At 40.4% G+C, this 207,229-nt stretch overlaps 12 protein-coding genes across 27 annotated transcripts; 6 read left to right on the forward strand and 6 right to left on the reverse strand.

Moving 5' to 3' along the window:
* Nucleotides 1-12,919: 12,919 nt before the first annotated feature.
* On the forward strand, nt 12,920-34,488 carry LOC308389663 (adhesion G-protein coupled receptor F2-like; the record flags this gene model as incomplete). Its single annotated transcript, XM_080871154.1, has 3 exons — nt 12,920-13,021; nt 32,585-33,904; nt 34,429-34,488. The coding sequence occupies 3 exons, from the start codon at nt 12,920-12,922 to the stop codon at nt 34,486-34,488; spliced, it is 1,482 nt and encodes a 493-aa protein (XP_080727280.1).
* Nucleotides 34,322-37,613, reverse strand: ankrd66 (ankyrin repeat domain 66; the record flags this gene model as incomplete). The annotated part of the gene is made up of 3 exons (XM_080870379.1): nt 34,322-34,941; nt 35,052-35,280; nt 37,475-37,613. 3 exons carry the CDS (start codon nt 37,611-37,613, stop codon nt 34,794-34,796), a joined length of 516 nt encoding a protein of 171 aa, XP_080726505.1. The 3' UTR covers nt 34,322-34,793.
* Nucleotides 37,614-39,256: 1,643 nt separating this feature from the next.
* On the forward strand, nt 39,257-64,377 carry smc6 (structural maintenance of chromosomes 6). 4 transcript variants are annotated; one of them, XM_080870378.1, is made up of 27 exons: nt 39,257-39,276; nt 48,960-49,120; nt 49,220-49,331; nt 50,797-50,902; nt 51,032-51,168; nt 51,918-51,979; nt 52,091-52,171; nt 52,277-52,378; nt 52,653-52,772; nt 52,867-52,962; nt 53,189-53,335; nt 53,441-53,529; nt 53,604-53,774; nt 53,859-54,037; nt 55,109-55,310; nt 55,414-55,528; nt 55,624-55,784; nt 56,023-56,158; nt 56,919-56,999; nt 57,098-57,268; nt 57,351-57,488; nt 57,616-57,761; nt 60,378-60,503; nt 60,609-60,714; nt 60,816-60,968; nt 61,076-61,173; nt 61,456-64,377. In XM_080870378.1, exons 2-27 carry the CDS (start codon nt 48,974-48,976, stop codon nt 61,541-61,543), a joined length of 3,270 nt encoding a protein of 1,089 aa, XP_080726504.1. In that variant the 5' UTR covers nt 39,257-39,276; nt 48,960-48,973; the 3' UTR covers nt 61,544-64,377. The 4 variants fall into 4 exon arrangements, with proteins under 4 accessions (XP_080726504.1, XP_080726501.1, XP_080726503.1 ...); XM_080870375.1 differs by lacking the exon at nt 39,257-39,276 and adding an exon at nt 48,049-48,206 and having other exon boundaries at nt 61,456-64,375; XM_080870377.1 differs by lacking the exon at nt 39,257-39,276 and adding an exon at nt 48,112-48,225.
* tdrd6b (tudor domain containing 6b) lies at nt 39,815-47,675 on the reverse strand. Its single transcript, XM_080870258.1, has 4 exons — nt 47,624-47,675; nt 40,290-45,388; nt 40,128-40,199; nt 39,815-39,970 (listed from the first exon to the last, which is right to left on the reverse strand). The coding sequence occupies exons 2-3, from the start codon at nt 45,361-45,363 to the stop codon at nt 40,153-40,155; spliced, it is 5,121 nt and encodes a 1,706-aa protein (XP_080726384.1). The 5' UTR covers nt 45,364-45,388; nt 47,624-47,675; the 3' UTR covers nt 39,815-39,970; nt 40,128-40,152.
* A 964-nt stretch (nt 64,378-65,341) lies between the features above and the next one.
* Nucleotides 65,342-73,809, reverse strand: vsnl1b (visinin-like 1b). The gene is made up of 4 exons (XM_080871055.1): nt 73,554-73,809; nt 71,712-71,878; nt 71,320-71,535; nt 65,342-69,169 (listed from the first exon to the last, which is right to left on the reverse strand). Exons 2-4 carry the CDS (start codon nt 71,871-71,873, stop codon nt 68,972-68,974), a joined length of 576 nt encoding a protein of 191 aa, XP_080727181.1. The 5' UTR covers nt 71,874-71,878; nt 73,554-73,809; the 3' UTR covers nt 65,342-68,971.
* A 5,830-nt stretch (nt 73,810-79,639) lies between these two features.
* Nucleotides 79,640-85,054, reverse strand: LOC308389843 (sex comb on midleg-like protein 4). 3 transcript variants are annotated; one of them, XM_080871408.1, is made up of 8 exons: nt 84,871-85,054; nt 81,952-82,188; nt 81,457-81,586; nt 81,106-81,306; nt 80,770-80,931; nt 80,456-80,674; nt 80,213-80,358; nt 79,640-80,126 (listed from the first exon to the last, which is right to left on the reverse strand). In XM_080871408.1, the coding sequence occupies exons 2-8, from the start codon at nt 82,180-82,182 to the stop codon at nt 80,001-80,003; spliced, it is 1,215 nt and encodes a 404-aa protein (XP_080727534.1). In that variant the 5' UTR covers nt 82,183-82,188; nt 84,871-85,054; the 3' UTR covers nt 79,640-80,000. The 3 variants fall into 3 exon arrangements, with proteins under 3 accessions (XP_080727534.1, XP_080727533.1, XP_080727535.1); XM_080871407.1 differs by lacking the exon at nt 84,871-85,054 and adding an exon at nt 83,053-83,189; XM_080871409.1 differs by lacking the exon at nt 84,871-85,054 and adding an exon at nt 82,550-82,903.
* On the forward strand, nt 84,436-96,086 carry afg1la (AFG1 like ATPase a). The gene is made up of 13 exons (XM_080871406.1): nt 84,436-84,713; nt 85,061-85,266; nt 86,960-87,011; nt 87,109-87,210; nt 88,448-88,578; nt 88,672-88,771; nt 91,345-91,403; nt 91,490-91,572; nt 91,674-91,744; nt 91,838-91,938; nt 92,679-92,819; nt 92,909-93,019; nt 94,693-96,086. Exons 1-13 carry the CDS (start codon nt 84,587-84,589, stop codon nt 94,828-94,830), a joined length of 1,422 nt encoding a protein of 473 aa, XP_080727532.1. The 5' UTR covers nt 84,436-84,586; the 3' UTR covers nt 94,831-96,086.
* Nucleotides 96,087-96,676: 590 nt separating this feature from the next.
* foxo3a (forkhead box O3A) lies at nt 96,677-106,660 on the forward strand. Of its 4 annotated transcripts, none has more exons than XM_080871736.1 (3): nt 96,677-96,745; nt 99,005-99,924; nt 104,177-106,660. In XM_080871736.1, the coding sequence occupies exons 2-3, from the start codon at nt 99,370-99,372 to the stop codon at nt 105,479-105,481; spliced, it is 1,860 nt and encodes a 619-aa protein (XP_080727862.1). In that variant the 5' UTR covers nt 96,677-96,745; nt 99,005-99,369; the 3' UTR covers nt 105,482-106,660. The 4 variants fall into 4 exon arrangements, 3 of the variants coding, with proteins under 3 accessions (XP_080727862.1, XP_080727863.1, XP_080727861.1); XR_013970386.1 differs by lacking the exon at nt 96,677-96,745 and having other exon boundaries at nt 98,490-99,924; nt 104,177-105,553; nt 105,625-106,660; XM_080871737.1 differs by lacking the exon at nt 96,677-96,745 and adding an exon at nt 98,491-98,796.
* A 1,162-nt stretch (nt 106,661-107,822) lies between these two features.
* On the forward strand, nt 107,823-137,133 carry LOC308388937 (uncharacterized protein). 2 transcript variants are annotated; one of them, XM_080869960.1, is made up of 47 exons: nt 107,823-107,999; nt 108,460-108,544; nt 108,685-108,795; nt 108,919-109,032; nt 110,032-110,226; nt 110,313-110,403; nt 110,491-110,621; nt 110,701-110,853; nt 111,059-111,160; nt 111,637-111,795; nt 111,873-111,964; nt 112,101-112,236; nt 114,859-115,062; nt 115,150-115,482; nt 115,610-115,810; nt 115,927-116,048; nt 116,165-116,393; nt 116,479-116,684; nt 117,679-117,831; nt 118,076-118,166; nt 118,246-118,380; nt 118,971-119,086; nt 119,178-119,289; nt 119,373-119,422; nt 119,520-119,669; nt 119,846-119,951; nt 120,149-120,326; nt 120,824-120,962; nt 121,430-121,583; nt 121,713-121,808; nt 122,340-122,525; nt 122,631-122,845; nt 123,016-123,154; nt 123,240-123,360; nt 123,463-123,572; nt 125,725-125,874; nt 125,976-126,023; nt 126,170-126,337; nt 126,945-127,097; nt 127,191-127,325; nt 127,614-127,766; nt 128,220-128,429; nt 130,365-130,485; nt 130,623-130,685; nt 130,883-131,031; nt 131,618-131,672; nt 136,998-137,133. In XM_080869960.1, the coding sequence occupies exons 1-46, from the start codon at nt 107,860-107,862 to the stop codon at nt 131,669-131,671; spliced, it is 6,459 nt and encodes a 2,152-aa protein (XP_080726086.1). In that variant the 5' UTR covers nt 107,823-107,859; the 3' UTR covers nt 131,672; nt 136,998-137,133. The 2 variants fall into 2 exon arrangements, 1 of the variants encoding a protein (XP_080726086.1); XR_013970196.1 differs by lacking the exons at nt 130,883-131,031; nt 131,618-131,672; nt 136,998-137,133 and having other exon boundaries at nt 128,220-128,433; nt 130,623-130,683.
* Nucleotides 131,681-139,457, reverse strand: zbtb24 (zinc finger and BTB domain containing 24). The gene is made up of 7 exons (XM_080869961.1): nt 139,319-139,457; nt 136,694-137,536; nt 136,248-136,415; nt 134,993-135,076; nt 134,821-134,904; nt 134,646-134,727; nt 131,681-134,531 (listed from the first exon to the last, which is right to left on the reverse strand). Exons 2-7 carry the CDS (start codon nt 137,505-137,507, stop codon nt 133,640-133,642), a joined length of 2,124 nt encoding a protein of 707 aa, XP_080726087.1. The 5' UTR covers nt 137,508-137,536; nt 139,319-139,457; the 3' UTR covers nt 131,681-133,639.
* ddo (D-aspartate oxidase) lies at nt 137,939-143,075 on the forward strand. Of its 7 annotated transcripts, none has more exons than XM_080869962.1 (6): nt 137,939-138,021; nt 138,140-138,245; nt 141,202-141,389; nt 141,506-141,614; nt 141,705-141,881; nt 142,006-143,075. In XM_080869962.1, coding segments are annotated over exons 2-6 (1,035 nt in total). In that variant the 5' UTR covers nt 137,939-138,021; nt 138,140-138,243; the 3' UTR covers nt 142,565-143,075. The 7 variants fall into 7 exon arrangements, with proteins under 7 accessions (XP_080726088.1, XP_080726093.1, XP_080726094.1 ...); XM_080869967.1 differs by having other exon boundaries at nt 141,208-141,389; XM_080869968.1 differs by lacking the exon at nt 138,140-138,245 and having other exon boundaries at nt 137,947-138,021; nt 141,208-141,389.
* A 148-nt stretch (nt 143,076-143,223) lies between these two features.
* Nucleotides 143,224-207,018, reverse strand: sash1b (SAM and SH3 domain containing 1b). Its single transcript, XM_080869969.1, has 18 exons — nt 206,521-207,018; nt 155,126-155,254; nt 154,579-154,629; nt 154,190-154,239; nt 151,825-151,865; nt 151,464-151,550; nt 151,241-151,353; nt 150,783-150,881; nt 149,637-149,769; nt 148,886-149,277; nt 148,226-148,300; nt 147,823-147,966; nt 147,586-147,718; nt 147,184-147,353; nt 146,890-147,096; nt 146,159-146,309; nt 145,518-145,649; nt 143,224-144,291 (listed from the first exon to the last, which is right to left on the reverse strand). Exons 1-18 carry the CDS (start codon nt 207,001-207,003, stop codon nt 143,603-143,605), a joined length of 3,279 nt encoding a protein of 1,092 aa, XP_080726095.1. The 5' UTR covers nt 207,004-207,018; the 3' UTR covers nt 143,224-143,602.
* Nucleotides 207,019-207,229: the final 211 nt, after the last annotated feature.

Genomic DNA, 207,229 nt, shown 5'->3' on the forward strand with positions numbered 1-207,229 from the left:
CCGATCCTGCGCCCTCTGACGGCGTCCTTGCTTGTGTGGCCTTGCAGATGAAATACAAACCTCGGCCATATCGTTAGCAGCAGTTCTCCACTGTAATCAGTGCACTTGGTAACTAACTGTGTTAAAATTTAGTAGCCTGAAAAATAGGCTCTGGATCTTTCACTTTTCCAGGATAGAGTAACCTGTAATAACCCTTTGAGAGATTTTATAATAATACACAGGCTTTTACCTTGTTTACTCATCCAATTAATCTACTGCGAGCTAATGATGATTTCTAATACTGAACTTGTGACTAAGAGGAGGATGGGCACATTCAGGGTGGAAGAAGCACACTGAAAATAGGGATTGGCCAGCTCTTGGGTTTATGTAAGCATCTTGCATGTATTCAACACAACTGCTTCATGCTTTAAAGTTAAGTGTAACTATATAGTGTAGAAACTACATGATATGCAGAGAGGGTATATTAAGTTGTTCATATCATGTTCGAGTGAAGTAAGTCAATAATATAGCAATGTTAAATCTCGCAACACTGCATGTGATTTCATCTCGACGGCTTCGGATCATGGTTTGAGGAAGGCATCCATCTCAGTCAAGTCGAGCAGCCGCCTGTCCTTCTTTCGGTGTATATGTACCCTGCCTCTTAAATCTATCACTTCAGGGTTATGCCCCAGCACCCCCGCAACTCTGATAAAGATAGGAGGATGGCTTCATTTAATGATCACTGATGGGCAGTTCCAGCTCAATGTCATTATATTATTCAATTATAATAGAACTCGATTCACATTTTAAAATAAACCTTACTTACTAGGCCTCTTCAGTTAATCCTCAGTTTGGGTGTTTACTGCTTTAAGCAAGTTTTCTTCTGACTGGAGACCCCCCCCCCCCCCAAACAGCAGGTGAGTGAGTCAACTGCATATAGTTAGAGCTGAGTCCTTGAGTGATTATTTTATTAATATCTGCCTTCACCTTGACACCACAGAGCAAATAGAAGGACAAAAGCACCCTCCCAAAAACAAACTCATGAACTGGTTGTTTTCAAGCTGTCTGACACTTAAGCATTTGGATCATAAAAATTACCTGCACATTTGCTGACCTCATTATTTTAAACTTTGGCCATGTTAAATAGAGCAACATGTATTCTAACATTATAAAACACCTAATTTAAATGGTTAGTTCCTTCCTTGAAGGTTTCTCCAGGTGAACTATGCTAATATAAAAGTGATATTCAGGAGCTTTGACATTGGAAGAAAAGTAATAATATTTTATGGTGATATTTTCTCTGTACTTGATGATTTTTTTAGTACTAGTTTGGTTGTAAAAAATGTCCTTTGAGAAGATATTGCCTTGACTTTTAAGAATGTATGTTTATTACTTCACTGATAATGTCAGGTTTGTCCCTTGGATGTTTGTCCTGAGTTCCTAAAGGCTCTGGATGTTGGTGGGCTGTCTTGGTTGACACACCTCTGCAACATGGTGTGGAGATGATACAGGGCGGCAAGGCTGGGAATCAGTTTGGCTCAGTGAAATGAGTAACTGCCTTTAGAACAGAAGGGCCAGGTTCGAATCCTGCTCAAGGCAAGGCTGGACTGGGACAAAAAATCGGCCCGGGCATTTTGACTAGAGACCGGCCCACCAGGATAAAGATTGAAAATGTGACGTCATTCAGGGGTAAAACCGCAAAGGATTCTGGGAACTTGTGGCAAGAGGTACTAGCGCACGCAGGCTTTCAATTGAACTCAGTTACACAGCGATAAAAAGAAACCCAAAAAATGGCAAGAAGCTGTTGTATTATTAACTGCAATAGCCGGTCGCATGACAGCCACGGGAAGCCGACGGGTAAAGAGATCGTTTTTTTTTTATCGGATTAAGTCGTTGAAGAGAAATTTTTTAAGCCATGTTTCCGAAGTAAGAGCCGACGGATGGTCTGGATATACCAAATATAACGTCTCAGAACACTCCAGCTCACAGGTTAGTCTGCTCCAAGCATTCCCACAAAGGTCAGAGTTTTGTAGTAGTTAATACGTCATTTTTCTTAACATAATAGTTGGGTTGCGGTCACGTGGTTCTGATGACGTGCGGAGGCAGCGCGATTTTTGAGTGGAGGGCGGAAGTAAACATGGAGGACACTGTGGAGAGTCAGGAGAGCAGCTATTGTGCAACTTTAGACCCCGTTTCTCGGGAGAGATATAAACAGATAGTTAAAAAATATATCGGACGTGATCCGTATTCTTTGAAAATGTCCGAATACACCACAGAAGTAAAGGATTTGCCTACTATCGAGGCTGTGGATATCACCAACTACTTGGTCCTCCAGACTTCTTACTACACTAGGCAGCAAATGAAAGCTTTCAAGAGTCTGGAGGCGTACAATTTTTTTGTCAGCGGGTGGGTCCACAACCTTGGAACAAAACGTCTCCGTGATGGATACAGTTTGGTGTTTGCAAGGGTGAGTGTTTGTTCTTATATTGCTTTATCGTAAACACGCTAACAGTTAGCGGTAGCGGCTTTAACGTCAACAAACATGCCACATCCTTAGGACTTCGTTAGAGTGACAGTTGTTTGTTTCAAGGTAAACCATTCTCAGCGGTCTAACGAGACACCTCTGAAGACTTGGGTAATTGCAAAGGAGGATGGAGAAGTGATTGCAGCTCATTGCAATTGTATGGCAGGGTTAGTAGCCTGTTCTCCACTGTCACTAGGCTCAAATCCGGGCTCTCAGCCGTCTGTTGCATATCCAAAATCGCCTCTGCACATCGATGCTGTTCTGCCTTAAGCTTCATTCTTTTCTCTCGTTTGAGAACTGATTCCGATCTGGGTTTTCGTTCGTAGCCGAGATTGACCGTCGGAGCCCAGTCCTCCGACTCTTCGTCATCCAAAGCACTTGGGCAGCCTATAGTCCCAATCAAGTCAATATTAGACTACTAACTTAAAAGCACTAAGTAAACGAGAATTTAACGACAACCTAATGCTAATAAGTTCGTTTGCAAACATAACATTACCTCTGACGAAGTGGTCGCTGCAGACACGGGCATTGGCAGACTCTGCTCCTCCCGACTGTAAACGTAAATTTAAAATCCATTTTTTCCTACGTTTTTCGGTTAGAATTTTCCATTTTTCTCCTCTTCGTTGGGCTATTTTTGGTACCCTAAAATACCGTTTATCAGTTTCTCTGGTCGACCTACTGGAGCATCCGTAAACACAACAGGACATAGGCATTTTGCGTACTGTCTGTCTGTGATTTTGCGCTTATCTTTTTCACTTCCGACCGCCAGTCAAATTTCGCGCTTTACGTCGACGTCACATCTACGTCAAATGAAACCTAGCTATTGGTGATATAGGTTACAAGCAAGTCTGGCGCCGAACAGAAATTGTTGCGCTATGCTCCTTTGTTTATTGTGTTTATTGTGCATAAATAGTGAATTGTCCTGACACAATATTGCGTTTCGCTTCTGTTATTACCATGGTACATTGACAAAAACATATACTTTTATTCACAGGATAAAACAGTTGTTTTGTATCACTAATTGTCCAGTACGATTACAGCATACAATATTATTGTCACTGCTACATTTCTGTGATGCTACCAGAAATTATTTCCACTACTAATTAATTACCGTTGAGCTCAAAGGTTATATTAATAAACGGTTAACGAATGTGTATCTATGACGACGATTTGTGAGACTGGTAAACTTACCTTTGTTCGTACGATGGTCTTTCGTTCTACACGGTGCGTTTCAAGGTCCTGTACCCATCCGTCGGTAAACTGTACCTGGGCTTGTTGCAGTGACCTGAAGTTACTAAACTTCATGAGTGTATGCACTCACTCCAAGAACCGTATAATTATAAATATGAGCGTGGTGAAAGTTGGGCAGCACGCTGTTACGACTGTGGCCGTAACTGTGTGGGGATTTGAGTGTCTAGGTGCTCCTCCGGGTATGTTACGATTTGGCGTTGGTAATGTGTTGTTTTTGCGTGACTGTTATGTGTTTCCTACTTTACTTTGAAAGTCTGTGTCATCTTAGTGTGTTCAGTTTACGTTTCCTTGTCTCGTCAGTTCTAATTTGCCCCGGCTGTGTTTCCCTCCTGTGGTCCATTCCCTGATTGCTCCTTCTATGTATTTAAGCCCTGTGTTTCTGTATGTCATGGTCGCGATCTTCTTCCCCCCCGTTGTAAATGGTTTGGCGCCTTGTGTTGTGATGTAAATAAATTCGTTTTGAGACACTTTTTGGGATATTGGTGGAGAGCCTTAGTGTTTTTCTTCGTAGTTTTGTTTTCCTTATCTTTGTTTTTCTACGTTGCACCCCGGTTGCCTAGGCCGGGGTGTAACATATGGGGGCTCGTCCGGGATCACTGTGGGGTCCGAGGACCGCTTCAGCCTCCGTCTGTCTTCGCTGGAGGGTCCGTGGGACCGCTCCAGCCTTCATCCGCCTTCGCTGGAGTGTCCGAGGGACCGCTCCAGCCTTCATCAGCTTCGTTTGTCTTCGCTGGAGGATCCGAGGGACCGCTCCAGCCTTCTGCAGCTGGTGGGCTGCTCGTTTGTCTTCGCTGGAGGATCCGAGGGACCGCTCCAGCCTTCGTTTGTCTTCGCTGGAGGATCCGAGGGACCGCTCCGGCCTTCGTTTGTCTTCGCTGGAGGGTCCGAGGGACCGCCTCAGCCTTCGTCGTCTGCTGGAGGGTCAGGGGGACCGCTCCAGCCTCCATCAGTTTCATCTGCCTCCGCTGGAGGGTCCGTGGGACCGCTTCAGTTTTCATTTGCCTTCGCTGGGGGGTCCGAAGGGCCGCCTCAGCCTTCGTCGTCTGCTGGAGGGTCCGTGGGACCGCTCCAGCCTTCATCCACCTTCGCTGGAGGATCCGAGGGACCGCCCCAGCCTTCGTCGTCTGCTGGAGGGTCCGTGGGACCGCTCCAGCCTTCATCCGTCTTCGCTGGGGGGTCCGAGGGGCCGCCTCAGCCTTCGTCGTCTGCTGGAGGGTCCGTGGGACCGCTCCAGCCTTCATCCACCTTCGCTGGAGGATCCGAGGGACCGCCCCAGCCTTCGTCGTCTGCTGGAGGGTCCGTGGGACCGCTCCAGCCTTCATCCGTCTTCGCTGGAGTGTCCGAGGGCCCGCTCCGGTTTTCAGTTTCCACTGGAGGACCCGTCCAGTCGTCAGCGTCGCCTGCGGGACGGTGGCCGGTGCCGTATGGGCTGGACATGGAACTTTTCATTTTTTTCGTTGGGGTTGTATGTTTTAAATGTTTGTTTTTTTTGGGTGGGGGGTATGTTAGGTCTATGCTGGGTCAAGTGTGCTGCCTGTGCAGGTGTTTACCGGTCACAACCCACTGGTGTTCCTTTCCCGAATGTGCAACTCCAATCAAAGACTTATGCGCTGGTCCTTGTTGTTGCAAGATTTTAACTTGGAGATCAGCTACAAGAAAGGGAAGGTTAACGTATTGGCTGACACCCTGTCTAGAGCACTGTCTCCTTGAATTAAACATTTTGGGGTTAATGTTAATTCTTGGGTAAGGGGGTGTTACGACTGTGGCCGTAACTGTGTGGGGATTTGAGTGTCTAGGTGCTCCTCCGGGTATGTTACGATTTGGCGTTGGTAATGTGTTGTTTTTGCGTGACTGTTATGTGTTTCCTACTTTACTTTGAAAGTCTGTGTCATCTTAGTGTGTTCAGTTTACGTTTCCTTGTCTCGTCAGTTCTAATTTGCCCCGGCTGTGTTTCCCTCCTGTGGTCCATTCCCTGATTGCTCCTTCTATGTATTTAAGCCCTGTGTTTCTGTATGTCATGGTCGCGATCTTCTTCCCCCCCGTTGTAAATGGTTTGGCGCCTTGTGTTGTGATGTAAATAAATATCATATTTTGCTTTAAAGAAAATAGTGGTCGATACTTTCGTTTTGGGATGATTTTTGTGGAAACCCGTATTAGTTTATTCTCGTGTGTTTTTTTTCCTTATTTTTATTTTTCTACGTTGCACCCCGGTTGCCTAGGCCGGGGTGTAACATATCCCGGACGAGCCCCCATATGTTACACCCCGGCCTAGGCAACCGGGGTGCAACGCAGGAAAATAAAAATAAGGAAAATAAAAATAAGGAAAAAAAACACACGAGAATAAACTAATACGGGTTTCCACAAAAATCATCCCAAAACGAAAGTATCGACCACTATTTTCTTTAAAGCAAAATATGATATTTATTTACATCACAACACAAGGCGCCAAACCATTTACAACGGGGGGGAAGAAGATCGCGACCATGACATACAGAAACACAGGGCTTAAATACATAGAAGGAGCAATCAGGGAATGGACCACAGGAGGGAAACACAGCCGGGGCAAATTAGAACTGACGAGACAAGGAAACGTAAACTGAACACACTAAGATGACACAGACTTTCAAAGTAAAGTAGGAAACACATAACAGTCACGCAAAAACAACACATTACCAACGCCAAATCGTAACATACCCGGAGGAGCACCTAGACACTCAAATCCCCACACAGTTACGGCCACAGTCGTAACAACGCTAACGTCTTTTGTCCACTCTGTGTACTCGTAAGGGTCTAACCCTTTCACTCCTTTGATTTTTTCCTCGTATCTTTTCTTTGTCTTTTCGTCGAATCTGTCTTTGTACGGACCGGCATTGTTCTCCTTTTGTTTTTGTACATTCCTTTTTGTGCGTCAAAGAAAAAACAAGAAGGCATTGGAACCGGAGAATGAACGTTTTGCAGTGCTGCAAATGCTTGCATTTGATGCGGTACTTGGATTGTTTTGCCACGAGTTCCCGGCATGCAATGCGTGAAAATCACGTGATTGCTAAACAAGGGAGAGGGTGCATCCGGCCTCCTCGGCTGTAATTAGTCCAGCCCAGAGTCGATCATGACCAATTGGCCAATCCAACACCTTTCATTATATATACCCTTCCTAAAAAAAAAAAAAAATCCATCGGCCCATAAAAACAAAAAATCGCCAGCGGCCCACCGGGCAATTGCCCGGTATGCCCGATGGCCAGTCCAGCTATGCCCGGTCTCATGGCACCAATCAAAGTGGCAGAAGTTGCATTTAAGCAATCCAAGAGTGTTTGTGCATGATTATGTTGGCATTTAGGGTTTAAGGGTTGCTGGCTTTAACAACGGAAAATGTGAAGCATGAGAGGGCTGAGGACAACAAGCTTGCTCAGCACAATTGCCACAATTAGGCTACGTCCCTTTCCACACACACACACACACACACACACACACACACACACACACACACACACACACACACACACACACACACACACACACACACACAAATAAAACACACACCCTTGGGTGGCTGCTGAAACAACTAGACAAGGCTATTCATACATGCAGTAAAAAGGCCTGACACACCTGGAGCCGGTGATGTGAGAACTGAGTGGAATTATGAAAATTAAATTGTTATATAAACATGTTTTTTTTCCGCTTGGCATATACACATGAGGCCTGGTAACACTATTTGTGCAAGACATCCAGGGAAACTTGTTTTCATACTCCAGGGCCAGCATTGCTTGCGAGTTTGATTTATTCCCATCTACTTGGTTGGTTTAACATTTATTTAATCACCATAGTAATGATCCTGAAATAATTTCCCCAAACACACACACACACACAAAGCACAACATACTCTTCAAGTTTGAAATTCCTAGCATCGAGCTAAGACCAGACATCCCAACAGAGCAAAGCAGAGTGAACAGGTCAAGCATGTCGAGGCTAAACAATGAGCTTAAGTGGTGTGTGTTTGTGTTAAGAGACAGAAAGAGGAGGAATGAAAGGGGTAATAGTAACGATTTCAGTGCAGGTCCTGATTTAGAAAACTCAATGAGTAACTTGCCAAGATTAAACATGTCAAGAAGTTAAGAAACTGATTTAATTTCTTTACCTTGCAATTTCAGAAACCAGTTTCTCAGCGTTTCACTGACTTCTACTGAAATCCATTTGCATCATTGTGAAATTTGGACCAAAATATTCATTCTAAGGGCAGAAAAAGAAAGCAGCGAGGGAAGATAATAAACATAAAATCAATACACAGGATACATTTGTTGTATCAGAAATGTGACAAAAGCTCCTGGAAAAACACAATTGACTATAGAAGGCTTAATAGGGCTTTGGAGTTGACGTCACGCCGCAATGCATTATGGGAGCGCAGCGCCATTTTCGGGGTCTACGAATCAAACCAAACACACTGTGTTGGAACGACGACTACAAGAAAGATGCTTAAAAGCAGCTCAAAAGAGAATGAACTGTATAGAGACCGATTTCATTCAGAGGCGAAGCAGCGGTACTTGCAGAAAATAGCGTGCATTGGAAATGTGGACCCGTATGAAATACGGCCGTGGAGTAGAAACCCTGAAGACCAACCGCTACTGACACCGCGGTAAAGTGAGCCGTCATTTGTGAGCCGCGGTCAAGCCAGCCGCCTCCTATCCGCCGCATAAATTTCCTTGCGCTTTTACACCAGTCTTTACGGTAGCGCCTTTTCGCTTTACGTACCGATTGAAAGCCTATACCCGCGCACACGTGCACGCGCGCGAACAGTCGCACGCGCATGCGCGAGCACTAATTACAATGTAACAGCCCGATACAGTCAATACAATTATGGAAATGTCAGAAATTCATTAAAAACCATCCTGAGTAGTTGAGGTCCAACTTTCAACACATCCCCCCTCTGGGACACCTACTGTACCTGTGTGCCAAGTTTCATCCAGATTTACTGTAGAATTCCTCAGAAATTAAAGTGTACTTGTATTCAATGCAATACAGCCAATACACTACAATTATGTCAATTTTCAAAAATTCATGAAAAACCATCCTGAGTAGTTGATGTCCAACTTTCAACAGATTCCTTCTCTAGGACACCTACTGTACCTGTATGCCAAGTTTCAGCCAGATTTACTGTAGAATTCCTCTGAAATTAATGGAAACATTTATTCAATCTAATACAGTCAGTACAATAGAATTATGTCAATTTTCAAAAATTCATTAAAAATCATCCTGAGTAGTTGATGTCCAACTTTCAACAGATTCCTTCTCTGGGACACCTACTGTACCTGTGTGCCAAGTTTCAGCCAGATTTACTATAGAATTCCTCTGAAATTAATGGAAACATTTATTCAATCTAATACAGTCAGTACTAGGGCTGGGCCATATTATACCGTTCACGGTAATACCGGTATAATGTTAGGTAACGATAGGAAAATGAAATATCGCGATAGAATGGGAGTAAAACGCGCATGCGCAGTGCCTTTGTTTTCATACGCACATGGCCGATTGTTGAGTGAAACAGATGAACCAGAATTGGTTTGTAAAAATGGTGCAACTTCCGTGATGTGGAACTGGTTTGGTGTTTGTCCGTCAGATACACAACAAAGCACATTTTTTTGCAGAACATGCAAGCGGCCGTTGTTATTGTCGTATTTGTCGGACTAAGATGCTCTTAAATCTGGGAGTAATCTGGGTCCTAAACTCCGTATCATTCAGGTCAAACAACACTGCAGCATCACTGAGCGTTAAAAACTGTCTAAATTCTTTCATCTTTAATAAAACGATCAGCATTGCTGCTTTACCAGGTGTAACTATAAAGTTTAACTTCCAGGCATCCATGAAAACAAAAGTTATTACATTTAACGGAGTTAGAAGTTAGCAGGAAGCTAGCGGAAGTTAGCTCGCTAGTTTCGCTAGTTACCTAAGCATGATATAGCATGTTCTGACTGAGAGATTTCTGAAAAAAATCAAACGTACAGCTCTGCTATCACTTCCAACATAAATGAAGACAGGAAACTAAACAGCAGTGACGTTTGTAGGGTTACTGAAGTTGGGCTAGCTGGTATATAATGATGTGCTACGTGATCGCTAGCGACACAGCTATGTTAGCATAACATAAACAGTGAAGCTGGAGGACGAACACTAACACTTTTCCACTTATAAAAGTTAACGTGAAGGTTCTTCATGGTTAGAAACAAATGCAATCGCATGGCAGGATGCTGTAAACGGACCAAACTTCAGTCAGGAGAACAACTGAGATAATCCATCCACAATACGAGGTTAGTCATTAATATACTGCAACAACATGGGAATAGAGCAGCTGCCAGAGAATTCAACATTAATGAATCAATGGTACAGAAGTGGAGGAAGCAAGAAGAATGAGTTTAATAAAGTTTGATTTATCTGACTGCTTTGTTTCGCTTAATGTGCCTTATAATCCCGTGCACCTTATGGTCCGAAAAATGCGTACTGCACACTGCAGTTTAATGTTGCAAAGCACCTCTTTTTAACTTCAGTGGATATTATACATGGTTATGCTCAGGATATGTCAGCCCATTTCTACTGGAAATGCCTTTTGGTTAAACTTTCAGCAAGGAATTTGCATTTGCACTGTTACATTTTTATAAAGCTTTAATGTACATAAAAACCAGCTTCTTGTTTAAGTGAAAATAAATGGAAGGTTGTCTTTTTGCGCTAGTAATGTTGTGGAGTTGTATTTTGTCTCGCATCAATTATATCGTCGGTTATATCGTTATCGCAAATTTTCAAATATATATCGTGATAAATATTTTTGGCCATATCGCCCTGCTCTAGTCAGTACAATAGAATTATGTCAATTTTCAAAAATTCATTAAAAATCATCCTGAGTAGTTGATGTCCAACTTTCAACACATCCCTCCTCTGGGACACCTACTGTACCTGTGTGCCAGGTTTCAGCCAGATTTACTGTAGAATTCCTCAGAAATTAAAGGAAACTTGTATTCAATGCAATACAGCCAATACACTACAATTATGGCAATTTTCAAAAATTCATTAAAAATCGTCCTGAGTAGTTGATGTCCAACTTTCAACAGATTCCTTCTCTAGGACACCTACTGTACCTGTGTGCCAGGTTTCATCCAGATTTACTGTAGAATTCCTCTGAAATTAATGGAAACATTTATTCAATCTAATACAGTCAGTACAATAGAATTATGTCAATTTTCAAAAATTCATTAAAAATCATCCTGAGTAGTTGATGTCCAACTTTCAACAGATTCCTTCTCTGGGACACCTACTGTACCTGTGTGCCAGGTTTCATCCAGATTTACTGTAGAATTCCTCAGAAATTAAAGGAAACTTGTGTTCAATGCAATACAGCCAATACACTACAATTATGTCAATTTTCAAAAATTCATGAAAAATCATCCTGAGTAGTTGATGTGCAACTTTCAACACATCCCCCCTCTGGGACACCTACTGTACCTGTGTGCCAGGTTTCATCCAGATTTACTGTAGAATTCCTCAGAAATTAATGGAAACATTTATTCAATCTAATACAGTCAGTACAATAGAATTATGTCAATTTTCAAAAATTCATTAAAAATCATCCTGAGTAGTTGATGTCCAACTTTCAACAGATTCCTTCTCTGGGACACCTACTGTACCTGTGTGCCAGGTTTCATCCAGATTTACTGTAGAATTCCTCAGAAATTAAAGGAAACTTGTGTTCAATGCAATACAGCCAATACACTACAATTATGTCAATTTTCAAAAATTCATTAAAAATCATCCTGAGTAGTTGATGTGCAACTTTCAACACATCCCCCCTCTGGGACACCTACTGTACCTGTGTGCCAAGCTTCAGCCAGATTTACTGTAGAATTCCTCAGAAATTAATGGAAACATTTATTCAATCTAATACAGTCAGTACAATAGAATTATGTCAATTTTCGAAAATTCATTAAAAATCATCCTGAGTAGTTGATGTCCAACTTTCAACACATCCCCCCTCTGGGACACCTACTGTACCTGTGTACCAGGTTTCATCCAGATTTACTGTAGAATTCCTCAGAAATTAAAGGAAACTTGTGTTCAATGCAATACAGCCAATACACTACAATTATGTCAATTTTCAAAAATTCATGAAAAATCATCCTGAGTAGTTGATGTCCAACTTTCAACAGATTCCTTCTCTAGGACACCTACTGTACCTGTGTGCCAAGTTTCATCCAGATTTACTGTAGAATTCCTCAGAAATTAAAGGGTACTTGTATCCAATGCAGTCGGCCAATACAGTAGAATTATGTCAATTTTCGAAAATTCATTAAAAATCATCCTGAGTAGTTGATGTCCAACTTTCAACACATCCCCCCTCTGGGACACCTACTGTACCTGTGTGCCAGGTTTCAGCCAGATTTACTGTAGAATTCCTCAGAAATTAAAGGGTACTTGTATTCAATGCAATACAGCCAATACACTACAATTATGTCAATTTTCAAAAATTCATTAAAAATCATCCTGAGTAGTTGATGTCCAACTTTCAACACATCCCCCCTCTGGGACACCTACTGTACCTGTGTGCCAAGTTTCAGCCAGATTTACTGTAGAATTCCTCTGAAATTAATGGAAACATTTATTCAATCTAATACAGTCAGTACAATAGAATTATGTCAATTTTCAAAAATTCATTAAAAATCATACATAATAGTTGATGTCCAACTTTCAACACTTTCTTACTCTGGGCGTCCTACCGTACCTCTGGGCCAAGTTACATCTCAATTCACTGTAATCTTTATCAAAACTTGAAAGAACAATTACATGTCAATGCTGGATGTGTGTCCTTTCAAAGTGACACTAAATAACAGAACTCAGGCACTTAGTGCAGCTGCCGTACCCTACTGTGATGCAGCAAGTTAGTAGGCTCTCAATGGGCGAGTGAGCTGTAGTCCACAAAGAGCATTCTGGCGTAGCTCTGCCGCTGTTCTAGGTGACTCAGCACCGAGTGGAGGGTGATGGCATCTTCTGTGAATCTGTTTGCACGGTATGCAAACTGGTGGTGGTCGAATTCTGGGGGGAGGTAATCCTTGGTGGTGCTGAAGGACTAGTCTCTCAAAGCATTTCATGATTACCGGTGTGAGGGCCACAGGGCAATAATAGTTCAGGCTGGTGATGGGAGACTTCTTTGGCACTGGGATGATTGTGGCTGATTTTAGACAGGATGGGATGGCTGCTTCATCTAGTGAGAGGTTGAAGATTCTGGTGGAGATGAGGGTGAGCTGGTGGGCACATGGTCTTAGCACTTTACCACGTATTCCGTCTGGACGCCTTCCTGGGGTTCACTGCTAGGAACACACATCTGACATCGTGCTCCGTTACAGTGAATGGAGCGGTGCAGGAACCAGGTGAGGATGAGGATGGGAGCAGGGCTGAGGCAGATGAATGCTGCTGTTGTGGTGTTTCAAAGCGGGCGAAGAAGCTGTTTATTTCCTCTGCTATCTGCACACTCAGGTTTTCTGTTTTCACAGTTCTGCCTCTGTGGTTTATGATGTCTATTATTCCATGCCACACCTCTCGTGTGTTGTTGCTGGACAGGTGGGACCCCTTTTCAGGTCAGCTCGAGCAGACCTGTACAGAGATCTGTCAACAGACCTACAGGGAGTGCAGAATTATTAGGCAAGTTGTATTTTTGAGGAATAATTTTATTATTGAACAACAACCATGTTCTCAATGAACCCAAAAAACTCATTTATATCAAAGATGAATGTTTTTGGAAGTAGTTTTTAGTTTGTTTTTAGTTTTAGCTATTTTAGGGGGATATCTGTGTGTGCAGGTGACTATTACTGTGCATAATTATTAGGCAACTTAACAAAAAACAGATATATACCCATTTCAATTATTTTTTTTACCAGTGACACCAATATAACATCTCCACATTCACAAATATACATTTCTGACATTCAAAAACAAATCAGCGACCAATATAGCCACCTTTCTTTGCAAGGACACTCAAAAGCCTGCCATCCATGGATTCTGTCAGTGTTTTGATCTGTTCACCATCAACATTGTGTGCAGCAGCAACCACAGCCTCCCAGACACTGTTCAGAGAGGTGTACTGTTTTGATGATGATACCAGCCCAAACCAGTACTCCACCTTTCCGGCGTCTGAGTGGGACTGGAGCTCTCTGCCCTTTACCAATCCAGCCACGGGCCCATCCATCTGGCCCATCAAGACTCACTCTCATTACATCAGTCCATAAAACCTTAGAAAAATCAGTCTTGAGATATTTCTTGGCCCAGTCTTGACGTTTCAGCTTGTGTGTCTTGTTCAGTGGTGGTTGTCTTTCAGCCTTTCTTACCTTGGCCATGTCTCTGAGTATTGCACACCTTGTGCTTTTGGGCACTCCAGTGATGTTGCAGCTCTGAAATATGGCCAAACTGGTGGCAAGTGGCATCTTGGCAGCTGCACGCTTGACTTTTCTCAGTTCATGGGCAGTTATTTTGTGCCTTGGTTTTTCCACACGCTTCTTGCGACCCTGTTGACTATTTTGAATGAAACGCTTGATTGTTCGATGATCACGCTTCAGAAGCTTTGCAATTTTGAGACTGCTGCATCCCTCTGCAAGATATCTCACTATTTTTGACTTTTCTGAGCCTGTCAAGTCCTTCTTTTGACCCATTTTGCCAAAGGAAAGGACGTTGCCTAATAATTATGCACACCTGATATAGGGTGTTGATGTCATTAGACCACACCCCTTCTCATTTTTTGAGATGCACATCACCTAATATGCTTAATTGGTAGTAGGCTTTTGAGCCTATACAGCTTGGAGTAAGACACCATGCATGAAGAGGATGATGTGGACAAAATACTCATTTGCCTAATAATTCTGCACTCCCTGTAAAGTCAGCATTGTGGGGTTTGAGGAGTGTGCAGACGTCGCTGGTCATCCGGTGTTTTTGGTTTGGGAAAACCCGAATGCTTTTGTCCACAGTCACATTTGCAATACAGAACTTGATATAGTCCAGTACTGATCCTGTGAAAGTTTATAATGCAATATATTATACTTTACCAATGTAATGCTGCATGCCAAATCAATTTTGAAAATATCTGTGAATTTTGTATTGAAAAATGCAGGTATCTTTCAGGTTTATTTTTATGGTAAATGGCCTGTATTTATATAGCGCTTTACTAGTCCCTAAGGACCCCAAAGCGCTTTACACGTCCAGTCATCCACCCATTCACACACAGGTGATGGCAGCTACATTGTAGCCACAGCCACCCTGGGGCGCACTGACAGAGGCGAGGCTGCCGGACACTGGCGCCACCGGGCCCTCTGACCACCACCAGTAGGCAACGGGTGAAGTGTCTTGCCCAAGGACACAACTACCGAGACTGTCCGAGGCGGGGCTCGAACCGGCAACCTTCCAATTACAAGGCGAACTCCCAACTCTTGAGCCACGATCGCCCCGTTTATGTTATCAAAAATGTATTAAAAGTATAAGCATGAAAAATTACAAGAGTGCAATAAAAAATATAACCAAACAAGCTTAATTTACAGTTTGAAATACAGAAGATAATGAAAATATATAAATAACTACCTATTAATCCCCATATCCAAGTATCTTGACGTGTAAAAACAAATTACATTCTTTCCTCAGTTTCTATTAATAAGACTTAAATTTACATGAAATTATTCAAAATTATATACATTATTCATAATGTGACAAAGAATTCAGAAACAACATGGAGAATGTCTTGATGCATGCTCAATCATCCAGGTAATTAAATCCCTAAAGGTTGATTCTGTTCATCTGGACGTAGCGTTTTCAATGGGAGAAAAGTTTTGTCACTCATCCAAGTGACTTCTGCAGTCTCAGCTGACTGCAGGTTTCCCTAATCTTATAATAATAATAATAATAATAATAATGAATTCCATTTATATAGTGCTTTTCGAGACCCTCAGAGCGCTTTACAAATCCACTATTCATTTACACACGGGTGGAGGCAGCTACAGTTGTAGCCACAGCTGCCCTGGGGCAGACTGACAGAAGTGAGGCTGCCATATCGCGCCATCGGCCCCTGTGGCCAACACCAGTAGGTTTTAGATGAAGTGTCTTGCCCAAGGACACAACGACCGAGACTGTGGGAGCCGGGGCTCAAACCGGCAACCTTCCAATTACAAGACGAATTGCCAACTCTCATTATGCAATATACTGTTTAAAAGAAAAAACTTTTTTTTTGCCTTGACAACATACATTCATCTTCATTTCAAATAAGTAGTTCTTTTTCACACAGAGAGCAATACCATTCTCCAGCCTCTGCTGTCCAAAACTACTCTGTATTCATCTGGAGGCACTGTGTGTGAAACCACTTTAAATAGCTCTCATGCAGGAACAAAGCAATTGTATAAAATGAAGTGAGGGAATGGAGCTATAAATAGATTAATATAGATATATGAAAATAAACTTATATATAGACATAGGAGCACAAGTTTTAACATTAATGTTTCTGGGATATAATAAACAATATAAGCATACAGGTGTCTAAGCAAACATTGTGGCATACAAAGTGATAGTGCAGTGAGTCATGTTTATTCCTGTTCAGTATGTGTCTGACACAAGTGGATGAATTTAAAAGTCTGACAGCAGCAGCAACAACAGACTATGCCTTCCTAATGACTTTCTATCTGTTTACATCTTTTTCTTTGATGCCTGTATCCCAGCTTGAAGAGTCTTGGACCCTTTTTCTAGTCAGTGGGTGTGTGGGCAGACAACTCTGGCTTGTCACCGAGTTGGATTTCCTGGTATTTGTAAGATGGCACTATCTACAAATCAGGACACATTAACTATGATATTAAAAAATGACATGATGACATAGTTCTTGGTCAGTTTAACAAGCATTTCTCAGTTTTGTTCTTTATAGTTCTGTTCATCATATCATTGCTTGTGAGTCCTGGATTATTTGATGATATGTTTACATTATGTATTCTTTTGTTTTCAGTTCCATGTTGCTTTTAAGTGTAGTTCTTCTTCAGCGTTCCACAAGTGGATGGAACACTCTAGTGTTAAAGCCAGTCTTGTCTTCATGTCTGTTTATGCTTTTGTCTGTGTCAAGCTCGTGTGTCTTAGTCTGTGTTTTAGTTTGGTGGCCTCTTGTCTCTTTCTTGTGTTGAGTCTTACTTCCACTGTCTTCTTATTCCCAATGTATCCCTGCTGTGTTACACAGCCGTCTCCAATTCCCCTAATCGGCATCCTATTTATACATTTTGCCAATCTCCCGGTCTGAAGTACATTATTCTATTCTATTCTATTCTATTCTATTCTATTCTATTCTATTTATACAGCACCAAATCGCAACAACAGTCACCTAAAGACACTTTATGTTGCTGGGTAAAAACGCAACAATAATACAAAGAAAACCCCAACAATTTAAGTACCCCATATGAGCTAACATTTAGTGTGAGTGGGAAGGAAAAACTCCATTTGAAGAGGTAGAAACATCTGGCAGAAACAGGCTCAAGGAGAGACACCCATAGGACAACATATACACTGTGCAAGAGATACATACTAACTAATGATTAAATGCAGAGAGGTGTATAAACACAGAACGAGCAAAGAAGGAAAAAATTCATACATGATGGGAAGTCAGCAAGAGCCTAGGCTTATTGCAGCACAAATAAGGGAAGATTCAGGGTCACCTGATCCACTATAACTGTATTATTTGTCAAAACTGAGGGTTTTAATGCTAATCTCAAAAGCAGAGACGGGTGTTTGTCTTCTGAATTAATTTAGAATAGAATAGAATAGAATTCAACTTTATTGTCATTGCACATGTCACAGGTACAAGGCAACGAAATGCAGTTTGCATCCATCAAGAAGTATATATTGTAATAGATGTATTACAATATATATTAGCAATAATATAGGTATGTAAGTATATTACAGAAATGGGTCTATTATGGTATGTTACAATGTACACAGTATGAAGTAAGTTATGAATATGCTATAACTATAAGTATGTACAGGCTGTAGTGAGTACAAGCTATGAACAGGATATAAATATGAAAAACTATACAGAATATTAAATAAAAAAAACTATACAGAAGTATGAGATATACAGCTATACAGAAATGTGAACTATGCAGGTTATAAACCGTTGCAGAATTAAAAATTATCGTTTTGTACAGAATGATGTGAGCTGCATCCACAGAAGAGAGGTCTAAGAGATGAAGACTCTGATTCCTGTTCAACATTAAAATTCTATACAAACCAAAAGTACACCTAATATTCTAAAATTAAAATCTGGATTTCAAAGCTAGTCAGTGAAGACAAGCAAATATGCTGTCTCTTTATAGTCCCTGTCATGACTCTCTCCGCAGCACTTTTGATCCATCAATATTAAACAATTATTGATGCATCGGATTGAGATGAAACCTAGCCCACAGGTACAGTAGGTGTTCCAGAAGAGAAATGTGTTGAAAGTTGGACATCAACTACTCAGGATGATTTTTAATGAATTTTCAAAAATTGACATAATTCTACTGTATTGGCCGACTGCATTGGATACAAGTACCCTTTAATTTCTGAGGAATTCTACAGTAAATCTGGATGAAACTTGGCACACAGGTACAGTAGGTGTCCCAGAGGGGGGATGTGTTGAAAGTTGGACATCAACTACTCAGGATGATTTTTCATGAATTTTTGAAAATTGACATAATTGTAGTGTATTGGCTGTATTGCATTGAACACAAGTTTCCTTTAATTTCTGAGGAATTCTACAGTAAATCTGGATGAAACTTGGCACACAGGTACAGTAGGTGTCCCAGAGGGGGGATGTGTTGAAAGTTGGACATCAACTACTCAGGATGATTTTTCATGAATTTTTGAAAATTGACATAATTGTAGTGTATTGGCTGTATTGCATTGAACACAAGTTTCCTTTAATTTCTGAGGAATTCTACAGTAAATCTGGATGAAACTTGGCACACAGGTACAGTAGGTGTCCCAGAGAAGGAATCTGTTGAAAGTTGGACATCAACTACTCAGGATGATTTTTAATGAATTTTTGAAAATTGACATAATTCTATTGTACTGACTGTATTAGATTGAATAAATGTTTCCATTAATTTCAGAGGAATTCTACAGTAAATCTGGATGAAACCTGGTACACAGGTACAGTAGGTATCCCAGAGGGGGGGATGTGTTGAAAGTTGGACATCAACTACTCAGGATGATTTTTAATGAATTTTTGAAAATTGCCATAATTGTAGTGTATTGGCTGTATTGCATTGAACACAAGTTTCCTTTAATTTCTGAGGAATTCTACAGTAAATCTGGATGAAACCTGGTACACAGGTACAGTAGGTGTCCCAGAGAAGGAATCTGTTGAAAGTTGGACATCAACTACTCAGGATGATTTTTAATGAATTTTTGAAAATTGACATAATTCTATTGTACTGACTGTATTACATTGAATAAATGTTTCCATTAATTTCAGAGGAATTCTACAGTAAATCTGGATGAAACCTGGCACACAGGTACAGTAGGTGTCCCAGAGGGGGGATGTGTTGAAAGTTGCACATCAACTACTCAGGATGATTTTTAATGAATTTTCGAAAATTGACATAATTCTACTGTATTGGCCGACTGCATTGGATACAAGTACCCTTTAATTTCTGAGGAATTCTACAGTAAATCTGGATGAAACTTGGCACACAGGTACAGTAGGTGTCCTAGAGAAGGAATCTGTTGAAAGTTGGACATCAACTACTCAGGATGATTTTTCATGAATTTTTGAAAATTGACATAATTGTAGTGTATTGGCTGTATTGCATTGAACACAAGTTTCCTTTAATTTCTGAGGAATTCTACAGTAAATCTGGATGAAACCTGGCACACAGGTACAGTAGGTGTCCCAGAGAAGGAATCTGTTGAAAGTTGGACATCAACTACTCAGGATGATTTTTAATGAATTTTTGAAAATTGACATAATTCTATTGTACTGACTGTATTGCATTGAATACAAGTACACTTTAATTTCTGAGGAATTCTACAGTAAATCTGGCTGAAACCTGGCACACAGGTACAGTAGGTGTCCCAGAGGGGGGATGTGTTGAAAGTTGGACATCAACTACTCAGGATGATTTTTAATGAATTTTCGAAAATTGACATAATTCTACTGTATTGGCCGACTGCATTGGATACAAGTACCCTTTAATTTCTGAGGAATTCTACAGTAAATCTGGCTGAAACCTGGCACACAGGTACAGTAGGTGTCCCAGAGGAGGGATGTGTTGAAAGTTGGACCTCAACTACTCAGGATGACTTTTAATGAATTTTTGAAATAAACATAATTGTAGTGCATTGACTGTATTGCACTGAATATGAGTTTACTGTGATTTCTGAGTAATATTACAGTAAATCTGGGTAAAACCTGGCCCAGAGGTAAAGTAGGTGTCCGAGAAGAGGATTGTGTTGAAAGCTTGGCATCAACTTTTAAGAACGATTTTTAATGAATTTTTGAATATGCAACCAGACTGTCACGATGGCTGTATTGGGCTGTTCCATTGTAATTTGTGTGCGTGCGTGTGACTGTTCACGCGCGTGCACGTGTGCGCGAGTCTAGGCTTTCAATCAGGATATAAAGCGAAAAGGCGCTACCGTAAAGACTGGTGTAAATGCGCAAGGAAATTTATGCGGCGGATAGGAGGCGGCTGGCTTGACCGCGGCTCACAAATGACGGCTCACATATTTTCGTACCTTATCTGTGGAATCAGCGCGTACAAGTCGTCATTCAAGCAAAGGTAAGTCAGCTCGAGTACTGCGAGTGAAATGCGTTTGATTTCCTTGCAAACATTCAGATTAGTGCAGCATAAATTCATTCATGAGGGGAAATTACAGTGAGAACATGTGGAGGCTGTTAGGTGGATAACATAGCGAGTTCAGTGCATTGATGTGACATTCTCCTGAAGGATTGTTATTCTTTATGGTTAAAGAAATTGCACTAATTTATTCATATTTATTATAAATAATCCTAATTAAACATCTTGCTTCCATGTTTGTATCTTGTGTCACTAAAAATACAATTTATTTTAATTTTATATATTGATCAATGACCTGCAGAATCTCCTTATCATATTAAGGGATTCATAATTGTCACTTTATGCTTTCTCCATCTCTAAAGTGATGACATCCTTGCATTACCGGTACATACTTTAGGTTCATTTTCTGCAGGCAGATTTACAGTATAACATGCAGCGTTCTATAGATGGACACATAAAGAAATGAAAAATTACATGTATGTGCTAACTTTCTAAACACTTTGTTACATTTATGATAAAGTAGATAAAACACATTTCACCAAGCATTTCACTACATATCGTACTGTGTATGACTGTGTACGTGACAAATAAAATTTGAATTTGAACATTTACGTCGGCCTTGGCTCATAGTTCTTGTCTTTAAATGAACTTTGTCTGTGTGTGTTTCAGGTCCTGCACTCTCAAAGACTGAATGAACCAGCATTGCAGCCATGGGTCACTGTGAGCATCACAGGGAAGGTTGAAGCCGCCCACTGCACCTGTATGGCCGGAGTCGCAGAGACCTGCAGCCATGTTGCTGCTCTTCTGTTTAATGTAGAAGCAACAGTGTTGATCCGTGGCACAAGGACTGTTACAGATGAACCTGCATACTGGGTTTTGCTGGGTAATATGACCAAGATACAGCCAGAGGTTGGCCATAAGATAGACTTCTCCTCTTCAGCTGCCCAAAAAAAGGCTCTTGATCAAAACCTAAACAGACCATCTGTAGTGACAGGTAAAAGGAGCTGTCCTCAAAACAGAAAAATCCCACCTGCTTTGGAGGAGTTGTCACTGCTATTGGATACTTTGCTGGAACACAGTAAAGCTGTGGGTTGTGGGAATGACCCATAATGTTTTATCTAGGAGTCTAGATTTATGCCTGTAGTGCACTGCCGTGTAAATAATTTGCATTTACTGAATATATACTGACTGAGTCCCACTGTTCAAAAGTTGAATAAAGAAACAAACTAATTTTTGCCTCTTTTTTTTTTTTTATTGAAACCACCTTATAGAACATCACATCAGTTACAATGTAGAATCCATGTCATTTATAGTTTACAAATGACAAAATGTTTACACAAAATCATGAGTGTTTACATGACATCACCCACTACTAACATTATTTACTGTATCTTTTGAAAAAATACAGCAATTTTAACAGCACAAGACTTAAGAATATTTAACAGGAGCAGGTTTCATTCTTCCCTGGTTTTATTATCACACTGTTCACCAAAACGCAGCAAACCTTCACCATCTTATCCAGAAGGGTCCCCTCTTCACCCTCACATGGAAGAAGTAATCTGATTGGCATGGTGGTATGTTTGCAGCAGGTCCCTTGTGTAGCGCTGGAACCCAGTCACGATGTTTCATCCATTTCATAGGCTGGTTTGCTGCAATAATGCCAAATAATTAGCAACTCTATAAATAGAAGCTGGGAGGAAGCTGGTGGCTGCCTTGTTTAGCAATCACGTGATTTTCGCGCATTGCATGCCGGGAACTCGTGGCAAAACAATCCAAGTACCGCATCAAATGCAAGCATTTGCAGCACCGCAAAACGTTCATTCTCCGGTTCCAATGCCTTCTTGTTTTTTCTTTGACGCACAAAAAGGAATGTACAAAAACAAAAGGAGAACAATGCCGGTCCGTACAAAGACAGATTCGACGAAAAGACAAAGAAAAGATACGAGGAAAAAATCAAAGGAGTGAAAGGGTTAGACCCTTACGAGTACACAGAGTGGACAAAAGACGTTAGCGTGCTGCCCAACTTTCACCACGCTCATATTTATAATTATACGGTTCTTGGAGTGAGTGCATACACTCATGAAGTTCAGTAACTTCAGGTCACTGCAACAAGCCCAGGTACAGTTTACCGACGGATGGGTACAGGACCTTGAAACGCACCGTGTAGAACGAAAGACCATCGTACGAACAAAGGTAAGTTTACCAGTCTCACAAATCGTCGTCATAAATACACATTCGTTAACCGTTTATTAATATAACCTTTGAGCTCAATGGTAATTAATTAGTAGTGGAAATAATTTCTGGTAGCATTACAGAAATGTAGCAGTGACAATAATATTGTATGCTGTAATCGTACTGGACAATTAGTGATACAAAACAACTGTTTTATCCTGTGAATAAAAGTATATGTTTTTGTCAATGTACCATGGTAATAACAGAAGCGAAACGCAATATTGTGTCAGGACAATTCACTATTTATGCACAATAAACACAATAAACAAAGGAGCATAGCGCAACAATTTCTGTTCGGCGCCAGACTTGCTTGTAACCTATATCACCAATTATGTTAAGAAAAATGACGTATTAACTACTACAAAACTCTGACCTTTGTGGGAATGCTTGGAGCAGACTAACCTGTGAGCTGGAGTGTTCTGAGACGTTATATTTGGTATATCCAGACCATCCGTCGGCTCTTACTTCGGAAACATGGCTTAAAAAATTTCTCTTCAACGACTTAATCCGATAAAAAAAAAAACGATCTCTTTACCCGTCGGCTTCCCGTGGCTGTCATGCGGCCGGCTATTGCAGTTAATAATACAACAGCTTCTTGCCATTTTTTGGGTTTCTTTTTATCGCTGTGTAACTGAGTTCAATTGAAAGCCTGCGTGCGCTAGTACCTCTTGCCACAAGTTCCCAGAATCCTTTGCGGTTTTACCCCTGAATGACGTCACATTTTCAATCTTTATCCTGGTGGGCCGGTCTCTAGTCAAAATGCCCGGGCCGATTTTTTGTCCCAGTCCAGCCTTGCCACCGGGCAAATGCCCGGTATGCCAGTCCAGCTATGCGGGGCGGTCCCTCTGGATTGGCAGACCGGGGTCCAATCTTTAAGAAGTGCAACTGGAGGTTGTGCTTCAACTACAGGGAGATCACACTCCATAGCCTCCCCAGGAAGGTCTATGCCAGGGTGCTGGAAAGGAGAGTTGACCCTTTAGTCAAACCTCAGATACAGGAGGAACAATGTGGTTTTCATCCACCAGGGCTGCCCTTTGATTCTGTTTATAAATTTTATGTGCAGAATTTCATCTGTGCTTTTTTCAGATGATGTGGTTCTGTCGGCTTTATCGGGTGGTGGCCTCTGGCTCTCACTGTAGTGGTTTGCATCCGAGTGTGAAGTGGAGGGAATGAGAATCAACACGAATGTGAGTGAGAATGAGAATCAAATTTGAGGTCTTAGCTGGAAAATGGTAGAGTGCTTACTGTGGGTCAGGACCAAATTGCTGCCCCAAGTGGAGGAGTTCAGCACCTCCCTTAGATACAGGGTGAGGAGTTCAGTAATTAGAGATGCGTAAAGTTTTTATTTAAAAAATAAAATAAAATAAGAGTTAGATACCTGACTCTCCAAATACATTTCCTGTAATGTGGGTACAATTCACATATTCCTACCAGCGTATGAACAGTCAGTTCCTGATACATATAATTTGACTGAAGATTTGTATGCTTGGAGTGAATAAGTTCCTTGTTTTAAGCTCAGGCCTCTAATGATTGTGCAAATTGGACCCAAAAACTAGGAGCCCTGCATTACAGAGCTCTGGGTCCTCAACAAAAAGGTTATATAATAATGTAAATAATGTAAAAATAAATATAGATGCTTGGTAGTGTGCTGATTTGCCACTAAAGTAACATCAAAAGTACATCCCCGTGAAACATTAAATTGGCTAGTTTCTACGTGTGGCTAACCATAGGCCACATTTTATCTCCTGCTAAATTTTCAGACAAACTCTTGTAATTCACCGTTTATCATTTGTATATTCTCCCAGTCCACGATGAAATACTCCAAGAAATCCAAAAGAATTTCCTACATACAGTCAAAAGCATGTAAACAAACATCACATTAACACACGCCTACACTAGTGTGAAGCAGCAAGTTGGATGTTGAATAAATATAATACAGGTTATCGAGGGATTGCATGCCAATCCCAACTGAAGGCAAACGTGACAGATGTAAAAAAATAAAGTGGTTTTCATATATTAAATCATAAAAAATTATTTCATATATGAAAATGTCAACGTTATCAATCCCTTATCAACAAACAGTATATCAAAGACATTAGATTCATGGAAATTATACATTTTATGCATAGATAAGAGCATTCTATCAGAACGCTAAGCAAACAGCACAAAGCAAAGATGAAAACTAGAACAGACTTTAAAGTGAGCATGCCATTGCATGTTTTTCTGTGCGCATAATTTCGAAGTGAAAATATATGCTAATACTATGGACACCAACATCATTCATTCTATTTTTGAAAGTCAAATTAGTCCTTCATAAGTCTTTTTAATTTGCATATGTATCTGCAGTAACCTCTTACAGTAACTCATCATATACTCCTATTACTAGACACCAGGTTTTAGTCTTCTGCCGACCTTGTAAGTTGCTGTAGGGAGAGCTCCATCAGTTGATAGTTCATCATTTCTGAGCACCGATGGGTCCGTCTACCATCTTGTACAGCAGGTTAGTGACGCTTTCACAAAAATGTTTGGATATGTGTGTAAAGTATCATTTAAAACGAATTGAAAATAGTGTTTTGAAACTTGGGATTGTTTTTTTGTTTTTTTGTTGTTGTTTTTTTTCTTTTCTTTTGCCTGTCCCGTTTGGCTCTTTTGCCATCAGAATTATTGTCTAAAGGCAAAGAAAGATGCCCAACAGATTTACTTTACCAAATTGACCATCCCAGCCTTGCCATAATGGTCCATTTGTGTCACCTTTTATTGTTTATTTTATTTTCACTTGCTGAATACGGGACAGACTTGACTGGGGGAAAGAAGGGGAGAAAGAAAGAGAAACAGCTGAGAAGAGGGACGGGGGAAAAGGGCAAAAAAACAAAAACCAACAGAATGGGCAGAAAAAGAAAAAGAAAATGCATCTATCGATCACCTGGATCACCTGTTGAGAAAGAAAAAAGAAAACAAGCAGAAGAGAACAAGAGTAATAGAATAAACAACATCACAATGATATATGGGAATATGACAGTAAATACTAAATGTTAAACATTATTGTGCAGCACATAAGATCAACAGAACACAGTGTGCTTTGAGGTAGGAGCCAAAAAGGGTGTAGTTTGTGGGTGTGATCACCCGTGTGTACACCTGTGAGCATGGACGCGCTTGTTTTTTTTTAAAAGGTTCCTTCATGTAATGATCTGCTAGAGGGTGTGGGGGGGCCACAGCCCCGTCCTCCAGGGCATGAAGCAGGTATGGAGGAGATCAAAACTCCAGACATCCAGAGGCCCCCAGAACACAAGAGACCAAGGAAGACCAACAGATGGGCAGCCGCGCCACTGTCCCAGAAAGAGCTGAGGAGAGTCCCAGATGAGGGCTCACTCAGCAGCCGCGGAGCAGAAGCCAGGGGGGGTTGCAGTGACGCGCCCGTGAGCTCCGCCGGAATTGTTTGTAAATGTATTTGAAGTTTGATGCTGATTTGTGGGTATGATTTCTGGCTGTCGGTCTGATAAGCGCCTCAGTGTCAGCTTTAAATGTAATTTTTTTTGTGTAATATATCAGGATATTTATATTAGAGCATTTTTACACTATTAATATTGGCAGTTTTCGATCATGTCCTTACTATCTTGGAGAAACTGAGACTGCAAAACTTCCTCTGGGATTAATAAAGTTTTCAGATTCTGAATCGCTTGGTTTGCTTGAGTATAAATGATATAACCTAAAACATAAAAAAATCTAAAACCTTTTTAAAAAATATTTTTAACCCTCTCCAGGCAGGCGTTGCCGATTTGCAACGGTTAAAAACTAACAACCTGATTACCCCACATACATTTTTTTTTTTTACTCAGAAGTACCACTGCAGGACTTGGTTGTCCATTAGCAACTAAAACTTAATTTGAGCCTGAGAGGGTTAAAGAAGGCTGTGCCGCATCACCTTTTTTGCTTTTGTGGTCCACATGTTTGCAGTGTGTGAAAGATTTGGACATTGGACAGGCCAGTTTAGGAGCCATACTGTACACGACCACATAAAATATGGTCTGACATGGTCTTGCTGTAATGAGTCTTTCAGAAGTGTTCTTGAGCCCAAGCAGTGATTTCCATACATAGTATTATATCACATCTCTTTTTAAATTGGATTGCACAGTGATGGAGTGGTTAGCTCTGTTAATTAAAAGCATGAAGGTCCTGGGTTTTAAGTCACCAGCCTGTTGGAGCTTTCTGCCTGGAGTTTGCGTGAGTTCCCCGTGATGCCGTGAGTTGCCACAGGGTGCGCCACACCCTACATTCAAAAGACAGCCAAGTTAGGTTAACATACTCTAAACTGGAGGGAGGTGTGAATGTGGGCATGAATAGTTCCTCTGTGTGATAGCCTGGCAGGATGGATGGAACGGTTTGTAATTCCAGGCTCAACAGTAATGGCCGTTCTATATTAGAGTTCAGCTTTGTCTCTTGTGTGTGGATTTGTTTTTACTATTTAATGTCTATCATACAACATAGAATCTACATTTCTTTTTCATTCTTAGAGTATTTTGTAGCTTGCTGCGGATATATTTTTCTCCCCAAAAAAGGTGTTTATGTTGTACTTGAACTATATTTAGTCAAATGATTACCAATCATTGCACCGCCTTTTTACACATCATCCAATTTTTTGGGAACTTACTTGTTTACAGAGCTAGTGCTGTAATACAAGCTAGACACACACTTTATCAGATACACCTGCACAGTTTAACTGTTCTTTCGAGATAAGCGGATTTCTTTGTACTGCATCATATTCAAATGTGTTTTTTTTCCTCTCTCATGTGTGCAAAACGGGAAAGATAAAGCGACAGAAAATCTTTTTCATGCATCACCTTCATTTGTTTTGAAGCGGAACATTTTAATTATAGCATGCTGTGTACTCCAAATGCTTTTTAAAAATATCATTTATTTTTCCCAAAACAGGATGTGGACCTTTTTATTTCTTTACATCTTGGGCATAAACTTCTGTCAGGTTTGTTGATTACACACAATTACACATTTTGATCTTAAAGTTCAACTGTATCATGAAATTTAAAAAAAAAAAGAAGAAAAAAATGGAATCACTTTTCTTTCACAGGCTGATAATTCAACACAAATGCTTTATGCCAAACTGATAATAGACAAAAGTGCAATTGCAAATATCACGAGCATACTGAAGAATTTTACGTGTAACAATACATTTGTTGTAGCACCTGTAATGACAACAGGTAAACTAATTTCCAATCTTCCACATCATGCTGTGATTTATGAAGAAAATACTTATATAACCTCTAGCTCTAACCCTGAATAACTCTTGTCCTCATAAGTGTGCACAAATGGTACCGGCAGCAAAGAATGTGAATGCAAACCAGACCACAGATGGAGCGATACTTTCTGTCAGTCTAATCCAAAATGTTGTGGCAATGCAACATGCACTTTGGATAAAAGTGCAGATGCAAAATGTGTCCTAAACACCACAGGTATTAAGTCAATTTAACTGTTTTTGCACATCTGGTTATTTGTGAGCATCAAGGTTAAAAGCATCCCCCAAAATGACATTTTCTTGCTCACAGTTACCATCACAGGGTCTCTTAGACTGCAGGGGTCTACATATACAGATTGTTTGGAAGATATAACAAACCCTAAATATGCAAAATGCAGTTATGGGTTGTTGACAAAGGTAATAATGTTTTTCTCAAAATGCATTTAAGTGTATACAGCATAATTTTTAACCTTGAAAATAGAAATTACTGTTATTCACTTTATTTCCATCCTTTGTTACCTCTTAGATGAAAACAGTGTACAGCACTCTGTGGGGATTTGACTTTTTAAACATTACAAGATTCAGGTATATTCGTGCAATTACAAATAAAATATTATGTTTTTACATTTATCTAATAAAAATGTAAAATCACTCTTTTTTTTTGTTTGTTTGAAGGATTGGTAGCGTCATTGCAGACTTTAAAATAATCATCGCCTCCAGCATCGATTCACAAGCTCTGATAAGTAATTCAGTAAAGATTGGCCAAAGTCTGTCCGCCTCACTTATTATGGAGACTTCAGGTAATGTAATCTTGCTGCAGAGGGGTGCATTGTACTGTATGCAAGAAATTCTTTCCAACATGTGAGTTTAAAAATTCTGTAAATTCTGTTCTCTTCTTAGTTCTCCATGATCATCATTTTCTGTCCACCAAAAAAAAAAAAAAAACCCAAAGTGAAATCAGATTTGTTATGGATGCAATCATTACTCTGATGAAGATAAAATGAAAGTCACAGATCTTTATGCATCTAGTTTTAGTTTATAATAATTTTAAGATTTATTCTGTTGCTCCAAAACAGTACCTTCAATCTGCGGTGTTCACAGCACTGGATAGGTTTTTAAGTTTCAGGGACTGAAATTTCATTATTATTATTTTTTCCTCCACAGGTCTTGTCAACTTAAAGATGCCACCAATGCCTGTGCCTTATGGTGCCACCAACCAAGTGATCAGATGCACAACCAAAGAGGACCTGAAAATTTACCCACAATGGAGTATAATAAATAGCAAAGGGCAATATGACATAACTACTGGAACAGTTTCAACAGTTTATACATCATCACGAACTAACAGTATAGTCAACCTCAGTAACGTCACAGAACTCTGGAATGGTATGTATGAATGTTCCATTATATTATTATTGGTACTGTTAATAATTAAAGATGATACAATGATGGCAAAACAGAAGAAATGCACTTTTAACACACATGTGAAAGCCCCCCCCCCCAACCACCCCTCTATGGACCAGAAACAAACAGAATGAAAAGAATCAAAATCTGCTGGCTTTAACCCCACTTGTGTTTGCTTCTTAGGACAGTTCTCATGTATCTATCACCAAACGGGTAATTGCACCACATCAGGCTGTACAGTCAACATGTTACACAAAGCCAGTGCTCAACTGGATGTAGCACTATTACCGGACATTGACGTCTTCACGGAGCCATCATTTCCACGCTGTAAAACCGAAAATGATATTCTCCAAGCAAAAGCCAAATGTGAGATAAGCAATAGTACTGAACCTTATAATGTCACATGGGATGGAGGTCTCAAAGGCCAATTAGAAACTAAGAGTAAGTAATTTATTTGGTCTCATTTAATTTCAATTAAAATATTTATTATGCAAAATTGTTCTGAAAATACATGACATGAATATTCAATTCTTGCAGGCGGCAACATACTAGTTTATACAACTAGTAAAATAATCATCTGTGCTCATAGCACAAGTGTAGATACAACAGTGTGTACATTTACCAACAGACTTGGGAATGTAAGACAGGCTACAGTGCGCTTCAATATCATTTCCGGTATGTCTTTGTATTTTGCAATGGGAATTATTGAAGGCATAATTACCCACAAATGATCCCACAATGAAGTAAAAAAAAAAAGAACTAAGTAACTATAAAACTTTCAACAAACAAATGAATCTGATTTCATTCATTTGTGCCAGTTCACAACAACAGGTTCTGATATTTTAACATAAACTGCCTGAAACATTTTTAAATGATTACTTACCTTAAAGACAACAGTCAAATGAATCATTTTAAATGCCCCAAAACGATTCCTAATTCATTTCAAGAAAAATAAAAGATATACAAGTTTAAAAAGAAGTCACATATGTATCTTTAAGACACACATATGTTATTATGGGTTTTGTTTATATTTGTATTTTGTATAGATTAACAGGCTGTCAGTAAGTGTGAGCGCCTCAATAAAAGCAGATGTTTTGTCACTTTGCTGGTCTGGAGAATTCAGTAATGTGTTAATGCAAAAAAAAAAGAAGCAAAAAGACATCAACAACTGTTACTCCCCATCTTGGGCTGGGTGATAAGGCCATTTACAAACAATTTTAGAAGTCAATCTTAGACTCTATGAGCCTCAGTTAGCATGTTAAATGTTGAAGTTAATCAGAATACAATTGGAAAAAGAAGAATAAGTATGGCTTGTTTTGTAAAGGCTGTCAGGAGTGATCTTCGTCTCTAAAAAATGAACATGGCAGCACAGCTTAGGTTTGAAAAACTGCAACTGAACAAACTACAAGACTTCAGGAACAATGTCCTTTGAAAGGTCAAGACCAGAGGGGAGAAGTTCTGGCAAAAAACAAACACAGCATATCATCACAAACAGCTCATGCCAACTGTCAGCACAATGAAGGGTTGATGTCCAGGTCCTGTGATGGGACAGGACCTGGGCACCTTTCAGTCACTGAGTCAACCATGAACGAATCTGTACTGTATTAGTTTCTAGAGTTGCATGTGAGGCCATTTGTTTATCTGAGGTTGCAATTATATAATTTCAGAACTTTCTATAGTCCAGACAAGTTTTTTAAATTACATCCTGATATATAAAACCTTGCAATTGAAAGAGGGTGCATGATATTAGTGTATAATAATATAGTAATTGTGACATACTGAATTATACTACATTGTAAAATACATTTGGGTAAAATCTGGCAAGGATTGTGCAGTCATGACTAAATTCTGGAAATACTTATTACTTCATTGAAGGATCAAATATTTATATATTTGTATGCTTTACAGGAAAAAAATTTTGTGACAAATTCAGTTTTAACAGTTTTAGAATATTGTCTTTGTAACTATATGAAATTTTCTTCCCTAAAACAGTAAATGATAAGTACTGTCCAGCTGAAGGTGACTGGGAAGCCACAAAAGCTACTTTTACTGCAGTTTTAAAATGCAAAAACTCTGCTGGGCAAAGAACAAGGATATGCGAGTAAGAATATAACCAATCATGTGTAGTATGTAATAATGTAAATAATAATAATAAATTATTTTTATTTATTTATTTGGATTAAAAGTTCTGTTTCTTTTACTGTCCAAAAACTATAATTGTTTGCATTTTGATTAAGAAAATTATTTAAGCAGTATATATATTAGAATTTATGTGTAACATTTAATTTTTTTAATTAATATTTTCAGCTTGAAGGGGATATGGAGAAAGGAAGAATCAAGATGTGTGAACTTCGACCTCAACAATATACTGCAAAATGCAGTGGTAAGCCTAAATTTTATAACTGAGGTTATCATCTTGTCACTTTTTATTTTTTTATTTTGTTTTTTACACATGAAAGGAAAGTAATCGTATTAATATAAAGCAACAAATTATCCAACTGTTTTGCTATTTTTACAGGACAGGAAAATGGAAAGTACTCTAGTGTTTTTGTTAAAGTCGCTGACACAGTTACATCTGACACAGTTAAGCTTGCCTAATACATATGTGCTCTTGTTACAGATTTCTGGCACTGGACTTGGGGCATTAGAAAAAAATGCAGAGTCAATATTTTTTAGTCTTACCAATGCCACTCAAAATCCACAGACTATTAACACGTTTCCCAATTTGAATGCATCAGTTCAAGTGATCAGCACCATGTCTATCATTCTGACAAACCATGGTGTAAATGACACAACCACAAGTAACGTAAGCACCAAAGAATATCTTTGTTATTACTATTTAAAAACATTTAAAACATTAAGATCGATAAGTATAAATACTTGTATTTAAAGTTACAAACCTTAAGAGTTACAATGAAACAAATCTCCAGTATTGGTCAATGTATTTATTGCTATTTACATACATTAGTAGTACAGTATCACTATTTAACTTTTACACCAAGTTCATTGCTCATTTAAACCATATACCATAAAACAGCTGCTGACGAGTGACAACTAACTCATTTTTTATGATTAATCTTTAATGGGAACATCACAGCTATATGAGCTGCAAACCTTTGTCTTTCTTTTCAGAATTTCCTGGCCTCATCTAGTAATCTGCTGGATGGGTCTCTTGGAAACTCGTGGAATAATCCGAATCCTGAAAGCAACAAAACCCTGGCTGAGAAATATCTGCAGTCAGTAGAGGATTTAATTGCGATATCAAACATAAGTAATGATTCAAATCTAACTAACTTGCATGTACAGACATGCAGCGGAGATGAATGCACCAATACGGTGTTCAATGCCACAGTCACTGTTAAAAACTCAGGAAATGGCATCGTAAAAACAGCTGGATTCAAATACCTGCAGGACTATTTGCCCAATACAACACATACATTTAACATCAACAGCATTGTTGTGTCAACAACCACTCAACGGGGAAAAGAAAACCTTGAGATTACACTAAAGTTCCCATTGCTCATAGAAAGGCCTCGCCATTTTGAACTACAATGTGTCTCATGGAACTACAACCAGAGCAAATGGACAGATGAAGGATGTAAATGGGGGGGCGCTTCTAAACCTGACGAGTGCACTTGCAATCATCTGACTTCATTTGCCATTCTGATGTCTCGGTATCCCATTGAAATCCCTTACATGACCGAGATAACGTACGCTGGACTTTCTGCATCAGTGGTGTCACTCGTTATCAGCCTCCTGATAGAACTGATCGTCTGGAGCAAAGTAGTCAAGACAAATACTCTACACTTGCGCCACACCGCCCACGTGAACATTTCTCTTTGTTTGCTGGTGGCAGATTGCTGTTTTCTGGCATCTTCTCAACCAGAGATCATTTCAGAAATCTGGTGTAGAATTGCAGCTCTTCTGAAGCATTTCTGCTACCTGGCCATGTTCTTTTGGATGTTGAGCCTGAGCACCATGCTCCTTCATCAGGCAGTTTTTCTCTTTCACAAAGTGGGCAAGAAAACCTATCTGAGGTTCTCGTTGATCCTGGGCTACGTTTGTCCTTTTCTCATTGTTTTCATCACATTTCTCACCAACAACGGCGGCGCTCCAGGCACGTATTTCAGTTTGGAAACATGTTGGCTGGTTTATTCTGGACTTCTGAAAGGAACCATCTATACATTCATTCTCCCAGTTGGTATAATTGTTTTCATCAACTTGTTTGCCATGATAGTGGTAATCATGAAGCTTCTGGACCATAGGAGCAGAGAAAAGTCTCATGAGAAAGAAATACAGGCTGCCAAAACTGTCCTGAGATCAGTTATTCTTCTGACTCCAATCTTTGGTTTGCCATGGATTTTTGGATTTGCAACATTTAGTCTGGACCTCACAGCTGGAGCTGTGACTTTAGCTGTGAACTACGCTTTTGTTGTGCTCAATGCATTCCAGGTATGGTCACAATTATTAAACTGATCAGACTCAATATCTGTTCTGCTAAAAGTATTACTGTTTTTTTTTAAATGCTTGTTTTTCTTTTCTAGGGTTTGTTTATTTTGTTGACCACGTGCCTGGGGGACAGAATGGTAAAGTCATTTACTTCTAGAGATAAGAGGCCTACCTAGTTTTAGTTAGATGCTGCTGTATCACTGTGATAACATTTGAATATATTTAAAGTTTGAAGCCAATGGCAGGAACGCATGATGTAAAATCCACAGCTGAATCAATGTCATTATTGTTGTAGTTGTTCTCAGGTTTATTCTGTGTTATTTCAATTATTTTAATGAAATTATTATCAACAGTCATCAAAAATATCCTTGAAAATGTTTTCATCAAATGTTTTTATTCTGATTTTCACAGACCCATGAAGCACTGCTGAATTCTTTCAGGAAAAAAGTAAGTGAACCACAGCTTGTTCGTAAATAACCGTGGTAACTCATAATGAATGACGCACATCTGTTTCCTCTGTTCTGCAGGCTCCACCAACCATCAGCGAAAGCTCCACAAATTTGGAAACAACAACTAAAAAGTCCTAAACAACACCTGCACACATGTATACTCACAAAACACTACATTTAAATCAAATATATTCGATTCATGAGCTACATTTACTCTTTGATGTGACTGTTTCTTTGTTGTTTATTTTGTTTTACTTGCAGTAATACAAATCAGAAGTTTTAATAATTATTACACTTATCTGTCTTTCTTTGTTCAATATACATATTCATATGAAATGTGATTTAATAATACTGTACATTGCATGTTTTAAATAGCACTTAGCAGTGAAGAGCTGAAGGAAAACTCTCAGCTGAAAGGATAGAAGAAAACCTGCGTGAGGATTTTATTTCTGTAAATGGGATTTGGGCTCACATCTTGCTTCAGTTTTTAAGTTTTCTTTGTCCCGTTCTGCCCACTCCTCATCTGTGTCATCCACTGAAACCCCTTCTCGCGCTGATAGCTTGCGATAAACCTCGCACTCTATCTCTGCTCTGTAACACACAAAACAAGACCATATATTAATCATGTACAAGCATTATATTATATATAGTTTATTGTTATTAAAATTACAACAATTTGAGAACCGGGCTTCATGTCATACTTTTTAAGGAATCTAACACAGTCTTGGTGTCCGTATATCTCGGCTATACGCGCTGGCTTGTCTCCACAGCAGTCCTCCTTATCAATAGGTGCATGGAGTGAGTGCAGCAACCGCAGCACTGCCAGCCGACCAGACTCTGCAGCAAAATGGGCAGGGGTCCACCCATACTCTGTCCTCAGGCATGGTCTGGCTCCATGCTTTATAAGTATCCTCACCATTTCTGTGTGTCCTATGGAAAGATATAATTAGTTTGTGAGCAAGTTAAGAATACTTATTTTGATGAATTAGGGCTATTGGGGAAATTAAACAATATTGTGCAGAGTGTTTTATAAACGTTTTCAGGGACCCTCCTTAAGGTTTTGGCTCACTCATTTCTCTCCCTGTAAAAAACAGCAGCTGGACCTTTAGCTAGGAGCATGCCTGACACACAAAAAGCCACTCTTTTCATGCGTCTCCTCTCCTGTAGAGCTGATGAAGTACAGATTTTTCTCTAAAAATGTAGGGAGAAAAAGTAAAAAGGTAGTCATAAATACTCAAGTAAAGTGCAGAGAACGGAAAATTCTATTTAAGTACAGTAACAAAGTATATTTACTCCAGCAGTGTGGAGAATCTCACAATGGCTTCACCCAAAACCTTTGCTAATAATGGCCCACACCCTTTTTCAAGGTGTGAAAAAGGGTGTGGGCCATAGCAGAGGTTTTGGGTGAAACCATTGTGAGACCTTGCCTCGCCCTAAATAGCCAGAAAACCTGAAAAGAGACCTCTCTATGTTTGAAATCTTGGGAGATGTTGTCTTTGTCTATTGTGTGTGTGTGAAAAAGCCACCTTTCATCAATAGTGGGTCAATGACCCTCTTAAGGGACAACTCACACTTGGGACTCTCCACCATTTGGTCTTAGAACTGAACAAGCTTCTCGGATGAGAGGCGAAACATCTTCAAGAAAAGTCCAGTCACGTTTTTTCCTTGATTCCTCTAAAAAAAAGGGTCAGGTACAAGGACCGGACTGAAAATGAGTAAAAAAGCAGGCCAAGCATGTCCAAATAATGTTGAAAGACTGGAAAACTATTGCTGAGGTCAAGGTAGTGGTTTCGGTAAAAATTTACGAACAAGTCTGGCACCTTGGAAGCAAAATATAAAGAAATGAGGTGTAGTGCAAGGCTTTTGTACAGTGCCGCACATGCCTAAAAGTACTGCGTTTCTGCAATCTGATTGGCTCATTAGAAATGACAATAAACGAGATGTTGAAAAGGTGTACCTAAAAAATTGGCTATAGTGTGTAATCACAGTTTTAACATACAAGCACAAAAAAGACATTGTTGAATATTTAGAGACTGGTCTGGACGCAGCAACTCAAAACTCTGATTCTTAGCAAACTACAAGGTTGGCCTGTAGCTCCCATGTTGGCTCACATTTTGTTTTTTGTCTCAGATGGCCTGACTCAGCAGCTGAGGGTAAATGCAGTTTCTGAATTTGCCTTTGCCCAACAAGTGCAGGAATGGCTCCTATATGCTCCAGATCAGATGGGTGGTGCAGGACACCCAATATCCAGCCCCATTCCAGAGTAAATTAGAATCAATGAATTCAAAATAATACACTGAACAAAAAAAAAAGTTTTTATATAATAAACTGTTCTTAATTGATGCAAAGATAAAACGTAATGCTTAATAATATTGGGATATTATTATGGACATGTTAAATTGTAACATAATGTTTAACAGATAATGGTTATCCTGTTTTTAGATCATACACAACTGTCTTATGCACAGGTTTAAATGCTGATGATAATTTGCAGTGGTTTAGTATTAGTCCTGTTGATTTTTAAAGGATTATTTCATTGTTGCTTCACTATTAACGGAGCATGCAAAAGTGATGGAAAAATCAACATCAGAATTCAACACTGATTCACTTTTAACAGAGGGTGAAAAATTGATATAAAATAAATGTTCAACATCAATGTTGAACTTTAAAATGTATTTTATCCGACTCTGATATTGTTTCAATATTAATGTAGTTTAAAAATTTGATGTAATGTCAGATTTCAAAGTTGAATCAATAGAATTGAGGAAAGGGCTTTTTTTTGTCAAGCTTTTACAGAAAAATCGTCATCTTTATGGCTATTAAAGGAGAAACTGTTTCCAAAGTATTTTTTAATGAATGCTGTCTACTGTATTAAATATTTAGTGAAAAGGCAGCTCTAACAAATATTCATGAATTCCGACTTTGTGCCTAAATCGTTTTTACGCACGGTATAAAGCGCAGTTTAGTGTACTGACACTAACATTTATGTTGCATAAACAGCGTACACGTGGTCTAACCACATTTTTCATTTTCCAGCGAATGCGAACAGGTAATTTGAGCCCAAGACTTGCGCAGTCACCAGGGGACACGGATACGCCTCATTTTCACGTATTTAACGAACTACCTTTAGCCGCTGCCCAGTGGAGAGGTGTCTTGCTGTACCAGTCGATGTCTTTCTGGTTGGGATTGCACTTATTTTCCCTCAGAAGCTCCTCAACTTGATCACAGTCGCCTGCTGCTGCAGCTTGGTGCAACTCTGACATTTTAACCTAGCAACAGTGGATCCTAGCAACGGATCAACACTAGATGGCTCCTAACCTGAAGGTAAAAACGCGGAAAGGAAACCAGGGCGTGTCTAGATCGTTATCAATAATAATAATATATTAATAAAAATATATTATTATTATTCAAAAACAGCAAGGACGCGATTTAAGTAAGGCTAGCCTGTCTTAGGAAGTGAAAACTCATTTTATGTGCTATAACAAGTAAAAAAAAGGTAACACAATCCACATTGTGTCTGTTTTTAGTGTGGAAATAAATCAGGCTAACATTTTAAGTGTCCTGTGCTTCACAGATATAGCCAGATTCTTAATTAATTGCTTTATTAGTTACAACATTATTTTATTCACATTCATGACTCTATACTGGTTTTCCACATCTGCTGACAAACAATTCCCAGATCTAATGGGCCTACATGAAGCACATTTATTACCCCAGTACATTTTTTCTTGACTTTAGTCATTTTGAACCTGCCACACATGTATCCCTTCCAGAGATGGGCAGTAACGAGTTACTGTAATCTGATTACTTTTTTCAAGTAACGAGTAAAGTAAGGGATTACTATTGCAAAAACGGTAATTAGATTACCGTTACTTTCCCGTAGGAACGCTGCGTTACTGCATTACTAAAACCCTGATTTTCTTGCAAGTGTAAAACTTCTTTTTACAGTGAAAAAAACCACCTAAACTTCCAAGCAAGCACCGGGAGTGCGCTACCACGTAATGGGAAACTCACGGATTCTTCCACTGACCGCTGCGGCTCACCTGCACCGGGGCAAACCTCTGCCTACGCCACTCCTGCTTTACAGGTGAAAATAGAGCAACAGGACCGCTAGTCTTTGATGTTATTTATTTTCTGCTGTGTTTTACTTGCATCTATTTGAAAGACTGAGTGTAAACACAAAAAAATAAAAAATAAATTATGTGCTGGAATGTGCAGAAAATAGGTTTAAATGTTAAACAAATTTCTTCCAGTCAGAGAATGGTGCATATAATTTAATTTTTGCTTGATGCATAAAGTTAAAAGATTAAAACTAATAAAACAAGTTTTAAAAAAAGACTTTTCCATTTGATTACCTTTTGTATGATGGATTATGCAGAAAAAGTGGGCTGAAAGATCTATTGCTTTATTACCTATTCAGGTTGTAAATCGTGTTTTTAAAAAGTAACTAAGTAATTAATTACTTTTGAAAATAAGTAATCAGTAAAGTAACGGGAATACTTTTGGGGGGAAGTAATCAGTAATTAGTTACTGATTACTTTTTTCAAGTAACTTGACCAACACTGATCCCTTCATCTAGATTCAAGACTTTGAAGACATGCTCTCTACTTTTAAGATTACGCTTAAATCTTTCCTTTCTGATAAAGCTTATAGTTAGGGCTGGTTCAGCCTGAACATCTCGCCATTAAAGGCTCGGGCTTGTGGAGGGGCTTCCTAAATGCACCGAGCATTTCTTCCCCAGGTGTTTATACACCACTGCAGCATGTCATTAATGTTAATTTTCATGCCACAGTCGATTTTTGTCTCATCTCTCTGTGTGTGCCCTTTTTCTCTTTCCTTTCTGCCCCAGACAGTTGCAGCAGATGGCTTCCCCCTCCCTGAGCCTGGTTCTGCTCAACGTTTCTTCCCATTAGAAGTTTCTAAACTGTAAGGAGTTTTTTTTTCAATCTCAAAAATTACTTAGATAATACCCCATGAGCCAGCACTGATAGTTTGAGTTTTCCACTCAGAGATTCTACGTTAAGACATAAAGTGCCTTAAAGTGACCGTTGTTTCATAAATGAAATGCCAAATAAATATCCATAGAAAAAAAAATAATAATTAAACAGCACCAATTGTTAATGCTCAAATCTTTATTATAAGCAAATGCAAGTCATTTTGGATCAAAAGTGAAAACTGCTCTAGGAATCAAACCATCTTTAAGGATTGTCAAAAAACAAAAATATGACTCTGTACGCGTTTCTAGAGACTTGACCTGGTAAAGAATATTATAACCTGTTATAACAATAAATCCAAACAAATCTAAAAGCTATAAAAGCTAAGACTAAATCCCTTTTATTTATACATTCATCTTGATGATTTGGTTGTAGAGATTTATTCCAAGTCTGCATTACTGTTCTTTTAATCAGAGTACAAATGCTAAGCAGCTGCAAATCTGCCAGCCAATGCAGTTTGCAAAACTATCTGTTCAAATGTTTAGAAACCATGAAAATAAATAAACAAACCAGTTTTAATCTATGTAAACACTTTATTGGGACAAATATAAAAATAAAAAATGTAATAAGACAAATTGTTACTTCATATTGAAACAACGTATCAGACACATTTTGGCTCCCCAGAGCTGGAAGAAACAAAGAAAGATTTTTTTTAGTGCTGTCATTAATTCTCCATTTCTGGAAATTTACTTTTGATAGATAATTCATCTGTGAGTTGCTATTAATAATACATAAAAAAAAAGAAGCATTTATCAAAAAGAGACCTTTATGTATTAAACGTACCGCTTGCCGTATCACTTGACAGCTTTTAAGCCTCGTCAATCTCGTCCTTGGCACTGGTTTCATCCTTGTATACTGAAAAAAAAAAAAAAAAAAGTCAAGATAAACTAAACTAGCAAAGGACCTTTCAGTCATTTCAGTAACACTAACTAGCAGTCTACTAACCTGATTCCACACTTTCTGCCAAGGCACCATCTCTGGCCACTCCTTTCCAGTATTTGTGCATTTGTTTGTTCACATTCACTCCCTCACACTCAATTTTAACGTGATACTGAGGAACAGTGATGTCCGAGTGGTCTCCGATGCTGATTACTGTCAGTCTGAGTGGTTTATTAATCACAAGGTTGAAAAAGTCATCATAAACTGTGTCATCCCAAGACTCCTCAGACTCCTTAAATCCATTTAAGCAGCACAAAAAGGCCTGAGGAGCCTTCTCCAACAGAGTCTGAGGCAGTGATCTTATATCACCGATGTCAACTTGAGACTCATTTCCATAGTCAATGAACACAACATGCAGTGAAGTTTCAGCGTTCTCAATAACCTGGGCTCTGTACCATTGGTTGTCATCGGAATACAGAGCGAGGCATGGACTGCCTGGACCAGGAGTCTCAGGGAACAGTTTCTGCTGTGCCTCTCCTGCTTCCTGAGCAAGCTGCGACACTTTGCAGAGGTCCTCTGTGTTGGCATATTGACACCAGAAGAAATGTGGTCCCACAATACAAGATGCATATACCATCTCTGTATCGTTGGGGGAAAGTCGCGGCTCTTTGTACATGCATTTAAAAACATTTTCTTCTGCAACGCAAATTTGTTTCACATCAGGTTCAGTCTGACCACCCTGTGGGAGGTTTTCTGTTTGATGGCTTTCAGCATCAACACATTCTTCTGTAACCGGATTCCAGTATTTCTGCATTAGTGTGTTCACAGCCACTCCTTCACACTCAATTTCAACATGATACTGAGGAACACCAACCTCTGAGTGGTTTCCTATGCTGATTACTCTGAGATTAAGTGGTTTATTAATCAAAAGAGTGTAAAAGTCATCGTAAACTGAGTCATTCCAGGAGCCCTCGGACTCCTTAAATCCATTTAAGCAGCACAAAAAGGCCTGAGGAGCCTTTTCCAGCAGAGGCTGGGATAATGATCTGATGTTCCTGATGTCAATCTCGGACTCGCTTCCATAGTCAATGAACAAAACATGCAGTGTGCTGTCCGCTTTCTCAATTACTTGGGCTCTGTACCATTGGTTGTCACTGGAATATAGAGCGAGGCATGGACTCCCTGGATGGGGAGTCTCATGGAGCATCGTGTCCTTCTGTGCCTCTCCTGCTTCCTGAACAAGCTGTGACACTTCACGGAGACCTTCTGTGTTGGCATACTGGCACCAGAAGTAAAAGGGATCCCCAATGCAAGAAGCATATACAGTCTCTGCATCGATTTGGGAAAGCTGTGGCTCTTTGTACATGCAAAGATTGTCATTTCCTTTGGGAGCATCAAAATGAGTTGTGTTGTTCTCAGTTTGAATGCCTTGGGAGAAACTTTCTGCTTGATCAGTCTGGTTCTCTGAATTTTCTCCTGACAGTGATTTCCTGTTTTCCTTCACTAAGCTACTGATGAACATCTTAACACATTCAATATTCACTGCATATTGAGGAACCGCCATCTCTGAATACTTTTCCTTATTAATGACTGTCAATTTGAGCGGCTTATCAACCACAAGATTGTAGAAGTCATCATACACGTCATCGTCCCAGGAGCCTTCACACTCAAAGCCATCTAGAAAGCAAAGAAATGCCTGAGGAGGAATCTCCAGCAGATGCTGGGGTATTGACCTCACATCTTTAATGCTAACTTCAGACTCATTTCCATAGTCAATAAATAGAACATCGAGAGTACTGTTAGTCTTTTGAATTACTTGAGCTCTGTACCACTGGTTGTCACTGGAAAAGAGAGCAAGGCATGGACTTCCAGGCACCAGTACCTCAGGAAAAACTGCGTCTTGAATTTGCCCAGTTTCCTGAGCAAGCTTTGATATCATGTTGAGATCTTCAGTGTTGTACTGACACCAGAAATAATGTGGTCCAACAATGCAGGAAGCGTACACGTCCTCAATCCGTTTTTGAGAAATATTTGGCCAATTGTACATGCAGATGGTCAAGTTTTTCTCAAGGCAAGAATTGGAGTGCTGTGTGTCTGAGTCACTGTGGCAAATCTGAGCAGAAGTCTCTGCCACAGTTTTGTCTTCAAGAGTGACAAGCATTATGGGTTTTGTTCCTTCATCCAAAACCGTTGCATGCTCAATCCGTGGTGAAGCGACATTAGCTGTGGTTTTTGAACTCCTCTTTAAATCATCTGCAGCAGACATCCTATCGTTACCATGGACTCCATTTTGTCCTGCTGTCTCCACCAATACTGATTCTTGTGCTGAACAGCCTTTGTTCAAGCTGTTAAAGTGGTGCTGGTCAGTCTGCTGATTGACATCGGTCATTTTGTTTTGTTTAGTTTTAGCCATCCTCTCTCTGACTTTCATATTCACACTCACTGAGCCATCATACAGTTCAACAATTAGCTTTCCATTTTCCACTTTTGCCACGGAAATGGTGAAACTACGGCCAACAGCACGATCTGCAAACCACTGGTTGACCTCCTGGGGTAATTCTGCAGGGACATCAAACAGTCCGAGGGGAATAGCTTGCACTGGACATGACCTGGCCACGCTCGCTTCAGTGGGAAAGGGACAGATATCAGTTTCACTGACTACAAGAGTATCCCCATAGTCCACAAAGTGCACTTTGTGCTTTGGAGTTATTTCTACTACTTGACCTCTGTTCCACTCATTATCAGTGTACCTTGCAAAGCACAAGCTACTGAGTCCAAGAGTCTGATCTGAGCGCTGTGGCTCACTAAGGAGTTGTGCAACACTTTCCATCAATTTGTCAAACAATTTAGCATTCCTGTCCAGTTGGCAGTAGAAGTGATTGACAGTCTCTGAAGACGTTATCCACACATTTTCTTTACCACCCACCTCAATATTATATGTGGAGTAATTGTACACATCAGATGTGACTTGTGGAGGAGATTGCAGATGTGCCTCAGACTGTGCACATTTCTTATCCAGAAGCTCGCGTGCACTACCAGATGCAGTCTGAATGTCTACCATATTAAGCAGCAGACCTTCTTCATCAGATTCCACTGCCTTTACAACGCATTTCAAACTACTGTCTGTCGACGCACTTAAATCCACAAACTTGTGAAACTCTGCTAAGGCATCGCTATTCCAAGTAGTGGTAACGGGATAAGTAGGACTCTTCAGACTGAATAAGCAACATGGGAAAGCCTGAGTACTTAGCCGCAAGAAAGCTGGATCAATGGGGTGCACATCTTGCAGAGGGACCTTTTGAATTTGACCATAGTCTATAAATCTCACGTCTACAACAGGTGAATTGCTATTAGCAACGATCCTTGCTCTGTACCACATGTTATCATCTGGATTACGGGCAACGCAGATGGACTGAATAAGTGGCTGAGAGCGGGCGGATGAATAGTGATTTTGCAGATCTTGCATAAGGCATCTGAGGGAGTCGTCATCTTCTGTTATTTGACACCAGAACTTCTGTAGGCTTTCAATGCAAGACACCTTTACAGTGACACTACTTCCTACAGTGAATGCACTGTCATGACAAGCACTTTGCAACTCAGAGCAGAAACTTGATGCAGTATTCCCATTGCAATCTACTGCAGGTTCAGAGCTTGCTTTCATATAAATGTCACCGTTACAAGAAGGAGATGCACACTCTTGTCCACCATTGACCGTTTTGTTTTTGGAGCTTGGCGCAGTTCCCTCCGGTATACCATCAGGAATGACATGGACTTTGTTCTGTAAATTCATGCATTGTTCATCTTCAAGTAAACTGAGAATGGATGAGTTAAGAGATTCATTCTGGACAATTAAATCCTGCTCAAGCTTAGAGAGGGGAATAAAGTCTGCCTTCTCCAGAAAAGAACTGTTGACACAGGTAGCATTAGCTGCATAGAGTGTAACATTATAGACATCTTGAGTCGCATCATAGTGGTCAAACGTCACCACCACAGTCTTGTTCAGCAGGAGTGATTTCAACAAATCTGTCTGCACTGCAGTCCACTCTCTGCCATTTTCTTTTATTCCATTTAGAGAACAACGATATGTGATAACTGGCATTCTCAGGAATTTGCCAGCCAGTGGCCTGATGTCTTCAACAGGCACCAAGTCATTTTTTCCTTCATCCACATGAAAAACTTTTACAGCACCATCACAGGTCTCAATGTTTTGCTTTAGTAATGAGCGGTACCATCTGCCATCTGTCCCTTTAGCAGCACATGGATCCCCACAGCTCTGCGGAAGTTCCTCTCCAAAACTAGAGCTCTCTTCATAGTGTTGATGGATCTGTTCAGACAATATCTTCACTGCTTTTGAAAGAATAACAAGCTGGCAAAAAACATTTTCTGGATCAATTACCTCAGTCACATAAACTGTTTCCAAAATGTCAGTAAGCAGCTCTGGGTAAAAGTATTGGTTATGTTTAGCAAATTGGCTGCTAACATTCAGGCTCTGTTCCTGTGTTACATCAAAGGCCTCAGAAGACTCATCATTGGGCAAATTTAGACATTTCAGTACAATATTTTTAAATTCCTCCACTGGGATCTTCTTTGCAACTCTAGACTTGCACATGTGCTTCGAAACAACTGGTATGTCAAGGAGAATTGTCCTATCCGGCATCAGTACATATTGAACGAGTCCCCTAAACTTCTTCCCAGGCAGAGACATCAAAAACTTTGTAGCTCTATGAGGGAAATTTTTCTCAAGGGACAAGATATTTGCAAGTATGCAACATTCGATTTCAGGAGGCAGGAGAAAGCTGTCATTTTGAGCCCATGCTAAAACTGCACTTGTGGCAATGTGGGGCTGCCCCTGATCAATTAGAAAAAGACTGTATGTTTGACTTTCAATCAATACGATCCGAGCTCTGTGCCAGGTTTCGTTGATGCAGACCAGACAGAGATCCCCTGGTTTCCCTTCTAATCCAGAAAACTTCCTGTGAGGAGTCTGAATTTCCTCTCTCATCTGCTCGTAAATGTGTTTCTTCTCATCATCCATGTTTACCCATAATTCCACAAGACCACAGTTGGGTTTCAGGTTCACCCTGGTGATGAGAACAGAGATTTCTGTTCCTGGTGCTGGAAGCCCGGGAATTGAACACATCGTGAAGCTTAGACATCAAATATATCTGCAAAATAGTAAAGACAAATGTGTTACGACTTAAGAAAAAAAAAAAAAAAACTTCAGTCCATTATTTTTTTTAAAGGCACTTAAATTGTACTAAACTGTAGTGTGGCCTAGGTTACTACCACTCTGCATTTAATGATAGCAGCCCCTCCCCGAGCCTGGTTATGGTGGAAGGTTCTTCTTCCCATTGTTGCCAAGTGCTTGTTCACAGGCAGTCATCTGATTGTTGGGGTTTTCTCTGTATTATTGTAGGATCTTAAACTTCCAATATAAATAACTGAAAAGGCGATGCTATTGTGAGTTCAACAGCATACAGATTTGAATTATATTCAGTTTTATACAAATAAGACTGAACTGACTTCACAACTGCTGCAACGCCATGTACTGTGGGATCGATATAGTTCCTTATTTTTAAAATGCAACTTTTACATTTTGATGATGGTGCATGCATTTTTGTGTTATAGTCATCTATGTCAGAACTGTTAGCAGAGAAACAAAGTAACACTTTGCATAATTTCCATGAGATAGCAATTTTTGTTATTTTCTAACCATTAACCAACCAAAACGTATATAATCTGAACTGACTTTGCAGTAATTTCTAATGTAACTGGAAAAGTTGTTAAACACACCAGATGATTATTTGGCCACATGTGCATTCAACTATTTTACTTATGCATTTATCTCATTGCTTATTCTTATAAGAAGAGGATTATTATTCAGGTCTGTATGTCTTGGGCTGCAGAGGAGTCTCAGGTTTCTTAAAAACATTCACTTGTTGGACTGTTTAACCGCTCACTTAACTGACAACAGCAGATGAACAAAAACAAATATGATGATAGAGAGAAACAAATTTGTGCCATTTAAACCACTCAAAAAAAAAAAAAATGCAGCAGCTGTTTGAGTTCTTTTTGACCTACTGTGATCTACTAACAACTAATGTGCAATTTAATCTAACTTCAATCAGGCCACAGAATTGCAGTGAGACTGGTGGTGTTCATTTACAAAACAAACAAGCTATATGGTAAATGGCCTGTATTTATATAGAGCTTTACTTAGTCCCTAAGGACCCCAAAGTGCTTTAAACAACCAGTCATCCACCCATTCGCACACACATTCACACACTGGTGATGGCAAGCTACATTGTAGCCACAGCCACCCTGGGGCGCACTGACAGAGGTGAGGCTGCCGAACACTGGCGCCACCAGTCATACACAGGACTTAATGACCCATCTCATTATTAGCACATTAAAAACTACACATAAAGACAGCTCAGGCAGCCTGATGAGGAGAGACACAATCAGGATCAGGTGAGAAAGCAGATCATTTAAATTTCACAACACTGGCATTCGGTGCCATCTACTGTCCATCTGCAGAACATGCCAACATTTTTAAAAGATATAACTTTAAGTTTATTCAGGTGAAAGATGTCTATCCAGGTATGCTTTTCCTGCACTGGCACTGTGTTTGGGGTCATTGTCATGCTTAAAAATAAAGCTGCTGCCAATCAGACGCAGATGGTGTTGTATTGTGGATCAAAATCTGATGCTAAGAGACCACCAGCACCACTGGCTGAAATGCAGCTTTAACATGTTTTACAGATGGCTGTAGACACTCACTGTTGTACCTCTCTCTCTGGACCTCCTTTGTACAACCACTGGAACCAAAAATGTCAAACTTGGATTCCTCACTCTTTTCTTAAAGCTTAGATGTGTAACCTTCACTGTTTGTCTGCTGTTGATAGTTTTAGGCCTGAAACGTTTTTGGCCACCACAAACATCTTTTAACAAATACTGCAGACTTTGCATAGATATGCTAAGTTTTCGGGGAATAGGTCTTTGGGAATCACCTTGTTGGTGCAAAAATAAACAGTCTACTAGCCTCAAGTGCCTAAAGATACAATTCAGTATTGGTTATTTACTAAGCTGTCTATGATGTGTCACCAACACTGATTCAAAGCTTGAGTTACGGGACTATTTTTAATGCTTGAATGACTCATAGATCAAGAAAAAAAGAAAAGAAAACATGAGGTGACCAAAGAAAACGTTTGAAAAATCTTCAGAAAGTCTGAAGATAAATTGCTCAGGTCTGTTTTTTTTTTCCTGGCGTATTGCAAGCAAAATAAAATTAAGGGTAGTTTAAGACTTTTGTCACCAAAAGTGCCCGTCGCTTCACAGTTTAGTTTGCGTTCTTTTTCACATGTGTTACACGGATCTTCAACTTAATTTTTTTTTCTCACCACGTCTGCTGCAGGCAACACGTCTCATCTTGTTCCTGTCGTTAAACTGAACTGGGATCCGGTAGGAGGAGGACATGGGGGCGTGCACTCACGCCTTTTAAAGGCTTCGATGAGCCATGACACAAAATCCTCCCGGAGATCAATGTGTTTGCATTTTTGTTGTTGTTTTCTTTTCGTTTTTTTAATAAAATAAAATAAAATATAGAGTCTAACTCCACATGCAGCACCATTTAAAGCCCCGGTCCCTCCCTCCACTTCCTCTCTCACTCCCCCGGCTTTTCTATTTTCAGCCAAAACAAAAACAAAACGGGAAAAACTGTTACATTTGTTTTGAACGCGCGCGCGCGCGCGCGCACACACACACGGCCACGCACGCACACAGGTGGGTGCCGAGCAATGATGCCGAGCCAATCACGCTGCACGCTTCGTGTTCCGTGTTTAGAACCGAAATCACACCCACAACTGTCACGGCAGCGGCTCGTTTTCCACGCAGTCACACCGTACGACCAGGAAGTCGTAAAGCGACGCACACTCTTCCCGTGATCATAATATTTTTGAAGGCTTCCCACGAGATCGAGCGATGGTAGGCGACTTCTAACAAGGTGCTATATTGTTCGTGATCCACGAGAGCTGAGCTCTAGCGGAGGTCTGCAGGGGGGTTGTGAGACAAAGAGCTGGACTTTGGTGTGCACTTTTGGAAACTGTTTTCTCACTGAGCTCAGAGGCTCTTACATGTTGGTGCAGCTGGCATAGCAGATCCAGCTCATTGTGACCTATAGATGCAGCGTAGCTCGGCTTGCTGGTGCCTGTAGTTATGTAGAGTTGCATGTGGAAGCAAAACGCTTAGCTACATGTTGCACTGCTGATCATCTATTTGTATCGCCGCTGAATCTGCTAGTTTAGGTGGCGGCTTCCTGACTTCAAGTCAAAATGCATATTTCTTTATTTTTACATGCTGACTCTATGAGAAATTAGTTTTCACCACTGTGTAAGCTTCCCTATACATTTTTGGTGCCGTCTCCAAACTGCTGCATGTCTCGCTGACATATTTACACTTCTGATTGCAAATTTAAACAAGGAACTACTACTAATACTGATGGCTTATTTAGGGCTTTTGCAGGTGGACACACTTATTAATAGAAGCATTCAAATCTGCCCAGTTTAATAGATTAAGACTGAACGAGAAAAGTTGTTCTGGTTGTGCATTAGTAGAATTAAAAACTTATCAGTTTGCAAAATGAGTGAAAGTTTCATTTAAGCTGACAGTGCTGAGCTATAGGGGGAGTTAAAAAATAATGGTATCTCATTTGCTTTGTCATGTTAACTCTGTTGACAGTGACTTGTTCCAAAATGAGTAAGAGAAAAGGCAAAGTGATCACTGAAGCAACAACTTTCAAGAGCCGCAAAGTCGCAGCTGCGAGTATCGAAAATACGCCAGATGATGCAAACCCAAGTCATCAGGGGATCTGTTCCAAGGCCTTCGCTCAGTTTTCTACAGTGAGTATTTCGCCCCAACATTAAAACCCACACAAAGTTTTGTCTTTGCTCCTCCCGGCTCGTTAAAGGTTAAATATCGTTTTCTGCTTGTGTTCTTAGGGTGACATTGGACTCATTGAAAGCATCACTGTGAAGAATTTCATGTGCCATCATTCTTTTGGTCCGTTCCAGTTTGGGCCAAACGTGAATTTCATAGTTGGCCACAATGGAAGTAAGAGCTTTCCCTTCACTTGATTGTACCTGGATGTTGTCATGTCTGACATGTGATTTTAATTGGGTATAGCTTTCTTTTCCCTATAGAAACACTTGCTGGCCACTTTATTAGCTACAGCATGCTAGTTTGGGGTTGGACCTTCTCTCACCTTTGGTCCATGTTGACATGATAGCACAGTTGCTGCAGGTCCATGATATGAATCTCTCATTACACCACATTCCAAAGGTGCTTTTGGATTGTACAAGCTATTTGAGTACCTCGAACTCACCGTCATGTTCAAGAAACCCAACTGAGAGGATTTGGGATTTTTGTCATCCTGTGTTATCTTGCTGGAAGCAGCTTTTTGAAGATGAGTACACTGTGGTCATACAAGGATCGGCATGGTTAGCGACAAAACTCGGGTTGCCTGAGGTGTTTAAACAATGCTCAGTTAAGCAAAGTGTGCCAAAAAAAGTAGTCCCCACAACATTACACCACCAAGAGCCTGAATTCAAATTTTGATGCTACCATCCAGCCTTGGTTTCCTGTTCTCAGCTGACCCAGTCTGGTCTTCTGCTACTGTAAGTTACAAGACTTGCTATGCTCTGCATTTAGAGATGAGTTTCTGCACGCCGTGGTTGTAACAAGTGGTTATTTGAGTTATTGTTGCCTTAAGCAGTGCAGTTATTCTTCTCTGACCTCTGACATCAACGCGAGAACTGCCGCTCGCTCGATATTTCTCTAGTAAACTCTAGAGATGATTGTGTGGGGAAAGTCCCAGTAGATGAACAGCTTCTCAAATACTCACATCAACAACCACGTTACATTCATGTTGCACTTAAATCACCTTTCTTCCCCACTCTGATGCTTGGTTTGAAATTCAGCAGATCATCTCGACCATCTCTGCATTGCGTTAATGATGAACAGTCGTACTTAAATCGAGAGTTTGTTTTTAAAATGATATAACAGACTTCTAATATATCAGGAAGGAATGGCATCTTTAGACTTCAGGCCTAAATCCAGAACAAAACCTTGTCACCCTTTGTGGATCAACAATACAGAGTGAATGAACAACACCCAATTTTGTTATCTACAGAAGAACATTTGATCCATCCCTCTCCAGCTTTGTTATTTTGTCACTTAACGCCACACAAACTCCCCTGTAAAACATTTTAAACATTTAGATTTCTTTCACTGGAAAAAATACTTTGCAGGATTCACAAGATTATCATTTATTGCTCACTTGGCTGAATCATTTTAGGTGAAGTATCAGCTTATGTAAGGAACTGTTTAATGCTGAGCTCACTGAAAATTTGTTTATTCAAAGATGGCTCCCTGATTTCTTTTTTTTTCTTTTTTTTCAGTTGATGCATCATTTACAATCATTTGCATAGTTTTCTAGCACTGCCGAGCACCGCATGTCTGTAAGATGCTTTACATGCACCGATTTAATTTGTTGTCTTGTAACTGCTTTATCCCTCAGGTGGAAAAAGCGCTATCCTGACCGCTTTGATTGTAGGCCTCGGGGGAAAGGCCACTGTGACGAACAGAGGAATGTCACTGAAAGACTTTGTGAAGACCAATGAAAAGTAAGTAATAGATCCTAATATCGTCCCTCAGTAATAAATTGTGTGTCTTTATTTTAGTGTTAAAAATGCTTCAGATTTCTTTACTAGCACGTCACTAAAACAATGTTAAAAATACACTCTGGTTTCTAGTACTGCAGATATAACAGTAAAGCTGAGAAACAGAGGGCCAGATGCTTACAAAAAGGATGTTTACGGCGACAGTATCACCATTGAACATCGGCTCTCGAGTGATGGATGCCGGACCTGCAGGCTGAAAAGCAAATCAGGTGACTTTCCACAGATGCTGTGACTGGAAAACTTTCTGTGAGTCGGTCCAAGTCTTGTGAAACCTTCTGGAAATCTTAGATTAACCAGACACAGTTGGGAGTGGAGACCAAACACTTCAGCCACACTGTCACCTCCTAATGCTGTATACATTCTTTACTCTCAGTCTGGAATTTTCTCTATAAACTTGTATATATTTTATTTGCATGGCACTGCTTTCAGCCGCTGGTTTTCCTATGTTGTAAATGTCATTTTATAAATAAAAGGAACTTAAATTGCATGTGCCAGTATGCATGTTCACTCTTGTACCTGACCATTTTCAGAAGAATGTTCTTCTGTATGTTAAGCCACTAACATTATTATAACACTATTATTACATTCTCACACAAAATCACAGAATTTATTCACATTTCTTCTGTTGAATCTACCCAAAAATTTACCAAAGTAACCAAGTTTAACAGGCATAAATTAGTATTTATGCACCAACAAGATTCACAAAGAGCTATTAGCTAAAAACCTGTCACAGTGAAGTGAGTGTAGACAGTGAGTGTCTACAGCCTGGAAAACACACTGGAGGCTCCGTCGTGTTTTGGGCTAGATATCGGCCAGTGGTGTAGGAGATCTTGTCCAAATTTAAGGAATTATGAACACAGTACAGTACCATCTTATTATTTTCCAATGAGTGGCATGTAACCTCTTTTAAAGGGCAACAGAGGTTCAAACCACTTTACTTGCATTTTATCTCTTTTAGGACATCTCGTCTCAAACAAAAAGGAGGAATTAACGGGCATTTTGGACCACTTTAACATCCAGGTACTTGCTACTTTTTAAATTTTTTTCCTGTAGATGCCCCGAGGTTGTACTGCTTCCTGCACAATCATACACATTAAAGGACTTAACAGGATATTTGCTTGTGTATTCCAGCTGGATAACCCAGTATCCATTCTCAGCCAAGAAATGAGCAAGCAGTTCCTGCATTCAAAAAGTGAAACAGACAAGTATAAGGTAGCGTAACGCCACGTTCGCTAAAAGCGTTAAGATTTAAAGGTTACACCTGCAATGAAGCTCACTTTGATAAGTGCTTTCTTTTCTGCTTTTTTTCGTTTGTAGTTCTTCATGAAAGCAACTCTGCTCGAGCAGATGAAGAGAGATTACATCCACATTAAACACACTAAAATGGTCACGCGGGAGCAGGTTGAGAGGCAAGAGGAGGTACGGCATTCCTCACACAAACCGCTGAACGTTGATGTTGCACATCAAGCGAGATTATAAAGCAAATACACGTTGGAGAAATGTTATTTACATTGTTTATTTTTGGTTAAACACTGACAGTTTTAAAAGCATCTACTTCTTTGGGGTTTCTCTTGATTTTCTGCCTTTTATTTGGGAACCCTAATTGTATCCAGTTGCAGCTTATATGTTTATCTATGAGTAGCGTTTGATTTTTACATAAATCAAACATATTTTAAAATGCTTTTGTGTCCAGTGTCTCAAGGACCTGAAGCAAGAGTTCCTGCAGAAGAAGGAACGATATGAAAATGTTGCATCCTTCAGTGACATGAAGGTTGTTTTAGAGAATCTGAAGAAGGCGATGGTATGGTGTTTGGTAAGACTTGATCTTGAGGCTTGAACGCAACATTTGCTGGTTGGATAGAGCTTGCAATTTTTAATAAATGTGTTGTTTTTTTTAACTCTTTCAGGTGAGTGAGAAGGAGCAGCTCTTAAAGCAGTTGAAGGAAGACATTGAAAAGGAAGAAAATAATTACAAACCCAAGGATAACCTTCAGCTCTGTCAGGTGAGTCACAAGTGTTTCTTTTCTGTTAAATATACAACCCTATTTATAAATGTCAGACCACTTCAGACCTTCATCTCTGCATAAACTCAAAGTCCTTCCTTCACATAATGCATGGTTGTGTTTACAGTAGATATCCTGAGGTTGTGGGGTGGAGTGGCTCTATCCTGCTGGTAATTATTTTCAGGCATTGTCTTTAAAAACCTGTTTCTGTCTCTCTCATCTTCAGACGAAGATCATACAGCTAGAGAAGAAGCTTCAATGCATCAAAAGCAAAATTGACACTCTGAGAGAAGAGCAAGAGTCTCTATCAGAGGACAATGTTAAGTTGAAAGAAGAAATGAAGATCATTAGCAAAGCACACAAGGACCAGGAGGTAGTCGCTGACAAACGGCGCTGTGTTAATCTGCACATTTATTTATTTACTGTATGCATAGAGAAATATTTGAAGTCATGTTAATGTCACAATCTTTTCCAATAGGTCGTTTATTTTCGAGCTCTAAACAAGCTGAAACAGTCGGAACAAGAGCAAAACCTTCTCCAGGAGAAGCTTAACAAGGCAAAAGCAAGGTAGGGGAGTAAGAGTTCATGTTAATACAGCTGATGTATTTGTTTTCAATATTTTTTTTTTTACTCTGTTTCAGTAAGAGTCTGAACAGTGAGGGAGACTCGGAATACACGAAACGGCAGAAGAGTTTAAGTAATCTGAAAGAGCAGCTTGCAGAGCTCGAGAATAAGTGCACGCACCTGAATCAAGACATCAAGAACAAACATCAGGCGCTTCTCAAAGGGAAGGAAGAACTGGACAAGCTGAGGTATAACAAAGTAAATCAGCTCTGGTGTAAACATATTGTCAGGGAAGTGAAAGTTTATGATCTTGCTCTCTTTGTATTTACCAGACTGGAGGAAAGGAACGTACAGGCTTCATATGAGTCCAAACTAAAGAGGAAGAATCAGCTGCTCGCCAGTCGATCGAACAAACTAAAGCGCTTTGGAGACCAGGTGCCTGACATGATGAGTGCAATTAGCGAGGCTTATGCCACGGGACGCTTCCTCAAGAGACCTGTTGGTCCAATAGGTAACACTCATTTTTAGGTTTTTGTTTTTTTTTTGGATAAAAATATTTTCAGACTTGTTTTTTTTTACTTTTCAGTTCAATACGATCTGCTTGTTAACGTTCTTGATGAGAAGATTGATAAAACTCTAATGTTTGCATACTAAATTAAAAACAAGCGCCAATAACCAGTTTGACTAGAACAGAGACTGAAAACTGGAAACAGGAAGAAGTGAGTCATCTGTCAGCTATCACATCTAAAGCTCTCTGATCAAGAAAACGTGCCCTGTTAGCGTCATTGCCTCACAGCAACGAGGTCCTGCATTCCTTAGACAACTTGTAGCGAGGTAGAGCCATTCACTAGTAGTCATAATACAGTGCAGGGGTCGTTTTTCTGTGCTTGAAAGCATGACTGAAGAAAAGTCATGGATAGTGTGCTCGATTATCTCTGTATGGCAAGTCACAAGCACACAACAGTGGCAGTACAGATAACAAGTTGGAAACTCTGACTTCAGACTTTAAATGGAGCACATCACAAAGACAGGGAGTTGCCCCACATGGTTTAAGAAGCATCTTATTTTCCTTGACATCAAATGTGAAACGAGTCCTGCTTCTCTCTTCTTCACAAGTGTTGACATTTTGTTGCTTTTTCATGAGAAACTGAGAGCGCGAGAACTTGTATGTTTCCCCTGGGCAGATCAAATCTGACCTAACTGCACAAGGAGATTACTTCTGATTGGATCACTCCCCAACTTGTCCCACCTTTCTGAACAACTTAGTTTGTTCTGATTGATCCGTCCATTTTCATCTCATTTTATTGGCGGACAAAAGCGTCAATACATTTCATCATAGTTTTTCACTATCGTGCATTGGTTTTTGTCATGTTTTCATCTTGACGCTAACTAAGCTAACGAGTTTCTAGCTGCAGCTGCGTATTTACTGTACAGACATATGTCTAATGTTCTTTTCTTTCACGCAAAAAAGCAAACGCTGTACCTTTTTTTTATTTTTTTTTATAAACATCTTTAACATTTAAATAATTCAAAGCTTTCTACTTTTGATATATTGAAGCTGACAGTCTGTGTTTATTCCCAGGGGCATGTATCAGTTTAAAGGATCCCTCGTTAGCTGTGGCTGTGGAGTGCTGTCTGCGGAGCTTCGTGAAGGCGTTCTGTTGCGACAACTACAAAGACGAGGCGGTCCTCCAGGAGCTGATGACTCGCTTTTATCCAAAGGGCAACAGGCCACAGATTATCGTCAGCCCCTTCTCTGATAAACCGTACAACATTCATGGAAGGTCGGCATTATGTGAGATTTTCTTTTCTTTTTCTTATTACGTTTTTCTGAAACTTTTGTTTTTTTTTAAGCATGTTTTGTTTTCACTCTGTGCTGTTTCACAGGAAAGCATATCATCCGGAGTACCCATCGGTAATGGACATAATCACAGCAACAAGCCCAGTGATTATCAACTGTCTGATTGATATGCGAGGGATAGAATCAATCCTTATAATCAAAGTAAGTGTCTTACTAAGACCTGCTTATGCCTGGATATTGCCTAGAGTGGTGCTTTAGGATTGATGTTGCATTTTGTTGTTGTTGTTTGATCTCAGGAAAAAGATAAAGCGAGGAGGGTCATGCAGCACTGCCGTCCACCTAAAAACTGCCGTGAAGCCTTCACTGTTGAGGGGGATCAGGTGTATCCAAACCGTTATTACACGTCTGATTTCAGCATGGCAAGATATCTCGGTGGGGACATTGAGACTGAAATAAGGTAACCACTGGAAACTATTCAAGGTTTGAGTGACTGTCTTTCACATTTACACCCAGTTGAATGCTCAAACTGGATCTTTATGTCACATGGAAATGACAGCAGTATAAATTGTGCCTGAGTACAGTCCCCCCCCCCCCCCCCCCAAAAAAAAAAAAAAACAAACAAACAAAAACAAACCCAATTTCATGTGACTTCATAGATGTGGTATGTTATGTTTGTGGTATCCTGTCTGTTCCAGTATGCTGGACTCAGACCTGGAGAATTACCAGGCTCAGCTGTCCAGGTTTCAGCTCCAAGTAAACTCTGTCACCGAAGACATTGTGAATATGGAGAGCAATCTTAACAACACCATCCTGACCATGAAGACAACACTGGTCAGTAAAAAGATACACCTGAAGCTGTTTGGGTTTCCTTTCATTTTCTGCATTTGCAGTCTGTCTCCTCTTTTTGTGGTTTCTGGCTTCCAATTAAAGCAGAAAGCTAAAGAGCTGACAAGTGAATTCAGTGTTTGGGCTGAATATGTTGATTACTGATTTTCTGGAGTCAAATGTGAACCAAAGCATATTTTTAAAGGGGTTATATGCTAAAAAAAAAGTAGTTTCTTAGTGTTCCAGCCTCAGTAGCTTTGACACAGTAACATCTGCTGTAATATTTACACCTCTGATGAAATCTCACAAGTGTTAGCTTTATTTTGATGCCAGGATTGTTTACACAGAGTTTGTAATTGCTGAGAAATACAATATTCAGTTTGGGCATGTCATTTTCGAGCAAGAAGCTCAGAAAGCCCCTGGAGGCATGAACAGGTAAAAAGATTGTGGCTATTTACTCCCCTCACTAAAAATCAAGTTAGCATCCCTTTCAGTTTTACAGTGATTTACTAATGTACCTTGCTAACCAAGATAGTTGCTCAGTGTTAGCATTGAGCGTGTTTAGTATAAAAAAAACAAAACCTCAAGATGGTGACAACAGAAAAACCAGTCTTGCAAACAGTAATCCATAAGTTACTATGTATCCATCTTTTATGTAAAGTCTATGTTCCAGTTGCTGTTTAATGCTGGCAAATCAGTGCTGAAAGATGTGATTAATGTGATTTTTAATTAACATTAGATAACATTTATTTTCTCTTCGTTGCAGGCTTCTGTGAATCATGTCAAAGCAGCAATAACTGATCTCGTGACTGCTAGTGAGGAGCAAATTAATGACATCAGCTCACTGGTGATACTTCAGTTTTTATTTTTATCTGTTGCGTAATAAACTAAATGCTGCCATGAATTATGCAGGTTAAGTGTTTCTGAATGTTTTAAACTGTGCAGGAAGAAGTTGCCCAAGAGAATCAGCAGAAAATCGAGGCAGAGAAGCAAAGTGTTCAAGAAGCAAAGGCAGAACTCGACAAGCAGCGAAAAATGGCCGAAGACTCAGATTCCAAGTACTCATCTGTCAGAGACCGGATTGATCAGATTCTAGAGGAAATAGAGCCCCTTAAGGTGCAGTAGAGGTTTTACAGTTTCAGGTCTACAACTTGTTGTTTTGTGCAGGTTTCCAAACCTTTGTGCTCTTGATCTACAGGATGAACAGCTGAAACTGGAGACGGAGTGTGCCAAGCATGAACGAAACCTGAAAATCTTAGAAAACAAAGTGAAGGCTCATGACGACAACATTGAAGGCATGAAAAATGAACTTGCCCAAAGAGAAGAGGAGCTACAGGTAGGAAGTTGTTTTTTTTTTCAGCATGATACGGTGTAGTTAAGCTGTAGTTTAGCTATTCACGCCAGCCGGTATTCGGTGAATTCAATCAAAGAAAGTAAGCAGAAGTCTCGTGATGTTACGACAGGAATACGTGGCAAAGGCTATAGAGATCAGTCCGGAACGGCAGCACGTGGTCGGCAACACCAAGAGCATCGACACAGAAATCACTCGACTGAATAAGAAGATCAAAGTGTATGAAAGCGACCACGGCGAGCAGCAGCAGGTGGTCAGGTGAGAAACTGAAGGCTTTCAGCAACAGAGGCAGAAATTATTTTAACAGTTAAAACTCAAATATTTATTGAGCTAATTCATCAATCATGTTAGTGCATGTGTAAACTGTATGTATAAAACTGGTGGAATGTAGGTAATCTAATCAGGTACTGTACCTGTGTACAGACTTAAGGTACTTATAATATATATTAATCCCAGTTTCCCCCTAGACCTAAACTGGCACCCCACTCAGCCAAGGATTTTCACCTGAGCTGACTTGTTTTATTAGCTAACCTAAATAGACTCTTAGGCATGGTTAAAGTAGACCAGAACCATCCAGAACGATGGTCCAGGAACTTTAATTGAGCCAGCATATCCTCTCAGCACCACCTTTTTTCCTTCTCATCGGTGTGATGCCTTCATGCTGCAGATGTCAATAAAGTTGTTGTTACTGCAATTGAGTATTTAGCTGCCTGCTCTGTCTGTGCTTACTTGTATTTGTTCAGGATATAAACAGAGTAGCATTTATCGCTGTTGACATTCAAATGTTTCAAACAGCACGAGAAATAAAGACGCTGCGTCTCCCAGGGAGAAAAGAAACATTCACGTGTGAAAATTTTACTGAATAGAAATGAGAGATGATGAAAGATGTAAGGAAGACGCAAGATTAATTACGTTTAATACATCATTTCAGGTTAGTTTGCAGCAGTGTGGTGAAGTTTACAGTAAAGCAGCAATGTTGGAGCAGTGCACAGCAGCCTGTGTTGTTCATGGTCAATGTCCGGTTACATCCAGAGTAGCAGACATCAAATTTAAGCTGCTCTGTTATCTTGTTGAATTCAGATAAATCCAAAAAGAGCAGCAATGGCACATGTTAGCTGATCACAGCCGTATGCAAAGAAAACAAATCTATTGGAGCTCAAAGTACAAGTTTTTATCTTATTTTTAAGCGTTTTTTCTTCGCAGTGCTACACCTGACAAATCCACTTTAACCCCTTTTTACACATAAAACAACAGCTGAAAACAACCCAGACGTATGAAACAGGCAACTGTTATGATTTGCTATTGTTTTCCTTGCCCTTATGCTTCTGCTAATCAAAGATGACTATCATAGATTGCTACATATGAGTCGGGTTGTTGAAGTAAACAATAGACTCCTCGGTCGCCTGCATGCGCTCTCGACCTCCGGTGTTAAAGACCGTAGGCGCACCACCACAGACGCATCGACGAAATAACTCTGCATTAATCGGGTGCAACGTTACATTGAATAATTATTGTTATCTAATAATTGTTGTCACCACACTTAAAGGTGGTGTCTTACTTTAGATCGAACAGTGTTTTTGTATTCACTATCTTGCCTTTATTTACATATTTATAGAGGGTGCAGTGTTAGAAGCACTTCTGAATGTGTCATGGGTGTTAATTGTTTTATTGACACCTATGACAAGTGGAACGCTATTGGCATCGAAAACCTAGACCTGGTGGAACTTAGCTGTTGTACTGGATAAAGGAATATATTGGTTTTTTGTAATCAAAATCAACCTTATCATATAGATAATATTTTAGAAAGCTCTGTCTCAACCGGCTGCAACAGTTAAATCCTTCTCAGACACTTATGCATCAGTAAAAATATTAATTTAATTATGTATAGTAGTATTACCCTTATAGGACTCATTAGCAAAGTTGATGTGCAGAGCTGTAGCAACTATAGAGATATAAACTTCAAGTAGGAGTAACGGATGGATTCAAGGTGGGGGTTGACAGATGAGACCGGGCAGAAGTCTCTGTGGACTATGATGATAGCAGATGACACTGATCTATAGAGTAAGGAGCAGGAGGAAGAGATCCTGGAAAAGTGGAGGTGTGCTCTGGAGAGAAGAGGAATGGAAGTAAGGAAGCAAGACAGAATACATGTGTGTGTGTGTGTGAATGAAATGGTGATGACGCTGGGAGTAAAGGTAGTGAAGGTGGATCTGTTTAAATACCTCGAGATCATCCAAAGCAATGTTTAGTGCACAAACAAGGTAAAGAGGAAAGTGCAGACACAGTGGAGTGGGTGGAGATGAGTGTCAGGGGTGATTTGTGACAGAAGGATGGCAGCAATGGTGAAAGGGAGTGTTTACAGGAGGCCTGCGATCTAGTTTGGAGGGGGTTGCACTATTCAAATGACGGGCGGCAGAGCTGAAAGATGTTAAGATCTTTAATGGGAGCGATCAGGAAAGTTGGAGAGGCAAAGCTGACATGTTTTGGACATTTAAAATTGAAGTGTTTAAAGGTAGAATTTACTCACACAGCAAACATGACTCATACAGATTTAAAAGCTAACTTAGTTTGCTGTAGACCAACTGTATTTTTTCAAAAACTTATTTACTTAAAGGCTTCTTCAAAGACATCTTCCATCTTTATTCTAACCTATCATTTTCCCTGGATTTCATCTCCCAAGAAATAAAAAAGGTGCTCCTGCTCACTAAGTTTCAGCTCATCTCCTTCGGACTGTCTCTTCCCCTGTACGGATTAATCAGATCTGCCTGCTGGCCATCACTAAATCATCTCCTGCCCTCATTTTACATGTGCACACTGAAAGCTGAATTGAGAAGAATTTAGGCTATGCCAATTTCTTCCCTCTGACCTCATTAGGGAGTACGCCGAGGCCCTCGCTCTCTACAGAGAGAAAACCAACCAAGTAAGAGATTTGCGGAGGTTCATCGATCGTCTGGATAACATCATGTCAGACAGGCAGAACAGATACAAAATAATGCGTAGGTAAGTAACGATCTTGCACGGTAGAAAAATATAATATAAGGATTCATTGACGTGGGAAAAATTGTACTTTTGGCTAAAACTTTTCTTCTTCTCTTTTTCCTGAAGGTCCCTGTCTGTCAGATGTAAGTTATACTTCAATAACTTCCTAATAAAGATGAACTGCTGTGGATCTATGATTTTTGACCACAACAACGAGACGCTCTCTATCATGGTACGTGCTTATCTCTCTAGTTTGCCAGAAAAGTTTGTTACATTACAGCAAACCAGGAGCACAGTTAATATAAGTAACACTCAAGTTTGTTGGCACTGAAGGTAAAGCCTCCAGGCAGGGAGGAGGATGGTGTGAGTGACATGAGGTCGCTGTCCGGTGGTGAGCGCTCCTTCTCCACTGTTTGTTTCATGCTCTCACTGTGGGAGATCACCGAGTCACCCTTCAGATGCCTCGACGAGTTTGACGTCTACATGGTGAGTGCACAGAAAACACATTAGTCGCACGTAACCAGTAGAAAATGCTTACGGGATTTGGCTTTTACTCACTTGAGTTAACAGTTCCCTTTCTTTTGCTGCGGCAGGATATGCACAATCGAAGAATCTGTCTGGATCTGCTTCTGGAGTTGTCAGAGCGGCAGCATCTTCGACAATTTATCTTCATTACACCTCTGAACACCAGGTAATGTATTTGTGTGATGTTAGCCTTGATATCCTTTGACGTTTTCTCTGTGGAGGCTGATGTGCGCAAGCAGACCAATTGTAGATTTTTGTTGTTGTTATTGTTCCTGAAATCATTTTATGTCAGTTTGTCAGGTAAGTATTTTTGATTTCACTGTTTTTCAAGATCCTATATTCTTCTTTTTAAACCTCCCGCTATCCATCTTTACCTTTTAATCTCTAAAAATGACCTGTGCTGTGTGAAAAATGATTGACAACTGATCAAAAGGTTCGTATTTTTCAGCAATCTACCCAAGTCGGACCTCATCAAAATCCACCAGCTGCGGGCTCCAGAAAGACACCGGGGTCAAACAGAAGATGAAGATGTTTAAACTGAGCTTCAGTGACATCAGTGGATGAATGTTAATGGGCATTACTGTATACAGTTAGAAAAAAACATTTATGAACCCTTTTGAATTACCAGGATGTCTTCATTTAATTGCTCTAAATGTGGTGTGAGCTTCACCTAAGTCCCCAGTGGTATGCTGGCTAGAGTAAACAGGCTATCTCAAGAGCTGTTTACTTTAGCCGGAAAGAGTACGTGTGCTTTTGAATTTATTTTGTGACTTGTAGATCCTCCTCGGGTAGCAACAACTCCCATCAGACACTTCCTGTAGCTGGTCTTGAAACTTGTAGAGTGATGAGGCATTTTGGACCCCTGCTTCCTACAAAATAGTTTCAGTGCATTAACATTTATGGATAAGGCGCAACATCTCACTTGGATTAAGACAGAGACTCTGCCTTTATCATTACAAAACCCAGTTTTCTTTATCAGCTGTTCTGTTGTTGGCTTGCTTAGAAGTGCTTGATACGGCGCCAGGCTCTGAGGTATCAAAGCAACATCAGTCCATGGTTTTAAAATTAGATCAATAGCAACATATGATATATTACACCGTGCCATTATTCATTTAAGAAAAATGCAGCGCCCGCAGGTCGGCCGCTACATTTCAACCGCAAGACCTACGTGCGCCTGCTCGCCTAATAGCTGAAGCAGCACCCTTCAGGTCTGGACTTTGACTGAGTCATTGCAACACCTTGATATTTTTTTTCTTTTTCAGCCATCTGGTGTAGATTTGCTGCTGTGCTTGGGATCATTGTCCTATTTTATGGCCCAGTTTAGGCCAAGCTGTCGGACAGATGCCCTCACATTTGACTCTAGAATACTTTGGAATACAGAGGAGTTTGTGGTCGACGCTGTGGCTGCAAAGCAAGCCCAGGTTATCACCCCTCCGCCACCATGTTTGACATTGTGCTGATATACTGTGTTTGCTTTACACTAAACGTGGCGCAATGCATTATGGGCAGACATCTCCGTTTTCGTCTTTCAAAGGCATTTCGTCAGATCCATCTTTTTGAACCCAAGCCGTACTGCCATGTTGTTTATAGAGAGAAAGGCTTTCTCCTGGCAACAATTTGAAACAAACCATACTTGTTCAGGCTTTTTCTAATTGTGCTGTCATGAACTTTAACTTTTAACACGCTAACTGAAGCCCGTAGAGTCTGAGATGTAGCTCCTTTTTACACTTGCTCTGAGCAACGCTCAACGCTCTGGCTCCGGGGTGAATTAAGCACCTTGATCAACCGTTGTTGCGATTTGGCACTACATAAATAAAATTGAATTGAATTTGCTGGGAAGTCCACTACTAGCAAGACTAAGCACTGTGTAAAATGTTTTCCACATTAATCTTTGTCGTTACAGCACGGTGTCCTTCAAGTTGTTTGGAAATGGCCTCGTAACCTTTTCCAGGTGACCAGCAACAACCGCTTTTCTAAGACAGCTGCTGATATCTGTGCTCGTTGGCATTGTTTTAACTGCTCCAGACCTCCAAACTAATAAAACGTCTGCTTTTATAGAGGTGCTCACAATTGCTGATGATCATTTAGTCAAGTGCATTTGATTAGCAGCACCTGGCTCGTACCCACCCCCTGAATTCCATTGGAAACATTAAGGGTGTACTTAGATTGCGTTTTGGTTTAATTATTAATGGCAAAGTGTAATATGTCATGTTTTGTAGGTCAGATTAGGTTGTATTTACCTGATTTTAAAGACTTGCTAAAGCCACAACTACTTTGTGTCCTGATAATAAAACCTTAAAACTGACAGACAAACATCCAGGTGATCGTTTGCAAGCTTGAAATGTACCAGAGTATGTTTGTGTGGAGTGTTTTTTGTTTCTTTTGTTGCACTGATCTCCATGAAGGCTCACACAAACCAATCTTTCTTGAGATTCTTCTTTCTTTTCTTTCATTTCTATGAACAATCTGTAATTTTTACAGCTGTGTCCAAGCAGCTGTTGTTGCTCATGTGAAGGCTCGTTTTTAGCCTACGAGCGCTTTGAGCGATTGCTCAGTGTGTTCACTAAAGGCTGTTTTTATAATTAGTTTTGTGTTTCTCTATTATCGTTACTTAGATGAAGATCACGCCACGTTTTTAACGAGGACTAAATGAAGCCGTAGTTGCAGCTGTATGTCAGTATTACTGTGTGTTTTCGGAGAACTTTTTATTTTATGTAATGTTTTTATCATTTTATGGCAAATGAATGCAGGCTTTTAAAACAACACAGGAGGTTGTGTGCCAAAAATCATGCACTGTACAAAGTTAATGTTTTGTCCATAATAGATAAGATGTCTGAGTGTAATTTTAATGTTTTAATGAAACACCGAGTGGCTGATGATGATTTCCTCTGTTCATTATTTGACTTTACATACACGTTCTCAGATTTAGTCATTAACGTGAAAAATTTCACAGATCTACCAGAAGTGTCCTGCACTATTAACGTTTTCTAGCAGCTTTTATTCCAGTTTTCAAGAGCTAATGCCTGTGTTCAAGCTGCCACGTAAAGATGGAATCCAGCCACGGTATCTTCTTTAAAATTGTCATCAACATCTGGCAGGGCTGCATCCGGTCGCTGTTCTTCTTTCAGGTTGCCCTTGATTACATCATGTGGCAAGCAGTAACACACATCAGAGGTGGCATCCGCTGGAGTGATGGGCAAACACAACATCACAGATGATTACAGTGTAGTTGAAACACAGCGGCTTAGATAGAAGAAAAACCCAAGAAAGTCAGCGCTGGGGAGAAACCGTTCAGGTCTAATGCTTGTGCACAAATGTTTAGACATCAAAGAAGACTAAAAATACATGAAAGAGATGAGCCCCTCTTGTCCACTTGGATTCTTTATGAGGGAAATGTTTTGATCCCGTCCAGTGAAAGACCTTAGACAGTCAAAGGAGCTTGCAAAGAAAAGCGTCTGGACTTCTTTAAGTTGCTTGAAGACATTTCACCTCTCATCCGAGAAGCTTCTTCAGTTCTAAGGTCAAATGGTGGGGAGTCCCAGATTTAAAACCTAGTGGGAGTAACCCCCCACAGAGGGACAAAAGGACCCCTTGATGATCCTCTAATCGCCTGAGCCAAGGTGTGAAACTGGGTGTGGGTCCCAATCAGCCAGAGTTTCGCATGGGCTCATTGTGAAACCTGGCCCCACCCTATCATGTGATTTCCTGAGGTCAGATGGCCCAGGATGTGAGTGGGCGTTAAGGCGTCTGGGGAGGGAACTCAAAACTTGATTATAGATGGCAGACAGTTGGTGTCGTAAACCACCGCCTCTGTTCAAAGATGGTCGCTCACAGTGGACATAGATGGCTTCTTTCACTCCTCTTTCAAACCATCTGTCCTCTCTGTCCAAAATGTGAACATTGGCATCCTCGAAAGAGTGTCCTTTATCCTTAAGATGCAGATGGACTGCTGAGTCTTGTCCCGTGGAGGTGACTCTTCTGTGTTGTGCCATGCGCTTGTGAAGTGGCTGTTTGGTCTCTCCAATGTAGAGGTCTGGGCATTCCTCGCTGCACTGTACAGCATACACCACGTTGTTAAGTTTGTGTTTAGGAGTTTTGACAAAACTCAGGAATTAGCATGATAAGGTGGGGCCAGGTTTCACAATGAGCTCACCCGAAACCCTGGCTTCACACCTTGGCTCAGGCGATTAGAGGATCATCAGGGGGTCCTTTTGTCTGTGGGGGGATACTCCCACTAGGTTTTAAATCTGGGACTCCCCACCATTTGACCTTAGAACTGAAGAAGCTTCTCGGATGAGAGGTGAAACGTCTTCAAGCAACTTAAAGAAGTCCAGACGCTTTTCTTTGTAAGCTCCTTTGACTACGATGACCTGGATGACTGAGAACCTTCACAGACACAAAGACCTTAGACAGAAATTTTGATGATTGAGTTTTCTTGAAAGCCAACACAATGGAGAAACAATTTGGCTTATGCGACTGAAATAAGAAGTTTGTCTTTGTTTGCAGAAACTGAGATGAAGGCAGTGAAATGACAGACCAGTTGGACAGCCATGTGTCATTTGTGGGTGTTCCACCTCTCATCCAAGAGACTTCTTCAGTTCTAAAAATAAAAGAGTCCCAGATATTTTACTCTTAGTGGTTGGTTGTCCCCTCCCAGGTGGTTGTGAGGGTCATCAACCCACTATCGATCATGTGAGTCATCACATGAACAAAGGTGTATTTAAAAAAAAAGTATGGGTCATTACCAACACTGGGGGTTAATGGTGAAACCACCTTGTAACCTTGCCCCACTGCATCATGTGACTTATTGGGATCACATGAGGCCAGGTGTGAGTTGGGATTGAAGCACTCGGGAAGGGATCTCATGACGGCATTGCAGGTGGTTGATAGCTGGTGTTGTAAGCCACCACCTCTGTTCAGTGATGGTCGTTCACAGGGGGCTTAGATGCTCTTGGTCCACAATGTGAACACTGGCATCATCAAGAAAGTTCCAGTGCAGATGCATAGCTGAGTCTTGTCCTGTAAAGGTGGGTCTTCTGTGTTGTGTTGGGTTAATGGAGTGCCTGTTTGGTTTCTCCTTTGTGGAGGTCCAAGCATTTGTCACTGCAGAGCATACTCTGTCCTGTTTAGCTTGTGTTTTAGAGTTTTGTCCCATGGATGAATCAATTTTGTCTGAGGGTCTTGCTGGGTCTGCTGGTGTCTGACCTTCTTTCGTGTACATATTTGCTGATTTAATGGAGGCCCAGTTGCGATAACCATGTTTTATTAAGAGCTTTCTTTAAGTGTGTGTTCCTTTTCTTTCCCTTTTTCCTTAGAGGAAATATTTTCTGCCTGGTGTTGTAGGCTCCTTATCACCTCAACGTTGTGTTTCACAGGGTGGTGGGAGTCAGAGAGTAGGTACTGGTCTGTATGTGTGTGGACTTCCAACCCAACAACACAGTCAAGGATCCTGCTGTCCTCCCTGGTGAACATTTGTTTTAAGCCACTTGAGTGAATTTGTTTGGTGGAGGCCTCTACTTCCTGGGTTAAAAACTGGTTGTTTCAGGTAGTGGATGAATTATAGTGTGGATTATTTTGAACTGTGAATCGTGAAGACAAATAGGGAGCTGGAAAAGAGTATAACGTTTAGGGTAAAAGAGAGGTAGTATCAGGTACTTGCTTTTATTCTGATATAGATTTTCTTCTATATTGCTGGATAGTTTTTGATGAAAAATCAAATTGTGATGTCATTTTTCTGTTTTTACGGGGCTGACAAGAGTAGTGTTAAAGTGCTGCATAAATAAGCAGTACTGGAAAGGGTTGTAGTACTATTATACTCGTGGTGATACCCATACTGAGCTACTAAGTCCCAAAGTGGGTGGTGTGTCCAGTGGGAAGCTCTTTTTATCCTTTTGTAAAGATACGATTTAAATTTACCTCACCAATGTGATACCTTGAGACTTTTAGTCAATCAACCCAGCTCTTTACTCAGTTTGCAAATATTGCCACAATATTAGTGCTCTTTTTTTAGCTACTTGTTGTCACTGTTCCTGTTTTCTTTATCAAAAGTCTTCATTGATTATCTTGCGGTAGTTGTTAATAGTCATTTTTGTGGATAATTGAAAGCACTGTCACAAATAAAACTGTAATTCTGAGCAGGTTTTATGCGGATCATATGATTTATGCACACAAGGCTGTCCATCCATTCATCCCTTTGTCCATCCATACAGAGCACTGTGTTCAGAGATGATTTTATTTTGTGCCCATTAAGTCCACCTGGCAGCCCGTGCCTTTTGAAAAAAGCCTGTTCATGGTTTATTTGTTTTAATCACTACAGAATTATTTTTGGGTGCAACACATGCCACATGTATAAAAGAATACAGTCACTTGTATTATGCTTTTTCATATTTGATATAAACATTTACTAGACAAAGAATCTGACATGGTGACTGGCCTGAAATTTATAAATTATATAGACACTGATAATGTAATGCTTGATTTGAGACAGAACAATGACAAGCTTCTGCACCTTCCACTACTATAAGTGGACTACAAGCAGACACTCAGTCCTTGCTTGCATAGCCTGGAAATGGGGAAGCAAAACCGCTGAACGAGAATTTCTGCAATAGTTTCAACCTTCGCCAACTCGTTGCTGTCTCGCTCTGAAACGCTCTCTCAAAAGCTTTATCGAGCACCTCTCTCGAGGGTCCTGCATCTTTAATGACTGCGGCGAACGGAATAGATTAGAAGATGAGACCTTTCGATAAAAAGTTTCTCCTTACAAAAAAGTTTTATACGAAGGAATGCAGTGTGTTCGGTAAACATATATGTAAGGCTTTTTCCCTCCTTTTGCTGCACTGGAAAGTGGAGCCCCTCTCACGAGGGCCCTAGCTTTAAGAGTGAGCTCCCAGCAATAAGGTCAAAAGCCAAGACTATTAATTTTGCAGTGCTCTTCATTTCTGTAAACAAGTTGATATGTACTGAGTAAAGTTTAGTTACTTTAACGTTAACTCGAGTAAACCATAAATCAAAGAAGAAGCCTAAAAAGAAGCCAATCTGGGATCGCCGTGGGGAATAATGCGCCTAATGCTGTAAGTCTGGCCTCGTCTCTAGATTAAGCGGCAGCAGTACAATAATAACATTAAGGGACGCATGTTGCATAAATATATTTCTGCTCATTCTGTAAGTCACTTAAGCAAAATATAATATGTTCACGTGAAAGCTCTTCCTTGGAGATTAGCCCTCAACTGCAACCCAAAAACCTTTCGAAAAGTGTCACACATACACGTGTATCGAATGGAAGGAAGCATGCTCCCACATTACAGGAGGTGAACTAATGGTCTAATGAGTCACATACTGTACATCCCATGCAACAATACTAAATGAATTTAGAGTGACGGTTTCTCTTTTCATAACCACCTAAAGATGAAAAAGGTAAGAGATTTTTTTTTGACACATAATATATGCATGCAAAGAACCTACTCTTCTTGGTTCCACTGTGTGAAAACATCTGGAACAGACAGGAGCCTTTCTACCCTCCAAGAGCTCAATAAGTCTGTACAGTAGAGACAGTTACAATTATCATAGGAATTATTATTTAGTTACTATCATGTAAAGCGTACAGTAGTTGCAGCAGTGAACACTGGGGATCCTAAATACTGCAGAAACATAATTTAATGCAGTGCTCCACTGATATACAAGCTAAGGTTGAATGAGAATGTAGAGGAGTTACTGTGCACAAATCACATTGGCATGTTGTCAGATAGAAATGTATGATATCTTATAGCTATGTTCAAAATTATTCAGCATTTGACATTCTCATGCATACAACCACAAGAAGCGAGTCCATTGAAAAATAGTCCAAGCATTGTTTTTTGTTATTTTTTTTCCTGTGGAAATGGCAGAGAACCTAATGAGACATTAAAACGTGTGCTGCTGTCCAGAGTGTGTGGATACAGACAGGAAGAGGAGGGAGCAGCGACGGCTCACTTCTGCATGTCACACTGCAACAGGAGCACGATGGACGGGTCGCTCTTTGCCGCCTCTTTGAACTCCTCCAGCGAGATCTGGTCGTCGTTGTTTTTATCCATTTTACTGAAGATCTTGTCCACCCTCTGCTCTGGTGTCAAACCGTCCTCGTTCATTTTCATCATGATCACCGTGCCCACCATTTTGTAGATAGCCTGTGGGCGAGGTGTGGCGAGAAATTAGCTGAGAACTGTGGTTTGCTGTGCAAGAATAAAAGATGAATGGATGGATGAAGCAGTGAATAAACAGATAAAAGTCAAATGTTGAAATAATATCATTTTTGTGGAGATTCATGATTAAATTGCTGAAATGGCTACAAGTAAACAACAACAAGCTACATACAATTATTAAGCAAAAGTAATCCGTGGATGGAAATAGTACCAGTGGTTGAATAATGTATGCATGCTGCTATTTTCTGTCAGCAGGCTGAAATTTGGTTGCACACAGAAGACCAAGAACTCTGAATATTTCATTAATATATATCAAATGTGCAGGAAACACTGGGCCTTTACTGATTTATTGAATTATTTCAAAAGCAGTGTTGCACAACAGTGCAAACAAGAGTCGAGTTGGAAAATCCTTTGTAAAAGTGTGAAAATCATTTTGACTTTTTATTTAAGTAAAAGTTATAATTCTACTCGAGTACCCAATAAGTGTGACAGAGTTTTACCAAAAAAAACACCAAAAGAACAGATTTTTTCATTATTATTGTTCAATTTAAGAATAAACCCAAATCTTCAGATTAAACTTGAAATGCTATTTTTGAGAATCATGTCGAAATATTAGCTAAAGTTGAAATGTGGACTTGATGAGTTGACACAACAACTTCATCAGCGTTCTGATTGTGTTTTGTGATCATCCATTGCCAGCTATTTCATTTTGCACAAATGAAGCCAACCCCTCGAAGTTTGTGTTTTTTCCTTCTGAACAGATGCAGCTTTTTGCACCATCTCTTCAACATCATTGCACTTATCACCACATCGTGTTTATGTAATAAAAGAGAAATAATTTCCTTGTTATTAAAACCAACTCTTAAATACACTTGCGCTAACTCTACGCAAGCTATTTTGTAGAGGGCAAAGCAGCCATGGCATTTGTCTGACTTGAAACAACAACATTTCAGCTTTAGTCTCAATATGAACAATATTAATATAAAAATATATTTGCCTTTTCTTTCTTAATGTGGCCCTAATACTCCTTTATGCAGTAGTGCACAAGTCGTGTGTCCAAATATATATCGAATGGCACTTTTGGAATAACATATATTCCAAAGTGCCTCAAGAGTTCGCCATGTAATCGGAAGGTTGCCGGTTCGAGCCCCGGCTTGGACAGTCTCGGTCATTGTGTCCTTGGACAAGACACTTCACCCGTTGCCTACTGGTGGTGGTCAGAGGGCCCGGTGGCGCCAGTGTCCGGCAGCCTCGCCTCTGTCAGTGCGACCCAGGGTGGCTATGGCTACAATGTAGCTTGCCATCACCAGTGTGTGAATGTGTGGATGACTGGATATGTAAAGTGCTTTGGGGTCCTTAGGGACTAGTAAAGCGCTATACAAATACAGACCATTTACCATTTTACCATTTCATTGGATCATCGCAGGTGTCCATGATGTTAAATACTTAAATATTGTTGGGTAGCTCTATAATAACAATAATAACAGCCACATGGGTCAGTTGTAGTCCTGTGTTTAAGCATAATAATTCTTTTTTGAGTGCAATAGTATGATGCCAATGTATTTGTTTATTCTTCAAACTGTTTGGCTGCTTTTGGGTTTGCTAAAGAAAAGTTTTATAAAGACCCAAACTGTGATTTGAACACAGTTACAATGCTCAAATCTCCAAAAGTCAAAATTACTGGAAAAACAAAAACAAAAACAGCTAATTCCCACATTTAACAAGCTGAAATCTGGGCTCTTTGCTCTGAGGTGATTTATTTGAAAACCATAAGTCAATTATGTGAAAAATAACTTCTTACTAATGTTAAAAACTCTCAGGTCATAAAATAATGGGGTTTTGTCTGACTGTTTTTGCACTGTTGCACACTTCAGAGCATATTGACAGTCTCAGTAGGGGCTGTCAATATGCTCTGATATCACTGACACATATCGGATTTATTTTATAGATTGTGTTTCCACAAATAGCCAAATGCAATTCAATACAACTGCAGTTTTGCCATTACGAAACTGTATCTGTACTCAAGGCTCTGCAGGTGTGTGGGAGACTGATAACACCAAAAACCAATGGAGAAAAAAAACCCTCAGAGCCAGTCTCCTGATGAGCAAAAGCTTAATGACTCCATAATCCCTCACCTCGATTATCTCCAGCATTTCCACTCTGGTTATTTTGCCATCACCATCCAGGTCATACATGTTGAAGGCCCAGTTGAGTTTCTGCTCAAAGCTGCCACGGGATGTGATGGACAGAGCGCAGATGAACTCTCGGAAATCAATGGTCCCGTCTCCGTTTTTGTCAAAGGTTCTGAAGGCGTGTTGTGCAAATTTTGACGCATCACCGTAAGGGAAGAACTGCACAAAACAGTAGAGAGAGGTCAACTGGTGCCTTATTGTTACAGGATAAGCACAGCTTTTTAAAAGGGAAAATAAGTCCTCTACTGCTGCATGATTAGTTTGTACAACAAATAACTCCAACAGATGCAAAAGAGGCAGTTGATAAAGAAGAGCGGGAGCTTCTGGACACAAACCTTCACATAAAGCTGCTGGAACTCATCCAGATTCAGCCTGCCACTGGGGCAGTCCTTCAGGAAGCCTTTGTACCACTGCTTCAGCTCATGTTCATTAAACTCTGTGTTCTTCACCAGATCCTCCATCACCTCAGGAGTCAGCTTGCTGTTCTGCTTACCCATGTTTCCTGTGGTGCAAGAACACGTGAATAATGCATTTGCTTTTGCTTCGGCTCGAAAATATTTGTCAGATTCCCACTTCGAAAAAATGAGCACAGAGTGTAAAAAATGTGCTCTTTTTCTTCTGGGATGGCAGCAAATATTGCCCCAGTGCTTATGTTCTATTTCGGTCCCTTCAGCCTGTTTGTGCCAGCCAGTGGCCTGGGTAGCACTGACCTGGATCAACACCATCAGAGCAGATCCAGTTCATCAAATGTTCGATCGCTGCTATCAAGTTTCCACTGCAAACGCTGTCCTATAACCTGACAATGACAACAAAGGCTGTGCTTGCTTGTAAAAGAGAGGCTGCTGCAGTAAGTCCACAGACACGAGTAAGAGCAGCGTGCAGGAGCACACAGCACTGGATCAATGGAAAACACATGAGTGGCCTGCATGTAATCCAGTGTTTAAAGAAGCCGTGGGAAAGCTGCACAACAATCAGCCTGGGTTAGTTTGTTATCTTTGACAACTTAAGCCAACCACACCAGGGCAGTCCATCAGAAGCCCCACATTCATTAATTATTTACTCATCATGTGGCGAATGACATAAGTGGCCAAGGATGCGTCAACTTCCATTGCATAATTGAACAAATGAGAGAGCAGAATATTATTTGTATTCCAAATACAGGCCGTTGTGGGAGTGTCCACAACTTGAGACCAACATATGGTCCACATCTCTGCAGCATGACAGCAGGCTGGACAGCTCCACCACAGGCAGCACTGCATTGGCTTGGGCCTTCCACAACAAACGGCAGAAATGTGCGCTACAGCCCAAATCACTGCAAACCACAGCTTTTAACGTCCATCCCCTGCATGTCATAGAACCAAGCTTGGCGAGCGTGATTAGTAATTACAGTAACAGATGTTGGGTATTATCTCTAAAATAGGCTACAGCGAATGACCTTGAGGAGCAACATTTTGCAGGAAGATGACAAAACTGTTTCACGGAGCGTTGAGCTGAGAGAAACGGCTCGACGCGCTGCAACTGCGGCGTTTAATAGAAATATCAGCCACATTGCGCACAGGCCACAGGTATGAACGACTCGTTCTGCCATCGGATGCTGTTTTATATCACGCTTTAGGCAATGACATCCGTGTTAATGCTATTAAAGCTAACCGCCTCCTGTGAGAGCTGGAGAGGGAGACGCTGCTGCATTCCGATGGAAACGACGCAGTGAGAGTATTTTCAGATTAGATCCCCCCCATCCTGCTCCTAATGACATCTTTCCGTGCGCATCGGGCCAGCAAACATGTCAAAATGCAAGAAGCAAACAGCTATTTTTAAAACACAACACAGCCCTCCTCGGTGCCGCCGCAGAGCCACATTGGAGGGGTGGGAGAAAAGCGAGAGAGAAAAAAGCCCATTAAGTGCAGAAATCTTGGTGACATTTTGTAAATTCACCAAATAATCGTTCTCTGCCTTATTTCTGTTTTTCTGGCTCTTTCCAGGCAGAACGCAGATGCTTTATTTTAAAGGATGCGCAGGTGCCAGAGAGCCAGCCCTCTCCTCAATCCCCATTCATTCACACCAAAGGAAAATATGAAACATAATGCGCGACATATCAACACGAACCCATCCCTGCATGTATAATCTGAGATACATCTAAGACATGGCACATAGCTCAAAGTGCACGCACTTCTTACCTTATTATTTAGCGATTCTCTATCGGAATAAATCTGCTCTGGCTTCTGCAAAGTACAGAAAACCCCCTGCCGATGAAAACGTTTGCCCAAAAGGGATTATTCTCAACAAGGCTCGCCCTCTTTCAGAGAAAAAAAATCACCCGCTAATGAAATTTCTGGATTTTCCCGACGTTATTCCAGATGAGGCGCAGCAGGCACCGATCCCACGCCAGTCTTTGGTTATGCGACTACAGGAGCGCGGCGTCACCCGTGTGCATCACAGCCTGATCATAAGTTCACTGTTGCTGCTGCTGCTGCTCGGTTTGGGTTCAGCCTGATCCTGTCACGTTATTACCGGATCTTCATCGTGATGAGGATGGTCAGCTTGAAATTTCATCATCAGGAAATTAACATGTTGGATGTTTCCGTGGCACAAGAATGGAAGATTCATCGCCTATTCATTTTTGGCCCTGATGAAATTATTCACTGCGACTAATCTGAAATTGGATTAAATAAACCCGACTGTGAAATATTTCACTTTTATGGTTTTAGACAAATCTGTGAGAAGAATAAATACATTTATTAAAAAATTTAGAGTTTATAGATAGGCTGTAGAAGACCTGTCACCCCAACCCCAAATCCACCTTCAAAAATTTGACCACAAGCCAAGTTAAAGTGTAAAATTCATTATTTTTTACAAATTATTTTTAATATTTTTGTACTTTTGTTGTTTAAAGCCCTTCACGTTGATCCTAAACACACGATCTACCCTATACTTACTAGCTGTTTCCCTTGGGTACGTTCAAATGCGTCCCCAAGGTGACATTTGGTTTAGTTTTAAAGCTTCCTCATAACCTTTGGGAGACAAAATCCTGAAGTATTCAATTAAAGACCGATTATTACCATTTTCTTTCCCCTTTTCCTCAAAAATAATGTCAAGCTTGTCTTAAAAGTATGAAAAGAACCAACACATCTTGTCCATACTGACTGTGGCTTTAAGTCTGAAGCGACTCCAAATTTCTCACAGTCCTCTTTCTGTGAAAAACTGCCCCATCTCTTAAGGTGGTGGTGGTGGTGGTGGGGGGGGGGGGGGGGGGGGGGGGGCTTCCATCCATGTAAGCTAGTGAGTGTGAATCTAACCTTTCACGTCTCCATGGTGATTAAAAAGTCTAGGTTTGGCATTTAATTTCTTCCTTTTAGAGTTGCGGGGGATTATGCACATCCTCACACACACAGACACACATCCACTCACACACAGCACAAATTCAGTTGACCATGAATGTGGCCAAAGTTTTAAATAATGGGGTCAGTGTATGTTCAAATAATCCCTGTGCACTAGAAGCTTAGGCTTCAGAGTTCTCCATGTACTTTTTTTTTCTATTCTTGGATGTGTATCGTGTAAAAGACAGGAGGTATCCCTCTAGATGCGAGCACAAAGCTGCTGTACAAACCTTCTGTCGGGGGAAAGTTGCCTTAAAGGGAGAGGAGCTGGCTGGTTTCAGACAGTGGGTGTACCCAGGCAAAGAAGGGTTATTCTCAAATGTGAGTAATGCAAAGCTACTCTACCAGAGCCCGAGATTTGTATTTTTTTTAAATGGAGCAGGAAATTAGCATAAGAGGTCCACTTTAATATCTAGGCCCTTCTTACCTGATTACAACAGCCTGTGACATAAACATGGTGCAAGTTCCAGAGCAAATGTGTCTTTACTTAGAAGATTTTAGACCAGATAATAAGTCAGGGAAAAATAGCTACAATGCACAGAGGAGAAAATGAGGATTAATATTTTTTAGCATTTATTTTGATTTATTATAATATCGCTGAACGTAATGACCGCTTGAGAGAGAACCAGCAGTGTGCACAAAACCAGGGCCTTGAAACTGACCCAGCTGAATGGAGTTTAGTCATTGTTACCTGCATTATTAACATCTACTTTTTCTGCTGTGATGTCAAAAAGTCTTCAGTGAATTATTAAAGCCCTCCATAAAATCATTTTCTTTTACATACAGTAAAAGTCATTTCATTCCAAATTAGCTGTGATATAAGTCTCAAAGACCTGAAAAATCCTTTGAACTATAAGGTGATATTAGTTAAAAGTATTATAGAATATATAGTGCAACCTTTCGCATACATTTGTAATCTGTCCTTTCAAACTGGTGTGTTTCCCTCACAAATGAAAATAGCAAAAGTTATTCCAATCCATAAAAACGGAGAGAGATGTCAGTTTACCAATTATAGGCCAATATCACTACTCCCACAGTTCTCAAAAATTTTAGAAAAGTTATTTGTTAATAGACTTGATAAATATATTGAGAAGCATAATCTCCTAAGTGATAACCAATATGGCTTTAGAGTGAAAAGGTCCACTTCAATGGCAGTGATGGAACTTGTTGAAGGGATATATAATGCAATAGATAATAAGGAATATACTGTTGGTGTTTTTATAGACTTAAAAAAGGCGTTTGATACAATTGATCATTCTATATTAATAAATAAACTAGAGAGATATGGCATAAGAGGGATAGCATACAAGTGGATGAAAAGTTACCTGGATGAAAGATATCAATATGTCGAATTCAATAATGTAAAATCTAAGCAGTTGAAGGTAACTTGTGGTGTTCCTCAGGGCTCTGTGCTGGGCCCTAAATTATTTATATTATATATAAATGACATATGTAGTGTTTCCAAACTGTTAAAATGTGTATTGTTTGCTGATGATACGACTCTGTACTGCTCAGGTAAAAACTTAGAACAGCTTCTGACTACAGCGCAAAAGGAGTTAAATATATTAAAAAACTGGTTTGATGTAAATAAGTTATCATTAAATATAAAGAAAACAAAATTGATTATTTTTGGCACTAGACAAGTGAAAAATGTATCTAAAATAAGGGTTAATGGAATTGAAATTGAAAGAGTGTACGAAAATAAATTTCTTGGAGTGATAATTGATGATAAGCTGAGTTGGAAGTCTCATATAAACCACGTGAAAACAAAAATGTCAAAAACCATTGCTATTCTCTATAAAACAAAGCATGTCCTGAACAAAAAATCATTATACACACTTTATTGTTCTCTGTTGCTTCCATATATGACTTACTGTCTGGAGATATGGGGTAATGCATATAAAACGAACACTCTTCATATTTTCAAGTTACAAAAAAGAGCTATAAGAATTGTAAACCAATCAAACTATATAGAACCAACTAACATTTTGTTTATTAATCTGAATACCCTGAAATTTTATGATTTAGTTGAATATAAAATGGCACAGATAATGTATAAAGCACAAAATAACTTGCTTTGCCCCAGTACTCAGAAGCTGTTCAAAGTCAGAGAGAGTCAATATGACTTAAGGGGAACAGATTTCTTTAAGAAAAACAAGATGAGGACAAATATAAAGCAGAGATGTGTTTCTGTTAGAGGAGTTAACCTGTGGAATAATTATGACAGTGATTTAAAAAGGTGTAGTTCATTTTCCTTGTTTAAAAACATGTTTAAAAATAGAGTATTAGAAAAATATATAAATCAAGAATGAAAAGAGCAAAAAGGAGAAAAAAAACAACAACCTCTTGATTCTTTACTTTGATGTAGTTACTTATCTAAGGTGGAAAGTTTTTTTTTCTTTGTTTTGTTTGTTTGTTTGTTTGTTTGGTTTGGTTTTTGCTTTGTTTTATTATTTTCTTCAAGCCCTGTGTACAGGAGCTGCATACAAAAAGATATTTTGTGAAAAGGGTTGGCGTAATAAGCAAATGCTTCAGCCAATACCTTTTGATTAGCCTTGTCTCATGCTTTCTTTCTTTATGGTAGATTTTTGTTCTGTTTTCACTGTTTTTTGTTTTTTTTTTCTCACTGTTTTCACTGAGATTTGAATTTGAATGCTAATCAATAAAATCAAATCAAATCAAATCAGGTATAAATTTGACCAGAATTACATGATATACTATATACTGATATATTTTTTAAATATTCTATTCTGCAGTTGGTAAACCTATTTATGATTCACGGAGACCCCTTGAGAGCCCTGCAGAGAAACCTGGAAGCTCCCTGTACACCGGTTTGAGAGGCACAGATATAGGTCACCTTTGTTAAATCATGTGTGTCGAAGAGCAGACAAGGCTTCCAGCCAAAATAATTCTCAGATGTGTGGACCCAGATTTAAACCGCCACCTATTCAGGATGATTGGGTGCTGTAAAAAAAAATAAAATAGTGCTAACTGTTGTTCTACAAGCCAAAGGCAACCAGGCCCTTCGAATATTGTGTTACAATAACTCTAACATCACCTCCGGTTATTTGACTTCTTAATTTAATGCTCACATACAATACAGCATACACATATGTTTTCCTTTACATCTCACAAACACAAAAGCAAACAGTTGAATACGTTGATAACTTTTAGCACCGGTATAGAGCACTGATCCACTCAGCTTTCTCTAAAAGTCTTATTCATAGTGACTTTCAAAATAAAACAGCTTAGTTTGATCTCACTAGGCATGGCTTACATGGAATATCTTTACAGCAGCATTCACTTACAAAGGTTAATTGATTAAAAAAGGATGCATACTGTACACCAAAAGTGGTATACAAAAGCAATATCATCTTATATACCCATTTACATGGCCTTTTGGGTTTTCTCAGTATAACATTTAAGTGTTTTGTGTGTTCTGACAACTTGTGTATTAACACTGATGCTCAATAAAAACATAGAAACATATAATTTAAAAAAAATGTTCTTATGACTGTACATAAAGAGGCTATGGAGATAGGCGGCGTGTAACAATCTTGCATATTAAAACATTAATATATCACGTTCACAAAGCTCTCGCTTTTCTTTATATGTGTATGTACAAGAGAGCTGCTGTCCTTCTGTGTAGGCTATTGTTCTGTTTTTGTTAGGCTGTACTGTTTTTAATATGAAAATTATAATTAAAAAAGAAAGGCAAATTCAATGGGAACATTACTTTTTCGTCATACAGTAATGTGAAAAAATAGTATCAAAAATGATTTTCTAAATCTCTCAATCAAAAAGCGACGTAGTCTTTAATGCACCGTTTTTTTTAAATACACTCGTGGATATGTTTTTTCAGCTTGGTAAACGAGAAAACGAGATCTGATAGTGACATTTGACAAAATGAGACTTTCTTAAGGTATAAAGTGTTTTCTGTTATACATTGTTTGTCTGATGACGGATATACTGTATATATAATCTGCAGCAGACAGATGTTCTGCCAATGAAGGTTTGTGAGACAAAAGAGATTTTAATGATTACAAATATGTTATATAATGCGTATGAAGGATGTATTCCACAATATGATGGGTTTAGATCAAACTTTATGCCAGACACAAGACAAGAGGAAGGGATGAATCGTAGCTCTGGGAAACTTAGCAAAATTTCTGCTCTGTAAGCCAATGAGGGAGTAAGCTGTCCAGGTCTGAGGTGCACCAGTTCAAAGTCAAAATGTTCGAGTCTCTCTGCCCCCGCGTGTTTTATAATCAGTATGAGGTGGTTGGCTGTAGTGCACAATGGATGCAGCGACTGAATCGTCAGCTCCTCTTGGCTTTATTTACCGTTACACGGTGTTTGCTTATTGTTTAGTTGTCTGGCTATTTTGGGTCAATCTCATAGCATAGTCCAGTGGTTTACGCAGTCACCTAACAACTTAAAGATCCCCAGTTTAATCCTGGAAGGAGACACAAATCCCTTAGGTGCCTTAGGATGTCAGGAAGGGAATCTGGTGTAAAAAAACAAACACGTGGAGACCCTTTGTGAATAAGGGAGTAGCTGAAAGTAGCTTCTTCTTTTCATACCGTCATTTTTTGCCACTACAGATTTGAGTGAAGAGTCTCTCAACAACCCATTTATACTTCATCTGCTCAGCACTAAAGGGCTGACAGTCAGAATTAGGAGCCCAACAGTGAACAAAAAAGGAGCATCTAGCATTTTAGGAGGTGGTGGAGACCAAAACTGGAGTTAAAAGATTTAAGTTGAGCTGAATATGGTGACCATAAAAATAACTCCAAATGAATAATAAGTTTATTAAATGATGCTCATTATCATGTTTGATATAGAAACTTTAAAGAAAAAATCAATATGTGCAGATTTTTACGATGTAAGAACCAAACTAATCTGTGATACTAGTTAACCTAACATGTACAGAATTTAGATGGATATGGTCTTGTGATGTGACCTTGCTAATGTTAAAGTGCTAAAGTTACCAACAAATACCTTTATGATAGAGATAAATGAAAGACTGAAACAATATAGTTATTCAGTAGTTCATATAACTGATTTGCTTTTGTACTTTTGGGGCAGATAAGGAACAGATGCACCTGACTTCCGGGAACTCTAAATGAAGTGGCACACCTCATGACTCTACTTTCTTCCCATTGGCTAACAGACCTGCCTTCCCCAGATGTGACCTTCCTCAAATATCCTGCTGGATTTAAGAGGTTAACAAACTGTAGTCAGTTTTCAGAACTTAGTCTGCTTAAGCTTGTCGATGTGGTAGCAAAGCTTCAAGGCCGGCCCCAGCTTGAGTCCGAGGTACTTCATGATCATGTCGCTCTTTAAGAGTAACAAAGCATTTCCATCTATCTCCTGTGAAAGGCAGAGGAAGATGGTGTGAAACTCAGTGAGGACCTGAGGTTTAGTCTAGCCAGGTAAATCAGCAGCATAACACTTACATGTTTCCTAAAGACATCTGCGTGAGGACCTAGAGCCTGGGGATCTGCATCCCTGATGAACCATACAACATCTTCCACAGACCAGGTGGATGGGTCTTTATTGGGCGGAGCCTTGGACTCCTGCGATTCTGAAGACACATTATAACCTCAAGAAAGAACAAATGAAAGATGGAGAGTTACTTTTGTATCTCAGAAAAATAAAGGCCGCATCAATGCTTGATTTATCTCTTGATGGTGTCATACCTGTCCTGTTGCTCTCCGGGAACGCGTTTGGGCTGGTGGATGACTGCCTGCACATGGAGGCTGAGCCATTAGAGAACTGCTGTGAAGAGCGAAACCCGTAGGTGGACTTTGGTGAGTAGGACGAACTTATGGAGCTGAAAGCGGAATCGCCAGGGTCAACGGAGTAGCGTTTGCCATCTGACTGGTCTAAATGGTAGTCATCAGCCATTGATGTTTCAGCTAAAGAAATGATGGAGACTTCTGTTAGTGATAAAAATCCCCCACAGATTCAAAGTATTTGTTTATATTAGTTCAAGAACTTAATTTGGAAGTACCATCTGACTGGTAGGAGCCACCGCTGTGCTGTGTAATGGGCTGATCACTGAAAAGGTTTTCACAGTGCAAGCTGCGACAGAGCTTCTTCAGAAAACGAAGCACATAGTCGATGCTGTTCACCACGGGGAGGCTCAGAAGATGCTGCTTCCCATCAAATGTGGCTGGAAGAGCAAAACAGAAGACCACTTGAAATGCAGCTTAGACAAAAGTTTCTTATAAGTCAGACAATGAAACCTTTAATATTTTTTTCTCTCCCAGTAACACCTTAGGGAGTGTGCTAAAGAAGCTATTAAACAAACAGATAACAACACCTGAAGGGGGTCTTTGTACAACACCTGATATTTTTTCTCCTCCGTAGCCTTGCGTGAGGAGAGTGAACACCGTTTTCTGCTGGAAAGCACTGTCAATGCAGCCCTGAACGGCCTGCTGAAGCACCACAGAGGGTCTGTCGGGCCCAAAGTGATCGGGAAGCTGTTGGATCTTCTTCCTGTCCAGGTTGGGCCCAGTGTTCGCCTGCTTGTTGATGTAGATACAGACTGGAAAACACAAATGAGGAAAATGAAGGAAAGGAGAAATAGCAGAAAAACATAAGGGGAAAAAAGAGATCATATGCTTTTTTGTCTTTAAGCTAACAGAGAAGCACTTTAAAGCTTCTTAAGTGGGATTAACAGCGTATTGTATTTTACCTGTGAGCACCTGGGGCGTGGCAGAGTGGGGGATGGTGGCAGCATCCTGAGGAATGGAGCTCATATCGGGCTCTGGGGTGCTGCTGGGTGGAGAAATAGCCAGTGGTGTCATCACCATCCTGGGTTTGAGCTGGAGAGGAAGAAGGGGGTTTTGTATTGCTATGTCTGTTTTGGAAATATCATTTATTTATGCACACTAAATCATGCAGGGAGGGTTAGGATTGTTTAACACTGTAGTTTTCATGCTTTGGCCTGTATGAAAAGAAAACAAATGTGCTGATAATAATGTCCTCTTTAGGCTAAAAAATAATTCCATAACACAACAGAACAAAGCCTCACAGATGTTAACTCCAACTCTGTTTATGCTGGGATCCCACAAAATCTGAAGGGCATGGAGTCTCCCTGTCTGTATACACATGTATTTTTAAACACACTGCACCCACACACACTACAACTCATCCACCAGCCCCCCTTCCCCTTTCCCATCTGGCTGACCTTGAAGCCCGGCTTTCTCCCCCTCTTCTTGGGCACTTTGAGTGGAGGGAGCGATTCAGGGTAGCGATTAGGAAAATCCATCTTGGCGACATTGCGGAGCGGAGGTCTCCCTCTCTTCCTGCCCGGTATCTTCCCCGCCTGGCTGGGAATGAAGGAGGGAGCCACTGCAGCTGATTGCATCTCACCGTTGTTGCCGTCTGATTTCTGTGCCGTCACTGCAGGTACGCTCATTTGTAGCTGGACACAAAGGAAACAATGAGTGAGCTCAAACAAGGGCAAGGGCAACGCATTGAAAACATGCACTTTAGTTGCACATCAATACTCCTCTGTAGCCGCTGCATACTAGAGTGCAGCATTAGCATGAATTCAGAGGAAGCAGACGCAATTGGCAAAGGTGTACCAACAGTAACATCCAAACACTAGGAGCCTGCAGAAAACTCAGCCGAGCAATGTGCTGAGAGAAACAGCATTCAGCTGAGCACCATAATAATCAAACAACACACAAAGGCAGCCATGCATGTGCCGTGGTGGAAACAGCACCTCCATCCTGCACTCGTAACACACTAATAAACCTGAGAGAGGGAGGGGTGACTATTACCTGCTATCTTCTATTGTGAAAGCCCACAACCTTTTGTTTTAAGTCCCAGGAGCCTAAAGGCAACTACAAAGTTAAATCCCATGCAGTGCAGGAAAAGCCATCTTGCTTTTTTGCCCCCCTTAGTCTCCCTTTGGTTAACACACCGCTGCTGCTGCTGCTGCTGCTGCTGTGCTGCTGCTGCTCCTGGGCACACAGGCTGCAGACATCTCATTAGACTAATGCATTCAGCAGTGGCAGAGGGAGGGGGGGAAATTGACTTCACCATGGCTACCCAGCTATGAATTACCATTATCATGACAGCTTCCAGCCTATTCTTAAAATAAGAGAAAGGAAACAAGAAGCAGCTACTAAATAAAAGAAATAACCCCCCCCCCCCCCCCCCCCCCCCCAGCAGCACAACTAACCGGAAAGAAGCCATTTGCAATGCCTCCAAATGTATTTTGAAGAGATTTGTGAAAGGATGCAGCATGTAAACAAACAATAACTGGTTAGCAGGCACTCACCATCCAAAGCAGATGTGAAGATGTGGAGTATCCCTACGCTCCGTGCTGTGGTTCCTATATTTTCTTCTGCTACCAGTAGCAGAGCACAGATCTCAGAGCAAGGCGGATTCCACTGTAATACTGTATATATGTCTGTGTGCTTGTGTGTGTGTGTGTGTGTGTGTGTGTGTGTGTGTGTGTGTGTGTGTGTGTGTGTGTGTGTGTGTGTGTACAACAGAGACAGACAGAGAGCGAGTGACAGTGTGTGTGTGCATTAAAGAGACAGAGAGACGGAGAGAGAGGGAGAAGTGCTCCTCTGTTGTCATGGCAACAAGCCTGTAAGCCCTGACAGTTGTCTGCCATGTTTTGTCTGCAACTCAGGCTCAGTGCTTCGGAGGCACAATTAGACCCAAGACAGATTTGCATCTGTCAGTTGATATAAAAATTAAATATCTGTTATTTATTTATTTATTTTTAACACGATTCTTTTTTTCTTTTTTTGTTTTTGTTTCAGCGTTATTGTGAGCTTTTAAATGGTTTATACTTAAATTATATTTAGATCTTTGGTGAATTGTTGATAAATTCATCAACCTATAACGTCTATCAAAATGATCATCTTAGTCATGTTCTTAAGTAAAAATGACCCAGATTATAAAAAATGTTTTAAAAATTCCTGCTTCGAGCTTTCCAGATGAGAGGAATCAGGGCTTTTCTTTGTTATGCATGAGAGCACGCTGAATATATTTGGGCTTTCTGTTTGTAAAAACAACACCAGGGAGCTGCTGGAGCTGCAGGAAATTTTTTTGTGATATGTTACAGTGAATAAAATAAATAGCTGCTGTCCAAAATAATCATGTTAACATTAAAATCTTATTGTGAAAATATGAAGAATTCCATGTGGATTTTTGCTGTGAAGATCGCATGTTTTATCATTTTGTGTTTCAAATGTATTACTCATTAATTTGAATAAACGCTTTTTTTCCCTTTTTTTTTTACTCCGGGTGGGCGAAGAAAGACTATATCTGGCATTAATTTACCCCCTACAGTCATACAGTGAAGTCAATGATACTGCTGCACTTGATATTACAGTCACAGAGGACAAATCAGGTGTGCGTGCAGCGTGAGATTTAGGCAAATTAGTTTTTTTTAATTATTCAAGAAATTATCTAGCAATACATTTTTAAATTAAGTAATTATACCGAACAACACACAATTTCCCAGAGCTGAAAGTGATGCTTTTAGAGGTCTTCTTTTGCCTGACTACTAGCCGAAACCCCAGAGATGTATTAAGTGTATAACATTATGAAGTGGCAACACGCAATAATAATATAGCCTTTGAAAATGTATTTTTAGGATGCAATAGCACATTTACTACGCATAATTAAAATGCAATATTATTTTACTTACGTTTTTCGTATTTATTTTTATACGGACAGTATATAATGAAAGGTGCTGTTAAATAATCTGGCATGGTGAATTGTCGCCTCCTGTTGGCCGAAAAACGACTGAAAATGTCATTGCTAATAAAGTTTGATTGACAGAATTTGAATCCAAGATGGCGGCGCGCGTACCGCTGTCTATGAAGATGTCACCCTCAGCTTCTTTGGGCTTAAGGCTTCTTTTTAAAGAGCAACATTCCTCCGGAAAGCTGCTGAAATCTCTCAGCGAGTTCCACAGAAGAGGTGAGGTTTGTTTTCAGTCAGTTTAGACTGTTTAAAGTAACCGTCCGCGGCTCTAATCATAACCTTGTCCTACTTTTACTTAACATAATTAGTTAGTGTACGCTTTTCCACGTTAACCTGGCATAATGCATATTTTTGAGGTTTTGTTCAAACTTACCTTGTTATGCTTGTCGGTTTTTCCTGCCCTTTGAGCTGTCAGAGTCGTTACCCGCTAATTCTTCCTATTCGCCCACCAGAGCAACGTTATCGTTACTGTCCGAATCACCCAAAAATCGTTGTCGTAGTGGTCTAAAAGCTTTGCGGAGAGCTAACTTATCGGTAACGTGCGTGTTGTTACGGTTTTTAAGGCTACTCTGTGAAAGTCCGGCAGGCGGAGGAGGAGAGCGGTGTTAGCGCCGCCGGCTTCAGCGGCCCCCTGGATCACTACACCGGGCTGATCAGAGATGGGACGCTGCGGGAGGATGAGCACCAGAAAGCGGTGATGCAGAAACTGGACGAGCTGCACAAAACTCTGAGAGGATACAGCAACACCCCGACATCTGTCTTCTCCAGGGTAGGTAGAAGCATGCCCCAACTTATGTTGTTATTATTATTAATATAATAATATTAAGTGAATATTAGTGCAGAGCAACGTGGTTTACAATGTTGGCAATATTAGAGATTAATCTTTACATTTGTCCAACTTTACTCAGCCTTTAACTTAGTTATTATCCAAATTATGAAGTGTTTTTGCATCACAGAGTATCACAAAGGTTTTGGAGTAATAAAATGCTGTTATTGTGTAGCATTCACACTCCAATGAATGGGGCATCTTGCATAAGGATACTTAGGTATTCAGATCTAAGGTACTCAGGTAGGTGGCTGTAGTGGAGGGAGGGTTAGCACTGTTGCCTCACAGCAAGAAGGTCCTGGCTTTGAATCCACCATCTTGCCAGAGCGTTTCTGTGTGGGGTTTGCATGTTCTCCCCGTGTCTGTGTATCTTTTCTCTGGGTACTTCGGCTTCCTAGCGGGGTTAGGTTAACCAGTAATTCTAAATTGTTCATAGGTGTGCATGTGAGTGGTAGCTCACATGTGTTAGCCCTGTGCTCAACTATGGCAGCTGGGGTTGGCCACAACCCTGAATTGGATAAGTGAAAGAGGATGGATGGATTATATATACAGGGGTCCCTTTGGCCATGTTACCTACCATAAATTTGATATATTTTCCCTATTTCCTGTCCATCCATCCATCCATTTTCTGCTTATTCAATTCAGGCACTGGAGCCAGTCCCACTTGACACTGGTGTACCCGGAGAGAAGCCGTTTGAGCACATGAAAACTGTGTCTTACTATGTAATATGTGCCTTGAGGTGACTGCTCTTTTGATTTGGTGCAATATAAATAACTATGCATTAAACTGAAAAGGCCCCAGGGTACAACAGTGCTAACAGTTACACCACTGTGCTGCTCTACATGTGACCGTTTCACATTCAAAAACATTAACACAGAAAGTCCAGTGTTAATGATGACTTGTGAAACGTGGTTTTTCAGTTTACTACTTTGTCTTCATCTTCTTCTGTTGCTCCTCCAGTTAGAGGTTGCCAGAGCAGATCATCTGCCTAAATCTCACCCTGCTCCTAGTATCTTCTTCTGTCACACCAACCCTCTGCATCCATGAATCTTTTCTGTGGTCATCCTCTTTTCCCCCTGCCTTAAAACTCCATTTTCAACATCCTTCATCCCATATATCCACTGTCCCTCCTCTGCAAATGTCCAAAATATCTCAGCCTCTCCTCTCTAACTTTGTCTCCAAACTGCTCAACCTGAGCTGCCCCTCTGATGTACTCTTTCTAGTCCAGCTTGTCCATCCTGTCAACACACTCCACCCTGCCTGTGCTCTGTTTTTCACATTCGTTAGGTTACCACTGTGTGACATAAATCTGAGGAACGTAAGAGCGGCTCTCTTTCATGCTTTATCTTCTTTGCTGATAATTTCAGCAGCATGCCTTTTTAAAATTTGACTCTACAGTGTTTCTCTTATCTTCTCACTCAGTCTCATCAGCTGTAGGCTTTGTTGACATAACTTGCGCTCTTACTGGGTGTGATTCCTTCAAAAAAAAAGCCTGTGTGTTGGGCATGCTTTGTTCAGGTCACACTTTAAAAAAAGGAATTAGTGAAAGATTCCTAAATAATTTGCCATCTATTTGTCTATATTAGTTTATAATGATGATTTTTGCTCATTTTTACTTGTCTCTGCATCTTTTAGTTTTTCACAAAACCAAAGCCTCCCAAAGGTTACTACATCTACGGTGATGTTGGTAAGCCATGGAACTCACAGAATTGCATATCTCAATGTAATGAAATTAAGATTTGTTCCTAACTCAGAAGATTTTTTTGTTTGTTTGTTTGTTTCAGGCACGGGGAAAACGATGGTCATGGACATGTTTTATTCATATGTGGAGACTGAGAACAAAAAGAGGGTTCATTTCCATGGTTTTATGTTAGACGTGCATAAAAGTGAGTACAGTTGTTAGTTAAGCTGCATTTAAGAGAAAAAGGGGGGGTGAGCTGTGTTTATCAATGCAACTTTGGACTTTCTCTGCTTCTAGTGAACATGTGGGGGAAGATAAGGTGTGTTTGTTTTATTGGCAAAAAGAAATACTGGAGTTTTGTTCCAGATAAATCAAGTCTCTTGTATCTGTGCCGTTAAAGAAGATTGCAAATATATATTTTTTTCTACATCAGTACATAATCCATTTGGATATATCGTGCCACTCCTGCCACTTAAACGTAGCTGTGTAAGGATTTTTGTGTATTTACGAAAATCCACTTGTCACTAATGGTAAAAGCTCTAGCATGAGACACAGTTTTGTTTTTTAAATTTATTTCTCTGTGATTTGATTTGTGGAGATTCAAAACATTTACCTTTGAAATACTGTAGTATTTCCTCCAGTTTAAGCAGTACTTCACATACAGTCATGTGAAACGAAAGATTTAAGAGGACTCTAAGTACAGCCTTACTGCTTCCATAGCAATTAAGAGGGTAAGTAGCAAATTAAACTCAGCATATGAGCACAAACACCTCATAAGAACTGTAAACACAGCGGTGGAGGGGTGATTATTTGGGCTTGCTTTGCAGCCACAGGACCTGGGCACTGTGCTCATTGAGCTGACCGTGAATTCATCTTTATAACAAAGCCTTTTAGAGTCAAATGTGAGGCCATCTGTCCAACAGCTAAAGCTCGGTCCAAACTGGACCAAGAACAAGCGATCCCAAGAACACCAGGAAACCTACAACAGAACAGCTGAAGAAGACAAGAATCAGTGTTGTAATGATCCAGACCTCACGCTAACTGAAATATTGTGGTGGGACATTAAGAGGGTTGGGAATGAACAAAAAACCCCACAAACCTCAATGAACGAAACGTATGTTGTAAAGAGGAGGGCGCAAAATTCCTGCACAACGATGTGAGAGAAAGTTGTGCAGAAACAATTATTTAATAATGGCAACTTTTTCCAATATCCTGTGCAGAAAGCCATATAGAAGAGAAAGAGTCTTGTGCAAAACAATATATGTTACCCTATATGTTACCCTAACCCTATTGCATGCTTATTATACATAAAATATTTAATATTATAATATTGTAAGAATGTGGTAGTTTGCATTTTCCATTTGGTTTTTCTGGGATCTGTATTTGTCTCTTCTTACAGACTTACGATTAACAGTAACTGCATTTATCTTTTCAATCTACAGGGATTCATCGGCTGAAACAGAGTATGCCAAAAAGGAAAGCAGGAAAAATGGCCAAGTCTTATGATCCCATTGCTCCGGTTGCAGAGGAAATCAGTGAGGAGGCTTGTCTGTTGTGCTTCGATGAGTTTCAGGTACTTTTAAATCATCTTGTAAAAAAACATTTAGTCTCTATAACATGTAACCTCATGTAACAATCATGTTGTTGTGCTTTACCCACATTTCAGGTCACTGATATTGCAGACGCCATGATTCTCAAGCAGCTTTTTGAGAATCTGTTTCTAAACGGTGTTGTTGTTGTGGCTACTTCTAATCGTCCGCCTGTAGGTAAGTAATGTCTAGTGTAATATGATTATAAATGTGTTCTTAACACGGCTTAAAACTCCTTTGGTTTACATAAAAAAAACAAATAATGCCTTTAAAGCACAATCCTATGGGATTGTAATCAGAAATGTATAAGCTATAATCACATTCAGGAAATTATTCATCATATTAAAGAAAACATGTGCATACATCATTTGACAAAAACAACTGCAATAATAAATATTGTGTTACAGTGGTCCCTCGCTATAACGCGGTTCACCTTTCGCGGCCTTGCTATTTCACTGATTTTATTTTTTTTGTTTGTGTAATTTTGCATGCTTTTTATTTTTGTTGTTGTTACAGCACATTGTGTTCTGCGTCCTGATTGGCTGTAGACCATTGCAAAATGCAGCTGCTCGCATTTTAACAAGAACTGGGAAATTTGAGCACATTACCACTGTTCTTAGATCTCTGCTTTGGCTACCTTGTCAGGTTCGAGCAGATTTTAAGGTCCTGCTGCTCACCTACAAGGCTTTAAACGGACTGGCACCTTCATACCTCTCCGACCTTTTACACCTTTATGTCCCATCCCGTGCTCTACAATCTCAGGACTCTGGCCTTTTTAAAAGTTCCTAGAGCCAGAAAACAGACAATTGGAGAGCGTGCTTTTTCTTTTCGTGCCCTGTTTCTGTGGAACAACCTCCCTCAAGATATTTGGCAGGCATGCTCTGTGGAGGTTTTTAAAACTAAGTTGAAGACACATTTGTTCACCCTATCCTAAATGTCTTAATTCTATGGCTTTTAGTTTTTAAATGTTTACTGTTTTTAACTTGTATTGTGTCTTTTACCTGTATTGCTATGTATCACTTTTATTTTATTTATCTCTTTAATTGTACAGCACTTTGTTTGAAAGCGCTTTATAAATAAAGTTATTATTATTGTCAATCAAACTCGTGCTGCGTCTCCTGTCCAGTACAGAATGCGTTCAGCTTGTCAAATTTACATAAATCTTCGATCGCTAGCAGTGTGACTCTGAAGTGCTGCACTGTATGTTTGTAAGTTTTCTCCCCAACAAACACAACAATGTCGATAAAACGTTTTGCACCGTCAAAGGCGCCTGCGGTAGCACCCAAAAGGCAGAGGAAGATGCTATCCATCGCATAAAAAGTAGGACTTCTGGACATGGTTAAGGAAGGTAGACGTTACCGTATTTTTTGGAATATAAGGCACATTAGGCAAAACCAAACAGTCAGATAAGTCAAACTTTTCTCAACTCATCCTTCTTGCTTCCTCCACTTCCGTACCACTGATTCATTAATGTTGAATTCTCTCGCAGCTGCTCTATTCCCATGTTCTGAACCTGAAAACAGGGTTTGATCTTTGGTTTCATTCTACAATACTGGACTTATTTTTCTATGAAGGTTTGAACTTTGAGGGTGTTTAAACAAGAGAGAAAAGTGTGAAAATCTTCATGCCTGTCTGAGAAAAGTGTATAAAGTGTGTAGTGAGGGGTTTTACAGCCTTAAAACATCTAGAATAATTGTAAAATATGAAGCTGGCTTCTTTGCGGATTTCACCGATTGCGGGTTAATTTTAGAATGTAACTCCCACGACAAACGAGGGACCACTGTATTTAAAATTTGTAACAGTTATGCTATGTCAAACTGTTATTTGTCTTACTCATTCATCATTTGTTTAAAACGAGTCATTTTACCTCACTTCGCCCTCCTTTTAAGCCAGCTTTCTTCTTACTGGCTGACCCTTTCAAGCACAAGGTTTGGACAGCAAGTGGGCTGAGCTGTTTTGTGGCTAAATCCATAATGTTAGGAGCCTGAATCGATGATGTTACGAGTATCTGCTCACACTGACACCACAGAGAGCCAAGAGTAAAAAGAAACTGTTGGAAACTGAGAGCGTTTTAACCCACAGGGGTTAATTTTACATCCAGTGACCTCGATATCCGAATTAAATTGTAACAGTATAGAGTATACACCCACCAGGCACTTTATTAGGTACACCTTGGTAGTATGAGGTTGGAAAGAACTGCTTTAATTCTTCGTGGTAGAGATCCAACAAGGTGCTGGAAATATTCCTCAGAGGCGATAGAAACACTCAGAAATGCTCTTCTCCATACCTTCATTGTAACAAGTGGTTATTTGAGTTTCCTGTCACATTAAAGCAATCTGGCCACTTTCCTGTGACCTGAGTCAGCTCTGAGTCAATGAGGCATTTTCACCCACTGAATTTGCGCATGCCATATTTTCTCATTTTTTGGACCATTCTCTGTAAACCCTAGAGATGATTGTGTGGGAACATCCCAGGAGACCAGCAGTTTCTTAAATAGACTAGCCTATCTGGCACCAACAACCACACCACATTCATAGTCGCTTAAGTCCCCCCTCTTCTTCATTCTGACGCTTGGTTTGAACATGATCAGGTCATCTTGACCACGTTTACAAGCTTAAATGTGATTTGAGGCTACAAATTACAGAAAACAAGAAAGCGTAATCGGTCTTCTATAACACTTTGAAAGCCATTTAGATGTATGCCAGATAACAGCAAATGTGACAATGGTTTTTTTCTTTCTGTTTCCTCAGACTTGTATAAAAACGGCCTGCAGAGAGTCAACTTTGTGCCTTTTATTGCAGTGTTGCAGGTAAAGTGAAGTCATCTTCTGCTGCTGAGGCTACCACGTGTGGCATCGCAGTATTTATCTGTAAAATGTTTGTTTTCCTCCTGCAGAAATATTGCCATACTCTTCGCCTGGACTCTGGGATTGACTACCGCAAACAGAATAGACCCTCATCTGGAAAACTCTACTTCCTGTAAGAAATGCTCACTGTAAAACAAGACAGGGGGATGATTTTGCTTTGTGTGATTTGCACTGTTTTTCCTATTTAATGTTTCCCTGTTACATCTGTTGCAGTTCCAGTGAACCTGATGCAGAAACGACCCTCGATAAAATGTTTGACGAGCTGGCTTTTAAACAGAATGACAGTAAGTCTGCTTTCAAAATAGCACTCTGTCACTGCAGCATTTTACTGATGACCTGCTCATTATATAAAGTGCTGAACATAATGTTTTCTGCAGTAACACGACCAAGAGTTCTGAACGTCCACAACAGAAAAGTCCGTCTGAACAAAGCGTGCGGGACCATCGCAGACTGTACGTTTGAGGAGCTTTGTGATAGAGTGAGTCTCTTTTACAGACACACTGTGTGATGGATCATATGTTATAATTACTGTTTGTCATCTTTTATTTTTAGATTATGTGGTATGGCAGGTTTAATATGGGAGAAAAAGTAGTTTGCTTTATTTTATGGCACAAATTGGGCTTGTTTTGACTTTGTATCAGAAGTCTATTATTAAAAAGGGAAATCAATGGTATGCTCAACCACAAGATTGCAGTATTTTTTGTTTTGTTTTTTTCCTTCAAATTTGCAAACCACTCGCCACAATCTTGAGCTACTAGTTTCCCATTGCTAGTAAAAACGTGCAGATGTGTGTGTTTTCAGAGTTGCAGTATGACTGGTTTTCTGCATACTGATGACAAAGTCCTGCTGCAAAGCCCTCGAACACTTGTTATCAGATGTTTACTGCACCAGTTTTTATTGCTTTAACGTCACATCAAATAAATTCAGATGTATTTTATTTTATGTACCTCTCCCTGCATTTTAATCTAGTTGGTTTCCTTCACAATGATGGGAAATGAAAGGGGTCTGTTTAAACGACTGACTCGCTTTTGGTTCTGCTTATGCTCAAGAGAAAGAAAATGACTAATACAAAGCAGCAGAGTCTGAAGTTTCTAGTAAACATTTTATGCAAAGTGTAGTTTGGTGAAAAACTTATGGAAATGAAAAAATGACTCAAACCAGTGCGGGAAGTCTTGCTTGTGGACACCTCATACATATGTTTGAATATAAATGTTCCAGCCTTTAGGAGCGAGTGACTACCTAGAGATATCCAGGCTGTTTGACACAGTCTTCATTCGACACATTCCTTTGCTGACCGTGAACAAAAAAACTCAAGCCAGGCGGCTCATTACGCTTGTGGATGCCCTCTATGAACACAAGGTACGATTCCTTCATTTGTTTGTATGCACATTAAATCTGCACTAAAACACCAAACACGGGAATTTAACACTAAATTTGTCTCGTTTCAGGTACGTGTGGTGATCCTCGCAGATCACCCGCTGGAGGATATTTTTGTACAAGATGGGGATCACAGCCACGACGAGGGCCACATCCTGATGGATGACCTGGGGCTGAAAAGGGTAAGCGGTGACTCTGTTTCCACAGAGAAACCAGATTTGGGTAATTTTGGTGGTAAACACAGATGATTAAGGCCTCTGTGGCCTACGGCTGACAGTAAATGAAACCCAGAGCACACAGCTAAAAGTAAGTCAGCACATACTGTGTAAACTGTAAGAATCATTTTAACCAGTATCAGTTTGTTCCTAAATCATTTTTTTATTAGAAAAAATACAAGTCCATCCTTGAAGTGTATTAGTAACATAAAATAGTGGAAATTAATGTGTACATTTTTGTGTGAAAGGCCATTTAAAACAGAATTTGCGAATCTCATAAACCCAAATCGTATTCACAGTAAAACATAAAACTTTAAAATGTTTAAACTGACACATTTTATTATTTCCTTAAAATTATTACCTCATGTTGAATTTTATGGCAGCAGCATGTCTCAAACAGGTTGCCACGGGGATGACAAAAGGCTGTAAAAGTGAGCGATACTAAAAAGAACGCTGGAAGGAACATTTGCAGCTAATTATGTTTATTAGCAACACGTCAGTAACATGACTGAGTATAAACAGTGCGTGTTAGAAAGGCTGTTTCTCAAAAGTAAAGATGGGCAGAGATCTGCAAAAAAAACCACAAATTGTAGAAAAATTCAGAATAATGACCTTGAATGTAAAATTGAAGGTCCATGTGTAAGAGACGAAGCTAAAAATCAGCTCAATTCAGTTTTATTTTTATAGCACCAAATCACAACAGCAGCCACCAAGCGCTTTATATTATAGAGTAAAGACCCTACCGTAATACATAGAAAACCCCAACAATCAAGTGAACCCCCTTGGTGACAGTGGGAAGGAAAAACCAGGCTGAGGGAGGGGCAGCCATGTGCAATGACCGTTTGGGGGTTGATGGTACAGTTTTGTATCAATGTTGGATGTTTGTGATCTTCAGGGCCCAAAAGCATGTGCTCCCATCTAAACAAAGTCTCGGCTATTTCAGCAACACAATGCTTGCCCACAAGGACCAAAGGCTCACATCGCATATAAGACAACATATCTCTCCCAAAAGCCTGCTGGACTCCTCGGTTCCCAGATGTTTGCAAACTGTTGTTAAAAGAAGAGAGATTGCTACACAGTGATAAACATGGTGCCGTCGCTTCAGATTCAAAATGAGTTCTTTTTTTCTTCACACTGAACGTTTTCATTGTTTAAACCTTTGATATGGTTGGTTTGCTCTATTGTGAATAAAATGCTGGTTTATGAGATTTGCAAACTTAACTTTAGGTTTGTAAAAGTTAAGTAGCTTAGTCAAGAATTAAAAGCATTTAAGACTACAGGTTGTTTTGTTTCCTGTGTCAGAAGAGAGATGAAGCATGTTACCATAGAAATAATTTTTACCAAAATAGAAATACTAACTTAAAATTTATCTATTCAAGTTAGTGGTTCCACAGATTTTATTTTCCACTTCATGAAAATCCAATTTTTACTTTTGGAACATCTAATTTGGAAACTATTAAACCCATAAATACAACACTGAACGAGTGTAAAAATAGAATAATCTGTCTGAACATGTAAAGATGAAAGATCTGAGAGTGAGGAGGTTGTATCGTTTTATTAGACTGCCACCATTTGATTAATGGCTTTTTTTGCCCCAAAGTCGTGTGTAAGTAAACTGTAACATGTCCAATGTCTAACAGGAAGAAGCCAGCAGTCTGTCCATCTTCAGCGGCGAAGAGGAAAAATTTGCCTTCCAGAGGACCGTGTCCCGACTCACAGAGATGCAGACAGAAGAATATTGGCTGGAGGGGGACAGAAGCATGAAATCACAGGCGTAACATTTAGAAAGGAAACAGTGTTACCAAACTTGGTGCGCCTTAATCTGCACTCCTCGCTGCCTGTAACAGCCCAGAACTGAACACTCCTCCTCCTCATCATCATCTTATGCAGCACAAACCCAGTGGAACTCCTCATCTCTGTGCGTGTGTGCAATTGTAGTGCAGAGTATTTATTCTTATCTAATCATTTTATTGCGACATTGCACTTTAAGGAGGATTTATAAGATGAACTTTGAGTTATTGCTTTTAACTTGGTGACATTTTTGAGGTCCAACTTCACTTTTTTTTTGATGTGTGGGAAATCAGCTGGACGACTTTTGGAAAAGTAATCCAAAAGGACTTTGATGAAGATTTAAGGGACATTTTAATTGGATCTATTTTAAGATACACTACGGTTTGAAAATGAAATGAATTGTATATGATCTTAACACATCTAAATACAATGGCAGCAGACTGGTTTGGAGATTTGCAGCCGTGTGTTTATTCGAGTTGTGATTTATTTAGCCTGTGCATGTGAAATGTTTATCTCAGAAAGCTTTGCAGATGCTGCAGAGAATGAATGGCACCATCTGACTCTTCATCAGTGTCTTCATTCGCCAGACGGAAAAAGAAAAGCAAACCATGTCAGCTGAATATTACTTATATGGCACAATAGCTTTGTACATCTGTCCCCACAAATGAAACCGTTTCAGTGTTGGCGTAGGCTGATATTTAACTGCTTTCTGCTTGCATTCATCCTCCGTTTATTTAAATACAATAATGCACACAGCCTTACAGAAACAAAGACTGCACTGTGTGGGAAGTGAAAGTGAGAAGAAAAAAAAAAAACTACATGAGTATATCTCCTGTACAAACATAAGCGTTACCAATGCAAGCACAGTTTTTCTGCATAAATTAGATCTCATGTCCTTTTTTTAATCAGCATTTCACTGATTCATTTTGAACGTGACAGTGAGGTTAGCAATAGCAATACTCCTGATAAGATTTAATGCTCATATGAAAAAGTATTGTACAGTGAGTCATTCAAACACAGTTTCATTGTGTCATGTTATTCTGTTTAAATATACTGGAAACAACTTTATTCGGTGCATCTTGCTAGTACTGGATTGGACCCCCTGTGACATTAATTAAACAAGGTGCTGGAAACGTCCCTCAGAGATTTTGACATGATACAATCACACAGTTGCTGATTTCTTGGGTGCACATTCATAATATGAATATGCAATTCCATCACATCCCAAAGTGCTCTATTGGATTGAGATCTGGTGACTGGGGAGTGCAGTGAACATCACTGTCATGATCAAGAAACCAGTTTGAGATAATTTGAGCATCATAAGATGGGTACATTGTGCTCATTTGTTACAAGGGACCAAAGTGTGCCAAAATGGAACCATTACACCACCAGCAAACATTTTGAGTTCCCTGAAGCAAGTAATTTACAGCTCTCTGTCACATGTGAAACTTGGGCCTAAATTTAATTTTTGGTGCCCCAAATTAACTCTAACAAAAGCTACATAATCTAAGCAGGAAATAGCACCTATCTTCTTCTAAAGCTAATGTTGACTGATTATATATAGGGCTGTTTTCGCGTCTAATTGGTCTGGCCAGTACCAATACCTCAGGCGGGTAAACATGGCAACCAACATGAACATATGAAGATCACACACCGCTCACTAGCCCAGCATTAGTGCATTAACATTGATAAACTCTTTCCTATATGGACAAATTCTTTCAACAATTTGTTCCATAATCCATTAAACAAACAACAGAAAACATTCCCACACAAGAAAAGCCCTCCACTTGGTTTTGCCCAGCAAGGTTCAAAATGACATCACCTGCACTATAAAAGTCAGGACATACGGGGCGAATTTTAACACACTTGACCGGTATGGAGGGCAAGGAGAGGAAAACTGTGGTAAGTAAGGAAAAGCAAAACCCTGAACCTGCAACATAATAAAATAATTTAGCAATTTATCATTGTGAATTTGCTTTAACTGCATTAATTACTTAAACTGTCACAGAATGCTAACACATAGCTTAGATAGCAAGTGAACTACTGTTGCTTTAGCAATTGCAAATCAACAAATAAACATGTTTTAAAAATAAATATCATAATCATCTATATTTGTATTATACTGCTCTGTCACAGTATAATGTAAGAGATAAGCGGAGAATCTGAAAGTGTTTCAAGTACTCGCCCACTTTTTTCCAATCTTCTGTCGTCCACTTTTACTGAGCCCATGGGAAGTGTAGCCTCAGTTCTCTGTTCTGACAGGAGTGTCAAGCAGTATGCTCTTCTGCTGCTATACCCCGTCTTCTTCAAAGTTTGAAGGACAACGTGCAGAATAGATGCTCTTTTGTATACCTTTGAGTGGTTATTTAAGTTACTGTTGCCTTTTATCAACTCTAAGCACCAGCAAGATCCCATCACCCAGAGAGCTGCTGTGGACTACAGATATTCTCTTTTTGGACCATCATTCTGTAATCTCCTGAGATGGTGGTGTGGGAAAATCTAGATCAGCAGTTTCTGAAATGGTACCACCACATCTGGTACCATCAACTATATCATGTTCAAAGTCACCTAAATGACCTTTCTACTCCATCCAGATATTTGGTTTGAACTACCTAAGGTTGTCTTAATCATATCTACACGTGTAAATGTACTGAGTTGCTGCCATGTGATTAGCTGACTAGATATTTATGCAAACACAAGTGTTTGATTACTTTATTGGCTTTTAGATTCATTTTGGCAATATGGCTTAAGAGTTGAATAGTTTCTGACGTTGGGGAAACTCTCCCTTTAGGCAGGTTTTAAAAATAATTTTGGTGGTTTTGCTATTGTGAAGTGTCTGCAACAAATACCAAGGTCGATATCTAGAAATGTACTCCAGTGAAAAGGAATTTATAAATATTTTTACCTCTTCAGTTCCATTTTCTGTACACTGCTGGGGTGTTTTTGTTTTAAATAGTGGGTCCATTCAAAATCTGTGTGGGGTTGGTTGTGTTTTTTTTTTGTTTTTTGTTTTTTTGTGTTAACTCAGATTTAAATCTGTATTGGCTATCAAAGATCGGGTATCAAATAACAATCTTTGACCTGGAAAAACATCAGAGGCTGTGTGGGTAGGTGTGCAGCTGACATTCTTCAGGTCAGTATAACCACCAAATTTCCGTAAACGGTTGCTGTCAGGACCTGACTATATCTAGCTCTGGTTTCAGATAGGAAAATGACATGTTTAGAAACTGCATATCTGAGTAGGGGACAAAAACAACAGCCTATTGTGAGGAGCATGTTTGTTTATTCTATACTTTTACCTTTTTGGTGGAAATGTATAGGTTTTTGCTTTGGCTTAAATGTTTTTAATGCCAGTCGAGTATATTAGGACTGTATTCCTGGCAGTGTGGGAGGAACTTAAAGGCATATTTGGGTAAAATGCACATATTTATCAACTTAAACGGTACAGTCAGTTTTTCAGGTTAGTTTGGGTTGGTTGTATTTTTTAAAGATGACCTATATATTCTGACATCCAGTTATTTCCCCTGCATTCCTGATTTTTATGTAAACATTGTTGCTCCCTTTTTTTTTTTCTTTTTTTTTTCGTTTAATATTCAAGTGAATAAAATCCAGTTTTACCGTTAATTTTTGCGCACTGGATACTCTCCGATGGTCACATTAGAGGTGATGTCATTGGCGAGCGGACATCTCTACACTGTCGCTTTAATTTCAGTGCAGTCCAGGGGGCAGGATCGCTTTTTTCCTTTTTTAACCCTCTTCTCCTGGGCTCTGAGCGTTTGCGCCAACCGCAGCAGCAGATTGAATGAAGTGTTTGCAGGCAGCTGGGCACACGGAGGACACCGTGCTACTTCGTCCGGGATGCTAGACTACAGCCAGCATCATTATTTTTCAGCTCTTAACTGGGCGGATTTTTAGGCTCGGTGCATTTTCCCAGCAGCCACATTTTTAAGAAGGTGCAGGCCCTTAAGAAACCGTCCCCTAATCGCCTTGATGGTATCTGGACTGCAGCGCTCAAGCGACTGGCAGCTCCACAGCACGGCTGATTAAGAACTTGGGGAAGTGAAATGGTCAAGATGGCAGCTGTGTGGAGTGATGAAACTGATGTGGTGGCATTAGATGCAGCGTGCGTGTACATTTAAGATTTTTCCCTTTGTCATGCAGGATCGCCGTGCGGGACGCGGACGCTTGTGAAGGAACGCAGTTTTGGATTCCTCCGAGGCTCCGCGTACGCTTCACGTCTTTTCACTCCACAGTTCGCGAAATTGCAATGCATGTTGGCCAGGGTGTGGGCTTAGCACGACAAAAGGCGATGTTCTGGTGATTGTGGTGAGCTCCAGCTGCTCCGTGTGTTGCGGACGGACGCCGTGCAGGAGGACTGATAGACTGACACGTGCTGGGACCGAGCTGCAGGAAGGGACACTTGCATAGTAAATAAACTGTCCACGAAGCCTGCACGCGACATTGATGGAATGCGACCCGAGTGATTTTATAACCCTTTGTGCAACCCCCGACAAATTACGACCAACATGGCTGAGGCGTCGCGCAACGGCAACGAGCCGCCTCTAAACGTTGAGATAGATCCGGATTTCGAGCCCCAGAAGCGGCCACGGTCCTGCACTTGGCCCCTGCCCCGTCCGGAATCTGGTGCGGGCAAGCCCGGGGCAAATGACACTGACGTAATCCCCGAAGAGGAGGATGATGAGGGTGGGAGCACGGGGAGCGGCGCTGCTCAGAAAGCCAGCGGCGGCGCTATTAAAACCCGAGAGCCGAGCAGCAGCAGCTCCATCTCCCAGCCGGTGGAGGTCCAGCGGGGCCCCTCCAAAGAGGAGACCGCCGACGGCTCGCCGTCCTCGGCGCAAACCCCCGCAGCAGCTCCGAGCGGTTCTGCCACCCAGCAGCTGAGGAAGTCCTCCGCCCGCAGGAATGCCTGGGGCAACTACTCCTATGCAGACCTCATTACCCAAGCCATCGAGAGCTCCCCTGAGAAAAGGTTGACCTTGTCCCAAATCTATGAGTGGATGGTGAGATCCGTGCCATATTTCAAGGACAAAGGCGATAGCAACAGCTCTGCTGGCTGGAAGGTGAGCGGTGATGTGTTGGGGCTGTCATCATAACAAAGACCAGTGTTATTTTTTTTTTTTTTTTTTTTTAACTTGTCCTGTAAGACATGCAATGCACAAAGCTCATTTTAATTCTGAGATGGAGGCAGTAGGTGCAATCACAAACCTGTAGTCTCATCAGTTACTGGCTATACACATTTATTTATCAAACATCTCCTCCTATCAGCAGGGGATCTGAAGATGTGTGGCAGTCTAACGGCACATGGTGTAACTATATGTAAACCAGTGTAGTTGTAGTAATGCGTATCACATTACACGCTTCATTATGCCTCTAAAATTAAGGATGCAGACGAACCTCTGAGAACAAAGCGGCTTGCTTGAAAGTTGAAACCCAAAAGACGTGCAATGCAAAGTTGATTTCACTTTCAGACATACTGCTCAGACTGCAGCACAGACTTCACCAAAGCTTCAGCCGGGCCTTGCTTGTGTTTGATTTTCAGGATTAGTTTGGCCTGGACCAAACCAATTCATCTGTCATGGAATGTAGTCTGATGAAAGCTTTGAGCTTTGCAGGATTTTGTGTGTGTGTGTGTGTGTGTGTGTGTGTGTGTGTGTAATCCTGCACAACTGGATATGCAATGCAAGCTGATTCCAGTGAGCAGCTTCTTTGAATGAATCACACTGGTTAAATTGTGCTGGTTAAAACTGCTGCATTTACAGAAGGGGAAATAAAAACATCACCCTGAACATGTGAAACTGATTAATCTGCACAGAATCAGTTACTTTATGCTCAAAACTGCTAGATGTCAGTTTTCATTCATGTTTAAGCTGCCTGATGCATATTTGAGCTTGGCAGATGTTGACTGGAAAAGGAAAGGGTTAATAACAGGGTTTCACATGTGCTGACATCAGCATTTCCTAGGAGATGCTTTGGAGCTGTGTGACATTCAGGTTGAGCCTGGCAAAAGTGTCCCCAGCAGGTTCAGGGTTGAACAGATGGGTTTTAAATTCAGACCCGTCACACATCTCATTCAGCACACTGAAAGTACACCACCTTCAGTTTTGAGCTTTGTCTCCAGTGCTGTAAGTCAAACTAAATATTCAGCCCCTGTATGGACGCCCATCAAACCCTCTCCGGTTCAGCCCCGCTGTTGTCTTTTCATGATGCCTGGGCACAAGAATCAATCAGCTGACTATAAATTATGTAGGTCAATGTGTAGCAGTATGAGAGAAGCTCAGTGTTTGTCTTTGGATCTGGCTCTGGCTAAACTGGCATTGCTCCAGTCCCTGCTCAGAACGAGGCTTTGCTCAAAGGGTGCTGCAGCACTACTGTGACTGCGTGTGGGGGAGGGGAAGGCAGGAGTTCGCTCTTTGTGATTTCTCTTGTAAATGCAGTACAGCTTGTACTGTACGTGCCTGTGAAGCTTATTGGATACCTTCATATATCCAATAAAATTTCATCTTAAGGAGGCAGACAGGTAGGTTACGCTGCTGTATGTTTGCTATTGGTTTTATTCATATGGATGTGGTTACCTTAAATCTTTAACAAGGTGCTTCAGTCTTTTACTGGTTGTGTACAGGAAGTGAAATCAATAAAAGAAGCATGTTTAAAATTCAGTACTTCTGCAGTAAACCACCTTTGAGTCATCAGATTTTGTTGTATCAGTGCCTTGGGCATTTTGAGGTTGTAAATCTGCCTGCTCCAATAATTGAATACAACAACGGTACATCTTAAAGCCTAATAAATGATCACAGACTTGAATGGAAAAACCTCCTGTGTCAACACCGGACTGTATCCCAGGCTTATTTGTTGCAACTCCACTGTATTGGATTGCATTAGATTGAACGGGACAGGTGGTGTTATTGTGTTCTCTGCCTGTAGCTCATGGGATAAGCAACATGTTGGAATATTTGACTTGCCCCATCGACAAGTGTGGTATTGGATATCATGGTAGTGATAAATTTACATGTAAACATTTTGATTAGTTAGAATATGTAGCTGAAAAGGGATACATAAATCCCACTGGATAGATCGATATCAGAAAGCAATTCTAAATTGATCAAATTTAGCTTTAATGGACAGAAACTTTTTCTCTTTTTTTGGTACCGCTGTGGTCTGTTCACCCAATGAGTTCTTGTCAGTGAGATAGCTTTTATGTAAACTGATTCAGTAGTAGCAGAGACTCTGACTTTGTCTAGATAGATATAGACAGGAAATGAGTGGATTAGTGCATTTCTAACCAGAAATAAAAGGTCTAATGGCTGCTCATCTGTTGTGTAAACACAGACCAGATGCAATTGCATAAGATTTCAGCAGAAAACAGTGAAACACTTATCAGGTATGTGTTTACTGCAGTATGTTTGGAATCGCTGATATGCTGAAAAATGAAGCTGTTGCCAAAAGGATGTTTTCCAGATGTTGAATCAAATCTTCCATATCAAATGGTATGACAGAGCCTCTTTTGTACAAAAAAAAAAATTGTGTTCATCACTCCATAAAACCTGTTGCCACTGTCATCAGCCCAGTTCTCGTGTAATTTAGCATACCTCAGCCTTTTCTTACTGCTTCTCTTAGGAATGGCTTCTTGTTGGTGGGTCTTTACTGTCTCAAAGCATTAAGAGGAAAAACCTGCTTGTTTGAGAACCCTCAGTCATTAAAGCGCAGATCAAGTGCCTTAATGAGACCAATTTCTGGTCTCCTCTTGCTGTAGTTTGTTTTGTGTTGAGCTTGCTTAGCGGTTAACTTTAATCGTCTTAGAGATGGGTTTAAATGGGACCTTGAGTTAAATCAGGTTAATTTAAGCTTTAGAGAATTGAGTTGAAGCCTCTCCCTGTGAAGCTGGCCTCTGGGTTATGGAGATCACTGCGGAGTTTCTCCCTCTGTTACTGAAGTGTGACAGGCTGGGCGTGCACACTCCAGCTGTTTAATTTTGTACGTGGTAAGGAACATCTCCAGGGAAATCCTGTAGACCTTTGTGAGCAGCCAGAAATGGGTCACAGTGCAAAGAAATGTCTATGAAGACACTGCAGCATTGGTAATTAGTCCTTTTGTATTAACCCTTTAAAGCCTGAACCATGAAATAAAAGCCCAAAAACTTTTTTAAATTATTATTATTAATGGATTGTTTAGTGAGTCTTGCAATAACGATAAATATTAATTTGCATAAGTTTAAATTTGTATCATATTAGCTACATCAGGCTTTTGTTTTCCTTTCTATATTTTTTTTGCAGAATATTTACACTGATATAGATGTATCATCTTTGATACACTTGGCCTTAAAGGGTTAAATTACAGTTAACCCTGTGCAATATCCTTGAGTCACTCATTTCTTTAATTTGAATTTCAGTAGTCTTTGGGAATGTGTCTCCAGGCTTCTTGAAGGAGACTGAAGTTCTTTGGCTGTTTGCTGCCTTTTTGCTCAGTTATCTGTCAAGATGATCCCACACCGCCTCAGTAATGTTGAGGTCTGGGCACTGCTAATCGCACCTTCCAGATTGTATTGCACGGTGATGTCAAACTGTACTTGATTGCATTCATGATTCCATCAATTTGGCAAGATTTCAACACCTCTAGCTAAAACACAGCCCAGAACATGACAGAGCCTCAACCATGTTTTCTAGATGGCTATAGACAGTCACTCTTGTACCACTCGACTGTACATATTGACAGCAACTTGAACCATAACTTTCAAGCTACATAATACCTTTTGCCACTGACTTTTAGTCTTTTGTAATCATCTGAAAAGTCAGCAGTGTCTCTATTTAGAACACAAAATTCAGATAATTTCAGTCCTGTGTTTTATTTTGTCATCAATTTGTCCAGTTTCCTCAAATTTTAGGAACACTGCACACCATGCTGAAAACGTAGTACTGTAGATGAACAACAAAACCTTAAGAAGTTTTGTAGGGGACACAGAATGCAGCACTGTCTGCTTACAGCACTGAGTTTTGTATTCTGTTGTAGTGATTTATATTATCTGGCTCATTGTTCCTTTGTTGGGCCGTTATAGAGCTCTGCAATTACTGTAATACATGTTGTAATCTTTTGTAGTTAAGCTTGACTGAAGTTTGAGAACAATAACAGATGCAGCAGGAACACACATTCTGACTTGGTCCACTTTGTAGGTCACATCTCGTTAAAGCTTTTGAAGCTCCTAAAAGTATTTAATACTTAATCGTATCATGTACACAAGATTTTTTTTTTTATGAATTATTGCTCATACTGGGAAAGTTGTATTAATGCTTAAGTTTTCTTAATCATTTGTCTTTGCAGAATTCCATCCGACACAATCTTTCCCTCCATAGCCGTTTTGTGAAAGTCCAGAATGAAGGAACTGGGAAAAGCTCCTGGTGGATGGTCAACCCAGAAGGTGGGAAAGGAGGTAAAGCTCCCAGACGTAGGGCTGTGTCGATGGATAACAGCAAGTACATCAAAGGAGCCAGAGGACGTGCCACAAAGAAAAAAGCCTCATTGCAGGTTGCTCAAGATGGGAGCTCTGAGAGCTCCTCGAGCCTCTCCAAATGGACAGGAAGTCCCACCTCCCGCAGCAGCGACGAGCTCGATGCCTGGACAGACTTCCGCTCTCGGACAAATTCCAACGCCAGCACGCTCAGCGGTCGTCTGTCCCCAATCCTGGCTAACCTGGAGCTGGATGAGGTACCTGATGACGACTCACCCCTGTCGCCAATGCTGTACTCCAGCCCCAGCAGCATGTCTCCGTCCACTGGACCAACAGGACTGTCTGATCTGGCAGGCACTATGAACCTCAATGACGGGCTCTCTGACAACCTGATGGATGATCTTTTAGACAATATCAGCCTCACAGCATCCCAGCAGCCTCCTCCTGGAGAGGAAGATGGGGCCAACAGTCAGGGGAGTTCAGTATTTACCTTCAGCTGCTCAGGAAGCAGTTTAGGTAGTCCCTCTAGCAGCTATGGGACGAACCCACTCTTCAGCCCTCCGTCCATCACGAGCCTGCGACAGTCACCCATGCAGACCATCCAAGAGAACAAGCAGACCACTTTCTCCTGCATGTCTCACTACAGTGAGCACCAGGCCCTAGATCTGCTTGGGATGGACTCCCACAGCCCCAGCAATGTCATGATGACCCAGTCCGACCCTCTGATGTCGCAGGCCAGCACTGCCATCGCTTTGCAGAACTCCCGCCGAAATGCCATGCTGCTCCGCAAAGACCACATTCTGGTTAACCACACCAGTGCAGGCCAGGCCCAAAGCTCTTCAGTGCCTGGTTGGCAAGCGGGCTTGTCAACCTCTGACAGTGACGACGGCTTCCCTGAAACAAAGCAGCTACACCTGAAGTCTCCTAGTAAGAACGCCTCTATGCAGCTCAGTTCCAGTTTAACCAGTCAGGACCGTTTCTCCGCTGATCTGGACCTTGAGGTGTTCAGCAGCAATCTGGACTGCGACATGGACTCAGTCATCCGCAATGAACTGATGGACGCAGATTGCCTGGACCTCAGCTTTGACTCTCGCCTCACCTCCACACAGAACAGCAACAAGAATTCAGGAAGCTTCTCCAGCTCGAAACAGAGCCCTCAGAGCTGGGTGCCGAGCTGAGGAGCTGTCAGAAGTAAAGAAGGTGTAAATTTGGGTTAATTGTCCTGCGTTGTGCAACTAGAGGGAAGGAAGGTATGTAAGAGTTTCAGTAGACTTTCTTCCTATTTTTCATTTGCGGCATTAACTTCAGTACTGTATTGTAGGTGTCTGAGACAAAACAACAGTGTCTTCACAGTGAAGGAAAAATAATTGTTTCAAAAGATCAATGCCTGGCCAGTATGAACAAACGGTACTGAGTGGAATGAAACTACAGTACCTTCAGTTAAAACTACATGGATCAACTTGTATCAGTCTCAGGGATTCACTCATATCACAAAGTAATACATAAAACTGAAAATGAAGTGTTTTCATCCTGCTTTCTCTCCTCTTTCACACCCTTTCATACCCAAAACATTTTTTGCCAAACCAGCTGTCAGCCTGACTGATGGCCTGTTTACAAAAACTGCAGAGAATGTTACATTACTACGTTCCAGTGGAGGATACTTGACAAGCTGCTTTTTTTTTTTTTTTTTTCCTTTGTTTTTTAAAGATTTCTTTGAGACGTAGCCTAAATGGACAAACAGTTTTTTAAAAGCTTTCCCTCCCCATTGATGCACCAATTCACACCAAATATCAGTATGTAATGTTATCAAGATGTGAACTGCTCTACATGATGTGTTTTTTGTATGCAGTGTTTTTTCAATTTTTATTTTTTGTAGCAAATTTTACCCTGTGATTTTTAAGTGACATTACTGTGAATTCTGTTCCCTCTGAAGAGGTCCATTACTGAAGTATTGATGATGTTTCTGCTGCAGATCCCTTTTTAGGTCCCTCCTCTTCCACTCACTGCACTGTTGGAAGTACTGCTCTGTATACAGACCTTAGGACTGAGTTAAGGACACGATTTAGTTCTAGTTACCACTTTTTAGTTGTCAAACACTTGGGACTACTTGGGTTGAAATAACCACATTCAGTGACTCACAGCGCTCGACAACTACACCAGTTTTGGCGTTGATTTGATGGAGTTCTTGGTGCTCTAAATCTAAAGATAGCAGGGAGTGGCTGCAGATGAAGCACCGTCAGTAGCCTCTCCTTTGTTATCAGCACTATAGCAGGTGCTGGGTGACATGTTTTCAACACTGGGAGGGTGTGTAGTATCTTGGCGTTTTTCTTTTTTCTTTGTAATGAAAGAAATGACCACAGTATCTTAAATATTGCCAAAGTTTATCTGCATTTAAATAAGTGGAAAGAGGCTACACAGTGCATAGCTAATCAGAAGTGTGTGTGTGATATAAGGGCAAAAAAATCTACATCAGCACAATTTTGTAGGAACAGCAGGATGCTTTTTAAAATTGTTTACATTTTTAATTTTTTTTTTTTTTTTTAAATTATCAGGAGTGTTTTAGTAAACTTGTCTCATGTTGCATCATTGTAAAAAAACAAATTTGGTTTATTTATTGCGATACTTGTTGCCATTGTTCCTCGATGCACATTTGGTTAGGGCTGTGTAAAATCATGTTTTCATTGCTCTGTTCACTGGGTGATCACTTGCACAACAAATGAAAGGGTCCTTTTGAGAAATGTTTAACAGTGTGTTAACCAGATTAAATAATTCTCATTGGCTTAACCTTTTAATACATTTCTGCACAGCTGTGCTTCCACTTTTTTTTTAATTTTTTTTTTTTTTTTTTCTTGACTGATTTTTACAGTCTGTGTTAAGGTTTAAATTTCACTGCCAGTCTCCACATTTCATATATTCCTATTGCTCCTACAAAAACAAAACATGAAGTTGACATTTCCACTTGTAAAGCAAACACTTGGTTTTATCAGAGCTGGTGCATGTAAATAAAGCATAAACTACTGAAAAGCTGGAGTTTGATGTTGTCTTTTGTTTTTAAATCTGTCCCTAGAGGAATTCCACAGCTGTGGAGGTGACTTGCTATTGGATAATCATATCATTGAAGAACCAATCACACACTGTATCCAAGAGGAATAGACTATTTGGGCCTAAATCAGGGTTTTTGAAGGCAAGGAGCTATAATTGGTGAATTCAGGTGCTCCTCAAAGATGTAATAGTACAGTGATGCAATGACTTGTATTTGAGATTTTTATTACAAACTAGAGGACAAAACAAAAAATTTGACTGAAGAGACTGACATCACTGACATGACAGCCCAAAGACTGGTTGACTGCACTGAAACGATGGAGCCCTCTAGAGCCTGAATGGAGTCACTGAGTCCAGATGCCCATGGATATTTGTCTCCATGGACACACCACAACAAGTCAGCGTTGAGGCAGAGATTTAGCAGGGCTAAAGGAGAGAGAGAGAGATATATATAATTATAATTTTTTTTTTTTTTTTTTTTTTTTTTGTCATTTGAATGTGTTGATCATTGAAGATGTCAGACATGTGTGCAGTGTACAAAGTTTCCTCCTCTGTGAAGGTGAAGCAGATGGAGGCAGAGCTGTGGAGTCACCTCTCTGCACTCAAGGCAGAGATTGAAGAGAATAGAGGAGCAGGATCTTCTAATGCCTACAGGTTTGTCTGCGATGTATTATTTAAGCTCAGATTGCCAAAAGGGTAGACCTGAAAGCTATCCTCAACTCAAAATATGGCCGGTTGTTATTTAACATGAATGTTTGCCCTTCACAATGCAGACCGATGTACTTATGTGCTCAAATAACCCTGCACATTTCAGATTTCTGTTCTGAAGCAGGACGCCTTTCGGTTTTCCACCTTAAATCCAAGTTTAAGATGCATAAGGCTTGTAAAGTATGCAACACAAGTATTACCAGTAGTGATGATAAATTCACATTAACAGGCAGCTGAACTTTTTTGTTAGTGTTATGTTCCCTGTATATTTATCCTTTTTTTTTGTTTTGTTTTTTTAAAAGCCTAAGTGTAGCAGCATAGTAGTCACTTTAGGTAAAATGTGACAGATCTGAGCTGTGACTGATTTGTGGGCATTTACATTTTAAACCCATGATGTTTGTAAAAGTTTTTGTTCCAGTTCTGTACTACCTCCTAAAGATATTTCCTTCTTTCGTGTGGAGAGGGAGCATGCACTGAGGAGAGGGCTTCAGGTGATGCTTTCTATAGAAAGTTCATTATTAGTCTTGCATTGTTAGACTTTAAAATCTTTGATTTATATCCAATATTAAGTGAAGGCATTATTTTTAGGTTGTTTTTTTTTTAGGTGTAGTTTGTTTTCTGCTGGTTTCAGGTGGCTGACATTTTGCCGACTCGGTCTCAGGCTGATATCATGCAGCGAGAGCTGGAGAGCTGCTTGAGTTCGGAGTACACTCCTGACAGTCTGCCTCTTCTGCTGCACCAGGTCAGGACAGAGACAGAAAATTTATGCCTGAAACAAGAAGCAGAAACAGATTATTTTAGATTTTTTTTTTTTTTGAAAAGTTTTTAAACTTAAACCAGTTTCCTTTTTGTATTTTTACCACAGTTCTTCACAGACAGATCTTATCACTTGGCTCAGATCAGATATCTGCTCATGCTGAGATGGAGGAGATTTTGCCACCATGCCAGCGTTATTGAGAAGCTTTATCCCCATTATAAGGTTGCCATGTGTAAACGAACAGCATGACCTAGCAGTGTTTTAACAATACTCTAAAAACAGTACATCTTTTCACTGTACTTTTGTACTGGTTTGTGGTTATTTTCTGCATTTTATTCTGTATCTACCTTTAATCTGAGTTTAAAAATATGGCAAATATCACAGAATACATTTCCCAAAAAACACAGGATGCTCTACACGAGTGTGAATGTGACTTAAAAACATGTTTAACTAGTACACAATTAAGGTAGCATTAATTCTGAAAGGTGTATATACTCACTGGACACTTTATTAGCATTAGCTTGCTAGTACAAGTTCTGTTACTGTTGCCTTCCTGTCGGTACGACTTGGATATCTGTGGATATTTTGTTTCTTTTTTTTGGACCATTCTCTGTAAATCCTAGAGGTGGTCATGTGTGGGGAAACCCCAGTAGATCAGAAGTTTCTGAAATGGCAACATTCATGCCAAATTCAAATTCCAAATGACCTTTCTTCTTCATTCTGAAGTGCGGTTTGAACTTCAGCAGGTCTTCTTGACAATGGCTGGTTGCATTAATGAGCAGTTGAACAGGTGTGAGTAACTACAGGTTTTTGGATTTCTTTTTCAGGGCAGCTGTTGTTTACATCATCTTAGATCACAAATCACGCTGCAAAGTTTCACAGCAGCATAGTAAAAGAGACAGAGGGCTAAATTATCGTGTCTGCAGTCATGTTTTCCATCTTTGTGTTACTTTCTCTTATATATGAGCTTTAAATGATAACAAATACTTGGGATCCAGTTATTTAGATTTTATACAGCACCTGTGATTTAATAATTATTCAGAATGCAGTCAGTTCAGGAAGCATACGGTTCCTTGTACACTATTTTGAACGTCACTGGAAAATGTTCTCCTCGTGTAAACGGCTTGAGAATGCTGAATCTTTTATTTCTAAAGAACGAGAAGAATCGTACAGATGTCGCACTGAAAAATGCATCATCGTATAAGACTTGTTTTGTCTCAGGATCAGGTGTCCTACATGACCCGTGAGTATCAGGATGCCGTTCAGAGAGCTCGCAGACTGTCAGCAAGCAGAGAGAAGATGCTGACCGGCCGAGGAAACCCCGTCAGCCTGCTCACTCAGGACGATGTCGTCATTTATCTGCAGTGGCTTGTCTGCCACCTGCACTCTGTTCAGCCCATCCACCACTTTCTCAGGGTAAAAAGCCACAGACAGATTTTATCACTGTTCATCCTGTCTGATGCCTGTGGTGCTTTATTTCACATTAAAATTTGCTTTAACAGGTGCTCCACTATGTACCTATGTGTGAAAGAAAAGATGAAGCACCAGGAAAGGATTGTGGGGAAATTTTGCATGAAAGGCAACAGGCTGATGGTGAGCTTTTCCCTTCATACATGTTTTTTGTAATCTTTTGGAAATAAAAAAAAATAGTAAAAAAGTTTACATTTAACTGTATTTCAGTACTACCACTCCACACAGTTCACCTGGAGCAGTTCATGCCCGAGCTGGAGTCCCTGCTCGCCTACTTCTGCCTGCCGTATGACACAGGAAATCTGAAAACCACTGCAGATGAGATGGAGCTATTCAGCATGGTATATTTGTCCTCAAAAGGTGGTGAAATTTAAAATGCATTTAAATTATTGGTCTGAATCGCAGCTGCTGTCTGTCCAGGTGTGGAGGGAGTTTAAAACAATCTTCCGACAACAAGAGCAGATGAAAACGTTTCCTCCTTACGACGGTATGGACGTCAGAGAGAGTCAGTGGGGGAGGAAGAGTGCAAACATGGCTGTATGCAAGGAGGCTAACTGGATTCCTTTCATCCAGGTTTGAGGGGAAACGAATAAAATAGTAAAATAATCTCTTCAAATACTGTTTCCTGTGATGCTCGGTGCTTTAGAGTTCATCAGTATCTGGCAAAACATTTGCATTTTTTTTTTTTTTCTGTAAGCACTTGTGTTTTTATGGATTCTGTAGTCTTTCAGACGTTTGCAGGATGCTAGAAACTGATTGTTTGGTTTCCGCTCTGTAGGTGAAACCCAGGCGAGATCCGTGGCAGCAGAAGCTCTTCACAAAGCTCAAGGAAAAGAATTCAGTTGATGAGCTGCTCCAGATGCAGTGCAAGTTTCTTCAGGTAAAAAGCGAGTCTGCTCTGAATCAGTGTCACGCATCCTTCAAAATGGGTGAAATTATTGCAAATGATTAATAAATATATAGTTACAACTGACTAACTGATAACTGGTGAAAAGAACATAAGTGAGAATTTGCTAACAGTGCATTACACTAATGCCACTTTATTAGGTACACCTTTTCAGCTGCAATGTCATATGAGCCAATGACCTCGGAGTATTTAGGCATGTGGACATAGTCGAGACAAGCATATAAGCATGGATCCATCCTGCCTTGAACCAGCAGCTCAGACTGGTGCTGGTACCGGAATGATTTCGGAACTTTCTTGAATCTGTGCCACAAAGAATGAACACAGTTCTGAAGAAAAGCCAGTACTAGCAACGTGTACCTAATGAAGTGTCCTGACTGTATATAATGCCTTTTTATTTTAATGATTTTTGTCACGTTTTGTTATGCTGTCCTCACTGTGTATCTGAGCAGGTCCGCAATTTGCTCCACGTGGCTGCAGCTCTCAAAGAACATGCTGCACAAGTTGGCGACTCACAATCCACATCGTTCATCTCAAGCAGCCGCAAGACAAAAAAACAAATGATCTCTGAGATTTGGAAAAATGTTTACAACGCTGCCAATCTCATTCAGGTGTGTGTCGTCTAGTTTTCGACTTGGGAGATGTAAAAATTCAGTCAGTGCAATAACACTGACATTTATGTTAATAGGAAACCCACAGTCACTCATCCGCATCCAGAGGGAGCAGAGGCAGCAACAAAGAGATTTCAAAGAGTCAGACTTCAAGCTTTTACCATGAAAGGTGTGTTTATTCAAAGAAAAATTGCTTTGCAGAATTTATTCATCACATTACTTTGGTCACTTGTGAGGCTGAAAGCCTTTTAAGACTAAGGAAAACATCAGCTCTTTTCCCACTCACTCATATTATCGTGGCACAGTCAGTCTTTGGAGGACAACCTGCAGGTCCTGGGCCTGGATGACAGTTTACCTGAAGGCTTCTCGGGTCCAGTAGTAACCAGAGGAGCTTACCTGTCCCTCATCTTTCTGCGCCACTTGAAACTCAGAGAGCTCCAGGTACAGTAGTAGTATTTTCTACTAGTATTTATGTGGCAGGTATGTAAGTGCATGTTGATGTATGCAGTATAATAGATACATTTCATTGGCATTGGGGTGAGAGGAGCAGGAGAATTGCAGTTAAATGCAGGGAGGTCTTTTAACACATAGTGAGTGAAAAAGGTGACTGAAGAAGACACACCAAATGCATCATGGGAATCCCCCAGCAGCCTACAACTATTGCAGTGTAACTAAGGGAGGATTCAGGGTCACCTGATCCAGTCCTAACTATATGCTTTAGCAAAAAGGAAAGTTTTAAGCCTAATCTTAAAAGTAGAGAGGGTGTCTTTCTCCCAAATTCAAACTGGAAGCTTCTTTCACAGAAGAGGGGCCTGAAAGCTGAAAGCTCTGCCTCCCTTTCTACTTTTAAATACTCTAGGAACAACAAGTAAGCCTGCATTCTGAGGGTGAAAAGCTCTAATGGGGTGATATGGTACTATAAAGTCATTGAAATAAGATGGGGCCTGATTATTCAATACTTTATATGTGAAGAGCAGGATTTTAAATTCGATTCTGGATGTAACAGGGAGCCAATGAAGGGAAGCCAATGTGGGAGAAATACGCTTTCTTTCTAGTCCCTGTCAGTACTTCGGATCAACTGAAGGTTGATAATAATGAATTAGAGTAGTCCAGCCTAGAAGTAATACTAAGTAATGCCTATGACCTAGTTCTTTGGCATCGCTCTAACACAGGGTGTTTCTAATTTTAGAGATATTGCACAATTGGAAGAACTCAGTCCTACATATTTCTTTAATATGCACATTGAATGGCATATCCTGGTCAAGAATGAGTCCAAGATTTTCAGGGCCAAGTGCAATAACCTCAGTTTTATCTAAACAGAATTGGTCCTAGCACTGAACCCTGTGAAACTCCATAATTAACCTTAGTGTGTGAAGAGGACTCTCCATTTACATGAACAAACTGGAGTCTATTAGGTACGATTCAAACCACTGCAGCACGGTACCTTTAATTGCTACTGCATGCTCTAATCGCTGTAATAAAGTTTTAGGGTCGACAGGATCAAACGCTGCACTGAGGTCTAGCAGGAAAAGCTAAGAGATGAGTCCACTTCTAAGGCAATTAGAAGATCATTTGTAACCTTCACTAAAGCGTTTTTTTAAAATTACCTCCTGCCAGCTTGAAGGCCAGTGGTACATAGCCGATTATTAGAGAGAGGTTGACCATATTTAAGACTGAAACATTAATTATTGGTGGGACTTCTCTCAGCAGTCTTGAATGGGGTCTAAAAGACATGTTGATGCTTTGGAGGAAGTAATAACTGAAGTCAGCTGGACATAATGTTACGTCTGTGAGATGGTTACGAGTGACTTTTTCTCTAATGTTTAAAATTTTATTTGTGAAGAAATTCATGAAGTTCTTACTAGTTAACTTTTGCTTAAAGGAATGCTACAGGTGGTAGAGCAGATCACCTACTAATCAGAAGACTGGTGCTTCAATCCCTATCTGCTCCAGTCTGCATGCCAAATATCCTTGTGCAAGATACTGACCTCAAGTTGCTTTCCAATGCATCCATCGGAGTATGAATGCGCATGAATGTTAAATAGAAAGCACTTAAGAAGTAGAAAAAAGTGCTTGACCGAATGAGGGTGAATGAGGTTGTTTTTTTGTTTTTTTTTAAAGTGGTTTTAGAGTAGAGTTTTCAGAGTAGAAAAGTGCTATATAAGAACCAGTTCATTTACCATTTCCCCTGGTCCTTACTGGGTTGTCTGCTTTAGGTCTGCGAGTTATACCAGGGAGTCAAGTACTTCTGGTTTGAGCCTTTCTTTTTCAGAAGAGCTACAGTATCCAGAGGTGTTCGCAGTGAAGAAGTGAAATTATTAACAAGATAATCAACCTCTATGGGAGTAGCGTTCAGGTAGCTGCTCTGCTCTGTTTGGCACCAGGCATAGAAGAAGAGAACAGTAGATGAATTACATCCTTAAACTTAGTTACAGCACTTTTTAGAAAGACATCTACTGAGATGAAATCTATTCCCCACTGCTGTGTAATCCACCATTGTAAATGTAAAGTTATGTGGAAATGTTCAGTTTCTGTGCCATATGTGAGAACAAGATCTAGAGTGTGAGTGGTGGGTGGGTTCTTTTACATTTTGAAAGAAGTCAATCGAGTCTAATGATCGATTACATGCCTTGTTGAGGCTGTCAGTATCTACACTGATGTTAAAATCACCCACGATAATTATTTTATCTGAGCTGAGCACTAAATCAGATTAAAAACAGGGTCTTTGGTTAATTAACGACTGGAGTGGAAGATTGCTGCCATTTATTTAAACTAATATAATCATCCTGCTGTAAACAGGTTTCTATAAGGCAGAGTAAATCAATTTGTTGATCAATTTTTAATAAAATGGGAGAGAGAGACCTGAAGTTTAATAATCCACACTTCACTGTTTTATTCTTTGGTGCAGTTGCGGATACTGAATTGTTCTTTCTCTCGTCTCTAAACTGTTTTTTGCTGATGATCGTTTTCTTGTTGATTAAAAAAGAAAATATATTAAGTATATCTGTCTGTTGCTATAGTATGCGAGCTCTCGAATGTCGTTTTAATTTTTACCATCTGCAGCGTGTGTCACTTGGGATGCTGAACTACCTGCGCTCTGTGGAAAGGACTTTGACCTTTGACCTGGCAGGTTTGCAGCTAGAAGGACAGGTGCTGCGCAGCACAGCAGAGGAGACGGGTTGGATGAATGTAGCCAGAGGAGGAAGAGGAGAGGCAGAAGGTCTCGGCTCTGTCCAGTATATTCACAGCACTCCTGTCGATTACAAGGTAAAAACATATATCCTCTTGCTTCAAGTGAATTTAAAAAAATTGGTTTAACTGAGAATCCAGACATTGCTTCTTACAACTGTCTAGGTCCACTGCTCAGAGTTCATGGAGTTTGCAGAGGTGGAGAATCTTCATGATTTTTACACCTCTGAGGGTCGTTACATCCACACTCAGGACCCCAGAGGGTTTTACATCATGTACGACGCTGCTCTGCAGGACCTTGTAGAGCTGATGAATGAGCTTCTCCTCATCGGCTCGCACTTCATCCACAGAAACACAATCAAACAAATTGGAAAAACTGAGGGAGTGTCAGCCTCGACAGTAGATTTCAACTCCTGGGCTGGGACAGATGTTGACCGCGTTGCTTTGCTTCTCAATTTGTGGGCATGTGAGACTGAGTTCATGGAGAGCAAAGTCCAGGTAGATTGATGGAAAAGAGGATTTGATTTCTTTTGGCTCAGTCATTTCCTGTTAGCATTGAACTTTATAGAACTACGACTGACATACTGTTACAACTGACTAACTGTGCACTTCTGTGTTTCTGCAGCTTTTAAACTGTTACTATGAAGCCTACCAGCATGCAGTGGGCACAGAGGAGAGGTTTGCATTGGCCCAAGTTATCACTGACATCATGCACAGGAAGCCACAGCTGGACCTGAACCAGGATAACTATTTTCAGGCCTACAGGACTGAGATCAGCTGCATGCAGAGCCACCAGCGGCTGATCCGAGACATTCTGGACAATCAGGTAAACACTAAATGATGCACTGGATTGTATTTACATGTGAAGCTGTGCAATGACTGTGGTCTGTATATGAGACACACCACAGTTATATGTTGTGGTTATGTTGTTCCTCTGAACAGATAGAGAGACAGCGACTGTACCTTCAGCGCATCTGGAGAAATGATCACAAAGGCTTTATAACCAGCTATGGTCGTCCACCCAACTATGTTCCCCAATATTTGGTCTCACTTGGAGGCACGAGGCAAGTTAAAACAGCTGTGGAAGACTTTATACTATAAAACATAATTATTTTCTTCTTTTAATGCTCATGTCTTTCCCTCCTTGCGTCCTTTTGGGGTTTTTTTGTTTTTTTTGCAGGCCTGCTCTGATGAACGTATTCCTGCTAGAAGTTCACCCATCACTCTGTCTGGCCTCTGCAGTCTATCACGGATTGGTTCAGGCTCACACTGAACTATGTCAGTTGCACCGAGCCACGAGCATCACTGACAAACTCCACCTCGAACACAACCTTTTAGAGCAGGCACTGAAAATCTGGAACAACCAGACTTCACCAGGAGCCTCCTACAGCTCACAAATACAAAGAGATGTACATTCTTGTTCAGAGTATGTTCAGATTACTGTGTACAAAAAAATAAGCCATTTCACTAAATCCCAGTTTCTGTTGCTCTCAGTTGTTCTCAGACGTGTTTATTGAGGATCCAATTTTGGTCCAGAAGTTGGGCCTGTCACTAGTAAAAGCTGCAGAGGAGAGGGACATGAAGCAAGGACCAGACAAGCTGACAGACTGTGCTGTAGAAACATTGTCCATGCTGCTGGAGCTTATGAGCATCCGCCATCGCCTGCTGGAATCTGCCTCAGAGACGGCACATCTGGCACAGTTAAGAAAACACTCACAGCAGAGGGGCAGGGGTATTTACAATAGGTTCTGGACCTTTTATTTAACTCCTTTTCCCCCCATGAAGATCACATTTGACAAAGTCCTTTGTACCCTTAGTAACAAGTTTTGACACCTCACTATGCATCAATAAAGAGGTGGTTTGCTAAATATTAAACAGTTTGCAGGTTTTTCAGCCAATCATCAAGTTCTGATGAAAACCCAGTTGTTTTGTTCTATAAACATACCTGACATATAACAAACTGCTCAGTTCAGAAATGAGCTTCAAAGGTTACTTCAAAGAGTTATTATATTTACACCCAAACATATCCAGCTGCAACCTAACACATTTAAGTTTTATATAGCATGATAACACAAACAACTTTCCACTTTTAATTTCCTACATTTTTACATTTCATACTTCTCTGTCGCACCTCCTTCACTACATCCACGGCTTTTCTTCCTCTTCCTCTTTCCGTCTGGCAGCTCCAAGTTCAACACCTTTTATCCAATATATCCACTATACCAATTCTGCACATTTCCAAACCATCTCGTCCTTTTGTTTTTTAACTCTTTCTCCAAACCGGTGCTGTCCCTCTGATGTAGTCATGTTTATTCTTGTCCATGCTGGTCTCTCCCAATGGAAATCTTGACATTTTCAGCTCTGCCTGCTGTCTTTTTTGTCAGTGCCAACATCCTCAAACTATACATCACTTGTTAATTTTGTAAATTTTCCCTTTCACTCTTGATGCTATCCTGTCACTGACATTTGTCTTCACCCACTGCACCTTTTTCTTTTAGCAAAAAAAAGTTTCTGGAACAATTTTAAAGTTGTTTAAAACTTTAAACCCTCCCAGGATAAGAAGAATCCAGTTTCTATTAAACTACAGCTGTTGTTAGGTTATACTGGCTCTTTGCTGATATGTTAACATTTCTGTGCAGCCAGGATTAACCAGTTTGAATTAAATGAGTAATGTAACGTAACATTTTTTCTCAGGCTGTACAGAAATGTGGCCTTAGAGTTCGGCTTTGAGGAGTTCCACCTGTATCTGAGGCCGCTGCAGTTTGAGTGTACTGATCAGAAAGTCAGAGTCCAGCAGAGGCCTTTTTGTATCACAGAAATCCTGGAGGACGACAGCTGTGTGGACAGGTAAAACATAACTACATCTGATTTTCCAAATAAATCTTCATTTTCATAATAGCTGAAAGCTGGAATTTTATTCTCTTTAACTAAAAAGTCTGCTGTATATTAAAAACCAGACATGTTTGAGAGAAGCTGTCAAAAAGATGTTAGGACTTCTCTTAAGCAATCTAGCAATGTCTATTATTTCAGCTTCTTTACAAAAGCAGTAAACTGTGTTTGAAAGAAAATTAAAGAGGACTTTCTGCTGCAGGCTCATCCCATCCCATCTGCCTCTGAGCATCCAGGAACTGGACGAGAACCAGATCAGATTTAGCTTCAGCTCAGAGGAAGCAGTTATCCATGTGAGATTAAAGTAAACATTAAGGCTTATCAGAAAATAAATTAATACACACAAATACTTTCATGTGTTGCTTTTCCTAGCTTATGAACAGACAGAGTATCAAGAACCTCCAGGTGGCGTTGGCCTGTCAGGTTACACAGAAGAACGCCTTGACGAGTGCGGTCAAACTGGCTCGACTTTGTCTTTGGGCAGAAAGTGACTCATCTTCAGCCGAGGTTTGTGTTGCTCTCTGATGAAAAGTAATTTCAACTTGGAGTATTTGCCTTTCCTGTGAAGAACCTGTCAAAATAACAGCCTTAATGACTTCACACTGGACTTCAAATACATGATGGGACTGAATGGGCATTGTTGTGCAGGACATCAAATGAAATCATCCTGATCAGACGTTCCCTGGTCGAAATTATGTTCTAGATCCAGAGGCAATAAAAAGAAAAGCCTCAATGTGTGTGTGAAATATTAACTGTATGTGTGCTCTGTATGTGGATGGAATTGGGATAAAATAAACATCTGTTTTGTTTTGGCATACATTTTTATGGTTGTTGATTTGAAAACGGCACAATACGGTGGATCCATTGGGCTGGAAAACACAGGCTGAGTAACAATAATATGAATACTGCCTAAGGGTTAGTTAGGTCCAACATCTGAGAATAATAGTGTTTACATGCTGATTTATTGGTAATAGCATGTATTTATGACTCTTTGTACTGAACAAAAGAGTCTGAATACTGTGGTGTTATTTTTTTAATGCTTTTATATAAACACACAGCTGTTGAAATATTTTTCTTATCTTCTTTATTAATCTCAGAGGGAAGACAAAGATGTAACATGCAACTCTGGCTCTGGCAGCCACACAGGCGGCCTGCAGGAACAATATAAATCTTTTCACTCCAAACCCTCCACAGGAACTTCCACAAAAAAGCGGTATTGACTTACAGGACAAACTACACCAGTAGTGATTAACACTTTTTTTTTTTTTGCTCTTTATGATATAAAATCTCATTTGTTCCTTCAGGGTGATGGGCGCATTTGTGTCCATCCAGCTGGAAAAAGTGGGTCTGTGTGACGAGATGCTGAATTCATTTGTGAAGAAGAAACAGGCCGTTGGGGGGTTCCTAAAAACCCCGGTGAGATGCACGCAGGTGGCTGAGCAGGATGATAAATGTGATTGGCTGTTCATGAAGTAAAATTAATTTGTCTCACTGTGCAGGAGGAGGCTGCAAAGATCAAAAGGGAGCTCATAATCGACTTTCTCAGGAAGTATGTTCTCTGGCATCCTTTTTTGTTAAAACAGACAACCTGAGCTTTACTGAGTTTTTTCTATGATAGTAAGGTTCTTCAAAATGTTTTTTCTCAGATTCAGCACACAAATGTCTATGCACTGTGTGAGAGCTCAGATTGTTGGATATTACCACAATCTGACCTTTCTCTTGGAAGACATTCCCTACATTCGTCAGTCCTACTTCATGATTGGACAGCCGGTTGCTGATCGTTGTTCTGACCCCAGGTACAACCTCTAAGCATTAAAGAGTGATTATCCACGTTTTATTTGTGTCCTGGTTATAGTACGGTGAAACTTGTTTAAAGAATTTGAGCCAAAATGCCAAGTTTGTGCATTTTGGTACAGATGTTTCTTCAGTTGTATCCGGGGAAGATTTTCAAACCAAGCTGTCTCCCAAACAGGATTTTTCAGCAGTTGTTGTGTGCAGATGGAAGAACTCTCCTCAACCTCTGGTACATCCCCCACTTCACTGAAGTGCTTCGCATGTTCAAAACACTTAATGTTTCGGTGAGACACTTAAACTTGTCACTGAGACTAATATTACAGCAGGTCACAGGGTGATAACTTTAGCTTTCAGTTTCTCATGCCATGAACTAATTTTAGAGCAGATCTGTTTTTGTTCTTCACCGTGTTGGTGGAGGAGAGACGCATGTTAACACTTTCTTTCTCTGGCCTTTAACTCTCTTCTGGTCTGATTTCATTAGGCATGTGATGAGGCTCTCCGTCACACTCTGCAGATCGTGTCAGCTCTTCATGGCATCATTCATTACCTGATCAGCTTCTCCAAACTGGGAAACAGACAAGACTCTTTAAAATGGGGGAGAGGACATGATGCAGCAGGGTCACTTCTGGCGGCTGACTGGGGAGGCGCTGAAAGCATCGGTAGGTTTATTTTATAAATGAAGCGTTCCAAAAGAATTGTAGTAATGGTAATGTTTAGGGATCTCTCATGCAATGCTGAGAGTGAATAGGATGGAATGACTCAAAATTGACACATGACAGAATAAATACATCTTTTTTTAATGTAAAAATTTGGTTTGTTCTGACATGACAGCATCACACAGTTGCTGCAGATTTATTGGCTGCACGTCCATGATGTGAATCTCCCAATGCACCACATCCCAAAAGTGCTCCATAGAACTGAGATCTGGTGACTGCGGATGCATGAAATATTATTTTTCCATTCTTAGATAAGAGGAGAGAGAGTTACTTTTGCCTTCCTATCGGTTCAGACTGAACTGGCCATACAACTTTCATATTCATTTAACCATCTTTGCATTTCAGGTATAACCAGGGACCAGGTGATATAGTAGGAAAGAAAAACCTGGATTTGGACAGCCATTCACACATTTGTTTTTTCCTCTCTGGGTGCTGTACAGGAACAGAGTTGCAGGAGCTCCAGCAGCAGGTTGATCATCTCTCTGATCCCAGCAACCTGGAGTCTGTCGGCCGCCTGCTGCAGCTGCGCAGGCAGGTCCTCCTGCTGCAGTTTGATACTGCTGTCAGAATCTTTGTCAGGTCAGCGGTGAAATCGTCACTTCCCTCAGCTGTCTGCTACCATACTGACACTTTCTCCATGACAAAGATATTTAAAGGCTGTTTTACTTTTTTCTTTTCTGTGTTTGGTTTTATGGTTTCCTTTGTTATGATGCAGTTTTCATTGATTTAAAAAAAATACCAGCATTTAATAGAAAACATTTTCAAATTTTGCAAAAGAAACATGCTTTAAAAAAATAGTGTATAATATTTTAAAAACATAAAGAAAAGTATGGCTTAAATTTAGTGATTAGTTCATGTTGATGCGTTTTCCACTGCTGGGTGATGTGAGGTGTTTGGCCAATTCAAATATTTCAACAACTCAAAGCTTTTGCGGTATCAGTTTTTGTTTTTTGTTTTTTCCAGTTACTCGCCTGAAGTTTCCCTCCATCACTCTTCTATCACAGCTTAATAAACCTTAATAATGAAAGTATGTTTATCATGTCTAGGGAGGCTTTCCTCTCCTCTGGTGATGTTACTTCCTGCCAGAGTGTAAATGACAACATGGCGAACGCTCTCCCTCCAATGATTGGCTGCATCCAGACTGACGTCTTCAGTCTCACGCTGCCCGTTCCTCAACCTTTGGAGAATCAAGGCTGTCAGGTGGTGACCTCATATAATCATTTTAGAAAACCATCCTAACATATGTTTTCAAAAAACATGAAAACACTTGAGAGGATGAGAGGAAATGTGCTCTGTCACGTCATCTTTCTGTGCCTTTGTCTGCTGCAGGCACAGAGGATGTATCCATGGAGGAGTTTCATAGCCTGTCATGGACTGCTCCCTCTTCATGTTTGGGATGTCCCACCTACTGAACACTGCATGCAGGTTCACCACCTCATATGCTTTTTTTTTTTTTTTTTTTCACCTGTTAATGGTGCTGATGAGACTTGGTAGATTTGGTCTTGTGTATGAATCATGTTTCCAACCAAAAATATATTTTGCCATCAATATGTCATAATTCTGGAAGTTTCTTCCTGTTAAAAGGAGTTTTTCCTTCCCACTTTCACCAAGTGCTTGCTCATATGGGTTTTGTGATTGTTTGGATCTTCTCTGGATTATTGTGGAGACTTTACATTAAAATATGAAGCACACTGAGGTGACTGCTGTTGTGGTGTGACACTAAACAGATGGGACCTCAGTATTGTTATCATTAAGAGAAAAATGCTCAAGTAAATTCATGATCATCTGCTAAAAAGAAAGTCGTTGTATTTCCTATCTTTATTTATACAAATATGGGTGCGGACTTCTTTCTTGTATTGTCCTTAACCAACTACACAGCTTTGTTTGTTTTGGTTTTTTTAATGCATCGTTAAACTCTCCCAGTGATAGTTAAAAAGATTTCATGGTTATTTGCAGCTCTGTTTGAGCAGCCTGAGCAGTCGCAGCAGACTGCAGGCCAATGCTGCAATCCTTGGGGTGTCCCTGCTCATGGAGGACGTCCTGAACGGTGGAAGAGAGGCAGAGCCTGTTCGTCTCCATGGCAACAAAGATGACCTTCAGCATAGTGGCACACCTAATGAAGTAGCGACAGTTTCTAACAAGGTCATACCAGTGACGCTTCCACATTAGGGTTCACACATTAGTGAATAAAATTGTAAGTAAATTACTAAGATTGCTGATTTGGTAACTATTCCTTTTTTATTGCAGGGAAATAAAAGCTGCAGTGAAGATGATGAAGAAGAGGAGATAAAGATCAATTCCTCAAACCTTCAAGATCCAATCAGAGTCCAGTCTGTGCTGAAAGGTTTTCTCCTGCTGACAAAGCAGCTGGAGGTCTTCAAGGAGAGATGGGCTCTAAGACGTTTAGGCGCCGATGTCTTCAGTACACCTGCTTTGTATCAACAGTTTGTAAAACTTTACCGGTAATTAAGGAATATCAAAAATCAGACACTCAAATAATGTTATTTACTCATATCAGAAAATAATTGTTTTTGTGACAACAAAGTTAATGTTGTTTTAGGATAATGTAAGGTATGCTTAGGTCTTTCTAATTCAATCATTGTTTTACAGCAATTATTCACTTTGTTTTTAGAGATGAAATCTTTTACCCCAGTATGAGAGCTCTGGCTAAACAAATGGATAAAGAGCATCACTATGAGGTTTTAATCTCTGGCACCCAGTCTCTTCTGCCCCCTCCTGGAGCTTCAGAGGTTGATGTGAAAGCCTGGCAGGTACAAGCACAATGAAAACTGCACAATTAAATCATCATGTCATAATAACAAGAACTTATAGTGCTGCAAAATCTACTTTTTCCAGCTCCACCTGCTGATGGAGAGCACAGAGTGCGACATGATTAGAGCAGTGCAGAGAAAGATGAGCAGAGAGCTCACACTAGTGCTTTCAGAGAAAACTCAACAAGATAATCGGCTCCCCACAGGTGCGCATAAACACCACTGAATCTACCTTTAAATACCCATTCAAAATATTTTTACTATTAACTATATGATTGCAGTTACATAATGTTTCCACATGTAAGCAGAGCTGTGGAAAAGAAGTCAAATGAAGTACAGTTTGTCCCGTGAGAAGCCACAGATGGTGGAAACATTCATCCAACAGCTGATGCAGGGAGCTGAGCAGTCGGAGGGAGAGGTAGGGAAAATACCCACTGATGCTTTGTTCTCCCCTAAAGTCTTTTAATAATGTGCTGCTACTGTTGACAGGCTTCTGATTACTGTGTAGGATCTCTGCTGAAAAAGAAACTCAAACCTGTGTATTTTATCTACTTGCATTCATTGTTATTTCAAATGTGGGCTTTATAATGCTCTTAAAACCCTGCTCTGCTAAGGCATGCCTTCAAAAACACACTAAATACCTTAAATGCTTGCTCTACAAAGGCTGCCATTTCTCCTGAGCTGATTATACAAGCTGGTTGCACTCCAGCGCTATCATTATCATTTCTAACAGCCCCAAGTACACAAAGTATTTGGAAAAACATGCAAAATGTGCTGCTTATTCCTATCATTTCCAGTGCACAGGAAGAAAGTGAAGTTGTTTAGTTAACTGCTTTCCTGTCCATAAGAAGAGGAGAAAGGAGTGGGAACATGCTCAGTTAATTATGCAAACATGTGGGACAGGGAACATGAGGTGTTGCTTGGTATAAGCTTTAGGTAGACGTTTTATTTGACAGGTGTTTGAGAAATTATGTCTTATTTTAGAAAGAGAAGGTAATCAGTCCATTTCCACCAGGTTTCTTCTTCCTCGAGTCTGCAAAATAAAGGTGGCAATCACGTTTCCCACAGAGGGTATGTGGAGTAATGTACAAACTCTTTTTAAAAAGTTAAAAATTAAGGGGAAGTTTTCTCTAAAAGCAACATTTTTACATGCAACTAAATGTTTACAAGCTGCTGTTGTGACCAGTAATGTCTTCACACTTGAGGTAATGAATGCTATGGTTATTCAGGCCTTTTATTGATTTCTTTGAACTGTTCCTATAGCAGTTATAAGTGGTGTTGAAGGCTCTTCAATAGCTTTTAACTTCACAACATGTAAACTTCTCATCAGTGATGACAGACGTGACAATGATTGAGCTATTTGTACGGTGGCCCTGAGAGGCCAAATGGACTGCAACTTAAGAAAACACCAGCAATAAGAAAAACGCTGCAAAAGCGCACAAAACACAACAGAAATAGGGAAAAACTGAAATAGGAAAAAAGAAAACAGATTTCTAAAAGCACAGAGGAAGTGTGGAAGTTTCTGGGGAGACAATAACCCAACGAACCAGTTGCAGGAACCCAAAACATGCTAGGTGTGTTTTATCATGATTCATATAATACTGATGATGGATTTTTAGGCTAATAGTTAGGCTAACACACTTACCTGTCATCTTTTCTTTCCTCACAAAAGTGATAGATCCCCCACTTCTTTTAGGTGTCTCCCAGCGCAACACTTTTTCCTATTTCCGTTGTGTTTTGCGTGCTTTTGCAGCGTTTTTCTTATTGCTGGTGTTTTCTTAAGTTGCAGTCCATTTGGCCTCTCAGGGCCACCATATATTTGGCCTAAATGACAAGAGATGTGTTTGTAGGAGTGATTGTGATGCTTTCTAACCTAAGAACACAGTGCCAGCTGTCCAGCACGGTGGTGGTAGCATCATGGTCTGGGGGCTGTTTTGCTTCCAGTGGTACTGCTACATCACACAAAGTGGATGCAATAATGAAGGAAGAGGGCTAACTCCAAATTCTTCAACTATTGAAAACTTATGGTAAAATGGTAAATGGCTTGTATTTGTGTAGCGCTTTTACTCATGGGCTGCGCTTAAAAGCCAGGTCCATGCCAGGAAACCAACAAATTTAAATGAACTCTACCAAGAGAGGTGGTCAAATACACAAATACAACAATTACACCAGAAACTCATCGATGGCTTCTAAAAGTGTCTGGTTGAAGTGTAACTTTGCTAAATGACATTTAACCAAATATCAGTGGGGGTCTCTGTATATATTTGACTCTGTATGGATAAAGAAACCCCTTCTTGTTTTTATGCTCTACAATAATTCTACCCTGGAAAAAGAGCAGTTGAAAGACATCATTAAAAGCCTAAAATTACGATGACATTAATTTCCTTCTGACTACTCTTGTATCTCTTTCACATGTATTGTGTGAAGAAATGCCAACACATAGAGAATATAACAGTGCAGCTTGTTGACTATTAAAACTTATATCCCAAAGAATGGGGGGAATAGAGTATTAATGCAAATTGCTAAACTTTAGATATTCATTAATAATACTCTTGGTTTTCTTTTTTTAGCTGAAGGTCTCTCGGGATCATCTGCAGCAGTGTCTCACTCACCTCGGCTCCTCAGTGATGGAGCGAGAGCGCCAATGCTTTCTGCTTTACTCACAGTTTTATGAACAAATCCTGCAGCAGCACACTCAGCTTCTGTACCAGAGAGAACAGGTACATGTGTGGAATATCTTTTTATTGGAGTAAATATATTATTGGCAGTTTATATTTTTAAAAAAAATGAAATCTATTATCTTTCACCATTTTAACTGCAGGATTTGAAAAGTCTGAAGGACGCTCAGACAAGTAATTCTCACAAAGAGGTACACACAGTGATTCCCATCTGTAGCCTCTATGATTTTGTGAGTTAGTAGCAGAAAAGCAGATTTGAGCTGCTTTAGGAATGTAAGTCATGTTTGAGATCGAGAGCTTTCAAACAAAACTACTTTTGAGCTCTATTAATCCACAGGTGGCAGATTTATGCCGTGGGATGATGTTGGAGGTCTCAGCCCTGTGGGCCCAAGTTGCTCACCTGGAAGAAGAGAAAATTAATTTAGAGGAACAGCTCGGCCTCACATTCAAAGAACGCTACCACCCTCTGGTCCGACACCTTTTCTCTACCTGCATCCAGTTAAAGGTGAAAGAACAAGGCCCCCTGTTAAAGGGCTACAACAAAACTTTCACCCTCGACATCCAGATGTTGTAGTAGAAATTAAGACCCATCAGACGAGTTTTTTTCACTCTTCTGTGAGATTATGCAAATTTTAGCCTCCGTTTTGAGTTCTTAGCTGGCAGAAGTGACACGGTGTGACTCTGTAGTTTTCACCAGTTTTGTGTTAGCAAGTAGCTGAAGTGGTGAAAACGACAAAGTGGCTGGTAAGTGTACTGTTTCTTTATAACTAGAATATATACTTGCCCTTTTCATATATCATATTTGAGCAGAAAGTGGTTGAATGACACTTTCTCAGAAGTTTCTCTGTACCATAATAATTTGCTAACATCTGATTGTTGGTGTTCTCTTTATAATATTGTAAGATCTTTACCATGCAATATAATGCACCTTGTTGTGACTGTTGTTGATGCTATAGAAATATAATTGATTGGACAATAACTTTAAACTATGTGGTAAAACGTTGCTTATTCTTTAGTTCTTTATTCCTGAAATACATAAACAAGTGTTATTTTGTCATATCTCACATTTTGATTTGTTAAAGACTTGTTTGGTAATTTTGTTTGGCTTTCAGGCCAGACTTGATGAATATCCCCGACAAATGAGGCGGGACATAAGTGTGATAGTGAACAGAGCACGGGGGGAAGGAGTGGACAAGATCATCAAGCTCAAGAAGAGGTACGGCTGCACCAAAGACAATGATGGACTCGCCCTCACACAGTTAAAGGTACGGAAAGTTTTTATGTGTAGGCAGTTAAAAAGAGCAGAAGTATTGAAGATGATCTGTGAATTGTACCACTTTCATACCTGTTATCTTAAGAAGGAAGAAGTCCACGAGTTGAAGCTGGAGAACAGCCGGCTGACTGCTCTGCTCTGTAAACTGAAGGCTCTGAGATGCTGGAGGAAGGTGGTCGACCAGGAGAAACTTCACAGGCAACTGCTCCAAACCAAGCAGGTTAGCAGCAGGATGAAGAAATATTCAGCAATCAGAAATTAGCTTTACCTCTTGCAGGGAGGGAACATGAGGCCATCAAGTAAAAGGGAAAAGCATGAATATGCTTAGTTGTAGGATTTAAACAAATAATGTAACAATGTTACATGTACTCATGTACTGCAATTTAAAAGTTTAATGTTTTCTTTTGCTTGACCTGGTTAATCCTCACTAATTTTGTCAGCTTTGCATTATTTTTCTAAGCCCATATTTATACATTTATGAACTCATACCACACTGGTCATTTTGCAGAGGGAGGTTACCACTCGCACCGAGGCTCTCAGAGTGAAAATGTTATCAGAGGATAAGGTGGCTCTCCTGCAGGGGGAGCTGGACTTTGCACAGCAGGCGCTGACCTGCTCTCAGGCCGAATGCAGCAGCATCAAGAAGCAGCTCAGCAGGAAGGTACATGCACTCCTATCCACACCTTCTACATCAGTTAACATCAGCTGAAACTGCAAATACTCTGAAATTCATTAAAACTATGAAATGTTTGGTTTGTATTTCTTAAGCTTGGTGAAGGTGCTGTTGAATGCTTTCAGAAGCAGTGCAGGTTTATTTTAAAATGCCAGGATTTTAAAAGTTAACTACATTTTTTGCCTCGTTGCTGATCCTACAGACACTTAATTATATTGCAGCTTCTCTAGGTTTCTCTTGTTGGCTTTTTTGGATCTCTGAGGACAGGATCTGGGTTTTTGGAGGCTCACTGCACATCTTGAAGTGTTTAAATCACATTTCGCTCACATAGACTTCCTAATTCATGTAAAGCTGTGCATTTTCAGTTTTGACAGTGGCAAGAGCTGTCAGGAGAAGAAGCCTGGATATATTCACTGAATGTTTGCTGGTTCTCGCTCACAGACAGAGGAGCTCCAGGTGTTCAGGCATCGGTCTGCACGGGAAGCCCGCAGCAGACAGGAGCTGGACGCTCATCTAGTGCAGACCTTGGAACAAATGAGAGCCGACATGGAGGATAGAGACAGACAGCTCAGGGCCCTCGGTGAGCAGCTGGACAGAGGCAGCAGGATAAACAGGCTACAAAGAGAGTGCAGTGCCAAAGAGATCCGGCAGGTCTGTACGTTAATTAATGTGTTATGCACCACTGATTGCAGGCTGTCTTCTGTGCAAACCCTAAAAAAAAATCCACTTTTCATGAGCTAAAAAAAAACACCTGTGGTCAGTGGATTTTAAATAGATCATCCAAAGAAATACAATTTTTAAAAAGATCGTGGTATTTTAAGTAAATCAACCTCTGAACATCTTAACTGAGAGTCAAATAAAACCAATTAACAGACTATATCTGTAGGTTCTCAGTCTTTCAGGTCATGGTAGTCTTCAGCACTAGTTGGACTTCTTTTCAATTCATGAAGACTTTTCGCTTCATCCAAGAAGCTTCTTCAGTTCCAGTGTAGAGTCCCAGATATTTACCCACCATGGAGGTTATGCAGAAAGTCACTGATCCACCCCGCAACCACTTGAGTTATTAATGGTCATATGATCCAAACTGTTAATCAAGGTGTGGTTCTTGATCGCTGGGCAGGCTTGTCAGAAATTACATTTCTAAGAAATTATGATGGAACAACTCAGTATAACATGCAAGTGTATGTCAAATCCAGCAACACCTTTAGAAAAGCACTGGTTCATCCCAAAGGCACAAACACAATCTAAGCAACGTAGTGTGTGCTGCTCAGTGCAGCAAGGAGTGCTCATAACGTTACACGGGAAAACCAGACAACCACTCCACAGACTGATGGCTCAGCAGAGAAGAACTCATCAGGACAGACTGTTTTCAGGATGATAATGTTCATACTTTGGCCTGAGAAGCCATCAATGTCCACTCTGAACGACTCTCATTGAAAAGGCACAATGCCCTCCAAAACCAGCTATCAGAAACCTCAATTAATACCTCCCTCCTGATCTCCTATCTGTAAATGGTAAGTGGAGCGATTCTTATATAGCGCTTTTCTACTCTCCCGGCGTACTCAAAGCGCTGTATACAACATGCCACATTCACCCAATCACACCCATTCTCACAAGCACTGACTCTAAACTGAGTGCTTTTCTAACAACATTCACACTCCGATAGCTGCATCGGAGAGCAACTTGGGGTTAGCTATTTGCTTTTAAAGTTTTTCACTAGCCACTGCCAAAAATCTGGCAAAAATCTGACAGAGTGATGTAGGATAAAAGTCCAGACCTAAATCCAATTGAGATGAATTCATCATTTAAAAAGTGATATTTTTGTATATACTTGGGGTTACCTTTGTCTAATATTAATATAATGCAAATTAAAGGGGTGGCTGTAGCTCAGGAGGTAGAGCAGGTCACCTACTGATCGGCAGGTTGGCAGTTTGATCCCTGGCTCCTCCAGTCTGCATGCCAAGTATCATTGGGCAAGATAAAAAAAAAAAAAAGGTTGCTCACAGTCATTTCATGATTTAAAAAGGGGGTAATTATATTTTTCACACAGGGCCAGGTAGCTTTAGATCCCCCCCCCCCCCCCCCCCCCCCCCCGGTTAATTAAATAATCATTTAAAACTGCATTTTGTATTTACACGGGTTATCTGTGTCTAATATTGAAACATGTGTGACAAAAAAATGGGGGGAAAAAAACAGGAAAGGGACAATTTTTAACAGAACTGTATAATGCAGTCTTGAGATCCCATGTGATTCAACAGTCACACTTTGACCACGTGACCTTAATGGATTGCGTGATGACACGACTCTCAGGACCACCTCCAATGGGACAAATCCACGAGGGGTTGAATACCTGAGTCTCTTCATCAGTTTGCAGAACTGAAGAAGCCTCTTGGATGAGAGGTTAAAGGATTTTTGCAGTGCCTTGGTGCAAAAATCCTGTAGAGATACTTACAGATACAGAGTTAGTCTTGGCCTCATTCTGGTGATAGATCTGTCAAGTCAATATCAATGCACATGGTGTTTTCATTTTAAATTTAAGCAGGAATAAAAAAAACAACAACTTTTAACCACATTGTTGGGGTCCAGGTGAGGGGGCAGCTACAGCAGCAGTGCAGCCTTAAACAAGAGGCCTTTCAGCAGCTGGATAAACTGCAGAACCAGATGAACGATGTGGAGGCAGCTCTCTCCAGAGGAGCTTCGACAGCAGGTAAAAGCCTTCCAGGCTCTGCTGATACTCAACAGGATGACAGACCAACAGCTCGCTTTGCCTGTAAGATTTTGTCTGCTTCAGACATTCTTGACTTGACATTTCACTCCTACTTTCTCGGTATCGTTATATCACAGGTCAAAGCAGGACTTATTCCACGCTGTCAGTCAGCAGACTGAGTACTAGAAGTCCCTCGACAGGTACTGAGCCCACCACCTTCATCTCAGAGCAGTGAAGCAATAATGTAAAGCTGCTCATGCGGTTCATGAGTGAAATCGAAAGCCATCAGATTATCCAGACACTCATATCTTTTTGTGATGACATTTTAAATTTCTTTATAGATGTTATTTTCACACTGCAGCATAGCTCTCACTCTGTTCTATTTCTGTGTGCACAGGTCTGCACCGGAACAGGCTGCATTCAGCCCTGCAGCCTGGCAGCCTCACAAACTACACCACACCTCAGGACTTTGCAACAGAGCCAAGACAGCAGAGAGCAGAAACAGCCAGAGGTCTTTCAAACATGAGCACAGACAGATCTAAAGCAGTGAGTGAAATAATCATTTAAAAACTTGTTTCATCTCTAATGTAAAAAACAAGAAGGTGGGTGGGGAGATACTTTTTTACAGCACGGTACATTTTGGAGTTTTAAAGCATATTGAATTCACTGGTGTCCCAACTAATGAAGATTACGTCTACATAATAATAGGACAACTACTAAATGGTGAACGTAAAGCGAGACAGTACATTGCTGGTTTCAAGGTCAAGAATGTGTGAATGCTTTTGTGGTCACCCATCTTCAAAGATTCAAGGAGCTTTATTGTCATTCGCATCACAAGTTAACATGAGGTGGAAAGAAATTATGCACACACGGTCCTGGAGTGAAAAAAATAATAATAATAATGAAGAAACTGATTTTTTTTAAAGTAATAAATAATAGTTGTTGGTCTTTTGTTTTGTTTTTTAACAAACAGAATAACAAGTAATAAAATAAGACGATAAGTTGAGTGCAACAACCTGAGTACCAGTATGGATATAGAGTGTAGGTATCTGTTTCGTCAGACGGGTATAGCAGGGTGCCCAGTTTTATCTCTTAGATGTTCAGCTTGAATCCGCCTTTGTTTCTCTTTCAGGATCTGTGTCGCCTGCGCCTCCCGATAGCCGAGGCTTTGTTCCCAGATCTGTGAGGTGCAGCAATCAGTCACACACACAAACTTGATTAGCAGATTAGCTTGCTGTAGGCTTGCCTGTAGTGTTTTATAGCTCTGTGTGAACTGAATGTTATCTATTCCATTCCCAAAGCTGTGACATGCATGTCTTCCCTTTAACCTACAGCACAGCATCTTGATGTTGCCCCTCTCCATATTTCAGTAACTTTTTAAATATTCAAAATAAATACTTTCAAAGCTCTTAACAAAACCCTTATCACTGATGTTTTACTTTCTGGATATTTCTATAATTTGCCTTTATTTTTATCCGTACTTAACTTTTGTCAATTAATAGCATTACATCGTGTCTACTTAAGGTTTCTAATACTCATATTAGATATATACCAATTTGAGCTTATTGCAAATTTATCAAAGGAATCATGTCAAAGTTCATTTTTCAGTTGTAGAATGAGTTTGGTCACATCTTATGAAATAAAACCAAATGATGACGTTTTTAAGTGGGCAAAAACAAAACCTGTTTTGTCATAAGCTCTAAAAAAATCATTAAAATAATAACTGTTTAGCATCTGTTGCATAGTAACTGTCTTCTGTTCAGACTGTACATAAAAGGTGGAGATAGCCATGTTTATATCAACCATTTGATTGTGAACAAACCTTTTAAAGACTCGAATTGAGCGTTTTGGAAGTGAGGATCTTGGAACCAGCCATACCTGCAAAAGCTACCCGCTTTATTATCACCAATTTTACAGTAATTAATAAAATGATTAAATACCAATAAATACAAATTCAGGTTTAAGACACTTTTCACTTTTCAAACCTGGAAACTGAAAAATATCACATTTGTTTGTTTGGGAGTTCCTCCATTATGGCTCCTGATATTCCTGCCTTTCGTGTCATGGACTGAGATCTAAGTGCTGCATCCAGCTGATGTCCTCAAAGGCCTCAAGGGTTTTCACACATGGCCACTAACAACATGTCATTAACTTCAGCATCATTTTGGGTGTTTGACAGTCATGCTGATGATGTAGGATCAACTGTCGCTGTATTCCCCAGCTGGATGATAAAAGGCTCTTTGTGACTGCTTTTGGCGAGTAAGATAGTGCTGCATTCGAATGGAAGTGACAGATTTGTCTACAGACACATGCCAGTAAAAGTGGCGCCCTTTGACACATGATTGCTGCAGCACTGAAGCAAACTTCTACTTTGAAGTCGAACCTTCTCCTTTTCTGGTTTGTGTCCGACTTTATCATGATGTACTATCAGTTGGCCAGTAGCTGGCAAGTATTTGCCATCAGACATGAAAAACTCCAGGTAACCATGGCAATCTGCTTGCAACCAAAGCAATAACCAGAAGGTTTTTGGTTCAACACCTTTGTGTCTGGGGGCTCTTTGGATCACTCATATCAATCTCAGACACCTGTCGTAATTAGTTAACCAGGTGAGCCCAATTAAAGGAAAACTATACTTAACTCATTCACTGCCAGCCATTGGCAGTGAATGAGTTAAACCCATTGACTCATGCACTGCAATTGACGGCTATAGACGTCAATGGCAGTGAATGAGTTAAAACAGATGTTCCACATTATTAATCATGCCACAGTTTTTAAGCAATATGGCAAAGAACAAGGATCTGCTGCAGAAAAGTGTCAAACAGTGCAATACCTTGTGCAAGGTATGAAAGATATTAGATATTTAACACACAAAGTGTGATCATTGTGCTGCGCAGAAATTTGTGGCACAGATAAAGGCATGAGGAAGGTATCTGCCAGACAAATTCATCAGATTACAGTGGTGTAGTGTGTGGAAGGAAACACAGCAGTATAAAAAGGTATGCTTATATATTTTTTTATATAAAAAATTCATTAAAGAAAATACAAACTTCATCTTTTAATACTGCTACCTTTGACTATGGTCAGTTTTGTCTGTATATAGTTGATCTCCACAGTAGCACCATCAGATTTAAGTTCCCGGTGGTCCAGATCACTCTCAGCTCTCCTGTGGCAGTCCGGTGGTGTACAGGTAGGACACAGTTCCTGATTGGATCTGAAATGTCTGTCCTTGGATGTGATGGTTGGAGATCTGCTCGCTAGTCTGACTGATGGAGATCGGTTGGCTGCTCTGGCTGCTGACGTGAATAGCCCGGCCTTGTTGTTGTTCCCTGCTCACCTGCCCCTCCAAGGGCTCCTGAACAACAGGCAGCTGCTGGATTGGCTGACGCATCACCTGCAGCTGTTGAATGGGACGCTGTGTTATTTGAAAGGGCTGCGCAGGACCGTGATGGGCCTGCAGCTGCTCCATAGCCTCTTTACTCAAAGTGATAACATGCATCTGCTCAGCCTGGTGCATCATCTGACCCTGCAGCATACTTATAGTGTGGATCTGAGAGGTCTGATCCACCACATCACCCTGAGTGACCAACGCCACATTGTGCACGTGCCCTGATGGCCGGGCGAGGAGGGTGAGTTTAGAGGGGGCTGACTGAGCCATCTCTCCCTCTGTGCTGATGAGGCTGATCTCGTGGTCCTGACCCGGGATAAAGTTAATGTGGTCCACATCCTCTGTCACCACCACCTGGAGCTCTTGTTCAGAGGTGGCAGGCAGCTGGTACTGCTGCAGGTGAAGGATATTTTGCACCTCTTCCTGCGGGGCTCCAGAGCCATCTTTTGCTGCAGTATCCGATGAGGCCTCTCCACCCGCAGCTCTCTCCTTGTTGTGGGATTTGGTGTGTGTTTTCAGATTGTCCAGGCGTGTAAAAGAAAGGCTGCAGAAAGAGCAGGTGAAGGGTTTCTTCCCCGAGTGGGAGGCAACATGTCGTCGTCTTGCACTGGGGTCTGAAAAGGACTTCTTGCAGATGCTGCAGTTATAAGGCTTCTCACCTCTGCAAAACCAGATATTGAGGCAGTTATGACCATGTCTCCTCCTGGGTCGTATATTATACAGCAGGGAGCAAAAACTGTTAAAAGTGGAGTGAAAATCAAATATAACAGCTGACCTGTGGATTCTGATGTGAGTCTGCAGTGTGCTCTTGGCTGTGAAACATTTTCCACAGATTTCACAAGTGAAAGGCTTCTCACCTGTGTAAACGTTAACACCATCAGCTGCTGCAGCACACGCTTCCATAAAGCAGATATCAATAGCAAAAGAATGACTTGGAGAGCTGATCTTACCTGTATGAGTTCTCACGTGCTTTTTCAGTTGAGCTGCATCCATAAACTTGTGATGACACTGAGCACATTCTGGCAATGATTTCCCTTTATTTAAAAATAAAGATTCAATAATTTTACCTTCAGATTGATTGAATACACTGACCAGATCTCTGGCCGTTTCCCCATGACTTACCTGTGTGAACTCTGTAATGGCTTTTAAGTTGCCTTTTCTGAGTGAAGGTCTTTCCACATTTATCACAGTCAAAGGATTTCTCTTCTAAAGAAGCAAATAAAACAGAGCTCATGAGAGATCAACATCGCAATATGCTAGAGCACTTCGGCTTTAGTGCCATTAAGAGAAGGAAGTCATCTCTACAGCCAATATCCATCCAAAACTAGGCAACTCACACCAAATTAAGCTAGGTAAATCAAAAGCACAGGCAAGACACAAAATGTGGGCATTTGATTTTTGGGCACATTTAAAAGAGTTGTAATAGGTAGTAAACTGAAAATCCTTCCGGTTTTCCTAGCCAGAGAAACAAAACACCTTAATTCTTCTTAGAGCATCTTTTTACCCCTTAGTTGTAAAAAGCTTTTCCCCTACATTGCTTCATTTATGTTAAAGAAGGCATGTATTTACTGGGCCCAAGTGTATCTAATAGAAGTAAAATGTAGTATTTCATTATATTATAATAACACATGAGACTTTTGCATACAGCACAGTTATTGCCACTGTGCATTTTTAGGGGCTAAATATGTTAGCTGTGTTGCTTTGCAATGAAGACAACTGTACAGCACCGTTTGCATAAGATTTGTTCCTGGTTTACATCCCTTGCACTGAATCGAAAGTGGATAACTGGAAATGGATAACTATCCATTTCTAGGAATCAAGTCCAGACACTGGAATGTGGTTTGATGGTCTGTTATCTGTTCTATATCTGCTTGTTCGTGTAGTGTTAATCTTTTGGGCTACATCCAGGACTTCAATCTGCACAATGCAGTGAACAGCTCGTCAGATGGTGCTTTAAGGAGTGCCTGATTTGCTTTGGCTTTGCATTCTATTGGTGAAACATAGCCTTTCAGTACCGGCTGAATGTGTTCATTTCTTTTTACCTTACAATATAAAGCGCCTTGAGGCGTTATATAGATAAAGTTTAAATGAAGTAGCCAATCAGAAGAAAAAGCTGGTGAGGAGGGTCGTATGCCATCCTGAAAGCTACTCTGTTCGAATTTAAAAAAAAAAAAAATACAGCTGAAACTAAGAATAGTAGGTCTGATGTAATCACTGCAACAACTAACACTTTCTACATTTCTCAAATCAGACTGTAGATCAACTTTGTTGGAAAGATCACTTTCAGGAAATTATGAGGATTCCTGGAAATTACTTGTAAACAAAGTTACTACTTATCAAACATGAGAAACTGAGAAGTCAGTTCATTGGGTCCTACCTTCATGGAGGTTCATGTGCTCTTGCAGGGAGTGTTTGGTGGAAAGCGCTTTGGAGCAGACGGTACAAACAAATGGCTTTTCTCCAGTGTGCATGCGCTGGTGAGCCAGCAGAGTGTGCTTCTGGGTAAAACTCTTCCCGCACACCATGCAGTGGAAAGGCTTCTCACCTGGAGTTAAAGAAAGCAGTTGTACTTTTACAGGTGCGGATGTGATTAGTGACTGCTAAACTCTCGTCAGTCGTAGTCATCTGTACTTTCTATGCGTTTCTATTTTTCTTTTCTTTTTTTTTTTTCAGCACAACATTTGAAAAGTTAAAACATTTATTTTTATTACAGTTGAGGGAATGAAGTCCTTTTTTTAAACTATGTCCAAAAACTCTAGAAAAAAAGGCCAAATTTGTATTAAACCTCCATTCTGACCTCTCTTTAAATCAGAGTGTAATTACCTGTATGAGTGCGCTGGTGAATCTTTAAAAACAGGTGGCTTTTGAAGACTTTTCCACAGTCCTCACATCGTGCCTCAGTGTCAGGGTATTTCCTTTTCCTGCCCCTCTTCCCAGGCTCCTTGTGTCCTGCTGTGTTATTGCCCACTTTGTAGCCCTTATATTTTACCGGTGGGTTGATTTTGCGTTTGCTCTGCCGGCTTTGGTGTTCTTCGGGGTCCTCATTTCTAGGCTGAGACTCAGTTTTTGGATTATCTTCTGCCTGTCGGTCCTCTGAACTCTCACATGGTTCTCTTCTCCCCACCAGCTCTGTCACAGGTGCACCTACATCTTTCCTCGGCCGCCCTCTTTTGCGCTTCACCAGCTCTGCATCTTCAGCTTTGTTTGCTTGAGCATCATTGCATTTGACCCCTGCTGCAGAGCGAGTTAGGTCAGTGAGCACTTTGACAAGGTCACCGACTTCCATTCGATGAGCTGTGGCCAGGAGCTGCTCTGTGGCGCTCTCCTCCACAGACACCTGGGCGCTGTAGATGAACTCCAGCACTGCTGCAAACATGTTTGGTGCCATACCGTCCAGCCGGTGGGTGGACCGATGGATCTGATCTTCTGCTGTGAACATGACGGAGAAGTACTCACTGCTTGCTGCCAGCAGGGCTTTGTGGGCCTTGAACTGCACATCCTCCACGACAAGAGTAATGTCACACAGCAGGTCACTTTTCCTGAGCTTGTTGAATTTGTTCAGGATGCTCTGTTTATGTGACTCTGAATGAAGGTGAGCCATAAGCGATGAAGGTGGACTGGTTGATTTTTGAGACATCTTTGCCGCAAAAACAACCACATCTGTCCCTTAAATGAAAACATATGAAAACAAAATGAGTGTACAGTTAGTTTAAAAGTTTATATGAATTCATCATGGGCATGAAGGTCATGTGATTTTGGGCTTTTAAAGAAGACATTTATGCCCATTATGATACGAATATATGTAAACTTCTGACCTCAGCAGTATATATGTTTGGCTTATATCAGAGGTTCAGTGCGTTTTTTAAATGTAGCCGAGTGGTAAATTAATAATAATATTTTCCATTTCAGTTAACCAAATATCCATTTAAGGTTCAAAAAGGGGTCTTAAAATGTTGTTTCTTTGTTTCCATGTATGGTAAGACAAGAATGTTATTGGGTAATTTAATGGTATTCCTTGTGCTATAGGCTTAAGGGTTAACTGCAGTTTTCCAAAAAAAAACTTAACAAGAAATGCATCTTGGGACTTCCTGTTTACTTTTCTTTTTGTTGTGGATGTGGAACGGGAATGTTGTGAAGGAGTTAAATTATTGGTAAGGAATTGTTAAATATGCACATAACTCATTGAAACATATTGTTATAATTGTAGTGCAGTGGCAAAACGTCAGTATTTTAACAAGATGATGTATTTCTTAAATGTATGATGCAAAGGACCTGTATGTGCAGCGTGGAGCGGCCATTTTCTCCATGCAAGGGATAAGTTGCGAGATCGTCTGTGTGCTCCAGTATTGCAAGTGAGCTGAGATTTCTGTGGAATGTAAGTGTTTATAAACATGTATGTAACACTTCCACATTTTTTTAAAGGAGCCTTGTGTGATTTAGTTCTTTGTATTTTGTTCTGCACAGACAGAGGCCACTGCCGTATTTTTGTGTTTTGTATTTCATTTCTTTTATTCCTCGTATTGTATTGGCGCATCTTTGTTTAATCGGTTATTCTGTTACTTTGCCACGTTACCTCTCGTGCTGTAGATGTTCAGTACAAGTCCATATGGCCGCTGTTTGACAAAAGTAAAGGTCAAAGGACCTTTGGTTTATTCAGTCGTCATTGACAATAAAACTGCACATTAAGAACCCCAGTAATTGTGTCCTGTGTGGCTAACCATTTCCCAGGCTACATAAATATATGATCTTTTTCGTATTACCACTGCTATTACTAGTTACTCATACATGACCAGAGGAATCTACATGATCCGTTTATCCATTAGTAAATGTTCAGTCTGTAAAAATGTAGGACAAATATTACTAACAACAGTTTTTCAGGAATTTGTCACATTTAGGACACCAGACATGGTTGGACTGTCCAAATACGAGTCTGTCGTGTAAGCATACATTTGGTATTATAGATCTAGAATGAATTTGTATTACAGAGCTGATTAATCTGTAGTGACCAGTCTAAACTAACAAAAATATTCTTCATATTACAATAAAATAAATAATAGAAGTATAATAAACTGTCTATAATGTTGGTCGTTGTTTAGTTTATCCTCATGTTTTCAAAATCAAAATTGAACCCATACTGGTATTTACATTCACCTCATATATTAACTTACAGATATTTTGCACTGTTCATCACGTTCATGCAGAGTTCACTGACATTCAGCTTAAATAATGTTTACAGACGAATGGATGTTAGCAAGCAAGCTAATTGTCTCAAAGCAAACAATGCACCGCCGCTGTCTTGAAAGGGGGGGCACGAGAAGCAGAAATGGCGAAGAATGCGACCGAAATAAAGCTTTCAAAAGAAGTTAACTAATAATTTTCGGTCTGGTGACAGGACTTGGACGTATAAACTGCGGTTTAATTTGAAGTAGTCAGCTTTTAGGACCTTACCTTCGCTCGCTGGACGGACCAGAGCGCGATATGAGCCACCTATCGCGAGATGTGAGGTTCTGACGAGATCCACGCCGAGCCGCCGACCCCTGAGGGTCGCACTTTTCCCCGTCGATCAACCCTTTCTTCTAGGTTAATAAAGGTTTGTTTAAATTGTTAAATAGGTGGCATTATGGGAAATTATTTTATTTTAATAACTCAGTGGGACTTTTAAAATAACTAAAACTATCATAGCTAATGAAATTTGATTCAGGAAGTGCACGTTCCCGAGAGAAAAACAGAAACACACAGCACCTGTTGTCGGTCTCTGGGGACATTTTCTGTGCGGGGGAAGAAGGAGACAGTTTTATTTTAGGTGGGTGGATACATTTGGATTGTCGAGCTTTCGGTGTGTATAAGGCTTATTTATCTGTATAGACATTTTCGATTCCTTACAACGCACTGCCACGTGCTTTATTTCATTAGTTGTTAGTTTGCACTCTGGAGAGCCATTCAAAGTTGCGCATTCATATTTAATATCCACACACTTTGACAGAACTGTGCTGCTATATTTGTTGCGATTTCTGCTCTTCTCGGGTAGGTCTAGGGATTTTTTTTTTAATGTCAATGGGACTTTGTTTTTAAAGTGAGCCATACAACATGTATTTAGTTTAGATTATACTTCCATATTAAGCGAACTTTCTTCTAATAAAAAATAAATTTCAAAAGAAAGTTTTTATTTTGAAATGCATAACGAAAATAGAATATATTTTCCAACATCATATCAGCTATATTTCACTAATGGCTAAGGTATTCGTACCTTTCCAACAACAGTTGGGAGTGGATTTTTGTATGGTTGCTGTTACAACCGGCTACAACTTACAGCTAGATATATAACTGAATTATTGTGTGATGATTCATTTAATAAATATACTTCCACAATCTGTAAGACAGTTTCAGCTGCAGCAATAACTAGAATACACATTTATGCATTGTGAAAAAGGAATTAATGAGGAGAGCCTGTTAACTGAAGTTTGGCTGGTGGACCCCCTTTTCATTCCACCATCAATTCATCAATTCCCTCCAAACCTTTCTGGGGAGAACAACCCCCTCTTTAGCCATTTCTGTGGCTTTATCCTCAGCTTCCTGTTCCACCCTGACCTGCTGGGTCTGTGCAGAGGGCAAGTCTGCAAGTAGTTCTTTAAATGGTGAATTTGGAACTTTTCAGACCCCAGAAAAGCACACACATACACATGTATCTCTTATGTGACAATGCAGTAATTAAAACATTGTGTAATTATATATATTGTTCACTATTTGGCTGTTCATCTTCAAGAGCTTTAGTCATAGAAATGTATCATAATTAGTATCAGTAATACTAATCACTAATCCTTAATACACTCTAAGAAATGTCAGGGTGTTTGAGAGCCTGTGAGAAAGAGAGCTCTGTTTTGTAAGAGCTGCTTTTTATTTATTTGTAAAAGGCAGGATTGAGGCACCGTGAGTTTTTGAGGTCTCCTAAGGCAACATTAACAACAAAGTCTTTGAAACAAACACTAAATAATGAAATTAAGAAAATGATTTTGCAACTTCTTGTGAAGTTGTTCAGGCTCGCTAGAAGTGAAAGTCTCAGGTTCAGCAGAGGACATTGCTGCACATACAGGGTGCTTTGTTCTTGTATATAACCCTAAAAGGACAATCAGAACTGTTATATTTTAAACAGCTACAGCAAATGCAAGACTTGGACATTTGGTACACCAGTAGCCTTTGTTTTATGGATAACTGCATGTACACTGCTCTTACAATGACTGTTTCGTAATGGACAATTTGTCGTTGAGTAACTTTTAAAAGGGAGTCATAACAAAGGTTATTTGGCATTTAGTAAAATTCTCTTGTCGTTTGAGGTGCAGAGCTGCCATGATGAAAAGCGTCAGGGTTGTGGTTGTTGGAGCTGGCGTAATTGGATTCTCCACCGCTGTGTGCATTGTTGAAGCTCTACCTTTCTGCTCTGTTACTTTGATGGCTGACAAATTCAGCCCAGACACAACAAGTGACGGAGCTGCTGGGATTTTGTTTGCTGCACAATTTCCAGGTAAGAAAACAGGATCTGTCTCAGAGATTTACACTACAGCTGCACCACATTATGCAATGTATATAAAAATAAAAACGCAGTGCACATTTGCTTTACATGATGCCTTTCTCCATCAGATATTCCCTTGCAAAGACAAAAACACTGGTTCAAGGACAGCTTTGATCACCTGTTGGCCATTGCTCAGTCTCAATGTGCACCAGAAGCTGGAGTAATGCTGAGCTCTGGGTAGCAATTACTTGTATACGATGCTGTAAAAGTTGAGTACTTAGCCCGATCCATTGTCGAACAACTGATTTCTCTACTAATTTCTTGCAGCTGGCAAATTTTTAAAGAGGTTCCAGCAGTTAAAAAACCATTCTGGTCAGAGTTTGTGATCGGCTTTCGACTCATGACTGATGTTGAACGGAAACGCTTCCCAGATCACAAGTTTGGTCAGGCTTTCACCACCTTAAAATGCGAATGCTCCACCTACCTGCCATGGCTCGAGAAGAGGTTCATCCCCTACATTAAACTTCTTTTATCACGTCATACTATTATATCCACAAGCTTTTAATTACAAATGAACTCTACTTAATTTAAAGTTCGTCATGTTAACATCATAAATTCTTCTCTAAAGGTTCAGAAAAGCTGGAGGTCAAGTGGAACAGAGGAAAGTCAACAATCTTCAAGAATTGAGTAACAACTTTGATATCATTGTCAACTGCTCCGGTCTCGGCTCCAAAGTATTGGTGGGAGACACACAAGTGTACCCTGTCAGAGGCCAGGTCCTCAAAGTGGAGGCCCCCTGGGTGCAGCACTTCATTAGAGATGGAGATGGGACGACGTACATCTACCCCGGCATACGCAGTGTCACTATAGGTGGGACGAGGCAAGAAGGAGACTGGCGGCTGCAGGTGGACGACAGAGACACTAAGGGCATCCTGGAGCGCTGCAGTAGGTTGGAGCCGTCACTCAACAAAGCCAAAATTCTTAACGAGTGGGTCGGCCTGAGGCCCAGCAGGAAGAACCCAAGGGTGGAGAGGGAAGTGGTGGAGCTGCAGGGCCGGCCGGTGCCTGTGGTCCACAACTATGGCCACGGGGGTTGGGGAGTTACCCTCGCCTGGGGTACTGCTCTGGACACACTGGGGCTGGTCAAACAGTCCCTTCATGAAATGGCCCCACAGCCTAAACTGTGAACACATTCTACATCCCACTTCTACTCAGGGCTACTAACACAACCTTTTTATAAAATGACAAAGCTAAGCACAGACAGAACACTTAGTAGATTTAGAGTAGATTTTACATTTAAAAAAAAAAGACTATAAGAAACATGATTTATGGAAATATAATTATTTAATAATTTAATTTAACACTGGTGGAGTTTTAATTTAACTAATCGTTAATAAGTTTTCAGGATATTACATCATTATCATCATTACATCTTTCTGTAACAGTACTGTAAAAACATCAGATTTAAGAAAAAAAAGCATTTACTGCTGTTATTTTTATGCTTATAATACATAAGAACATTTTCTGTATCACTATTTCAGTGGAGATAATGTTTTTGCATTGTCTGGAAACATTCATTTTGTTATCATAAAAGCTGATTGCCTGTTAATAATTTTAGGTTCCTTTCACAGCAGATGTTTTGATTGGGGTGTTCCTAATATAATATAAACATTGTGTCAATAAACCCTGAAAAAGAAACTGCTTATTGCTTTTCTAGTTTGCGCCCGTACTTTGCCATCTGGGGCCAAATTGTCTGTATAGGCCAGCTGTGATTATTATATTCTATATTTATATATATACACACACACATACACACAACAAGAACAAAACACTCAGTTCATATTAACAGTTTGAAAACGTTCCATTACAGTGAACCCAGAAGGAGTAAATTATTCATGAATGCTTTGTGTTGAAAAATGACAACTCTGAGCGAGCGCTACTGCTCGTGTAACTGTTGGACTCTGCACAGCTCCACTGCAGAGACGAACCAGATTCAGCTGAATGGAGATCACTGAAACTGTGACCGAGGGGGTCAGTAGCTACATGAATGTGGTTTAACAGCGTAAGCACAGACCTTCACGTTTCCACTTTAGATGTCAAGTTTACACTGTTATATTTTCTTTGAAAACCTGTGGTTAGATTTTCAGAATTTCCATTTAGCTGAAAACCAGAAATCAACAGCTGTAAAGACACCTTTCTGTACTGCACTTACTGTACAGACCTTGTTAGAAACCGGCTCCACCGCCAGATTTACTTCTAAGTTCTTTTCGTTTCAGCCGACAAGCTTCAGAAGTGGCTGAAACTGAAGCACCCTTCCTTTCTCCTAGAAAGATGTGCTCTCTGTCGGGCATTACTGTCGGTAAGGGCTCTCGCTCTGGGTTTAATAAGGAAGGTGCAGCTACATGGTCGCTGGACCTTTTGGGTGGAGCTGTGGGTGGCGGCTCTGGGTGTGCCTGCTGTGTTGCTGTGCTGGTACATGCAGCAGTGTATGATGTCCTACATAAAGCGTGGGAGGATGGACGCACGACTGTCAGTGGGTTTTTTGTGCTCTTTATGTACAGATTTAAGTCTTTAGGGCGGAGGAGGAGTCTTCTCTTCTGATCTTTGTGGAGAATCGTCAGGGAGAAGCAGCGGCGTAGCGGAGTCTGTGCTGCGTTTCTTCTTAGCTCCATGCAGCTGTGGCTCCTAGCAAACGATCTGCTCTGAATACGACCTTTTATTGAGCTCAAACCGCGCTTTGGGAGGTTAGGATGGACATGGGGGAAGCATCTGGGTTTACTGTGGGATGAAGACTTGCTGGACTGGATGGAGGCGAGGGGCAGGGGGAGGACAGGGTACTCTGGGGATGGGAGGTGGCTGGACTCAAAGCCAGATGAAGATCTGCTGATGGTCGAGCGTGTCTTTTTGCCCCTTCCTGAAATAAACAAGTGGAGTGTGCGCAGATCATACAGCTGCCAGGCAGTTGTGACATGTATCTGGGTTAAACACAACAGCAGCAGAGCAGGGAGTCTTGGAAAGTGTCTACTTTGAAATGACACCAAAGAGAAAAAAGTCAAAACAAGCAGCTAAATGTGCACTAAAATGAACGATGGGTAAAAGAAAAGCAGCAAGCAGTCAGTTGTGGTAAAGCATGGAGCGATTTATTCCTCACACTCAACCACGACAGAAGCACACTTCAGAAAATGCTGAGACTTCAGGGCCCAAACATGCCACACTTCAATGAGAAGTTGGTTAAACATTTTAAAGTAGCCCTAAGCCCTCTGCATTTTTGTGCATTTACAATGATACAAAATGCCTTATTTTAAACACTTACACTGTTAAGTAAATATTTTAATTCTGCTGCAATATGCAGTCTTCAGGCACGTGATAAAATATTGTGCAACATTAGGTTTTACTGGACTAAAAAAAAAAAAAAAATAAAATACACACACAAACATCAGAATCTTAAAGGAAATACACTTTAAGGTGAGGCTGATCTGACATCTTAGTCCAATCACGTAACATTCAGAAAGCACAGCTCTTTGCATTTCGACAGTTTGTAGACTTAAGTCTAAAGAGAAAACCACTGTAAGCATGATACAGCTGTGAATAAAGCGAGCACTTACTGCAAAAATGTACTGTTTTTAATGTAAGTAGACCTAAAGCTTGTTTAAACACTCATCACACAACAGCCACCACTTTCAGCAAATGCAAAAACCACCACACAAGTCAACACTGCGGATCTATTTGTAGATCTGCAAGCTGCTCTGCACGCAGCTTCTTCCAAGGCCTGAAAAATGTCACTGCTCAGCTCAACATCAAGTAAATTTGCTAGTCCCTTGTTACCTGTCCTCTGTATTATGTTGAGAAGGCAAGTGATGCCAACTTTCAGAAGCACTGAACAGACACGTGACCGCAAAACAGTTTGATTCAGTGATGCAGAAACAGAAAAAAGCATGACGATGCTTGAGGGAAGAAAAAAACAAACAAACATGAAGCGCTAGAAGTAAATGCGACGACAGCTGAGTCTTTCCAGAAGAGCATGGAAACGGAATCTGGTGGATTGGAATGCTTGAGCTGGAGAGTCTTTCTAGACAGGGATGAGGCAGAGGAGGGCTGAAGAAGCGTACAGTGTTCACAGGCGGGTCAGGCTGTCATTACCGTTCTCCAGGTTCTCATTACTCTCGTAGCAGCCAGAGTCTCGCGGGGAGTCTCCCAAGAGGCCACGCCTGTCCGGCAGCAGCTTCTCCTGTGAGCTTTCAGACTGACCGCTTCGCTCTGGGTCGCTGCTTCCTGCAATGCACAACGCCGCCACCAGGGGCATGACAGTCAAAAGAAAGTCGTGCAAAACTGTGACTTCCAAGTCTAAACATGCATTCTTTCCGATGGCCAGCAGGGGGCAACTACTCAGACTTTGTTAGAAGAAAAAATGCCCCTCAGTCTCTTTACTTTGTGACCTCAAACAATTTCCCGATGTTATGATCCCAGTTGCTAGTTTCAAGCCATACATGAATTAAATGGTAAAATTTTGCAAATTACTGTGGCTATTTGAGTTAAAGAGGATTATGCAGGATTTGTTCATTTATTTTTCAAAATTTAACTATTAAACCATGAGATGCAGCAACAACAGAAAAAATGTCTACAGAAGCTGAAACCAAACTCGGACTGTGTGTCTACTGCAGACAGTATTTAGATACCGATCTGTACATCTAAACCCTCAAATATTCTAATTTGAAATGTGGCCCTTGGATTGAGGACGTTTCTATGATAGAGCGAGACTTTCTATTGTTTGTCTGACCCACCATCATATTCTTGCAGCAGCTCCACAGCGGTGAGCAACACGGCTCTGTGTTGCGAGTCTGTGATGTTGAGTTCGTCCAGGTCCTCCTCCTCTAGCAACTTAAATGTGTCTAGATCCTCGTAACCGTTAAAAAGAAAGGTGGGCAGGTGCTCCTGTAGAAAGGCGATAATAAAAGGTGCACAAACCGATCCATTAAAATATGTAAGAGGGATGCCATTTGAGCATGCACATCTTGCAAAACAAATATGAAGTTAGCTTAATTTTAAAATTTCCCAACACAGATGAAAATGAAAAATAATCTATTTAAGCTACAGGTAAAAGTTGTAAGTTTGACATTTTAGAAAATACTCCTATTGGCCTGCTGTGAGTAAGGTGAAGCTTAAAACTGAGAGGAGAGGGAAGCATCATACAAAATAAAGGCAAATCTCACTAACATGTTAAAACTCTTAATATATAACTATCACTTATATACTTACATATAACTAGTTGCTTTTGCACTTTATTTCCCCATTGATTTAACAAACAGTATGTAACACCTTACTAGTGAGGAGGTGGGGGAATAATATTAGTCTGTACAGATTTGAAGGTGGTTGCTGTTATCAACTCTCAAAAAGAAAGCAAGTAAGTGTACTTCCCCTGAATGTCAAACTGTTCCTTTAAATAGAGCTAAAGCCAATCACATGCAAGTATTTTAGTCACTGCTTTTAATCACAAATGTACGCCTTTCTTTACTTTGAGGTTGATGCGATCAAGCAGTTCCTCCACAGAGGTGGGTTTGGGTTGCCGGGCCTTTCTCCTCCTGCGTGTTTTCTTGGGCTTCACCTCCTCTTCGTTCAGAACATCCACATAAATGAACTTGAAGGTTCCGACTTTACCGTTGAGCATCCCCATCCACGTACCCATCGGAGGCTTACTAATGATTTCGATGATGTCTCCGCTCTGCGAATCGAGATAAGCTGAGCTTGAGTTTTTTTGTTTTTCAGTACGAGCTCATATCTAAGTAGTGAGCAATATAACATAGCCTACCTTCAGCTTTAGGGAGTCGGTGTCATAGGGACTTGGAGTGAAATCTGTGTGAACCAGAGCACGTCCACAGAAGGGTCCACGGTAAGGCAGCTCGTCTTCCTCTCCGTCCTCAGACTTCACACTCTCTCTGTTGCTGTTGGAGGAGTCGGTGGTGCCCACCGTCTGACCACCTGCACGAATCAGAAAAGAAGATGTCACATCAAGACCACAAGTTATCATGGGTCTGTTAGTATCTGAAAAATATTATAAATGTTCTTCTTTACTTCAGGAGTTAGTTTTTTTTTAACCACAGATGAATACAGCGAGATCAGAATGTTTAGACTACTTCAAAAGCGATAAACATCAAACATCAAGTTTAAACAAATACTGAGAGTTATTAAAATATACACGACACAGACATACTCATGGAACTCTGTCCGCTGAGAGAACTCCTCAGGCTTTCCACGGACCCTCCTGGCTTCAGTTTGGGCTTCTCCAAAGAGTCAGAGTCTATCTGAGGCGAGTGAGGGCAGCTGGAAGAGCGATCTGGACTTGACTGGAAGATATAAGGACAAAAAAACCCATTTATTACACTTGCTTAAAAATCCTCACACCCATACTTTACAATGATAACACACATAAATGCTTCTAAAAACATACCTGCTCAGAGAGAGAACTATGGTATCGCTTGGAAATGTGTTTGCGCATCGTCTCTCTCACAGACTTGACTTTTTTACCCAGAGAGATACGAGGTGTTGGTGGGAATTTAACGCCATCTCTCAAATCCCCGTCTCCAGTTTTGATCTAATTTACAAACACAGAGAAGTAAAAAGGATGGAAATAAGTAAATCAGATTAAACTTATAATTCATATTTATTTAGATAGCTTTAGGATTCCTTGCACAGCTTATCTGTGTCACAAATTTTTATGGCTCTCTATTTAATTTCATCGTTTTTGATCCATTCTTGTTGCACACAGTGGGCTACACAATACTGCATATATTCTCTACATATTACAGACAATAAAGTTGACTTTGATTCAGGTCACATTTAGTGCCACATACAGTGTTATCGTTCTCAGGGCTGACTGCAGTCACTGAGCGGTTGGTCAGGTCGAATCCTCCAAAGCTAGAAGCTCTCTGTGAAAACACAAGAGAAAGCAAGAAATGAGATTTTAGAGCACGGTCTGTCTTCTGCTGCAGGTGCAATTGTTCCCACCATTTATGCTTTTAAGCCACAAGAATAACAACATAAGGCTGACATAGAGAAATGAATAAATAAAAAGACAGTGTTATGGAAAATGTACACGTCTAGTGGTTTGTTAGTTCCTGAGGTTGCTTATTATTCATTCTTAAATAGACTTCAACTATGTTTACGTTTAACCAGGATCAGTGATGGTGTATGGTACCACTGATAGGCACCAGTCTTGTTTAGTTAAGCATTAATCCCGAGTTTCTGTACAAATACAAGACAACAAGAAGATAAGAATAAATGAGGCTATTATGTACAAACTGTGACATGTTTAGGAATTTAGAACTTTATGTGAGTGTGCCAGACTCTCTTTCAAACTAAAAGGCCAGTTTAAATGGGCAGTTTGTTGTTGCCTCATTGAGACACTTAAATAATGGTACCAATGGTGCAAACTCACTAACAATGGAGGTGAAAGGATTCGTTACTAAACAATCTAGACTGCAGTCTTTATTTAAATGTGCCTGTGTACTCACCCCGTGGTGACTGAGTGGGTTGAGGACCGGGTGACGCAGCGCGCCATCGGTCACCGAGCGTGCAATTTTGGGTTCCTCACTGCAGCCCTCTGTTTCAGAAAAAGAAGAGCCTTCGCCTGGCTCCCGCACCTCCCCTGCTATGTTGGTCTCCTGGTGAATAGGGCTACCACTAGACTTGCTCAAGGTCTGGAAGGTCTTTTGGCTACTGCAGGTGTCCACACTGCTGGATGACGGCGAGGTGGTCAGGCTGTCCGGGTCTCGGTTATAGGAGAGTTGCTCCTGCAGGGTTGAAGCCAGGGAGTCCACTGGACAGACTAAAGGTTTCCTCTGCAAACCTGAATATAGAGAGATGCTGGCATCTCCACAGGGAAGGCCATCTGCATTCAGGCTCTCTGGTGGGTAAAAAGAGAACAGAAGAGAGTTTATTAACAAATCTAATAAAATCAGCAACTGCATTTATTAATTATTTGATAATAGCTGCAATTTGTGAGCCATTCATGGTCAATACTAAAGAAATAAGATTGTTACAGCATCTACTGCTTCAGAGAGCTTTTCCAATCTGCCAATAAAACTGTATTTGATACTTTTATCTTTGGAAACTTGCCAGATTGTGGTTTTTGAGCATTATTTAAAGCAGGGGAAAAGTAAAAACATGCTATAAATATGCCACATAAATGCCACATTCAGCACCGCGGTGTGCCACACTGCTTCCTCTACCACATTAGATACTATCTGAGAGTAGTTTTAGTACCCTCTGCTCCAGGCCTCTTAGACTCATCAATCCTGATCAGCTTCTTCTTCGTTTTCCGGGTTGAGTTGACCAGCTTGTGGAGCCTCCTGAATGTGACAGATTCCTCTTGTTCATTGTCTGACAGGTCGCAGGGCTGATGGAAAAGAATATTAAGAACTGTATTAATAGACAACATCTGTAACAACACTTTGGCTCTGAGGCCTAATATTCTCAGTAGGTCAGGAGATATTATGCAACACTTTTGCTTTTTGTATACTACAGTGTGCAAGCCTAAAACTGTGAGCTATCTTAATTACTCTCATTTCTAGTAACTCATCAGCGTACTTGCTGTGGATGCTTTGCAACTATCTGTTGTAGAAGCTTGTAGCTTAATATAAATATATGTGGTAGGAAACCACAGTGATGACACTGGGGCCCCGTGCAGAGAGCTAACACATACACAGTGGGTCACAGCAGACTAAAAAAAGCCTTCTATGTACAGAAAATTAAATAGCTATCTGCTTGGAAATCACCTTAACCATTATCTGAAAATGTCAGTGGTGCATTTGCAGTCTTGGGTCATGCATGCTGAGCACTATCTGCTGACCAAAACATCAGCGGCATGCATCTCTCAGAACAGACATCGTGAGACCAAATGAAAGCTGATTAGCAGCTTGAAATATACAATAGAAGTTCAGAGTTAGAAGGAAGGATTTTTATTTTACAAAGGTCACATAAATACAAAAAAAAGAGAAGAGTGAGATTGATACATATAGTAAAGAGAAACAGTCAGGCCATACAGACTAATGTGAAAAATGTGCCCTGAACCTGAGCCCCCTAATCACCCCACCCACGCATAATAGAGCTGCAGCCTGCATAACAGAGCCCTGTGCTGAATCCACCCGCTCACCACAGCACAATAGGGGGTTAGGGCTTTGACAGCAATGAATAGAAGCTCGTCCAATGCCCTGCAGTTGGGAAAGGACCCTGAGCTGCAGGGCTTTAGAGGGGCCCTGGTTCATCATCGGGACAGAGCGAAAAAGAAAATGGCACTGTCAACGCCTCAGCAGCGTTGGCACGGGTAAATCGGAGGTCCTCATGCACAACACACTGTCTGAAGTAGCGATTCAGCATTAAAAAGCAAATAAGATGCCCTTAGAGACTTACGTTACAGCTGAACGACTCATTTGGGGTACTGGAGGGATCAGTGGACTCTGTGAGATCAGCCTTGTATGTCTGTCTGTTTTGTATTTCAAACTCCTTCAGCTGCAAAAAAAGAATGAGCCTGTTAGTTAATGATGTAGATTTAGAGTCTATTATGAGGAGCCAATCAGTCAAAGAGGAAGTAATCCTGGAAAATGTAGTATGTAGTATTTTATGATGAATTATAAAAATTACATGATATTCACTGTGCAGATTAAACCCTAGTTTGACCATATATCTGCATAAGATTAAATCGTGCCAGGACTTTTTTTTGTGATGCATGGATACAAAGTTTCCGACAATATGATAAGACTTTCTTGTAGTTTATCCATAAAAATGTGTGTTTTTCCCCCACAAGGTCAAAGTAACACAGCAGCTGGATAATCTAAGGTTGAGTTTCTCTGGGATGCAGAACATCCTACCCGTGCCAGGGCTTCCTCTATGGAGATCATGTTTTCCTTCACCATCATCATCAGCTGAATTCGCTCCTCATCACTCATCGTAACTTCACTGGCCACAAACCCAACATCATCACCTGCAAAAATTAGCAATGACACCTTACATTAAGGAACACGACGAAATTTAAGAAAAATTCTTAATGTCAAAAAAAACCAAAAGCATTTTTTTCATGTTTATTTGAGGTACCTTTTGAGATCTGACGAACGACACCCTTCTGGGACTTCTTGAAACTTTGCCAAAAAGACTTGCTCTTTCGTTTTCCATCCCATTTTCCTATTACATATAAACCAATTTTAGCACAGGAGAAATTAAAAACACAACAACAAAACAGATTCAAAGTATAATCACCCCAAATTGATAAACAGGTAAACAATAAAGTAGTATGGTAAGGGAAAGAATTCCTTCCATTTCTCCAGAAGAAATAAATGAACAAATCTTAGTGGTGATTAGGAAAGATTAAGTGTGTAAATGAACATGTGAAAACTCATATTTATTTAATATAGAATAAAAAATGAAAACAAAATACACCAGTCAAGTTTGGACTTACCTCCTGATCCATCGTCCGAGCTGGATTTGTGAACAGGAAACCTAAAAATTAACAAAAAATATTCAGTTAATCAGAAAAGCTCGAATAAAAAACAAACAAACATCAAACTAAAGAACACGACACTACCTGCTGTCCAAAGTTATTTTCTTCATCTTTTTTACTGCTATCCCACCATTTCCCCTAACAACTCAACTTCAGATTTAAAAAAAAAATTAAATTAAAATAAACTAAAATAAAAAAAAACAAACAAAAAAAACACACTGTGCCTCAAGACACTAGCATCACATTAGAGGCAAATCAAACAGACTGGCTCGCTCTTGGCCGATGAACACCGATCAGTGCTCTGCGTCCATCTCTGGAACAATGGAGCACTGTTCTTGTCCGTTTGGGGTTTTGCAGCAGCGGCGGCACCAACGTGGCCTCTGCATTCCCTGCACACGTTCACTCTCTCTTTCTGCCTCTCTCTTCATCTCTCTGGACTGTTTGTTTGTGTCCGTCTTTCTCACAGCCTCTCTCTGTTCACGCTTGTTTGTGGTCATTCACTTTGAAGCCAGATCAAGTTTATGCTTTTAAATCGGAAGTCATGGGTTTATTCCTGATTATAGAGTTGCTTAGTAATATTTTAAATGCTGCTTTGTTTGTTTTGTTATTGATTTGTATTAGTTGTGTGTCAGCCTGGTTTAAGGTTACTGTATCCAGAGTACGCAGGTACTGTGCAAAAGTCTTATGCTTCTCAACTTTCTTTATATTTTGCTAGGAAAATTGGAAAATGGGTGCAGCAACTGAACGATGTGCAAACAGAGTTTATTTAGGCCTGTGTCAGGCTGGCAACCTGTGCAGTATGAACCCCGCTTCTCGCCCTATAGTAGCTGGGGTCGTCTCCAGCCCTCTGCAACCCTGAACTGGATTAGCAGAAGCGAATGGATGTATGTACAATTCCACTCAGCTTTAAAGCTGATATTTGGTATGACCACCTTTATTCTTCAAAAGCCTGAACTCTCTCAGGTGAGCTTTCTTGTAATCTCTTTAACTAGTCTTCAGAAATAGTTCTCAGTGGTTCTTAAAGGACATTGACAGCTCTTCTCTGGATGTTGGCTGGCCTTTCAAGATGATCCCACACTGCTTGTTGAGTAGTTGAGGTCCTGATATGTGTTCCATTGTGTGTTTTTCTATCCAGGTATGCTTTTACAATATTGGCAGTGCGCTTGTGATCATTATTAGTCTAAAAAAAAATGAAACTTCTTCTCAAAGTTGAAGGAATCATGAACAAAGGTCTTCAACATCACTGGCTGAAATGCAGATTAAAAAGGTGACAGTCTCTCTACTGTGTCTCACTTCATAACACCACTTGCCACTGATTATGTGTTCAGTCCTTGTGTAATTTGGCACCGCTCAAAGCTCATATTCCATTCCTTAATAATGGCTTCTTGACAGCCACCCTACTGAGACCATTTCTAATGAGACTTCAGTAAGTTCTGTAAAAACACCTTCAAAAATTACAGGAAAGTCTGTCTTGTTGAAAGCAAAACATAAAGAAATAATTGGTGGCTCAATACTTTTGCACATTACATATTGAAGATAAGCTCCAACTATTTTGTGCAGATGTTATTAAATGCTCCCATTTACCACAGGAAATAGCATAAAGACTCCTCATGCACTGTGAGAAAGAAAGCATTATGAGAGGACCGTGCCTTGATTGTGAACTTTAAAAAGATATCATTGAAATCATTTTTAAAAAGTGTAAAAGAAACATGCTTGTTTCCAAAAAGGAGCCCTAATTTTGCTGATAGTCGCATTCATGAAATTCCTATGGAGTGATCCCACTAGGGGGCAGAGTAGGATTCCTGCTAATCCCGTTCTAACAGGAATTACACAGTTCCATCCCCGTCCAGGTTCTGAATAAAACAGGCCTCTTTGCAATGATAATTAAATCCTGAAAAACGAGAACAGCTATTACTCAACTTTCAGGAAACTTTTACATCTGCACAAACAAATCTAATAAAATCAATATGTCGCTTTCTCATTACTCGTCATATAAATTATTCGATCTTATTCAGCTTTCCAATAACAAAACGTGACTAATCTTCAAAATGTTTCCAAAGAAACAATGAAAGGAAGGAAGGACGTTTAGAGGTTACACAGAAATACTTCATAAATGTGACACCAGGAAACAGAGGAAATGCACGTGTCCACGGGGCGGTGGAGATCACACAGGAAGAGTCATAGCAGTGCAGCTTCCAGAAGTCATGGACTTTAAATTTAAATCATCTTTTCCTCGATACTTCCTCACAATACTTCCCAAAGTCAGGGAAGCTGTGCTATACTCATGTATAGGGTTATTTTTATATGTATATATTCTTTATACCTTCTTTCGGTCTCCGGAGTCGACATGGTGCTGCTGAGTCCTAGAGATTCCTAAGGAGATGAAAAACACATGTTAAATATACATATATACAGGGAATGGCAAATCTTTTTCTACTCAGCTGGATCAAAGTCCAGACATTCACCAAACCTAAAAACTTCCATATATAACTTGTCATACGTCATCATGTTTTAGGATCTACTTCCAAGAACAGTGTCAAGGCCAGTTCTTTTCCCGGCAGTCACTCGGATGTTACTTTGTGGCCTAGTACACTGACTCGGGATAAATCATGACTAGCCAATTCCTCTGCCTCTTATCAGCCTGTCTGCTGACACACGGAAAAGGAAGTTGCCTTCTCCCGGGGTCTGACACGCTCAGAGCTGGACACTCACCTGGATCTGTGAGCGCAGCTGCACTGATGTGGCCACTGAGTCAATCGTTCCCTGAAACACACATACACGGGAAGTGGAGGAGTAAATCATAGTGTCATCATAACATAAGAACAGACAAAATTTTCATTTGACTGAATCACCCAAAAGGTGACTCAGTCAAAAGGTTAACCTAAGGTAAAAAACCAAAAGTCAGAATCAGAAACTAAAAACAAGTTGCAGTGAAGACCCAACCTCAGGGACAGCTCTGCATGTGAGAAAATATGCTTACTCACTTTCATGCAAGATGAGAAAATCAGTAAGGGATCTATTTATTGTAGAGCCGCTAACTTACATAAGCAAAAATACAATGTGGTAACGTGACTTTTAAAAAGTGCAGGTAGGCGGATTTTGTCCCCTTCTGCTTGCATGAGGCCTGAAAACAGCTGGGCTAAGTTCAGAGTGAATAAACAGCTGACTAATGGATACGAATGCACTAATATACATTTCTCAATAGTTCCACACTAAACCTTAAACCCTGATCTTAATGGACAAGAAAAAGACAATTTACCATCTCTGCATCTTGCACTACTTTGCGTTTCCGTAGCTCCTCCATCCTTTCGCATACGTCACTGAGGGAGGTGCCGTAATACTGAGAGTACTCCTGAGCCAGGTCATCTAGGTTCCCCACCGTGCCATCCTGCAAGAGAGGGATTCACACTGGCACTCAGATACGAGCACAGATCAGGAGAGGAAAGCGACACCCGGTGAGGGTTGACCAAGATACTAAACAGCAGGCAACCACTGTAAACATGAAGCCATTGTTTGAAAGTTTAGCACTTACACCAGTAACATAGACAGCCAGGAACCACTGAGATAAAGCCCCAGGGCATAAGATAACGCATCAAAGACACTCGGCTGCAATACCAACTCTGTTTGCACCAGCTTATCATCTTCCTGCCCGGTGACCCCATCCCACCTCCTCAGCCCTCCTTAGACCTGACCTCAAGGCCAGAAGAGGCAGCGTGTGACGCAACTGCAACACTCACTCTGCTCTCACAGTCATCGGGACTTGACTTAAGAGGCCACGGTTCAGTCTTCTGTAAATCAGGAGAAGCAGAATCACTCAGTGGGATCGTGAGTCTTTGCCCTGACACACAGCTCGTTCTCCTGCATGTAACCCCCTTTTTGGTTTCCTTCAATTGTAAAAGCTGGATGCTGTGTGCCTCTTGTTGTGTGGGAAGATAATAAATCACAGAATCTGTGCTGAGCTTTGTGCTTCAGTGACCCTTGGGATCAGGAATTAACACATTGTGGGAATTTTCTTTTCATGGAAATGATTCTAGATCTAAACAGGAAGTTTTAAATCAGAAGAATTTAAAGTAACTCTCAAAAAATACTGTTAATGTTTGTTATCATGACCAACCCATATAAGCTTTCCGCTCACAAAACAACCTTCCCTCTTTTACAAAAAAAATTCATATAACACCTGTGATAGAGGATCACTAAACCAAAAAAAACAACAAAACAAAACAAAAAAACTAAATTGTGATGGTTTTTGTTTGCCTTTAACATTTGGAGACACGCTAAAAACACTACAACATTATCATATCACCCTTTAAGCTTGTTGGAGTCACATAGGTCTAGCAGACACGGGGCAACATTAGCATTCATTTGAAATGGTGTTTCTTCCCACCTGGGGAGTGTAAATCCTCATGCATTCTGCTTTAAGCTCAGTTTCTGTCTTTTATTTGGGTGGAGACTCGTTACTAGTCTCCACCATGTTCCCAGCTTGTTGCCAACTCTGTCTGCGAGGTGCTAAGCAGGAAGCGTCCAGTAACTTTATAGAAGTTTCTCAATGAAGACAGCTGCCTGCCTGTGATGTCTAGGAAGTGATGGTGTGAGAGTGGTGAAAGTAAACAATAAGATTCTCTGTAGTTTCACGGGAAAACTGCAGAGTGAGGTGATATTTCTTTGTGGACTTGCCTGTAACCGTGCCTACAGTTCTTTCTAACAAGTTAATTCATGTCTCACAGGTCCCCAGACGGTGTATTTTCAACTCAGGATACTTCACAGGTTGGTGAGGGAGCACATTCAATTAGGGGAATCTATCAGACGACCTGGACGACACAATATATATTACAGACACATTACACATGCATTGCAACCCTGAACTTGTCTAGGCATCACCCCATCAGCCAGTTTTGACATTAAATGTCTGAACTTGCCAGTAACATTTAGTACAAAGCATGTGAAAGGTCTGATTTGACCCATGTGAAATTATTGCAGGAGTTGTTTTTTTTTGAGAAAGAAACTGCAGATGATGTTGCAGCATGATTCTCCAGATTCTTATTGAGCTCATGCATGAAAATGGCTCCGAAATTTCTCTCTCACTGAATATTTATTTGTAATTATAGCTAAAATAGTTTTTATGTTATTTAAATGGTGATTCTCTAAAACAATGGCATGGTTATAGAAACCAGGATTAAAGCAGTGTGTTTGTGTAGGTAAGAAGAAGAGGAGCGAGAAAACTTAAAGAAATCGGATCACCTTTTTTCAAGTGCCTAAGGAAAAAGAGTTGTAAGGGACAACAGGTTTTACTTTCAGTCAATGAGCTGTAAATGTTGATGCATTTACTGCTCGCTGACAAAAATAAAAATAATCTATTGCAGCTTCAGTTCCTGAAATACTAGTAATAAAGCAAGTCTGTTGTGTCTGCTCTTTGAGCCAATAACATGATTTGCATTTCTTTTCTCATGACTTGGACATTTTATAGTTAGAAGAAAACACTGGCAAATAAATAACAATGGGAGACTTTGGCTCCACATTTGGAATTAAAGAGGGTGGGTCTGTGATACCCAGGGAACTGTTTACCAGCAGGGGGTTGGGGTTGTGGTCGTTTGTGCTTATCAGGTTTTGACATTGCAACCAGCTGCAATCCTGAAAGGCTCATTCCGAGACACAGTTTGTGGTCTATATGGGGGGTGGGGTGACTAAGTAACTAAGGGATGGAGAAAAAAAATATACGTGTGAACAAATACAAGGAAAGTGAGGTGGACAAAATCTAATTAAATTTAGTGAGTAAAGTAAGGGAGTCTACTAATTTCTCCCCATGTAATTAACAACTGTGCATGAAAATGTCAGAAATCAACAGCGATGGTAAACCTGCAAAAACAGAAGATGTAGGAAGACAGCTGGTCATGACGTCTAGTCATGATTTAAGTCAAACTGTGTTCGTAATAGCCGTCCAGAATGTTCATAAGCTGTTTCACGCATGTTTATTATCTTGCTTCACTCATGCCATATCCTGAAGGCATGCAAATGGGCCTGCAGAAAACAGCCCTCTGCAGTGAAAAGTAATACTGTGGGCCCACTTGTCTTGTGTCATGATGGACTCTAACTGCCTCAACTGTCCAGAAGAGAGGCCCATTCATTTGGTAAATGACATGCCCCCGAGTCCAAGAAGGCTTGAAAATCTGGCTGCTTTTCATATAGAGGAGGAACAAGGCTTAGGCCGACTGAGAAGCTCTGCACTGTGCCTGGCTGCAGTCGCTCTTCTGCCTCCGACTGCCACTGGTTCACATAAACAGCCCATTGTAAAGCAGCCACATGACACTGCGGCGCCCTAAGTGCTTATTACACATGGTGGATGTCTAGTGTATACTTCCCTGTTATAGACAAATCTAAACACAACTTAAGTATACAGTCAGAAAAGTGAGCTGAACGTTAAATCGAATAAACAATCTCGCACATTCTTCCTCGGAGATGACTGACAAAAATACTGCAGCGTGCTTGAAATTCAACTGTTTCCAAATTAGCAGAGTCTGCGCCAAAACTGTAGCATGAGACATCGACCACAGAGGCTGGAAAAGGAGAGCGTGGTGTCACGTTTCTCGAGCAATAAGCATCTCATGGGCAGACAAAAGATCCACATGCCCCCAGGACCAAGAGTGTCTAATGAGTGTTTTTACAGTTCCTCTGGCTTGCCTTAACCACACCTGGGTCACAAAGTATCAGCAAATGGTTTTTTTTTTTAATCCTGCTCTGAGACAGAAATGTAGGTCACGTTATGTCAGAGGTCAATATGTCGAGTATGAGAAGGTCGACATCTTTTAGGTGAATTAGTGTAATCTGAGTTAAGTTCTGTGCTCTGATCACCAGATCTACAATGTGAAAAAGTCCATGTCTGCATCTATTTTAACAACCTTTTATTTACTAAAGCCTTGTGTTTGATTTGAACAGCTTAATTCAAACCAAATGACACTGTATGGTTACAGTTCAGCAGGGGACCTAATAAAGATCACTACATGCCTTCAACACATTACACTGAGTGATGTTTCAAAGGATCATGTGAGGACAAGCACCGACTTGGTTAATAACTTACTAACAAAAGCATTTGAAAGCACAGAAAGATTCAAAAGCAAAAACCAAGAGCAGAAAAAAGGCAACACGAATTCAGAGATCCTCTTGTTAATCTACAGAAAACTACCACCTCCGACCATAGCGCCGCATTCCGGGACATACATAAAAATACACTCACCGCAAACAGACATCTGTGTGCCAACAGCAGCCATCCAGTAGTTGCTCTTTAGTTCCACCACAGTTCTGTAAGTGAATGGCTCCCTTTGAATACTTAACTCAGTTTAAAGAGTGGAGGACAATACATCCTGAAGTAAAGGGGAGGGCAGTCCAGCGTGCATAAATTAGAGGGGGAGAGGGGGAGGGCAGGTTGGGGGGAGTTACAACCACATTTGACGCTGCTGCTGCTGCTGGGTGGGGCACTGTACTCTCTCCAGCTGCAGCCCACAGGGACTGGCTGACTCACATGTTCAAATAAACCACCACCTCTCAGTGTATGAAAGTGTGGCTGCATGTTTATGTCTGCAGTGGAGTTGGGAGAGTGATACATCAGGGGATTTTTTTCAAGTGTGGTTGCTGGTCATGAATGTCTCCCTCTGCTGATATGGAGGCTCTTCAGATCACACCTTAGCAGATGTGCACCCCAGGGGGTACTTCTGCTGTAGGCATGGGATGAATGGAAAGATTAGTAAACCAACTAAATGAGTGCATCTATAAATGATTAAAATAAATCGGTAAGTGTCAAAAGAGATTAGTAGTAATTGGTATAGCTGGTTAAAAGGACAGCACAAGTTTATCTATACTACTAATAGATTTAACAGCAGTACAAAAACAGCTATTACTGACATTCATTTAGCTGAATGTATTTGCTACGATTGAATAGAAAAATTAATCCAAACATTCACAGCTGGACTGGATGAAAAGTTATTTTGAAAAATTACAAGTGTTGAAGAAGAGCCCAGCAGTCTTTTTCCTCTTTAATGATCACCTTACAGAAAAGGGAATAACATGAACCATAATGAAAAGGTACAAAGAAACAATCCATATGACAGATCAATAATCCGGATGGTCCTCAGATGTCAGCCAGCATACAGTTTTTGCCCTAATTCACCAGCAGGTGGCAGCAAATAGCAGCTCTGTCTCCCCAACTATTAGTTACTGGGCCGCCACATAAAAGGGCGGTGAAGGTAATGACAGTGGGACGAAGAGCCAAGTAAACTGGACATACTAGTTTGAAGTGCCATAAAAGATAAAAATAAAAAAAATAGAAGCAGTAATGTTTCCTCTGTGCTCACTGCTGTAGTTTATCTCCATAAAAAAAGACATGTTTACATTGAGCATTAAGTATAGGTATCAAGGTGGTGACCTCATTTGCTTGCAGTATTAGTCAGTCAGATTAACCCAGATTCTCTTTGTCTAATCGTGACCCTACACGCAGGATGTGTATTATTCATCCTGCGTGACTGACCAGTGACTCCAGAGCAGCAAGTACCAGCAGCAGCAGGAGGTACCAATACCAGAGTCAGATCAGTGGCAGGAGGCTGCAGATTATGCCGAGCTGCAGGTGGATGGTGGAGATGTTCGAGGGCTACGTTGAGCGTGCGGTGCCAAAGGGCCGAGGCAACTGATGCCAGAAAGGGCAGTTTTCCGCCTGGCTACACAGCGGTGGGCTGCTTGTCACCTCGGAGCACAGGAGAAGCCAGAGATTGACACCATCTCCTTTTCTATCACCGTCAAGTCTCCTGACTGTGTGCGCGCCAGCTCTGTGTGCCCGAGCGCTCCTCTGAGCTTTGATCCCCGAGGAGATCGCTCCGTGCGAGAGACACATTCATCTGCGTATCTTTCAAAGGCAAATCATGTCATCGCACCTATCATTGTTCATCAGCTGCATATAAAAATTAAATACAGAATATAATATTAGTTAGCTGAGACGGTGCACCTAAAATGTGACCATAGCAGTAGAAATGATGAGTTTATCCAGTCCTGTTTGTACAGGAAAGGTCTTAATCAGACCACACAGGAGATTAAATATTAAAACTGGAATCATAAGGATTTCAAATGCTCTCCTCCTTGAATTGTAGGTGAATCACTGATTGCATTTAAATGTACACTTCTGTACAGTTATTGTGTTAGTAAACACGTTTAACATTATATTTACAGCGCATATATCTTTCCTATCAGTCTGTATTGTATTCACATAATGCTACATACATAAAATATATCCTGAGGATGTTACTTTATTCTGCTCCAATGGTTCAACTGCTACGGCTGCTTTTATCTATACAGTCTGTACATTTTGTGTTGTTGACAAGCTAAAAGATGCCTAAATTTACATTATCTATACTTAAATAAAAGACATTTTTAAAGCTTCAAGATGACAGCAGCAATATTTATTATAACCTAAAACACTAGTGTGTGGAGTGTGACAATTATTCCAGAATACCTAAAGGCCTCGTCTAGATCGACAGCCCAAGGGTCCCCTAAAGAGAGAGAGCGGGGGGGGGGGGGGGGGGGGGAAGAGGATCAGTGGAAGAGCTTAACTATTCAGGTCTGAGTGGTTAAGTGGATTTTGACAAGTCCCAAAGGGGAGTTTGATGAGAAGGGTCGCACTATGACATACACGCTGTTAGTCACACACGGACAGAAGGAAAGGAGGATACCTGGCCTTGTTTGAACTGCATTAGCGAGGTCTCAGGCACACAGCTCTGTTCCCACTTCTCGTGCTGTCAGTCACTGAGCAACTGCTTACAGATACAAAAGGCTAGCTTCACTGCATAGGACTTTTTGGTCCTTCTGCAATAAAACAGAATTGACTGCAAGCAGGTTTTCTCACATTGCAAGAAGGTGCATGGACAGATTTTTCGAAGAGAAAAAAAAAGAAAAGAAAAAAAAAAGCCGATTAAAACCACCCCTGTTGTCTTCAGGCAATGGAGACAAATATAAAGATCATGCCACAAAGGGAAAGCAGCCAGGGACCCTGATTTAAAAAAAAAAAAAAAAAAAAAAAGGGTGCATGTGAAACGCCTAAGAAGATTAAAAGGGCAGACAGGAGGCACAGAACCAACCTTTTGTCTACAAGACTAACTCTTGCAAATCCCAATGGGATTTTAAACATTAGCTGAAATCACACATTTAAGTGCAGGAAACTACAGACTCCAACAACCACCCGGCTATGAACTGCAACACAATGCACATCTGGAAATATGTATCATGTATAATTATAAAAGCATCTTGTAGATTGTTCTGGATCTTGTTTTGAAGTATCTTGTGGATTGTCGCTGCTCCTTGGAGCATGTTTAATTCAAAGTTTAAATGGCGAATTATCTCCTTTAAATTTCAGTTAAATTACATGGATGGAAATCCTCTGTGTATTTAATCCCTGCTGGATGGCAGTGCGTTTGTGGTCTGAGTGGCATGTAGATTGTTCCCATTCCTTCGAGCATGTTTAATTCAAGGCTGCTGAGAACAAGAAAGAAAGAAGAAAAAACAAAACAAAAACTGTGCATACCGCTCCTTTAAAATTCAACAAAGTTCATACCAAGAAACGCCATGTGTATTCATACGTCGTAAAAGGCTCTGTGAATGGTTCTGGGTTTGTCATGAAGTAGCTGTGGATTACTCATGTTCCTTGGACCATATTTAATTCAAAAGTGCTGAAATCACTTCATCTGCCCCTCACCCCAGTGCTCGGGTAATTGCTCGCAACGTCTATGGCTGCATCGGGTAAGGGGCTCCGCTCACCCCTCACGAGAGCCCGACATCCGCTGATCCTCCTGAGACGCAACGCAGGAGTCAAGGGTAGCTGTCAATCACGAAACGTAAGATCGCGAAGCCTCAGAATGAGGTCATTCTTCATGGTGTGAAAGCAAGAAAAGTGGCCTAAAAGCAGGAGAGAGAAAAAACCCTCTGGCGGGCTTTTCTCTTTTAAACATTTCATGGGAAAAAACACGGAGAGGAGGATTACAGCACAGTGCACAGCAGTAAGTGATATGAAGAGTAGCAGCAGACTAGACCTATGGCCAGAGAACAGATTAGAGCAACCTAGGATGAGTGAGTAAGCACAGACTGGTAAAATTCTGTTATTTTAACATTTAATCTGCCAGTCAAATAAAAGAGCATAAGAAATACCAAGAATATGAGAAGGCTCAGTTTTGAAATCAATATATGCTTTGGAACAAGAGAGAAACCTAACAACTTTTTAAAAATGTACTTAATTTTTTTAAAAATCACCAATTTAAAACATTCTATGGAAGGCCGTTTCTGCCACAACCCCCCCCCCCCAAAAAAAACAAAAACAAAACCATGTATCCATGTTATAACTCAAAATTTCGGTTTATTAACTCAAAACTTCGACTTATTAACTCAAAATTTGGAGAAACATAACTCGAAATTTAGAGTTAGCTCTGCCAATCAGTAATCTACGTGAATGAGGTCACTTTCTTGTTACCCGGAAGCATATGCGCAGACTAATGCTCACTCAAAACCAGATCGCAACAAATTGGCGCTTTCGCGAGTACGTTTGCGGATAGTAACGCAATGTGATTCAGCTAATAACACAATGATTTTATCATTTTTGAAGCCACGCTGAAAATACTCAGCAATCTGTGGATTCATGACTGGATGTAATACTGGTAGCTTAGCTGTAGCATTTGTAGCTGAGGGCTTCAGCTTCCGGGTAACAAGGAAATGACGTCATTCACGTAGATTACTGATTAGCAGCGCTAACTCAAAATTTCGACCCATTAACTCAAAGTTTTGAGAAAAGTAAGTCAAAATTACGAGAAAATAACTCGAAATTATGAGAAAATAACTCGAAATTTCGAGTTATGGATCCTTTTTTTTTTTTTTTTTTTTTTATGTGGTGGAAAGGGGTCTTCCATAACAAAAAAAAAATCTAATTAAAGCTAAAAGTTTCTGGGAGTTAACGGTTACATATTGATAAAACCGGCACAGTATGTTTCCAAGTTTTGAGTCGAACTCTACTAACAAGCAGAAGCTGATGGAAGACAACTGATGCACAAACAATCCAGACGAAGCAGTATGTCGACATAAATACACTTCTATAACAGTAACCGTTTTTGTTCATAGTGATGTTTCCAAATAGATCCTTTTTCTGAATATGCAAACTGGTTGCTGCCTGTCTAAACCAATCACTCTGTACATGTCCAAACAAGAATCCGCTTCCCAAGATAAGGGACCATAGAGGTTGGGAGTGGCCATCAGCCTGCCCAAGCTCACACAGCTTAAGAGATGGGGAACATCCCAGAAAGGCCACCAGTGCAATACACAACTCCAGTATTGATACAGGTTGATATTCTTGGGTTATACAGAAAAACAAAAATAATTTGTTAGCAGTGAATTTAAAAAACTAGTTAGCAACATAATAATACCACCTCGATGCTCAGCTGCAACAGACGATCGGTAAACCATAGAGCTGAAGCAGTATGCTATAACAGCGATCCCAAACCTTTTTTGCGCCACGGACCGGTTTAATGTCAGACAATTTTTTCACGGTATCGTGGATAAATTCAACAAAATAAAATGATACAACCAAGACAAAAACCGTGGTATTTTCTAAATATAAAATTAAAAATGAATTCACTGTGTAATTGTTTAACTTTATTAGCAGCAGCTTCCTGAAACGCGCCAACAACATTGAGAGTAACATCCTCCTTTCTGCACCCTTTCTGCTCTCTGGTTGCTAAGGTAAAGCGTAAATATTTCTTTCAAAATAAGACACACGACTACAACACAGGAAAAGACCAAGAAACCCATAAATTTCACACCCGAGCCTCAACTCTCGTGACCTGGTACCAAATGACTGGTCCGTAGCCCGGGGGTTGGGGACCACTGTGCTATAACACCTATGATGGTACGATTTCCACATTAGCCCAAGGATCCGCTAAAAATATACATATAATCACCAACCACTTTATTAGGTACACGTGTTCAACTGTTTGTTAATGCAAATATTTAATATGTTGATCACTCAATTGGCTCATCAAAAGCTTGGAAAAGAGTGCAAAGATGCTGTTGGTATGGCGAGTCGTGATTTCTGCTGCAATATTAAGATAAGCTCAGAATTTAGTGCAAACAACATGAAAGCATGGAGCCACCCTGCCTTGTATCAACAGCTCCGGCTGATGACGATGGTAGTGTAATGATGTGGGGAATACATTTGTGACACACTTTGGGGTCCTTAGTACCAAATGAGCATCACTTAAAATGAGTGGAAAATGAGAATGAGCTCACTGTACTCAAATGGCCTCCACTGTCAGCAGATCTCTATCCCGCAGAGCACCTTTGGGATGTGGTGGAAAGTGAGTTTCTTATGAATGTGCAGCTGAGAAATCTGCAGCAGCTGGGTGATGCCATCATGTCAATATGGACCAAAATCTGAGGAATGTTTCTAATACCTTGTGGAATGAAGGCAGTTCTGAAGGAAGGAGGTCAAACGCAGTACGCAACAAGATGCATGTAATTCCACACTCTGTAATAGGCTAATAATATCAGATGGCAGTTGACATACTTGGCTGACCTGACTCTAGACACAAACAGAAGACTATTTACCTTGCAATGAGCCATGCTTCACGGAGAGTGACGTGCATTTGAACTACATTTTCTTGGGAAGCAACTAAAGCTCACTGTGGAAATTCCTGAGTAAGATATTCCTGACATTCTTTGTCTAGCCAGATCCAGTGTTTCCTCTACACACGCCAGATGGCTTTCTCCTCTGGGAGATCTTTTTGTCAGGGACCTGCATCTTCAAACCTCAATGATGAGATTCCCATGTTCAGAAAACTGTTCTCACTGATTGCACATGCCTCTTATGACAGAAGCATACAGAGCTGCTGACAACCATTCCTGTCCAACTCGATTTGCCTCCTCCAAACTCTCAGTGTGGTTGATTGGTCTACTCCACTGTCATTCCAAGGACATCCACCTTTCAGCCATTAATGGATGCAAACCGCAGCTAGTCAAACATGCTCTGATGTCATGAAAAACTCCAAGACAAACACTCAAGAAAGGTATTTCCATCAGTGGTTGTTCTTGTGATGCTCTTCTTGTAATGCAGCTTTTAAAACTTGATTTCTTACGTTCAAACATTCACATCAACACTGTAAAAATATTACAGTGAAAGCATACTTAACTCTAACGTAGTGCACTTTCCTTACACTTATTTTTATGTCTAAAACAAAGGGGGTTATGGTAAAGGAAAAAAATGCATGACAAAATGCTTCACATTTCTGGCTTAGTGAGTAAATATACATAGTCACTCACCAGAATTGATTGCTTGCTCAGTATCTGCCCTTTTCCCCAAGATGACATCAGGTAAAGTGTTGAGATTTTCTCAGCCTCACTCTTCAATCAATATACCCTATTAAAGTTTCATGTAATTTAAAAATATTTATTTAATAGTAAAATGCCACAGTGGCTGTTGCACAGTGTGAAAATGATGTTTTTTTTTCCTCCTGCTGTTTCCCAATGAGGGTTTAGTTCGAGCCAAAGGAATCTTTTAAAGCCAGTTTTAACAGTTTGTTACATTTACTCAGACATAACATACATTTATGAAGACATTTAAAAGTCATTGTATTCCCATTATTCCTATGTTGTCAAAACAAACAAGAAACAGTTTTTAAAAGCTTGACCTTGAAATAGACATCAGATGTCAAATCTCACATGGTATTTTAACTCTATGCTTTAACTTCATATGTTGAAAATATACACCACACCACACTTGTAAGAACCATGATTGTTAAGTTATATTGGTTTTTGTCCATTTTTGGCTAATAAATCATCGAGTTGACCTTCGATGGAAGCCAAATCTTAATAAACTTAACATCTCCTCACTCTATACCCTTACAAATCTTATCAAATTTCATTTAAAACTCTTCAAGTGATCTTGTTTGTAAACCGAATGACATGCACATAAACACTAATATAAGCTTGTACTTATAATTACCTCCTTGGTAAATATGAAACTAGCTATACTGTGAGGATAAAACTTTAAATGGCTTCATTAAACAGTCGTGAAAAAGAGAATTTCACTGAATTCTCTGCAGTGTTTTGAAAAACTAAGTAGACCCCATGAATCAACAGCTTGCAGAACTACTTTCACTAGAAATAACTAAGAAATCCTTTTCTGTATTACCTTATCAGTCCCTCGCATCATTGTGCAGGAATTCTGGCCTACTCGTCTTTATAATGTCGCTCCAATTCATTGAGGTTTGCAGGCATTTGTTTATGCACAGCTCAAAGTCCTGCAAAGGCATCTCAATTGCGGTCTGGGCTTGGACTGACTGAGCCATTGCAACCAGTCAATCCAATCTTTTCCTTCTCAGCCCCTGTTTGATGATCTTCAGATCAAGATCCTGTAAGATGATCCAGTTTCAGCCAAGCTTTAGCTGTCAGACAGATGGCTTCACATTTGACTCTAGAATACTTTGGTCTACAGAGGAGTTCATGGCCATCTCAATGACTGTTTAGTGTCCAGGTCCTGCAGCTGCAAAACAAACCCAAATTATCACCCCTTCATCTCCGTGTTTGACAGCTGGTATGAAGTGTTTGTTCCAATGTGCTGTGATTGTTCCCCCCCCCTAAATGCATGCTGTCATGTCCTTTAAGAGAGAACAAGCTTTCTCCCCGTCTGCTTCTCTAAAATGTTACATGAAAATGCACGAGACGACCTTTCAAACAAGCCATACTTCAGTCTTTTTCTAATTGTGCCGTCATGAATTTTTGCATTTAACATGTTAACTGTAGACTCTCAGAGGCAGCTCTAGGCATGTTGTAACTTTACCTTTTATAACTAATGTATACGATTCAGATAAAATGACCTTTTACAAATTGTATTTTCGAACTTAAATGGTTTTACAACAACTTTCATTAGATAAAAACACAACTGCCACTATGTTAATCATTCTACAACTATTTCTACTTCTTTCTGTTTTTCTTTAAATGTTATCAGTCCCCTCTCAACTAACTAAAATGTCACATAAAAATAAGCTCCTGCATGAGAGCATCTGAGGAGCCATGTTGTATAAGTGTTATATTAACTTTAACAATGCAAAATGCTTAAACCGTATCAAAAACAAGCAAAAGCACTCAGGAAAAGAAATTCAATAATCAAATGAATGCACTGTAAGCTCTCTACCTGCACAGCTGACTCTACAATCCACATAATACTTTAAGTGGCTCCTAAATGCATTTTACATCAATTGATAACTACTAATCATACATACAGAACGACTATCTCTACCCCTCACTCTAGCACTTTCGTCATTACATGCAACCCCTTTCTTAAATGACTTTCTCCTTCCTGCTTTGCTTATTCTCATCGCTTTTGGCCCATTTTTCTCACCACTGTTCATCTTTATCTTTCTTCCTTCGGGCTCAACATTTCTAAAAGGAATAATTTTCTCCATTATTTCTTTAGAAATGTCACCCAGCCTGCCTGCCACTTCAGACTACAGTCAGAGGATACATTAAAAGAGGAATTAGCCTATTATGTCATCTATTCTCAGAGGTTCCAATGTAAGACCGTGGTTTTAAACAGTGTTATTACAGAAGATTATTACATGCGTGGACTCTAGAGGTACATTTGGACTTACCTTTAATCCTAGAGGTGAAATAAAGGTGAGTAAGACGGGAAGAAATTTCTTTAGAATGCAGAAAAGTCCTACAGCCATACACAGATGGGAACTTGGTAGTAGAATCATTTAAATATAAAGAAATAATATAGTGCAGTGAAAACCAAAGTCCTGACTACTAATTCAGGACAATACCTGCATATTTATAAGCCTAGTACCATCAGACATGCACTCGCCAACCACTTTAAAGGTTCAGCTGCTTGCTAACTCAAATATCTAATCAGCCAATCATATTGCAGCAACCAAATGGCATTTGGACATGGTCAAGAACATCTGCTGAAGTCTAAATGGGTAAGAAAGGTAATTTAAGTGACTTTGGATGTAGCATGGGTGCTGGTGACAGACAGGATGGTCATCAGGAACAGGAAACTGAGATTACCGTTCTAACAGCCTCACCAAAATTTGACAACAGATGATTGGAAAATGTGGGTTATTGCAAGGAGTCTTGACTTATGCCGAATTCTGACATGGGAGGGTCAGAAATTGGCACAAACAACACACAGGCATTAATTCTGCCTTGTATCAACACTGAGTACCAACTGAGAATGTTACAAAGTTCAATTAATCTCAAACTGGTTTCTTGAACATGAGAATGAGTTCAGTGTACTCCAATAAAGCACCTTTGAGATGTGGTAGAAAAGGAGATTTGCTTTACAGATGTGAGGCTGACAAATCTGCAGCAACTGTGTCATACTACCACATTAATATCGACCAAAATCTCTGAGTGTATTACAGCAATCTTGTTGAATTTGTGCCATGAAGAAGGTGAGTGTATGCACAAAGAATCTGAAGATTTTAAGGCGTCATTGTCAGATGCTGAATGTTCCTGACCTCAATTTAATTGAACTACAACAACAAGAACGGCAAAAGATGTAGCACTGCAATACGTGACAAGAAATGTAAACACATTTTAGTGCAAAAAGTTGTTCGTTTAGCATGCAAAACCTGATCCATATTAGATAACTGGGTGTGATTGATCCAACACAAACAGGCCAAGGCAGAAATCTCCATGAAGAGAGGCATGGCACATTCTGGCAGAGCCAAGAAAACATGAACTCACCTATTTGTCAATTTCCCAAGCCAGGGCATGAATCAATTTATGCGAAACTCTATTCTCACATGCGAATAACGTTCAACAAGTCCGCACAGAAATGCTTTCAGATGGGTTTGTTTTTAGGAGAATGAAAGGAAAGACGGAACAACATGGAAAGTTTGTGAATATAAATGCATAAATTACACAATGAGAAAAATGGGCAAAAAAACCCCTCCAGTTTAGTGTATTAGGTGTAAGGATTGTCAGCCATTAGTATTTCCCCTACTGTTTAACCATTTTAAAATAAATAATAGCTGCTGATTAATTCTTTAATAAATATTGAGACCATTTTCGAGTGACATATTTTGAACCACAAATCAGCTTGCAGACAAAAGCATTTTTAAAATGCAGACTCAGCTGCAGACCTCTGATCCTCTCTGCCACATTTGGCAGTGTAATTATGTGTGGAGAGATCTAAATGACCCTGGTTTTTGAGTTAGCTTGTTTACGGCTGCAATTGGCCATGCACTGGCTGCAAGCCTTTGGATCCTGCTGATACAAGCATAGATTAGCAAACACCCCGCAGAAACACAATCAGCTCGCATTTTATTTTCCCCTGTAGTTTTCAGGTTGATCGAAAAGGAGACTGTTGCATGAATAACATCAAATGTTTCAAACCAATATGACTTGGACTATTGCAAAGAAAAACAACTACAGTCTGTTATTATCATGTGCATATTTTTCCTTTTATGCAAACATTTAACAGATTAAATCAAACAGGTCAACTTCTGCTTCACCAAAGGTTAGAAGGGTAATTCTTTTATTTGCTCTGTCCATCCTGCAGGCCCAGCAGATACAATACCTGTCGTACAGTTTCCTGTCATTTCTCACAGATATGCACAGTTTGCGTTTCTTTGTAGATTTGCTATCACCACTATCACTGGAACACCCACATCCTTTCTCTATGTTTGCTTTTTAAAAATAGGTATAAGTTAGAAACATGCAGAGGTTGTTTAGACCACACAGTTTCCATGCAGACAGCTGGGAACACGTTAAAATAATAACGCCATGGTTATCTAGCTGTGAGGAAAGGTTGGCTTACTATTGGTTTAGCTCAAACCAAACAGAGAGAGTGGCCAAAAAAATGAGCCAAAACATCTCTGCAGCGACTGACTGGAGCTTGTACAGGTACAAGGGAGCAGCTGTTTATATGGCACACTGTCAGTGTTGCAGCATAACAAGCTCTAATTAATGTAGAAACTGAACAGCATCACTCTAGGCAGGCTCTGGTTTGCAAATACAATTGTCAGAATGACAGATCTTGGTCAATATTTGCTTTGTTTATTACTTTACTCATTGTGAAAATGAATACATTCAACTAAAGTAAACATGGTCACATTTTTTGGAATAAACTCTCAGGCAGACAAAGAAACTATGCTTCCAAATACAGCTCTCATTTTTATTAAAAGATGACATCAAAGAATTTGGCAAATGGTCAGTTTCTGTGGCTCCTCCTCTGAACAGCTTTCCATCACTCTTTAAAATCTGGCCAGCGTGTGCGACACTGACACAGCCGCCAGATTAACCAGCGAAGCGGAAAATAACTCCATTTCGCAGTGGACTTTGTCCACTGGGCATCATTAGCTCATACAGAGTAGTGACTGAGGACCACAGATGTTGTTCAAATGTTAACATCAAGGTTACATGAAGGTTATATGAATACATCATTTAAATGGACATCTAATGAGACAGCTAATCTTGATACAATACTAAACATAAGATGGCATAGGATGGAGACCAAACTGCTGTTGTTAGACTGACAGTTTGAACGTGATTGTGTATGGATGGGAGTACTAATAAAAGTCAAATGTAATTACAATCGCAGCACTGCATGGAAGTAAGAGGACATCCACTGGATCAAATTTCATTCATGGCAAAGGTCCAAACGCTGTGGTGGGACCATTCAAGGTAAATGGGGCAATGGCTGTATAGTAGAAGCAATGCACATGTAACCAAAGTAGGAATCCACATAAAACTATGGAACAAACGGTCTGCCTTCAAGTCAAAATGTGGGTAAAAGCCTTCATTTCTATCAAAGTATGCAGTGTACAAACACTCAGCTCTATTTAATCTTAAAAAAACCCAACCTTTTATTTGTTTGAACTGAATTCAAATATGTCTTTCAGGTATGACATATGTTTGCACAGTCGGTCTGAGCTTCACTAGAGGATAAAACAGCTTGACAGCTCCGGGACGAATTGTCTAGAAATTTTGATGAATACATGATGAATTAGAAGACAGTGATCTGGGGGTTTAAGCTACTTTACAACTACCACCATCATCCACTTTAAACTTTAAATATCTACTATTTTGTTTGCGATTTGATTCTTTCATTCATTTCCTCCAGCCTCAGTTTCATGTTGTGTTTAATGCTGAGAGATAAAAATTGATAACATTTGTACCAAATGACTCAAAAACTAGCAGTCCTATGATAAATCGAACTTTCAGCAAGTTTACAGTGTACGTTTGTGGTGCTCCTGTGGTTATAGAGATACCTTTCTTCCTTTCAGCATGACTTGAGCTTCTTTGTAGTTTTGTTTCTTTGCGCCCGCCACAGATCTCGTCAACTTCAGTCAAAGATTTTAATGTTTAGACAAACAGAACATATATGAAGTATTTCAAGTGCAATTAGATGGAAACAAAATGTCAAAAAAAGAGAAAATAAACCAAACTGAATGTGTTTGATTTGATTGTTATGACATAATGGTTTCTGCTCTGCATAGATGTGATGTCTTAGACCTAAAACCACTAACATTAACCAGGTTTATGCCAGCTAATGCATCTCACACTGTAGGTGCAAGGAAGCTTTATGGGCACTGAGCTGCAAGAGAGACTCTGTGTGCTGTACTGTCATTCATACGTGATGAGCAGTTAATCTTATTAAATAAGAAAGGAATGCAGATCGTTAAAGTTAGCAGTTGAAAAAAAAACACTCCAACATACAGTGAGTTTAAACCATAAATGTCATTTCGCAAAGTTAATAAGATAATAGATGAACACAGTCACGTTTCTCATGTCGACGTTATTGGCCCCTACGGAAGCCATTACGTGATTAAGTGCTTAAATAAAGGGCGCAGTGCATCAGATATGGCTGCAACCTTGACAAAGATATTAGGGACAAAGAAGGAAAGAGATTCTATATGTGGCACATTTTGTACACAGTATGTACTTAAGACACTAATCCATCTCCATACCCTGAAGACACAATTTAATCTTAACTCCACCAACAGGAATCAACCTCTGGGTAAAGGAAAATTATATACCACACTTGGACTTCTGAGGCCTTAAATAGCCATTTGTTCTCAACCACGGTCACACATGCACAATAAAGAAATATCAACATGTCGAGACGCAGAGTAAGTCAGTCTTTATGTCTAAAATCCAGTGTGGGAAGCTGTAATAATAAAAACTAAGCCAAAAGCCAAGAAGCTATCCTTTACTTCATGGATTTACATCCATGATTGAACCTGCTCGGGTCTGTCTGTGTCTCATGTCAACCATGTAAAATGTCTTGCACTTTGAATCAATTTTTCTGCCAGGCTGACTCCAGAGAGGAACTTTAAAAAGCCGAAAGCTAAATGTCAGCGGCTCTGAGCTCTATCGAGTTTACTCCACTTCAAATGCTTTCTACATGCTAATTCGCCGGGTCTATCTTGGGCACGTTTCATTAACAAACACTTTGAAGTCTCATATTTGAAAGTTCAAAACGTCAAGTGAGAGACGACTGATAAACATCAGCTGAGTGATACGTTCAGACGCACGTTAAAGAGAAACATCAAGGCATGATAAATATTCACTCAGTGGATCTGACCCACAAAGAGATGAAGCCTGTCTGCAGGCGCAGAAACACTGGCACAAACAAGACTTCCTCGAGAAACCACTGCAAAGCCGTGCCGCGCAGTGCATTTGAATCAAACAATATAACTAGAAAAACTGAGGCATGAGATTAGATGTTCGTGCAAAATCCAGTAATGCAGAATAGAAAAGAATAGCCTTTTGTTTTGTCAGTGTACATGTACATCAAGTTGTGGGTGCTCCACACCAACTGTGCATGGAGGGCTGACTCACAAACAGTGAGTCACCATGAGGTGCCGTGTGGAAGGCAGAGGGTCTAACAGGTGGTGGGCGGGATGCAGGGGTCACCTGTGAGTGCCCCGGTTTTCCTGAGACCGGAAGATCCGACGATGGCCTCCAGGGGTGGCAGAGGGCAGCCAATGATTTTCTGGGGCAGTGTTACTTAACCCTCTGCACAGCCTTCCTGTTCTCAATAGTGGCCCCTGCAAACCAAACACCCAGGCAGTAGGAGAGCACGCTGTCCACTGAGAAGATGTAAAAGTCCAGCAGCAGCTGCTGGTCCAGGCTATGCTACCTCAGGACATGGAGGATTAGCAGCTGCTGCTGGGCCTTCTTTTCAAGGGCGTCGGTGTTGTGGGTCCAGATGAGTTTGGCGGAGATATTGGTGCCCAGAAATGTGAAGGTGGATACAGATTTCACCTGTTCTCCATTTATAATGACATGGGAGTATAGTGTCTGTGCCTGTGTAAAAAGTAAACTGGTGTGATGCAGTTATTGTATCTAAAAACACATTGGATGTTCAGTTTATATGCAGTGTATGATGCTGTTATCACAGTGATATTGCAATGGTCTAAATATTCCTTTAACAAACAAGTTTGATGTTTTGTTTTTTATGGTTAATACAATACAGTGTATACAATTTTGATCCACTGGCCAAAGAAACTGATGAAAAAAATTAATTTGTTTCATTAGATGTTAATGATATATGTACTAACCAAACAAAATTTGTATGGGTTTGTAGAGACTTTTGGAGCCCTAATCATCATAATTATATCATATCTGACTCTTTAGCACAATGACCCATTTTTACTGTTATCAGTGTACAATTTTTCATTAAAACCACATTTGAACAAGAATATTAAAATGTGAAAATTCTCTTGGGATTTTCCCACACAACCATCTCTAGGGTTTACAATGAAGGATCCAAAAGAGGGATGCCAACTTTCATAGTAGAATGACCAAACTGTTTTGAGCTCATAGGAAGGTAATCTAACAGTAACAGTAAATCTCTAAACATCTCTGAACACACAACACACTGACCCTTGAAGCAGATGAGCTACAGCAGCACAAGACCACACCAGGTGCAACTCTGTAAACCAAGAACAGGAAACTGAGGCTACAATTTGCATGGGGCACACCAAAAATTGGACAGCAGACATTTGGAAAAACAATTCCAGTAACATTCAGATGGTAGAGTCAGAATTTAATGTAAGCAACATGAAAGCATCAATCAATTCTGCCTTGTATCCATGATTCAGACATTGGTACAAGGCAGTATAGCATACTTTTGGCCCTTTAGTACCAAATGAGCCTTGTTGCTGAACACATCCATCTTTTGATGACCTCAGTCTTCTGACCATGTCTCAAAGTTCAATTTATCTCAAACCGATGTCATGTCCTGAGTTAAGCATAGTGTGACTGACACACACACACACACACACACACACACACACACACACACACACACACACACACGAAACATTTACTGCACATTTTTAACTACTTCTTTTCCATTCAGTTTGTATTTAAGAGCTCTTTTTAAACTGATTTTGTTTAATCCTGTCTATCTGTGCTTTTAGTAGAGATGGGCCTTTACAGAATATGATTTGAGCGATACAGTGGTTGATTTTTCAAACTTTAACCTCCTAGGACCTGGCGTCCACATATGTGGACATCACAGTTTGGTTTATTTAGACCAAAATACTCAAATTTGCTCCATATCTACATACGAGGACATTATACTGCTACTGTTCTATCAAAATTTTAAACGAATATCCTCATATGTGGCTCTCATTTTTCTTAAAAACAAAAATAAGGTAAAAGAAAATCTGGTAATTCTTTGTTTTTACATTCATCAGGCCACAATTAGCCAAAATATCAAAGAGAAATTAAAAATGCATGCCGTGGAAGAGTTCGGGTCTTAGGAGGTTAACACAAACAGCAGAATGCATCCACATATTTTAATTCAGTCAGCAGATGCAACATAAAAGGTCACACTACTGTACTACCATCTGTATGTACCATTTTTGATGTATGTCTGTGAAGGTTCTCAGTCATCCAGGTCATCGTAGTCAAAGGAGCTTGCAAAGAAAAGCGTCTGGACTTCTTTAAGTTGCTTGAAGACGTTTCACCTCTCATCCGAGAAGCTTCTTCAGTTCTAAGGTCAAATGGTGGGGAGTCCCAGATATAAACCTAGTGGGAGTAACCCCCCACAGAGGGACAAAAGGACCCCCTGATGATCCTCTAAACGCCTGAGCCAAGGTGTGAAACTGGGTGTGGGTCCCAATCAGCCAGAGTTTCGGGTGTGTTCATTTTTGATGTAATTATCTTGCTTTTCTATTATTTGCTTTTAATGAGAACTATGCTACCCAATTTATATATCCATATGAAGCAAATCTTATATGATTTATATGTATCATTTGCCTTTAGAACATACAGTAACACCATTCAACACAAATCAAAGTGACATTTCACTGTCATGTACAGGACCTCCAAACCATGGCACCATCCACACCACAACCTTTTCACTGAACTTAACATTTAAATGCCAACAAAAGCTTGGCATGGTTCATAACAGTGACATAATAACTATGTGGCATTTAAGAACTTTCTGCTAGATGTAAACTGTCTTGTTGGATAATAGTCAAAAAGAAGTATGGAGCAGACAAAAAAAATGAGAAAAAAACAAAAAAACCCCAAAAAAAAACCAGGCATTAATGAGTCAGGTTTCTCCATCTACAAATACATGATTTTAATATTCATTGGATGCATGGCTGGGGGGACTACCACTCTCAGTAATGAATCACCCTGACCAGGTTCTGCCAGACATGGGGCTAGAGGGCCTGGTGTAGCACACTGGCCTCATTGTGGCATATGGAATATTATTTTAGCTTGTCTGCACCAATTCCAGTGAAAGTCGAGCCAACTTCTGAAACCTGCTGTTGCAAAGGTGAAACCCAGGCTTCACTATCTGCTACAGCTGTCATGTTTGGGAGGATAACTGCGGGAGTCTGCAGCAGCGTGGGAAGACAGGCCAGAGTTAGTCATGAATGCAATAGTTAATAGGCTTCCTGTCAGTCTGCCAGATCAGACTTAGAAGGTACCAAACCAACACTCACCCACTCCACCCCGAGGGTGTAATTGAGAAAATTACTGTCCAGAATACAAATCTCAAACAGTGGTGGGATAGTAGCAGTAGTAGTAGTAGTAATAGCAATCAGACAATACAGTGTATTTTACAAAGACAGGCACCTTTGTTTGATCAGTGATAAATCAACTGAGAAGGAAGCTCTGGTTTACAATGGCACCCAGCATGTACATTATAATATTACAATATAAAAATACCTGTCTATCACATATATAGACATAATCATAAATCCACCCTATGGGCAATTTTTCCAGGCCTGTGACCCTTTTCAAAACCTAACAGGAGACCGCAACATTGCATTCACAATATGTGAACCTTCACAGTTTTGGTCAGACTGGCTCACCCATTAAGGAGGAGATGGGGTAAGTTCAGACATATATTTTTGTGCTATGATCATATAATAAGATTTTCACTGTTGTGATAGGAATTTCACAAATATGGGATAAATAACCACCCACGAGAATGGCCATCTTATCACACTGGAGGGGTTTGTGTATCCCAGGAGCTATACCTCTCCCAAGGCAAATTAAGGTTGGGTGAGGCGTCAATCAGAGCCAAATTCAGGAAATCCTTATGAAAGAAAAAAGTTAATGAGGGGCCAGCTCAACCTGACTGAGACTGGGCTACTGGGGAGCCACCCTATAGTCAGGCATGGGGACGGGGCTCAAGGGAGAATGCTTGGTGGAGGTGCATTAGTCCAATGGGCCCATGGGACCCAGACCTCGGGGAGAGAGGTCTAGGTTCTCTGCTCAGACTGCAGCCCCGTAACTCTGCCCGAGCAAAAGTTCAGTGAATCAAAGGACAGACATATCAAATATCGCATTTCTCATATTTTATACTGCAAACCTATTTGAGAAAAATCATTAGTAACTAAAGACTTAGAATAAATGTAATGGAGGACACCCTGTGCTCCAACTCAGCAGCAGTTATCTCTAGTCGAAAGAGAGAGGATGGCTGCGGCAAACTTTAACAATCTGGCAAATGTAAAGCTAAACAGTTTGTCACGATACAGACAGGTTTTATTTTAGTTATCGCTTTGTGAAATAAATCTAATGTGGATGGAAGCGGATAAAAAGATCACTTTTCTTCACATTTAAATTCAAGTGAAAATACTGAAAAAGTGACTCATTCGTGAGGATCCGTTTCAGGCAGTTTGCTTTGCCAGGGAATCAATTAATGGAAATGCCATTACTGGTCGAAATGAACCAGTGGCTGGCCAGTCAACTTGCCCAACAGACTTGTTACTGACCCTGGGCCATCAGGCCATTAGTTATGTTGAACCCAACCATCCATCCCCGCTTATCCTTCTCAGGTCTTCTTTTTGCATATTCATTTAGAGCATATTTGTTATTGACCCAAATAGGTGTATGATCTCGATCACTTTTCACAAGGCTTATTCAAATCCCTTCCGTCCCTACCTTCCATAAAGGGGTTAGGCAGAGGTTAGGATGGATTTAACCAGCTTTGAGTGCAGGTTTTGCTATCATGTTTGAAAGGTTTCCATTTTTTCCCCCTAATCTCAGAGGAAGGCGTTTTCACAATCTAAACTGTTCAGTGAGGCCTGTGGATAATTCTGTATAACTGTGACATTGTTCACCTATGTTGTACTGCGTTTAGCCTCACCAGTCCGCATGTCTAGACAATACTAGGTAAGGAGCAAATGTCACTTCAATGTTCTTCAGTACTTCATGATGCTGCGCTGCTGAGGCACCTTATGCCCTACCCATCAGACCATAAAGAAAGGAACACTGCTCATCCCCTGGTTCTTTGACATTTTTAGATCACACATCAAGGTCAGTCGTATTGTAGTGGAGTAGTGCACCAAACATCCCTGGCAACATATGGTTGCTACAATATGAGCAACTGAACTTGGGAAAATCAGCCACAGTTTTCTGATTAAAGCTTTTCTAAACAAGACGGACACAAAATTCAATGTGAATAAAATTACATCTTAATTGGAGTGAGTATTTAATGTTCCAGCGTCCAGTTTGGAGTATTATTCCAAGATATATATTTACTATCAGGATAATAATCTCACATTGCTTCCAAAGGTTAAGTCCTGAGGTTGTTTGCTTTTCAACATATGATCAGAGTTTATCTGTCATTGTGCCTTTCCCCACTGGTGTTAGTTTACACTGAAACCAGGAGATATACCAGCCCTCCACCACGGGGACACTTTTGTTGCAGGCTCTGTTTTAGGACAGCTCCACTGCGAGGATAGAAAATGCCACAGAAATAAATCAGTTTCTTTTCCTGGTTCGCGATAAGCTTTTAAGGTAATGAGTATGCACAACATTAATCATGATTTGCTCACTTACAGTAAAGGCAATGAAGCTGTTCTATACCTTGAATTAAGATTAACAAATAAACTAAATGAATTAAGATTACATCAACTTTGTTATTTCTGATCGTTTGTTTAACCAGAAATTAGGTCGTACATTTGTTAAATACTTAATCAATTAAATGTTGATGCAGTGAGGGGGTGAGGGAGACTGGAAAACTGGTTTATGTTCTTATTCAACAGCTGTTTGACAAGTTACGTTTAAAACACATTCAGATTTATGTTGCTATTGTTAGTCTCAGTTCTTATCTTTTTGTCGCTGGCGGATTTCCTGTGAGGCTGGTAAAAACATTTTTCACTATGGACTAAAGAGGACAGAAGATGACAAAAGCAAAAGCATTAAAACATGAAAGAGTCCTTTGCTGTAAATGTGTATCACTGCAGCATTATGAATACATATTGATTATATTTTATCAATCCAGTAGTGTCCTACTATTTTCAAGCACCCTAGATTTACTGATTTATTATAAAAGCACCATAGCAACTGATTGCCATAACAGAGACTTCTATCTATTCATAAAAACATACACGGCTCAGAGACACACGGCTTATGGCCCAAAGACTCTTATGAAACAGTTCACATTTAATTTCTGTGTAAAATTTTGCACTTTATTTAACTGCACGGACTTTAAAAGCTTTAGTTACTAATTATTTATAAGATCTAGAGTTTTATTTTGAAAATGTGTAAATTATTATATTATATATAGACTAAGAACAAACATGAAACACTTTAGAAACTTCTGCAACAACTATATACAAGAAATGTTGGTGGTCTCAAGAAGCACTATCAGTGGGGCTTATACACCAAAACATACTAACATCCATCCATCCATCTTCTTTCGCTTTATCCGGGGCCGGGTCGCGGGGGCAGCAGCCTAAGCCCAGAAGCCCAGACCTCCCTCTCCCCAGCCAACTCCTCTAGCCTATCCGGGGGAACACCAAGGCGTTCCCAGGCCAGCCGAGAGATATAATCTCTCCAGCGTGTCCTGGGTCTGCCCCGGGGCCTCCTCCTGGTGGGACATGCCTACATACATACATACTACAACATACATACAACATACTAACATAACATAAAGGTCATGTTGTCCTTTACTTAAATGGCCTGTAATGGTTAGATGTAAAATGTATCTGTCTCCATTTCATGTCACCTCAGACTTTAGTGCAACTCTGGGTCATGCCACCTACAGCTTCTTTGACAATTCTCCAGTGATGGGATGCACTCGTGATGGGAGGGAAGAGGAATGCAGAGCACTAGTGAGTGATTTTGCTGAGTGGTCTGGGAGGAATCACCTGCTTCTGAGAGAAGACCAGAGAGATGGTGACTGACTTCAGAAGGAAGAGGACGAGTTGTACTGCGCACCTCACTAACACAATACTGAACATTTTGTCTCCATTTCTGTTCTCCATTTCCTGATTTCAGTAAAACATATACAGTTGTTTTAGCTAAAATCATAAACAAACTGAAAATGACTGAGAACTGTGTCGAGGGGGGAACTCTTGTATCAAATAACAAAACGATTTGATTTCAGGAGAAATCAAATCAACTAGTAATAGATTTCCAGCAGTTGTTGATCTGTTCTGGGGTAAGGTAAACCACAAGCTCTGCAGACATGAGCTGTATCATATCACCATGTTGGTAGCGAGGAACAGGGATTTAACAAACCTACATTATTTAGCCTACTTCACCGCTAAGCAGTATGCGCTGATTCAACTATAATTCAACCTGTTATTTTTGGGTGAGTTGCTGGGCAGCCTGGCAGCTTTGATCTTCAATAAAACACAACTCTAGCATACGACCTCTGTGGATGCAATACGCTGAAGAAAACACAACCACAAAGCTGAGACGAAGAGGATAACTAGGGTTCCACTACAGTTCATGGTTCAGCCATTTATCACAATAGTCATAACACATTATTATGGCTATAATGCGTCTAAGGTAAAAATCTGAAACCTGGAGTTAAACAGAATAAAAATCTTATAGCCAAAATTTCCATGTCTTTCCTCTGGCCTATAGTGCTTTCTGGAAGGAGACATTACTGCTAAGTTTTGTGCTTTAAGAACCAGAAGGCAAGTGCCGTCTAGTTCTATTATATTCAACCAAAGGCGAACATTTTCACAGCTGATATTTCCAAAAGTGGGCAGCTCACAAAAAAAGGCAGCTAGACGGATAAATTACTCCACAGCCTGGAGTAAAAGCAAACAAACAAACAAAAAACTTCATTTTATAATGGAGTCAACTGTCCCTTTGAATCTAGTTTTATTTATTGTGTGTTTTTAATGATGATGTGGTCACTTTCTGTTTTTGGCTGTCAGGCTGACAGCGTGCCGACAGAGAATGCACACTTCCGTGCACTTGGGAGCCTCTTCAGATCTAAACAATTTACACAACTTAGCCACACTGAGGCGGGAAAAAAAAATGTGTTCTTCAAAAGGTTGTTGCATCGCTTAATGCATTTTATTCGGTCGGGAGTCCAACACAATCTCAGGTTTGGAGGATTTCTGTTCATATTTAACCATTTTTCCGTTTTCTTGTCTCCAGTTTGTGTGCATTTTGAGTTGGACTCACCAACATTTACCAAAGTCCAGATTTTAGCACGTATATAATTTTTGTTTGAATACAATGTTTTGTCTTAGCCCAATTCTTCAGTTCTAAGGTCAAATGGTGGGGAGTCCCAGATATAAACCTAGTGGGAGTAACCCCCCACAGAGGGACAAAAGGACCCCCTGATGATCCTCTAATCGCCTGAGCCAAGGTGTGAAACTGGGTGTGGGTCCCAGTTTCAGCCAGAGTTTCGGGTGTGTTCATTTTTGATGTAATTATCTTGCTTTTCTATTATTTGCTTTTAATGAGAACTATGCTACCCAATTTATATATCCATATGAAGCAAATCTTATATGATTTATATGTATCATTTGCCTTTAGAACATACAGTAACACCATTCAACACAAATCAAAGTGACATTTCACTGTCATGTACAGGACCTCCAAACCATGCCACCATCCACACCACAACCTTTTCACTGAACTTAACATTTAAATGCCAACAAAAGCTTGGCATGGTTCATAACAGTGACATAATAACTATGTGGCATTTAAGAACTTTCTGCTAGATGTAAACTGTCTTGTTGGATAATAGTCAAAAAGAAGTATGGAGCAGACAAAAAAAATGAGAAAAAAAAACAACAACAAAAAAAACAAAAAAAAAAAAAAAACAGGCATTAATGAGTCAGGTTTCTCCATCTACAAATACATGATTTTAATATTCATTGGATGCATGGCTGGGGGGACTACCACTCTCAGTAATGAATCACCCTGGCCAGGTTCTGCCAGACATGGGGCTAGAGGGCCTGGTGTAGCACACTGGCCTCATTGTGGCATATGGAATATTATTTTAGCTTGTTTGCACCAATTCCAGTGAAAGTCGAGCCAACTTCTGAAACCTGCTGTTGCAAAGGTGAAACCCAGGCTTCACTATCTGCTACAGCTGTCATGTTTGGGAGGATAACTGCGGGAGTCTGCAGCAGCGTGGGAAGACAGGCCAGAGTTAGTCATGAATGCAATAGTTAATAGGCTTCCTGTCAGTCTGCCAGATCAGACTTAGAAGGTACCAAACCAACACTCACCCACTCCACCCCGAGGGTGTAATTGAGAAAATTACTGTCCAGAATACAAATCTCAAACAGTGGTGGGATAGTAGCAGTAGTAGTAGTAATAGCAATCAGACAATACAGTGTATTTTACAAAGACAGGCACCTTTGTTTGATCAGTGATAAATCAACTGAGAAGGAAGCTCTGGTTTACAATGGCACCCAGCATGTACATTATAATATTACAATATATATAATATTACAATATAAAAATACCTGTCTATCACTGACCATTACTGGTCGAAATGAACCAGTGGCTGGCCAGTCAACTTGCCCAACAGACTTGTTACTGACCCTGGGCCATCAGGCCATTAGTTATGTTGAACCCAACCATCCATCCCCGCTTATCCTTCTCAGGTCTTCTTTTTGCATATTCATTTAGAGCATATTTGTTATTGACCCAAATAGGTGTATGATCTCGATCACTTTTCACAAGGCTTATTCAAATCCCTTCTGTCCCTACCTTCCATAAAGGGGTTAGGCAGAGGTTAGGATGGATTTAACCAGCTTTGAGTGCAGGTTTTGCTATCATGTTTGAAAGGTTTCCATTTTTTCCCCCTAATCTCAGAGGAAGGCGTTTTCACAATCTAAACTGTTCAGTGAGGCCTGTGGATAATTCTGTATAACTGTGACATTGTTCACCTATGTTGTACTGCGTTTAGCCTCACCAGTCCGCATGTCTAGACAATACTAGGTAAGGAGCAAATGTCACTTCAATGTTCTTCAGTACTTCATGATGCTGCGCTGCTGAGGCACCTTATGCCCTACCCATCAGACCATAAAGAAAGGAACACTGCTCATCCCCTGGTTCTTTGACATTTTTAGATCACACATCAAGGTCAGTCGTATTGTAGTGGAGTAGTGCACCAAACATCCCTGGCAACATATGGTTGCTACAATATGAGCAACTGAACTTGGGAAAATCAGCCACAGTTTTCAAATCAACTAGTAATAGATTTCCAGCAGTTGTTGATCTGTTCTGGGGTAAGGTAAACCACAAGCTCTGCAGACATGAGCTGTATCATATCACCATGTTGGTAGCGAGGAACAGGGATTTAACAAACCTACATTATCAGAATCAGAATCAGAATCAGAATACTTTATTGATCCCTGGGGGAAATTATTTTTTGTTACAGTGCTCCATTTTAAACCAACATTAAGACAAGACAGACAATACGCTAACTAAGAATAGTACAATATATACATATACATACATACATACATACATAAGTCACTTATAAATAAATATTTGGAAAAGAAACATGTGTAGCTGTAGCAGCAAACAGTGTGTTAAGTGGATGCGTTGTACAGGGAGATGGCCACAGGCAGGAATGATTTCCTGTGTCGTTCAGTGGTGCTTTTCGGTAATCTCAGTCTCTCACTGAACGAGCTCCTGTGACTGACCAACATGTCATGGAGTGGGTGGGAGGTGTTATCCAACATTGTCTTTATCTTGGACAGCATCCGCCTCTCCGACACCACCTTGAGGGAGTCCAGCTCCATCCCCACAACATTGCTGGCCTTACGGATCAGTTTATTAAGTCTGTTGGCATCTGCGACCCTCAGCCTGCTCCCCCAGCATGCAACAGCATAGAGGATCGCACTGGCCACCACAGACTCATAGAAAATCCTCAGCATTTTCTGGCAGATGTTGAAGGACCTCAGTCGCCTCAAAAAATAGAGACGACTCTGGCCCTTCCTGTAAAGTGCTGTGGTGTTTTTAGCCCAGTCCAGTTTATTGTCAATGTGTACTCCAAGGTATTTATAGTCCTCCACAATGTCAACACTGACCCCCTGGATTGAAACAGGGGTCAAGTGTTTCCTGGTCTTCCTGAAGTCCACGATCAGTTCCTTAGTCTTTGCCACGTTGAGCTGCAGATGATTCTGCTCACACCACGTGACAAAGGAGTCGACCACAGCCCGGTACTCTGTCTCATCATCCCTGCTGATGCATCCAACCACCGCAGAGTCATCAGAAAACTTCTGAAGATGGCAGGTCTCTGTGCAGTGGCTGAAGTCTGTGGTGTAGAGGGTGAAGAGGAAGGGGGAGAGGACAGTCCCCTGTGGTGCCCCTGTGTTGCTAATCACCTTGTCAGACACACACTGTGGGAGACGTACATATTGTGGTCTTCCTGTCAGGTAATCAACAATCCAGGACACCAGAGAAGCATCCACCTGCATCGCTGCTAACTTATCACCCAGGAGGGTCGGCCTGATGGTGTTGAAAGCACTGGAAAAGTCAAAAAAACATGACCCTCACAGTGCTCGCCGGCTGGTCCAGATGGGTGTAGACACGATTGAGCAGGTAGATGATGGCGTCCTCTGTTCCGAGACGAGGCTGATAAGCGAACTGAAGGGGATCCAGATGTGGTCTTACTATGGGTCGCAGCTGGTCCAGGATGAGCCTTTCCAGGGTCTTCATGATGTGGGAGGTCAGTGCCACGGGCCTGTAATCCTGGGGGCCACTGGGACGAGGCGTCTTTGGTACAGGGACGAGGCATGATGTCTTCCACATCACCGGGACCCTCTGCAGACTCAGACTCAGCATAAAATTATTTAGCCTACTTCACCGCTAAGCAGTATGCGCTGATTCAACTATAATTCAACCTGTTATTTTTGGGTGAGTTGCTGGGCAGCCTGGCAGCTTTGATCTTCAATAAAACACAACTCTAGCATACGACCTCTGTGGATGCAATACGCTGAAGAAAACACAACCACAAAGCTGAGACGAAGAGGATAACTAGGGTTCCACTACAGTTCATGGTTCAGCCATTTATCACAATAGTCATAACACATTATTATGGCTATAATGCGTCTAAGGTAAAAATCTGAAACCTGGATTTAAACAGAATAAAAATCTTATAGCCAAAATTTCCATGTCTTTCCTCTGGCCTATAGTGCTTTCTGGAAGGAGACATTACTGCTAAGTTTTGTGCTTTAAGAACCAGAAGGCAAGTGCCGTCTAGTTCTATTATATTCAACCAAAGGCGAACATTTTCACAGCTGATATTTCCAAAAGTGGGCAGCTCACAAAAAAAGGCAGCTAGACGGATAAATTACTCCACAGCCTGGAGTAAAAGCAAACAAACAAACAAAAAACTTCATTTTATAATGGAGTCAACTGTCCCTTTGAATCTAGTTTTATTTATTGTGTGTTTTTAATGATGATGTGGTCACTTTCTGTTTTTGGCTGTCAGGCTGACAGCGTGCCGACAGAGAATGCACACTTCCGTGCACTTGGGAGCCTCTTCAGATCTAAACAATTTACACAACTTAGCCACACTGAGGCGGGAAAAAAAAAAATGTGTTCTTCAAAAGGTTGTTGCATCGCTTAATGCATTTTATTCGGTCGGGAGTCCAACACAATCTCAGGTTTGGAGGATTTCTGTTCATATTTAACCATTTTTCCGTTTTCTTGTCTCCAGTTTGTGTGCATTTTGAGTTGGACTCACCAACATTTACCAAAGTCCAGATTTTAGCACGTATATAATTTTTGTTTGAATACAATGTTTTGTCTTAGCCCAACCTTACACCTACTCTGAGAGCATATTCTAGACTGGCAGTCAGCTGATTTAGTCTTGAATATATAAGCCTTCAAAACTTCTTTGTTATGCATGTACAAGAACACTAACTACACCTGAAGCATTTACAGAATAGTGCATTTATATTTACCTTCACACATTCAACAAAGACACGCAGAAGATTATGATTAGATCTTACAAAATGTAAAACAAGCCTACAAAACCATAAATACAACTAGAAGAAAATACAGTATAGAATACAACTGACTAGTCACACACCAAAAAAAAGTAGTGTGGTTAAGGTGCTACGTGACAGATATGAAACAACTCTCTACTGAAGGGGGTGAATATAATGCTTATATTCAAATGTTTAAGTGGGCTTTAAATAAATATTGTTCTTAATTGTAATGACTGCAGCATATCAGCCTGTCATACTGGAAAATGATACACCGGTTACTCATACCCTCAGCATGGAACATTTTCCAAGATTTTAAGCTCCAGTCCCTTCATGTTAATTCCAGGAATTTAACTGAATAATTATTGGTAAGAACTTTTTTCCAAAAGTCCCGAATGATTAAACGTGTCACCTGATATGCTATTCGCAGCTCATGTCCTCTTATATCTGCAGGGCCAAAGAATCCTTTCTGTATATCATCACATGTAAGGCAGATTTTCTTCTCAGCCCTTAACATTTGGATCTGTTATATAGACTGACAGTTAGAAAACACACACACACACACACACACACACACACTAAGATTAAAGACTAAGCATATGAACATCAACCCTAACCTTTTCACTAAGCCCTCCCAACAAAGACTCTACAATAAACAGTGAGACATTAGAATGTAAGCACACAAGAGACCTATAAAGTCCTCCACCCACGCCGTGACTACACTGTTACACAGGAGAAATGAAACCATCCTCCACTTTTCTAGTTCTCACAAAATGTCTAGAGGAAACTGACCAAAGGCTGCAGATCCAAACTGCAGCTGTGTGTTGAACAGAAAAGTGACAATCAATATTTCACAACAGGCACTACTTTTTTTTTGCGGATACGCATAGCTGCACAGAGTGCAGCAATTTGGTTTGCCCTGATTCTTTCAGTTGATAACACAACACTCACCCTAATGGTTTCCAAATCATACTCGTCCAGCACTATCACTTTCTTTCAGTTGCCCAGGGAAAACCTAGCGGAAACTTCAAAATCTTACAGTACGCGCAAAGTAGTTTATTCAAGGCATTTGCTCACTGCCATCAACTTTCCCAGGAGGAACAGCCTGCTCCTGTTTTTTTAAAGAAACACTGTCGGTGAGGCAGGAAAAACATTGCTAAATATTATCCCGAGATCTGTGACGTGTTTACATGTTAGATATAAAAGATTTGCAGCTTGGAATCATTTTGGTGAAACTGATGCACGGGAAGACAGATGAGAGGTAAAGGATCACTGCCGAGCCAGCACAAGGATCAGAGACAAAGTTTAGACAGCCTTTTCCCAAAAAGCTGCCTAAACATTGCCTAACTTTGTCATCAGAAAGTTGAATATTCTTGAATGTATTCAAGAATATTCAGCTTTCTGATGACAAAGCTGGCGTTTATAAGATTACAGCATCAGACTTCCAGACAAAACTCATAAAACATCAGGCACACAAGCCCAAAGGCCAGCTGACAGTGCTTAGAAGTTACAAAACAAGTGTGTAATGCCTTAAGCCCCAGTACTTCCCAGCTAGATTCATTAACCATAAAATAACAATCTGGTGGTTTTTTATGAGTCTTTGTGGGGCTGCAATGCGGTGCTCCAGTTTATTGATAATACTAATAGCACTTAAATCTAATTGAGCATAAAATGGAACATGACCTAAAAGGGGATACTACCAAGGCTTTTTATGTTCATCTCATACATACTGTGTCTCCAAATTGGTCCTGTAATCTGGCAACATTTGCATGTCCTAACCTTCACATATAGTTTCCTGCAAAAATCTTATACAAGTGCATGGTGCAGTTTTTATCAGATAGGATGCTGCAAGTGCAGAGTAAGTTGAATGGACTCCAAATAATGAAAACAGACTACGCTTTCATGAATTTCTATAATATAATAGTGCGAATATTGTTAAAAATGTCCTCTTTTTAAAAAAAATTGATTCAAAAAAGGTAAACTATTATATACATTTTAAAGTAAAATATTTCAGGTAGTTCATGAATATAAGAAATACAGTTTTTCAAAAGGTTAGAATATTTATTTTAAGCTGGAGTAAATTACGGTTCAACATTTTTTCACTTACTTCACTTATTCCTCGTCTTCTGTTGAAGCAAATGGGAGAACAATAAAGACAGTAACAGTAAAGACTCTTCTTCTCTGTCGTCAACAGCGCTCTGGTTCATGCCAGCCTAGATGCTGTCCTTCCATCTGTGTCTTTCATGTCTAAGGATTCTTGGAATGGTTACTTGCAAGATGATTTTCACAAGGCCTGATGAATGAGAAGCAAGGCTATGCTATCTCATGAGGTCCAATTACCTACTGGATCTTTCTATGAACCTCTTCATGTTTGGTGTATGAAATGCCTAAAATGTTCCTGTACCATCTCTTCTCTGCTGCCAGAATTCTTCTTTGGAGTTCTGCCATACAGGACGTTTGAGCATCAGATGGATTTTGGAGCAAAGACAGATGTTCTTGTCTCCCCAGATGAGCTCAAGTTATTCCATTTGTTGCCTGTGCTATCCTTGAGCCTTCATCTCTGCACACGGCCATAAACAACCAGAAGAGTCTGTTCAGTGACAGGTTGCTTCTCCCCAAGACAAGAACTAACAGACTTAAAAACTCCTTTGTCCCACACAACATCAGACTGTTTAACTCCTCTCTGGAGGGGAGAGGGAGGGGAAACAGGAGGACAAAGGAGGGGGGAACAACTAAGCTGTAGTGCCTCTGCACCTCACTGTACAATACCTTGTGCAATACTTTTTGTAAATAGTCAACAGTGCAATAGACTCAATACTTGAAATGTGCAATTCACTTGTATTTTTATTTTTTATTCCTATTTATTCTATTTATCCCCTTTGTATATTTTATTTATATTTGTCTCTGTATTTATATATGTGTGTGTGTGTGTGTGTGTGTGTGTGTGTGTGTGTGTGTGTGTGTGTGTGTGTGTGTGTGTGTGTGTGTGTGTGTGTATATATATATATAACAGTTCTGTAACTGTAACTTCGGTCGTTGCTGTGCTTTTTTTGGAAGTCGAATTTCCCAGAGGAACCCACCCGAGGGATTAATAAAGTTCTATCTTATCTTATCTTATCTGACATGATGGAACCAAGGAACCTGAAGGTTTTCCCTGTTTCCAATCTTGTCTCTCTCTGATTTCAGAGTTGACGCCTTGGGCACTAGTTCAGTACAAGCAACCACTATCATGGGGAAAACTGCTGATGTATTTGTAAAGCTGTCAGCTTAAGACAGCAATCATAAGCTGACACAAAATATCAAGGCCATCCAGTTTGATCAATGTCATCCAGAGAGTGTGGCGTTTGTATAATTTGTTTGTGGGCTGTTGTTTTTTTCCTCCAAATTGCATGAAATTATTCAATTTCACTTGACCCTTTCACTCCTTAATGTTTGTAAAACACACAGCAGAAGTGAAACTATTCCAAAGTGATCTAAGCAGTAAACTCAAATTCATAACAGCAACATAGCTTTTAGACTTACACAATCGATGCAAAGTGAGCCATTTAAAAGTGTTCCGGTTTCATATAAAAGGCATTAAAAAGTGTAAAATACTGAAGCAGGCTGTGTTGAATGACTCCTGAAGGGAAGTGATCTGAAACCATCTCAATGGCCTGACACTTGCCTTCTGCAGATGTCTCTGACACTCACATCAACAATAATGCAGTCAGTCTGACAGTTACCACTTGCATCTCCTTTCATCTCCATGAAGAGAGATGGATAATAGATACACGTATAAATTACTATCATGAGGATATGCTGCTGTTGGATTACTGGGAGAACTAGGGCTGTGCGATATGACCAAAATCTCAATAACATTTGAGTCTAAGGTTTATTTTTAGCACCTGGCGGCTCTTTTTTAATTCTCATCCGTAAATAATCTGCTCTTTCACGTGATTCAGTTTATTTTGAAAAGTCTCAACAGGATCTTGAGCTTTATTGTGAAAGGTTTATATGGAACATAAACAAGCGGACACGCGATGCTGTTACCGTCGTTGGTGCTAACCACAACGCATAAAAAACAGGCGTTTGTCAGTCCGTAGTGTGGTTATATTAAAATAAAAGGCATAACAGTGAAATGATTCTGAGACTTTTGGAAGAAGATACTTGGAAGAGATGGATTCGGGCCACCCGCTGCTTGTCAGTAATAAATGAATAGAAATTCAGCTCCTACATAGGCTGCTTTTGAAATTGTCCAAGAATATCTGAGTTGTGCTCATGTATAAATGAAGAGAGCCATAAAATATTACAACAGAGAACTGTAAAGATCTGGGGCAGTTTCTACTATTAAGGCTGACACTTAAAAACAGAATCAGTAATATGAACTTCTTTTCTGATAAGAAAATCATTCGAAATATACAAAAATAAACAAACCAAAACAAACAAACAAAAGAAAAAAAAAAAAATTAGTACCGGTACTGTGAGGTTCAGTGGCAAGTTTAAATTAAAATAAAAAATAAAAATAAAGACAATAGCCTTAAAGATATACAATATTTGCAGCCTCTGATAGACCACTTGCCCACAGAGGTTGGTGATATCATCCAAAGATGAAAGAGCACATTGGGTTTGAAGGTTCCAGGTTAATTTTCCTGTATTCAACTGAAACTGAGCGATGATCAGAATAACTGCATACTGAAACTGTACAGAAAAGCAGTATGACTGATCTGTTTTTAGTGCCTTTTATTCCTCAAGCGTTGGAAAAGTTAGTTTTATTAAACTCACTCGAGAGTTAAAGTATGGGAAGAGGAAGAATGCAATCAATTTGGATGCAGAGCCAGGAAAACATGTTTTAAAATTGGAATCTTAGGCATTGGCCTTAGTAGGGACTGTGCTTTCAGAGCTCTCTTTTCTGTTTCAGTCCATCATTTTTTAACCTTTCACTTTGATTTGTGTTTCTTCTCCTTCTCTGTGAAAAAGTGTTGAAATGATGTACAGTGGGGCAAAAAAGTATTTAGTCAGCCACCGATTGTGCAGGTTCCACCACTTAAAATGATGACAGAGGTCAGTAATTTGCACCAGAGGTACACTTCAACTGTGAGAGACAGAATGTGAAAAAAAAAAAAAAAAAAAAAAAAAAAAAAAAATCCATGAATCCACATGGTAGGATTTGTAAAGAATTTATTCGTAAATCAGGGTGGAAAATAAGTATTTGGTCAATAACAAAAATACAACTCAATACTTTGTAACATAACCTTTGTTGGCAATAACAGAGGTCAAACGTTTACTATAGGTCTTTACCAGGTTTGCACACACAGTAGCTGGTATTTTGGCCCATTCCTCCATGCAGATCTTCTCGAGAGCAGTGATGTTTTGGGGCTGTCGCCGAGCAACACGGACTTTCAACTCCCGCCACAGATTTTCTATGGGGTTGAGGTCTGGAGACTTGCTAGGCCACTCCAGGACTTTCAAATGCTTCTTACGGAGCCACTCCTTTGTTGCCCGGGCGGTGTGTTTTGGATCATTGTCGTGTTGGAAGACCCAGCCTCGTTTCATCTTCAAAGTTCTCACTGATGGAAGGAGGTTTTGGCTCAAAATCTCACGATACATGGCCCCATTCATTCTGTCCTTAACACGGATCAGTCGTCCTGTCCCCTTGGCAGAAAAACAGCCCCATAGCATGATGTTTGCACCCCCATGCTTCACAGTAGGTATGGTGTTCTTGGGATGCAACTCAGTATTCTTCTTCCTCCAAACACGACGAGTTGAGTTTATACCAAAAAGTTCTACTTTGGTTTCATCTGACCACATGACATTCTCCCAATCCTCTGCTGTATCATCCATGTGCTCTCTGGCAAACTTCAGACGGGCCTGGACATGCACTGGCTTCAGCAGCGGAACACGTCTGGCACTGCGGGATTTGATTCCCTGCCGTTGTAGTGTGTTACTGATGGTGACCTTTGTTACTTTGGTCCCAGCTCTCTGCAGGTCATTCACCAGGTCCCCCCGTGTGGTTCTGGGATCTTTGCTCACCGTTCTCATGATCATTTTGACCCCACGGGATGAGATCTTGCGTGGAGCCCCAGATCGAGGGAGATTATCAGTGGTCTTGTATGTCTTCCATTTTCTGATGATTGCTCCCACAGTTGATTTTTTCACACCAAGCTGCTTGCCTATTGTAGATTCACTCTTCCCAGTCTGGTGCAGGTCTACTATCCGGTTGTTCAGTCTGACGTCACTAGCCGTGTCTGGGTCTAAACTCCGCTGCAGGTCCATATATCAAACGATCACTGTGGCATTACTGAGAGTTGAAAAACTGTCTAAAGTCTTTCATCTTTAATAAAATGATCAGCGTTCTGCTCTACCAGGTGTAACAATTGAGTTTAACATCCAGGCATCCATGAAAACGGAATTTATGACATTTAACGGAGTTAGAAGTTAGCAGGGAGTTAGCTCGCTAGCTTCTATCTAAATACAATATAGCATGTCCTGACTGCGGGGTTTTGGAAACAAATTAAAACGTACAGCTCTGTTATCACTTCCAGCATAAATGAAGACAGAAAACTAAACAGCAGTAACGTTTGTAGGGTTACTGAAGTTGGGCTAGCTGGTATATAATGATGTGCTGCGTGACCGCTAGCGACACAGCTACGTTAGCATAATATAAACAAGCTAACTTTTTTTTCCACTCGATAAAAGTTACCGTGAGTGTTCTCGGTGGTCAGGAACAAATGTAATCGCATGGCAGGATGCTGTAAAAGGACCAAACTTCAGCCAGGAGAACAACTGAGATAATCCATCCACAATACGAGGTTAGTCATTCATATACTGCTGCATGGGCTGGGCTGTAGTTACATCCTAAGGTTTTAAAAACTGAGCTTAAATAAATGATTAGCGGTAATAAAAGCCGAGGGAGGTCAACAGTGATCACTGACTGTTTTAGGAGCTTTTTGAGATCAAATAGAAGAAAATACATAACATTAAACATGTTAACAACACAAAAGCCATATTAAACGCAGACTACTTTAGACCCGGAAGTAGGATTCGTCGCGTCATCACTGAACAACCGGATACTTTTCCTGGTGTCCTTCGAAAGCTCTTTGGTCTTGGCCATGGCGGAGTTTGGAGTCTGACTGTTTGAGGCTGTGGACAGGTGTCTTTTATACAGATGATGAGTTCAAACAGGTGCCATTCATACAGGTAACGAGTGGGGGACAGAAAAGCTTCTTACAGAAGACGTTACAGGTCTGTGAGAGCCAGAGATTTTCCTTGTTTGAGATGACCAAATACTTATTTTCCACCCTAATTTACGAATAAATTCTTTACAAATCCTACCATGTGAATTCATGGATTTTTTTTTCACATTCTGTCTCTCACAGTTGAAGTGTACCTCTGGTGCAAATTACTGACCTCTGGCATCATTTTAAGTGGGGGAACTTGCACAATCGGTGGCTGACTAAATACTTTTTTGCCCCACTGTATGCGTTATGATGTGAAACACTGATGTAAATCAGTCCAATTACAACAAATACAATCAATAAAACAGAAGTCATAAACCAATAACATGTAGCACAATGTATTTATATGTATCTGAAGAATAATGCTGAGAGATTTTTGCAACTTAAAGCAACTAGGACCTTTTTTTAAACTTCAGTTTGATAAAACAATAAAATAAATTTAAAATAGCTTTTCAGAAAAATAGAAAAATATCTGGTGGTTACACAATTTCTCTTCCACATAAGAGAAAAGATGACCTAACCTAAGTTAATGCAGGGGGACCTGAGGCAAAGCAAACACAAACGCACTACAGCTGCTCCATTTTACTTGGATTTCTTGGAGTGAATATATTATTTATGCTGCCAATGTGGCATTCCCCCCATCAAATATTCTCAGGAAACCAAAGGCAGGATAATAGGAATTCATTTAAGAATTTCATCCTCTTAATTTCACATGACAGCTATTTCAAGAAGTCCTCGGCCCAAATGGCTCACCAGGAAAGTAGCTCAGCTTATATAGTATGTTGCTGTTGGATCTATGCCATAGTGTCAGCAGACTTATCATATGAAATTAATAAGGGAGGAGGGGTCTTAGCTGCTATGGGGAGGAAGAGGAGCAGAAAGTGGGTCATACTCTGAACATACAGTGTTCACTGCATTACAAGAGCGCGACCCTTGGCTTTTCTTCTATATACGATGAACAGAAACAACTAAATCCACCAGCCAAATACTGTGAAGGTCTACCTTAAGCTCGCGACATCTCTAATTCACTGGAACAGAGACCTCTGGATGTGTGTTTGCAGGGACAGTGGTTGATTAGGAGCTTAGTGTGGTTCCACTGTAGATACAACTCTGCTGGGAGAGGCCACTGCCCTCAGGGAGTGCCATTGCCACGATGGCACTTCCTGGCAATAATGTGCTTTTTAATTAACCACATTAATGCCAGGAAACAATTTTAGTCAGTGGGTTAATGTTGTGGTTGATCGGTAACCACAGCCTTCATGAAACGTCACGTACGGTGTTATTTTTAGTGGTGTAAAACTCACTTGTATGAGCAGACCTTATGCTGACAACCAACACTACACAGCTGGATTGTACTCTTGTTCTGCAGACTACCAGTGCATGGAAGCAGCAGTAGACTCCGTGGGGAAGCTGCCACAGTACACTGCCAGTCACTGGGTAAACAAGCAAACAGGAACTGATGTGGCATCTTGATGTATTCCCACTGTCATCCCTACAAGATTTACGCTATAAAAAGACCAAAACGCACTTTTGGTTTAACAGTTTTGCAGGAACATCTTTTGTGCAGCTTTTCTGCTTTTCTCACTGGGAGAACATACCTCATACCTTGAGGTTAAGTTACTAATAGGTCAAAGCACTGGATGAATTGGAAGCTTGAGATTTACTGTGGGCCACAGAAGCCTAAATAGCACACAGATCCCCTTCTAACCATATTTGGCATATCTACAGTACAGATACAGCAGCATGATTAGAAAGAAACTCAGTCTCACTAAAGATTACAAATGTTTAATTCAGTTTTGTTGCTTGCAGTGTTTAATTTGCCACTGCAGTCCCACTGACACCACTAATAAAAAGGGACCTTCATGTTTAAAATATTAAAGTCAACAAGTGGAAAGTTAATGCAACTATTACTTGTTTTAAAATATACATTTTCCCTCGTTTTCTCCACCACATTCAAGTATGTAACACATCTTTTTTGTTTTGACAAATCAAGGAGCGCAACAGTTATTTTCTAGGTTTTGGAGGAGGTTTCTTCCTGTTAAAAGGGGGTTTTTCCTTCCCACTGTAGCCAAGTGTTTTCTCAAATGGGGTCGTTTGATTGGTGAGGTGTTTATCCATATTACTATAGGGCAGGGGTCTCAAACTTAAATGAGCTGTGGGCCACTGCTAGCACTGAACTTCAAGGTCCAACTAGGGCTGGGCCATATTATACCGTTCACGGTAATACCGGTATAATGTTAGGCAACGATAGGAAAATGAAATATCGCGATAGAATGGGAGTAAAACGCGCATGCGCAGTGCCTTTGTTTTCATACGCACATGGCCGATTGTTGAGTGAAACAGATGAACCAGAATTGGTTTGTAAAAATGGTGCAACTTCCATGATGTGGAACTGGTTTGGTGTTTGTCCGTCAGATACACAACAAAGCACATTTTTTTGCAGAACATGCAAGCGGCCGTTGTTATTGTCGTATTTGTCGGACTAAGATGCTCTTAAATCTGGGAGTAATCTGGGTCCCAAACTCTGTATATTTGACTTCAGGTCAAACAACACTGTAGCATCACTGAGAGTTGAAAACTGTCTAAATTCTTTCATCTTTAATAAAACGATCAGCATTGCTGCTTTACCAGGTGTAACTATAAAGTTTAACTTCCAGGCATCCATGAAAACAAAAGTTATTACATTTAACGGAGTTAGAAGTTAGCAGGAAGCTAGCGGAAGTTAGCTCGCTAGTTTCGCTAGTTACCTAAGCATGATATAGCATGTTCTGACTGAGAGATTTCTGAAAAAATTCAAACGTACAGCTCTGCTATCACTTCCAACATAAATGAAGACAGGAAACTAAACAGCAGTGACGTTTGTAGGGTTACTGAAGTTGGGCTAGCTGGTATATAATGATGTGCTACGTGATCGCTAGCGACACAGCTATGTTAGCATAACATAAACAGTGAAGCTGGAGGACGAACACTAACACTTTTCCACTTATAAAAGTTAACGTGAAGGTTCCTCATGGTTAGAGACAAATGCAATCGCATGGCAGGATGCTGTAAACGGACCAAACTTCAGTCAGGAGAACAACTGAGATAATCCATCCACAATACGAGGTTAGTCATTAATATACTGCAACAACATGGGAATAGAGCAGCTGCCAGAGAATTCAACATTAATGAATCAATGGTACAGAAGTGGAGGAAGCAAGAAGAATGAGTTTAATAAAGTTTGATTTATCTGACTGCTTTGTTTCGCTTAATGTGCCTTATAATCCCATGCAGCTTATGGTCCGAAAAATGCGTACTGCACACTGCAGTTTAATGTTGCAAAGCACCTCTTTTTAACTTCAGTGGATATTATACATGGTTATGCTCAGGATATGTCAGCCCATTTCTACTGGAAATGCCTTTGGGTTAAACTTTCAGCAAGGAATTTGCATTTGCACTGATACATTTTTTATAAAGCTTTAGTGTACATAAAAACCAGCTTCTTGTTTACGTGAAAATAAATGGAAGGTTGTCTTTTTGCGCTAGTAATGTTGTGGAGTTGTATTTTGTCTCGCATCAATTATATCGTCAGTTATATCGTTATCGCAAATTTTCAAATATATATCGTGATAAATATTTTTGGCCATATCGCCCTGCTCTAGGTCCAACTAGCATTTTATTTCTTCACTTCAAGTAGGGGTGACGTGGGCCACTAGTGGCCCCTGGGCCGCGAGTTTGAGACCCCTGCTTAAGGTCTTTACCTAACAATATGCGATTTGGTGCCATCCAAATAAAACTGAATGGAACTGAATCCCTGATCTGCAAAAGAAGCATGAATTCAATTCTAAAATTAGCTGCCAAACATGGGAAGATTTGTCGGTGTTATTGTGTTTAATCTTTTTTCATTTTTATGCTTTTGATTTTAAATGAGCTGTGGGGAACTTCTGTTTGAAACACAAGATAAAACTGAGACTTCTCAGATTTCAAACTACTGATCAGATCCCTCTTAAATGTGTTCACCTTCCATTGCCATGCTTTCTGTGAGGATAATGTGGGACAGGATAGTGGAAGAGATAATGAAAATTCAAGTCCCCAACAGATGTGCACTACATTAAAAGGCAGCTCTGCACCAAAGATGAAAACCTTTAATACAAGTTCAGAGGCTTAAGTGAAGAAATGGTGCCATTCATTCACTACCTTCCTATGAAAAGCCATGCAAAATGTACCAATGCTCTTTATAATGCTTGCCCTTAATGCAGTGAAGTAACTCACATTATTAATATGTGCCGTGTGGAATTAGTACTAATATACAGAGTTTCAGCACGTAAACAAATAATAAGCTGCTTCCATATATGACCTAAATTTTAGAAGAAATATAGCACTAATCATGTTTCCACCAGTAGTGCACTGCAGTTCAGGTGGGGGTGGGGCTGTTTAGTAATCAGCAATGAGTGTCTCAGAGGAAATGATATTATAACTCAACATCATCACTATGATGAACAACTTTAGAAAGCTGTGGCTTTTCTTTGGACACAATGATTTAGCTTCAAATGGTTCAACTTCTACTTTAAGGGTGGATGCTTCCAGTTTGTGTCACTTTCACTATCACTTGGTGAGCGGTTTTCAAGTGTTTGCTGACGAGTTGGTGTCCCATATAAACTACATGCGGCTGTGGCTTCGACTACCAGCAAGGAGGCTTTTAGCGCAGCATCGTATACCTCCTAGGACCAATTTAACCTAGCAACAGCAAGGAACCTCCCGCAACCACTTGCCAACTGGCCTGTGTGGCTGGAGCCTTCGCTAACTTAACAGTTCTACTTTTTGTCTAAAAAGATTGACTCGAATTTCTGCCCAGTAGACTGATTGGCTTGTACTACGTTGATAGAACACCATTAAATCTATACTGGATCCGAAGTAAAGCTGTTAATTTGTCAAGTCAATTGATGCCTGTATGTTTGATGGGTCTTAATGGGATATGGTGGCTAATCTTTATTCTCAAAAGTCTGCAAACACTCAGCAAAATGAAAGCTAAATTTTTAATATAGAAATAAAGAGTGCAACTGCTCTACTACTCTAACTGCATACTTTATGTGGTGTAGGTTATAGGTTTCACACTATGCCAGTGCTTATTCTGTTAAGAGAAGCCATGCACAAAAAAAGTAATTAGAACTCAGTTTTTGAATTCAAACAATTCAAAACATCCAAAACAAATGAAGCAACTCCTGATCAAAGCAGTTCAGTGTTGGACTCGGTGCTTGCTTTGATACAAACTTAAATAAAACTTCCTCCTTTACTTCAGCTTCCTCTTACATGTGCCTGGCACAAAGAAAAGAGAGGTTCTTGCTAACACAGCAATTTAAATTCTGAGAGCACCTCATAGTTTAAAAGACCTATTTAGCCTTGTGAAACACAAGCCAAAGCACTAAAGAATAAAAAAGGAGGAGCTTTGTGGAGCATTTAAATAAGTGAGGTTGCTTAAGAGAAATTTGTACACAGAACAACTGCTCAAAAAAATACTCACTCATAGAAAACAAAATACAGCAGCCTCTTCTTGAGTCAAATCCAAAATAAGCACGGTGTTGCATAAACTAAGTGTGTTATGCATTTTTGTTGCTTCCACTGGGCAAAGCTCCTCCAGATGCTCTACTGAATAATTCCTACTTGAATGCAACATGAAGGCAGAGGGCCATTAAAGAGAAGATTTAATGGGATAGATGGATGTATATATACAGAACATGTGACCCTGGACAACATTAAACTTATACAGGTCAGTGCATCTGCTTTACATTGTACATAGAACAGTATCTGTGCTAGCAGCATGGATCAGTTATATTTCTCAGTAGTCACATAATATTGAATATGTGCTGGTGTACTGACAGCTGTCATTATACAATGAAGTAGTGAGATGATCAGCCAGCCGGACAAGAATTTACTTAATCCCAAACTATAAGCATGACATGTTTAGGTTTTGAATGATCTGTACAATGCTATTCAATCACCCTGCCCCCAACTAGCCCTCGGCACCATAAGGGTAATACTCCAGGCTCAGCTGGCTGGAGTGTTCACGCACATCTTCAACCTTTCCCTCTCTCTGTCTGTAGTCCCAGCCTGCTTCAAAATGGCCACCATCGTCCCTGTACCCAAATCCTCCACCATCTCCTCATTGAACGACTGGCGACCTGTAGCCCTGACCCCCATCGTAAGCAAATGCTTCGAGAAGCTGGTCAGGGACTTCATCTGCTCTGCACTACCCGACTCACTGGACCCTCTACAGTTTGCATACCGCCACAACAGGTCCACTGATGATGCCATAGCCCTGACACTACACACTGCCCTGTCACACCTGGAGAAGAGAGACACGTATGTGAGGATGCTGTTTGTAGATTACAGCTCAGCATTCAATACCATCGTTCCCTCGAAGCTGGACAGGAAACTGCAGGATCTAGGACTGAGCAGCTCCCTCTGCAGCTGGATCCTTAGCTTCCTGTCTGACAGACGCCAGGTGGTCAGACTGGGCAGCATCACCTCATCCCCCATCACACTGAACACTGGTGCTCCACAGGGGTGTGTACTGAGCCCTCTCCTGTACTCACTCTACACCTACGACTGCACAGCCACTAACAGCTCCAACATCATTGTGAAGTTTGCGGACGACACTACAGTGGTGGGTCTTATCACCAACGGTGATGAGACGGCTTACAGGGAGGAGGTCAGCGCCCTGACCCACTGGTGTCAAGACAACCATCTCACCCTCAACGTCGCAAAGACAAAGGAGTTGATAGTGGACTTCCGGAGGTGCAGAGAAGTACACACCCCCATCACCATCAACGGCGCTGCTGTGGAGAGAGTGAGCAGCTTCCGGTTCCTTGGCGTACACCTGGCTGAGGATCTTACGTGGTCAGTACACACAAACAAAACAGTGAAGAAGGCGCAGCAGCGCCTCTTCTTTCTCAGGAGACTGAAAAGATTCGGCATGAGCCCCCGCATCCTCAGGACCTTCTATCGCTGTGCCATTGAGAGCATCCTCACTGGATGCATCACCACCTGGTATGGCAACAGCACCGCCTACAACTGCAAAGCTCTCCAGCGAGTAGTGCGGTGCTCTGAACGGATAATTGGAGGTGAGCTTCCCTCCCTCCAAGACATCTACAGGAAGCGGTGCCTGAGGAAAGCGGGGAGGATCATCAAGGACTCCAGTCACCCCAGCCATAAACTGTTCAGACTGCTTCCATCAGGAAGGAGGTTCTGCAGCATCCGGTCCCGTACCAGCAGACTGAGAGACAGCTTCTTCCACCAGGCCATCAGACTGCTGAACACGTCATAGACACCTCAGCTTCACTACTGGAACTTCAACATTATGCACTCCACACTGTATATAAATGCCACTTGTTTTGCACATATTCAACTCTGTATATTTTATATATTTTATTATTATTATTTTTTTTTTTACTATTTAATTTGTAAAAATGTGTATACACACACACACACACACACACACACACACACACAGGAAAATATTTAGTATACACATCCAAAAATGCATACACTATTATATATTGTACATATATTTATTAGTTTCAGGTTGGCCATTCTTGTATTTTGCTCGTTTGTGTTGTTGTGTTTGCACATCTCTGTTGCTTGTGGGGCTCGCACACAAGAATTTCACTCGCATGTGCTGTGCCAGTGTGCCTGCACATGTGATGTGACAATAAAAAGTGATTTGATTTGATTTGATTTGACTTGACATTGCTGCAAATGCCCAGCGGTTTGAGCTAATCTATACTGACATAACATGAGTAAAGTCAATAGTAGGTCTTCCCTACAGTACACTACAGGGCGACCAGGAAGAGAAAGATAATGGATAGAGGACATGACAAAACTGCATCACACTGCAGCATGACCAAACCATTTATGCATGTCAGGGTTTTTCCTTGCTCAACATAGGTCTTTGAGTCAGGACTTTTACACAACCATGATGGGTCTGGACTTCTGGTCCAGATTACCTTATTTAAAAGAAGTTTTATAAACTCAAAATACAAAAAATAAAAATTACAACCATGGCGATTTTCCTTTGGAGGGAAAACAAAGTTTCCTTTCCTGCGCCATAACACCTGCAGAGATTAAAAGTCACTCGGCACATAATTCCAAAATCTGGGTGATGGAAGAGCGAGACCAACTTTGCCTATACCCCATATTCAGCAAAAGCTTAATCGGTTGAATTCAACAAAGCTGAAATATCCGCTCACAGTAACAATAATATTCTTGATTGATTAAAATGAAGTAAGTCTCTTTGCTTTTCCCTTGTAGCGCCCATCTACTGGCACAAAAATGACAATAAAAGCACAGGATGAACTGCAAGACTCTTTAGGTCACTTCTTTAAATTTAGACTTAAAGTCTAACAATTAATACACTACAGCTATAAATCAGAATCAGAATACTTTATTAATCCCTAAGGAAATTATGTGTGATTTGTAGTTTGTGTTAGTCTTGGGATAGGTAGACCCCATCCCACGTTATCTAACTCAAACACAGCAATTCACACTGGAAGAAATACTATTTAATTCAACATGTCTTTGGACCTTCAGAGGAAAACACTTAACATCGAACACAGTAAAGTCCCAGCAGACTCCAGAACTGAAACCTGGGACTTTCGCCCAGTAAGGTGCTAATAGGTGCTAACCACTGCATCACCGTGCCATCAGAGGAGATTGAACTATTTTTAAGGCGACTCAAGGGAAGCACTGAAGGAAACTGAACAAAAACTAAAGTCACCAGTCCATGTGCAGGTGGCCAGCATACTGTTACACTTGTGCTCGCTTTAAACTCCGTGCTGGTGTTTTAAAACCAACTTTGTTCAACAAAAGCCATTTTATTCAATCTCCACTTTATTGTGACAAAGGCAGAGACAGCTGTCAGCTGCTGTAGATCTTGTATTTTGCCAGGCTCTATTCAAACTGTCTTTTCTTCTGTCAAAAGGGGCCTGCTGGTTTTGTTTGTCCTCTGATCCTCTGGAGAAGCAACACAGAAAAAAAAAAAAAAAAAAAAAATCTTATAAAGATTTCTTCTCCAGGACAGTTTTCAAGTGAGGCACTGCAGCGAGGCCTTCTGGGGAGTTGAGGCCCATTGTTAAGACAGCTATAAAGGGAGCTTTTCCAAAGAGGGATTGGGCTTGATGAAATGTGATGTATGCCTTACTGACAAATGATGAATAATCTGGTGCATATCTTTAAAAAAAAAAAAAAAAAAAAAAAAAGCCCCTCTATCATCTTGTCTGAAACAAAACTTCTGTTTCAGACTATATCTATGCAGCACAGATTCCCATTTCCAGCAGCTGCAATTTCATGAGCAAATATATCAAGCTTTTTTTCCATGTCACATTTTTAGAAAATGGCTTGTTGTGTCACCAGCACTTAGATCATTTACAGCTTAATCAGCTTTACTATTTTTTCCCCTCTCAAAGTCAGCAACAGGCCCTTTGGGTCTGTGTGAACAAGTCGTGCGTATAGAATCGGCAGAAAAGCACATTGCTCAGTGGGAATTGATTGAGCTAGAGACTGAGGGCAGAAGGCATTATGTGGTTACAGATGCAAACTGCTGTGGTTCATGAATACCAGACAGAATAGGGCCTGAGGACATACTGTACTGTTAAAAATCAAACAAAGCAAATGGGAGACCAAGTTTTTTAAAAAATAGAAGAACAAAAAATGATATGGTGTGAAGAGGCTTTACTAAAATATCATGTAAGCATAAAGTAATATATGGTACACTACACAGCCCAAACCTAGGTTTTAAAACATCCCTGTCTTGTGGTTAATAAAGCCTGGAAAATACAATACAAACATTGAACTGATCTCTAAATGGGCGTATACAATATTATAGTTCTAAATGGTCCAAAATTTAAGCTGAGGAGAACTGGTGGAGGAGATGGGTTTACCCTTAAGCTGCTGTATGCTATTCCTGGTGAGAAAATGGGCCGTACTGGCCTACATACCTGTATCCTGCAAGCATTTAATGGACTCCATCTGATGAAGCTGAAAGGCCAAACTGCTCCGAAATCAGTTTCCATAACAATCAATTTTACCTGATTGTTTTACTTTCAAGTTTTCTTTACTAATGAGCTTCGAATGAAGTAGAGTCATCGTTCACATTATAAGTGAATGAAATAATCGTGCATGTCTTTGCAGTGCAAGTACCGAGACGGATCCAATGGGCCAAATTTAATGAGCCAAAAAGTTTGACCGACTTCCTAGTGAAATGCACCAGGATGACAGAACATTCAAAATGTTAAACACACAGTGGATGGCAAGAGAACCACAGCTTAACGTTCAGGAATTGGCCACAACAGTAAAACCACCTTCCCTATAATGTGTAAATCTCTGACCCATCATGGCATGGAAACAGGACCTCAGGGGGTGTCCTGCAGTGCCTGGCACTGCGACATTGGCGAGAGAGCCGTGTGCTGGCTCCAAAAGCAGAGTACAACTTTTAATGGGTAATTGCAACGCAGATGGGTAAAGAAAACTTTCCTAATTAGAGTTTCAATAATAAAGCAAATAACAAAGCACCAAACACTGCATAAGGCTCACTTGATACAAAGAAGCACAAATACAAGGACTGCGATCCTGACCAAATATGAGCTCAATCTAACTGGAAAGCTGCATCTGGCTCACTACCCCCTCAGAACACATTCATTCATTGTTGATGAGCAGCATTTTAAACTTGTATCAGCTTTGGAAAGACAAATAATCAACACGAGTACTCTCTTGCCTAAGCACCACTGCTGTGAAAAACAACTGTGCCTTAGGACTGAAAGTGTAAAAATATGCCGGGACAGTGTGCATCAGTGCTTCTAGCAAGGATTCACTCTGACACTCTGTTACAATACAGACTGTTTACCATTTAATCAACGGTAAACATCAGTTTTCTTCACTATAATCAAATCCCAAATCCATCAGTCACACTTTCCTCTCGGAGACAGGCTGTTGAAAATAAGCCAAACGTATCGCTGAGCTTTTCATCTGGCCGGCCTTGGACCGCTCGCTGAGTGTATTATGGACTGAATGGATTTGGTTAATGCCAGAGCAGAACAGCTATCCTCTGCAATTACATTAACTAACAGCCCCTGCAGTCAACACAAAGAGCAGTTTGTCAGGATGGGAAAAAAAATCCCTCGAAATAAAATGAAATGCTGTCAGTCAGTCATCACGGCAGACTGATCCACTGTCCACAGAGGTCGGAAGCTTTTTAACTCTTGTTCATTGTTTTTCTTGCGATTGTTGCTTAACAAGTGAAACTGAGCAAATGTTATTTTCTGGCAAAGAGTGAGTATTGTTAGAATCATCAACCGCTTGGAGAAGGGGAAATTTCAAATATTTAAAATATTATTATAGTTTAAAATTGCAATATATAACTTCTACAAATATTTATAGATCAGAAGACTTGTGTATAAGAATTTGCTAGAAATCCCAAATTACTCACATCTCTTAGATTTTTTCTGTGTAAAGTATCAGCAACAAAAACACTTTGTATCCAAATTGTATTTTGAGATGTTGAAACTGGCTAATAGTAATAGTCATTGATGATGGGATGAGACTTAACCATTGAGAAATTTTATTTGTAACATTTAAAAAAAAAAAGAATTACACTATAATATTTTGCATGATGTATACACATTTCTCCATATAGCTATAATAAGTACAGAACAGAAACCCCACCACACTGTCCTAAATGTAAAAATCGTGTAGTCACCAAATTTCATTATTTGCAGGAATGGGTGAAAATTCAAATGCTTGGAAAGGTTTCTGCCTCCCTTCAAGAAAATGCGGCCGTTATTCAATCTGTTTTAATGTTATCAAAGAAAAGACTAATGGTCAAATGGGTCAGCGTGATGGAAAAACATACCATCATGTACCATTTCATTCTGGATGTCACAGCCTCTTTTGCCTTACATACAGTCTAGTAGCATCACTGTAACATTATTTGTTTTTTTTTGTATTTTGTTTGTTCATCTACCTTAAAAACAACTCACTGTTCGCCAGTATAGTAATTCTTGGAGATTTAAAACAGCTGCAGGTGTTGTGGTGTATTCTAAGCAGGAATCCATGGCTACAGAGCCAAACAGCTGGAGCTGCAGCAAATCTTTTATTATAAAATACCACATTTTTCATTTTATGTGCTCAAATTCAATTCCAGTGTGGATTCAATGCCCCAGTTTGGATGTGTGAAGGGTGCTACAGCAAAGGATTATGGCAGAGTGGGATAATGTCTTCTAAACGCTTGAACTCAACATTTTCTGACATGGCATTCTGCGAGATACGTGAAATAGCGATCTAGGCACATTTAGGCTGCTTACGGAACAGTAAATCCAGAAAAAGAGAACACAATTAGGATTTTTTCCACATAAAATCACCTTAACTTAATTTAAAAGATGTACACTGAGGATCAGAAGGCATTGTAAGTCTTACTACTGTTTCACCAAGTACCCAATCAGTCAATTCAATTAGATTCATTCCAGTTAAGTTTAACACTAATATGGAAATGTTTTGAGTAAACTAACACTACAATGAACCTCAGTGAACCTTTGCCAGAGACTCCAACACATCCTCAAAGAAGAATCACTTGACGTCAGCACTATCAAAGAAATTTGTCACACTCTTCATCACATTCGCAGTAAAGTAAGCATATTAAATCCAATGAGACAGCTCTTAAAGACCCAGCATTTCTTATCAACTTAACTGCAAGAGATGAAGTCAAAATATCCTACCTTGTGGGTGTAAGGTGCTTGTCCCAGGTTAATGCCATCTTTTGCAAGTTTATCCCGTATGAGTACTTTGAGCTTCAGTTTGGGATAAGTCACAAAGTCATTACAGTCTGTGAACCTCGGGTTATGGTTCCCAGGACAGGAGGCCTGGTGCACTCCTGCAGTCTGTGCGTGACACCTCGGCGTCTCCAAGTCACCCAGTCTGTCTGAGTATGAGATGTGGTGGCAGGCAGAAGCATCCAGAGGCTCTAAGGTGAAATAGTACCCAGGTGCTTTCCTTTTGTCCTCCTCTTTTAACGCTTGCACTGCTGTGAGCAGCCTGTGTCTGTGATACTGAATGCGGACCCCGATAGCATCCAGGTCTGGTTCTCCAATCTGCTTACAAACTTCCAAGTCATCATACCCATTGTCAAAGAATGACTCCACATACTGGGTCAGGTGTAGCTTAGACAGCCACTGGAGGACGAGATTTGGCCCCTGGCTCATCTTAAGACTGGAAATAGAGAAAAAATTTAAGTGCACATCATCATCTCCATTCACACTGGTGCTGTTGCGCTGGGCCTGTGCGGTGGCAATCCAGCACTGTGGGCCGTAAAACTTTACACAGTCTTCAGTTCACTTCTCCAAAGCAAACACAGGTATTGCTTGTGGATAGAGCATTAGACAGCAAAGCAGACGCATATCAGGAGACAGCAGGGTACTGTCAGCTGCC

Source organism: Rhamphochromis sp. 'chilingali' (assembly GCF_963969265.1).
Source record: "Rhamphochromis sp. 'chilingali' genome assembly, chromosome: 21".
NCBI classification, from domain to species: Eukaryota; Metazoa; Chordata; class Actinopteri; order Cichliformes; family Cichlidae; genus Rhamphochromis; species Rhamphochromis sp. 'chilingali'.

Excerpts from the sequence above, each read along its gene's own strand:
- tdrd6b (XM_080870258.1), bottom strand. The coding sequence starts at position 45,363 with ATGTGTTCAATTCCCGGGCTTCCAGCACCAGGAACAGAAATCTCTGTT. Across the intron at positions 40,200-40,289 it reads GGCAGAAAGTGTGGAATCAG|TATACAAGGATGAAACCAGT; the intron begins GTTAGTAGACTG and ends TTTTTTTTTCAG.
- smc6 (XM_080870378.1), top strand. The coding sequence starts at position 48,974 with ATGAGTAAGAGAAAAGGCAAAGTGATCACTGAAGCAACAACTTTCAAG. Across the intron at positions 51,980-52,090 it reads TGGACCACTTTAACATCCAG|CTGGATAACCCAGTATCCAT; the intron begins GTACTTGCTACT and ends TGTGTATTCCAG. Across the intron at positions 52,172-52,276 it reads GTGAAACAGACAAGTATAAG|TTCTTCATGAAAGCAACTCT; the intron begins GTAGCGTAACGC and ends TTTCGTTTGTAG.
- vsnl1b (XM_080871055.1), bottom strand. The coding sequence starts at position 71,873 with ATGGGTAAGCAGAACAGCAAGCTGACTCCTGAGGTGATGGAGGATCTG. Across the intron at positions 71,536-71,711 it reads TCCAGCAGCTTTATGTGAAG|TTCTTCCCTTACGGTGATGC; the intron begins GTTTGTGTCCAG and ends TGTTTTGTGCAG. Across the intron at positions 69,170-71,319 it reads AAATGCTGGAGATAATCGAG|GCTATCTACAAAATGGTGGG; the intron begins GTGAGGGATTAT and ends CCTCGCCCACAG.
- LOC308389843 (XM_080871407.1), bottom strand. Across the intron at positions 80,359-80,455 it reads CCCGGAGAGCAACAGGACAG|GTTATAATGTGTCTTCAGAA; the intron begins GTATGACACCAT and ends TTCTTTCTTGAG. Across the intron at positions 80,127-80,212 it reads CAGATGTCTTTAGGAAACAT|GAGATAGATGGAAATGCTTT; the intron begins GTAAGTGTTATG and ends TGCCTTTCACAG.
- afg1la (XM_080871406.1), top strand. The coding sequence starts at position 84,587 with ATGGCGGCGCGCGTACCGCTGTCTATGAAGATGTCACCCTCAGCTTCT. Across the intron at positions 87,211-88,447 it reads TATGTTAGACGTGCATAAAA|GGATTCATCGGCTGAAACAG; the intron begins GTGAGTACAGTT and ends TTCAATCTACAG. Across the intron at positions 91,404-91,489 it reads CTTTTATTGCAGTGTTGCAG|AAATATTGCCATACTCTTCG; the intron begins GTAAAGTGAAGT and ends TTCCTCCTGCAG.
- foxo3a (XM_080871736.1), top strand. The coding sequence starts at position 99,370 with ATGGCTGAGGCGTCGCGCAACGGCAACGAGCCGCCTCTAAACGTTGAG. Across the intron at positions 99,925-104,176 it reads ACAGCTCTGCTGGCTGGAAG|AATTCCATCCGACACAATCT; the intron begins GTGAGCGGTGAT and ends TTGTCTTTGCAG.
- LOC308388937 (XM_080869960.1), top strand. The coding sequence starts at position 107,860 with ATGTCAGACATGTGTGCAGTGTACAAAGTTTCCTCCTCTGTGAAGGTG. Across the intron at positions 110,854-111,058 it reads ACTGGATTCCTTTCATCCAG|GTGAAACCCAGGCGAGATCC; the intron begins GTTTGAGGGGAA and ends TCCGCTCTGTAG. Across the intron at positions 118,381-118,970 it reads GTGACTCATCTTCAGCCGAG|AGGGAAGACAAAGATGTAAC; the intron begins GTTTGTGTTGCT and ends TATTAATCTCAG.
- zbtb24 (XM_080869961.1), bottom strand. The coding sequence starts at position 137,507 with ATGTCTCAAAAATCAACCAGTCCACCTTCATCGCTTATGGCTCACCTT. Across the intron at positions 134,728-134,820 it reads GCACGTGAGAACTCATACAG|GTGAGAAGCCTTTCACTTGT; the intron begins GTAAGATCAGCT and ends ACGTTTACACAG. Across the intron at positions 134,532-134,645 it reads ACTCACATCAGAATCCACAG|AGGTGAGAAGCCTTATAACT; the intron begins GTCAGCTGTTAT and ends CTGGTTTTGCAG.
- ddo (XM_080869962.1), top strand. Across the intron at positions 141,390-141,505 it reads GTTTGCTGCACAATTTCCAG|ATATTCCCTTGCAAAGACAA; the intron begins GTAAGAAAACAG and ends TTTCTCCATCAG. Across the intron at positions 141,882-142,005 it reads CTGCCATGGCTCGAGAAGAG|GTTCAGAAAAGCTGGAGGTC; the intron begins GTTCATCCCCTA and ends TCTTCTCTAAAG.
- sash1b (XM_080869969.1), bottom strand. The coding sequence starts at position 207,003 with ATGAGCCAGGGGCCAAATCTCGTCCTCCAGTGGCTGTCTAAGCTACAC. Across the intron at positions 149,278-149,636 it reads TAAGAGGCCTGGAGCAGAGG|AGAGCCTGAATGCAGATGGC; the intron begins GTACTAAAACTA and ends TTTACCCACCAG. Across the intron at positions 146,310-146,889 it reads TTGATCGCATCAACCTCAAA|GAGCACCTGCCCACCTTTCT; the intron begins GTAAAGAAAGGC and ends GCCTTTCTACAG.